Raw genomic sequence first — 288,358 nt, forward strand, 5'->3', positions numbered from 1 at the left:
CGGGTAGAGGTACTGTATTAGGATTCAGTTCTATTCAAGCTACCAATGTGTCAATTTCGATGTTTTGTTTCACTCATCCACATGAAAGAAAATACGGAACTCTATCGGACAACCTATAACTACACTTTTCTTAATTTAGTTCGAGTTAATATCTAGCGAGACATTCTTTACATCCGAATATCGTATGACTAGGACCCACTCCATCTACAGTGTTTGAATCCGATATCCTCGGATCCCAAATTTGACATTCTACAACAATTGAAAACCATCTGCCGAACACTAGGTGGCAGCAACGGGACAGATATGTAGCCAACCCACTCAAACGAGGATGAAATAATCAATATACGATATAATGTTTCCTGAAAGTTCATTGTTATTCAGTAACAGTTGGCCTTTTTTGTCCCTTTCATATAACCAGAGGCAAAAAAAAAAATATTCAACTCCTACAGAGAGTGCAGTTAAAGGAAACACTGTTCTATAAATGTGGAGTATCAGATCCATTTTGTAGTCAATACTGGCCTGTAATAGGTTGTGTCATTACGGAAACTCCAGGTTTACCGGTCTGAATTGCAGCCAAACCCAATCTGAGGAACAGATTATATGCGAATTGAAAATCATTTTTCTATTACGTATTTCGTTTCATTAAGGGAGTTTCATATTTTGCTATGATGCGAGAGATGAATACGAGCGTTTAAATTAATTAGTAATACGAACTGCAAAGCAAATGAAAACTAGTATTATTGCTGCTCTGATTTCCATTCCGTTATGGTTCAACTTGAGTTGTATAATTAACCACTTTTTGGACAGGAGGCAACGGCCGGATAGTTAACAGGCATAAACTGCTTCGGTTTCGAATTCAATCTCTAATGACTGACAGGGGTGCACAAGACTGTTTGTTTGCTGGCTGTTAGTCTATTGAACCGAGTTTAGAACTTTTTGTTGTTTGAGGCAATAGTCCATACAGTGTTGTGATACAGCCCTCCATGTTACACAGTACTGCATTGACTTTTTCATCCCTACGTACTTAATTACTACATCCCACGAATCCTTTTTCATATTCATGCCTTGGGATATCTTTAAAGTTCTTGTCCCTACAGTATAGTTGTCACAAGAACTAACTGAACACGTTCTGGATGTCTCAAGATTTATCTTATGTTCTGTTTCTTCTTGTGGTCAAATCTAGCCAACTCGTTGTCCTCTCATCAACCAGATTCAGTAGCACCTCAGTCATGATCCGATCTACCCATATCACTCTCAGCATTCTTTTATAAGACCATATTTCAAAAGTTTCTATTCTATTTCCTTCTGTCCCAGTTATAGCCCATGTTTCACTTCCATACAATGCTGCGATCTGCACAAGCATCTTCAAAGTATATCTATCTTTGAAGTGAGAAAATTGCATTCCTTGGTTCGTCACCATAAGACCTGTCTGTGTCGGTGAGCCAATTGTAAAGAAAGAAGGAAAGAAAGAAATCATTAGTTAGAAAAAACTTTCCCCGCTTGTGCTAGTCTGCACCTTATGTCTTCCTTAATTCTACCATCGTTGTTTATTTTGTTACCTAAGTAACGATATTCATCTACTTACTTGAAGACTTATTTCCTAATCTAATACTTCCTGCATCACCTTACTTCGTTCTTATGCAATGCATTCGAATTTTACCGTTTGTGGAACAGTAAAATATTTGTATGCTTATTGCGAAAACTTAAGACTTCATAAAATAATCTACCCTCTAGGTGAGTAAGTTAAATTGAATGAAGATGAAAGATCTACTGCAGTAAATATTTCGATTTGACGATTTTCGAAATAACACCTCCGAATTACTTCACTTAGTACAATTTGAGGTCCTGTGACTAAGATCACGATATAAAGTCACTTAAAACTACGAGCTTGTTGGATATTTTCTCGATATTAAATAGGGAAACTTTTATGAACAAGGCTATTCCTATTACCGCCTGATTTCATGGCCACTAGAAGAGCGTCTGATGAGGTACCCACAAATGAATACTACGTGCTATCCGATTCGCAGCTCGTGTTCCATGTGGGATGACGACGTGAAGCAAGAGGGGGATTAGAGTGAGGCGCATGTGTTAAGTGACACTTCAGGTTTACAAGTTCAAAAAATTTGCACAAAAATATTCTCTCTCTCTCTCTCTCTCTCTCTCTCTTTCTCTCTCTCCTTAATTTACGTCTTGACAACTGATCACTGAAGTACAGTAAGTTATATGTTCTTAAACTGAATAATACAAGTAGTAGTAGTAGTAGTAGTAGTAGTAGTAGTAGTAGTAGTAGTAGTAGTAGTAGTAGTAGTGGAAATATAACCTATGTGTCCCTTCAAATTGTTAACATTTTCTCGTGAGAATTTCCTGAATTTCTCTCTAGGGGTCTCGATCTCATCATCCAACAGTATCTTTCACTCTACCACCCAGTCTTCTGAGGCATAGTGTACAGCACAGTTTCTACTTCATTCTCCATTGTGATGGGCCATGTCTTGAACTGATCATAAAAGCTTTCATGCTGTGGTACTGTTGTGCTGTATATTTCAAAAGTTTATCATAATCTTGTTGATGGGAACTTTTCCAGAATTACATTGTCTGTAGAAAGAATGCCGTTGATGGGAAATCTTCCACCTCAAAGATAATGGAAGTCGTGAGTCAATAATCCCCAGATATATGAAATTCCCTGCATATCATTTCTTGTAGAAAGAATGTTGTTGACGGTAAAGCTTCCAGTTCAAAAGTAATGGAAGTCGTGAGTCCATAATCCTCTGATATAGGGCCTAGCAACTACCTGCCGTTTCATTTCAGTATCATACTCATAGTGTAGAATCTGCTGGGGAGTAAACGACACTTTCGCATTTCTCCTAGTGCCTTTTCCCATTGTTTCAGCAGAGATAATAACCTACCAGTTCTTAAATATAAGATTTCACTTATTTCCACCGCGTAAACCTTAACACATCCAAGGCGACTTGATTCAGTGATGAGTGACATACTGTACACTGCTCCGGAATGCACACTCTGTTACTGGTTCTTAACTGTCATTTGACAACACTGATGTTTCGGTTAGATGGCACAAACGAATGCCCTCTGATGATATACAGTACGTTTGAACAAGCGATTCTGTCTATTATCGCTTATCTGATGCTGTGGAAAATGCTTTTGAGTACAGTGTTCGTTGACCTGTCGTAAAGTCTCTATATTATTCCTTAGCTAATCTGGTCACGATGGGCGTTAACGACTGAAGTTTTATGGTCTGGCGACATGGATACCCAGTTCGAGTCCCGTCAGAGAAAGAAACCAATTCACCAGATGAACATTGACCGGAAGGATAGTAGAGGCTGTTGTATGCAATTTCTAATCATAATATTAAGCACGGGAAAAGAGGTTAATTATGGGGTTCCACAAGGGTCTATCTTGGGCCCTACTTTGGTTGCCTGTCAAATGCATGGGTTCATTTCCAAATCTCTCCGCAGTGGTCATATTGTGGTTATCCTGCCCATACACTAACTTATTAACGACATTGTTGTGCCTAACTCTGAAGTATACGGCTCGACACTTATGTAAATTGAATTGGTGATCCTTATTATTTACCATAGAGTACGCCTTTATTGTTTCAGTTATTACATTGATTAATACTCATTAATTCAGATCCTTTAGAAATTAATGGGCGCCAGTCACGAATAAAAGTAACATTTATATAGATCATGACTCTTACGTTATCTCAAATGATGTAGGATAATAGCTTACTTGAGAAAATACCGTGATACATGTTTCGAAAGAGGATATGAAGGTTTGATTCCCACCCTGAATTTAGGATTACTTAAGGCTTTCCTACACGAAATAATTTACTGCACCTTTTAACAAAACAAAATTATATTATGTGAATTTAAATCAGACATTGTGAAATTTACCGTTGAAACACAATTTAAATCTTAATTGAGTGTGAAATAGCAATGAAAAAACTTTATGACATTTATTTGAAATTAAACTCAACAGAACATTTCGCATCTTTTTGAAATATGGTATAGTTTCACTGACTCGTGTTGCCTTATAACAGCCTCGGGGCGCTGCTAGAACTTGTTTATGGTTGTAGACATCAATGATCTCGACTTTGCCGCATGTAGAGCTTTTCCGCATATGTCAGCGATTCTCGTCGAACCAGTTTTGTCGACCTAATGTCATGCCGATGACCTAATGTCACCCCAACAATCTAGCCGTGGTATTGTCACTTTTAATTGATTTGCTATATCCATTACCTGAAATAATTATGGGTACTGTTTACTGTAACAGTTTCATACTCCGTAATTACTATATTCGATATTGACTGGACTAGCAGTACAACCCATAGTCTTAACTCTCTCTCTCTAACAACTTATTCGTCACGACAACAAAGCTATGCAAGACCAGTAAGAAAATGAGCATCAGATTAGCTCGCTATGTAAGATTCAGATGAGACCAGAATAGATCAAGAACATCTCCAAGGTGAGCACAAGTTAGAGGTCCCTCTTCACGGGATGCAAACTCTATTATCTCCTTGTACGGTCATGTGGTTTCTCCTACCAATTATCATCAGTCAGCCAGCTAATAGTGTCTCCGCTCTACCTCACGCACGGTGACGCTCTGTTTCAAGTCTTCCAGATTCTTCTGAGCATCTGTACGCTATCGTAACTGTTAGCCTCATTGTGTGGTGAATCTGCCACCTGGGCGACTGCCCTAAATGCAGATCATTATTGATTGATTGATTGATTGATTGATTGATTGATTGATTGATTGATTGATTGATTAATTGATTGATTGATTGATTGATTGATTGATTGATTGACTTTTCCCTTGGGCAGTGAAAATACCGATTTGTGTCCACACTTATTTCTATAAACACCTGCCTTGCGCAACTAAGCCAACTTATGAATCAGCTACAGTTTAACATCTTACGTTATTCTACATATTTCACCATATACAAGTTTTTACCCTTAATTCCAATACACATACCTATGAAATGAAATGGTATGGGCGATAAATAACAGTGAAATTCGATGATAGAATAGAATCCAAATATATATATATATATATTGATGATAAGGGATGTTTGCAACTGAGTTGAACAGTGACAATATGGAGAGAGGGCAGACGGTGCTGTTGATGGTCATTCGTCCGTTAAGCCTTGACCAGGTCCCTTGATGTTATTCAACAGGAGTAGGCTATGTGCTGCCACACGATTTTACTCTCTCCCTACCTCGTCATCACATTTGTCACTCACCCAAATGCGCCCGTTGCTCAAGGGCATCATATAGAAACACAGGAGACCTCACACAATCAATAAAGTATATTATTCTGGTGATAGAAATATGTATTGTTTCTTAAATAATAGTAAAATAAAGCTTGCCTTTTTATATGACGGTCGATATTGTGATAATAGACACAGGACCTTCATATTCACATCGAATTCGATCGACAGGCCCATGATTTTCCATTTCAAACACGCCACGTGCTTTGGCAGAGACTCGAACACGGTCGCCTTAGTGTGAAGCCAATGACCGTGCCACTCGGCTGTCACGCCCATGCATCATTTTTTCAGGTATTTTAAGTCAATCACTTAAATTCTAAATGACTGCTCAGGAACATGTTTATTAATGTAATGCATGACCAAGTTATGTCCGTGTGATAGATATTAGGATAACCGTGTTTATTATGTGTATTTGTGCACTGTATAGGGTTACCAGCATACGGATTATTAGCTATTCTATGCACCCCAAGAACGATTGGTTGTAGATGGACTTGTTTCTGGTAGACTCTCCACGAAGACAACAACTAGATAAGCATGCATCCACTGGAAAAATCGAGGGAAAGACCACAAGTATTTAGAGAATAAAATACTCTCTAGACTCGCAGTATTAATATTAATAGGATCTGAAGAGAACAAGAGTTCCTCAGGTGACTTCTGATACGAAATAATAATTTGTGGACACTAGCACAAAGGGAGGCAATGCCATAATAAACCAGAGTTCTATAGCCATGTGCCCACGCTCTGATGTTCAGAATTCCTGGAGTCTCTAATTTATTCGTCTCTTTTGACCGGAATGTGATACGTGAACTTATTCCATGTTCACACCCGGATAGGGATATTTTTCTGAGAATTCAGTTCTCTTCACCGTAAGATATTGAAGAAAGCATGGGTCCGTAATTTTATTAGAGAACATCTTAAAATAGAAAGTCTCTAATACCTATGGAAACAGAGGCCCACTTGAGAAGCAATCTCTATCACAGTACGCTCTTGGTAACACTGTTCTAGAACGCTATGAGCTAGACGATCATGTTTCATTCACCATCCTGAAGGCATTATGTTGCGGATTAATCTTCTCTGTAGCATTGCGTCCACCGCAACACAAGATGTATGCTATTAACGATGTGCTTAGTGTGAGGGCCTCAGATTACAGATCGATCTTGTACAAAGCACCCCCGTTCTTTGGTAACAAAGAAACGAGTTCTCTCCGTGAGCATCCGGAGGAGTATTTTCGTCTTACAAATCAATTATTTACGAATCTCATGCCTTATCCTCTCCAATTTTACAGCTTCTTCCACTAAAAGATTTGTAGTTACGGATATATCTTCCTGTACTTTTCATAAATAATAAATCTAATTGGTCGTTGTCTTTTCAGTTCGGTGGTGATCTGAATCCCAAAATCTTATCATCAAACAGTATAGGGAAATCCCAAAATCTGTGGTAGCTCTATATTATAGTAACAAATGCTGGTCAAGGTGATAGATACTCATATTGTTTTCCGACATGATAGACACGGTGTCATTATTTAACCTACCCGTAACACAACAGCTTCGTTATTATCGTAGGTATGAGAAAGGTTGAGACTTCAGAAGAAGCTATATTCTAATCCTGCTCCTGTCAAGGGACAGTTGCAGAAACGCGCATTTAAAAGGATATGACGACCGAGATACTTAAAAAAAATTACGAAGAGTTTTAATGTCATCAAATGTGAAGTATTTATTGTCGCTTTCCTCCTGGAGAAAGAAAGTTATTCTTGGATCTGTACTTATTCTATGAAAAATTCCTTCTGGTACTTACGTACACCTGTAAGCAGTTATCCTACTTCACCCACAATTGAGCAATTTGTACACTTCTTTTGTAAAATCTTCTAGGTGATATCGAAGAGTTATAATAAAGCAGTAGCTTGACGTAAAGCTCGTTATATTTCTTCCTCTATTTAACGACTTAGTAGTCATTCATGAATACGGTGAATGATAGTTCAACACACATAATTTCTTGAACTTCTGTACCTTCAACAATAGAATACGGGAGGTCTTAACAAACTAAAACCTGACATCAGATACAGTAAAAACCAGTTAAACCGGATCCTATTAATTCTAATATCAGGTTTATCCGTTCTGCTTATGTTAATAATGTTTCTACATTAAAATAAAAAGCAAAGTAACCTCCGTACAGGCCATGAAGGCCCTTGGAGGAGTGGAAGGTAAAGGCTTCCACCATTGTTAACCTCGGCACGTGATGGGGTAGAGTGGTTAGTTCTACGCACGACCGCCTTTGTCCCCAGGAATTAATCTGGTACTCATTTTGGTGTAGGCTGAGTGAACCTCAGGGCCATATACACCTCCGGAAGTAGAAATCTCGTTTCTAAAATTTTACGACTTCCTGACGTGGATTAGAACCCACGTCCTTCCGGGCGAACCGAGCATGCCTTTACCGCCTCGGCCAGGCAGCCCCTTCCTACATTAAAATGTGCCTTAAAATTAATCGTTATAAATCTACGAGGAATTCATTCTGTAATTCTAGCACAAAGGAATAAGTACATACTGTACATGAGCAAATAAATAAATAAATAAATAAATAAATAAATAAATAAATAAATAAATAAATAAATAAATAAATAAATAAATAAATAAATAAATAAATAAATAAATAAACACCCTGAAATATACTGAAATTACTTTCATGTATATTTCAAATAAATCGTTTCGTAATTAAAGTTGGTTGTTTTTCCAACGAAATCCTGTCGAAATCAGTAATTTCGAGGGTGCTACTTTATTATGTTTGTCCTTGCAAAATAGGCATGAGTACGTGAACACGAATTTACCTTGAAACAAAATAATATTTCATGTTTGAAAATTTCCTTTTTATTCAATAGGTTTTTGCCAACGCGCGTGTTCCTTTGGTGAACGAAAAAGCTTCCGTTCCCCACCGAAGATATATGCTTTACCCTGATTGATGTTTGAAATAAATTTGAATTAATTACATAATTTAGATGCATCATTTTCCACTCTTAATATTGTTCTGAAGGTATGTAAAATGTCCACTAAAATGTATATAACTTACATATCATTTATGCCTATAAACAGTGTCCGGATCATTTCTATTTTCAGTCACGCTGATTGGACTAGGTCCACTTTAAACAGCGTAAACGCGGTTCCCTATAATTCAGCCAACGTACCTCATACAAGCACATGACTGGCCGTTCTCGCTGTTGATGATCTGGTGGGTGACACAATTAGTTCGGGTTTCCCAGATAGGAGAATAAACAGAGTTACTGGTCTGCGGCCATGGTGCGGGCAAAGAGGAAAGAGGCTCATCGCGACCGTCAACAGGCCAGCACCTCGGCGGGCGTGTCCACATCGTCCAGGATCGGGGAGTCGACACGAGGGTCCCAAAATAGGCCAGGTTGTGTCGCAGGTCGTAAAATCTCTAGTGGCATGGCCTAGAAGCCGGCAAATGTTAAGATAGTCACAGCATGTCGAAACGGATTGATCGCCTCAATAACAAAACCTGACAGAAAATAGTTATTACTTGTGCATATATTCCTGACTAATACTACCACTGGAATAATCTTGCATGTGATACATAAAACCTGCCAGGTTTTAGCTGTACATGTCTTTCTATTCCTGCCTGTGTGGTTTCCTCCTGAACTTTATTACCATCTTCCAGTACCACACAACATACAGTACTATAATATCTGTCTTGTAGCATTCTTAGCATGGGGACGAACACGTTACTGCCTTTAGTACCACTACTTCACAAACTCTCTGATATCTCTTTCTCTTCACAAAAATAACAGCTTGTCGGAGGCGATGTAGATCGTTTTGATCACCAAGCAGAGGGTAGCAATCTTCCTGTGAACTCCCTCCCCACCACACAAATTTAATAAATAGTATGTTTGGGTTTGTACTGACGTCTAGTAAACGTTATGGCATTAATTTTGTCCTTTCCTCAGGAAGGGTTTTATCGGTGTCCCTCACACCGGCGTAAGACAGGCATGGTTGTGAACGACCCCACTTACAACAGCTCTCAATACCAACATAGCAATTCGTTTTTAATTTTGTATTCATGTATCATTTACGGCCCCATAACTTAGAAAACGCAGATTTATTCTACTGTTAACTGCAAACATTGATATATTCAGATTTCCCCTCCACTTTGGAATAATATAAAATTACCATTTTAACGATAATCCCAATAATAACGTGAACGACTCAAATGATTTTCATGCCACTAAAAGTCTATATCATATGCGTGGAATAAGTACATATTTAAATGTTCTAATTTAAATTTTCAATGTCTAAGGGTAACTGAAATATGAGCCACGAAAATCAAGGAAAATAATACTATATCATGAATTTAACGTTTCTTGCTATGAGTGCCATTGCAGCTAGAAACATATCGTTTGCTTACATAACCTTAATGTTTAAGCTCTTCTGCATCTTTTTTATAATTCCCGCAATTAATAAAAAATATAAGCCCATTTTATGCAGTTCTGATCAGACTTGATGTGGAATGTCCCGTACACAAAATATTAGATTTAATTTCATTGCACTCTTTCAAAGTGGTAATGGATAAGATCCCATGCCTTAAAAATTAAGACTGCTTTGCTTTTTTTTTCTATTTTGCTTTACGTCGCACCGACACAGATAGGTCTTATGGCGACGATGGGAGAGGGAAGGCCTAGGAATGGGAAGGAAGCGGCCGTAGCATTAATTAAGGAACATCGCCAGCATTTGTCTGGTGTTAAAATGGGAAACCACGGAAAACCATCTTCAGGGCTGCCGACAGTGGGATTCGAACCCACTCTCTCCCGGATGCAAGCTCAAACTAAGCGTGCAGACTAGTGGGAAAGATGATGAGTAGAGTCAAGTATAAGTAAGAGAAAGCAATAGAAGACTCAGTTTTACTCTCTGTTTACCACCAAGAGTACAAGGGAAAATGGTCACGAAAAAGTAAAAATTAAAGACCCTTTACATCTCCGAATGAAGTAAGTTGATGTTATTATCAGACTACGCAGACTACTTAGGATCACCAGTTGTGGGAATCTAAGGAGGATGGGAAGAGAGTGTATTATCATAGTGGGTGACATGATAGTTCCGTTTCCAAATGCAATTACACTTGTATTCGCCTCTAAGGTGATTAAAGGGAATTACAGTGATATAATACAACTAGGCGAGGACGGGGCGCCGCTAAATATGTGATTACGAGAATAGTCGATGATATAGCTCTCGAGCCTCACTAAGCCAATACAAAAACCAAACCAAACCAAACCCCATGGCACTACAGCCCTTGAAGGGCCATGGCCTACCAAGCGACCGCTGCTCAGCCCGAAGGCCTGCAGATTACGAGGTGTCGTGGGGTCAGCACGACGAATCCTCTCGGCCGTTATTCTTGGTTTTCTAGACCGGGGCCGCTATCTCACCGTCAGATAGCTCCTCAATTCTAATCACGTAGGCTGAGTGGACCTCGAACCAGCCCTCAGGTCCAGGTAAAAATCCCTGACCTGGCCGGGAATCGAACCCGGGGCCTCCGGGTGAGAGGCAGGCACGCTACCCCTACACCACGGGGCCGGCACTAAGCCAATACACTTGAGTCAGATTGTTTTTACGTCCGCATATTTATAGTAACACTTGATACATGTTTTCTTCCCTTAATCTATATACCTCAGCAAATCAAATGGCAACTATTTTCTGTATACTTCAGTGTTGTGCTTCATATTTCGTATTTCTCTCGGATTAGGCTGAGTTCAATTATTCTGTCTTTCTACTTGTTTGTTTGCTTGTTTGTTTGTCTGTAGGCTATGCGCCGATATCTCTAGAAAATGGCTTAATAGAATTTCTCGAAACTCGAATTTTAGGCTCAGGAGCAGCCGGAGTGTGCCCTAGGCTACATGTTATTTGATTATTGTATAGTGCCATAGTAATATTACGGGAATAGTTACAGGAAATATCAATTATTTCTGTTAAATCTAGATGTGTAACAATTACTGAATATATCAAAGAGGTTTAAATATTATTTCCGATATTTTGTATTTGATAGAGTTTTACCAGAAGAATAACAATAACGGAGATACCCCTGATTACATAGTTTTCACAAAATTTCACGTCCGGGATTATCAATTTTATCTCAAGTTTTGCATAAAAATAACTACGGAAAACCCAATTTATAATCATATAAATTTGATATATTTTTACGATATAAGCTATAGGCCTAACAATGGAGATATTCGCGAATTTGTATTCCTATGATGAGCATCATTGACATGGAAATATTTTTGAGTCGTCATGGTAACGTTGGTGGTTGGTTGTGATGGCGGTTATTGTGATCAATTTATAAGCTGCAAATCCGCGCGGCAATTAGCCCTTATTCATTAGGAAAGAAATGAAGATATCTATCGAAATGTTAAGAGAAACGTGAAAGGTCGATCATTCGCAGAATCAGGGTAAAAGAACTCATAGAAAAGGAAAGGAGACGAAAGCTCTATTATAGTTGAGACAAAAGAATACGAAAGGTAACGTAAAACCGACCGACAATTATTGTTAGTTTAGGTTAGCTTTGTCTCTTCTGCTGTCACTTCTCTTCGTTCGATAGCATTACTGCTGCAATTACAAAAGGTAATCCGTAAAAGGCGGGTACACAACGGCTTACGTATCAATTAATCAGTCACTACTGATCTGCATTTAGTGCAGACGCCCATGTGCCAGATTCCCTAGCTTTTCTTAAATGATTTGAAAGAAATTGGAATTTTATTGAAAATTCCTCTTGGTAAGTTATTCCATCCCTAACTCCCCTTCCTATAAACGAATATTTGCCTCAATTTGTCCCATTGAATTCGAACTATATCTTCATATTCTGATCTTTCCTACTTTTAAGGACACCACTCAAATTTATTTGTCCATTAATGTCATTCCACGCCATCTCCCCACTTACAGCTCGGAAGATACTACTTAGTCGAGCAGTTCGTCTTTTTTTACCCAAGTCTTCCCAGACCAAAATTTGCAGCAATTTTGTAACGCTACTCTTTTGTCGGAAATAACCCAGAACAAATCAAGCTACATTTCTTAAGAGTTTTTCCACTTCTTCAATCAAGTGATCCTGGTGAGGTTCCCATACACTAGAACTATACTCTATTTGGTGTCTTACCAGAGATTTGTATGCCCTCTCCTTTACATCCTTACTACAACCCCCTGTCGGGATGAGTGGCTCACACGGTTAAGGCGCTGGCCTTCTAACCCCAACTTGGCAGGTCCGATCCTGGCTCAGTCCGGTGATATTTGAAGGTGCTCAAATACGACAGCCCCGTGTCGGTAGATTTACGGGCACGTTAAAGAACTCCTGGGGGACTAAATTCCGGCACCTCGGCGTCTCCGAAGACCTTAAAAAGTAGTTAGTGGGACGAAAAACAAATAACATGAATTATTAATTGTTATTACAACCCCTAAACACCCTCATAATCATGTGCAGAGATCTGTACCCTTTATTTACAATTCCATTTATGTGGTTACTCCAATGAAGATCTTTCCTTACGTCATCACCTAGGCACTTACGGTGATCCCCATAAGGAGCTTTCACCCCATCAACGCAGCAATAAAAATTGAGAGGACTTCTCTCTTAATGAAACTCACAACCTGACTTTTAACCCCGCTTATCAACATACCATTGCCTGCTGTCCATCTCACAACATTACCGAGGTAATTTTTGCAGTTGCTCACAATCTTTTAACTTATTTATTTGTCTACAAAGAATAATGTCATCCTCAAAAATCCTTATCTCTTATCCCACTCCTTTACTCATATCATTTATATATATAGGAAAATGTAAAGGTCCGATAATACAGCCTTAAGGAAATCCCCTCTTAATTATTGCAGGGTCAGACAAAGGTTCGCCTACTCTAATTCTCTGAGTTCTATGTTCTAGAAATATAGCAACTCATTAAGTCACTCTTTTGTCTAGTACAATTGCACTGACTGCCAGTAGTCTCCCATGAACTACCCTATCAAATGCCGTGGACATGTCAATCGTGATACAGACCATTTGACCTCCTGAATCCAAGATATCTGATATATCTTGCTGGAATCCTACAAGTTGAGCTTCAGTAAAATAACGCTTCCTAAACACGAACTGCCTTCTATTAAACCAGTTACTAATTTCGCAAACATGTCTTATATAACTCTGACATACGAATTCAAACTTTCCGATCATTGCATGAAGTTTACATAGTGATATTTTACACTTCCGGCATGCTGATTCCGGAAGTGAAGTCAGTTTTCCCCTATCACATCAGAGTTTTGTGCAAATTAAAAATGAAAATTTGATAAATATGCAGCACGCGCACATGCAAGATTACTTTGATCACACGTAGAAAACGCTTTCTTGTTATTTTTTTTGGTTGCTATTTGCTTTACGTCGCACCCGCAGATAGGTCTTACGGCGACGATGGGACGGGGAAAGGCCTAGGAATTGGAAGGAATCGGCCGTGGCCTTAATTAAGGTACAGCCCCGGCATTTGCCTGGTATGAAAATGGGAAATCACGGAAAACCATCTTCAGGGCTGCCGACAGTGGGGCTCGAACCCACTATCTCCCGATTACTGGATACTGGCAGCACTTAAGCGACTGCAGCTATCGAGCTCGGTTTTTGTTGTTGTTATTATTTTCACCCATCTGAACACTCCTATCTTACACTGGTATACTTATGAACCTAATATAAAGATATGTAGTGTATTGTTTTAACAGATCTGTAGAAAAACATAAGCTAAATGGACCAAAATTAACTACGCATTAAGCGTCATAACGTACTGAGAATGGTAAGTCTATGGTTTCAATTTTATAATGTCCTACCTTAGTATAAGAAACGTCTTCGCCTTGCTTTTCGTGTGTGAGAAGTAGTTGGACCTTCTCTCTTTAGTAACTAGCAGCAATCTGCCAGCTTATTTTTTGTTCCATTTTACTTGATATCTGCATTCCATTTCCTGTAGATCCAGATGGAATCTTTCTCCTTGCTCTTCGCTCAGCATTGCTAGTTTATGAGGGAAGCAGTCCAGATGTGAATGTAACATGTGCACTTTCAAGCACATTTTACAGCCTAAATTTTGGAAAGAAATAAGTAATCTATCCACTATTTTTTGTAATCTGAATCCTTTGTGTTTCCAAGAAAGTTTTTGACCACATTCCGGAATGCTGTCGATGCCGATCGCTCTGCAGCGCACATAACGTCTCCAAAATTAGCATCAGAAAGACGTTTTCTGATATCTAGACCTGTGAAATACCCTCCTTGGTTTTTGATTTACTGATGTCTGGGAATCGATGACACAGGTACTGAAAGCATTCACCTTCATTGTTTAGGGCCTTAACGAATTGCTTCATAAGCCCTAGTTAGATATGAAGCGAAGGTAAAATTATTTTGCTCTTGTGAACAAGAGTTTCTTGTTTTATGTTTTTCGACCCTACAGACCATTGTCTACGTGGCCATTCTTTTTGAGTCCAGTGATGTAACCCTGCTCGACTGTCCCACTCACACAGAAAGCAGGGGTGCTCTGTGTAACCTCCTCGTAAACTTAACAGAATACTGTTCACTTTGAAATCACCACACACTTGCCACTTGTATTAGTGGAATTTCAGTTTACACAACAGAATTTCGAGATTTCCATATGTTTCTCGCATAATAACTGAATGAGCAACGGGGATGGAACCAAGTTTGTTGTTTTGAAGAGAACTCACATCAAACTACGCTTGGAGGCGTCGATGAAAATTCTCCAGTCAATAGGGTCATACTATGGTGCTCCTAGTTTTAAGATAACCTCCGGAATGTTGTTGCAGTAACCCAAGGCTCCCTCTTCAGAAAAGAAGAGTGTAAATTCTAGTTAGCTATGTCTGTACGAATAGTACGTAGTCCGTGGTGCCTACATGTTCCTTTCACGAAATTTAGATCCGAGTAACTCGGCTGGTTCCTATGCAAGGACAAGATCTCGAACGAAGTCATTTAATGCACTTTGCTCAAACAGTCTCGGTTGTTCTTCAACGCATTCAGATGAGAAATCGCAGTCAGATTTAGTGCCCACCATTTCTGCGACAGATTCAGAAGAGGGACGATCCTGTAAATGTTCTGGACGCTGTGGTACTGGTGTATCAGGGCCATGAGGAACGGGTAAATTTGAAAATCGAATATTGCTTGGATACACAATGTTACCTTTGTTGCTGCTGTTAAATCCATTCACATTCACAGAACAGAAGTAGCAGTGAGTATTGTGGTCTTCTCGCTACACCATTGAAATACCGAATGGCAACGCAGTTCGCTTACCGTTCACCCATTGCCGTAACTGGTCTATACAGGTTCTACAAGCCTTATGTGGTACCCACTTGGTCTCCAAGTTTCAAGCCAAATTAGGCATAGTAGGCCTTTCTCACGAACTCGGTTATATTGCGCCGCTCTCTCATCGGCACTAATCTTCCACAAACGTAGCAGAATGTACCTGGGTTGTTCTTGCAGCCACGTCGTGGCGTGTTGATAGATGTAAGTTCAATAAAAGTATTAACACAGTGCGTCACTCACATATAGAACGCTTATGAAGACAAAAATCTATTTTCACTAGCAAGCGAAAAACAACGCACACTGTCGCGGACGAAGTACAACGAGAGAATGACACCACTCAGCCGAAAAACCGCGCGTTGCCGGCTGTGTTGTACATAGAGTAGTTGTCGGCTCTACACTCTGAGCGTGATAATACAGGACTACGAGATGGCTGGAGGACGTCGAATTATTAAAATAATAAAATAAATTAATAAAAGGATATGGAAATCTAAATTAAAGCAACACTCTTCCTAACAACGTAAGAAGTGCATTAGTTCATGTGATTAAATAAACGAAATACAGGACTTCTGAGAAAATGTGATGTGATGGGGTAAATTAACACCGGATCCTGATTAAGGATGGAGGAGTCATCCTAGGAAGCAATACAGGACGGCGGAAATGAAACCATCGCAGGACAGCGAAAGAATACTTTCCCAAAGCCTACATGCAATGCATGTCAAACTAACTGGGCTGTAATTCTCAGCTTTACGTTTATCGCCTTTTGCTTTCTACACAGGGTCTACTATAGCAGCTCTCCATACGTTTGGCATAGCTCCTTCATACAAACAATAAAACAATAAGTACTTCAGATATGGTATTATATCGCAACCCATTGCTTTTAGTATATTTAGTATATTATCAATTCCAGCCACATTTATAGTTTTCAATTTTGTATCTTATAATAAATGTCATTGTTATCATAGGGAAATCTTAATATTTCTTTATTGTTAGCAATCTGCTTTATCTAGACATTACCCTTGTAACAAACAATCTTTACATACTGCTGACTGAATACTTCTGCCTTTTGAAGGTCCTGAGATACACACTTCCCTTGTTCATTAATGATCCCTGGAATGTCCTTCATGGAACCTGTTTCTGCCTTTAAGTGCCTACTGTATATGTACACTTCCATTTTTCACTACAGTTTGTATGACTGCCACTTATGCTTGCCATCATGTTATTCTTAGCTGACTTTTTTGCTAGATTCACTTTCCTAGTAAGTTCCTTTCATTTCTCCTTACTTCCACAGCCATTTCTAACTCTATTCCTTTCCAACCTGCACCTCCATCTTAGTCCCTTTATTTTTCTGTCACAATAAAGTGGGGTTTTACCATTCCTTACCACCTTTAAAAACACAAACCTGTTTTCAAATTCATCAGTAATTGCCTTAAACCCACCCCAGAGTCTGTTTACATTTATCGTTTTCCACCGATCATAATTACTTTTAAAAACTCCCTCATGTCTGCTTTATCAACCATATGTTACTGCCTAATTGTCCTATTTTAGACCTTCCTTTCTTAATGTTTATTTTTCTCTCTCTCTCCAGTCGTTCCACTCATGACTGAGTATCGTGACCCAAGGACTTTGTTGTTTCTTTTATAAGCTGATACCAATCTGTACGTACTTGCGTTTTCCGGACAAAACAGCTTCGTAATCACTAATAAAATCTATTACTTCGGTTTCTTTGTAGAGCTCATCTGATTTTATCAGTACCACGTCCAGTACAGTATATTCTTTCCTCCAGTCGGTTCCTTCACTTTCTGAATCAGCTGTCGTACCCATATTAACTTACTTGCCATGTGTTGGTCACGCTTCGTGTCGTTCACATTACCTTCCCATTTGACATTTTGTAAATTGAGATCTTCCGCTGCAATCACATTCCTTTCCTTGTCGTTTCCCACATAGCTGATTATCTTATCAAATAATACTGACTCCGCGTCAGCTCTACTCTTCCCCGGTCTGTAAACTCAAAATAAATCAAGTTGCTTATTATCTTTAGAAACGAGCCTTACACCTAGAATTTCATACTTGTCATATTTAACATTTTCATAGCTTACAAATTATTCTTTCAACAGAAAGAATACTCCCCTTCATACCATTCCTATTCTATCTCTTAGATACACACTTTTTCCTGTGGTGGCTGGTAGAGTGGGATATTGTGCGTAAACGAAAACATGTAATAATAAACATAAACGCCCAGACCCCGGGCCAGATGAATTATATGTGTCTAAAATGCCTGACCTTGATGGAAAACGACCTCAAGTTACTCTGAACCGAAGACCGTTATACTTACCATTCAGACAAGGAGCTGGATTATTTGAATCTTTTGTTTTTGCTAGTGGCTTTACGTCGCCACGACACAGATAGGTATTATGGCGACAACGATGGGATAGGAAAGGCCTAGGAGTTGGAAGGAAGCGGCCATGGCCTTAATTAAGGTACGGCCCCAGCATTTGCCAGGTGTGAAAATGTGAAACCACGGAAAACCATATTCAGGGCTGCCGACAGTGGGATCCAAACCCGCTATCTCCCGGATGCATGCTCACAGCCGGGGGCCTCTAACCGCACGGCTAACTCGCCCGGTATTTGAATTTTAATCTTACCGGTAATAAATGTGCATTGTCAAGCAGTCTCATGATTAATCTAACATCTGTCATCATGGGTGCGTATAAATGCACTGTAGTAGCAGGTTTTTAACAGCACCATTCACGTAGAATCAGACTAGAGTCAGCAATTCACTGCAGATTACATCATGATTCTGGACTGTAAACTCAGCCATCTACGCCGCTTTTTGCTGAAAATTACCGTCATTTGCAAGTACAATTCTTTATGATAAGAGATAGCCTCATAGACACAATAAAGATTTGCTTCGTTCACTCGGAACGTGAGTTAACTCTCCGTCAGGAAATTTCTAAAGGAGAAGGATCTCGGTCTGGTGTGCACTCAGCCTCAAACAGAAATATTTGCCATGGGCTAACTACTACACTCTACTCACAGCCTTTGTTAGGAACATCTGGAGTCTTCAATTTCCCTTCCTATTGGGGACTTCATTACATAACCTTCTTTCCACATTCTGATGAATACACCAGTGTCTTTCCTAGGGTAATGAGTAGTTTCATATATTTTATTTATATTGTGGGGAACAAACGATATATGATCTCAAGCTTAAACATTCATTTTTACATGATCGCCGAAGTTTTGCAACATTAGACTGTTATTCTGTCATTCATCCGACGAGATGTTACGTGGTTTAGTAGGTATTCTCTGCCAATTCGGTAGCTTTCTCTTGGAATCCAAGCCTTTGAATTTCCGCTGATTTTATACCACATTCACGTAGGTACTTGTGAACTTCTGTTTGTAAGTGGGGATGTATTTTTCTATTTCTCCTCAAGAATGAGTATTTATGCGCCAATCCCTCTCACCTTTCCAGGTGTCCGTGAAGGGTCAGATTTATTTCCTTCATTTCTAACAACTTTTCGATTCTCACATATACAGTAATTTCTTGTTGGAACCCAGGAAACAGATACATCATTATGACACTTCCCTGGTTCCTAATATCTTCCAGAAGAACTTGCGGCGTACAGGAATTCTGGTCGAACGACTGTGCGTTAGAGTAGCTGTTTCCCCTGAAAGCAAATTAATTTTTGTTTGTACGTACCACAGTACAATATGTTAGTTCCTTCCTCCCTGCTCCTTTGCGCCAACATTTCCCTTTCGTTGCCACTCGGGGGCAGGAATATCACCCAGGTATTATATTTGGGTGTTTTCTGAATAAACTAATACTCCGTTATATCACCTATTTATTGTCCGACTCGTTGGCCGAATGGTCAGCGTACTGGCCTTCGGTTCAGAGGGTTCCGGGTTCGATTCCCGGCCGGGTCGGGGATTTTAACCTTCATTGGTTAATTCCAATGGCTCGGGGGATGGGTGTTTGTGCTGTCCCCAACATCCCTGCAACTCACACACCACACATAACACTATCCTCCACCACAACAACACGCAGTTACCTACACATGGCAGATGCCGCCCACCCTCATCGGAGGGTCTGCCTTACAAGGGCTGCACTCGGCTAGAAATAGCCACACGAAATTATTATTTACCTATTTATTTACATGCATATGTTTTTCATTTCACTATTTGTTTATGCAATGTCGCATCATCACTCTTGAAGTTCTAAGAAAGTTCAGGGTATCTCCTTGATTCTTTCTACAGAGTCTATGTATGGCTTGAAATCAATTAATACTGGATTCATCTATCTCCGTGCTCTTCCATTATCTTCCATTGCTGTTTACATTATCTCACATAATCTCTTATTTTCTGTTCACATCACTTGAACTGCCATCAAAGTCGTTTAATAGCGACGACTTAATTTATACTGTCCAATTCAGACTTCGATTTTCTTCCTTCTTCACGATAACCCCCATGTCACGAGTACTAACTACCACACGATAGCAGCGATATAAAATCTTAGTAAACCACCGAAATGAGCCGGGATTGAGCCCACCAACTCGTCTGAACCACTCAGCCTCATGGTAGAACACTGACTGAATAGTTAAAACTCAAGTATAGGAGAGCTTATCGCAATGTAGCTCATATTTCGCGAAAGTGATACGAACATCCACGAAGTTAAATATTATTTTACTTATTATTATTTGCAGTACGTCGCACCGACACAGTTACGTCTTATGGTGACGATGGGATAGGAGAGGCCTAAGAGTGGGAAGGAAGCGTCCGTGGCCTTAATCAAGGTACTGCGCCAACATTTGCCTGGCGTGAAAATGGGAAAACACGGAAAACCATCTTCAGGGCTGCCGAGAGTGGGGTTCGACCCCGCTATCTTTCGGATTCAAGCGTACAGCTCCGCACCCCTGACCGCACGGTCAACTCGCCCGAAGTTCAATATTTCATTGCGTGCGTCTGCACTTCATGAATTTACTTGTACGGTTATACGCATTTTTGAAGTACTTATTTTCAGCTTTATGAATATATTTTTCAGAATTGCCGGTGTGATCGTCAAGAGTTCCCAATTAGCTCGGTATTCACACGAGCGGAAGATGACGTTAGGAACTCAAGAGAGCGCTAACACTTTTTGGGTCATATAGCTGTCAGCTTGCCTTCTCGAGATTGTGGTTTCGAACTACACTGTCGGCAGCCCTAAAAATTGCTTTCGAGGTTTCACGATTTTATAGCAGGTAAATGCTGGGGATGTACCTTAATTTATCCCACGATCACTTTCTTTCCACTTCCTCTCCTTTACTATTCCGTCGTCGCCATAAGAACTATCTGTGTTGGTGCGACGTAAAACAAATTATATAGAAATATAGAAACATTGCTTCTCAAAGCACCAATTAAAATCTATATACGTACACCACCACAACTTCTTCTTCATGGTCTTAACACTATTGCATGGGGTCAGCACTACGTGTTGATTAAGCACAATTTCAAGCCTGAATACTCTTCCTGATGCTGACCATATGGTAAGGTAAGGGTTATTCTGCCCGAAGGCAGGTCCGAACCAGAGGTGTTCCTGAGCCGGAGTTTACGTGCGATAGGGTGGCCAGTTCCTTTCCGCTCCTCCATTCCCTTACCCCCCCCCCCCCACCAACAGCGCGTGGCAACACATCCAACTCCTGACCACGCCCAATGTTGCTTAACTTCGGAGATCTCACGGGATCCGGTGTTTCATATGAGGATGGATTTATTCAGTATTGCGTGATTCCGTCGTGGTTGGTGGTGCGATATGTTGTCTGCAAATGAAGATATGTATTAACAAAGACACAAGCACCCAGTCTCTAAGCTGGAGGAATGGACTGGACGTACTTAAAATCCCCGACCTGGCCGAGAATTGATCACGGGGCTGTATGCAACAGAGGCGCATTTATCGTACAGCCAAGTAGCAAGACACTGTATGACTACACCACATAATATAATCTCTTTCTAACCGCAATGTTTGTGATGGAAAGACGTAATGCAATCTTATCCCGGAATACTGTTACTGAAGATCATTTTCGCCAAACAGTTGAAAGGGCTCAGACTAACTAACTGTTGCAGGAAAGTAACAAAATAAATCGTTGCAATAGTTTCTATCAAAACATATAACTTACATCAACGTACAGGAAGTAGATAAAACTCATCGCCATCGAAGGAAACTGACTACATTTATCTCGACTCCAAACAATATTATACAGTCCGCAGATTATAACCTAATGTGAAAATATTACCTTTTTTACTCACAGTAATGTCATTCTCATTACGCTTTCTATAATTCGTCTATTGGTGTCAACCAGATCAAAATCAATAATAGAATACCGAATGATGATACAGAATGACGAAAATTCTACATCGCGTGAACTTAAACGTGCCGGGCTGAGTGGCTCAGACGGTTGAGGCGCTGGCCTTCTGAACCAACTTGATATGTTCGATCCTTGCCCAGTACGATGATATTTGAAGGGACTCAAATACGTTATCCTACTGTCGATAGATTTACTGGGGCATAAAAGAACTCAAGCGGGACCAATTTCCGGCACCTCGGCGCCTCCGAAAACGTCAAAAGTAGTTAGTTGGACGCAAAACAATGACATTAACTTTGATTGATTGATTCATTGATTGATTGATTGATTGATTGATTGATTGATTGATTGATTGATTGATTGATTGATTGATTGATTGATTGATTGATTATCAGCTTAGAGACGTGATGAGACCGGGAATAGCACCAGAGAAGGATGGAATGACAGGCTGAATGACTGGAAGTGGTATGGATGTAACAAAGCTTCTCGGTAGCTTCGTGATAGCCGAGGGTGTTTAAAGCTGGAAGAGGAGACAGGGGTTCGTTCGTCGGAGGTTAGTGTGATTTACGTTGAAGCAGACAAATTAAATCATGACCAGTTCTCATATTGCAGGTTCTCTGTTATTTTCCTTTATAAGTAGCTCTCAAAAGAGCTATTTGTAGTAAAGTAAGCTATTAACGACAAAGGTGCAATGGGATTGTGTTGGCTGTTCCTTAATTAAAGCCACGGTCGTTTCCTTCCCACTCCTAGCCCTTTTCTACCCCATGTTCACCATAGGATCTATCTGTATTGGTACGACGTAGAACAGATTGCATTAGAAAGGAAAAGCCCGTCATACGTATGTCTTGCATGTGTTTCAATATCGTTATTTATTTTATGACTGCAAATCATGTGATGACTGCCTACTCACGGACACAACTGGAATGAGATAATTTTGTATATTTCCTTTGAAGTTAAATGGTATACCAAAGAGTAATGTAACAATTTTAACCGTATGAAATTATTAATTTTGAAATTATGTTTCTCCTTTAATCGACAAAACTAATGCGAACAATATCGTACGACTGTTTCCACTCGAACAATACGTCACCACGCGTCATTCTCTGCATAGTGGTTCTTCTTTCCACTAAGTGAATTTTTTTCCATTTTGATGGAATTTGATGGATTTTGAGGGAAAGGAAATACACTAGCGGAACGGGAAAGTGCCACACCATGAATCACCACTCCGATATTTTTCAAACTTTGTGGAGATGTTCATCATATAACATGAATTAAATGATCACACATTCAGTCCATTCGGAACTGTACATCACCAACATCATCTGTATGAGGTATGACGCGCACATGCACGAGTACACTCTTGTATTTGGTGTGGCATGGAAGCAAGCAGCCTCCGAATGTCATCTTGGGGGATTTCTTATCATACCTGAAACACATGCTGTGTCAGTTCATGAAGATTGCTGGCTGAAGGCTGCTATGACCGTATACGTCTTCCCATCACATCCCAGATATTCTGTGTGGTTGACAAAAATAGGGGAACCGACAGGTCAGTCAATAATCCATTCATTCTTCAAGGTGTTTCTAGTGTGAACTGCGATGTGGGCTCTTGCATTATCCTGTTGGAATATGCCATTTGGTACCCTCGTCATAAAGGGTACGAAAACAGTGTTTACCACCTTTGCCGCATAAAGGCAAGCATTTACTCTCCCTTCAAAAATTAACAAATCCGTCCTGTTGTAATATCCAGAGGTATACGCCTCGACAATAGCTGTTCCCTTTGACATTTCACCGCGTTATGTATGGATACGTTCATGTCGATCTGACCGCCACAAACAGAAGCGAGACTAATCGCTGAACACTACAGAATGCCACTCAATGTCCCACTTGACTCTGGGTCTAAACCATGCAAGACTGCCTTGTCTGTGGTTTGATGTCATTGGTAAATAACGCATGGCAACTCGAGATCGCAAGTGAGATTCCAGTAATCTGTTCCAGACGCTTCGTGGTGACACTCTGCCTGTAACCTCTGTCGCGATTTCAGCTGTTGTCATCTGTCTGTTCGTCAGGGCCAGCCGACGTATCCTACGATCTTCTCGTGACCTAGTCCTTCTGGAATGACACGTGCCTGCTCTTCGTGTCACACTCTTGTCCTGAGTCCATATCGTCACTACTCGTTCTACAGTCATTGCACTACAGGCAACTGTCTGCGTAATCTATCGGCATGATGCTCCCATATCCCACATGCCAATGATTCGACCTTTCACAAAGTTCGAAAGATGGCGATAAGCTGCCCGTGCACGTTCTCTACGCATGCTGTTACGATCTCTATATGAAAATATACATTTACGTTAGACACACCCATAACTATCACTTACACACACAATCCGCCATCTTTAGGAATGGTGTCTTCCTGTACTAACGATTGCTTCGTCAGCGGATGAAATTTTAATCAGAAAATCTCACAGGCATGGACAAATTGGAGTGTCAATTTGGTGGCATTCGGTCAAGATGTTCGTGGTGGTACAACTTCCTATGTCCGTTAGTGTATTTGTGACGTTGATATTAGCTACCAGGTCCATCGAGTGGGACTGCTATGACTGCCTACTAACCGGATGCTTTCAGTTCGATTTCCGGATCGTGAAAGGATTTTAGCTTTAGGCTAGAGGCTGAAACTCGGGAAGCCGAAACAGTGGCTATTGATGCGTGAATCAGTGGGCTTGGTCAACACAGTCAAGCAGTATTTCTAGGGATGTTGTCACGGTGATCTTGTTAGTCATCAACCAGATACATAGAATTCATGGCGAGTTGACTGTTTATCGTCTGTAGGTAACAAAACGGCGAAACTGGTAATATGATGGCGTGTGGCCTCTGGAGACGGCCTACAGGCGGCCTGCATCTCTATAAGGACCGGGCGCCACCTAAGATGATTTCGAATATTGAAGTCAGACAAATTAACCAATTAAGGTTAAAATCCCCGATCAGACCTGGAATCGAACCCAGGATCCCTTGGAACAAAAGCCAACATGCTAACCATTTATCCATTGAGATGGACGGCGAAATGATAATCAATAAGCGTAATTATGATGTACTTATGATACAGGCACGTTCCAGTAGCACTAATAGCCAGCCCACAGTTTTCTTGTACTAAATCCCCAAACATTCTTTAACAGTCAATGATAGCTTCCAAATTTCCTTTACAGACGGTTCCTTCTTTGAAACAAGATATAGGTCCCAATGTCATATCACGTGTTTACGGAGGTGCGTGATTCACTAAGATGCTTTAATACTATATGTGCCGGCGGAAAACTTCTCCTCCCTCCCTTCCTTCTGTTTGTTTGGCCTGGCCGTTTCGTTTTATGCTTGCAAGCTGTATTTGTCTACTATTTATCTTAATTGTATGTGTTTCTATGTATGTTTTATCGGCCTTCTAATTTTCCCTTCCCATAATAAAGAAATTACTTGTCTCTTGTCCCGCATGGCTTCAGAGTAATTGGGAATATCTCCAAGCTCTGGAGTGTTCTCCTTGCCCTCCCACTCTTGCCTCCACGCCCGATGTCCTAGCTTCCTCGTCCCTTGTGGCTGCCCAATCAAAGAGGAGCTGTTGAATACGTCACCGTCACCAGGTCCGGTCCCGGGCAGGTGGACGGCTTATGGTGCTGGCTGTCACTTTGTGGTCACTGAGCTGAACGCTGCACATTGCGGTCTGCTCCCGCGGCGGCTCGATCTAGGCAACCTCGGGTGCGGTGGTAAGAAAGCGAGTCCCTCACGTTTCCCCGTGTAATGTACATGTTAAAAAGGGCTTGAGGTAGTTCAAATATTTTAATCTTCAATGTGTAAATGTCCCTTGTACGAGTGAAACCCCTCTTAGGGTAAAGATTTTAAGGGCTGAGGCCCGGGTTTGATGTATGATGTTAGACTTGTATTTCATTTAAGTACTTTCGTCCTTATTGAAACGCAGGACAAATGAAAGCAAATGTGGTTAAAATGATTTCACCCTGTACTTGCGTATTAACCTATGGAGGCTTGTAATTATTCTGGTAGAAGGCTATACGTTTCTTGTATGTTTTTCTCTCCAAGTATGTATGGTGTTAATGAGCCTTGCCAAGCCTTAGCGTTTCCTTATTATCTTCTTACGGAGCTTATTCTTATTTGATACCTGATGTGGTTTAGACTGGATGGTTAATGTTAGATTTAACTAGAATTTCTGGGTTCGATCTTGTTATCGAGCAGTTAGGAAACCCTTCCATTTAAATATTGTAAATTATGAAGGCTTATTTTACGAGGGCTGGACCCCTCTGTTATGTATTACTATGTTAATTAGGATGGGTATCTAAGAGAACTTGTTAAATTGTATTATCACGCAAACGCTTGCTGTTCTCCTTGTTCTTATTAACATAAATTGTTACGAAGTAAAGCAAGTGGTCTCTTTCATCGAAATCATTTGGGGTATTTTAAATTTGTGCCTTCCCCTCCAGCTCCTAAGGCCCACCGTTTCTTTCCAAATAGCTACCGGGTAAATTGCCGGAACGCAACTGGTAGCAGAGTGTGGGTTGAATGGGGCTGGCCTTATTTGTCAGTTAATCTTGTGTAGGGGTGGAGTTAGGAAGTTCCTTCGTCGGGGTATTTCTTGAGTTTTGGCCTTGTTTAATATGTCTACTCGTGACGTTCCCTACCCGGTGGCGCTCCGAAAGGAGGAGCTACTGTATGAGCTAAAAATTCGTAATGTTAAATCCAGAGGTACCGTGAAGGGTGATGAAGCGTTATTAAGATCAAGCTTAGAAAGGGCTATTTCTGTCCTTCCATGTACTGACGACGAGGTTGGGACTGCTAAGGCCCTGATTGACGCGGATCTTTCTGATATTCTTTCAGTAATTGATTTTCTAGAAAGTGATGTAGCTTCACATCATCAGCTTCGAAGAGTTCAAGGTCGCTTGACCCACTATGTGCATCGTATCGGAGACCTTCTGTCCTTGGAGTTAGGCGAGGAAGTAAGAAGCCAAGTTAAGGGATTGGAGACTAAAGCGTTTAATCTGTTAGAGAAAATTAACCAATGGCTTTCTAATTTGGTAACTAAAGCTAAGTCGGTTCCTCCCAGTTCTATTTTACTTGGAGAGGAGCTGAGTAAACCAACGGAGAATGTTGCGTTTACGGAACAGCAATCCATACGGCCCACTTTACCGTCTTATGTGTCTGCCTTTTCTAGCATTTCCCACCCTCTCACATTAATGTTAAAGGGGGCTCTCCGGTATTCTGTCAATTCGGCTAGTGACGCAGTGTCCTTTCTTCGATTTTTCGTTGAATTTCAAGATCATGCGTCAGTTTTCGGGTTATCGCATGATCAGGTTCTACAGATTATATACCCGCATACGGATGGTGTTCTTTCTCAAAAAATCGTCAGCGCTATCGCCGAACAAAGGTCCCTTCAGCAGTTTCACGCTTACCTATTGACCCCTTATATTCAAGCTAGGGCTCTCAATTCTTTTATTCAGAATTTTTATTTTAGGGTACAACGTACGGAGGAATCATTATCTGCCTTTATCTCTGATATTAGATTTTATGCGAGGGTGTTTGCTCTGGATTATTCGGAAGAGCAGATGGTCGCCACGATTGTGGAGGGGAGTTCACCCACGTATCGGTCTTGTTTGTGTTTCGTGGCTCACCCACACACCTTCGTTGAATTGGAGGCGATGGTCGTCTCGGCCGAAGGGGTTCGCCATGCGGACTCTTTACGTATGGGGGTTGAGTCCCCGCCAGCAAATGTTGCTAGTACCCATATGTTACGAAAGCCGGTTCCTTCTAGGAAATATTATGCCTGTGGGTCCACTGATCATTTACGAAACCGCTGTCCTTCTCGGTCACCCGGCACACTATAGTCGTGAGAACCATCGTTTTTAATACGGTACTACCATTATATCACAAATGCATTATTTACAAGATGTACATCATATTTAATTTAAAATATAAATGTGCTTATTTTAATACTTCAAACTTCAGTCCACATGACGGGATTTTATTCCCGAATAAGTTTGATGAAATCGTGTGTTGCAGGAAAAAGGAGCGAGTTCTCTGCTCAGGTATATTCTTTTACGCTTTCAGTGACCCTATTTTATTTCTCTTTATCTTATCTCATCTTCGCTTTCACCAAGAAACCTTAAGACGCTCAAGAAAGCAGGAAGGCTTTCCACCACGACCGTGAGAATGGCTTGAAGCAAATGCGACTTTGCGATCGCATTGCATTACTGGTACAATATTTTGTTGTGAATCTTGTCGACTTCCTGTAAAACAAATCCTTCTTGTTAAATAGGCCTACGTAGTGTGACAATCATTTTGGTCAATCTACTTGAGATTAGAGCAATTTCATGACATCACTATATACGTATATGTTCACAGTGTTGGACGCATTTTAGAGGCAATATTACTGAATGGAAAATCTTTTTGACATTAATATTTTAATCACTGAAATGAAATAGTTTCTGCTTCTGTAGTGTAGTAGTTAGTGCGATTAGCAGCCAGCCCAGGTACCCAGGGTTCGATTCGCGGCTCTGCCACGAAATTTGAAAAAGTATGAGGACTGGAAGGGTCTCCATTTAGCCTCGAGATGTTGACTGAGTAGAGAGGATTCGATTCCCACATCTGCCATCCTCGAAGTGGTTTTCCACTTCTCCTTCAGGCCAATGACGAAAACGTGCGTAACTCAAGGCCACGGCCGCTTCCTTCGTTCGTTCCTTCCTTCCTTCCTTCCTTCCTTCCTTCCTTCCTTCTTCCCTGCCTATCCCTTCCAATCTCCCCATCCCCTCTCCCAAGGGTCCTGTTCAGCATAGGCCGCCTGTGAGAAAGATAATGGTCCTCCCCAGTTGAAGCCCCTGTTTAGCACTTTGGCTGAGGCCAACTGTGAGATGTACTGGTCCTTCACCCCAGTTGTATCCATACCAAATATCTCACCATCCAGGACACTGCTTTTGAGGCGGTAGGGGTGGGATCCCTCCCTGAGTTCGGGGAGAAACCAAACATGGGCGGTATACTGACTTTAAGAAAATCAGTACATAATTAATTTGAATTAACTGTAATAAGTGTGCCGTTAAATATAATTATAACACATTACATACAGTAGTAATACAATTCTTACTGAGAAAGTAACAATGAATTCACTTATACATCATATTATTTAGTTCACAAATGTTGCTTTGAACTACTGACCTCTTTTCTGGCTACCCCCCTCCCATTCTTTTCTTTACAACCTGATGCCCTTCCTGACACCGAACTCATGTGGAGGGATGTATTCGTTGTTGCGAGGTTCTGTGGTGGTTAGTACTGTGATGTGCTGTGTGTAAATAAAAATCTGTAGTAAGACGATAATGATCACCCAGCACTCGAGCTAGAAGAATTAACCAAATGCGATTAAAATCAACCACCCACCCGGAAATCGAACCGGGGGTCCTCTAAACCGAAGACCAGTACGATGACCATTCGTTCAAGGAGCTAGACACTTTGAATTAGTGATTACATATTGCAATGTTAAATCGGGTATTACTTGGGCATTACTTGAGGTATTATTTTAATATTATTACTCCATTTCAGGTAATACGCTCATTGGGTACTTCTGGTTAGTTACAATCATATATAAATCAATACCTCAAAAAATTGTATTTGCTAAGAGGGGCCCATTGGCCGTCATTCCACTACTTAATAAATCATTTAATTATCATATTCCATAGTCCACAAGTTATGGACTATCGCATTATGGATTTAATATTTAGGTATTTCTACCTAAATTTTCCTCCTTTCTTAGTACGTTTACCGGCCAGGATTGGCTATTCCCTCGGACTCAGTGAGGGATCCCACCTCTACCGCCTCACGGACAATGTCCTGGTGTGAGACATTTGGACGGGTTACTATTAGGGAGGAGGACCATTACCTTTCCCAGGTGGCATCACTTGCTATACTGAACAGCGACCTTGTGGGGGATCGAAAGATTGGAAGGGATAGACAAGGAAGAGGGAATTAAGTGGCAGTTGCCGTAAGTTCGGTACCATCCAGAGATTTGCCCGGAAGAGGAGTGGGAAACCGCGGAAAACCACTTCGAGGAAGGCTGAGGTGCGAATCGAATCCCCTGTACTCAGCTGACCTCCCGGTACTGAGTGGACCCCTCTCCAGCCTCTTACCACTTTTATGATTGTGTAGCGGAGCCTGGAATGGAACCCGGGCCTTAGGATGTGGCAGCTAGTTACACCAACCAATACACAACAGAGGCCGACTGTACCTAAATTTACCGAATGTAATTTCATAAGCTATTTAATTTATCATTTCAAAGCGAAACGAATGAATTAAAAACAACTTCAATGACAGGTTTATTATGCGTAATATATATAACTATCCATCGCAGACTACTGAAGCCAGTGTGTGGTAGTAACCTCGAGTCTCCCATCGTGAACTATGGTGATTGCGTGTCAGTAGCTGTGGTGGTGTAGGAGATGTGGGGATTGAAAGACGCTGACTGTATAAAAATACACGCGTCTGTCCGTGTATTTCATCGTGGAGTCACAAACAACCACCGTAGTCCACTGGTGTTTATGTGTGGCAGTAGCCTCAAGTTTCCCATCGTACACTATAGTGTACTCCGGTTTCCCCTGTCATTTTTCACTCCAGAAACACTCTCCAATATAATTTAATTTCATCTGTAAGTCATTAATCATTGCCCCAGAGGAGTGCGACAGGACTTCGCAGCCGGTACAATTCCTATCCTCATCACATGATGGGTCTTCATTCATTCCATCCCTGACCCGGTCACTGACTGGAAAACAGGTTGTTGGTTTTCATTTTCATTTAGTAAATCTGTCTCTATTGAAATAATTTTCTTATAATAGTGCCCACAAATACACAATTTTTGTATGATATCTGAGCTGCGCGAACAATATTTCGTATCTGATAGTACTCTTCCTATCCATTGTTGACCTTCCACGCTTCCCAGGCACATATGGACATGCAGTCCATTAGAACAATTTCGTTGTGTTTATTTACCTATGCTTGTGTGTAAAGGAAAGTAAATCATTGCGTAAATACGTCAGTCAAGCATACATTTCTACAGTTCGACACATCAGCATACGAATGTAAACATCATGAAAATATTGTTCTTACACAGTGCATATACAATGTGATTCAGCAGCTCCTTCCAATGGCGTTTGCTGTAGCCCAACTAACGTGCACATGGTTATAGGGGTGCTATTCCTTTGCACGCGTACTGTATGGTACTAATGTTCAGTGAGCACATTTTGCACACGATTCTGAACCCTAGCGAAATGTTTTATCATCCGTTCGCAGATCATGACGCCTTGAAATCATGTAGCAACATCCTTTTAACGTGTAACTATCTTAATGTGTCGTGCCACGTGACCTGGTGTAACGAAGAGGGAAATGAAGTTAACAGTACAGTAATGAATGTAACAATCACGAAGCCGGATGGCGAATGTACCCTGCTGTCGTCATACTACCAACATGTTTCCAGCAGTGTAGCGTAACGGATGTGGTTAGACGTTCACCTAGCAATCGGTGGAATGTGCCAGCGGCGGTTTGAATCTTCCATCGTTCAAATATTTTTGCATCGGTACGATGTTTGAATACGTGAACACAGGCCCACGTTTGCCACGTTCAAACAGTTGAATGACGCTGTTATTCATCTTGTACCCTGCCCATACTCCGCTGTTTAGAGCCTGATTGTACTGTAATCTCTGCTGTCATTCGGCATGTTTTCCACAGAGGAATACGTTGACATGCTCCTCATTTATGGGGAATGAAGAGAAAACGCGTGCGAGGCACTTCTGTACCAGGAACGGCATTCCGACAGGCAACACTCGGCTGCTACAACATACCGCCGTGTTGACGGACGCCTAAAGAAAACAGGCGTGATTTCCAACAAGCCACCAATCCGCGATAGGCCCGTTACATCGGATGAAACAGAAGGGGCCGTTCTGGAGACAGCTCGTAATAATCCACACATCGGTGCAGGGGCGACTGCACGGCAGGTGAACACCAGCCAGCCGTCCGTCTGGCGAATACTGCATGAACATAAATTTCACCCATACCATCTTCAGCTACACCAAAAGATCCATTGGCGGGGTTTCGAAGCTCGAATGGAGTTCTGTCGGTGGCTATTAGGCAGGCTGCAAAAGGATGCAGAATTCGTATCGCATATCTTGTTCTCGGACGAATCGCGCTTCCACAATAATGGGAACGTCAATCGCCACAACGTGCACTATTGGAGTCCGGACAATCCTCACTGGGCGCGATATGCGTCCCATCCAAATACAATGGGGAGTGAATGTTTGGTATGGAATCTTCGGGGATCGCCTGATTGGACCATATTTCTTTGAGGGCCATCGGACGGGCCCACGCTACCTGCATTTCCTGCGTCAGGAACTCCCACTGCTTGCACGATCGTTCGACTATGTGGTTGCAACAGGAAGGAGCACCACCACATTCTACTTTGCCCGTTCGTAACCATCTGAACGAGGAACTGCCAGGGAAATGAATTGGACGAGGAGGCCCTGCTTCCTGGCCCGCCAGATCACCGGATTTAACGCCGTTAGACTTCTTCTTGGGACATTTGAAGAACGTCGTTTACACTCAAGCGCCGGAAAAGCCCGACAAGCTCCGGAAACCATTACGGACGCCTGCCGAGCAATTAAAAGTGGAATGCTTCAGCGCGCAAGACGAACCAGGCCCGAATATGGATAAACTAAAACTGTCAACACATCAAGCATTTGCCTCGATAAAACATTGTCAGGGCAGTTGTATTCGCATTATTTCCGGTCTGTATGTGTCCAGCCTGCTAACTAATAAGATATACTTAGGGCTACAAACAAATTTACAGTATTCACACACAATGTGCATGAAAGCGGGTATTGAACTCACATTGCGTGCGGTACATTTTAAAACAAATATTTCAGACATTTGTAATCTTCGCCCCGGACTCGAACCTTCCACCTGACATGCAAGCCCGCTCCGCGCCTTTACCAACTACACTACGGTTCCGTACGGCACACTGGGCAGCTTATAGCAAGTAATAGGTTTACTGCGGTCACAATGTCAATTCAGTGTTTCATCGGCGTGTCAGTTTCATATGATCTAAAAGGCACACACATGTCTTCCATTGCTTAATGCGAGTATAACTTTACGCCTTCCTATCATAGTAAGGCGGTAAATACCAAGATATCCGGTTATGTTGTCTGAGCATGCCAGCAGGGCAGATGTTTTCAGAACGGAATGAATATTTCGGGTTGCATAAGACTACATTGGAAGGGGCGGCTGAATCACGCTGTATGTATGTGGCTTGGAGGCGTGATCAGTCTTAAGGGAAATAATCGATAGGTATTATGCGGTATTGCACGCGCAGCGACAATTTGAAAGGACGGAATTATTTTTAAGAATCCGTTTATTAAAGGAGCTTTTCAAAATGGGGTGCGTGAATACATCATGACAACATACATTCCTACAGTTTGTTATGGCAAGGTTCATTTTCCTTGACACGTAAGCAAGTGGAAATGAGCAGAACGAAAATTCTTCTCATGGATTGCATATTCATATGTGGGTGGCCAGTTTTAAGGGTAGCCATGCGTTGGAAGAACGCGGTATAGCTTATGCAGCGATGATGTATGGGCATGTTTTCGAGAATAATGTTTACCAAAGGTGGTGTAGTGGTTAGTGTGATTAGCTGCCATCCACGGAGGCCCGGGTTCGATTCCCGGCTCTGCCATGAAATTTGAAAAGTGGTACGAGGGATGGAACGGGGTCCACTCAGCCTCGGGGGGTCAACTGAGTAGAGGTGGGTTCGATTCCCACCTCAGCCATCCTGGAAGTGGTTTTCCGTGGTTTCCTACTTCTCCTCCAGGCAAATGCCAAGATCGTACCTAACTTAAGGCTACGGCTGCTTCCTTCCCTCTTCCTTGTTTATCCCTTCCAATTTTCCCATCCCCCACCAAGGCCCCTTTTCAGTATAGCAGGTGAGGCCGCCTGGGCTAGGTACTGGTCATTCTCCCCAGTTGTATCGCCCGACCCAATGTCTCACGCTCCAGGACACTGTCCTTGAGGCGGTAGAGGTGGGATCCCTCGCTGAGTCCGAGGGAAAAACCAACCCTGGAGGATAAGCAGATTAAGAAAGAAAGAAATGTTTACCAAAACGAAGTGCAAATGTCTGATATAGCTACTATGATTTCATTTAGACTATTTCATCAGAAATTAAACGATGAAAACATTTAAATTCAAACTGGCATTACGCTAGGTTTCTCAACTATCATCAACCTTCTAACGCTCTTTCCCTGTTTAAACATTTACCAATGAGATGTCACTCTGCATTAAAGCCGGTGGTACTATGATTAATTACCGGTGAATTTAATAATGTATTCATCCTTTTGTAGTGCAGTAGGCTACATGTTAATTAGAGTTTCTTTCGTCAAATGTCTCCCATTCGAAAATGTTCCTCTCTCTTGTGTATTTCTATCCCATTTAAACTAATTTTAATTCTTCAACAGTGGGAAAGCACACGTTGATCCACTTTTCAGAACTTTTACCCCTTCATTCACTTGAGATTCGCGCTCCATGGTGTGAGAACCACTAGGTAGAGAGATTATAGTCACTAATTCTCAGCCCTATATATGTCCGACTCGTTGGCCGAATGGTCAGCGTACTGCCCTTCGGTTCAGAGGGTCCCGGGTTCGATTCCCGATCGGGTCGGGGATTTTAACCTTAATTGGTTAATTCCAATGGTCCGGGGGCTGGGTGTTTGTGCTGTCCCCAACATCCCTGCAACTCACACACCACACACAACACTATCCTCCACCACAATAACACGCAGTTACTAACAAAAGGCAGATGCCGCCCACCCTCATCGGAGGGTCTGCCTTACAAGGGCTGCACACGGCTAGAAATAGCCACACGAAATTATTATTATTAGCCCAATTTATTATTTTGTTGTTACCTCAGAGAGTGTTGAACAGTTTGTTGCTACCGCAGTACATCTACAGTTCCTGGCTGAAAAGAAACTGGGTTATTATTCTCATGAACTTGTTAAATGCGTTTAAGCTGCATAAAACGTGTGACTATGTGTGCCATATGTTTATAGCATGTCATCAGAGCAGTTTCCTACATAAATTCGGATGTCAGTGAATTGTTCAGTGTCAGGAAGAACAGATCTCCCTTGCGGTGGGGTTGCCAGTTTATTTCCACTCCTTTTCCAGACAGAAGCATATTGTCGCTGCACGGGCAGTACCGCATTTTTGTCAATACTTTTCCTATCAGTTATTTTCCTGAAAACCGGTCACGCCTCCCTGCCACATATGGTATGCAGAATCCATCAGAATAATTCTCGATGTGTTAATTTTCCTATGCTTATGCGTAAAGGAAAATTAACCCTGCCGTACCATACTCAAGGAATGTATGTTTGTATGACGTACTTGCGTCCTCCTACAATATAATGAATTTAAGGTTCATTTTCGAATATTACGAATATTTAAAGCTCATAAAGAGCGTGCTCTAAAATTTGAGATATTTCACGAATTCTGATCTTTTTACCTTTCCTCATTCATCCCTCAGCATTGGTGTTCTCCATTTAACTATGTTTCCCTCAGGATAATTTTCAATTCTTTCTATCTAATGAACATCCTTACAGCTTAATATATCCTTACCAAGAACAGTCACTAATTTGAAATTCATATCACTATGATTCAGTCCTTATGTTTTAAAAATTCCGATGAATACTCATGCCATAAATTTGAAATTTTCTTCAGTCTCAACAATTCATTTCTGTGAATGATTTCATAGGGTCAAGAATGGCATGTTCAACTGCGATTCAACTATCACTCCGGCCATCCAATTACCTACAGTATACTTGCCATATATAACAAACACGTATACCTTTATATCTGCCAGCCTTTGCATAGAATTTGAGGTTGGTCGTCAAGTTGTACTTGTTCATAAAACAATAATCACCACCACCACCCCACCACCTTCGCATAAAAACTGATACCGTGGATTTTACATTCAACGAATGTCCATTTACCTATTTTTATATACAGTAATTCAACGAAGTCGGGAAAACACTGTTCATTTCTTAAAAAATGATAATGGACTCTAACTATTATTCTAACAACTGTAGCACTTCATTTAGAGTGGCTGTTTGATCAATATACTATAGGCATTCTTGGTTTATGCGAAAGAATGTGGATTTGACTCCCTCAGAAAGATAGGTATTCAGAAACCGGGCGCATGACCCAGTGTTTCACTCAAAATATCATTTAAAGTGGTATCATGTCAGTTGGTGGTAGGCGTGACTCACAGTGGTTTAAGTCATGGCTTTTTACTCAGCCAGTCGAGGTTTGAATCTCATCAGTACCTGGGTCGCAATTTTCCAGTCATTTCTTTTTACAAGTTGCTTTACGACGCACCGACACAGATAGATCTTAAGACGACGATGGGATAGGAGAGGTCTAGGAGTGAGAAGGAAGCAGCCGTGGCCTTAATTAAGGTACAGCTCTAGCATTTGCCTGGTGTGAAAAAGGGAAACCACGGAAAACCATCTTCAGGGTTGCCGACAGTTTTGTTCGAACCCATTATCTCCCGAATACTGGATACTGGCCGCACGTAAGCGACAGCAGCTATCGAGCTGGATCACGTGAAAGAAATGAGACGTCGAATGACGTATACGGTCCTAAGCCACGAGTAAAATGAGAATTGAGCCTCATGGTTTTCAGTGACCTCAAAAGTAATTTGATTAATCTGAGGATATTTATTTATTCTACTCTAAATACAAAATACTAAATCACTTATCGGGCTTGATATTGATTTAATGAGCTGGGTCAACAACAAAGATATCTTTTGTACAACGGTAGTTCTGAAGAATAATTACCTTTCATGAATGAAACAGAGCATCCGTTCATTGTCCTCTTATTTATTCTCCGCTAAGTAATGAGTGGATAAATGCAAAAGGGGATAATGGCGCTCTGACATAGAGATAACTACTCTCTCTCGTTTAAAGCCGAAGCTGGTCTTTATCTCTCACTCTTTCAAAATCTTCACGGAATACAACGGATACTGTTGTATTTTTACTGCATACACGATAATTTATCATACGACGCAAGCTATGTTATGCAAAGATAATTATTCTGGTTATTGACTCAATATGCACCAAGGAAACAAGATCAAATGCTTCGCGTAGATTATTCACAATTATAAATTGTGTGTCATCAGTTTAATACATAGAACGTAGGAAGAGGAATGTTGCTCCTGCCATCAAAGAACTGGCGCGACTTTAAAAACGAGCATAAACAATATTGGCAAGGGAAATTAATGAATTACAAGCAACGAAGGTACACTTTTATACAACGGTAGTACTGGAGAATTAATTACCGTTTATGAATGAAAACAGAGCATTTCATTGTCCTGTTATTTATTCTCCGCTGTGAAATGATGATGCTGATGCTTGTTGTTTAAAGGGGCCTAACATCCAAGTCATCGGCCCCGCTGTGAAATGTGTAGTGTTACGATGAGCGTTGACACATTTAAACGGATATGTACTTTCAAGTGCTTGCAGCAATCACTAAGCATAAACCGACCACGTTCGACGTAAAGTAAGCAAAGGGACTCAAGAAATACTTGCTGGTGCGGGGGGGAAGAGGACTCAGCAGAGCAATGCGCAGGGAAGGGCGTAAAGTGAGGTAACACCAAAATTTAAATGTCGTGTCTAGAATAACCAGATAGCAGTGATCACATCCCAAATCAAGTGGTGATTTCAATTATAGGGCCTTTCCCCAGAGGAACTATCGCGGTAGGGACACGTGGAAAAAGGGGGGGGGGAAGGAGAACACCCAAGAAAACTCCCACAAGCACAGGTTTCAAAAAATGAACACATATATTAAAACAACTCCAAGAAATAACAAGTGTTTACACTATAAGAATGAGAACTTCGACCATTTGATACACCATTAAAATGGGAAATTGTACAAATTATCAACAGGTTTTCTCTCCTTTTTTTTGTTTAGTGTACGTATCTTAAAGGGGTAATCACCAAACCACAATAGAGCTTGGGGGGGGGGGGCCAAGCACGAAACCAGAATAAAATTTTATACCAACGTTCACGCGAATGCCACAAAAGTAGCCAGGAATTATGGAAACAGGAACAAGAAAATTAACATTAGTTAAAAGGAATTTTTTCAGTGCTCACAAAGGCATGTGATAAAAGAACAGGCTATCCCCCTAAAACTAAGGCACACCTTTTTTTTTTTTAAGCAAGTAGACACCAGAATAATCGAAAGGCACACGCCAGATGAAGTAAAAAAAATTAGCAGAGCACCAAGCTACAAATTTATTAATATGTTACTAGAGGTACGAAAGGTAGACGAAAAGAAGGAAAAATCGGGAAAGAGATTCAAGCAGGGAAAGGGGATTGACCAGGGTACGATGTCCGCTCCAAACGAGAGAAAAGGTTCCAGTACAACTGTTCAAAACTTGAAGCCCAGCACGCTTCCTCCTTCATATTTCCATCATAAAGTCAAAGTCAATAATTTGGCACCGTGAAATTTCGCTGTGTCCTGAAGGGACGATAGTTCAATATCGAAGCGTTATTCAAGCCCATATGATGAATGAGAGGGCGAAATTAAAATGAATGGTAAATAATTACAGTAAAAGTCTGCTCACCCAACACGTAACGGAGAACCAAGTAAAGTCCAAATGCACTCGGACCAGCCGGTGCAGGGCTTGAGCTCCCACTGCCGATTACAACACCAAGTCACACCTGATCGCCGAACAGGAGAAAGCGGCGAGTATATATACACGGAGCGAAGCGAGCTCGAGAACACACTAGAACTAGGTGACGTCACGGAGATTGCGCGTGGCGGTGTAGCAGATGAAGCAGTGGTGAGGCAGCATAGCAAGCAGAAGGTTCATAGAGCAGCGCAATATAGTGTGCACTAAATCAAGACGGAGAAGCAGCCATAAGGTAGGCGAAGTTGAGCTCGTAACAGTAGGTAAATACAAAATAATAAAATAATAATTTGTTGGGCTTGATATTTCTTTCCCGTATAGTGATCTGGGTCAAGAAATAAAGGCATTAACTACACGTTTCTATTACTACTTGAAATTTAATATATTCATAGAAGCAAGAAAACCTACAACAGCTACCATTAATGAATCCCTTGTTACAAAATATGTTAGCAGAAATTTCGTAGCGCGATGTCCACACTTCTTAAATCCATGTGCGAGAAATTGAGACTTGGCCTCCTAAAGGAAGAGATGAACTAAACAAAGCTAGGGAATTGTGATACTGACTTGAGTTACTTTTACATTGGAAGATACTGTAGTTTCAAACTCGCACTTAAATCTCCAACTGAGTATTTCTCCCCACATATTATTTCTTAACCACAAACAATGTTTGGCGGCTGTTTGCTCCTTTCAGAACGTCCAAGTTTTCAAACTTTTTTAGTCCCATCTATTGTCCTCTCCACTACCTGAATTTAAATTATTCTACCGTGATAATTTATTTTGGCTCGCTATCTCATATTTCACATATTGATTGAGAGTTCATATTCAGCAATGCGACTATGAAAGTCATGCCATGTATAACTTAAAAATCTACAGGACAGTTTAGCTGGCTGTCATTTACCTTGTCAGGCCTAAACGTTTTCAGATCTCTGCATCAAGCGAAATAATAGTAGAAACAAAACTAATTATATTATCCACACATTATACTAAAATATTGTCTATATAAATATTCATCTTCATGAACTAAATTTGAAAGCGGTATTACTACCAACTAATGTGTAAGCTGAACTCTCGTTTCTCTTTCGAAGAGCTAAGGGACTCAGTGAGTAGAGTAGTGGCCTTCTGAGCCCACGTTGACCGATTCGATGACAGCTGAATCCGGTGATACTTGAAGATGCTCTAAAACTCCAGCCTCGTGTCAGTAGATTTACCGCCACGTAAAAGACCTGCGTAACAAAATTCCATCACCTTGGTATCTTCGAAAACTGTGAAGTAGATGCTGATGATGATGACGATAATGAAGATGATTCTTGTTGTTTAACGGGAACTAACATCTAGGTAAAAACGAAATGAAATAGCGTATGGCCTTTAATTCCGGAAGTGTCAGAGGAAAAGTTCGGCTCGCCAGATGCAGGTCTTTTGATTTGACGCCTGCAGGCGACCTTCGTCGTGATGAGGATGAAATGATGATGATGAAGACGACACATTCACCCAGCCCCCATGTCAGAGAAATCAATTACGGTTAAAATTCCCGACCCCGCCGGGAATCGAACCCCTGACTCCTGTAGCCAAAGGTCAGGACGCTAACCATTTATCCAGAGCCGGGCAACATCTAGGCCATGGGCCCCTATAAATTAGATAGAGGGATTTAAAACCAATAACATAAATCATATTTCCTGCTCCTTGTAGCATATCTTATTATTACTACTAAAATCTGCAGAAAATGCATCCTTAGGCTGAGTATCTGTTCATATGCAAGTTGAAACAGCAGTGATATACTGAGTGCTTCAGCTCGTTCAAGGATAAAATTATGGTCTTCGGCATAGAACAGCGTGGGTCAATTGAAAATTTCCCCGATATGAGTTGCTCCAAATCAGGCATTGCAGGTAAGCACTAGCATAGCCAAGTGGAGGCATGGGACTGCCACCTCCCTCACAAAAAAGAAAGGTTTCCTGAAACTAGAGCGAGGATCAGCCGAAGTTTTACAAACGATATGAACAAATTAAGAACTTGCGCCGAAATTTTGATTTAACGTGGCAAAAAAGAATCTATTAGCAAGGTTCACTAGCGCCATACATAATTCTCCATGTCTCTACTTGAAGGAGCTTGAATGATAGGAAAACACTTAGAATTTTATTGTGCGAGGATATTTCCCTGTAGAGGCATCAGTATTCGGAATATAACCCTGTGTAACAAATGCCATGAAATGAGAAAAAAAAGGCAATTAGCAAGGGATTAATCGGTAGTAGGCCGAACGTGATCACCGAGATAACGGGGCCAACGTCCAGAAACAGTTGCAAGCATACAACACCGTGTCAGCTTTTGTACATCAGTTCTAGAAAACAACAATGCCCCAGGGACTCTGGCGCAGCGTGATTGTGATTGTCGAGTCCTACCGTGGTTGAGCTGCAGTGACGTTTTTCAACATGGACCGTTTGGTCATAAAGAAGCGAAAACTATGTACATCTTCGGTAAGTTATGATTTCTTTTTTATTCTAACAGCAGCATCGGCATGCAGTAGCAAGACATGATCGTGGATGCGTGTCTTAGTCCTACAGGTAGACCTGTCTGTTTTGTCAAATGCCTGGAACCTAAAATAGCACATCAAAAGTGCGGGTAACTATTTTGTTATTTGCGGGCGTGATAGTTCAGTTCCAATCATTCTATCTTCTCATCAAGACAGCCGAGGCGTGAATCGCAGTCAATGCATGCAAATTTTAAAAGTGGGAAGTCGCGTTCTATTGATTCGGATTCTACTTAAAACCGTAGATCCCATTGCTTAAATTTCTTTAGTACTTTTGAATCTTATACGTATCATTTATGGTGGTGTATTTTGAGAATCCAACCATTCTTCGGGCTTACCTTGCACCTTAAATGGTGGGTGGATGCAGTGACGTACCAAGAAAATATTTTCAGTTGGTGGGGTATAAGTTCAGGCCAGTATCGTGAATCGGACTTTTCATTGGGGGTGGCTAAGGAAAGGAAGCCGGTCCTCCGAGTGTGGTGACGGATCTTCAGCAGATATTGATGGTTTTGATTGATACCGCGTAATTATATCCAACAATCGAAATCATAGTTCATGTACTCTTAAACATAAATCGGCCGCATTATTGAAACTGTTAGTAAAATTAATAATGTCGTTCTTTGTCTGTGAGGAAGTAGAGTCGTCATTTAATTTGTCATCTTAAAGAAGGTCCCACTCTGGTACTACTTCCAGGTCTTAGATATTTCGATTATGGCAGCCTCAAGACCTACTCCATTGCACCAACAAATCTGAATCTTCCCTATTCCATGCCTTTCTTAACTCTGTCAGTGCCGGGAATCGAATGCAAGATACCTTAAGTAAAAGTCTAAAATAAGGAGACCTAGAAGTAAACAGATGATCCCGCGGTGTAGGGGTACCGATTCCCGGCCAGTTCAGGGATTGTTACCTGGATCTGAGGGCTGTTCGAGGTACACTCAGCCTACGTTATTATAATTGAGGAGGTATCTGACGGTGAGATAATGGCCTCGGTCTAGGAAGCCAGGAATAACGGCCGAGAGCATTCGTCGTGCTGACCATACGACACCTTGTAATCTGCAAGCCTTCGGGCTGAGCAGCGGTCGCTTGGCAGGCGATGGACCTTTCGAGCTTTTGCTGGTTTACAAAAGTAACCAGAGAAGGAAGCGACAACCGTGCAAGCACTTTAGCTTCCAGCTAGTTCTTCTGTTCGGTGTGCCTTTTTGATGTGGCTCGGTTGGTTGAGTTGCTGTCCTTCTGAGTCGGAGTTCGCAGGTTGAAATCCCGACTTGGGTCGGAGGCTCTTGGAAGGGTGTTGTGATGGCAACAGCTCCATGTCGCTCGCGTCTGCACGTTAATAAAAATGATACATACGTACACTCTATTAGCGTCACAAAATTTAAATTTATACTGCTATATACAGTAATATATCCCAGGCGTGTGAGGGAATTTATTAGGACAAGGTAAAGCCTACCTAGCATATGTTGTGACATGTATTTTCTTTACCCCCTAGCAAAATATCTTTACCCATACCCCTTACATTCTATATACAGCGTGTTAGGGGTATACGTGCAGATATTTAGCTAGTCGGTAAAGAAAAATACATCTCAGACAATATGCTATGTACATTTTACATTGTTCTATTAGTTTCCCCATAAATGAACCGAATATTTCAGGGCCTAATGTGTTTTGAACGGCCGTAGTAGGAAAGGCCGGTTATGTCATACTGTCCTCGTGAGCAGAGTACAGTAGCAGAGTATAGAGGTTGTTGAATCGGTTTGTTATCGAAGGCCAACACATGTTGCTGTGCCTCTCCCTAGCCGCTGGGCAAGTAGGGGTGGTAGAAACACATTACAGACCATTTCCTGTACTCGAAAACCGGTCTAGGGTACTCTGTGAGAAGTACAGGTACACGTAATCCATATCGAAGTATCCGCTGATAGTTTTGGATTCATAGTTATTTTTTCATCATCATTCGTTTCAGATTTTAGTTAGTGGATACATTTTGAAGTTTTAATTGTCGTTTCATTTCGTCGCACCTCGTACCATTAGAGGACGCTAGTCCATGATACCACGAGCCCGCTCCCCCACCTCGGCGGAATGCACACGATTGTACTAAACATAGGCAACGCCAAAACCATGGTGTTTCTTACATAATAGTTCTAATCGCAAGTAACGTCGAACCATGGTGTTCCTCGCTTAATGGAACTAACCACAAGTAATCTCATGGTTCCAGTTCACCACTTGGTCGCCCCGTTTACTCGCCTCTTACGACAGACAGGAAATACCGTGGATGTATTCTTCGTCTACATCCCCCGTCCACAGAGGGTATTGGTAGTTTTACTGGCACGTAAAAGAACTCTTGCGGAAGAAAATTCTGGCACCTCAGTGTCGCCGAAAACCTTAAAAGTAGTTAGTGGGTCGTAAAGCAAATAACATTAGTATTAAAAGTGCCGCAGTGTATTTGTAATAGTAGGATTATTATTGGTCAGGAAGTGCCGATGGGCAAACGGGTGACCTACTGACTCGTTTAATTAACGCTTCCATAATAATAATGGTAATATAATAAAAATAATACCGGGCGAGTGGGCCGTGTGGTTAGGGGCGCACGGCTGTGAGCTTGCATCCGGGAGGTAGTGGGTTCGAATCCCACTGTCGGCAGCCCTGAAGAAGGCTTTCCGTGGTTTCCCATTTAAACACCAGGAAAATGCTCTTGTTATACCTTAATTAAGGCCACGGCCGTTTCCTTCCAACTCCTAGGTCTTTTCTATCCCATCGTCACCATAAGACCTATCTGTAGCACCAGCAATAATAATAATAATAATAATAATAATAATAATAATAATAATAATAATAATAATAATAATAATGGTTCTTACGTTCCACTAACTACTTCTTACGGTTTTGGAGACGCCGATGTGCCTGAATTTAGTCCCACTAGACTTCTTTTACGTGCCAGTAAATCTATCGACACGAGGCTGACGTAATTGAGCACCTTAAAATACCACCGGAATGAGCCAAGACTAAACCTCCCAAGTTTGGTTCAGAAAGCCAACACTTTACGCAGCGCGGCACCAATCATCTTGACGGGCTGAGTGGCTCAGACGGTTGAGGCACTGGCCTTCTGACCCCATCTTGGCAGGTTCGATCCTGGCTCAGTCGTGACCACCGATAGAGAAGGCCACAGCATAGGAGCGTGACGTCATCACAGGTGGTTACACGGAGACCATTCTCCCGTTAGGCAACATGAAGTTGCTGTATAGCTATTAATAAAAAGCGTTGCACTTGCACACGTTCTTAATTGTGTTATGTTTTAATTTAGAATGTAGCAGCTAAATAAACCTAACAACGTTATTTTCGAAATATCGTCTGCAGAGAACATAAATAAAACATGATTTCCAGTATATATTCAAATCAAGATATTCAAGATTTCTTACGCAAAATAATGTAGGCTAAACGTAAGCAGTATGTCCACATAAATTAAATAAATAAATAAATAAATAATAACTGAAAATAAAACATGTTCTTTTGACACTCTAATACATTCATAATAGTTGTTAGATATTGTCAATCTGCAATAACTGAAGAAAGTATTGAATATGAGTCAGTTTGTTGATTAATCAAACAGTATTCAGTTCACATACGAGCAATTTATGGTTTACTTACCACAACAAATCACTTAAGTAGAAGGTCCATTGTACATTCCAAAACTTTGAATACATACAGTACAGTACCTATGGGAATATTCACCCTGCGAGGAGTTTACATACTGTCCATAGTTTTATTTCAGAAGAATGTCAACAAAAAGAGATATTCTGTACCACTATGATAGCTATAGAATACGTTGTGTATTTTATACTCGTATAAACCGAGTATCCTAAGTACAGCATTGCTCACTGGGTACTTCAACAAATTCCTGAAAGACTCGCTTCTTCAAGGATTACTGAATTTGGGAAGATGGGTCCTGTATGTGGTCATAAGTAAGCACAGTGCAGAACAATTACAGTTTATAATAAATACTGTCACTTTATTACAGGGAAATTATACAATTATGTCAGCCAAATTGTTATTTTCTCAAAATAAATTTTACATAATGACCATAAAGAACTCAATCTAAGACTTCCAAGCGCCTGTTTCTTCGTCATACACACTTGTTTCCTAATAATGTCATGGGATGCGAAATGAAGCTCACAGACCTGAAAGTGGTAAAAAATAACATAAAATAGAGATAATCTACTTACTCCTTTTCCAATAAAAATAGGTACAAATATATGATATATACAACTATTTCTTGACCATTGGGACTTTAAAGTTCCACTGTCATGAACTGCATTCACGTTTTATTGACAGAGTACAGATGGCGATTGAACATTGAGAATTGCGTTACACTTGTATTTACTGGTCAATAGGTGGCAGTTAAATGGTTATAACTAAGCTGTGATATATAGCTGACTATGAATAAAGTGTAACCAATTCTAAATTTTTTATTAGCTTCTGTGAGAGTGTAAAGAATCATGTGAAATTATAATTAGGAAACATGCACATTTAGGAATATATTTTCATTACTGGACAGGCCTTATAATCCATAATATTATGAATATTCACATATTTCTAAGTGGGACAATCCCGGTGGGCAGCTAGTAACACTAGTGCCAAATTATATGTATTAGTGTTATTGAAGGACATTAATAATTATACACGTTGTGCTAGGTGCAATTCGTGTGCAATATTGAAAATGTTTAGGCCCAAGACAAGAGGATTAACTGAAGCTATCCAAGTTGGTGAAGGATATGTAATGGATATAGAAGACTATGACAATGAAGAAACAGCTGAAAAAGTTACCAAAGTACATAATTGTTAGCTGCTGACTGTATTATCTGTTCATTTCTCCATCAATAGCCTAATATATTTGCTGTAATACGAATATACAATAATACTGGAATAGACTTTTGTTCGAATATAGTTTTCATTAATTTTGTGTTAGTCTCATAATATATTAGAGAACAGCTAGTAGTATTTATTTATTTATTTATTTATTTATTTATTTATTTATTTATTTATTTATTTTCCCTATTATTTAGGTTAATAGGCAAATACACAGTGATGTCTGAATGGTTCTATTCGAGAGTAGGCCTACTCTTCAGTTTTGGTGTTAGGCCTAATCATCATAAAATATTACAGCTACTGGAATAATTCGAAGGCTATAATAAACAGAATATTTTTTAATTTTTAGGTATTAATTCTGATAATGGTGATGACTAGGCCTAATCATCATAAAATATTACAGCCACTAGAATGGTTTGAAAGCTATTATAAACAGAATATTTGTTTAATTTTTAAGTGCTAATCCTGATAATGGTGATTACTATGAACATGATGATTAACTGTGGAATGATTTTGAAACAAATGCTGTAATGACAAGAAAAACTGCTTTTCCTGTCCCATGAAAGAGACCTAAGTTAGCATGACAGGGCACATATTTTGACAGGTACTTCAACTTTTCGTATTATTCAATTGTAAATGGGCCCTGTGGCATGAAGTAGACCTAAGTTAGCATGACAGGGCACATATATTTGGCAGGTATTTCAATTTTTTATACTTTTCAGCTGTAAATGTGCCCTGTGGCATGAAGTAGACCTAAGTTAGCATGACAGGGCATATAGTGTGACAGGTATTTCAACTTGTTGTATTATTCATTTATAAATGTGCCCTGTGGCATGAAGTAGACCTAAGTTAGCATGACAGGGCACATAGTGTGACAGGTATTTCAACTTTTTGTATTATTCAGTTGTAAATGTGCCCTGTGGCATGAAGTATACAAAAGTTAGCATGACAGGGCACATATGTTGACAGGTATTTCAACTTTTTTACTTTTCAGTTGTAAATTTGCCCTGTACCATGAAGTATACAAAAGGTAGGGTGACAGCACACACAGGTATTTCAACTTCTTGTATTTTTCAGTTATAAATATTAGGTAATTCATTATTTTATAGTTAATTTATAATTCAGAAATATTTGTTTCCTGATTTAAATAACTAATGTAAATCACATCTCAACATGCACTTCAAAGTTTTGGTCAATACTGCGTTATGAAGAGCATTGACTGCCCAACAGGACTCATGACACCACTGCTGAATTTGTTCCATATATATATTTTTTTCTTTCTGTAAATGACTTACAGTGTATTAATACTACATTTAACAATACTCAACATTGGTCAAGGAAGGCTTAGTTGAGTCTCCAATATAAATAAAACCATACTGGAAGTCCAAGTTTTTCTTTAAACGAAGGTCCATCGATGAGTTTGTTATGTATCGGTATCAATTTTGTGCACAGCATACATGTAAGAGGGTATGAGAAAAATTATATGGATTTGTATTAAATTAATATCCTGATGAACAATTACTGCAAATTAGTGAACAGTGAAAGGTCTTTCAGAACAAGAAATAAGAGTAAACTGAGTACTCTTCCAACAGAATAAGCTCATGTGACATCAGAAAATATTCATATTGTCACTTGAAGTTCAATAAAGCATGGAAAATGAAATGTTTGCAGTGGTACCGGTAGATATTATTTTGTTATGAAATCACCAAGTTTTATACATCCCACACTGGCCTAATTAACTACATGAACTAGCGGTATTACATCCTTCGAAGGGCCAATGATAATCACACTCAAATAGGTCATAATGTAAAATAGGCCTATCGTAACCTATCAGAATCCAAGTTAGCAATACCATAAGTTATTAGGTTTATTTCATAATGGTACACTTGTTGCTAGCCCTATGGCCATGCTTATCTTATGTAACCAGATACAAGGCTAACACATTTGGGTACGATAAATTTATTTTATAATGATCACTTTTCTAACTAGAAAAATGCCAAAGTAATAACAGGCCTGGTTACGTTTACAGTAAATCTATAGATATGAGGAATAGGCCAACAAGGTAAAGTGATTTTATAATAGCTTTAGAAGTACCGGTACTGTATGTCAACATTTTTCAGGAATCTGTAGAATGAAGATTTAGGTAAGAACTCAGAATGTTAAACTAAGATGTTCTCTACCGGTAGTTGTTTTAAGGTTAGGGGGCAGAGAAAGTGATGATTTCCATCGTACATTTCTAAAGCACAGTTATATTCCTCAACAAGTTGGTCCAATTTGTACAACGTTTCTTTAGACTCACCTTGCTGTATGGTGCTGGTGGAAAATCTCGTTTAATTGCACCTATCCACTTCTGTAGTAACTATGGTTCCTTTGGGAAGTTGTAGACCGTTACTTTCTGCTCATTCCTGTAATTTCCATTACATTTGGACACCGAACAGAGGTATGGGATGTTTGAGTTGATTTATATTACGCAACTCATTTACAGAATTGACAAAAAACGCAAATATCACTCAGGTAAATGCAATGTAACTCAGCACAACTTTGTCACCACAATTACATTCCGTACATACAGAAAACCCAAGATTCCTCGCGCACGGTGGTGATAGTGTCACCACTCATGATGACGTCAGTCATAGCTCGCCAGGCAAAGCTGAGGTCACGGGTCAGTCCGGTAGAATTTGAAGGTGCTCAAATACGTCAGCCTTGTGTCAGTAGATTTACTGGCACGCGAAGAACTCCTTCAGTACTAAATTCCGGCAAATCAGCGTCTCCGAAAATCGTGAAAAGTAGTTAGTGGGACGTAAAGCCAATAACATTATTATTATCATTTTACCTGCACGATTCATAGGAGGTATCTTACATGGAGTTTCTCATAGATACGTTACTGGAGCTTTCAGAGGACGCGCCGTTTCGACTACGCAGAAACATGTGAGTTTTAGACGATGGTGCACCGCCTGATATAAGCCGCTTACTGGTGATCATTTGAATCAGACATTTGGTCAGTGGTGGATAGGACGACGTGTCTGCCAGATCTCCAGACCTTAATCCAATGAATATTTATGACTGGGGAGAGACAAAAACAAAATATATCGAACAAAATGCCGACTTCAGATGACCTCGGAGAACGTAAGTTTTAAGCAGCAGAGGATATTCGGAACAACCCTGGTATCATGGCTCGAATGCGTCGCAACTGGATTCGGAGAAGTGATTTTTTTCGTTAGTTGTTTTACGTCGCACCGACACAGAGATGTCTTATGGCGACAATGGGACAGGAAAGGTCTAGGAATGGGAAGGAAATGGCCGTGGCCTTAATTAAGGTACAGCTTTAGCAATTCCTGGTGTGAAATTGGGAAATCACGGAAAACCATCTTCAGGGCTGCCGACATTGCGGTTCGAATCCCCTATCTCCCAGATGGGAGCTCACAGCTGTGCGCTCCAAACCGCACGGCCAACTCGCCCGTACGGAGGAGTGAAGCCTTCATAGAAGCCCTGGGTGGTCACTTGAACAATGGCTACGAGTTTCACTTTAGTAAGAGAGATGTTACACCATTTCTGCAGCGTATTGAGTTGGGAGTTCAGTTCTCAATCGGTGTAGTATTTTGAGTCTTGATAGTTCGACATTCTCATAAATCCTAGCAGAAAAATGAAAGTATCAGTAACAAAAATTGTAAATTTAGAGTTTCAGTGCGCGATTGCTTTGTAGGTGGCGAAAGCTGTACACTACACACGGAAGTCGTGCTTGTTAAGACGCTAGATATTGACCTTGAACGCAGTTCGGCAGTTCTTCATTCCTGCACTGCAAGTGGTTTGGGTTCATTGCATGTGTGTGTCGGTTGATGTGCATGTTTGATGTTTATACACAAAACCTGTTTGTCACACTTCGTCCTCTCGTGCTAACCATAATACGAAGTCACAGCTGACTCATCACCATGAGACCTGGTTCTGCACTTACGCATAGTATTCTGTAGTTAACTACTACGAGCGATGTTGGCACGTGTGAAGTATATTTCATGTTGTTTCCTCCTAACCCACGCAAATGTTACTATTTTCTTCCCTGCCTTTCACCTTTAATGACCTGATGATTATGATAATAATAATAATAATAATAATAATAATAATAATAATAATAATAATAATAACTTATTTGATTTACGTCCCACTGACTACTGTTTCTGGAGGCACTGAGGTGCTGTAATTTAGTCCCGCAGGAGTTCCTTTTACTTGCCATTGAATCTACAGGAACGAGGCTGACGTATTTGAGCACATTCGAATACCACCGGACTGAGCCAAGATCGAGCCTGCTAATTTGGAACCAAGAAACCAGTGCTTTACCTGTCTGAGCAACTCAGATTGGCCACTTTTATTTTGATAAATTTAATAAGCACTAAACGCAGTAAATTTTAATGCTTCATTCTACCATTAAACATATGCTTTTCGTTTGCAAGCACGAAATAATAATGTAATTTCTTACGTCCTAATAACTACTTCGACGGTTTTTGGAGACGCCGAGGTGGTAGAATGCTGTTCCGCAGGACTTTTTACAATGTAAGTAAATGTACAGACACGAAACTGGCGTATTTCAGCTCCTTCAAATACCACCGAACTGAGCCTCCATCGAACCTGCCAAGCTGGGATCAGAAGACCAGCGCTCTATCGTCCAAGATACTCTGCCCGGCATTAGAGCTTGGAGTAAGTTATTCGTGCGGTTAGGGGCGCGCGATTGTGAGCTTGCATTCGGGAGATATTGGGTTCGAACTCCACTGTCGGCAGCCCTGAAGATGGTTTACCGTGTTTTCCCATTTTCACACAAGGAAAATCCTGGAACTGAACCATTATTAAGGCCACAAACCCTTCCTCCTCACTTCTACCCCTTTTCTGTGCCATCGTCGCCATAAGACCAATCTGTGTCGGTGCGACGCAAAGTCAGTTTTAAAATGTCATCATATTTAGGACATTATACAACTGTCGAGATCCATAGTTATAATGTTATAAACGATGAGAAATATTTTCTGGGCAGACATTATTTGCAAGTAGTCAGTAATAATAATAATAATAATAATAATAATAATAATAATAATAATAATAATAATAATAATAATAATAATAATGTTATTTGCGTTACGTCTCATTAACTACTTTTACGGTTTTCGTAGACGATGAGGTGCCAGAATTTAGTCCCGCAGGAGTTCTTATCACGTGCCAGTAAATCTACCGGCACGAGTGTGATGTATTTGAACACCTTCAAATACCACCGGACTGGGCCAGGTTCGAACCTGCGAGGTTGGAGTCAAAAGGCCAGCACCTCAACTGTCTGAGCTACGCAGTCTGGCAGGAAGCACGAAATGTAGGTACTTATAATTTTTTTGTGACATGTCCATTATTCGTTTGAAGCAAAACGTTCGCTGTGCTTCGATAATTCAATTCTGATGCTACTCATTTGGACATTCTATCCCATGCTTGCTTTCGTTGGCGTAAGGAACTTACGTAATGCACAATGGGGATCGTGCCGTATGTTACGTCCCACTCTCTTACAGGTCCCGCATCGACACAGGTTTTCAGGTCATTTCGATACTCACTAGACCATGGGGCTGACGACCACAGATACCCCAAGCCCCTAAAGAATGTAACAGCAAATGAACCAGTATTAACGCTGACAATTCGATACATCTCCAGGGTCCGAAACCGATGACTAGGGTTGTCTGAAGCCCCTAAGACGGAAACTAAATACTTTCAACAACAAAACTAGTCTTGGGAGAATGTAACGTACCATGGTATACACTGGTAGGAGCCTTCAGCTGTTATCGTAGTTCAGTTGCTCATAAACATAAAACCAGTTTGGAAAAGTATATTACGCAACATCTGGTGGCTTTGCATAGGTAGAGTTCTGTTGTTACGGTAGTACATTTGCTCTTAAACAGATGCAGAAACCAGTTTGGCACGGATGGTACGTGACTTGCCTGTTATCCACGGAAAGCTATTCATTCACAAGAACAAGGCATACTACCTATTCTAAAAACATCGTATCCCTTTGTTCTCGAAACTAACTTCCGCGGATTACTAAAAGTTTGATATGTAGTTGTTTGTCACATCGTTCTCTATTGCTACAAGAAATATCTGCACGTATACCCCTAACACTCTGCAAATATGTTTGTGCGTGTGTGTGTGTGTGTGTGTGTGTATTTCTTCATCGCATTATTTAGATAAAATGTCACTTCTTTATAGCTTTATTATTATAATATTATCGTATTTATACTAAAGCAGAATATTGCATCTTTACTCAAACTGTTTATTCTTGCATTAATTTCATTTACCTTCGGACTATATGATGAAGACAAGGAGGTATCCATATTTGACTCAGTTGGTTGAGTCGTTACCCTTTTGTGTCCGAGTTCGCAGGTTCAAATCACGGCTTCGGTCGAAGACCATTGAAAGGGTGCTGTAATGGCAACAGCACTATGTCGTTAGTTTCTTTCAGAAATAAGTACCATAATCTTATTTACGAAAGAAGCTCTGCACTATGACAGCCTAAGTTTGGAATAACAGTTTGGGGAGACCAGACACCCTACGAGTTTTAATGAGTGTACCTTTTAAAGGATATAATGCAGGTATGAGGAAACAAAGAGGGTGGCAAGAGGATTGCATGGAGAGCTGCCACGTCAAAGCCTGCCATATGGAAAAACATTGATGATGATGACTTTTGTTAAGCATTCTATGTACACTCTTACTTGGAGCCAAGGACACTGATTTCATTATTAGGTATTCTATACCACCTAAACTCTCGGGAAATTTGTACACATTACAAAATAAAATTCTGGATGAAGACATTCATTAATGCCCTCCTCCAAACTGAAATCCTGGCTACGCTACTGTAGGTGAGGACGTTCATTTGATTATACAGGGTGTACCAAAACTCGACGGCGAAAATTTAGGAATGGGTTTCGCACAAAGAGAGAAGAAAACGAGGTTATGACAACATGGGTCCCGAAACGTATACTTACAGATTTATTCAAACTTTGTGACACAAATTAATTTTAGTAATAATTTGCATGTCCTCATGCAATAATCCAATCGTATCATGAACAGAGGTTTGCCATTAAAATCTGAGCAGGCATTGTTGGTGTTTCTTTGTGGGGACCCTACGTTTTTCCGAATAGGCTTACTGGATAGAACTACACGAATTGCTTGCGTACTGCATTGCCTGATTACTAATAAACACGCCACTTGCATCCCGTCGACAAATGTTTTTCATGCAAGATAATGCTCCGGCACATGTCAGTCTGCTGCCCGCAGGTACATGAATACCCATTTTCCTGATCACTGGATAGGTTGAGGAGGACCGATTACTTGTCCACCACCACGCTCTCTTGATTTGAACTCCCTGGACTTGTACCTGTGGGGACACGTTAAGTCTCTCGTGTGTGCTACCCTGTTCCTGATGAAGCAATGAGCGCATTGTGACAACCGTTAAGGCAGTACGCACTACACCAGGCATTTTTGATCGCATGCGTAACTCCATGCGACGACGAGCCGAGGCTTGTATTCAAGCTGAAGGTCGTCACCTTGAACATTTCCTCTGATATATGCTTACAGTGTTTCAGCTGCCGTTACAGTCGTACGGTGTAAATGTACAAAAGTTTGAATCTCTGCATGTATACGTCTCCAGACCCATGTTGTCATAATCGTTTTTCTTTTCTCTATATAAGAAACCCATTCCTAAATTTTTGCCGTCGACTTTTGGTACATCCTGTATATGACCTTCTTCTTATATAAACCCAAAAGCTCTGACTCACACATCCACTCACACATTCGTCACGAATTATCATCTTTCCTACGAAACTAGACAGCTGAAATCTGGCACAGGTATTCCTCGTAAGGTAGTTAGAAATAGAGGTTTTGTACGGATTCTTTGTGATAAACGGGTTGAAATTTGGGTAACTACCGAATATCAGATATTTGCACACTTCCCACAACGCTAAAGGAATATAATTTGATACAAATTTTCCTAACAAGATAAGGGAAGAGAAAAATGTCATATTCCGACATTTTGTGGTAAACGGGGTGGTAGAAGTGCCCTAAACACAATATCACCGAAATAATCACTTCCAACGAAAACAGAGCACTAGAATTTGGCACAAGTTTTCCTTGCTAATTAAGTAAGGGTGCTTTATTCCGATTATTTCTTTGTTAAGGGGTTGAAATAGAATTAACTAAATGATTTATTTAAATTTTACGCCTCCCGTGAAGCTAGAGAGCTGCAGCTTTTTACAATTTGTCACATAGGTTCCTTATAAAGTAATTAGAAAAAGTGAAAATGCTTCATTGCGATAATTTTGTGATTTAATGGGTGAAACTGGAGTAAATACCTTAATTAAAATATCATTTTTGTACACTTCTCACAATGCTACATCACTGAAATTTGGCACAGGTCTTCCTTATAAGACTAGTAGCCAAGCGCACATAATTTCCAGCCAAGCCTAGAATCGAGCCCGGCACTCCCTGAACTGAACACAGCACTCAAAATTCGGCCAAGGAGCAGGGCTAAATGCCTAAAAATGAGAGAGTGGCTGCGTGGTTTGAGGCATGTAGCTATCAGTTTGCATTCGAGAGACAGTGGGTTCGAATTCCACTGTCGGCAACCCTGAATATCATTTTCCGCGATTTCCCATTTCCATGCCAGGAAATTAAGACCCTGACTGCTTCCTTCCCGCTCCTAGCCCTTTCCGCTCCCATATCCGCCATAAGACCGATGTAAGTCGGTGTGACATAAACCAAATTTAAAACATACGTTAGCCTCTTGTCAGTTATTTCATAAATGAAAATAATCTGGACAAAATTTCGAAACCCCTTCGTCTCTGAAAACCGTAAAAGTAGTCATTTGGACGTAAAATCAATAAAATTGTTAAAAGCTAAAGCCTAATTATATCACTAAATCGTACAATCCCCACAGACGTAGAGGGCTGAAATTTGGTACAAGTGTTTCTTATAGGCTGACTAAGAAATGTCAGGATGTTTTATTGCCAATTTTGTTTGGTTAAGCGTGAGAAAATGTGGTAAATTCATACTTACGATATCATTATTTCTCACACTTTCCATGAAGCTAGAGGGCTGAAAATTGGTATTGATGTATATTATTAACCCTGTGACCAAGAAGCGATCGAATTTGCGAGCCTCAATCGAGTTCTCGGCCATTCCTTGTGGCGTGTCTGAACGAGTGGATGATGATGCAGCTACTCCACCAATACAGCTCTCCCAGTCATATCATGGTCTCAGGTAGTCTGCGATAAGCTTCCGTACAGAGTAAAGGACGATTGCTTATTATACAGCAGTAACTGATCGGTTTGGTGTGATTCATGGCTTATGAATTAAAGCTAAACCGCGTATTATCGTGTGCTGTAAACTTTTAATTGCAATTCTGATTGAAATATTGAAGATTCTTGGGGCTGAATTGAATAAAGTAAATGGGAATCTCATCACACACTACAAGGTTTGTCTACAGGTTGAGGGGAAATAATTTTCAACAATATTACTTTCAACACTTACTATAAGTGAGTAAATTTTATTGTTGTTCAGTCTGATTGGAGAGTCCACGCTGGAATAGTGAAAATTAAGGACACGCCATTAGAAGAGGCCAGTGAACATATATGCCATGGCCAGATTTTAAATATGAAGGTAGATATACTGTAAAACCAGAAATCTATCAGCGCATCAATTTTGGATGGTTGAGAGACTTGTACACTAAACAACTTTACGAAAGGAAAACTTAGGGCAGCTGAGAGAGCCATGGATCAATTCTGAGCTATACAAGGAAAGACAGGAAAAGAGCAGTTGACATCCGATCGATCACTAAGGTTAAGGACACCTTTGACAGAATATGCTCTTTAAAATGGCAGTGGACTGGCCTTGTTGCACGACATAATGATGAAAGGTGGTCATAAGCAAGTGCTGGAATAACGTCCAAAAGAACATCAGAAGCCTAGAGCAAGGCCACCAGACAGATGGAACAGAGACAACTGGAAGGTTGCTAGTATCACCTAACACAGAACCGCAAAAAACCGTACCACTTGGAGAAGCCTATTTGGATCTATGACTTAAATAGGTCACGTCATTTAATGATTTATTTGGCCGATAGCGATAGCGATAGTCATGCTGATGTGCATAGAAACAGTGAGACGAACACCGCACTCTCATTTACCGACATACTGCAAGCAGGAAGGACGGGATTTACATTGTACATCAAACAGCACCCAGCTGGCACACCTATGGACGTGTCGTTGTTAAAGAAATGGAGGAAAGCATTCGCATTTTCCAATTAGAAACAAAACATTACAGACATTTCAAACGAATTAAGTTCTTTAAAGGAAGTTTTACACAATACTATACGTTTTATAACATTATCAGGTATAGCGTAACGACCATTGGCCTGTAGAGCTGTACAGTTTTTGCATGCCCATTTCATTAAACACATGAAATTTAAAAAATACTTAATTTCTGTTTCAGTGCTCCGCAAAATTTTGTTTTTAGTTACCGTACAACTTGTTTTTACATATTCTCCTTCTGTGTTTTAATAAATGTTCGTTATTTGTTACTTGGATGATCAGACTTTTGTGTACTCACGAAGTCTCTGACCCAAAACTGACAGATATGAGAGGTCTATACAAAAAATGCTGTCAGGGTCTGTTGAGAAAAAGAGTTGAGCAAATGAGAGAATAATGATACATAATTTTATAGGCTTAAGTCTCACTAATTATTTTTACGTTTTTCGGAGACGCCAAAGTGCCGGAATTTAGTCCCGCAGGTGTTCTTTCCCGTGCCAGTAAATCTACCGACACGAGGCTGTCGTATTTGAGCACCTTCAAATACCAGCGGACCGAGCTAGGATTGAACCTGCCAAGTTGGGGTCAGATGGCCAGTGCCCAACCGTCTGAGCCATTCAGCCCAGTGCAAATAAGAGATGTGAGTGAATAGACTGACACAATGCCAGACTGAGCTGTGGTCTCCGTAGTCGTCACCCCTCTGTGAAAAGTACGAACTCCTCAGAGTTCATCCTTCTTTCGTAGCTGTAAGAAAGCGTTTTTACTTTTTAATTTGTTAGTCGAGCGAGTTACTGGGCGAGTTGGCCGTGCGTTTAGGGGCGCGCAGCTGTAAGCTTGCATGCGGAAGATAGTGGGTTCGAATCCCACTGTCGGCAGCCCTGAAGATAGTTTTCAGTAGTTTCCCATTTTCATACCAGGCAAATGCTGGGGATGTACCTTAATTAAGGCCACGCCGCTTCCTTCCAACTGCTAGGCCTTTCCTATCCCATCATCGCCATAAGACCCATCTGTGTCGTTGAGACGTAAAGCCACTAGCAAAAAAAATGTTAGTCTCCAGGCTTGTTGAAACTGCAACAAAGTACTAGGCAAGCCTTAAAATTACGGGTTCTGAACAAGGGAAAGTGGAATGTTTGAACTAATCTAACTAATCATGAATCAGCTCTAAAACTATAGTCATCATATTTTTATCAGAAATTTATTCGTATTTTTAAGCATGCCTGTTCATTACATTATTTCAGTGTTGAAAGTAACCTACAAACACAGAAGTATTTAGTCTGATACCTGTAAGTGACACGAGCTCACCTATCTCCTGTGAACACGGCATATGCGTCTGATGAACTCAACATGTTAAATTACTTGACAGCTAATATTTAAATTTAGAGTTTATGGTTGTGACATTCTCATTTCAATGTTACAGGGGCGGACGTTTTACATGTACAATAACTGGCATTCTATTATATGTATTTCTGTTATTTTGTATTACGTAATCTGTGGAGTTTAAATGTCGTGTCAAGGAAATGCTACAGTAATTGACACACAGAGGAATATATTGTACTGACAGATCATAAACCCTTTGATAATTTTCGTATTATAACGTATGTATGGATTCAGTGCCGTATATCACTAGGTACAGTATTTTGATATTTGACTTACATTCAAGGAAGCCTAGCTCCATGCTGTACTCTTAGCCTATCCGTCTCGTGCTCGGAAGATCCGGGGTCGACTTCCGGCTCGTCAAATGCTTTCATACTAAACAGGGAAAGAACGAAGTTCACTCAGTCTAACAAGATGAACTGAGCTGCTGTTTCATATGAGAAGTAATGTACTCGACACGGATGAGAAAGTATTCCCGTTGATCAAGTAACTCTAGAAGATGTCCAGGTCATCTGCCAGGACAACAGTCGTTTCGGTTTGTGTTTTCTTTTTAGATTAGCAAACTTATTTACCTACTATATAAATTTATGAATGTTTCCTGGTGCATACTTCCAGTTGAAAGAAACTTAAAAGTCCGCACAGCGGTTGTACAAATCTTAACAATTGAGCAAATTTTCCTGCATCTCCCAGGTAAATTTACTTCAAAAAATGTTTGAAAAACTCTAGAATGCTTCTACAATAACAAAAATGTTAAATATTCATTGGAATATTGGAGTTGATATTTCATGCTTGGTTCCTCCGAATATTGCGCCTCTCCAGGGCTCCAGTGCGTAATGATTTATTGTAATTCTCAAATGCGATGGCTGAATGGATAATCTTTGGTGAGATTTTCGGAAACGACCCCGGCATCGAAGTCCATCACCCCTACTTGAGTAACACGCGCGGCTGAGGTCGAGAGCATACGGGTCAATGGTACGTTTGGAAAGTGGGCACTAAACTAATAATCTCTAAAGTAGGAGAAAATTATGAGAGGAATACGACTACACTACTAAATGAGAAGAATGATTCTCTACTTTTATAAAACAAGCTTTAATGAACTAAGCACAGGAAAATATCTATGCGAAGATATGATATGAAATTTACACACACGAGTAGATATACATCTGATTTTTGTTGAACGATTGAATGTCTTGCGGTTTAATTCCGATTCGCATATTTCACTGTATAACTCTAAATGTCGAAAAGGCGTCCCTTTCGGACTACTTAACACTCGAAGACACTTGTTATTTAACACACTATAACACTTTACACACATATAATTACATAAAGGCATATTCCGCGACGGTTCATATCTTTATATCATGATATATATATTCCAAATTATGAGTTATGATGCCCAAATATTATGTTGACTGACGTGTATCACAGAGCTATCCTGAGCGCATTTCAAGGTACATGAAAGTCGGATCAGAGCATTCCCTTAGCAAATCTATCTGATTATATTATGAAGTATTAAATCGTACATGATTCTTGTTTCATCGGGATATCACTAATCGCTGTTTGACAAGATATTATTTCAAAACAACGTTGCTTCTTGTAGAACATCACATATAATGAGACAACAACCAACACAATATACAACAATTATGAACACTCTCTGAAAGGAAAGACATTCCATTCATATTTACACGACGAATAATAGATAACATGGTCCATCTACGGTCACTAACAGTGAGCATAGCTCTCACTGCTACCTGGGTGGGTACACAAGCTCCTCCGACAAACGGGGCGTATTACCAGCAATCCCTATGGCGATTTAATTGAATACAAACAATGAATTGGAGAAATTCTCTCATCTGATGCAGTCTTGGATCTACACGACGATGATAATCTCCGAATTGTTGTATGTAATCGATATATCGTAGGAAGGAAGAGTGAACAGTCTGCATTACAGTCTCGAGAAGTGGTAAGCAAAACCTCGCTCACGTCATTTGCCTTGTCAGCAAGCCATAAATCCATCAAGTGGGCTAGCTAATGGCCACCTTTCACTCTCGTTTCCAAACATAACGGAGCATTCACCGCCCCTGTTATTATTATTATTATTATTATTATTATTATTATTATTATTATTATTATTGCAGAAAATTAATTCGCTTCTTTAATTCATAGGATGCTATCAGCATCAATATCGTATTCCGGAACTCATCTAGCCTCAATTATCATTTTCCTGGTGCGGCATTCCACAACGCAGTTAACACAAAATTATTTGGGGAAATGTAAGTTTTCGACTAACATCGCTACATTCAGGACAATAACCTGCAAGGTAAGCTCCGCCCTCCTTATCGGTATCTCGAATACATGCATGCTTATAGAGTAGATCCTACTCTTAGGGACAATAATTCACTATCACTTGCGATCTAAAGAACACATGATTACACCCCGCTGTTGCATCTTCATCACCTGGTCCAGCAGTCTTAAAATTACAGGTTCGAGGGACTTCCTACCTCAAGTGTGATGTACAAAATAAATAACCAGAGAACTTTTTGACGAGTCATATTGTCTTATGCATTGATGATGGTTGGAAACATCCTAATGGATGTTGACCCTTTTCGTTATGGTACTTCGCACGCAATTAGTTGTAGGGCCTTATGAATACATCGTGCACTACCTTTCCAAAATTTGAATGAAATAATTGGTTATCCAAACCATGAAGAAAAATTCCCTATAAAAATCTAATAAGAAAAATACTGCCATCCCTTTGAAACAGCATAGCAATTTTCGGTATTCTGAAGTATTTACAGTTATGCCTTTGATCACTACTTTCATGCAATGAGATTTGAAATGCACTCATCACTTCAGCATTGCGACCAACTGTCATCAGGCAGGTACAACTACGAATTTAAGCTGACATCGTGATGACTTCAATGGTGCGGAGTCCTAGGTTCACCCGCTGGTGAATCACCCGCATGTTGACTGGATCCTCGTTTGACGTCGGAAGATCTGGAAGTTCTCTAATGCATAGAAGTGAACACAAGGTAAACTGCTCAAAGGCTCCTTCCGGTCCGGCTATCTCTCTGGTTCAAATATGCTAATGAGGAAAACTGATTTGTTACAAATGTGTTAGTTTATGTCACACATCATAACACTTCGCAATTAGAGCTACTCATGGACTCGCTTGCACTAGTCCAGTAAGGGTATTTTTCAGTAGCCCGTTACCGAAACCTCTCATTTGCGTACCCCACTTATTCACAGTTATCTAGGCCCCGAAGCTACACACGTTCGTCTGGTCACAGTCACTGGGTATACTATGTTTAATTATCTCAACACTTTACGTGTTAGTTTTTTAAATTTGCTTAATTCACGGCACTAGCTAATGGTAAGACAGGCTTTTCACTGCATTTAACGGTACCTAGCAGACGCTGCCCATTCCTCAGGTTTACTCACTGAATAACACTGTTACAAATTTATAAATCTTCTATACAACTTTCTTCTATTATCTAACCTGTGCGCTCAGTTACATTAAGTGTGTACTATAATATATTCCAACCGCACTCACATAAACCATTTACTTGGTTTCACACCTAGCATTACACTTCACAAGAATAACTGAATTCACAGTTTCGTGCCGTTTCGACACTTAATATGTACAGATAAATACTTGTGCCGTATTTGTAAATTCACTAGCAGCTAATTATGGGCACACCGCACATTATAATCAGTTCACTGAGATTATGGTTGATTTTGCACCTAAACACAACTAATTACTAAATCACAACTGGACACTGCATAGAGAATGAATCACAGATATGAAAAGACTGTCATACACAGCGTAGAGTGTGATCAATTGTAATCTAATGCCATAATCGGCCTCATACATAGCTCTCTCTTTTTATAAATGCACTTACCTAGCGCACGAAGTAGGGGCAAGCAACCCCCATTTGCCAAACATCGGTCCGCTAATAAGGGGTTCTCAACATTGGTTGAGGTATCAAATTAATGCTTGAATATTTTTCTACTAAATCGATTGTCATTATGATCGCATCGTAGCTTTCTCTGCAACCTTAAAAGCGCCACAGATATTTTCCAGTGGGTGGTGCTTAGCAGTGGGACATTCTAGACATTCCTCGCACTGTCAGAACTCAACATCTGTTTCGAATTTGGCTGCACCCTCGTACAATGCGTAGTTACGGTTATTATAATTATGCAAGGTATTTCTTAGCATTATAATTCAATATAAAATTCCCTGATTCCTAGAAACGTACTTCAGAACTTCGGTTATTATTATTTATTATTATTATTATTATTATTATTATTATTATTATTATTATTATTATTATTATTATTATTAAAACAACTGAAGACTGGGTGTTGGTACCAGTGGATCTGCAGGGAAACTTACGGAGATATACTGTTTCATATGTTCAGATAAATCTTAAATCCCTCCAGGCGACCTAAAAATTTGGTGACGTGCAGCGTGCCTAGCCTGTTCTCTCTCCTACGGAAAGAGCGTTTTTACGGACAGGCGAGCGCGAGCCCTCCTTTCCCAAATTATGCGCACTGAGACATCAGTCTCGCGAGCCACCACAGAACCACTCGTGTCCCGGAACAGGAAAAATGCGCTGGTTTGGACACTATTTTTCCTAGAATCGCGCGGAAAACAGCTTATTATCTTTACAGGATTTCACGACTTACTCCTGACGATGTCGTGAACGGTTACATTCCTCCCCCGCTTGGGTTAAGAAAAATCACGAGCAATCAAACAATCATATGGTTACTATGACATCATACTTCAATCTTTCTAGGAATGGCGTTTCCTTGCCTTAACTCCTACCTTGCCATGAGGAAGCGCTAGTATTCTTGCGCCATTAGATTCCGTCTTTCCGCGCACTCAATACACTCCTCTTCATCTGAATTGTCATTACTGCCTTCTACATCCTGACAATCTTCTCCCAGCAACATACATAGGTACAGTTCACCTCATCAACATCAAGCTCAGGATAATCTGCCATGTCGACTCCATCTTCGTCTTCATCTTCCTCTTCGAATGGTTCTGTGTCATCGCGGTCATCCGGATCTTCCGCTGGTAGCTGTACTGGCACGTGGTACAATTTCAAACTTGACGCGTTATTAATGGTTTCAGTAGTGCCATACATAGACTGAAATTTGTAGGAATTGTTTTCTAGGTTCTGAATAAATCTATATGGCCCGATGTACAGTTCTGCGAATTTATGATAGAACTTCCGCGTTGGATCTGAAATAGCTTGGCGCTTGACCATTAGGAGCATTCCAACACGTAGAGGTCGGTGAAATGGCTTATTTCGGTGTCGCCGTAGTCGCTTTTCCACTTGTTTTCTGGGAGACTCCAATGTGTCATTTACACTTAATTCCATCAGAAGTGTTGGATCCTCTGGACACGGGTCAACGCATTTCCATGGCCTTTCAGGGTGCTCGTTAAAATGGACCACACTAGGAATCTCTCCTGCCGATTCGTGGACTGTGGAGTTGATGCACTCCAAGACAATCGGAATACCATCAACTCACCTCCAATGTTGTCGTGGACAATATATTCTGCAAATGTTACCAATTTCCCACATGACCCTTTCCGAAAGATTAGATTCCCGGTGTCTGATCGAAATCTTGATATGCTGAATTAACATTTGTTCCATATCCCGACGGAAGGTGGCAGACGTAAATTGCGGTAAGTGAACAGTAAGTAATTTGTCCGGTTTGCCCATTTATGGAATAATCTTATTCCTGCCCTGATTCGCACCTGTACGTGTGTTCATCTTTTGCACCGAACATAACATATTTAGTAAACACATCCATACACAGCAAGATGAATTGCAGCCCTCTGGTCGCCTTGGGAAGCGGACAGTAATCATCCATAGAAAATAACTCGTGAGAGTTCTCGGGAATTAACGGCTTTCGTGGCTGTTTGAACAAGTACGCATTTCTTTTAATGCGCTGACATGTGTCACAAGTCATCAGGAATGTGCGCGTCATTCTCCTCATCCGAGGCCATGTGAAAGTCTCCTTGACAATAACAATGTCCTTGTCAACTCCTGTAGGCCCTATTAACTGGTGTGCGAGCCATATCAATTCTACTTGGAAAGCAGGTGGAACGACAACTCTCAGTCAAGTATGGGCTTCGTCCGCGTATTTGTACAAGATACTGTTGATGAAATTATAATTCTGGGAGCGCTTCTCAGCATCCTAAAATTCGGGTGTTCCTGGCTGCAACTGTTTCAGAAGGAAATGAACCTTTCTTAGAGTTTCAAGCAAACTCTCTTGCACCTCGGAAATCTGATTCAGAATCTCATGATCCCTTTCAATCAGCTGTAGGTAATGTAAAGCGTCAAACTCGGAATCTGGGTTTCTGCTAAGCTCGTCTGCGATAATGTTCTCCTTGCCTGCGCAGTGTTCCACCTCCAAATCAAATTGTTGTAGAAGAAAGGTCCAACGATTTACTCTCTCGGTCGACATGGTGGACTTGAGCATAAATGTGAGGGCTCGGTGATCTGTTCTAAGAAGTATGGGAAATCCATAGGCGTATTCGCGCCATGTTGAGAGCAGTGACAATAGCAAGAATCTCAAGTTGTCAAGGAGTCGCGGTCGAAATATTTCACGCAGGTTTCCTTTAGCGTGCCTGTAAATTTACCTATCAGAAGCAGACATATTTGAACACCTTCAAATAACACAGGACTGAGCCAGGATCGGGCATGCTAAGTTCATGAAACCAGTGCTTGAACCGTCTGAGCTACTCAGCCTGGCAACGTTTATTATGATACATTTAATATGCACAGCGAAAGCAGCAGTAAGTTATAATGCTTTATTTTACCATTACACGTTTTCTTTGCGTTTGGAAGCACTAAATGAGGATACGTTTAATTTATTTACTTTTATAACATGTCCTTATTGATATGAAGCAAAATGTTCGATGTGCTCTGACAATTCATTTCCTATACTATTTATTTGGACATCCTATCCCATGCATTCTTTCGTTGACGTAAGAATGTCACGCAAACGTCAACAAGATTTTGCCCTCCTCCTCTTACCTTCACGCAATGAAAAACGGTGATAGGACCGAGCGCATATCCCAAACTTACGTTCGAATAATTACAATACCGCATAATCGTACAGACCCCGCACCATCACAGATTGTCAGGCCATTTCTACACCCACTAGAGCATGGGGCTGATGACCACATACAAGGTGAGTGGGGCATAAATAGGGCAGCCATGAACACACGATGCCCCAAGTCAGTAAGCGCTGAAATACGCGGAAATCGCATAGTAAAATGTGTGTGGTTTAGAGGGAAATTCTTTTTTCTTGTGGTATTTAGAGATATCGTAGCAGATTAACCGGACATCCTATAGGTTTTATGTTTGAGATATGTTGTGTATTATAACAAAATGAAGATATGGAGTCCAGGGTTTCTCTGCATACGGCGATTAGTTCTCCAAATTCCATGATAATGAAATCACACTGTGGGAGAACATTCAACGTAAGCAGTTCGACAAAAACCCTAGACGTGTCAAGTGCCGGTTCGGTTGTCTGCAGTACCCAGCGGCGGGGATGTGGTTAAACGGGTTCCGGGCCCCTCCTTGAAACCGGACTGGAGATATGAGTTGCCTGCCTAACCTTCACCTGAATAACAGCTGTCAGAGAGGCGAATTATTGTCCTAATAGTCGTACGCGAGTTACGTCGTCGTCGTCGTAGTAGTAGTAGTAGTAGTAGTAGTAGTAGTAGTAGTACTTGAATAATGCCTTAATATGAAAACCACGAATACCATGATATGCTGCTAGTGTATCGTGAGGCAGAACGGAATACGGGTCGCGCTCCAAGAATCTGTCGGGAAATGTTTGCCAAGAGACGGGTGCCGAATCCAGCGACGATAATTGCTGTAGTGCAGCGTGTTCGCGATAAAGGTTGTGTTACATCACGATATGAAAAGTGAGGGCCCGAACGGCCGCGTGTAATCCTAGACGCGGAAGAATACATCCCGACAATGGTAAAGGATGATCCCGGATGCCAAACGCGTAGTGATCAGCTGCCACCCCCAGAAGTCCGAGTTCAATACCCGGCTCTGCCACGAAATTTGAAGAGTGGTACGAGTGCTTGAACGAGGTCATCTCAGCATCGGGACTTCAACTGAGTAGAGGGAGTTCGATTCCTTCCTCAGCCATCCTCGGAGCGGGTTTCCGTGGTTTCCCATTTGTATCCACGCAAATGCTGCGATGGTGCCTAACTTAAGGCCACGGCCGCTTCCTTCTCACTTGGTGTACCAACTTGGACCATACGAAGGGCACTGCATGAAGAGCGAAAACATCCTAACCAACTCAACGTGTACAGTGTCTTTCACCAGATGATTACAAAGGCTTTTTACAAGCTGATGTACGTCGTCACGATACAGATAGGTCATACGGCGACGACGGGAGAGGAATGGGCCAGGAACGGGAAGGAAGCAACCGTGGCCTTATTTAAGGCGCGGTAGAGTCCCAGCATTTGCTTGTGTGAAAATTGGGAAACCATGGAAAGCCATCTTCAGGGCTGCTGACAGATCCCACTATTTCCAAATAGTGGATACTGACTGACGTTTAGCGACTGATGCTATCAAGCCCGGTGATGATTTAAGAGTGGGTTTCTGCCACTAGTTAATTTAGCAAGCACGCAATTCATAATTTCTGTCCAGTGTATTAGTGACACAATAGGCAATTTTTACACCACAAGGAGTGTTTAATATGTACTCATGGGCTGTGGGACATCCCCTCTCAGTATGTCAAGGCAACTTCCACCACGGGCTCTCAAATAATATCTGGAGGGATGAAATGGGAGTTCGGTTACTTGGACCAATTATCTTTTTATTAGCGTTATTTTGCTTTGCGTCCCACCAAATATTTTACCGGTTTCAGAGACCCCGAGGTGCCGAAATTTAATACCGCGGGATTTCTTTTACGAGCCATTATATCTACGATACGAGGCTGACTTATTTGTACACCTTCGAATAACATAGGACTGAGCCAAAATCGAACCTGCCATGTTGGGTGTCGGAAGGTCAGAGCCTCAATCGTCTGAGACACTCAGACCTGTACCATTCATCTTACTTGCATATTTGATGGGTTTAGCTTTCGTTGTGGCGACGGTGGGACAAGAAATGGCTAGGATTGGGTAGGAAGCGACTGTGGACTTCATGAATGTATAGCCCCAGCCTGGTGTGAAAATGGGGAACCACGGAAACCCATCATTATTGCTGCCGACAGACGGCTTAGAACCCACTATATCCCACTCATGGGCTGTAGAACATCCCCATTCATAATGAAAAGGCAACTTCAGGCACCGGTATTGAATTCATATCTGGATGGTTGTAGTAGGGGAGTCCTCTTAGATAGCCTACGTTCGCCATCTGTGAACTGTGTATCGTTTGATAACTCTTCTGGTCTCATTAAAGCAACGTTCGGCCTTAAGCCAGGTTAATACCTACATGTCTCTCACGTGTAACCAAGTTTATGAATCTCAGATTTGTTGATATTTATGTTTGATGTTTATACAGAAAACCTGCTTGTCACACTTGGTCCTCCTGTGCTAACCACAGTACGAGGTTACAGCTGACTCATCCCAAGAGATTTACCTGGTCGTGGTCTTACGCGTAGTAATCTGCAGTGAATTGCTGCGACCCATGTACTTCGTGTGACGTATGTGTCGTCTTGTTTCCTCCTAAACCACGCATATTTTACTATTTTCTTCCATATCTTTCCGCTCTTATTGATCTAATAATAATAATATTAATAATAATAATAATAATAATCATGATAATGGCATTTCCTTTACGGCGCAGTAACTATGTTTACGGTTTTCGGAGACGCTGAGGTGCCGTAATATAGTCCAGGAGGAGTTCTTTTTACGTGCCAGTAAATCTACCGGCACGAGGCTGACGTATTTGAGCACCTTCAAATAACACTGGATTGGGAAGTTGGAGGCGAAGGGCTAGCACCTCAACCGTCTGAGCTACTCAGCCCAGCAGGGGGCACAAAATGTAGGTACGTTTAATTTATTTAGTGGTATAACATGTCCATTATTCGTTTAAAACAAAACGTTCGATGTGCGTCAATAATCCAATTTCAATACTAATCATTTGGACATCCTATCCCATGCATGCTTTCGTAGACGTAAAGAACTTTGTTTACTGTACATACACATCAACAGGATTTTTTTCTTTTTTCTACCCTTCCGCAATGCGCAACGGGGTTCGGACAATATTTCATGTCCAGGCACACCTATTCCAAACTTACGCTCCAATAATTGTATCACACGCTCTTACAGATCCCGTAGCGTCACAGGTTTTCAGGTAATTTCCATACTCACTACATCATGGAGCTAATGATCACAGATATCCCAATCCCTGAAAGGACGTAACAGAAGACGAACCAGTATTAACGCTCACAATTCGATACGTCTCCAAGGTCCGAAACCGTTGATAAGGGTTGTCTGAAGCCCCTAAGACGGAAACAAAATACTAACAACCACAAAACCAGTCTGGCGAGAATGTTACGTAATATGGCAAACCCTAGTAGCAGCCTTCAGCTCTTATCGTAATTCAGTTGCTAAATATAAAGCCAGTTAGGCATGTATGTTACGTAACATCTCGTGGCATTGCATCGGTAACGTTCAGCTGTTACAATAGTACATTTGAACTTACACAGAAACAGAAACCAGTTTAGCACGGATTGCGCGTTACTTTCCTGCTATCGAAGGAAAGCTATTCATTTGCAAGAAAAAAGCATATTACCTGTTCTAAAACATCGTATCCCTTTCCTCACGAAAATGACTTGCGAGGATTACTAAAAGTTTGTTGTATAGTTGTTCATCACATCGTTCTCTATTGCTACCAGAAATATCCGCACGCTTACCCCTAGTACTCTGTATAAACAGTAGCTCTAGAAGACCTTGACATAATGTGTTACGAATTCTTCTTTACAACGATTTCTTCACAGTCGAGTCTGATTTTAGTATTACCAATGTAAAAGCAATCATTTCCGTAACGAATGCCATTCGTTCTATACGTTCTTCCCCATAAATTGTAATAATATCTTAATATACTTGGAGGGGAGTTCATCGTACGTTTCCGGAAGGTAGCTCTTGAACTTTTGGGTAGGGGCAACACTAGACAATCAGACCCTCGTGCGACACTTTTCGATTCTGCAATAAATGTCGTAGGAAGGAATTGAAGTGTATTTAGTAATTTTTACTTTACTCGAGTAATCACCTGACCGTTTATTTTCTTCAACTGTCCGCGATCCTACAGATTGGTAGGACATATCCTCTGTTACAGGAGTTCGAGCTTGAAGCACAGCTTGAAGCAGTTCGGTAATGCGTTTCTTCAAGTGTTAATCATTATATATAGGATATGGTTTAAGTTCCCTATATTTTTGACGATTATTATTGTTTCATGCACCGATGACCTTTGTATATTTCTAGATATGTCTTTGGCAAGGATAGAGGTGAACGTTTGGGCGGGGAAGAAGTCAGATAATACTGATGAAGTGATAAAACTCCATACGATACCGTCCCTAGTCCCGAGGTAAATCTTTATTGATGACTAGCAAATGTACCCGTCCTTCGCTACGGTATTCTACATTGTGTTCGTATGTCGAAGTATACACTGTACATGCAGTAAATAAGATTGTTTTTAAAATTGTATGTCTCAGCGTTATCCGAGAAACAGCATATGGAGGTCCACATACGTTGTTTCCACCTTAAAGTGGTTTTTACGAATTCGTGACGAAAACGGCAGGCTCACTTGCCTACTAAAATTCAGAATCGAGTTGGGAAGATTACATTATAATTGCAGGCCCCACATGCCTACTGCGCGGTCACAATCGACTTGAGGAATTTTCGTTACAGTGGCAGGACCCCTTTCTTACTTCCGGACAGATTACAACTGAGGAGTTTTTATTATAATGGCAGACAACTTCCCTACTACAAGTCGAAATTGAGTTGTGCACTTATAACTATAATGACAGGCCCTTTTTATACTGCCAGCCAGCTTACTGCCAGTCACACCAAGTTGGCGAGTTTCCATTAAAATAGCAGGCCACTAGCCTAAAGCTAGTCACATTTTAGGTACATTTGTTTATTATGACGGGTACATTATCCTACTGCCTAATACAATCTGGTAGGGGAATTTTAAACAAAACTGCATGCTTACTTGCCTTCAGCAAGTCAAATCGAAAAGTGAATTATTCATTACAATGTTAGGCCTTCCGTACTAATGCCAGTTACACAGGAATTGGAGGAGGACTCCATTCCTACTGCCAATCAAAGTCGGTGTGGGTGGTACTGATTACAATAGCAGACACACACTTTCTCGATCGCAAGAAATCGACATCAGTGAATATATTGAAACGGGAACGCCCTACGAGCATTCACGTTTCATTCTTTTATTAAGAGGAGCTCGCTAACAGCCGGCCGTAAGCATTTAAAACTTGCGCCGAGCGCACAGGTATAGTGGGAACTGCAAGCAAGCTCGCGATGTTCTAGAACACCGGCCAAGGACAAGCGACGTCACGCAGAAGGTTCCTTCGTGTTCCATAGCATTGCTGCATGAACGAAATATAATCTCAATATTTCAATAACGTCACCTTGCAGGCAGGAATAATGAACGCTGTTAGCCGAAATTTCGTGTCAATCGGTGTGAAGATAGCCAAGATATAAAATTTTCTTGGGGCCCACATGTGTAGCCACGCCCACCGGCCTTCGGCAATATGAGCGAGTCGCCAGCCTGGGGTAAAGCAGAATGTGTGCAGTGTGCAGTAGGCAGAGAGTGAGGGAAGTCGGCAGTAAGCCGTGAGTTCAGTGAGTGTGTGCAAGTAAGCACTTCGCGACATAATTCGTCACTCGGTCCGGCTGTATACTTGAGTTCAGAACGTTCGTGTTAAAAGCTTTCTCCGTGGGCTTGACTTCATTTAAAGACTGTGTTTCTCGCATAAACTGTGCCAGCCTTGATTTCATTTAAAGACTGTGTTTCTCGCATAAACTGTGCCAGCCTTGATTTCATTTAAAGACTCGCATAAACTGTGCCAGCCTTGATTTCATTTAAAGACTGTGTTCTCGCATAAACTGTGCCAGCCTTGATTTCATTTAAAGACTGTGTTTCTAGCATACACTGTGCCAACCTCGATTACATTTAAAGACTGTGTGAAAGCAGCGATAGTGTTTCTAGCCAACCTCGATTTCATTTAAAGACTGTGTGAAAACAGCGATAGTATTTCTAGCCAGCCTTGATTTCATTTAAAGACTGTGTTTCTAGCATAAACTGTGCCAACCTCGATTTCATTTAAAGACTGTGTGAAAACAGCGATAGTGTTTCTAGCCAGCCTTGATTTCATTTAAAGACTGTGTTTCTAGCATAAACTGTGCCAACCTCGATTTCATTTAAAGACTGTGTGAAAACAGCGATAGTGTTTCTAGCCAACCTTTATTTCATTTAAAGACTGTGTGAGAACAGCGACAGTGTTTCTAGCATAGACTGTGCCGACCTTCATTTCATTTAAAGACTGTGTCTATCCGTTGAACTGTGTTCATAATAAACTGTGCCAACATTCCCTCTTAAAGACAGTGGAATGCAGTATCGTGATTTCTTTCCGAGGAACCATGCCAATTCCCATCATAACCTGTTCAGAATCACGTATGATCTTAAGTGCCAGTGATAATCTTCTAAAAATTACGACGTAATAGAACTTGGACTGTCATTTATTTCAACAAGTGTATTGTGCTGATGGAGTACAGTGCAGAGACTGTACCCGGTAAATTTAATTTTCTTTATGAAGTGCTTAATCACTGCACCTCGGAAGGTCCTAGATTGTTTTCGTTTGTTTATTATTCCAAATACGATAATTCCTTCCATCTTATCCTCGTGGAACTGTGACTCTAACTTTATCCTTGCTGCTAAGGTGCGTTCAACATCATTGACTGTGGAACTATTTCGGCGTGCTTCGCCTTAGAGAAGTGTCACACCGGTGTCCCATGACGTCAAATGTGGAAGCTCCACATTTCCCCGTTCCTGCCTCAGGTTCGAGTCATCAACACTAATACAGAGAAAACACCAACGAGGGAAGACAACGCCGACGCCGACCGCAAGACGACGCAGCCGCCGCAGGACGACGTCCTCCCCACGCCTTTAGGGACAACTCCACGATTCAACTGTAAAAGGTGACATAATTCTTTGCATATCTATTGAATAGACTGAAGGATCCACTTAATCATGAAATTTTTTTTTCACTACCCTTCTCTCTCACTCTCTTAGCATGGGCCGTACACGCCTTGTCGTTCCTCATGCTCTCCGATAAACTGAAGTACGGGCGTTCCTGTTACAATATATAGATCGACATACCGGTACGAAAGTATATGCATGTTTACAATATTGCAGCCTTCATTTACAGATTTACTGCTGTTAAACGTTACCTCATATCGCCAAAGGATTGTACCATAGGATCCCAGATTTAGCTGCCTAAATTGCTGGTCCTATGATATCTCATCTCTTCATGGATCATATTGAGTTAGAAACGTTCAATATGGTGAAATTTGTGTAAGTTTATGTCTCAAATTGCATTGGCGGATAATAATGTGATAATAATGTGACAGCCACATACATAGCATTTGGCTCACATACGGCTACTGGGTGGGACAATTTTCGTTTAATGCTTGATGTTTCTCTTTCATATAAGTGATTGAGTGTATGAATTATGCATGTGAAAATTCCAAGTTACTTAATATCGAGAAATAGAAAAAAATCAAACGCACCTGTATAAGGGATAGAGATACGAGAAAAAGTCATAAGACCAAGGTTGTAGATCACTACGAATTGATAGGAGATTATGCCATCCGTTATGTGAAAGGATTCCCGTTTATCCCACGAAATACCTCGAAACGAAGGTCTGCACCATCATTAAATTTGAATCCTTATTTCGATATTCTTCGCGGATAAAAAGTGAGAAATTTAAAGATCCTGGAAATTTTCCGTCCGTTACAGGCTAAAACGTATTATTTAGCCAAATTTCAACTTTCTTGCTCGTCTGTCAGATTATGCCGCAACCTGGATTTTAGGACATTCAGAAAACTAAACCAAATATGTGCGTATGGTCATTATTACCCCTTAAACGGGTAGCTGTGGGCAAATTTCTCCAAAATAGTAAATGTTCAGGTACACAGTATTTACGATTTTATTTGTATAAATAGATAAGGAATCTGCTCCACATGCAAACATTTTTGGGCTTTGTCCGTTGGACTTGACCTGCAAAACAGACCGTTCATGATATCTCCCTTATTAATCCTCTTGTCGAAAAATTTCACGTGAGAATAAAGTTTTAGAAATGGATCCATCAACTTTGATCGATTTCCAGTCAGGTTGGTCATATATTGTATATATTGTGGGAGAGTGAAATTACCATTTTGGTTCACTATAAACCACCAGTCCATTGCGGTAACATGAAATGATATTGACCTTTAAAACCTACCTTTTGTTTGGTGGATGCTAAATATAAAGCTTGGTTCAAATATCTTCAGTAGTTTTCAAGTTGTAAGAAATAATCTTTAAACTCATCCGCTCTTGAGTTATGTCCGGTGGGACTTGTATCGAAAAACTGTCCGTTAATGATATCTCCCTTATTAATCCTCGTATCGAAATGATGGACACGAGGAAAAAGGTTTTCCATTAAGACAGGTAGATTTCCATTAAGTTTGTTGTGTATATTTTGTGGTCGTGCAAAATCACGATTTCGGTTTCGTATAAACCCTCAGTCAGTTCAGTAATTTAGAAACAATATTTGCCCTAAAACCTACCCAAGGACAGATGGATTCTAAATATGATGTTTGTAGTTTCCAAGTTATATACAAACAGACAAACAAACAGACACACAAGCTAAAAATATGCAGATGTTCATTATTACACCTGAAACGGATAACTGTACGGAAATTTCGCCAAAATAGATAATGTAGAGACACACTCTATAAGTGCAGACATTTATTTCGAGGGTTACTGCTTTGAAACTGTACGACATATCTATGGTCCTATGACATCTTCTCGTATCTCCGGTATTGAATGGGGTGAAATTTTGTACAGTTTTCACATAGGCCTACTACTTTATATTTTATATTTTTTTATATTTTTGATTCTCATGTGACAGCTAAAATCGTAAAATTTGGCTGCCACATGGCCACTGGCCATGTCAATGTGCGTGCCGAAAGTCATTATTCTACCTTTCAATAAGCGTGCCAAATGATAACATATTCGTGAAAAAGTACAAAATAACTTGAATCAAGAAATGCAGCTCTATTGAACGTATAAGGGATAGAAATACGATAAAAAGTCGTAGGACGAAAATTGTAGATCTCTCCAAAATGATGGGCGACTGTGCTTTCTGATTTGTGATACGACTTACCGATTAGCCACCAATTGTCCCGAAACGAAGGTCTGTACTGTCGTAAAAATTACATCCATATTTCGATATTTTGAGGGACCACAAGTCATAGCTTAGAATATTTCCTCAAAGAAAGGAGTGTCCAGCTTTCGGGATTAGCACTCGCATACATACGGAGTAACTAAGGAAGAAAATAATACAGTTCAATAGGTTGAAATTAATAGAAAATGGATTAGAAATAAGGAGAGTCGGATGACGAAAAATATGTAAATACCAAGTGAATATATTGGAAAATCAAATGCCCCTCAATAAATTATGATGGTGTGAGTAATGGATATAAGAAAGCGGTAACAGATGGGAAATTTAGGCGTAAGGATTCATAGGTACACAGATAAGAATATGACTAATGGTGTTATTACTTAAGCTATTCGAGGACGGTTATAACCTCCAACGGTATGTCGCCAATATCCTGCATAATGGCCGATTGACGCCTCTCTTGCTTTCTACACAAGGAATAACCACGAATTTATTGGAATGATAAGAAAAATGGCAATATGTAATTTCTCTGCTGGCAAGCAGTCAAAGAACATAACGAACATAACGAAAGTTGCTTATAATGAAGAAACGTTTCACATACGGTCCATGGATTTTACGAAAAATCAATAGTTTAAGAAAAAATGGAGGAAATCCGCTCTGGTTTTCCTATAAACCCCCCGTCTATTCAAATATTTTAAAATGATATGCATACCAAAACCTTCGTCGGGATGAGTATACAACAAATATGACACCTTTCTCCACTTAGGATACTATAACGTTCCTGCGTTTTAACCACAACAACGGTAACTCCTAAAATATCGATCCAAATCATATACTGTGAAGTGAAAGCGTATTATTGTTGAGATTAATAAACAAATGGTTTCAAATTTGAAGACTGATTTTTAATTGCAAACTAAGTTATGATAAAAATACGCTTACCGAGGACTATCACTTACAGACAGGAATATGCCATCAGAGACTTTTATGTTGGTTGCGCTTGTGAACGGTTGGCTGTTGAGAGAACTCTTCCATTATTGTAGTTATAAAGTAGTTAAAACCTATTGAAATGGTTTAAATTTTATGTGTTTTTCATTTAGTGCTATTTACATATTGGTCTTTAGTGCTTGTTGGTAGAAATTGGGAGTAGTGATTTTTATTTGAATTTTAAAACAAGTAATACATTTGGTGTGCAGTAGTTTACGTTTTCTAGGTTAAGTTAGGCTAACTAAGTGTACCTTGTTCGAATTTTAGGTTTAGGTAATATAAACGTTTAAAACAATATTTTTAAATATCCGTAGATTTGTTGGTATAAAACTTACAAAGGCAGATCATCATAAGGAGTTGTAACTCATAGTAACTGCCGCCGCAACATTTCCGATATTTCGTACAGATATCCGTTCAAACTATCACGAAAGTAATAATTTATTAAATTAAATAACACGATTCGCCTGTAAACTTCCATTTAAAACGAAGTTAAAGAGAATACGCGGTAATTTCACTGGATAATTACGGTCAATAACAGTTTTTGGATTGTTGAAGATTCTATTAGAATTGTTGACGATTGTTGCTACATGCACATGGTAGTTGTGTAAATAAGTACAAAATCAGCTGACTACTATATTCCGATAATTTGTAGTCTTAGTTCCCTGCATACTTCGTACCTTCCACCTTTGTTTATTAATGGAGTAAAAGTTAATAATCAAATTCCTATATCGCAGTAATATTGTACTTCAACCCCCGACGTAGTTTTGACAGAAATTATTGTAGACAACCTCATATTTTTCAGCATCTAAGGGCACTTTTATTCTCCGCCCCGCGTTGTAGGGAAAATAATAGTAATCCACTAGCGGTAAAAATTCATATAACCACATTTCAGCTGACAATTGTAGTGTATATAGATGCAGTATATTTAGATAGTAGCGTATCTTGCCTGCTATATTCGTGTCCACTTTTATTCTCCGTCCCACGTAGTAGGGAAAATAATAGTAATCCACCAGCAGTAAAAAAAAATCATATAACCACATATCAGCTGAGAATTGTAGTGTATATAGATACAGTATATTTAGATAGTAGCGTATCTTACATGCTATATTCGTGTGTATCTTTCGTGTGAATCTAATAGAGCATAGTACTAATAATAACCTGTCTAAGCATTTAGCTTTGTTCGTAATCTTTGAGTATAATAGTTCTTGCAAATTTCAAACTTGCAATTTTCATTTCTGTTTGTGATTAGTAGGGACATACGGTACCGGTATTGTATTTAGGATACGTCTGAACGTAGTTTAAACTTATTGTAGTGTACTAAACAACAGTATACGAGTAAAGTTCTTATTGCAATTTAGCGTACTTATTTTATTATTGTAAAATATTTGTGTAGTACCGATATAGTAGAGGTATCTGTAGAAAATCATTTAATAAAACTCTGTAGTTGTAATTAGGATAGGCATAATTGCAGTTTAGATTTGTGTAATTCTTCTGTATTCCTTTCGGTATTCAGTAATTAACAGGTGTTGTAGCATAGAAATAGAGTTCGACTAAGTAGTATTGTAGTGTAGTCGTATATTGATAACCTTATTGTCGTGTGATCTTTGAGTACTATCCCAAAACAATATATCACTTCGTTCATTTTTCTGCACATAAGTTATTTTATTTTTCCTTTTATTTGATTTTTCCCCTAAAGAATGGCTAAGGAGTGCAAGTGTATGGACTCTGGGTGTAGTGAGCAATTGAGGGGTATGCGGGAGGAGATGGAGAGTTTGAGGGAGATAATTAGGATTCTCACGGAAGACAGGAAGGACGACATGCCTGCCTCAAACAATGTACAGGTTACAGTAGGTGTACAAGATGGAGAGGAAGGAAAGGGGGGATTTGTAGGTGGTCTAATGCTCTAAGGGGAAGGAGATTGCAGGCTAAGGGCTCTATTCAGGATCATAATTCAGGACAGGTGTCTGTGCGAAATCGGTTTGAGTCACTCCAGGTAGAACAACAGAGGGAAGATGAGGGACAGGGAACTGTTGCTAAGATGTGTGGAAGTAGGAGGAGAAAAGGTAGGAAAGAGAAATATAGTAGAGGATAGGAAAACACAGGTGGAACAGGGTCATGGGGAGGAGAAAAGGGAGGAGGAAGTAGCTTCTGCAGCTATCAGGAAAGATAGGGCTGACCAGGAGCGGAGGATCAAATGAGGTGGGTAGGGTTGAGGTTCTGGTCATGGGGAATTCCATCGTAGGACATGTGGGGAAAGTGTGTGGGGGAAAGGGAACCAGGGTAGAATGTTATCCAGGAATTAGATTGAGGCAGATGTTGAGGAAAGCAGAAGAGAGGGAAGAGGGGAAGGAAAAGGTGGTAGTGTTTTACGTTGGTGCCAACAACGTAAGGCAGGCTGATGTAAGTACCAACATAGTTGGGGATGTGTGAGATTTGGTAAATGTAGCACGTATGAAATTTAAGAAAGCGGAGATTGTTATCAGTGGAATTCTGTGTAGGAGGGATACTGACTGGAGGGTGATTGGGGATTTAAATGAGACTATGGAGTGGGTATGTGGGAAACTGGGAGTGAAATTTCTAGACCTAATGGGTGGGTAGGAGATAGGGATCTGTGCTCAGATGGCCTTCACTTAAACCGCAGTGGTACGTATAAGTTAGGAAACTTGTTTGGAAGGGTAACAGGGAGGTACTTTCAGGGAAAGGGGGTTATCTAGGGAGCGGTGATAAGGGTAAAGAGATCTGGAAGTCAAGTAGGGATGACATAAAAATGTTAGTGTTGAACTGCAGCAGTATTGTAAAAGGAACAGAATTAATTTAATAGATATATATTTACCAGATATTGTAATAGGAGTTGAATCATGGCTGAGAAATGATATAATGGATGCAGAAATTTTCTCACGGAACTGGAGAATGTATCGTAGAGATAGGATAGGAATGGTGGGAGGGGGAGTATTCATTCTGATGAAAGAAGAATTTGTAAGCTACGAAAATGTCAAAGATGAGAAACATGACATTCTAGGTGTAAGGATCATTTCTAAAGATAATAGGCAACTTGATATCTATGAAGTGTACAGACCGGGAAAGGGTAGCGCTGACACGGATTCAGAATTATTTTATAAGATAATCAGTTATGTGGGAAACGACATGGAAAGGAATGCGATTGTAGCAAGGGGATCTGAATTTACCAAATGTCACTTGGGAAGGAAGTGCGAACGACAGGAAGCATGACCAACAAATGGAAAATAAGCTAATATGGGAAGGACAGCTGATTCAGAAAGTGACGGAAGCAACTAGAGCGAAAACTATCCTGGACGTGGTGCTGGTAAAACCAGATGGCTCTATAGAGAAACCGAATTAATAGATGGCATTAGTGATCATGAAGCTGTTTTTGTCATAGTTAAAAATATGTGTTAGAAAGGAAGGTCTTAAAAGTAAGACTATTAGGCAGTACCATATGGCTGAAAAAGCAGGCATGAGGCAGTTTAAAAAAAAGTAATTATGATCGGTGGAAAACGGTAAATAAAAACGTAAAAAGACTCTGGGATGGGTTTAAAGCAATTGTTGAGGAATGTGAAAACAGGTTTGTACCTTTAAAGGTGCTAAGAAATGGTAAAGACCCACCTTATTATAACAGAAATTTAAAGAGACTAAGGAGGAGGTGCAGATTTGAAAGAAAACTAGTTGGAAACTAGAAAAGCGGCTGGAATTGATAAGATTTCTGGGGATATGCTAAAGACAATGGGTTGGGATATAGTACCATATCTGAAGTACTCATTTGATTATTGTTTGCTTGAAGGAGCTATACCAGATGAATGGCGAGTTGCTATCGTAGCCCCTGTGTATAAAGGAAAGGTTGATAGACATAAGGCTGAAAATTACAGGCCAGTAAGTTTGACATGCATTGCATATAAGCTTTGGAAAGTCATTCTTTCTGATTATATTAGACATGTGTGTGAAATTAAAAACTGGTTCGATAGAAGGCAGTTCAGTTTTAGGAAAGGTTATTCCACTAAAGCCCAACTTGTAGATTTCCAGCAAGATATAGCAGATATCTTGGATTCAGGAGGTCAAATGGGCTGTATTGCGATTGACCTGTCTAAAGCATTTGATAGGGTGGATCATGGGAGACCACTGGCAAAAATGAGTGCAATTGGGCTAGACAAAAGAGTAACTGAATGGGTTGCTATATTTCTAGAAAATCGATCTCAGAGAATTAGAGTAGGCGAAGCTTTATCTGACCCTGTAATAATTAAGAGGGGAATTCCTCAGGGCAGTATTATTGGACTTTTATGTTTTCTTATATATATATATAAATGATATGAGTAAAGAAGTGAATTCAGAGGTAAGGCTTTTTGCAGACTATCTTACTCTGTATGGAGTAATAAGTATGTTACACGATTGTGAGCAACTGCAACGTGACCTCGATAATGTCGTGAGATGTACAGCAGGCAACGGTTGAAAGTCAGGTTGTGAGTTTCACAAATAGGAAAAGTCTTCTCAGTTTTAATTACTGCGTTAATGGGGTGAAAGTTTATTTTGGGGATCATTGTAAGTAGTAAGGGTAAGGTAAGGTGAGGAAAGATCTTCATTGGGGTAATCACAAAAATGGGATTGTAAATAAAGGGCAAAGTTCTCTGCACATGGTTATTACGGTGTTTAGGGGTTGTAGTAAGGATGTAAAGGAGAGAGAATATAAGTCTGTGGTAAGACCCCAACTAGAGTATGGTTCCAGTGTATGGGACCCTCACCAGGATTACCTGATTCAAGAACTGGAAAAAATCCAAAGAAAAGCAGCTCGATTTGTTCTGGGTGATTTTCGACAAAAGAGTAGCGTTACAAAAATTTTTCAAAGTTTGGGCTGGGAAGAATTTTGGAGAAAGAAGACGAGCTGCTCGACTAAGTGGTATGTTCTGAGCTGTCAGCGGAGATATGGCGTGGAATGACATTAGTAGACGAGTAAGTTTGAGTGGCATCTTTAAAAGTAGGAAAGATCACAATATGAAGATAAAGTTGGAATACAAGAGGACAAATTGGGGCAACTATTCATTTATAGGAAGGGGAGTTAGTGATTGGAATAACTTACCAAAGGAGATGTTTAATTAATTTCCAATTAATTTGAAATCATTTTGGGGAAAGGCTGAGGAAAACCACAGATAGGGAATCTGCCACCTGGGCGACTGCCCTAAATGGAGAGCAGTATTGATTAATTGATTGATTGATAGCTCTTTATGCTAGGAAATATTTTCACATAGGATATTCTTACAGGTCTATCGTTGACGGTTAAGGCAGTGTAAGCAAAGGGAACGTTCGCAGCACCATTTTTTTAAAACTTCCTTCACTAAAATTGTCACTGCTGGGCTCCTCTTTGTCGTAGATTAATGCTCCTTTTATTTTTACACCTAAGCACTCTCGTATAAATGATCTATACATTGTCCGGCTCCATGGCTAAATGGTTAGCGTGCTGGCCTTTGGTCACAGGGGTCCCGTGTTCGATTCCCGGTAGGGTCGGGAATTTTAACCGTCATTGGTAAATTTCTCTGGCACGGGGACTGGGTGTATGTGTTGTCTTCATCATCATTTCATCCTTATCACGACGCGCAGGTCGCCTACGTGAGTCAAATCAAAAGACATGCACCTGGCGTGCCGAACCCGCCATGGGATCACCCGGCACTAAAAGCCATACGCCATTTCATCTATACATTCGTGGAAACCGCATCAGAATATGTTTGGTGGTCTTCAAGACTACCCCCATACAACCACACACAGACACTTACCGGGAACTAATATATTGTGTAGAATCCATATACACTTCACGTTACCGGCTAAATATCCTTTTCCTAAGTAAACATTTGGGGTTAATAGGCATATCAATAAACATATGCTAGTATTGCTGGATTAATTTATATTTTAATGAAGAAAGAACGTAACGCCATCTCCGTATACGAGATTCATGGAGAAGTAGGTGGGGGAAAGGATTGTACAGTTCGTGATCTTGGCATTAAATCTGGGTTGCTCCAATTTTTCTCCATCTTAGTATTAAGGAATTGTCTTGATACTCATTTATGGAATAGGCTCTGTGAGACCCAGGGATTTATGTCTCTCTAGATGCGAAAATACCATTTATAAACTTTTCGTCTTCCTGATTGGAAACTGAATCATTGCCCTATAACGTAAACTGATCATATCTCTATCATGTCAGCTAAGACACCCATCTTTAAATTTAATATTTTTGTTTGATTTTCATAAGACTACTGAACACCATAACTTTATAAAAAGATAATAAGGTTTTGAAAAAATATTTAACTTACAGTAGGATCCATTGAAATGATTGCGCACAATTTCAATTGAGCCTATTAGAGTTATTTCAGTTCTTTGCAGAAAGGAATTATTGTCCATGCAGGACTTTGCGAAGAGGTCCGGGATCATATCTCTCCCACCGATCAAAAGCCGACGACTTGAATGTTGTAATGTTTATGTTTTTGACGTAGAGTCGAATGTATTATAGCGTAGATGGAGCGTTTCCGCTGTACGTATCAGACGGTTCTTCGAAGTATGACTCCTACGATTCTCCATTCATTTTTGATAGCTATCCTGTCGATATGCCTTAAATATACCAGGTTCAATTAATCGTTATATATGAAATGATCTAGGAATCATCATTCTCAAATCATAATCGGAATAGTTGTATTTCTTTCTGGCGCCTATTCCTCAACAATCCTGATGGATACAGAAAACTATCTCCAGACGTTGAGCACGTTGCATCGTTCACGATGTTTTAATAGTTCATAGTTAACATGTTATCGCGCGTCCTTAAATATAATGCAGTATTTATGAAGGAAGCATACGTGTGAAATGTGGGACTCGGGCAGGAGCCAGTGCTTGCAACGTGCAGGATGCCGCTGTCTAGTACATTAATGCAATTACTGTGCTCCAATTAACCACAAGCTAATTAGAGCAAATGTGTTCTCAGACACAATGATGCTACATTAGCCGCTAAGCCGGTAATATAAACTATATTTCTGTAGAAAAAAAACATTGTTATTTCCTTTATAACAAAATATTTTTAAATTGGTAACATATTCCGTATGGAGAATTTGTAACGGACAATTCCTAGAGTGTGTAATGTAGATTCATTGCATGGAGCTCTTTGTCCTATCATTGATGTAGTGTACGTTCTCTCTGAAATTTAAATACAAAAGTAATCAAATGTTTGGATATAACTGACTAGATTCGACAACGAATGTCCATTGTATGTTTAATTCCCTGTTTTAAGCATTTTTACCAGTTGATTGACTAATTTAATGGTGCCCTGATAGGAAATATATAGAATTATGTACTAATTTAATTGAACAGTGTCATCGATTTTTATAGTTTCTATGGTAGGACTAGGATGGATTGCGATATTTGGATGAACGGAAATGAAAACAACATAAAAGAAAGAGGAATTAGAAAAACCGAACCGTTGCAACATCAGGGTAGGGAGTCAACACATTTTGGCCAAAAGAGATGAGAAACAGCGCCTCGGATCAAGTAATTAAATGAGCGAGATTTAGCTTACGGTTTCGTGGGCAAAACACAGTCTCACTTATTGTGTTCCGGATCAGTGTGCGCCAGGTATTCAAGTTCTTGTACACTTCAGCAGAGTGAAAATAGGGACTCCTTTTCTCAGGGCAATGAATTAACTTTTGGGGCAGAAGAACGTGCCGGTATACCTCCTCTTACTGAACTTGCCTTAGCTTGGTCTCTACAATTATTCTTATTGATTGCGACTTAATTACTTGGAAAGTGTTATCATTAGGACTGAGTGATCACACGTCTTCACTGTGTGATTTCACAGATTTTTGTTTTTACGCGGGACTTTCAACCGATTCCACCGTTTCTAGGTTAGCCACCGTTGTTATTTATCATATCATCATTGTTGCTTTGGCTTTTATAACTCTTTCTATCGCAAACTAACATTTTGTACCAAGTACCTACCATTGCATGCTTCTCTTTTGTAAAAATGTGATACCCTAACTTCTTATTCCAGAACATGTTAACATTATCCAAACACTGAAAGTATAATGTAGTGTACATTGGTATTCCTTGCTCAAATCCGTAACAAAAATATCCTGCTCGGAGAAGGACAGGAAACAGTAAAATACCAGAATATCAGGCACTAAACATAATTTCTATGGAGAAAATTTAAGATATATTTCAATAGCCTGTTCGGTTTGAAATTCATAGTTTCTCGACTGAAGCTGAGCAAGGTATAATAATGATGAACAACTTATAAAGATAACAATACTGTATATACAGTCTGTTTATGTTGGTTCAATATACGCGCATCTTTCTGAATTCAAAACCTAACATCAGAACTCACTTACCTATACTTCAAAATTTGAGAGACCACGATATTACCAGTAGGTTTCGAAAAACTGCAGCTGGTAAATAAAACCTAGTCTTTAGTTTACAGGAAGTACCAACAAGAAAATAGTGTAGAGTCGGCTAAGAATACAACCAGCAGCAGCAAGATACTATTACTCGTATCCCTGCTATATACCACTAATTTTATCGAACAATCAGCCTCTGATGGATGCTACAAACTCTATAAACCATGAAAGTTGTACAAGTAACACCCCATGACATTGTTCCTGTTTATACATGCTGAACTCATACATAACTTAAATTTTATTTGCTCACAAGCAACAAAAAAGGGGATTAATTCGTTTTCAGCTTACTGAACTGGGCAAGTAGTATCCAAGAGGTACGGTGTAGACAGTTTGTAGATGCTAAACGTAGACCAAATGTTAGAGAAATTGTATTGCTTAATAATCCAGAATACGTTCTACATATTTATATTCACACAATCATAATATCACTCCTCACCAGATGTCAATTGTTCACCGAAACTTACTGTTGGATAACGTACTGGGATTTTTCTCTACATTACAAGAAAGATGTATGTAATGAAGATATTAACGTTCGTGATACAACTCTCTCTTACCTAGTCTTCAGCTATACCCTAATTTATTATTCCAGGACATGTCAACTTTTCTAAACACTGAAAATATAATGTAATGTACCATTGGCACTCCTTGCTCAAATCCGTAAAAAAAATATCTTGCCGGAGAAGAACAGGCAACAATAAAATACCAGATTATCTATCCAAGAATGACAGCAGGGTTTACTAATGAGAAGAAGAAAATCTAGATGTTAACTAAAAGATTCTTACAGCGAAAGGTGACTGTGAAATTGCAATACAATGTGTCTATTAAGGTAGAAACATGTTTCTTTTAACAATGCTGTAGCACTTTAATAGACTGCTTTCGCTTGATAAAATCATCGCTCAAATATTCCCTCTTATACGATTAAATATGGATGTTTATTTAAAGTAAATCCCTTTCCACTGCTTTACATTTACGATCATTGGAAATAAGTAATTTGCAACAAGCAGGCACAGAATACCAACTAAGACGAACCCATCTGGTGGCTATAATCAATGCAATTGAGTTTTTGAAAATTAATTATGATTACTGGAAATTGGGAAATTAAAATTGTTGAGGGTCGCAAAAATAGGTATGAACCTTTAAGGGTGGTAAGGAATAGAAAAACGCCCTATTTTATAACAGATGTAAAGAGGAGGTGCAGCTTAGAAAGGAATAGGAATGGGTGCGGATGTAAGGGGAGATTACTGCGAAATCGAAGTTAGCAAACAAGTCAACTAAGGATAACATGATGGCAAACATAATTGGCACTCATATGAATTTTAGGCATCCCAGAAGAAGGTGGATGGACCAAATAAGTGCAGACCTTATCGAGAAAGGAACAACACTACAGAATGCGAAAGGAGAGAAACTCTATAAAGACAGGAACCGATGGAGGCATATTGTCCACTAAAGTCCTACCCGGCCTGTTGGAAGGATACCAAGATGATGATGATGATGAATTCTAGGGAAAGATGGAGGTACTTTCACGAAAGAGTAGGTTGTAGGAAGGACTTTCCAGGGATCATAAATGAACAAGGGGGCGTATGTGAGGACTTACAGAAGACGGAAATATTCAGTCAGCAGTATGTAAAGGTAGTTGGATATAAGAAAAATATCCAAGTCAGAAATATTAGTGAAGTACCTAAGTGTGTCTACATTATAATAGGTTACGGAAAGATACACGAGTTGAAAGCTATAAAATCAGCTGGTACTGAGAAGATTTATGGGGATGTACTAAACGCAATATAGGCAATCAGTACACGGCATACAGGGCAATATAGAGCATTATCTGAAATATTTATGTAATTGCTGTTTGCATGAATCAGCTATACCATATGAAGCAAATAATTAGAGGCCAGTCAGCTTGATATGGGTTGCATGTAAGTTCCAGGGAAGCATTATTCTGATTATTTTAGACACGTTTGTGAAATTAGTAACTGATTTGATAGAAGGAATTCCAGGTTGAGGAAAGATTATTTCAGTGAAATTTAACTTGTAGGAATCCGACAAGGTATACAAGGTATTTTGAATTCAGAATGTCAAATGAACTATATCAGTATGGACCAACCCGAGGCTTTTGATGGGGTAGGTGATGGGACACTAGTCACAAGAATGAAGACTTACTAGACTAGAAAAGAGTGGTTGAATGGTGGCTAAATTCCTAGAAAATTGAAGTCAGAAAATCTTGTTTACTTATGTATATTATACATAATGATATGGGTAATGAGCTGGAATCACAAATAGGGTCTTTTGCAGATGGTGTTGTACTGTACAGAGTAATGAATGTTACAGTAACTGCAAGAAGACCTCGACAAAGTAGTGAGATGGAAATCAGACAATGGTGTAGTTTTTAACGGGATGGAAAGTCAAGTTGTAAGTTTCACCAGAAGGAAAAGTACACACAGTTTTAATTATCAAGTTGATAGAGTGAAAGTACCAAGTGTAAGTATTTAGGTGTAAGTATAATAAGTGATATTCACCGGGGTAAGCATATTAACGACCTACAAATCTATTAATATATTTATGAGAGTGATTAGGAATTGTTTATTCAACTTCACGTCGCACCGACATAAATAGGTCTTAGGACGACGATGGGGTAGGAAAGGCGTAAGGGATATAAAGGATGCAGCCGTCGCCTTAATTAAGGTACAGGTCCAGCATTTGCCTGGTGTAAAAATGGGAAACCACGGAAATCAATCTTCAGGGCTGCCGACGGTGTGGTTCGAACCCACTATCTCCCGGATGCAAAATTAGGAATTGTAGTAAAGATGTAAAGGAGAATGCGTATATGTCTCTGGTAAGACATTAATTATATTATGGTTCCAGTGTATCGTGCTCACACCAGGATTACCTCATACGAGAACTGAGGAAGATCCATAGGAAAGCAGTACGATATGTTCTTGGTGATTTCCGACCAAAGGGTAGTGTTACGAAAATGTTGTTAATTTTGGGCTGGAAAGACTTGCGAGCAAGGAGACGTGAAGAGGGACGTTCCAAGCTCTCAGTGGAGAAATGTCGTGGCTTTACATTATTTGATTATAAGACGATAAGTCTTTAACGTCTGACTCCTTGGTTAGCAGATTCAAGTCTCGTTTTTGGAAGAAATGTTCACCACTGAACGGTGGTGACAAGGTAGGAGAGGGAGTAGCATACAATTTCTAATCTCTATATTACGTACGAAATGCCTGGGTTAATTTCCAAAATTCTCCGCAATTTTCATATGGAGTGAGAACATACACTGACTGACAGAGCAAATGCAACACCAAGAAGGAGTGGTTCGAAAGGGATGAAAGTTGGGGAAAAAACGGAGACGGCACGGATGAATAATTGATGTTTATTTCAAACCGATATGCAGGTTACACAATGCGCACGGCATCAACTCAGTAGGATGTAGGACCACCGCGAGCGGCGATGCACGCAGAAACACGTCGAGGTACAGAGTCAATAAGAGTGCGGATGGTGTCCTGAGGGATGGTTCTCCATTCTCTGTTAACCATTTGCCACAGTTGGTCGTCCGTACGAGGCTGGGGCAGAGTTTGCAAACGGCGTCCAATGAGATCCCACACGTGTTCGATTGGTGAGAGATCCGGAGAGTACGCTGGCCACGGAAGCATCTGTACACCTTGTAGAGCCTGTTGGGAGATGCGAGCTGTGTGTGGGCGGGCATTATCCTGCTGAAACAGAGCATTGGGCAGCCCCTGAAGGTACGGGAGTGCCACCGGCCGCAGCACATGCTGCACGTAGCGGTGGGCATTTAACGTGCCTTGAATACGCACTAGAGGTGACGTGGAATCATACGCAATAGCGTCCCAAACCATGATGCCGCGTTGTCTAGCGGTAGGGCGCTCCACAGTTACTGCCGGATTTGACCTTTCTCCACGCCGACGCCACACTCGTCTGCGGTGACTATCACTGATAGAACAGAAGCGTGACTCATTGGAGAACACGACGTTCCGCCATTCCCTCATCCAAGTCGCTCTAGCCCGGCACCATGCCAGGCGTGCACGTCTATGCTGTGGAGTCAATGGTAGTCTTCTGAGCGGACGCCGGGAGTGCAGGCCTCCTTCAACCAATCGACGGGAAATTGTTCTGGTCGATATTGGAACAGCCAGGGTGTCTTGCACATGCTGAAGAATGGCGGTTGACGTGGCGTGCGGGGCTGCCACCACTTGGCGGCGGATGCGCCAATCCTCGCGTGCTGACGTCACTCGGGCTGCGCCTGGACCCCTCGCACGTGCCACATGTCCCTGCGCCAACCATCTTCGCCACAGGCGCTGCACCGTGGACACATCCCTATGGGTATCGGCTGCGATTTGACGAAGCGACCAACCTGCCCTTCTCAGCCCGATCACCATACCCCTCGTAAAGTCGTCTGTCTGCTGGAAATGCCTCCGTTGACGGCGGCCTGGTATTCTTAGCTATACACGTGTCCTGTGGCACACGACAACACGTTCTACAATGACTGTCGGCTGAGAAATCACGGTACGAAGTGGGCCATTCGCCAACGCCGTGTCCCATTTATCATTCGCTACGTGCGCAGCACAGCGGCGCATTTCACATCATGAGCATACCTCAGTGACGTCAGTCTACCCTGCAATTGGCAGAAAGTTCTGACCACTCCTTCTTGGTGTTGCATTTGCTCTGTCAGTCAGTGTATTACGCTGGTGATATTGCCTTATTCACCGGACGGTGACTTTCAGCCTTGAGCAGATCACTTAATTTTATCGGACAGGATTAGTGTATTCATCGGAAACAATTTTCACCCCACCTCTTACGTCCTTGTCATCATCACACATACACACTCGCAGGAAGTCCATGGGGGTCAAATAGGAAGTCCTGCAGCAAGCCTCTCCGAAAGCCACATTAAATTAATCAATTTTTCCGGAGAGTTAACGCCGGACTAGTTGAATTATCGAGTGGAAACCGTATAATATATTACTCGCATACTTTTAAGTAATAGATTTGTGAACGGGGTTGAGGAGTAAGGAGGGATCTCTCCCTATTCCGGTTATACTGCCAAATGAATGGAAATACAATCTGAATAATAATAATAATAATAATAATAATAATAATAATAATAATAATAATAATAATAATAATAATAATAATAATCGTGTGGCCTCAGCTACCGTGTGCAGACATTTCAATTTGACCCCATCTGGCTGTCTGCTCGTCAATTTCGACGTTCAGTTTTACTCTAGGCCCACTAGATGGCAGACCGAGTAAACCGAAACTCTCTTGGACGTCTATGACTGAGATTTTATGAATTTTGTCGGGTAAACACCAAATGTGTCATCAGAGATCTTTTACATGCCGACATCGTATGATATGGAGTGTCGAATGGACTTTTTTCCGCCTTTCAAAAATCCGACTACCTCTGCCGGGTTTGAACCCGCTATCTTGGGATCCGGAGGCCGAAACTCTACCACTGAATAGAATCGATAATATGATCGATCGATATGAATTTTCTAAACCTTTATTATCTTAAGCCAACAACTGCGTCACACAGACATTATATAACATTTCTCGATGTGAATCGTGTTCCTAGCATGAATTCTATAGTTTGGCTTTGCTGTGTAAACAACAACAGTACTAGTACGTAAAGTGTACACCAGATGTCGCACAGCGATGCATAAGCGATTCATAGTTTGTGTTTCAAAGATTGCCAGTACGAATCTCGAAGATTGCCGAGGTCGACCGATTCACCACTAGGGTGTCCATCTATCACTACAAAGTGTGCGAGTAATAGATAGCATATTCCCAATACCGTTCAAAATAAAGATTACAGACTTCTTCATTTCGGTATGACCGTATTGGTGCGTTTTATGAACATGTGACCTTGTCGAGTGTATTACCTACGTTTGGTGTATGCAGTCCTCAATACAATTCCTCAGCTCCGTCACAAAGCTGAAATGCAGGTTCCACTCTTCTACAGTGCGCCACGTTCGATGTCATTGAAGATATTGTTCTGATATGCATGAGTTGTACGAATCCATTTCATTATTAGTGAAATTAAACTGCAGATCTTCATTAATGTAAGAGCTACCATGTTGGGCAAGGGTTGTGCATATTAATTATCTTTGACCTTATTTATTAATTACACTCCACTTCGTCCCGACTTCAAGTTCTGTGTCAATCACAAAAATAACTCGTGGTCCATCAACAAGTTGCTTAAATCTGGTAAAATGTACTAGGCCAAGGCAGAGGAAATGATTCTCACACGTATTGTTTGTCTCTCTTGACCAGGTCCAGCTCCTATTCTACATCATTTCTGTTGATCACACAAGGCTGAGTCAATCACGTTCTAATCCTCAGGTCATGATTGAAATTCTTAAAATACTTATACGAAACTTGTGCTTAAGAAGAGGCCTCCGAGGAAGAGGTAGTTACACTACACAAAACACTACAGCTCTACCGTGAAAGTTTTATATTTAATATTAGGGTTCCATTGACTGAAAATGATCTGTTGGGAAGTGTTGTCGGCTTGAAACCGGGCACTCGCGAAAGGGTATTTGTAGTCCTTTCCTCCTTCATCTTCAGTGAAATGTCATACTGATATCAAATACAGACCATGACGACATTTGCTTAGAAATGTGCAATCCAGGAGAGACCCACTTTACCTACCGCAATTCTCGATCGCGTCTCAAAACTCTGAAGTGGAGGAACAGGAAAATTGAAGGAACACAGCATTCATCACCCGTGGATGAACTAAGGGTGTTTAGACCACTCTCTACGTTTACTAACCAGTTAACAAGTTTCAGGGGTCATTTCTAATCTCATCCACTAGTAAATGGATTTCACGTAGACAGTCAGTAGCAATTAGTGTCGTGCATTGTTCGAACTTGAGACGGGTAAGCATGACAGAACTTCAAGTGCATTACTGCATATGCAACCAATATCATGCACGAGTGTAGCGTGTAAGCTAAAATGCCCGATTCTGCTTCAATTCGTTCGACAGGGTATGTTCGAATCGAAGCTTCCTGACAAAGAAGGATGGCCTTGCTTGCTTTAGTGACGTTGCAAGCAATGTTGTTTTTACAGATATAGGGAATCTCATGTTTACATAGAGCAAAGCCCGGGAATTCCGAGGTATAAAAGGGCGAACGAATGGTTGAGTTACCCGTTAGTTTTGAGCTGAAGTTCACCATGCCACGTGAATCGAAGGACAACGTTATAGCTAAAATTCAAAGCAGTGAATATAAACTAATGTAGAGAGTTTAGAAGGAGTTCCTGCTTGTGGTCACTGCAGATATTCAGCAGACAGGGTATGTTTCCAGTGAAATGTGCAATGCACTGTCAACATATAAATCCGGTACAACTCATTTATAAAACACGTTAGAAAATTTAACGCTGGATTTTCTCGCCAAATATTGCCCGGCACTACAAAGCAAACCATAACTAGCGCGTGTTTCCATGTGTGCCAAGCATTTCCGACTGTTTAACACTGTTGCCAGAGAAGGTTTTAAAGAATTAGGGCAAGGACTGATTAATATTGGTGCTAATTTTGGAAAAGTAGATATTGTTGATGTGTTACCGAATCCTTCCATCAGTAGAAACGTCCAAACAAAGGCAGATTAAATACGAAGGGAAATAATGCCGTTGATTATTTCTGCTATGCACGATAAATGTTGCTCGGCTACTGTTGATATGTGGACTAACCAATACAACCAAACCCATTGTCTGACGCTGACTACGCAGCATGCAGACAGAGAGTGGAAGCTGATCAGGAATGTGCCTTTTACTATAAAATTTCCAAATACAAAGAAAACAAGTACAAGTATAATTGAGGAAATAATGTTCGAGTTAAACATTCCTCAGTGTGATTATGAAGACATGTTTTTTGTAACAGATCAGGGTTCAAACATAAAGAAACCTTTTGAAGGTCATAGACGTCTGCCCTGTGCTGCTCACTGCATAAATACAGCACTTGCGCACGTATTCGATGAAACGATATTTCTTGTGGAAGATGCCCCAGTATCTGCAAACACAATAAACGCTGCAAAGGCAGTAGTGATGTATCTAAGAAAGCGGTCTTGCTGCCCAGCTTCAAACAACGGTACAGCAAGAAGTAATGACGAGGTGGAATAGTCTCTATACAATGTTGCAGTCTGTTTTTAAACATTTGATCAAATTGATGCGCTGTTGCAAAATCATAATGGTTTCCAAAAGTTAATGGCTTTACTTATGAGGTTTCAGAAGAGATGGAAGCTTTCCTTACACCATTCAAAGAAGCAACTGATGATCTGGAACATGACACAGCACCAACAATTCACTTAGTACTCTTGTGGTTCCATAAACTGCGGCAGCACTGCTCAGTCAGTGAATCAGACAGTGAGGTATTTGTTAATGATTTACTTCTTCATTTTCTGTCACGTAAGTATAATGCATATAGCCATTACATTAATATTATGTCGAACCTTGATTTTGCTTCAGGAAATCCGTAAAATAAAAATCAGAGCTCACAAGCTATTAAGTGAAAAGGTACAGGTCTCAACTGTACACAAAATAGCCACTTTTCTATGGCCTCCGTTTCGCTACCTGTAAATGTTAGAAGAAGATGAAAGGAAGAACGTAATGGACGAAGTAAGACGTATCTGTATAACATCTGATATATCAGTTTTGTAAAATAATTTGCTGTGTGTAATTACTTAAGTGATTGTATTATAACGTCCATAAAACATCTCGTTAAGTTTATTTATTTCTAATTTTATAATTTTATATTTCTCTGTGCGTGCATCGACCAGGCTACAAGAGCCTCCGAAGCAAAGGAACAAATTCAGTGAATGGATAAGCGACAGCACAGCTGCTGGCGACGAAGTAGGGATGTATTGCAATATGAATGCTGGTGAAGACGATGACGACCTACTGCGATGGTGGAAGAAACATAAAACCAGTCTTCCTACTCCGTCAATAATTGCCAGACGCACGTTGTTCATCCCAGCAACCAGTGCAAGTAGCTACAGGAACTTTAGTAAACCTGGAATGCTTTTAACGAGTCGTAGGATTCAACTAGACCCAGGCCAAGTCAATGACTTGTTATTAATTCTTAACAATCAGAAGAATAAGTAATTAGTTTGCAATTAATTCAAAGTTCGGAGCTAGAGTTTGTGCACTGGCCCTAGAAAACCTTGAACAAAGAGGACTTTTAGAATTACTCTTGAGGTTTATATTTAAATTTATGTGTTAACTTGAACAGTTGATATACAATGTCTTTAGTATACTTAGTAGTGAAATATATACCTTATGCATTAATAATGTGTATTTAGTTTTCGTATGAAAGCACAAAGTATGCTAGCCAGGAGGAATACACGTGGCAGCACCTGAAATTCATTATCGTTTTCTCCGACAGGAGCGATATTTACTACATTATTTTCCAGTATTGCTTACCTATATATACGAAGCCGCCCGAGTTAAGTATAATATTGTAGAATCACGGTCTAAAAATACGAGTTTAACTATTGTCAGTTACATGCCCAGTCGTAAGTCCACCAATGAGACAAAAGCGGATGCTTCGATAGATAAAGGTGCGCGAGACAAACAGCAGAGTACGGCTAAACAAGAACGAGGGGAAGCGAGCACTTCTACCTGTGCCTGAGACAGCGCGGAAAGAGCGAGTATGAAGGGGCAAGTTCGAACGAACATAGCTCGCCTCGCCTGTGGGAAGCGAGCTCAGTCATAGCCATGCTCGCCAAATATGAACCGAGCATAGAGCGTGTTTTGCATGACACTAGTAGCAATGCATGTCATTTGTGGGATATGATGGATATGGCTCTACAAATCGAAGAAGTCTCTTCTTTGTCTTGGAGGGCACTCAAATAATAATAATAATAATAATAATAATAATAATAATAATAATAATAATAATAATAATAATAATAATAATAATAATAATAATAATAATAATAATAATAATAATAATAATAATCTATCGACAGAGCTACCGTCCACAGGCAAATTTTTTACTGCATTCCAACCTTCTGCGTTTCAACTTCGAAGTACGGTTTTACTTTTCCAGGTAGTAGAGGTATCGCCGTTATATGCAACTCAGAAACCGGTCACCCAGTAGAGTTCAGATATCGTAGCTGCTGTGCCAAAACCACGAATGTGACAATGCTCTTCCTATTCACCATTTCCCTTAAGAGTGGACACGCCTCCCAGCCACTTATTGATATGAAGTCCATCAGAACACAAGGTTTGTGTACGAACAGCAGAGAGACAGCAGTGGAAAGTTGACCCCAGGAGAATGGCTTCACCATTAACACAATACGAGAAAAATTACTACAAGCAAGGTTAGACAAATGACACGGGAAAAGGGAGTCAAATAAGGATCAAATTAGGGTTGATTCTTTCAGAGCCAAAATTAAAGACTGTGATCTTCTAGATGGTTCTGATTTATTAACATATTTTTTAAAAATTCTTATAGTACAAAATTTTACCTTCTATCAAGGGCAAACACCAGCATAAAACAAGAATGAAACTACTGAACAACCTTCAATCTGAAGAGACGTAACACTAACATTCCAGAATGAATGACAACCTACAACCTGTTTTCCAGTCAGTAAGCAGGTCAGGGATGGAATGAATGAAGCGCACATCTCCGGGCGAGGATAGGAATTGTGCTGGCTGCCGAAGCCCATCATACTCCTCTGGGACAATAATTAATGACTGACAGATGAAATGAAATGATAGTGCAGAGTGTTGCTGCAATGGAATATGACAGGGAAAACCGGAGTACCTGGAGAAAACTTGTCCCGGCTCCGCTTTGTCCAGCACAAGCCTCACATGGAGTGACCGGGATTTGAACCACGGTACCCAGTGGTGAGAAGCCGACGCGCTCCCACCTGAGCCACGGAGGCTTACAAAAATTCCAGAATATATATAACAATTTTAACGCACTAAACCTTTGGCCCAAAGGGGCATAGCATTAAAAAGTCAGAATATAAATATTTACCATCTTTAAGACAGCTTTCTCGACCAGCACTCTGAAAAGGGAAGCCTATAAATGATTACGAGCAGGAAACTACTATTAATCTACTCTTCAAAGGTTTGAACGTATGGTTCGAAACAAATTCAAATCCAACTAAGTTCTTTACACAGTGTTTCACTTTCAAAACAGTCCCAATCATAAAATGACCGAAAGTTAGAGCTTTTTCAGAGACACACACGAACTTATAATTTATTATGAGTCATCCCAGTGTTTTTAACAACAGAATGGAGTCTAGCGTGAAATAATACAATACCATAAAAAGTGGGACGTATTCATGAAAGCCTTTTCTTCATTGATCCCTTGCCGAATACATTTGCCGAACTGTCACAGCCGTGCATAAATACATACTTACGTAACACTGGCCAAAGGTATTCACCCGTAGTATCAAGTTAAGAGCTTGGATAAATGAAAATTTCATTCAATAATCATAAATACTGTCCATGATTAGCAAAACCCCTGCTCACCTCGTACGTAAAATGTTTCAGGAACAGCTCCAAACGGCACCAGGTTCTATCTAACCTCACCAAAACCATAGAATGAGGTTGAACAAAATTTTAGGCAAGAAGATAGGCTTAAATGTACAGCGGTAGAGGGAGAAGATGGAACACACCAGAATGTTCCGGCGTGGAAGTGATGTATCCAATGAATGCACAGGTGAAGTGATGGGCACATGAGTGGCGTGGCCACAAGCGAGGTGGCGAACACATGTTGCGGTCTATTGAATGTGGAGCATAATACAGTGCAAAGAATCAGTTCTTCACTAACATAAATGAAGATTCATGCACGCAAGGTTTCTTTGTCAGTATGTTATATGATGAACGATGATTGCCGGCAAACTGGTAATGCGAGGACAGCAGCGGGTGAGTAATCATTACAGTAATAAACATTCTGTGAGGTCCGCAACATCCATCGAGGAGTGGGTAGAGTATTATGTTTGTTTAATGTTAATGCTGGCCCTTAGACATGTAGAAAAATGTTTTGTACATTTCTTGGCCAGGTCTCCGAACTTAAAGTGGTACCAACAAAAGGACCCGTTTGGGTCATACTTGACTGGTGTACTGGAACGCAGCCGTTGACCTCTCGATCTAGAGATTCATCTCGCCCATACTTGTTGATAATAAGGTTAACTAAGCTATTTTATCAAAAAAGGCTTTCACGGCCGCAGATCTTATAATCACAGCAATAGAACCAGCTATTTTAGTTTCTAATCGAGACAGTTAATCTCTATGTGGTGGCTATGTGAACTGTCAGCCATCATTGCCAAATTATCGAGGAGGTCACTGGTGGACGCTATTGCGACTGATGAACAATGGATGGAAATGGTGAGTAAAAATCATCTTGGATTTGACTCTTCGCCATATGATACATTTCTCTCAAAAGCTGTGACGATTTCTTGTCATCTAGTTGTAATTCCGTGAGCAATGTGTCCACTTTCCTTCCTTCTCATTCCTAGAATTAACCAATTAAACGTTTTCCAAGTCTATAAAAGGTATAGGAGAAATAGGCTTGCATAGAAAATCGGAAATCATCTCCGCTACATCGGCTTCCAAAACTCATATTACATAATTACAACATGTCAAATCTGCAGCTATTTTAGCCGCAATGTACTGTGGTTCTACTTGCATAAACTATATATTGGTTCTTTTCGCCAGACCAGAGGAACTTTTCCGGTTACGCAAGCAAATTTATTTATATTGTTTTGAGATTTTGACCCACCTAGTTTATTTCTATCATCATCTTGCGTCGTAAACAATGTCGGGGACACCAGTTTGTGTTTTGATCATTTCTCCTTTACTTGTCTAAAATATTTATTTCGTTTCTTAACAGGTTAACATGTAACAAGAGCAAAAAGGTAAAACACCGATAATAAGCACAAAGAAGAACAAAATATTTTTTTCCTGTTAAAATCTCCAGAATAGCTTTCCAAACGCCCGATCTTCAGAGGGAGTAGCACCCGCTGGTTACTGGATCAAGAAAAGTTTGTAACAACGAATTTAGTTGCTTGCCGCATGAACAGAGCACGCTGTTGACCTTATGATGTCAATACCGATACGAGCATCATGTCACTGGAGGACGGCTCTTCTTAATAACATAAATTAGCCCAATTCAAACACTGATATAAATATTAGAAATATATCTTTGAAGTCTAAATAATAACTAGCTCAGAAAATAAGATAATAGAAGCTTTTGAAATGTGTTGTTATAGAAGAATGCTTAAGGCGAGGTGGGTAGATTGGACCACGATTAAAGGGGTACCGAGTCGATTTGGTGCAAGGGGAAGCATATGGCGAAATTTGATCAGAATAGAAATAATGATGGGACAGGCCTTAAGACACTGAGGGAAGTGTAGCTTTGAGGGAAGTGTAGGAACTAAATATGACAGGGATAGACCAAGGTATGAATATGACAAACATTAAAATGCAAACGTAGCGCACAATAGGTTGGCGAGGAGCGTTGTATCAAGGTAGTCTACGGACCGAAATATCACTGTAACTTACTATTTACGATATTGATATATATTCAACGAGTTATTATTATTATTATTATTATTATTATTATTATTATTATTATTATTATTATTATTTAATGCTATTATTCTTACAAACATATTCACATATCCATTGCAGATATGTTGTGCCTTTCAGTGTTCCTTCTGAATGCCTTTGAAAACGTCTCCCACACCGCCTACTTGCAACTAGCTATGAGGCCCGTTCCATACTCATTATCTCTAAACCATTGGGACCTGAATCCAACCATCATCGTATTGGTCTCCCTTTAATGACACAGCCCATTATTTTTCTAGGTAACTTATCCTCCTCCATTCGTCTCACATGATCCCATTACCGAAGCCCATTTAAGCGTACCGCTTAATCCATCATGTTCATTCCTACCTTAGCCCCCCTTAACTCATCATTCACAATGCCCTTCTAATATGGTTCTCTTTGTCGGGCTGAGTGGCTCAGCCGGTTGAGGAACTGACCCTCTGGTCCTAACTTGGCAGGTTCGATCCTGCCTTAGTCCGGTGGTATCTGAAGGTGCTCAAATACGTCAATCTTGTGTCGGAAAATTGACTGGCTCGCAAAATAACTCCTGCTGGACAAACTTCTGGCACATCGGCGTCTCCGAAAACCGTAAATGTAATTAGTGGGACGCAAAACAAATACTATTATTTTTATTATTACTACATAGTTCCCACTACAGTATGTGTACCAGCGATCATTCTCGACGCTTTTGAGTCTGTTCAATCAATCAGCCACTACTGATCTACATTTAGGGCAGTCGCCCAGTTGGCAGATTGCCTATCTGTTGTTTCCCTAGCCTTTTCTAAAATGATTGCAAAGAAATTGGAAATTTATTAAACATCTCCCTTGGTGAGTTATTCCAGTCCCTAACTCCCCTTCCCAAAAACGAATATTTGCCCCAATTTGTCCTCTTGAATTCCAACTTTATCTTCATATTGTGATCTTTCCTACTTTTAAGGACACCATCCAAACTTATTCGTCTACTGATGTCCTCTCACGCCATGTCTACACTGACAACTCAGAACATACCACTTAGTCGAGCAGCTCGTCTCCTTTCTCTCAAGTCTTCCCAGCACAAACTTTGCAACCTTTTGTCACGCTTTTTTTTCGGATATCTTCCAGAACAAACCGAGCTGCTTTTTTTATTTTTTCTTCTTGAATCATGTAATCCTGGTGAGGGTCCCATACACTGGAACCATATTCTAGTTGGGGTCTTACCAGGGACTTACATGGCCTCTCCTTTACATCTTTACTACAACCTCTAAATACCCTCAAAACCATGTGCAGAGATCTGTATCCTTTATTTACAACCATATTTACGTGATTACCCCAATGAAGATCTTTCCTTATAATAACACCTAGGTACTTACAATGATCCCTAAAAGGAACTTTCACCCCATCAACGCAGTAATTAAAACTGAGAGGACTTTCCCTATTTGTGAAACTCACAACCTAACTTTTAACCCCGTTTATCATCATACCATTGCCTACTGTCCACCTCACAACATTATCGAGGTCATTTTGCAGTTGCTCACAATCTTGTAACTTATTTATTACTAGCTTATGAATAAGATACATTGAGTCCACCCTAAATTCAATTCCGTCCAGCTAAGTTGATCTGGATACAGGCTGGTGTAAAAGTTTCATTTGGGAGCTGACTTCTTTCCTAAAGAATACTGTTGATCGCAACTACGATCTCACTGCATTCTATTTGCTCCACCGGGATTCAATCTCACTTACTACGCAACAATTCTGGGTGAATACACGTCCGAAATATTTGAAATGTTCTACCAGTTCCAGTTTTGTACCCTCAACGCGACATTCAATAATTTTAGTTTTCTTCCGTACTGAAATCACTTTAGTCCTGGAAATGCTATATTTTATATCATACTCGTTGTACGTATATTCATGTTCCAACATATTGAATTGCAAGTTTTCTTCACAGTCTGCCATTAAGACCAAGTCGTTGGTATAGGCCATACTGCTTGTTACACGTCCACATAACAGAATTACAGCCCCCACTTCCCAGCCACTTTATAATTTTCAGTCAAACCATGTAAATTCTTGTTGTTCAAGTCATCAGTCCATAGACTGGTTTGATGCAATTCTCCATGTCACTCTATCCTGTGCTACCTTTTCATTTCTACGTAACTACTGAATACTACTCTAATCTGCTTGTCATATTCATACCATAGCCTTCCCCTACCGTTCTTGCCGCCTAGACTTCCCTGAAACACTAACTGAACAAGTTCTGAGTGTCTTAAGTTATGACCTAAAATTCTATCTCTTCTTCTCATAAAATATCGCCTAATCGGTCTCCTCTCACCAATTCGATTCAGTATCTCTTCATTCATGATTCGATCTATCCATATCACCGTCAGCATTCTTTTATAACAACACATTTCAAATGCTTATATTTTCTATCTGAGCGAAAATTTAAAAATTTGGACTTCCAATTTCATTTTTTTCCATGCGAGTGAAAGAAATCAAAACTGATGTGGCAAACTGTGTATTAGCAACGCAGTACTTAAAAAGGGTAATATAGGCTTATGTTCAGTGGACTACTGTATCTACATAGCTACAGTACAACACACAAATATCTGTCGTATTTTAACCCGCGATCTTCGGTTCCCAAGTTTGAAACTCTATCAGTGATCTACAGAGGGAACTAAAGGCAAGCCTGTTTGCTTTGACGGCCCTGGATTTCTGAAATTATTGTATGGAAGTTCGACACATTATTATACGTTATTGCTTGCATTCGGGAGGTGATGTGTCTGTATACCACAATGGAAGCCCTGAATGTGGAATGTGTTTTCCATCTGCGCACAGGACGAATGCTGGCACTACACCTTAATTAAGACAACAGTCGCTTCATTCCCAGTTATAACCCTTTCCTATCTCATCGCTGTCCTGAAAACTTTCTGAGTTGATGAGACATTGATCAAATAACAAAATGGAAAGAAATGGAAGGAAATAAGAAGATAATTATCTTCATCGAGCCGTGAATCGTGATGTGATTTCTAAGTTATTTTTCTAGTATCTAGCTGTAAATCTTAAGGCAAACGGGAGACTAGTCATCACTCAGAGCACGGTGTTTCTTTATGTGTGCACTAAAGACTGCAAGTTGGATTGTTGGGGTCTTATTTTACTTCCATACAATGCCACGTTCCAGACGAAAGTCTTCAAAACAACATCTTCCTAATTTCTATGTCAATGTTCGATGTGAACCAATTTCTTAAGAATGGCCTTCCTTGCTTGTGTTAGTATGCATTTTATGTCCTCCTTACCTCTTCCATCGTTAGCTATTTTACTTCTACTTCCTTTAGGATACATTTCCTCATCTAATATTTACTGTATCACCTGACTTTGTTCGACTGCACTCCATTATTTTTGTTTTGGATTTGGGAATTCGTCCTGGTCTTCTGCACACTCAGATTTAAGAAAAACAATATCATCGGCAAATCTCATAGATTTTATTTCCTCTCCTTGGATTATGATTCCTTTTCCAAATTCCACTTGATTTCCATTACTGCCTGTTCTATATAAACATTGTTCTGTATAAACTTGCAGACTATAAATAAATATTGCTTCGACCCGTAAAGTGATTCCCTGGGATCTACTATGAGTTCACCTGATTTGCACAAAACATTACTCATTTCATTTGTCCATTCCTTTCTAAGATTCCTTAGTACTGTCCAGAAAGCATTCCCTACCGCTTGACTAAGCCTTCTCAGGTTGTTACCGAAATCTTCCCATGACTTTCCTATGGATTTCACAAATATATGTTTCGTTCTGTTTCTTTCATCTACGTGTACTTTCTTGTCTGCATCAGTCCTTGTTTGAAGTAATTTCTGGTACGCCTTCTTTACACGTTTACTATCTGCCCTCACTTCATCATTCCAAGAAAATGTTCGCTTTCTCCCATATTTACACACAATTTTTCGTAGGTATTTCCTTATTCTTTCTGCTACTCACAACACGAATGCTTTCGTTTATAACTCGGTGCAGTATGACCCTCTTCGTTAAATGTTGAAGTGTGTTGTGTAAAGGTACGTTTTTGATCTTTCGGTGTGCCAGTTAATTTGTACCACTATTTAGCAAAACATTAATTTTGTATCTTAGTATTTACATTTATTCTAATTCCTGTGTGATTATTCCTAATGTTTTTTATTCATTCGCTTTGATGTATTGCCTTGCGATGGAATGTACTTTATGAAATGCGGAGTGTAGGTAAGATGTGATCGTGACCGTAACGGCGCAATCCTAAACTGAATTACAGTTATTTTTTTTTATTTTTTTTTTTTTTGCTAGTTGCTTTACGTCGCACCGACACAGATAGGTCTTATGGAGACGATGGGACAAGGAAGGGCTAGGAGTGGGAAGGAAGCGGCCATGGCCTTGATTAAGGTACAGCCCCAGCATTTGCCTGGTGTGAAATTGGGAAACCACGGAAAAACATTTTCAGGGCTGCCGACAGTGTGGTTCGAACCTACTATCTCCCAAATACTGGATACTGGCCGCACTTAAGCGACTGAAGCTATCGATCTCGGTTACAGATAATTTGTGGAACGATTAGGAGCAGAGTAGAATCCATTTCAGTCAGTGTGGTGGGAAACCACTAAGCTAACTCCTAGAGCAGACAATTGTTATATAGAATTACAACAAACTACACAGTTCAAAAAATTTGGGAAACATGTTTTGTAACGGCTGGTATGTGAGCTTAATTTGATAGGTGGGGCTTCAATAGTTGTACAACATACCTTGAGACCTTGGCTACCCAGGGTATGTCAAGTCAAAGTTATACTGCATCTGTAGGCATAGCCATGCATTAAACTGTCAGGTGACCCTTCAAACAAGGTGAATAGCGGTGCGTCCGTGTGTCGTTGTGAGCTGCACAGAGTACTGCTGTTATTTGAGCAAGTTGTACGTAAACCAGCTCATCCCATGATACATCTTAAGGAGGTTCAAGTCGCAAGGGCCGTCACTATGATCCAGGAACGATGGACTTTCCGTCGTGGTACTGTTAATCTCAATGTCTCTCCGTCAGTTATTCACCGCTTGTGGAATCGCTACAGTGAGACAGGCCAGTTCACAACGAGGGTTGGAAAAGGTCGTGAACACAGGAAAACCCCAAACGATGACCGGTATCTGACCATCTGTGCGTTGCGTGTCGTTCAGCAACTGCCAGAGAGCTGCAACAAGACCTCAGGAGGGTCACTGGAGTCACGGTGTCTGACCAGATAGTAGTCCGACTCGTTGGCTGAATGGTCAGCGTACTGGCTTTCGGTTCAGAGGGTCTCGGGTTCGATTCCCGGCCAGGTCGGGGATTTTAACCTTCATTGGTTAATTCCAATGGCCCGGGGGCTGGGTGTTTGTGCTGTCCCCAACATCCCTGCAACTCACACACCACACATAACACTATCGTCCACCACAATAACACGCAGTTATCTACACATGGCAGATGCCGCCAAACCTCATCGGAGGGTCTGCGTTACAAGGGTTGCACTCGGCTGGAAATAGCCACACGAAACTAAAAAAGAACAGACAGTAATGACCAGGTTTAGAGAAGTTTCCTTACGACTCAGATGTCCTGTTCGAGTGCCCCGTTTAACACAGCAACATCGCGCAGCTCGCCTTCTGCTTGCCCGTACCCACATGAACTGGCAACTTCGCCAATGGAGACCTGAGTTGTTCACAGACGAGTCCAAATTTCCCCTGACACAGCGTGATGGACGTCAACGTGTATAGGACTCCGTGGTGAGCAGTACATTACAAATGCTGTCCAGAAAGGCGACCGTTTCGGACAAGGTTTTGTGATGGTGTGGAGTGGAATCAGTATTGATGGCCGTACGGATCTTGTCGTCGTCCGTGGTAATCTTACCGCTTCAGGGTACATCGAGCAGATACTGCAACAGCATGTGTTGGGTGCTGCATACGTTGTTGGCCCTGAATTCGTACTCATGCACAACATTGCCAGGGCTCATGTAGAGCGTATCACCAGAGCTGTCTTCCGAGAACTGCACATTCAGGAGATGGCCAGCAGCGAGTCCCGACCTTAATCCCATCGAACATGTGTGGGATAGACTTGACAGAAGTGTTGGTGGGCGTCCTGTTCCACCACAGACTCTCCAAGTCCTCGAAGAGGCTCTCATTGAAGAATGAGACTTGATATCGCAACGTGACCTCCGTTGACTTATACGGAGCACACCACGTATGTGTTCGGCTCCATGGCTAAATGGTTAGTGTGCTGGATTTTGGCCACAGGGGTCCCTGGTTCGATTCCCGGCAGGGTCGGGAATTTTAACCTTAATTGGTTAATTTCGCTGGCACCGGGGCTGGGTGTATGTGTCGTCTTCATCATCAATTCATCCTCATCATGACGCGCAGGTCGCCTACGGCAGTCAAATCAAAGGACCTGCATCTGGCGAGCCGAACTTGTCCTCGGACACTCCCGGCACTAACAGCCATACGCCATTTCATTATCACGTAGGTGCCAAGCTGTGATAAATGCTCGAGGAGGACCATACTGAAGTTATCCAATTGTGATAAAAATCCACCCTGAAGGAATGTTATCCCATTGTTTTCTCCCCTTTTTGGACATTTCCGTTTGTGTTCTGAAACCATCGATATTCTTTTGTATACTTCAACAGTAAAGAATAAAGGCTTAACTGGTAATATACCTGGGTGTGAGGTATTGTTTTGCGTAGCATGGCATACGTTCAAAAACATGTTCCCCTAATTTTTTGAACTGTGTATTACAGAAATAGCCAGGTGAAGGATTCTAGTGTATTGGATAAACCCCGTTACAACTCTCAAAGCACAATTAAAATGAAACCAGATCTCATTCATAGAGTGGACAAACGGGAAGCTAATAAGGTAATTAGCAGAGCTAAGATCACACATTAATTCCTACCTCTGTCTTTCCATTCAGTCCTCTCAGTCAAGGCTTTGACAATCGTAAATACATACCTGCATACTGTGCATAGACTAGATAAATGCATATTCATTATAGACTATTGTGAGCCTCCGTGGCTCAGGCGGCAGCGTGCCGGCTTCCCACTGCTGGACAAAGCGGAGGCGGGACAGGTTTTCTCCGGGGACTCCGGATTTCCCTGTCATATTTCATTCCAGCAACACTCTCCAAAATCATATTATTTCATCTGGTATTCATTAATCATCACCCCAGGGGAGTGCGACAGCCTTCGGCAGCTGGCACAATTCCTATCCTCGCCGCTAGATGGGGGCTTCATTCATTCCATTCCTGACCCGGTCGAATGACTGGAAACAGGCTGTGGATATTCATTTCTTCATATAGATCATTGTGCCATTCAGTGTTCAATCTGCAAGCCTCTGCAGGTTGACTAAGCATATCTACAATCGTGTATTTGCATGTAGCTTAAAAATCCGGTTTAATTACACACTTACTACCTTTAAATCAATAAAAAGGTCAGTCCAATCATCCAATCGTCGTCGCCTTTGTCTCCTTTTATTTCGCTCGCTCTCCTTGGTCGAGTCAATTTTCCTCCTACGTAACCATATCCCCTTTCATTCGCCGCGAATATCATGGCTATATTTTTGTCCGTTAGTTCCAGTTTATTTGAAAATTACCCTTAGTCCAACAAACAATTACTCCCGCACAGTAAACTCAGCATGAAAGCAGACCGATGTAATAAATAGTTCCGTCCGAGAGCTTTCTTAGAGAATACAGCTGAACGCAGTTTTGAGCTCACTGCACTAGCTTTGATAATAAAACGCATATTCTAGTACGTCACTGTCTATTACCTATATTATTAATTCGATTGTGAAGAAGGAAAAATAGTGGATCAATAGCTATGGTAGAAACTGGAGGGTATCCCTCATAATGAGGAAGAGACTTTTACAAGTACCGGTAGAACATAGCACGGTGTTTCTTTATGTGTACACTGAAGACGGCAAGCTGGACCGATGAGGCCTTGTGTTGCTCAATGGAAGCTATTATTAGCTCGGCCACGGCCGCATAACAGGTGGATAGCAGGAGCGATTGTCAATTATAGAGCAGCAGAATATATGAATGAAGTACACTTGTGGCTGTGTTCTTGGCGAGTGTTTCTGGATCCACACGATACGTCTTAACGTTACACTTTTAGTTTCAAGGAAAATGTCAGTGATTCCGCCTCGTATGGTAGGTTGAGCCAAGACTAGAAAGACATGACATACTTAATGGAGGGAACGTTATGTAAACATCAATATACTCTTTCCGGTGCATTAAACAAACAAATACAAAGAACAGGAAAACAAAGGAAACAAGTCATTAGCTACGTTATTACCTCCATGCCCAGCAAATTTGCCCAGAAGAATTATGATATTAAATAATAATAATAATAATAATAATAATAATAATAATAATAATAATAATAATAATAATAATAATAATAATAACGGTTTAGCGGACACTGTATTCCATTCCCGGCTGGCAGGTTCTGCGTATTTTCATTCTTCTTAATGCACATCTACATCTGTTCATCTACACACTTCATACTACTCTGCCAACCATCGCAAAAATTTAAGATAGAATACATCCCTCCTCATAAGACTGGCGTCAGAAAGGAAATACAGCCGTGAATTTCAGCCAAGTTGAAGAAGTCCGACCCTAGGAAAAGGCCAAAAATAGAATAGGAACAGGCTGCTCTTGACTTACAGGTAGGAAAGTCTACATTTTAACAAATTTAATGACGTATTATTGACCAGAAATCAGAACATAACGTGAAGAAATTGGTCATGGTTTCACCTTGTTTGTTTGCATCACAGGCGATATCTACGTACAGGTGTCAGACTTCTAAAAAACAAAATGAAAAGGCGTATGGCTTTTAGTACCGGGAGTGTCCGAGGACAAGTTCGGCTCGCCAGATGCAGGTTTTTGATTTGACTCCCGTAGGCGACCTGCGCGTCGTGATGAGGATGAAATGATGATGAAGACGACACATACACCCAGTCCCCTTGGCAGCAAAATTAACCAATTATGGTTAAAATTCCCGACACTGCCGGGAATCGAATCTGGGACCCCTGTGACCAAAGGCCAGCACGCTAACCATGTAGCCACGGAGCCGGACTTCTACAAATAGATTTGTTATTAACTTTCAGAAGGTGAAGGCGAAGCTCAAACAGTAGAATACAACTTTCAAAAGAAGGCAACGTCAGTGCCCAATAGTACTCTCATGACTTACTTTCTAGACTATTGGGTAAATGTTTACTATGATTGTAGGAGAAAATATTCAACTAGTTCATGTTAAGACATCTTACCATTTGCTGTATAAAATGCGTTACTTTATTACAATAGTCAGATTTCGAATCTACTTAGAGTTAATGTACGTCTTTTGTAAAAAAAAAAAAAAAAAAAAAAAAAAAAAAAAACCATTTTTGTTGCAATAATTTTATCAATTTTACGTCTCACTAAATACTTCAGTGTTTTGAAGACGCCGAGGTGCTGGAATTATTATATTTACATTTAAAAATTCATTTCACGTTTTCGCACGGTGCTGGTGAATATTTCCAGCACAGGTCACTTACGACTCAATTAAATTTAAATTAGCATTGCAGTAGTCTCATTCGTAGATCTCAATCAGTGTACATGTAATATAATTAAATAACGCAATGATATTCAAGATTCGCATTGAATTTCACAGGTAGTAATTCATTTTTAGTACCCAGGTCAACACTAGGCTGAGTGACATTGATCCAGAAAACAATATCAGAAGTGTAGTGTAATTAATAAATTTCAAGTGTCATAACAACAGCAAGGCGTTAAGATGAATTGGAGACATCGGAACTGAAACAAAAAGCACAGGAAGGGAAATATCAATGCAAGTACTCGAAGAATTGGCGTTGAAGCTGGCTACTCAATCATCAAATGGCATTATTTGTGATTCTGTAAAACCTCTGCTATACTGAATAATTTCCTCCAATTTTGTCGGAAATGTGAGAACATTTCGAGGTTCCCTCTTTATTAAGCGATACACGATGTGCCAAGGTTACCAACAGACGTGTATGTATGTTGGGTATTCAGCCCAAAGGCTGGTTGGATCCTCAACAGGTTCACCATTAGCTGTCATAGATGGCCTAGTTGTCACTGAAGAGGCGTACTAGGGAAATGAAGAGTGAGGTAGTTTCCCGTTGCTTTCCCCACTGATCTAGAAGTCGCTATTGCACATCAGTCTGCCAAGCCCACTGAAATGCGTGCACCAACTGACCCTATGAGCGACATTTTCACACCATTCATAACAGGGACTGGCTACACAAGGAATGGGATTGCTAATGTCATTCATACCTCAGCCATTTTCATATTGTCAAAGCCAAGTATAAGACTTAGACCGGGCAATGAAAGTAACAATTTTATTCTAGCCCATACCAGAAGAAATAGTCCGCTGTAAACACTACATCTTTGAAAACGAAAGTAGCCAATTAGGTTAAATTAAAATTAGCATTGCAGTAGTCTCACCACTAAGGTTCAGTTAGTCATTGATTTCCTCTTCCCCAGATGGCGTGTGATCCTTTTGGAAATAGGCACACGTGAATCTTAACATTTTAGGCTACTTTTGTTCTCATATTTTGTCTGTTAGTAACCTTGGCTCATCGTATATCGCTTAATAAAGTGGAAACCTTGAACTGTTCCCACATTTCCGACAAAACTGGAGAAAAAATTCATTATAGCAGAGATTTTACAAAATCATAAATAATGCCATTTGATGATTGAGTGGCATATATATTACCAAAAGGAAGAAAAATGATCTAAATCCATCCCAAATTACGTGAGCTACAACAGATTAGTGCTTGTTACATAAGGATATTCAGTATTTAATAAAATGTTAAAGTTCCTCCCGCATCCAGTGAAAGCCACCCATTTACTGTAAATCCACACGCTCTCAAAGGTTAAATTGCAGTAGAACGGCCCTTAACTGAAATACACGCATACTTTACGCATGAATATTTCCATTACTGTGTGGCTTGGAGCACCTTCAACATACTAATGCTTTCTAAATGGCCAACTTATAATAATTTTAATAACAATGGTGAATATATTTCATCCATCACAGGCAATTACTTTTTGTACTCGAAATAAATACAATCTGCTTTACACGTTTCATATTAAACCGTGACATTACTACCGTTACTACAGGTACTTGACGATATTTGTACAAGCCGGTTATCTAAGCCAGTGCTTCTGGGAAGGAAGTTCACGGCCTACACTACTGTAATAAGAACTACTGCTGCTACTATTGCTAACACTAATACCACTTAATATGTAAAATATATTTACAACAGACATTAGGAATTGTAATAAAAGCACAGAAAAACAATAGGAAACCTCCCAGCACATAAATGGACCAACCAAAATGGACAATGATTAGTCGAACTCTGCAGGATATTCAACCTTAAAACCATGTCAACACACTTAAAAAAACATCAAAGCAAATGGCATGGAGATCACCGAACACGCTTATCGGCGTATTCTAAATTGACCATGTAGCAATCTCTTATCCAAACCACAGAGAAATTATGAATGTTCAAGTCAGAAGGGGTGCAAATATGGACTCAGATCATTACTTGACAAGAATAAAACTGCAGTTTACACCACAGAGTTTCACAAAAAAGAAGCCACTAATCCCGAAATTTGACCCCACTGGGATCCAATCATCGCCCACAGAAGAATTAGAGAGAAAAGTGGCAAAAAATGGGCAACAACTCAAAATGATTACAATAGCACAAACACTCATTCCTCTGCAGAAAAGGAAGAGACACCCTTGGGGGAATGAGGAATGTGAACAAGCAATGCAATATCGACAGAAGGTGTTCAACAACTGGAACAGCAAAACGACGAAGAATAACTACAAAACATTCCTGGCAGTGAGGAAAGAGACAGCTCAATTGATCAGACAGACCAAAAGGAATTTTAAAAAGGATCAACTACGTGAAATTGGGAAAGACCTTAAAAGAAACAACACATGAAATTTCTATAAGAATATCATAACTAAGCTTGCAAGATATCAACAACAAAGCCTCTGCTTCAAGGAAGAAAATGGAAAGTTGACACGAAACAACCAAGAAAACTGCGAGGAACTCGCTGGATATTTTAAGGATTTATTGAACTCTCCAGAACCGACACAAATACTTTCTTCACAAGAACCTTAAAATGCTAATCCAAATTCATTGCCACCAGATGAAGAAGAAATCACAAGACAGAATAAAAGACTTCAAAACAATAAAGCACCGGGTGAAGATGGAAAACTGGATGAAGTCCTCAAATCAGCAGGGCCAAACACCATAAAATATCACAAAAATCATGCAAGACGTTTGAAAAACAGAACGATTCCCAGAAGACTGGAAAAATGCATTCACCCACTACGCAAGAAAGGAGACAGAACGGATGTAAACAATTACAGAGGAATCTCGCTAGAATCGGTTGCATACAAAATTATATAACAATATCTTCTCGGTAGAGCACAACAACAACTAGAACAACAAATCGTAGAATATCAGACAGGATTCAGACCAGGCCGATCGTGTCCAGAGTAAATCTTGAACCTAAAGTTAATCCTAAGACATAAAAGAATATTTGGAGCAAAAATAAAGTCTGCACATTTGTTGATTTCAAAAAGACCTATGATTCAGTTGATCGCAAATCACTCTTCCAAATAGCGAAATAACAGTTTTCAGACATGAAAAAACTTGCAATCATAAAACGGACACTGACAGAAACGAAGTGCAAGATTAAATTCATGGGAGAAACCACACATCCTTTCGAAATTAGAACGGAAGTAAAACAAGGAGATGGACACTCACCTTTACTCTTCAACTGCCTCATTGAAAACGTGATACGAAAATTGTGCAACCACAAATTCGTCCTCAAAATTCACCAAACAATCACATTGGGCAGACAAAAACTACCTATGGATTACCTAGCACTTGCGGACGACCTAGCAATCAGAACCCGACACATTTAAATAGCTCAAAATCAGATTGAACTCCTGAAAGGAATTGCGGAAAAAGTCGGACTTCAAATATCTCTTGAAAAGACAGAGTACATCACCTGCAACAAACATTCACCAACATTTAGAGGACAAACTATGGCAAAATTAAACGAGGATTACAATTTAAGTATTTTGGTGAAACAATTCAGGAAAATTGACTCCAAACAAAATCCATTGAAATTAGATGCCAGAAAAGGAACCTGCGTATCGACTAACCCAAAATATTTAAAACAAAAGTGTATCTCCAAGCACACAAAACTAAGACATTTCAATACAGTCATTAAACCATAAAGTTTTTATGGATCAGAGACACTTTTGAACAGGAAAGCAGACATTGAAAATATTGAGGAAAAGGAACGCAAAATGTAGGAAACATTCTAGGCTCAAAATTCACTAGTGGAAAATACCAACATAGAGGCAGAGAGGAAATCAAATATTAAATTTGTTATTAGAAATTTCAGGCTAAGATTCCGTGGATATATTAAAAATGCATCCAGACACACTTATCATTCAAATAGTCGAATTGTATGAAAATATGAGTAAACCTAAAACAGACACAATGAAATGGATTGACGAAATCAATGTCGATTTGAAACAGGCAGGTACTATACCAGCAAATGTCCAAAACAGGGCGATTGTCAGATCCAAAATTCGCAAATGGCAAACTAGAACAACCTGGTATGAAAACAAAATGAATTCCAGAGTAAAATAATGAAAGAAATATGGGCACATAGGAAAGCAAATCACGCCTCTAAGTACATTGCGTACTCTTAATGGGCTTCTTCGTATGTATAATAGCAATAATAATGAATGCCTACAACCTGTTTTCCAGTCCTTGTTCGGGTCAGGGATGTAATGAATGAACCATATATAGGCTATTAGTACAATGGGGTTGCCACTCACAAAGTGATTTATGAATGCCTGATAAATGTTATGCAGTGATAATGGAGAGTGTTGCTGGAATGACACATGACAGGGAAAACCGGAGTATCCGGAGAAAAACGTGTCCTGCCTCCGCTTTGTCCAGCACAAATCTCACATGGAGTGACAGGGATTCGAACCACGGTATCCAGCGGTGAGAGGCCGACGCGCTGATGTCTGAGCCACGGACACTCAAACAATAGTAATAATCAAAATAAATAATAAATAAAGAAATTAACGCACATGTGACTTCCATCATAAAATATTATCGCCTTCGTCGTAAGGTACCGGTATTAAGTCACGCGACTGGTTTGCCCCTCTGATGAGTCTTTTTCATTTAACTCGGTTTTTATGCAACACATTTCGCCTCTTTACCGCTTCGCAATCCGGTGTTCTATGGGAATTTCTTGATGAAGGCCTTTGTTACTATTCCTCTATTATTCTAAAATCCCTCTCCATTATACCAATTCCTTAACTACTAGATATTTTTGTCTTACTTTACCTTTACCACGGCGGGATCCATCTTTTGTGAAATACTGTGTTCAACTACCAATCTTGTAGTAAGGGCTAGAAAGTGCTCATTTCGTTCATTGAAATTTCAGTTTGACTTCATCTTGAATGAAATGAAACTGTGCCATATCCTGGCCACCTCTATCTGGTTCGCTTTTCGGACGAACTGCTCGCCCTTTGTTACTTATGTGTACTTATCGAATTCGGTATCATGGTCGTCCCATTGACTTTTATTGTATACTTACCCTAACGAGATCACAGATGTCGCCTTTGTCGTCCTGTGACTTTACAAGGCTTGTTCCCGATCTTGTCTATCTAGTCTTCTCCATGGCTCTTCTTCTGAGGCTTTTATCTTGGTGAAGGGTTATGCCAAACGACACAATGTTATACACGCTTGTTTTTAAAAGGGTTATTTTAATTTTTTAAGATAGAATGCACCAGGCGAGTTGGCTGTGCGGTTAGGAGTGCGCAGCTCTGAGCTTGTATCCGGGAGATAGTGGGTTCGAATCCCACTGTCGGCAGCCCCGAAGATGGTTTCCCGTGGTTTCCCTTTTTCACACCAGGCAAGTGCTGGGACTGTACATTATTTAAGACCACGGCCGTTTCCTCCCCATTCCTAGGCCTTTTCTATCCCATCGTCGTCATAAAACGTATCTGTGTCGGTGAGACGTAAAGAAAAATAGCAAAAAAAAGATAGAATGCACTTTGTCGTGGAGGTTTCCAACCTGCCTCTTGCACGGCTTGTATGGCTTGGTTAAGGTAATGTAATTTTTCTATTTATTATTTGAATTTGGCCTCGTGGATCATTTTTATTTTATATCGCCACGTGGCATTGTGATTGACCACTATTTCTTATTCTCCATGGGTATTCATTTACTTGTTGTCCCGTCATGTTCTTTCTGTTGTTGCCCATGTAACGTTACTTATATGAGCTATGTTTTTCTTTGTGTCGGAACTCGGTACACTGATTTGCGTCTTACTGTAATTAAGTGTCTGTATTGCGCAAATGAGCTCTGTTGCACCTTGGATTTGTGTTACGTCGATTTTATTCTACGGTTCATGTGTAGAAGTCTCTTTGTTATTATTCATGTACCAAATTGCTCTCCGATGTCGCCACTATGTTGTTGTGTATCAGAAGACCCTGTACATGGATGGTTGTGCTCTTTTGGCATTTAAATTGTATATGAGAGACGTACTAATATGATTTGGGTCTCCAATCTTGTGTGGGTTTGACCTCGCGTGTCTGTGTGAGACGTTATTTATGAACCGTGCTTCTTCATTTTTGGGGTCCTTTTGACCATTGTTATTTGTATGCGTTTCCTCTTTCTTGGACCCCCTTTTTAACCCATTGTGCGAGTGTTCGAATGTGAGATATGTAGGACGCATATCATATTGACTAGTTGTGTCTTTTGTTCTTATTTTTGCTTTCTTTGGGTCGGGCCGATGACCTTTGATGTTAGGCCCTTAAAACAACAAGCAACAAGCAACAAGCTTTCTTTGGTCTCTGGCATTCTTTTTTTTTTTTTTTTTTTGCTGTGTTTATTTTCCCTTAGCAACGCCTTGTTTATCCCTGACACTGAGCGTCATGCTTGCTCGTGCCTTCCTTTCGTTGACCCTTGGTTCGGCCATATTTTATTTTTCGTCCTTTTTAGTTCGTTTGAAATCATTGTTGTGTGGCATTGATTGAATGGCCGTATATCACTATCTGTAAAGACTCGTCCTGTTGATATGGATATTTAATTACTTACTATTTTGGGCTGAGCTCTGCGTCACGGATTCATTCTATTTTGTTCCCAGGTAACAATTTATTTTGTTATTTTTTGATTAATTATATTTTATGTATGGATGAAACTGTTGACTGAATCACGTTATTGGTAGGCGCGATGCTATGACGATAGTGATTCGTTTATTAAGCTTATGTACTGTTTCCATCTGGTCCTGTTTTCGTTTTTCTTATTTTATCTCTTCCTGATGCAGTGTGGTCATTTACTATTTTGATTTAATTATTATTTAATAACCTCCTTTGTTTTTCTAATTAGCGTTATTATTGTAGGAGTAGGAGGGGTATCCTTTTAAATTTCGTCTTTCTGATTTAATAGGCTCGAGTTCAGTTCATTGACTTCGTCTCTGTTCATTTTCCAGCCGGTCCACGTGAACATGACAGGTAAGTATTTTGTATTGCCCCGTCACGTCTGGTTAATTTGAGCTTCCAATGATATTTATTTTTGATTTCCTGTTTTCGTTATCTTTCTGCCCGTGTAAGTGTTGTGTTTTCCAGCTATTTATTCCTCGGTACTCGTCGTGCTCAGACCTGCTGTGGTCACGAGAGAATAACATGGGTCTGGTCTAACACAACAACATATCGTAATCGTCGTGGAAAACTACACGATCGCATAGCGGTGTGGAAACATTGACTGAGAAATGAGCGATACTGGTACTTTTAATTACTTATGCATGCAATTCCTCTAATTCACGATGCAATATACAGCTCCTAGGCCCGAGAAGTGTATTCGTTTCCGTGTACTTGGCAGTATGATAACAAAATATCGTCGGTGATCGTCGGTGACTAAACAATACCCAGTATGTCTCAATTCTCTTCCTATCCATTTTATCTCTTAAGACTGGTCACGCCTCCTAGTCACATGTGGATATGTAGTCCGTAAGAACAATTTTCGTTATGTTCATTTTCCTACACTGATGTGTAAATGAAAATGAACCTTAAATACGAGGTAAATTATATTGTAGGAGCGCGTAAATACATCACGCAAACATATATTCCTGCAGTAGGGTACGGTAGGTTCAATTTCCTTTACACATTGGTATAGGAAAATGAAACCTACGAAAATTATTCTTACGGGCTGCATATCCACATGTGACTAGGAGACGTGATCAGTCTTAAGAGAGATAATGGATAGGAAGGACATTGGGATATTCGAGGTTTTAGAATGAATTAGGCCATTTATATGCACTTTCTTTGTAACTCTCAATGTTTGCCAGAAACTAGCACTATTACAGTACATGTTAAAGGCGCATTTATAGCATGCGGCCCGGAGCGCTATATTTACTCGTTTTTTAGTTTTCGGATAAATCATGTGGCGAAGTACAGAAAAAACACTTCTTTCCTGGAATGACGAAAGTGCATAGGAAATTTATGTGTGAAAAATGAATTATAAGAACATTCTGTGGGTTAAAGTTTTAATAGAACTGGTAGTATATTCACTTTTAAGGATCTCAGACGAACAATTTTTTAAACTTCTCACACTTCGTTTAAAACTCTCTGCTTCTCAAATAACCTGGCATAATTTGGGAAGAAATTAGCTTTTTAATGGTGAAACATATATATATATATATATATATATATATATATATATATATATATATATATATATATAAAAGTATTTATATCCATTATTCCCGATTCCTGATACGTGGTCTGGAGTGAGGTGAGATGAAATTGCAATGCCATGCTTTTGCGGCCGGATGCTCTTCCTGACCCGAACGTCAATCGAGGAACTGAAGAAGATGAAATGAATGACAGTGAATTAAATTGGGTAAGAAACAGGAAGGAAATGGCTGTGGTCTATGAATAAAAACCGTACCGGCATTTGCCTGGGAAACTACAGAAAATCAATCACAGGACAGACGACTGTAGGTTCCGAATCCACTCGTCTCCCGAATGCAGTGTTGTCGCCATAGCCACAGCGTGTTAGCTCAACTACTCAAATTGATTGAGGACTTCCCGAGATTACCCCTCATATACGTACAAACACACGAACTTTCCCTCTTTAGAGTATTGGTGTAGACACATGACTCATTCCATCCAGGAATTTCAATCAATCGATAACTATACATTGCCAAGGTTTTCGTTTTATCACTCTCATTTTATTTCACCTACATTGCACTTGATTTTATAAAAATTCATCTGGATAGTGCACTGAAACATATTCAGTAATACATTTGGCCCCAAACTGCACAATCAACAGGATGTAACTGTGTAATTCCAATGAAGTCCAAATCCGACATATTGGCAGATTGCGGCCAATAGCAGAACGTGAGATTAGTTCCATGAACAATATGACGATAAAGATATGATAATAATAATAATAATAATAATAATAATAATAATAATAATAATAATAATAATAATAATAATAATAATAATAGCCTACGTATGAACAAAAATTATAATACTATGTTTTCTAAGTTCCTACCACATGCATTCTCATCTACACTGTGGAGTTTTCTCTTGCAATAACTGGCACAGTAGTTTGATGCTCATCTAGACCTACTAAAGTTTTACTTTTTAATGTTATTAGTATGTTGTTGTTTTTGTACGCATCACAGATTGTTTTTTTTAGCTGGTCACGCCATCTCGTCTTAAGGCACCCTCATTTTTACGTAAGTTTGGCACCTACTCTAATTTGTTTTCAATATTCCCGCCTTGCCCTTTTCCTGCTATTGTTATTCCCCTCCTCATTCTGAAAACAACGGAAGACATCCCTTTTGAGGAAGTCATATTTGCCTATCATTTCCTGCAGTGCATGTTTACCAAATCCTCTTCCTTCAACCGTGAACCAATGAATTCAACTCCCCATTATAAATTGCTCAATCACACCACATTTCAAGGTACTATCGTCTATGTTTAATATGTGTCCTCTAATAAGCATATCTACATTTAAAGGGATCGCAAATTATTTCTTACCTGGCTTGTATATATTTTAAGCTCTCTTTGCCTCAGTCTTATTGGTTATTATACAAGTCAAATGACAAAATTAATTCACTTTGAAAATTTTGTTTCCTAATCTGATATTTCCTGCATCATCACGTTTCATTCCACTGCCCTCAATCACACCTACATTAAATTTACTTTCATTCAGGAATTATTTCAGATGTTCTACAGTCTCATGCAAAATCACAATCTTCACAAATCTTCAGTGTTTGAATTCCTCCTGTAAAACTGTGATTCCTTTAACCTTCTTGTCTTTGATTTCTTTTATCAACATTCCAATATAAAGAAAGGAAAGGGAACAGATTGTGATAATTTATTTTTGCTCAGCTACTTATATATCACTCGACCCTTACCACTGCAATTGATATTTGTGTAAAACGAAGATAACATTTATTTCCAAAAACTTAGTTTCAGTTACGTCCAGTATTTTAAAGAGCTTGCTCCTATGAACGTTATTAAGTATATTTCACAGTTCTGTAAATCCATCAAGTGGCTTTGCTCTTCCTTACCCAGTTCTCTAAGACCACATGCAGAGTGAGTATTGTCACGCGTTCCGACATTTCTTCCGAAGTGAAACGATATTCTCGCACTTATATTTCGACTTGCCTTTCCATTTCTTCGGTAAATATTGTATGCTTCAATTTACGTCGTGAGACTAATGGTGAAAAAATCAGTACCTGCTCAAATATATAAAAATATGAACAACAAAATTATTTAAAAAACAGGATCACCCTTCTCGGTTCTCAAATATTTTGCATACTAATGACACAGCTTTGGCGTGGTGGCTTCACCCACGGCATCCAGTACTTCTGAAGGTATATCGTATTTATTAAACGGTTAATGTTCATAATATCACAGCTCATTTTCTCCTGAATTATAGCTATAAGTCAGTACGTTGTTCAGACACTGCATACCTGTATGGTTGGGTGAATTCATGTGGTCATCATTGAAGTTAAATCAACTCCCACTCTATGTCTCCCATAATAATTTCGTTGTGTTTGGTTCATCTGTTCTGTGTACTGCGGTAGCTGTGCCCAACAGTACAAAAGCAATAAACGTACTATGGCGATACACAGTTAACTTATAAGTTATAGTACCGCAATGCGCAGATATTTTGTTGTAATATCAGTACTGTTCTAGCAATGAACAGGTGATCCCATACCTGGAACTTGTTTAAAGTTTGAGCTCTCCTAGGCCTAAATAAATTATTTCTAAATATTGAAAGGTCCTGAAAACTATCTTGTACGAAAATATGTACAGGTACATTTTTGTAACGACCGTCCAACACTACTGATATTGATGGCCATATTAGAAACCCTTAAGACTAGTCACGTCCCTTTGTCACACATGGATATGTAGTCCATCATAAAAATTTTCGTAGGGTTCAATTTCCTATGGGGACGTGTGAAGCAAAATAAATGAAATAAACTCGTGTCCTCATCTTGAGGTGGTGAAGCTCTTTTCAGGCACACCCCTAATGGAGGGAAGCTGCATGTACCATTTCAACTACATACCAGCCTTCATGCCAGATTTTTTAACTTCTCGCAGTACCGGGAATCGAACCGGGGCCTCCGAGGACGGTATCCAATAACACTAGCCGTTACGCTAGAGAGGCGGATTGAAAGAAAATTAACCTTGCTTTACCGTACTATAGCAATGTATGTTTGCGTGACGTATTTACGCATTTTTACAGTATAATGTATTTAAGGTTCATTTTCCTTTACTACTAGCATAGGAAAATGAACACACTGAACATTGTTCTGATGGATTACATATACAAATGTGGCTGGGCGGCGTGACCAGTCTTAAGAGAAATGATGGATATGAAGAACATCGAGGGATTTTTCGAAATAGGCCATTGATATGCAGTCTGTGTGAAAAGTAGTCATATGGGTAGATAGATGGGTTCATTTTGAGTTACATCAGTTTTCGTTAGCTGTCCTAAAACTGTTCTTAATCACGTTTTAGGCACTCAAACAACGAATCCCTCTCTAAAAAAGTTATGAAGATCCTTGGAAGAGTGGAAGGCAAAAACTTCCACCATTCGTATTGGCTAGTCATATACCTGGCAGCCTCTTACTTACCTGACATGTTCTAAAAATCGTGTCTTGACAGTCACTAGGCTATGTAATGTGAAACCATAATGATTTTAATCGATTTTGCTCTCCATCATTAATCATATCCTGTTTCCAAAATGCCTGTGAATACCTTGCCTGTTGTACAGATCAATGAAATACCTCGATATTTGTAATTATAGCGTTTGGCCAATCAGAAGGTACCGTACCACAATTTCATGGTAATTTTAATAATGCATTTCGTCCCTGACTTCTCGCTATCACAATTTCAGGTCAAATTTCCTCTATGCGTGCTTCTTTATGGCAGTGTAATTTATTTATTATATTTGCCATATCCTCGAGCGTAATTTAATGGACATTTTTGCTTTCTTCCCGATAAACTCCATTATATGGGACTTCTACAACAGAAAAGATATGGGCCTATTTTACGTTGAGAAGATTTTAAAAATATTTCTTCCAGATTTCAATTATTACATAGGATCTACAACGACTTCCTTTGATTTATCCAATACACTATTCAATATATTGTTTCATTTATAATGTCCAGAATGATTTCCATGCCGCTTGAATAAGACATTCCTTGTTATTACTGAAATATTTCGATTATTTCTTCTTGGAATTAACAATGATTTGTTAGGCTTTGTTCCTTCTTTCATCGCATGTTTGCGAGCTTGCATTCGGGATACGGTGGGTTCGAATTCCACTGTCGGCAGTCTTGAAGATTGTTTCCCATTTTCACACCAGTAAATCCTGGGACTGTATTTCAATTATGGCCACGATTCGATGTGTTAGTGCGACGTTAATCCAACTAGCAACTTTCTGTTCCCTAGGCCTAGAGATCTACTGTGGATCAGACAGTGGTCAGCTTCATCGAAAAATCCCTGGGTGTGGAGCCTTTTCCATATCATGTGTAACGGTGTATAATCCTATTCTTCAATGATTAATTCGCAACTGCTAATCCCATACTAGTACAAAAACCCAGCAAACGCTTTCGGTTTCTTGGTTTCCATTCACCCATCGTATTCTCATGCCCTTCAGATCTATTTCCGAATCCAGAGTTGACATCGTCCATTAGCATTCTTACTTATGGCACTGCTTAATAAAACTATCTACCTCATTTTCATCTGCTCCCCCCCCCCCCCAATGAGTAATGAACTATGAGTGTCCTCAAGCTAAGTCCACCAACGGCTAAATATATCCAAGTCATACACTCATTTACGTGCCTAACAGTAACTATACTAAAGTATGAAGGCTTTCACGGCCGGTGTCAATATAATAAAATTCTTCCGGGCTGTTATGCCGTGGTCCACTCCTCTCGCTTCTCCCAGACGTTTTGACTACCGCAGCAGTAGTCGAAACGTCTGGGAGAAGCGAGAGGAGTGGACCACGGCATAACAGCCCGGAAGAATTTTATTATAGTAACTATACTGCATGCTGTAGTGTCTTTATGACCAGTCCTACTCAACGCTCTACCCTTCCCCTTCTAAAACCTGTCAAAACACCTCATAATACCCTATCTCTTTCTCGGTAAATGCCCTTACACGAACATAATTTACTCCTAACTTATCCATCCATCATCATTGCTGAGTCAGTCATTCCTACTTCCAATTTTCCATATTCCCCATTAATACTGCTATCACACAACTAAATTCTATGAGGCATATCTGGTGTGTCATGGATATGGAACTCCGCCACTACCGTATGTCTAAGACTCTTGTAAAATATTCTGAGCACGGTAAATTTCTCTTAAGTAGAATAATACCCTACTTACACATTGTACTCGTGATAGTTTATCCTTGAACGGTTTAGTGATCCTTAGTGGATAATTTAGTCCTAGCCGCCTTAGAACAATGAGGGTATCGACTCAAAATATACCCGAAAAGCCCATTCTTATTCAATAGTAACTGATAGGCGGACTCTGAGGACCACTTACTGGGCCTCTCAGTTGTTGCTCACGGTTTATGAACTAGAACGTATTTTAACACATCGAGGTAGGTCTTCAACAAGCTAAGGAGGTGGATGGAGAAAAGAAAGCTAGAACGTATTTCAACACATCGAGGTAGGTCTTCAACAAGCTAAGGAGGTGGATGGAGAAAAGAAAGCTATCGATTAACCTAATGTTAATTATTTCATAGACAGATATAAGCTCAAATGCGTTGATTTAATATGTCTACTGCTAAGAGCAAGAAGTGCTACACCTCGTTTTTTAGGAATTTTGGAAAAAAACACGTTTCGGCTTCCGTACGAGATGAGATATTCACCATAGTCCTAAAGAAGAGTAGTCAAAATCTAAATCAACACCTTAATCCACACCTCTAGCTGTTGTTTGAAATTTTATATCATATTATTATATTTTAATTATAATTGTAATGTTTATTGTTATTGTCATATTTGTATACTGAGTCCTTTGGGGATATCTCCATTGGGAGGCAGTTTCGTAAATTTAAAAACTAACACCACGAGCCTTGTTTGTAACAGTATTTATTTTGTCCGGATCGTCTTCAAACAGAGCACAGCAAATGCGATAATGACCTGAATAACATCTGGTTGGAGGGCATTTTGGAGTCAGAAGTTCATCCCAACGGGCAAAGCAATCAATTGCAGACTAGGATTCGTAGTCCTGGAGACATGCATACTCGCAGTTCTGCTGCATGGTTGCAAAACTTGGGCACTGACAGGGAAACAATGATGAACCATCAATGCGTGCCAGCGAATGATGGAGAGAAAAATACTAGGGATTACTGACTGAGACAGGAACTGCCAGGCGGAGGTGGTGAAGGCATGCTAGGTTCACCCGGAAGGACAGGGGCTCGGCTCCCCGTCAAGAACGAAATTTAGACTTCCGGGGACGCACATGACCCTGAGATTCATACAGCCCACACCCGAAATTAGTTCAGGGTTAGTTTCCGGGAGCAAAGGTTGCCGGTCGTAGAACTAACCACTCTACCCAACCAAGTGCGAGGTTACAGATAGTGGAAGCCTTTACCTTTTACCCCTTCAACGGCCAGAGATGACTTTTATATTACTGTCAGAGACAGAAATAAAATACTCCACAAAGTGGAAAACATACTCCCTCCACCATGCAGCAGATAGGGTTATGAGAAAGGGAGGGATTAGAATGACGGAGACACGTCGGGCGAGACTGCGCTAATCAAGATGAGCACACACAGCTTCCATGTGGGTCACCGACTTAGGCAAGACCGATCACGGAAGACAATGATTCAGGAGGACATAGATGTTAGTGAATGTGACAGGCAAGCAGTAGTCAGTATAGATGTTGATTCCCATAGGGAACCGGAAATATTTGTCCTGAATGAGTAAATTTATAATAACAATACCAAGCAAAGTGAACGTCAAACGACAGTAGAAAAAAACTCTGAAAAATACCGTCGTCGCTTAATTAAGTAACAATACAGCCTATCTGACAGTGCACTTCCTATTCATTATTTTTCTTAACAATGATCTAGCCTGCCAATCACATATGGAAATGCAGTCCACCAGAACTATTTTCGTTGTGTTCATTTTCCTATGCGTATACTGTTGGAAGGCGTAAATACGTCATTGAAACATACATCCCTGCAGTACGGTACAGTACAATACAGTACACTTTCCTTTGCACGTGAGCATAGACAAATGAACACAACGAAAATTGTTCTCTTGGACTGCATATCCATACGTGACCGGGAGGCGTAAACAGTCTTAAGGAACATAATGGATAAGAAGAGCACTGTCAGATAGGCGGTATTGTTTCTTATGCGACGATATGGAAATACATTTCTGACTGACTCTAATGAATGTAACAAAACTGTCTGAAACTGGTTTGGACTCGCTCTTCAAGCGAGTGATCGGATGCCGTCCCTGTGAAGTAGATCGTTTGGATACTCGCTGCACAGGAAGCCTTTAATACAGAAGGACGTTTCGGCTACTCATTCATTCAGAATTGGTGTTAATACTTTCCAGTTTTTGGCATATAATACATATTTTAATCATCGTCTTCATTGAGACGGGCTGAACCATGATCCTTAAGGCCTCAACTCTTTATACAGTAGTTAGCCGTTTGAGTCCCGTTGGTGAAAAGTAATCATCATGAGAGTGTTGGTCGGCAGGGTAGGAGAGTTGGTGGTATACAACTTCTGATCACTAGGTTGCGTGCCAAAATCCTGGATTTAGATGCAAATCCCTCCGCAGTGTTCGTATGGAATGAGGGCATATGACGCTATTGATGATAATCCGTCCATCGGATGGAGACGTTAAGCTTTGAGCAGACCCCTTGGTGCTACTCGACAGGAGTAGTCCCTGTGCTCGCATCGCGTTTCACTCTATCCCTTCCTACTTTCTTATATCACGTCATTCGTTTGATCTCATTATCTCGTATGATGAGGTTGACGTCACGAAGGGCATCCGGTCGTAAAAAGTCGCCACGAACGTTCATCTCACTTCATACCTTACCCCGCATAGAAACGAGACAAGTGTTGGATACACACACATACTCATTACATGAACATGGAAAGTTCTTTGGAGCAACTGTGCTCTAGGTGGTGACTGAAAATCGAGGCGAGTTAGGGAAAATCTAGTCGACAGGGTAACTACTGTGGCGGCGAAAAATGAAAACTAACACCTTGCTGAAGGTTTTACGTGATTCAAATTCTGTTTGATGCGCCAAGAGTCATCATGTTCTTAAATGGCATGCTTTTAGGCAGGTGCTACCCTAGTGATGTAAGGGTAGCATGTATGCCGTTCACGGAAAGACCCGAGATCACTTCTTGGCTCCTCTAAGTACTTGAATACTGGATTGAGTACTTGAACGTATTTAATCAGCCTAATTAGTTTAATGGAAGAGCTGTTTTTGTGAGAGGCAGAGGTTGCGGCAAAGAAAGCCAAGACAATATGACTGAGATATTCTTCATTGTTTCACGCGGCATTCCAATATTTTCAGACCATTTGGATGAGTAGTAGATGGCTTGACAATTCCACAACCTTATGTGTTGTACGTACTTGACACATTTTTAAACAGGTGCGTTGGGATTTTAGATCATTTCTGATTAATTAAAACGGAGATATGTACCACAACCAATTGACGAAAGGGGCGAATTTGAATCCCAGATCTCATTCTTTTATTGGATAATAATTCCTTAATTATAAAGGTAGATTTTTATTGGCAATCAGATAGTAAAAGGTTAGGACTGAGAAAGTAACATCCATGGACTTCAGGGGTCTCCTAGTGAAAGAAGAGCAATGTATTTTGTAGAGAGCTGGGAAGAAGATCTTCGGAGCCTAAGATAAAATAATTTAATTTTTTCATATAGCTAGCCTGGGGTAGCATTTGTATGGTAGACCCATAGAATTAGTAAATAATACACTAGAGGTAGCATCGGCGCCACCGTCTACGAGAGAATCACTCTAGCGAGTGGAGCATGTTGAAATCGCAGCTGTTTGGCGAAAAGCTCACTCCACTGTACTCATCTAAATAGGGGAGTTTTAAAACTGCGTAGATATAGATAAGGTTTAAATTCTTACATGTAAACCTTCTCAGATACTACAGTATACGTGCGAGGCTTCTCTCCAGTAAAAAAGAAAGCCCTAAAAGCATAAATACAGGAGAAATTCGTGATGAAAGAGGACGGTATTCAGGTGCACTGAAGTAACACAAAATCAATTTACTGTTCAAATTAAATTTTCTAACAGCATACGTTTAGAAGGAGGGCACGCATATTTTGCTATCTTTTGTGTAAATGACCAGGACTTTGCTATAATTCTGCCCAACGAGCGTAAAAGTCCTCTCTCGTACGAAGTGGATGAGCGAGTCTTTGGCCTAAAAGCGTTGGCGAGATTTGGGGGTAAAGTAGACAAAATATTGTCATCGCCGGTTTAGACGCTGGCTTTCTGAGCCCAAGTTGGCAGGTTCAAGCCTGGCTCTGTCCGGTGATATTTGAAGGTGTTCAAATATGTCAGATAGGTTTACCGGTAAGTGAAAGAACTCCTATGGGAAAAATTCAGGCACCTCAGCGTCTCCGAAATTCGTGTAGGTAGTTAGTGGGACATAAAGACATTATTATTATTATTATTATTATTATTATTATTATTATTATTATTATTATTATTATCATCGATATTTTCCAAACACAATTACAAGTGGAAATATGACGCTCGGTGGTGGTTTCAGTCTAATACGGAGTTTTTATTTAGCTTTCCCTGAAATGTATGATTTGTTTTAAGAGTTTAACTTGCAAAATTATTTCCGTTAATGGAAAAGAAGAGTGATAAATTATATGATTGAAGAGAACTGAAAAAGTAATTACAATAACTTTTACAATTTGCTTAACATCGCACCGACACAGATAGGCCTTATGGCGACGATGGGAGAGGAAAGGACTAGGAGTGGGAAGGAAGCGCCCATGGGCTTAATAAGGTACATCCCCAGCATTTGCCTGGTGTAAAAATGAGAAACCACAGCAAACCATCTTCGGGGCTGCCGACAGTGGGGTTTGAACCCACTGTTCCCGAAAGCAAGCTTACAAGTGCGTAGCCCTAAACGCACGGCCATTTCATTCGGTCAATTTATTATGCTTGGATATAGGCCTATAAGACATTTAAAGGAATAATATTGAAGAAAGTAAAGTACTCATATGGTCACATGTTGTTACATATTTCGTCTCTAAATTTTAAGATATGGATGGAGACTGCTACACGTATTGTAGGAAGGGAAAGCAACAAACTGTACATACAGACAATGTATTCAATATATTTAATACTATAAATACACTCATAAAGTGACAAACGGAGCACAATTCCAGGCTACCATGCACATTTTTTCTTATTTTTTGTACCAATTTGCTTTACGTTGCACCGATACACACAGGTCTTACGGCGACTATGGGACAGGAAAGGGCTAGGAGTTGGAAGTAAACGTGGCCTTAATTAAGGTACAGCCCCAGCATTTGCCTGGTGTAAAAACTGGAAACCATCTTCAGGGCTGCCGACAGTGGGATTTAAACATACTGTCTCCTCAATGCAAGCTGACAGCTACGTGACCTAAAGCCTGCAGCCACTCGCTCGGTATCTTGCACATTATTTTTCTGGACATTCGCTTTCAAAGGCAAGGCCATTCAGTGAAAGGAAAATGTCATCCGTTATATTTCCTAAAACATTAACTTCAGTCTTCAAGGAAAGGTCCAAAGAAACTCATTCACGCCCACAGAGGAATCGGTCGCGAAGTCAGCCCAAGTAGGCCAATTCACATGATAATTAGTGTCACGTGAAGTATTATTTTATATGAACAGAAATGAATTTCAAGGAAACATATCTGTGAAATGATATGCCACTTCCCTTTATGAACCCTTCTATGAGCCATAAGCTGCACAGGAGACTGGCATTTTCCTTCAGTGAAGTATATACTTCAATTTATCGGGAAGCACTAGTAGTAAATGGAATGGCGTATGGCTTTTAGTGCCGGGAGTGTCCGAGGACATGTTCGGCTCGCCAGGTGCAGGTCTTTTGATTTGACACCCGTAGGCGACCTGCGCGTCGTGATGAGGATGAAATGATGATGAAGACGACAGATACACCCAGCCCCCGTGCCAGCGAAATTAACCAATGAAGGTTAAAATTCCCGACACTGCCGGGAATCGAACCCGGGACCCCTGTGGCCATAGGCCAGCACGCTAACCACTTAGCCATGGAGCCGGACAGCTCAAGTAGTTACAGTAACAAATAATCCAGCTTTTACCAAACAGCGCGCTCTTCAACTTCCCACGCGACTGCAGCGCCAGTGCTACCTCTAGTGTATTATTTATTAACTCTATGAGTAGACCCAACGATGAGGGTGAACTGCGTGTGCCTTGTATGGGAAACTGCGTTACTTTGGTGGAGGATACTGTTCGACCCGCCGTCTCACAATTACTACCTTACAGCTGCATGACACATACGTTACCATGTATCCAACTAGCCCGTAACCCAGTTTTCACTAACAGAGTAAAGTCACGAGCTGACGCCCGGGTCTCGCATTCAAACTTTCATAATTATTTGAAACAACTGGGTAAAAGCAAACATTTGGCACATGCTGCATTGTTCAATTACAGTTGGGAGGCGCTCCGTCATCGTCACTGACACTTCACGAGCGCGCAGCGTGCCAAGTGGAGGGCGCAGAGAAACAGACGCCGTTGTCCACAAACGTCATTTGACTACAAAATACTGAGACACACTAACGTTTATGGGTCCCGTAGAGAAAGAGCAGTAATGATTTAGGTAGAGGGGAGGGAATCTTCGGGGCGTTCATGTTCCTATTGCCAGCCTGGTGAGCTACACTCTCCGATGAGGGTGGACAGCATTTGCCGTGTATGGAAAATTGTGTTACTGTGGTGGACGATAGTGTTGTGTGTGGTGAATGAGTTGCAAGGATGTTGGAAATGATATAACTACCCAGTCTCCGAGCCAAGGAAATTAATACTTCATGTAGCCGGAAATAGAACAGAGGCACCCAGGACGGAATACCAAGAAGTGGACAACTCAGCCATGGAGCTGGACAGGTAGTGGCGGTGGCGATTATAGTTTTAAAAGGAAGTGCAACTGAGTAATCATCCTCTATATAACACTAATCAGAGAGAAAAAATGGAAGGGGTCCGACACTTCGAAAAATGAAGTTATCGGCCAAATGAAGACAAGGGCCACGAAGGGCGTGAAAATGAAAGACTAAAAAAAAAAAAAAAATGGAAGGGGTCCGACACTTCGAAAAATGAAGGTATCGGCCAAATGAAGACAAGGGCCACGAAGGGCGTGAAAATGAAAGACTCCCTAGGCCTCCATACGTAATACCGTCGGGGTTGGAAAAAATGAAGAGTTGACCAAGGGAGGTCGATAAGAATATATGAATGTGAGGAGCCAGGCACAAGTAAGTGGAAGCAATGTCATGACTCAGCTAAGGGCCCCGTGGCCGCCAACTCACACTCCAAAGTTCCGATTCCGTGGGGCACCTTTTAGTCGCCTCTTATGACAGGCAGGGGATACCGTGGGTTTTATTCTACAGCCCCCACCCACAGTCGGACAGGAACCTAAGTTGAAAGATAAGAACAATGAAGCAATCTGGTAGTTTCATGTAGCGTTTGGCATCGTGAACACAGCCACGGGCCTTCCCCTCTTACGTGGAGAAGGAACCACAAGAATGTAGATTTGCATTTCAAATATACTAGGTGCATTGTGCCGGAAAGGTAAAAAAACAAAAATTAAAAAGAAAAGAAAAGAAAAGAAAAGAAAAGAAAAGAAAAGAAAAGAAAAAAAGTAGCTTCGTAGATTTCGTCATGTAATCTTTAAGGATGTAGCCTCGGGAGTTAACACCCAATGACCATGGAGCCAAGCTCTGCATTAGGGAAGCGAGTGGGTTCGATACACATCGTCGGCTATCCTGAGGATGTTTTCTTGTGATTTCCCATTTTCACTTCCAGGTAAATGCAGGGACAGTTAATATTCATTGGTCATGGACGATTCCTTTCACCTCCTTGCCCAATGTCATTGCCCATCATCATATATTCATCTCCAGCTCATCAACTGAGATTGGCGTCGCGAAGGGCTTCCGAAATTCATCTCATCTCATCCCCGACCCCATATCAGGAAACGGAACTAAGGTGTAGACATGCACACCGTAATATTTTATATAGTATTACTTACCTTTCGTGGCGTGTGTTACTGTAGTCACGTCCTAGCTCGTGAACCGAGTGCCATAGCTGAGTTTCCTAGTAAGTGTTGCTGAGAATCGGGATACCAGTTGCTATAGAATGGGAGTGGGTATCTCGGACATATTATGAGAGTGCGACAGGCTTCGGAAGTCGGCACAATTCCTATCCTCGCCGCTAGATGGCAGATTCATTCATTCCATTACTAAGCCGGTCGCATGACTGGAAACAGGCTGTGGATTTTTAGTTTCACTTTCACAGCTATAGGCCTATTAGGTAAAAATGTGAATTTTGAAATAAAAGCAAGAAACCTGAAAGGATATGCAAATTCAGTAAATCCACTTACTTAAGAAGGATAAAGTCGTTCTGTTGTTGTCCACAATGCATCTTGAAGCCAGTATTGATGCATCAACATTAGAAATTAACACTTTCTGCAACGTAACTAAATGTGTTGTAGAAGTTGTTGATGAGCTATTAAAGCAAAAAAGCAAAGTCACCTCCGTACAGGCCATGAAGGCCGTTGGAGGAGTGGAAGGTAAAGGCTTCCACCATTGTTAACCTCGGCACGTGATGGGGTAGAGTGGTTAGCTCGACGCTCGGCCGCCTTTGCCCCCAGGAATTAACCTGGTACTCATTTTTGGTATAGGCTGAGTGAACCTCAGGGCCTTATGCACCACCGGAAGTGGAAATTTCGTTTCTTAAATTTTACGACTTCCTGACGGGGACTCGAACCCACGTCCTTTTACCGCCTCGACCAAGCAGCCCCTTGATGAGCTATTAGCAACGTGCATTATAACATGAAACAGCAGACGATGGCCTCTCACAGTATTTTTCTCAATATTGAATATTGCAGCAATCAATTCAAAGCTAATATCACAGAAAAATTGTAGGCAAAAGTTTGAAAGGAGGAAATGTTTTAAGAAAATCCCCACTGCTTACACAAGGACATATCCAGAAAAGACAGCAAATGACAAATCTGCCGCCGGAACAGCTCCGGAACACCCAGCGCTGGAGAAAAAGCAGCGAAATAAGTTAACAACAATGCGGCGCCGCAACTAGAGCCCACGAAGTAAGTAAGGACCGAAAATCTCGTTATAGGTACGTGGCGTATGGTGTCTCCTCATGTATTGAAAATATTAAGTCCATCCGTGTCGAGGGTATTTTGGCCTTAAGAGACGAAGGATTTTCCCTTGCGAAAACTGTGATGATTAATTACAAGATATTTTTGGTCTCTTACAACGAGTTCGTTTTCTTTTATATTATTTTTCATCAGTTGATAATGTTCGAAGTGCCAATGTATTCCACTCATAATTCCCTTGTTCATTAAATGTGAGATACAGAAATCTCAGCGAAAAACTTCATCAAAGGGAGAATGACATTTGGAAAATATTGCCTGTAAAGGGCAAAGGGATAGAGTTATACAATGATGTCACCGAAGGCAATAATTGGATAGCCTACAAGTCATAATTATCTCCTCTGAATTGGTTGCCTGTCTGAAAATGAATGACAATGTTGTGGCATTAAGAGCAGTTCCTGGTCGGTCCTCGGATGGTTCCCAGTGCGGATATGGAGAATGAAACCGTAGCTCGCGTTCAAGGGCAGTGTGATCGTGGTTTATTACTCAGAAACGCTCGGCACCATCAAGTAAGGACACTAACAGCAGGAACATGGAAGGAGAAATCATAGAAAGTTGAGGGGGAAGTATCCTGTGTTGCAACAAACGGATCCACTTGACGAACAGACATCTTGGCACATTCAAAGGTCACCAGAAATTGATTCATTATAGGCCCAACAATTATATTTAAAACTTGGAAAATCATCCAGAAGAAGCAAATGCTGAAAAGAACATATACGACCTAACAAATGTGTATTACAATAAAAATTATCATCCGAAATATCTAGACGTTTTAAGAACTCTGATAAGGTCTCGCGGTGTTATTTCGAAATTCTTAGAATCGATTTGGGACAGATTTGGATCATCTGAATATTTACGAGACGAAAATGTCACAGTGGTGCTGAAGAAAATGTGCCAAATTTTATTCCATCACATACTTAAATGAAGAGATTTTATATGATTCATTGTAAAAAGAGTGAGAGTATACTGAGTCTGATAGGACTGTCTCCAATGGGACATAGTTTTAAAAATAAATAAACAAATAAATAAATACAATGTAAATGTAAGCTTGAGATCATGATACTCAGACATGAGTTATGTGAATCAGAAGAAGGAGAGGGTGCAGATTGGAATGAAGTTGAGCAGTTTTATGAAACAGAGTGGCATCGTAGTCAGAGTCAACAGCAAGTGTAAGTAAGTGCTAATGGGCAATTTCAGTGCGAAAGTTGGGAATAGATCTGAGAAGGTGATGGGTATATGTGAGGAAGATATGGAAGCTATAGGAATGGGAAGCGTTTTCCCGACTTCTGTGCTAGTATGGAATTAGCACTAACGAATGCATTCATCAAGCATAAGGGTATCCACCGCTACACATGGGAGGGTAGGGGCACCAGATCAAAAGTTGACGATATCCTAACTGACTTTGAATTCAGAAACTTTGTTAGGAATGTGCGAGTTTACTGGGAATTTTTCGATGATATGGACCACAATCTGATATGTAGTGAGGTAAGTACATCTAGGCCTAAAGTAGAGAAAGCGAAATAGGTCTGCAGATGAATAAGGGTATAAAACTCAAGGACGAATAAATTAGACATACATACGTGGATATTATTAGTTAAAAGTACTAAACAATAGACAGTAAGCAGATTCAGGATATAGAAAATAAATGGGTGGTACACAGGGTTGCTGTGGTAGAAACTGCAAAGAAATATCTACGAAGAACAATGTTTTAAAAGTGAACATCTTGGTGGAATGACGACGTGACAGCAGCTGGTAAACGTAAAAATAAGGCGTATTAGAAATGGCTGCAAACAAGGACTGCAAACAGGGGCTCTTAAAGGGATGAAACAGAGTGAATCAAATAGTTGTTGAACCCAAAAAGAAGTCGTGGGAAGAATCGGTAATATGACAACACCGGGTTTCACCATTTCTCTACCTCATTATCATGATAATTATCCTACCTCCAGACGCGCAGGTCACTCACGGGTGTCAAATAGAAAGACCTGCGCCAGTCGTTTCTAACACGTCCTAGGACTCTCCTGGCACTAAAAGCCATAAAATTAATAAATAAACTAACCCGGTATCTTCTGTATTGAGAGTAATGAAAGTAAAGGAACGTGTTTAAGTCAATTTAAGTAAGAACTATGTGTGTTAGAAAATATTACCTTAATTTTGCTTTTAAATAAATGGGTTAGAATCATCTAACGTTTGAATTTTTTAAATGCGGGTGAAGCTGCAGGTACATGCTAGTCTCGGGTTATGTGAACATTTCTCTAAAATTATAGTGTAAAGTCTGGTAATAAAATACTTACTTACTAACTGGTCGGCGCTACAGTCCTTGTAGGTCCTTGGCCTTCTTTATCAGCTGCCTCCATTCATCTCGGTTCTCAGCTTTTCTTCTCCAACGTCATCAATCCATCTTTTCCTGGGTCTTCCTCTCCTCTTCCTTCCATCAATTTTTCCTATAAACACCTTTTTAACGGTGCAGGTTTCTGCCATTCTCTGAACATGACCCGCCCACCTAATTCTTCCCTGCTTAATTTTAGTAACAATATAATATCCTTTTTCCTTCTCTTTGGCCGTTTTTCTCGCCGGTTTGTCACCAAGTTTTCCAGTCCTGCTTTATTCATTCTTAAGGTATCCGTAACAGTTGTTTTTTTACGAGGTAGGGGAGTTAACCCTACGCTCAACCCCTAACCTGGAGGACCAGGGTATCACTCTTAGTCTGGATCATCACCTTAGACCTGTCCGGCTTGGGTGGCCCTACCAGGAGCAGATGCTCCCGCCGGCATAGCTCTAAGGATCATTTGACCACGCAAGCCTCCAATAAACACCCGGCAAAATATATTTTGCCTTCGTCAAGGTGGTGATACCTTCGGGAGGTGGTAATAAAATATTGTATATTTTTTAAAGTTTGTCTCGTTTCATTGTTATGTAAAAATTATATGCATGAGTTTTTCAAGGAAACTATTTTATCAATATTATACTTTTTTATCATCGTAATAACCATGGAGTTCCAGCGAGGAACCAGCTGCATAAATACTACAAGTAACTATTCATACACAGTGCAAATAGGAAACTGAACTTCTAACGGATTAGAATTTTATGTCAAAGCCAGAAAAGTACAATAACGTGCAACAGTGATCAAAATGATTCAGTCGAGTTACGTGATAACATGCATAACAGTAATTCTATACAAACGTGAAAATGTTTGAGACATTACATTCATATTTTATATTATTACTTGTTTGCTGACAACATCATTCCCTGAAATATTAATGTTATTAAATATACAGGGATCGTTTAATGTCGAGTTTAAAGTGCTGATGAAACGCATTACCGTTTTAATTCAAATTCGATAAGTACAGCATAATCCTCATAGGATACCTAACTCAATATTCAGTCATAGACTAAGCCTAGTGTTTTGATGTCATCCGAATTCATGTCATCAGAATGACACAGGAATTGTATTTGGTTAGGATAGAATTTACATTATTAAAATACTAGCAAATGTACCCGTGCTTCGCTACGGTATTCTACATTGTATACAGATTTCTCCGTAAATTGCTGTAAAGATAGTAATATTATATAAAATTGCATGTCTCTTAGCGCTATCCAAAAAATAAAACAGGGAGGACGCCATACATTGTTTCCGATGTAAGTAAGGCATTGGGGAAGTTTTGACAATAACGGCAGGCTACATTCTCTACTGCCATCAAAATCGAGTTTGGGAGTTTCTACTATAACGGCAGACTCACTTCGCAACCGGCATTCACAGTAGAGACAGACTTTTCACAAAAAAGACAGGCCCCTTTTCCTAATGCCAATCACAATCGAGTTGGTGATATTTGATTGCAATCGAGAAATGCAGTGCTATCTAACGTACCAATAATCGAAACACGACAATAAATCATAGGACCATAGCTGTAGATCTCTCCAAATTGAACTGCATTTTTACGATCAGTTTTGCAATACGACTTACCGTTTATAAAATACCTACCCCGAAACGAAGGATTGCACTGTGATTAAAATGTATGCACATTTCTATATTTTCCGGGGCCAAAATGTATACACTTGAACAGCTTGGAATTTTTCCTCAAAGAACGGTGTGTCCAGGCTTGGCGAATAGCGATTGCATATATACGGATAAATGAAGGAAGAATGTAATACAGATAAGAAAGTAGAAATTAATAGGAAATGGGATTATAACTGAGAAGAGTCGGGTAGAAAAAAATACGTAAATACGAAGTGGATGTATTGGAAAATAAAATACGGTAGCCCTCAATAAATTGTGATGGTATGAGTTACGGGTATAAGAAGGTGGCAATAGAGGAAAAATTTAGGCGCACGGATTCTTAAGCCTAAAGAGGCAAGGCAGAGGCAAGAAATTAAAGCGGAAAACATAAGTGAAATAGAAATACAGTACAGATGATAGCAAATACCAGAAAACACCTTACGGTTTGAAATAATGGGCTATATTCCACAGTACTGTTCAAATAATTCCCTTCGTGCTATTCGATGACAATTGTAACCTTCAACAATATTCCGCCAATATCCCGCAAATGGCCGATTAACGTCTCTCTTGCTTTCTACCTAAGGAACAACCACGAGTTTACAGGAATGATGACGAAAATGGCAATATGTCACTTCTTTGCTGGTAAGCAGTCAGGGACGTTGCCATGGTAACGTGTAGATTCGTTGTCAGTCTACCGGGCACTCAATACAGAGCATGATACCTGCAGAAAATAGTATGTTTCTCCATTATTTGAAAAGTAAGCGAAATTATGTACATAAAAACGTTGTTTATTATGAAAGAACTTTTCACACAAGTCCACAGATTTTACAGAAAATCAATAATGTAATAGAAAATGGAAGAAAACTGTTCTGGTTTTCCTATAAACCTTCGTCTGTTTAGACATTTTAAGTCATACGCATATCGAAACCTTCCCCGGGATCAGTATACTCTAAATATAAAGTTTGGTTGTTGTCTATCCATCCGTTTCGCCGTGATTGTGGAAGAAACAGACAGACAAACAGGGACGAAAAATAAAATCAACTGATACGGTCTTGAGTTAAACAAAACGGATAAATATATGAAAATTGGAAAAACAAACGAAATTACAGACAGCGGAGCCACTACAACTTTATTTATATAGATGTAGTTGTTGTAAAGTGTGTGTTAATAAATATCTCTGTACTTCTGTCATAACATTCACTAAATAATACTATACAACTGGAAATGGGAAACCAACAGATATATATTTGAAGTGATATAACCATTAATGTGCCATGAAATGAAATTTTCTAAGACACAGGATCACTTCAAGTATCCACAGTAAGTACTGTTCTAGCATGGGTGATCAGTTGTTTTTAGGAGAAGCGGAGGAAACAGTCACCTTAGAAAGTCCTTCAGATATGCGGTCAATAATCGATTCGTTACTGTATGATTTGCCAGTTAATTCATTAATTTTATTTCAATGTATATTATCTGAGAGGGAAAGAATAGTTTTATTTAAAGGTATTTTAGGTACAGAGCCATGGCCAGTGTGCAAAAGCAGGCGAGTCAAAAAATACTTTAAACAATTCTTACGTTTCATGAACTGAATTTTATTTGAACAACTGTGAAAAAAGGATATAGTTTTGTTTATATTATTTAGTTATTTATGTTCATCACACAGCCATTGAATTATAAATATATATCACATGTAATTAGAAAAGTTAAATTTTTAATCGGGTATGCTGTGAATCATGCCTTTGCTGGAAGGACCTAGTGTTTACAGTGCACTATGTCTTCTGGTATAGGCTAGAGCAATTTTGTTACTTTCATAGATCTGTCTCTGTCTTATCCTTGGCTTTGACAATATGTAAGTGACTGAGGTATGAGCGATGCTAGTAATGCCAATCCTTATGCAGCCAGTCCCTGCTATGAATGGTGTGAAAATGTTGCTCATAGGGTCGGTTGGTGTATGCATTTCAGTGGGATTGGCAGACTGATATGTAATAGCAACTCTGGCTCGGTGAGGAAAGCAACGGGAAACTGCCTCACTCCTCATTTCCCTAGTACGCCTCTTCAGTGATGCCTAGGCTATCTATGACAGCTGATGGCAGAGCTGTTGAGGACCCCAACAGCGGAATCGCTGACAGACTGAACATACATACATACATACATACATACATACATACATACATACATACATAAAGACAGACAGAGATTACGGAAAATTAGATATTGCATTTCCACATACTGGGAACACAATCGGAACAGAAATACAATTATTTCTATTCCTGATCAACGTACAGACAAAACTTGTAATTTTTTCGGTTCCCAGTTATCAGGTAGTTAATGTTAGAATCATTCATTCATCTTTAAGCATTATTTAACGTTGTTAGGTATCTAGTTGACTCTGCAGAATCTTCTTATTTTTACGACCAACTGAATCAGCTTGGTAACGGTACACGAATAATCTTTAAACCGCGGTGAGATTTCAGTGTTGATTATAAGGTACAATGGTACCGTTTCTTGCATTCAGTCTTTGCTACATTGGAAATTTTCAGTAGCAGATACAGGACAGAGTACTTTGTAGCGATAACTGGGGTTCTTTTAATGAGAATAGATCCGACGTGATTTTGTTTTCAATTGAAATAACAGACAATGTACGTACACATATTTTGATTTATGATATGAATGTAGAGGACGCCACACAAAGCGCCTTCACTGGGGTGAAGCTTATCCTAATCCTCACATGTGTATGTGATCTGAACTTTTCCTGTGTGAATTTACAAAGCTTTCATTTCCTAGACGCTCCTTCTATCTTTAATTTCAGCCCTTGTAATTAAAATTGTATTGGGATTCGTACTCATATAATATAAGTTTAATAAAGAACTCAGCGTGGTTTTTACGTAGAGCTTTGTCTGAGTGTCACGTTATGGCCTGTTTTGTTCCTGATAATAAGCTTGATTTTTAACAAAGGGAGTGCCCTCGCGAATGAATTTCGCACAACGCTGAATATATATATGTTTTATTATATAAAATACTAGTTACAAGAACTGAGCAACAGTAATATTAAATAAATGGTTTTAATTCAACTTCGTGGTTTCCCTTTTTCACACCAGGCAAATGCTGGGGCTTACCTTAATTAAGGCCACGGCCGCCTCTTCCCCACTCCTAACTCCTTCCTGCCACATCGTCGCCAAAAGACCTATCTGTGTCGGTGCGACGTAAAGCAAATTGTAAAACAAAAGAAAGAGAAAATGAAATCTACTTAAAAACTGCACCATTTTGATAACAGTATTTTCTGGAAATTTTAAAGCCTTCAATCGCTGTGATATCAAGAACAGCTGAAATACAATGTACGATTATGATGTTGTTCGTGAAATTTCGTTGAAATTTTTGTCGGTTCGCCGAATCTTCTATGAAACACTAGGCTGATACTTGTTACCCTCCGTTTGAGAGAACTGATGAAGGGAGAGACTTGGTTAAGCACTCCGATGAAAGTTCTTGGTCTATGCGTTTGCAGAGTGTCCTCAAAAGGAAATAAATAGCCATAAGACCTATCTGAGTAGGTGCGACGTAGAGCCACTAGCAACAACAACAACAAAACAAGAAATGTGCGGTCGTAAGTTTCTAAATGATTAGAGAGGAACCTAATATTTTCACTGGCGATGACGCTTGCCACTATACCAAGGCCACCTGGACCTTGAGGAGAAATGCGAGAGTGAGAGCGCTGAGGCAAGTCGTGGAAGGGGTGAGGTGGGAGGTGATTTGGGCGCAAGCGCAGCCAGACGTATCATAGTCGTCCCTACTTCGGCTTTTTCCAGTCTGAGAGGTAGCGAGTATCTTGGACGAGAAGAAGCTATTCAGCGGAATTTTACTGTCTATTGTGCACCTCTCAGTGCATTTGCGAACTTGAAGTGATTTTGGAGAAGAATACTTTTTCTTACGTATATTCGTTTAACTTGCGTGACTTCGGATAAAATGATACTTTATATTCCATGTCATAATTTGAACACCGAGGCTGTTCATTTCTTCCATTCCTGTAGTTAATGAAGTGAGTCCATTCTGCGTGTCATTATGTACTCTTATAGAGACCCGAAGGATTGTATTTATACCATGTGATGGAGAGTGCTTTTCTGAGCCGTTTTGTACTGTTCATATTATAATGAAGAACGTCATCATGGGCTGCGTTCACAAACTGTTGTTGAAATTGTAGATGACTTGGATAATGAAAAAGAATTTATTATTGGCGAAAACTCGTATCGTCAACTTGAGCAAGAAAGTCTTGTCCCTGGACGGTGAATTCAGTGGTTGTGTTGAATTTCATCCTTAAGCCAATTGTTTGTTACTTGTTCAAAGTAAATAACAATGAGACTAATCACGCTGTTTATTGTGACAAAGGGATATGTATTTGCAATTTACTGCTTAGTGGCACCGTTGAAGCGAGACATAGCATTGTTATCAAACACGATGTTAATTCGGAGCATAATGTTACTGTAACTAAGCGAGTTCGACGAAGAAGAACATAGACCGGTCGTACGGTGACTACGAAAATAGGCGCAGAAAAGGGAAATCGGGGACTAGACGAAAAATAAAACATAATTATGCCATTTAAGAAACAATTGTAGATATTATACCTTACTGGACTGTGTTTTTGGTAATTTAATGTAAACATTGTTTACAATTGTACTTCTTTTGCTAAAAAATTACACTTAGTTAATTTGATCTTGATGTTGTTATGGTATATTGATCTGCCTGAATTAAGATACTTGAGAGGCCGCTACAAATATTCAAGACAATCCTGATACAATATTCGGCAGTACAATAATGAAATGTCCTTCGTTTCTTTTCATACCAATGTTCCCATAGCACCTGGATACGGTCGGTATTGATATACATTTCTAGAATTGAACACCATCGTATTTCTCGTTATATTAAAAAAATATAAGCTACAGTTGTTAAGGTCAGTTTTACATACTAGACTGCTCAGAAGCTAATCAAATCAGACTAGCAAATCGGGAGAGTTCTTGAATCGGGGAGACCACACTTCACTTTAACATTTTGCAACAGCATGATCCCTACATTCAACTGAATCGCTAAATGCCAAATATTGTATTCTTAAACAAGAAATTACTTTATCGTTCTCTACGAAAAGGAAATACCTTTAATCAATAGAACTGTATGAAATGAACATGCGATATATTTGATGCAGGAAGGAATCATATACTGCACAGTTTTCCTTTCTGCAAAAAAAGTATGACATGATTGGAAGACCTGATAATATTTCTACAGGTGTTTGAGGTAAAATAGAAGGAGGTTTATTACTGGTGTATGCAAAATGGTGGCTTCAATTGATGATGGAAAGTTTGCTTTATGGATCGCGCCGTATTCGAGTTTGTAAAACTGTACTTCAGCAAGCTAATGGCGTAATATCCAATAGGGTATATCGTTTGTTGAAATTTCTAGAAACTTCATATTACACGGGAAAGGAAATAAAATATTTAGACGCTAGATTATGTGTTAAATATAGGAAATGTTTTTGGTATTATATCCAGATTCTAAGGTGAAGTATCAGTATTACAGGAATGACATTAAATTAACATTTTCTCTGTGGTTTGGCAGACCATAAAATGATACTTGAAGTGCGGTACTCGTGAAGAACTTCAGTGTAAACTGTGACAGTGTCGAAATAGCAGCTGCTGATGCTACTGCATCACTGTTAATCACAGTCACAGAAGCCAGAAATTCTATCGTGCGTTAAAAGAAGTAACTGCAACATATCAATACGTGGAATATTTGTTTGGTCTGTGATTCGATTGCATGACAACGGTTTCGTTGCCACATACTCCGGTTCGAGATACTTACATGCAATTAAGTGTGAATACGTTTGGCATACATAACTTGAAAACGCAAAAAAATCACTAAATGAGTTGTGTAGTTACCTGAAAAGAATGAAAATGAAGCTGTCAGAAGCATATCACGACTTTACTTATACAGTGATAACTGTCCTGGGCAGAAAACAAAGTATGGTGAGATTCTTGATGGGTTTAGATGAAACAGGCAAATTCAGGTTATTAAACAACGAGAAAACAGTGAACAATCTAAGTTGCCACAAGAAATAAATTTCATAGTAATTCCGCATTGTCGGCCCCAATAAGAAATACGGTCTAATTGATTGAATGACTCCACCTTTACAATACAATATTCTCTTATATTTTAAGAAAAAAAGGGACATGTTTCGTCTATTCTATTGTGAGACGTCTTCAGCCTGTGATATTACGGTGAAAACACATGATAATATTAAACAATAAGAACAATGACATATATTAAAATATTGAAGAGTCAAGGTGACTCAATCTGTTACATCTAAACACGGATTTTTAAAAACACTGTTCGTGTAAGTCTTAAAACCAATTACTCGGAGAGTCCCATTGAGTTTTAATATACAAAATTAATTGAAAAGATGGTCATAGCGTGCAAAAATCAGAGTTCAAACTTGAGCAACGTCGATGTGATCTCATGTTGGAAGCTTTGAGTACGTGAATATCTGATCAAACAGGGGGTTGTTTGTAGGTGGAGTAACTCATTTTAATTGTATTATGTGGCCGGACAGTTATTGCAAACCATATATCGATGGCCTAGAATGAAAACCTCGTATCTCACAAAGTTCTTCCTGTCCATTATTTCCCTTAAGACTGGTTATGCCTCCCAGCCACACATGAATATGCAGTCCATCAGAACAATGTTTGTTGTGTTCTTTATTCCTATGTCGACGTGTGAAGGAAAATGAACCTTACCGTACCGTACTATAGGAAAGTATGTCTGCGTGACGTATTTACTAACTCCTAGAGTATAAATTTTATAAGGTTCATTTTCCTTTAAGCGTCAGCATAGGAAAATAAACCCAACGAACATTGTTCTGATGGACTGCATACCCAAATGTGGCTGGGAGGCGTGACCAGTCTTGAGGGAAATAACGGATAGAAAGAACTTTTTGAGATACGAGGTATTCAATCTAGGCCATTGATATTATTTGGAAAATCTAAGAAAAGAGGAAAAAGAAGAAAAAGGTAAGAGCCTTGTACGAAATATTGAAATAAACAAAGTGATTTTACGGCGTCTGAGTACTGACTTCTCCGCCCTGTTTGCATCTCTCCCTTGTCCGGCCGGCTCGTGTATGGCTCCGTATGGGACTTTTTTTTTTGCTAGGGGCTTTACGTCGCACCGACACAGATAGGTCTTATGGCGACGATGGGATAGGAAAGGCCTAGGAGTTGGAAGGAAGCGGCCGTGGCCTTAATTAAGGTACAGCCCCAGCATTTGCCTGGTGTGAAAATGGGAAACCACGGAAAACCATTTTCAGGGCTGCCGATAGTGGGATTCGAACCTACTATCTCCCGGATGCAAGCTCACAGCCGTGCGCCTCTACGCGCACGGCCAACTCGCCCGGTCGTATGGGACTTGCCTGCTGTTAATTGTAGGGATGGGCGCGACTGAAGCCTGGAATCGAGAGTGTCGACTCCATCGACTCCGAACACCGGGGTCGGTTCGCATGAAATTTCGCGATTCTAAGTTGACCTGATGCGCATTGCGGGGCTGCACGATCGCTTCGCATGAAGCCTCGTGACTCCAAGTTAACCTGATGCACATTGCGGGGCCGCACGATCGCTTCGCATGAAGCCTCCCGACTCCAAGTTAACCTATGTGCATTGCGGGGCCGCTCGGTTGCTTCGCTTGAAGCCTCGCGACTCCAAGCTAACTTACCTCTCGTTGCGGGGCCACTAACATATCGAAACGCGGAAAATAACATGAAATATCATGCATGTTTATGCTCATTTTCCCATTGAGAGTTTTGGGGGTAGAATGAAGTACGGTATCGTTAACGAAGACGACGAGCATAATGGTGTAGTTGAAATAAAATTAAACATGTCAAACCAGAAAGTATCGGTATAGTAGACAACGGGCATTTAATTTCACGTCTTTATTTGTCTTGATCAGGATACTAATAAACAGATATGGAAGGTAAATAATTATGAATTGCACATGAAAGATTAAAACAAATCTATTATGGGTAAAGCCACTAACATAATTCGAACACAGATGAAACCATTAAAAATAAACATTGAGAATGAAGTCTTGACCAAACCCGCCAGTGTTGTCTCCCATACATGTTGATGGGTATACAGATTGCGACAATGAGCACTGAATAATATTCATCCCACAAAAGACGTTTCTCGAATGAACTATACCAATGCCGCCCATATTATAATTCGCGCATGTTTCACCTTCGACATAAAAGCTGACATTATAGCCTACTCTATGTACCGGTACTCAAGCTTTTTGTTTTTATATATCGGTAATTGTAGTACATAGTGGTGATTTTTAAGCATATTATCTCAGAATCTCTTATTATTATTATTATTTGTATTATTATTATTATAAAAGCTATAACAGATAATAAATTGTTGTCATATTATATACGTAATACGCTCGCCGGTGTTTTATTATTATGTAACTGAAGTTCATATTGGCGATTACTTAAGATTCTGACACGATACATTATTAATATTATAAACAATAATTAGTGACGGATGTTTTGTAAAATTCCATTAGTACATGTAAATGAAAGTTGTTTGTGTTATGTAGATGAAGTTCACGTTGGCGATTATTGAAGATTATTCTGTCAGAATATATATTCTTATTCTTATGTACAAACACCCTTTTCGTGACAGCCCTGGCGGGCCTTCGCCTGCCAAGTGACCTCTGCCCAGCTCGAAGGCCAGTAGATTACGAGATGACGTGTGGTCAGCACGACGAATCCTCTGTACCGTTATTCTTGGCTTTCTAGACTAGGGCCCCTACCTCACTCTAATCATGAAAGCTGAGACCCTGACCTGGCCGGAATCTATCCCGGAGGCAGCTATTATGATTCACAATAATTGGCAAAATATTTTTGTTTTAAAATCATACGCTAAGCACTCGCTCTTTTTTCCTTTCCTGTTTTACATCATTGAAGTTATTATTGGCGATTATCTAGAAGTACACTCGCAGATTATTATTAACACTACTATTACCTTCATCAACACCATCGTCGCCAAAATAGCCCTACAACATTAACAATAACGATGATAATAACACGAAACAATATTTAATGTTTGCTGGCTAATAATCATCTTGTATTCATCGTATCATAAGTTATCAAGTGAGGAACGTGGAACTATAATTCCAGGCGGTTCTGAAAACAGTTGTTACATGGCGTTAGTGTATCAGTGGAGTCAACAATAGAGTCGAGAGTGTCGATTTCAGAGGCAGCAGTCTCGATTCTTCGCGACTCCGTTCGCAGCCCATCCCTAGTTAATTGTGAGCTAAGAGCAGCGTGTTCCGGAGCAGGGGTGAGGGGAGTGGTAGCCGGGGGAGTCAAGTGGAGGGGAACGGATGAATTTCAAGCGTTATAATTGCTCGTGTTTTGAAAAAAATCTTAATAATTTCTTCAAAGAAGGACGTTGTGGGTTTCGAAAATTTCGTTTTGATTACTGTTGGGGCTAATTCCTTTATCAGTGTTAATAAAGATATTAATTACTTTCAAGATGGAAAGATTTTATTCAATGTCGGAAACGTAATGATTGTAGTCAGACATGTGAGTGCTCATGGCTGAGAATTCGCCATGTATTTTGGCATTAACGTGTTCTGAATAACGAATGGAAAAGCTGCGTCCTGTTTGCCCAATATAGCTCGCGGAACAGTGGGTACAATTCAATTTATAGACTTCTGAATCAGAAAGTTTAGATCTGGTAGTGATTTTATAATGATTGAAAAAAGTAGAATTATTATTAATGGTCTTAAAAGCTATATTAAAATTATGTCTTTTAAAGAAATTTGTAATTTGAAACATCTTATCGTTATTGTAGGTAAATGTGATGTGATTCTCCATTTTTTTCGTTTTTTGTCGTCTCGTAAAAGTGATCACAGGCTTATTTCAGATTTTATTGACAATTTTGTTAATAAATTATTTATAGAAACCATTCTTAATAGCTAGACTATACATTATGTTCATATCCTTCTTTAGATTGATAGCCGATAAAGGGATACTGAAAGCTCTATGAATAAAGCTAAACACGGCCTTCGATACGTTTCTCAGTCATGGCCATCCATCAATACTTCACATCACAGCCTCCATGGTTCTTTAATATCAAAATTTCCGTGACGCAATTTTTCAGCTGACCCCAAGCCATATGACATGTTTATGTAGAAAAAATATGTGCTCATACTGAAAGTCTTGTTCTGTCCATTGGTTATGAATTCCTATCATACGTATCAGGTTTTATTTAAATTTGCAAATTTATCGTTACCGTACATTTACTTTTGTAGTTATTCCTTAAGAGACTCAATAAATACAATTCATGCTCCATATACTCTTTAGATAGATTATGGAGTTCTCTTTGTATTACTACGGATAAAAACAACATAACTATTTGAAGGTATAAGAATGGAAGTTTTTTTCAAGTTGCTTTACGTCGCACCGACGCAGATAAGTTTTATAGCGACGATGGGACAGGGACGGGCTAGGAGTGGGGAGGCAGCAACCGTGCCCTTAATTAAGGTACAGCCCCAGCATTTGCCTGATGAGAAAATGGGAAACCACGGAAAACCGTCTTGAAGACTGCCGACAGTGGGATTCGAGCCCACTATCTTCCGAATACTGGATACTGGCCGCACTTAAGCGACTGCAGCTATCGAGCTCGTTTTTGAAAGTTTTAATGGAAACTGTTTATATTTTAGAATAAAAATTGCACAATGCTTTTGCACTGTCTGCTATAAATTTCTCCTATATGCTTCATTGTCGGAACTGTTATATAAATTGAAAATTTAATAATATACGTAAACTAATAGTATTACACCCTGGAATATTATTTCATAATACAACAAAAGAGCCTCCGAGGCTCAGGCGGCAGCGCTCAGGCATCTCAACGCTGGGTTCCGTGGTTCAAATTCCGGTCACTCCATGCGAGATTTGTAATGGAAAAAACGGGGGTGGGACAGGTTTCTCTCCGGTTACTCCGGTTTTCCATCTCATCTTTCATTCCTGCCACACTGCCCAAATTCATTTCATCTGCTATTCATTAATCTTTGCCTCAGAGGAGTGCGACACGCATCGGCAGCCGGCACAATGCCTACCCCCGCCGGTAGACGGGGGGCTTCATTCATTCCATTCCTGGCCCGGTCGAATGACTGGAAACAAGCTAATAGTAAGAGGAAAATGTTTTAAATTAAGATATGTCTTCCAAAAACGTAGAAAATATTTAGCAGGATCTGAAACAATAACATTGTTATTAAACCTAATTGACATTTGCGGCATAATAAAAGTTCAAGAATTGACTGTCCGTTCAGAGAGGGATCTCTACAATACCATGAGATATTTGAAAATCTTGATCAAGAACTTCTGAACAAAAAAAAATATTTTTAATATCTCTCATGTTATCTTAGCATTGAAAACAGTTGAATTGCACTAATTTTAAGGGCAACTGGGCTTGAAACCGGCATTTCTTAAGGCTGAATTTGTAGGGGAATATCTGGGAAACTATATGTTCAGAGGCTACCAAGCACTACACAGTTTTTAAACCGGCTATTAAAAAAATAAGTACATAATATAAATTATCCATCACCATTTGTTCATCAGCGGGGATGAAAATAGCAACAAATCACATTTTAATAATTCAAATTTCTTCCATAAAGGTAGGTACAATTTTGCGGAAGGCATTACTCTATGAGTCACTAGTTAAATTACCCTTTTTTCGTACGGATTTCTGAGCAAGGTTTACTGCGATCCATAAAGAAAAACTGAAATGTGTGTTTAAAACTCACTGGCGAAGAGCTGAATAAATATACAACAGCGTACAGCAATGATCAAGTACAGATAAACTCGCATAGCATTCTCAACAATACAACTGCAGCCTCGAAATGATGACGAACATGGCTTCACGTGACTCATAGTTAAGCGCGAAATGAGTAGGCTATTCATTAGTGAGGCGACTACAGCCAAAAGCACAAGAAACCTGAGTTTTCTAGAAACCCGTTAGTTACGAAGGAGATGCACATGGCGTTCTTTTCTTGTAGAAAATGTAATTTCAAGGCAACGCAGTGCACTTCATTTATGTTAGGGACAAGCATTCACCAGTTATTTTAGTTTATGTAGAGCAAAATTGCCCAAATTTGGGACATACCCCTGTAAAAACCCTCAATAGATCGAAATGGTGAAATATGTCAAAATCAGAAGTATCCGTTGCGTGTCTCGGGATTTCGAGCTATATCCTTACCAAATGTCAGCTCAATCAGTCTAGTAGTTTTCGAACCTATCCGGAACAAATAAATAAACAAACAGCATCTCATATTTATATACATAACTCAGTTTCTGGATAATAATATTAACACCTAAATTTACAAGTGTATTGAGAAATAATTTTACCCTAATAAAAGTAATAGTATTATTTGTACCCCACTAACTACTTTTGACGGTGTTTTGAGACTCCGAGGTACCGTAATTTTGTCCCACAGGAGTTCTTTTACGTATCAGTAAAATTTCCGACGCGGGGCTTACGTGTTTGAGCACCTTCAAATACCACCGGACTGAGCCAGGATCGAACCTGCTAAGTTGGAGTCAGAAGGCCAGCGCCTTAACTATCTGAGCCACTCATCCCTGCCCTAATAAAGGGACTCTTATGGAGAAAATATTTTCTTCAAAAAAATGTGCAGGTGCTTAGTGTCATACTACTTGCATCCTTTGGAATAGAACACGTTTTGCAGGCCTTTCTTGTAGCTTTTAGGAATTCAAAGAATTGTAGTAAGTTTAATTGCTCCAGGTTTCATGGTTCCTGGTTCATGGTGTCCCATTTGGAAATTTAATATCGCCTGATAGCTGAGGGAGGGATTAGCAGTGGCGCCGTCATAGCTAAATATTCATTTAAAACACTTTTCTTGCAAGAACATATATTTATTTTACGACTTTTGGATTAAATAAACTCACTCTATCCAAAAAAAGGTGCAAAACCATATTATTATTTTATGACATCTTTTCAGGACCGAATTTAGACAAAATTATCAAGGTTTATTTTTTCAAATATCTGCAGGCGATTTGAACCTCTATTAGTGTTCTATGCAACAACGTTACTTTTGCCGATGTTTGTTTATTTTTTTTCAAAAATGCCTATTCGTACCTATTTGCTTCTTTACTGTTTCGAAATTAACATTGAGTTGTGTTGTTAATACTACAATTGTAGTAATTGTGAACACTTCTTGCTACACCTTCAGTACAATAAATGGGACTGCCTCTTCTTGAACATCGGGTTGCACGGTTACTACAGTGGCTTAGAAAAGTATAAGGACACCAAGCAAAAATTGCTTCTTTTCACATCACACATAACATTTTATTACATAAATATTACAACAAGTCTCGAATATGTTACATAGAATTCCCTATACATTTTGTGGTTAATGTGACCACCACGAGTCTTCCTGCAAGCGTCCACACGTTGTGGCATACTGTCAATCATGGCTCGGCATTGATGTAAAGCGTTCGCCGAGCTCAACCAGCTGATGCTTCATAACTTCCTTGTTTTGGGGTTTCCTTTCCTGAATTCTGGATGACACGGAGTTCCACAAGTTCTCCATCGGGTTTAGGTCCCGGGATCTGGCAGGCCAGGGTAGAACCTCGACGTCATGGCTCTGGGACCATGCCGTCATAGCCTTGGACTTGTGACATGATGCGGTATGTTGTTGGAACAAGAAATTCTCACGCATTAGTCCATTAACTCATGGTAACATAACCTCTTCCATAGTATCAAAATATTGAATGGAATTTATGGTTCCATCAAAAAGCTTGACCTCTCCTGGGCGCTCACTGGAGATAAAGCCCCTAATCATCACAGCTTCGCCATCTTGCTGAACGGCAGGAGCTAGACAAGCAGGGAGGAAATTCTGTTTTTTTCTTCGCTCTCATGGGTGCAGTTCAAACCGACTTACATCGGGAAATACAACTCTACGTCATCCAGTTCTTTCGTTCCCTACACCATTTAAGACGCCTTTCGTTGTGGAGGTTGCTCATAGTGCTTTACGTAAAGCAGCACAAAATATCAATACAGCCCCTTAGAGTCGTTTTGATGCAGTGAAAATGTTGATTTCCACACCAAAATATCTTCTAATATCCGCACACGATTCAGGCAAAGTAGCCGTACGGTTTGCTTTGCTTTTGAGGATCAAAGCTCTGTCTCGTCGTGGTGAAGTTCTCTTAGGTCGTCCAGGTCTGTGACCATTAGCTACACTGTCGGTCGCTCTAAATTTCTTTACGATTTGTCCACGCAAGTTTTGATCTCATTTAACCCCTTTCCTATGCTCCCAAGGGACTTACCAGCCTAATGTATGCTAATAATCATTCACTTCACACTTTCACTGACACTGGCACGGGGCATATTGCAAAACAAAGAACAATACATTATAAGAAGTAGTGATAAAACCGTAGCCAAGCAACAGTGACTAACTGACGCACTATTGAAAGTTCATTGTTGTTTACAACTGTTGGGTAGGCGGGAAGGAACATTATGAATAGGGCTCTTCAATCGAATGTCAAAGAGGTGGGACATTTTAATTATTTTAGGACCGTGGACAAATTCATGCTTTTTTGTGTGTGTGCTTAATTTGACCTTTGAAACTTAGAAGTTCCAAACCAGTTGTGTCAAGCAGAACTAGTTCCAGAATAGACTTCTAATGCTGAATCTTTCTGGTATAGCTGCATTTTTACCAGAACTGAAAATTGTACCCCAATTGGTTGGCTAGTTATTTACTTTCCCTATTAAAATACTTTGTTAATTTTATGCACCCAGTAAAACACAAAATAATCAATAACTTTATATCTTTAAGACCTAGAGAGTTCTAGTTTCCACCAATACAATTCAGTTTTAATATAAAATCTCCAAGCTTATTACATTATTTCATGTTAGAAAAGGGCAGATGACCATCTGCATTACAATGTGGTGTCCTAATTCTTTTCTAAACTGCTGTATTTAGGGGAAGGTCCGGTGTCGGTAACTTCTAGTACCTCTTGGTGTAAGAGGCACTCAGTATCTATCTGTACGTATTGTTAGAAAATATGTAAGGAGTTTTAAAATAACCTGTATTCTTAATAATGTTGGCAAACAGAGGCAAAAATACGTTTTCCCACAACTGCCAAGGGAATCAGAAAATACCAAGCTTTTTTCTCCGCGTTTACAGTTCACTTTCTTCATCCATTGAAAAAACTATTTTCTGCTAGCGGTGCGACGAAATACGATAGTCTCTTCTTGATATTTACAAGATAACATTATAAACCAAAGTAAATGAAATCACTAAATAATCTGGTGGTAATGTACTTTAAGTTGTATTTGGTGAAGTGTGTGAAAACTATTTTAATGCCCTTTTGAAAGATTTCTAGCTCCTATGATGTAAATTTTCTAGATTTTTGTGACATATTCCCCTGTTTTAGAATCAATAGCGCTTGACGTCTGGTGTCTAGCGATCATGACAGTAGACTTAACTTCAATTTCACAAAATGTGGACTCGTGTTGCTATTAAAATAATACATTATTGCTGATGGCCAGAGGTCAACATCAAGGACGGGGATAAATAATCCAGTAACCTAAAAATAGTGGGAGTGATTGCCATTTGATATCTGCCAAAGTATACTGCAATACAAGCGACTATTATACTCTCTCTAACGAAGCTCTTAATACATAAATAGAAACAGTCCTTTGGAGTCGGAGGGAGAGAGTTTGTCTCGTGGGTAATCCATCAGTTAACACAGCAGAGTGAGACACTCGTGGATAAATGGAGTGACAGCAATCCCCTCATTGGAGCTGAATGGCTGTCTTTTTTCGTCTCTCTATCTCTGCTTTAAAGCCTGCCACATTAATTATATTTACATCAGAGGTGACATTAAAAACCTTTGTAGTCAAACGTTGTAAATATTGAAGATTAACTTGCTGACTTCTAACAGCAACTATGCAGATGTTTTTTGAACTGCTTCTTTGAAACGAGTGTCACTGAATAAAAACACCGAGAGCGTTTGTTTCTCATTAACTACTTCCGTGTCTTGAGTAGCAACAATTTTAAACACACAGTGTACATCCATGATGGATGTTACGGTTCCTGTTCTCCGCGTACTTCATACAGACGTCCAGAGAGTTTACAATGCCGCAGGCGGAAGTAATTAGAAGCACATTTCCACTTTCAGTCTAAGTAATTTCTTTGTGAGAAAGTAGGCTACTCTATGGTCGTATCTAACTTATATGATTTAAAAAAGGTTAATCCATCCATGTCGGAAGCGTATGAATTAAAAAGCAAAGCATGTTTCAGACTATGAGAAACACCGGGGTATCTCCTTAACTCAAGACTTGACAAATTGTTCAGTCATTTCTTATTTGTTCAGCTCCTTGCTGAATGATCAATGTACTAGCCGTTAGTTTAAAGGATCCCAGTTTTGATTCCTTGCTAGGCAATATATCCGGCCGTAATACTGCTCGAAGTGCCGACTCCAATAAATATGGAAAATTGGCAGAAAGAGGCGTGCAGTAATAATAAGACAGCAGTCTTTTATTTATCGTGTTAATGATCAGGCAGTCATTGCGAATTGTCAGTGGAATGCTGGATTGTGAGTCCGAGGTCATGACAAATAACAGATTCCATTATTCTCAACGCCCTGTTGGCGGATTTTTCGATCTTCCTCTTCTTATTCTAAGTTGGCCTGTCTCTAATAGAAGTTTCCAACATTTCTGAACCGGTAGCCTTTTCTCCTTCTCCAGATTCCTTCAAAATTTTCCACCTGGCAAGAAATCTGAAGGAAATGTATTAATTTCAGGGGCCATAATCACCAAAGGAGTGGCTCAGTAGCTGAACAAATTTCAATAAACCACTGAATATTCGACACTGCACCAGCCCGGTAGATGACAAACATGTTGTACTTCAGTGTCCAGGTCTCACTGGAAGTGAATTTAGCAAATATAAAGGGCTGTATATTGTTTGCTGTAGTTTATCCCAATTATAATTTTAGGTTTGTGATCGTTGGCTTACAAGGGAAATTGCAGTTGTAGGAGTAGTCAAATACACTTCCTTCTATGGAAGAGCCAACTGTACACAACTCTTTTCGTAGTCTGTTTTTACACGCTATGACATCTCCAAACGAAGGGCGTCAATCGCCGGGATGAGGTACTGCTCTTCTGACCTCAACTTGGCTGGTTCGATCTTAGCTCGCTCCGGTGGTATTTGAAGGTGCTCAAATATATCAGCCTTCTGTCGGTAGATTTATTGGCACGTTAGAGATATCCTGCGGAACAAACTAATGGCACATCGGCGTCTCCAAAAAACCGTCGATAGTAGTTAGCAGTAGATCTACTCACAAAAAATTACATTATTATTATTATTATTATTATTATTATTATTATTATTATTATTGTCTGCCTGGTCGAGGCGGTAAAGGCGTGCTCGGTTCGCCCGGAAGGGCGTGGGTTCGAATCCCCGTCAGGAAGTCGTAAAATTTCAGAAACGAGATTTCCACTTCCGGAGGTGCAATGGCCCTGAGGTTCACTCAGCCTACAACAAAAATGAGTACCAGGTTAATTCCTGGGGGCAAAGGCGGCCGGGCGTAGAGCTAACCACTCTACTCCATCACGTGCCGAGGTTAACAATGGTGGAAGCCTTTACCTTCCACTCCTCCAAGGGCCTTCGTGGCCTGTAAGGAGGTGACTTTGCTTTGTTATTATTATTATTATTATTATTATTATTATTATTATTATTATTATTATTATTATTATATTCTTCTTCTTCGCTTAGGCCTACGATGGACCACGTGGTTCTTAACTCTGGTGAGCTCTTTTCTTTCTCTTAGCCCAGTATTCCTTCATTCTAGCGCTATGAATGTCTTTTCCTTCTTGAGTCCATTTCAGTCCTACTCCTGGACGCAGTGATTTAGATGTTAGTGACTGGAGAGAGTCAGATGTCTTGACTAACTTTCTGAATTTATCTCGGTTGTAAATGACAATGTGATCAATGTTTAGGTATTGTAGGTCTTTCCGCACTAAATTCGTCCATTTGGCATTTGTTGCTTTCCCTCTAGATACAGTGTTGAAGATTCTTGAAGTGAGTCTTTGGCTGTCCATAGAAAATTAGTCTTCTCTTCCTCATAGCTGTTGTAATGCTCTCTATTTTACTGTACAGTTCCTTGTTGTGCCTGATTCTGTAGCCATCTCCTTCTTTAATGGGACCCGTAATCCTTCTGAGGATCTTTCGCTCTTTCAGTTCTAGTTTTCTGAGTTGTCCTTTCCGGGTCATGTTTAGGCATTCTGAGGCGTACAGTACAGATGGTCTTACTACGGTGTTGTAGTGTCTAAGTTTAAGATTCAAGGAGAGGGATTTAGACTTGTATATGTTCTTACAAAGATGGTAAGCTCTTTCTAATTTAGTGCATCTACTCTTCATTGCAAGATCCTCATTAACATTTGGGGTTATCCACTCTCCAAGATATTTGAATGAGTTGGCCTTGTGTATTATTTTGTCCCCCAAAGAAATGAAGTTGAGTGCTTCTCTGATGTTGGTCAGAAATTCTGTTTTATTGACAGCGATCTTTAGCCCTGCTTTAGCTGCTATGCGTTCTAGGGAGGATAGCTGGTACGTAGCTTCTTCCATACTTGAAGTTAAGAGTGTGAGGTCATCTGCGAAGGCTAAGCAAGTAACTGTTAACTTGTCTTTTTTGTAGCCGATTTTAAATCCAGAGTTGTCAGCTAGTGTGTTCGTCCATTTCCGAATTACCTTCTCCAGCTGACAGTTAAACAGGATAGGGGAAAAACCATCTCCCTGTCTAACACCTGTTTTGATCTCGAAGCTTTTTGATAATACCCCTCTGAATTTGATTTTGGACATGGTGTTCGTTAGAGTAGCCTTCACAAGATTCAAAGTCTTCTTATCCAGTCGCATTTCAGTCAACGTCTCAAAGAGGGACTGTCTGTCTACCGAGTCGTAAGTCTTCTGGAAGTCAACGAAAATTGCTACGTAGGGTGAAGTGCTGAGGTTTTTGTGGGTAAAGATAGTTTTGAGGTTCAGAATCTGCTCTGTGCATGATCTTGACTTCCTAAATCCAGCTTGGTACTATCCTATGCAGGAATCTAATTGTGCCTCCACTCTTTTAAGCAATGCTTTGGAAAAGGTTGTGTACGTCACTGATAGGAGAGAGACCCCTCTATAGTTGTTAGGGTCTAACTTGTCTCCTTTCTTGTGCAGCGGGTGGATGATAGCTAAAGTCCAATCCCTTTGTAGTGTTTCTGTTGCCCAGATGTCAGTTATTATTCTATGGATACTGTCAATTGACTCATCTGCATGTTTCCATAATTTTGCAATGATGACATCTTCGCCTGCTGCTCTGTTAGATTTCAGTTCAGAGATGATCTGTTTGATTTCTTGTTTGGTAGGGGGAAGGGAGTCAGTGTTAATAACATTATAAGGTTGAAATTGTAGTTTTGCCTGTGGTTCTTCTGCATTGAGGAGGCCATCAAAATATTTTGCAAGGGCTGTAGTACAATCTTCATTGTTCATTTTTAGTTCTCCGTCTGGTCCTCGAAGGTGGAGTGTAGAGACTGAGTAAGCGTTTGTCTGAGATTTTAGAGTTTTGTACAAGTTACTGGTGTTTTTCCTTTGAAAGTCTTTCTCTGCCTGATCTATGATGTCGTTGTTATATTGCCTCTTAGCATTTCTAATGGTCTTGGCCGTGTTTTTTCTGACTGTTAGGAAGGCCGTATGATTTTCCGTGTTTTTGTTGCAGTTCCATTTCACCCATACCTGTCTTCTCTCCTCTATTGCCTTATCACATGTTGGTGTCCACTATGGGTGTTTACTCCTTCTGGTTACAAGGATGGTTTCTGTTGCTGCATTTATCAGTGTCTTCTGTAGGTTAGGCCAATCTGTGTTATTCTGATTGTTGCTTAGTACCTTAGTAAAGTTGTTGTTCTCTTTCAGCTGGGCTGGATTAAATTTTGGGATTCTGGACCTGGTGTAATTGTTACCTCTGTACTTCGTGAGTGGAATAAAATTTGCTTTGACCAAAGATAGGTAGTGGTCTGAATCAATATTGGTACCTCTCAATACCTTGACGTTCATTATTTCCTTGCTATTCCTTCTACTGATGGCAACGTGATCTAACTGGTACTCTCCTAGCAAGGGATTGGGACATCTCCAGGTCTTGGCTTTTCGGGGGAGGTGTCTGAATGCTGTAGATTTAAGAACAAGGTATTGTTATTATTATTATTATTATTATTATTATTATTATTATTATTATTATTATTATTATTATTATTATTATTATTATTATTGCAGGGTTACCATTACCAATAATATTATGAAGTTCAATTTTGGATATATCTCGTCCTGACATTATTAGAGACCCCGGAGCCAACTTATTTAACCCACCAACTTATTTAATGTACAAAAAATTAGCCATCTATCTTAAATGGTTTCCTAGTTATTGGTACCTAAACATGAAAAATGAGTATTAACGGGAAACAGCTGGCAAAGACATTTAAAGTAGGCGTGACGCTTGGGACGCTTATAATAAAACACGAATTTAAGGTACTTTTAGACGTCTAAACCCCAACAAACTATATATATTTGGATTCAGAAAAAAATGAAGAATTTTATGGTGCCAAAATAAAAAATCGATTTTTTCATCATGCAAGAGTACGTGGTGTCCTTAACACGTCAATAATTTATTAAACTACATCTCACTTCACACCAAATAATATTATTCAATCTTCATGCTACATTATCCTCCACCGGAGAATTAAATTAAGTTAAATTACGTTACAATATATATATATATATATACAATGATTGAAATATATTCTCCTTTTCCAATCCTATATGACCCATAGTACTCCAATGAAAGTAAAATTCGATTGAAGGAAGACCATTTTGAAAGAATATTAAACATTTATTAATTTATCTGCAGCGGTATCAACTCCCAAAGTAAAATCTGAAATAATCAATCGATTTTCAATATTACTTCAGTTCAAAAGTAAAATAATATCACACGTCACTTTATTCAATGATCCTGCGTTATAACATCATTCCTAAATATAGCGTATACTAGCTGATGTACCCGTGCTTCGCTACGGGATTCTCAGAAAGACTGACGGTTTTCCTAACTGAAGTCAACATAGGTCATTACAGAAACGTCAGTAGGAATGTAGCAAACAGGAAAAAAAGCAATGTTATCACATAAAATACTCTATCAAATGAAAAACTGCACATTTTATCACTTTTAACGAACAGTACTACGGTGCCAATCTAACAGTACAAACTTCCAGAGATGCAATGACCAGGCCGCAGACTGCCGTGAACACTCCTCTGCCTTTATTCCGTTAAATAGACACACTTCTCATTCCAATCATTGCCTCAGAGTAGGGATTGTATAACTCGAATGCTATGATGAATCAGTGTGTTACGTACCAGTAATATGAGACAATTTACGAATCAGAAGAATGGAATGCTAAAGAAGAAAGATATCTAACTCCCCATCTACTTCCTGTTAACATTCAGGCAGGCTGTTACACTCAGTACGACCGGGCGAGTTGTGATTAGGGGTGCGCAGCTGTGAGCTTGCTTCCGGGAGATAGTGGATTCGAACTCCACTGTCGACAGCCCTGAAGATGGTATTCCGTGATTTCCCATTTTCACACCAGGCAAATGCAGGGACTGCACCTTAATTGATGGGAAAGGCCGCTTCCTTCACACTCCTACCCCTTTTCTATCCCATCGTCGCCATAAGACCTATCTGTGTCGGTGCGACGTAAAGCAAATAAAGAAAATACTCGGTACGCAACAGTAATCCTATCTACCGGAGATGAATGGCAACAGAAGACACAACGCACATCACAACAAACAATGGTCAATGTAATGTTATTGTTGATCAGTGTTATGAGCTTTCCATATTGTAGGCCTTCACAGTTAGTTTTTTCGGCTCTGTGATGTGTAAAATTATTTATAGCGTAGACTGTAGTTCCTTATTCTCCGACTTTACGTACCGATTTTCATTCAGTTCTCTTTACCCATTTTCTCATGACTCGGCGCTGATATGTACTTAGAAAAAAAAAATCTAAATTCATGAATATCTTTGTGATCACAGCCGGTACGGTAACAATATGCAAGACATCGGAAATTAAGTACTATATAACTTTAGTTATGCAGTATTTATCAATACGACCTCTAATAACAAATATTTGAGAATTAAATTTTAGGCCTTCCCCTTAACTACCATTTTTCTCAGCGTGAATACAATTATTTATATCGTAGATTGTAGCAACGTATTTCCCGACTTCGCATACCGATTTTCATTCAAATACAACCAGTAATAACATAAATATGTGAGAATTAAATGTTAGTCCTACCCCTAAACTACCATTTCACTCCGCGTGAATACAATTATTTATGGCCTAGATTGTAGCAGCTTATTCACCGACTTTGTATAGTGATTTTCATTAACTTCTCTTCAGCAGTTTTCTCGTGATGCGTGTACAGACAGACAGACAGACAGACAGACAGACAGACAGACAGACAGACAGACAGACAGACAGACAGACAGACAGACAGACAGACAGACAGACAGACATTACGGAAAATTAAAAAGTGCATTTCCTTGTTACTGTGGACATGACTGATACATAAATGCCATCCTTTTTAAATTCTGAACAATGTACAGACAAAACTCTTATTTTATGTATATAGATATACTGCGTGGTCCACCAGCCCCTTGCGATCCAGTTTTATGTATCCCTTGACATTTACTACAATTCTGAAAGACATCATCTCTCCGCATTATTGGTCAATGCCCTTCCCCACTTCAAGTAGACATTTTATCTGCTTTCCTTGGTTACTATCTCAGCAGATGCTCACTCAGGACATATGTTTCATTCGTGATTATATAATAATAATAATAATAATAATAATAATAATAATAATAATAATAATAATAATAATAATAATAATAATAATATCGGCCTTACTGACTCAGGTAATAAATGCCTTGGCCTTCAGAGCCAAAGTTGTGACATACAGGTCATTACAGACCGCTGAAAGATTTTATATTGCAACTGGTGCTTGATATCTTTTTTTTTTTTTTTGCTAGTGGCTTTTCGTCACACCGACGCAGATAGGTCTTATGGCGACGATGGGATTGGAAAGGCCTGGGAGTTTAAAAGAAGAGGTCGTGGCCTTAATTAAGGTACAGCCCAAGCATTTGCCTGGTGTGTAAATGGGAAAACCACGGAAAACCATCTTCAGGGCTGCCGACAGTGGGATTCGAACTCACTATCTCCCGGATACAAGCTCACAGCCACTCGCCCCTAACCGCTCGGCCAGCTTGCCCGGTTTGATATAATCTAATATCATGTTATTTGTGTATACATATACATCTATATAAATAAACTATGGGGGGATGTCCGCTGTCTGTAATTTCGTTTGTTTTGCCAATTTTTCAGATATTCATTCGACTTAGGTCAACTGAAGACTGTATCAGTGGCTTTTAGCTTTTGTGTCTATTTGTTTGTCCGTCTGTTTGTTCGACTCGTTGGCTGAACGGTCAGCGTACTGGCCTTCCGTTCAGAGGGTCTCGGGTTCGATTCCCGGCCTGGTCGGGGATTTTAACCTTAACTGGTTAATTCCAATGGCACGGGGGCTGGGTGTGTATGTGTTGTCTTCATCATCATTTCATCCTCATCAAGACGCGCAGGTCGCCTACGGGTTTCAAATAGAAAGACCTGCACCTGGCGAACCGTACCCGTCCTGGGATATCCCGGCACTAAAAGCCATACGACATTTCATTTCCATCTGTTCCACCATCATGGCGAAACGGCTGGATATATCTCGACCAATCTTCATATACATTCAGGAGAAGGTTTAGATATACGTATGATTTAAAAATCACTGAACAGAATTGGGGTTTATAGGGAAACCACAACAGTTTTCCTCCATTTCCTTTTATATTATTGATTTTCTGAACAATCAGTGGACTATATGTGAACCGTCCCTTCATTTTAAACAATTTTTATTTTGAACATAATTTCGCTTACACTTCAAATGACGGAGAAAATTACTATTTTCTGCGGGTTTCATACTCTGCATTGAGTGACCGACAGACCGACAACGGACCTACCGGTTACCATGGCAACGTCTCCTGCTGGTTGCCTGCAGGCAAGTAACATTGGCTAATGTAATTTTCTTCAAAATTCCTGTACTCTTAGTTTTAAATTGCGTAGAAGGTGATAGAGACATCATACGGCCACTCTGCAGGATATTTGCGGAATCCCGTTGAAGGTTACAATCATCGTCGAATTGCTCTAAAGGGGCTGAAGAGTACCGCGTAGTGTAGCCCATGATTTCACACCGTAAGGTGTTTTGTAGCATTTGCTATATATTTTACTGTTTTTCTCTCCTATTTCTGTTTTAGGCTTTAATTTATTGCCCCTGTCTTGCCTGTTTAGGCTTAAGTAATAACACCATAAGTCATCCTCTTATTAGTTTACCTAAGAATCCCTGCGCCTAAATTTCTCCCCTGTTACTGCCTCCTTATATCTCATATCATCACAGTTCAGTGAGGGACAGTTCATACATCCATTTCGTATTTACATAATTGTCCCTTCCAGCTGTCCTCAGTTATAATCCTATGTTCTATTAATTTCAAAATTCTTAACTGGAATACTTCCTTCCTTAATTACTCCATATGTATGCGAATGCTAATCCAGAAATCTGGACACACTTTCCTTTGAGGAAACATTCCAAGCTGTTCAAATATATAACATCTTGGTCCCGGAACGTATCGAAATTTAATGACCATGCAGATCATAGTTTCGGGATTGTTTTGGCTTAACGGTAAGTCGTATCACAAAACAGAAAGCACGACCGCCTTCCGATTTGGAGAGATCTACAACAATTTTTTCCCGTGACATATTGCCGTATCTCGATCACTTATACGTTAAATAGAGTTGCATTTCTGAATTTGAAGTTAATTTTGTAATTTCCACACGTATATCTTGTCGTTTGGCACACTTATCTGAAACATAATATCATCGAATGCGGAACGCACATTGACACGACCAGTGGTCATACGTTAGCAAATATTTTATGATTCCAGCTCCTCCATACGTATCTGAAAAAAAGTAATGTGTGAAAACTATACCCAAACTTCACCCTATTCAATGTGTTTAACTCAATATAACCCGTAAATATAGGAGATACGATAGAATGTCATAGGACCAACCTTATAGATCACTATGGCGTCTGATGGTGGAATCCTTTTGTTGATATGACTTGCCGTTTAAAAGCAGTAACTCTAGAAATGAAGGTCTGCACTTATAAACGTGTCTATGCTTATCTATATAAATAGGGTTATAGAGGGTCTGCTGTCTGTAATTTCGTTTGATTTTCCAATTTATCAGATATTTATCCGATTCAGGTCAACTCACCACCGTATCAGGGGTTTTTAGCTTTCGTGTCTGTCCGACTGTCTGTTCCACCATGACGGCGAAACGGCTCGATAGGTCTCGACCAAACTTCATATAAAGAGTTTACTCATTAGTACAAGGTTTAAACATGCATATGACTTGAAAATAACTTTTTTTTTTGCTAGTTGTTTTACGTCGCACCAACGCAGGTCTTATGGCGACGATGGGGCAGGAAAGGGCTAGGAGTGGGAAGGAAGCAGCCGTGGCCTTAATTAAGGTACAGCCCCAGCATTTGCCTGGTGTGAAAATGGGAAACCACGGAAAACCATTTTCAGGGCTGCCGACAGTGGGGTTCGAACCTACTATCTCCCGAATACTGGATGAAAATAATAGAATTGGGGTTTATAGGGAAATCACAACAGTTCTCTTCCATTTTCTCTTATACTGTTGATTTTCTGTAAAATCCATGGACTACATGCGAAACGTACCTTATATGTGACGTCCCTTTGTTATGTGCATAATTTTGCGTGGTCACTGGACACTCTTTCCTTTATGGAAATATTCCTTGCTGTTCAAATATATTACAGTTATACCCCTGAAAATATCGAAATATGGAGGCAATTTCAATGACGATGCAGACCTTCGTTTCGTGGTAACTACTTTCTAAACGGTAATTCATTTCACAAGGGAGTTTACACAATCGCTGCTTTGAAGAGGTCTTCGAACTTGGTCCTGTGCCTTACTGTCGTATCTCGATTCTTTTTACTTTATATAGCGCAGCATTTCTCGGTTACACTCAATTCTTTCCAACTCGATTGCGACTGGCATTAGGAAATGGGGCCTATCATTATAATGAAAACTATCCATCTCTATTGCGAATGGCAGCTGTAAAGTGAGCCTGCCGTTATTGTAGAAACTCCCGAACTTGATGGTGAAGGGCAGTAGGAAATGTAGCCTCACATTATAATATAAATTTTCCCAACGTGCACCTTACATCAGAAAAAAACGTATGGGGTCTTCCTGGTATTGTTTCTCGGACAGCGTTATGAAACGTGCAATTATAATAATCTTATTCACTGCTTGTGCAGTAACCTACGTAGAATCCCGCATATAAACCGGGCGAGTTGGCCGAGCGGTTGATGTGTTCGAATCTCACTTTCGGCAGCCCTGAAGATGGTTTCCAACGGATTTCCTTTTTCACCCCAGGCAAATGCTAGGGCTGTACCTTAATTAATGCCAAGGCCGATTCCTTCAAACTCCTAACCCTTTCCTATCCCATCGTCGCCATAAGATTCATGTGTGTCGGTGCGACGTAAAGCCACTAGCAAAAAATCATCCGTACTGAAGGTATAACACCGTTGCGAAGCACGGCTAAATTTGCTAGTATACAGATATGTTTTTAGTCATTTGATCGTGTCATATTGTTTTTTAATTCCTTTATATTTACGGTAAATGTTAGCGAGAACTGAAAAGAAAGGTTTCATACAAGTAGTGCATTGTAACATTTACGCTAAAGTGAACTTAACGATTTACTTGAGCGCTCATGACAACAGCAAGTGGTATTTACTTACCCCAGACGGAGGCTACCATATTTCTCGAATTTCAAGACAGTAGCCAGCCAAGGCAAATGTTTAAAACTTTCCTTCTTCGCTTCAATTTGAATACGGAAACATCCATTGAGCCTGACAGCGTGGGACGCTATGTACAAAGCGGAAAGCTCGACCTATTAAGAAGAAGTTACTAGATTGGATTTGATTGAGGGATTGATTCAGGAGAGAGAGAGTAAAATTCAATATAATTGGAGCATGGGATGTATCGACGGAGATGATAAATACGAGAGACTTAGGCCCTTTGGTCTCAGTTGACATTAGTATTTCGAGAGCCTCACTTGGTATGATAGGTAGAGTCACATGCTATATGATCAGTGGAGAGATTTACTTCTGAATGGTGGCCGATGACCTTCGATGTTAGGCCCCTTTAAACAAGAAGCAACAACATACTTCTGAATGGCGGTAGCAATGACTTAGTTCAGTACGGCGGAAGAGCTGTTACACATTTATTTCTTGGACTTCGTATATAACTCATGGAGAGTTACTTCATTCGACTACTTGTAGTCATATTTTCCAGTCCGGAACGGACAAGAGACCTATTGTTTCTCAGTCAGGCATAGATAGATTTTTATAGCTAGATAAAGCATCCTTTTAATTTGGAAAAATTCTGATCTTGGAATTTTCTCCACTCCAAGGTACCCATGGCGGTCTGTTTCAGTAGGACTGATATCTGCTTTATAGATACTGATGTAATAGGGAGTGGTAATGTTAGAGGAGTCGACTTTTAACTCTTGATCGACGCATGCAACAGCCAAGCCAATACCAAGATGACGTGGTGAGCAGCTCACATGAAGAAAGGCAACGACCACGGAACCAGTCCATATCAGAAGGATGTCCAAATGAACGAGTCTACAATCGGTGAGCGTCTAATTAAATTGCAGCAAGCATTCGCGGAGTCAATAAAGTTAATGAGTCACATCAATTAGTAATCTTCCAGCTCTTGGTACATTACCAGCATTTTACTTTCGCCTAAATAAATTGCTTTCTTTGCTTTTTATTTAATTCATATCACATTAATTGTCTTTGTTTTTCGATGTTACTTAATGGTTAATGTCCTATCACCCTATCCGTGGAATTATCTTGTGTCTCTCCTTTTAAATATATGTTTTTGACCTACAGCTTTCAGCACTGGTCTGGCCCCCAATCACTTTACAATAGAGAACTAACGTTAATTTTGGATGGGTAACTATCATCATCATCATCTGTTTACCCTCCAGGGTCGGCTTATCCCTCGGACTCAGCGAGGGATCCTACCTCTACCGCCTCAGGGGCAGTGTCCTGGAGTTTCAGACTCTTGGTCGGAGATACAACTGGGGAGAATGACCAATACCTCGCCTAGGCGGCCTCACCTGCTATGCTGAACAGGGGCCTGGTGGAGGGATGGGAAGTTTGGAAGGGATAGACAAGGAACAGGGAAGGAAGCGGCCGTGGCCTTAAGTTAGGTACCATCCCAGCATTTGCCTGGAGGAGAAGTGAGGAAACCACGGAAAACCACTTCCAGGATGACTGAGGTGGGAATCGAACCCACCTCTACTCAGTTGACCTCCCGAGGCTGAGTGGACCCCGTTCCAGCCCTCGTACCACTTTTCAAATTTCGTGGCACAGCCGGGAATCGAACCCGGACCTCCGGGGGTGGCAGCTAATCACACTAACCACTACACCACAGAAGCTGGATGGGTAACCACGGAACTATTTTAAATACAAGTAATCATTTAAATAATCAGAATCTATTTTCTATAGTGTGGCGATTTATGGGCACGTCCCAATTAATCGGATCTTTCGAGCTAGTAATTAGTAATATATATTTTGTCGCCAGTCCGTGGTGCAAGAGCGGGTGCACCACAAAGTGAGTGGATTTTGTTCCGTTTGAAGGTGATATAATACGTTAGCCTCGTGTCGGTATAATTACAGACACATTACAGAACTCCTGCAGGATGTAATTCCTGCACGTCAACGTCCCTGAAAACCGCGAAAGTAGTTATTGGTGCCTAAAACAAATAACGTTGTTATTATTAATACGGTATTGTTAATATTATTATTAATAACACGTTGTATATTCCATAAATAAGGACTGTTAAGCACCAGGAATGGTTTGAAGAAAGTTTTGTATTCCTGATTTGATGAGTAAGTACCTTCCTCTAAACCCATTGTTCTTTAGATCAGAGAGCTTGAATATTTCAGCGGTGAGCGTTGTTGCATTAGACCACAAATGCTGCATCGGTCCCTGAAATGTGTTGGAATACGGAAGAGAACATTTCTGGGAGTTTATAAATGAACTTAAACGCAAATTAAGTAATAAGGAACGCTTTGCACTATTTATACACACTCTTCCTAACCTTATCCCCACTGATCAAGTTCAAGGGGTGTTTCCAATAATTCCATTATGAAATTTTCCATGAATGACTGAAGAATGAGTAGTAGTGTGCATGCAACAGGAAACAGGAGTCACGAGGAGAGTTAAAAGGTGGACTCTGCGAATCTCACAGCGAGACAACGCCGAAAGGCAACATAGGCAGCTGTACTCAAGAACTCAACCATTTCGCTGCCTAGCAGTCAATGACACTGCGCTCGATTCTGATTCTAACTACATGTCGTACTCAACACACAAATGACTTAATCAAAACGATTGGAAATGCAGGCCATAGTGTTGCATATTTTTCTCCTCATGTACACAAGAGAATAAATCGTAACGAACTTATTCATTCTCTCCACGCCTTTCCCCGTACTTTTTCCGACTTCAAGACTTAGCCCTGACAACATACAGCGTACAGTGTACATTCCCTTGAGATAATGTACATACTCCAGAAATACGTGTTGGGGACAGTATAGATTATACCCGTATTAACCGTTACATTAGAGGAAATGTAATACAAGAGGGCCCGCTCAGGAATAATAGAGGGTTCACAAAACAAGTGACCCCTCACATAGCTTCTTAGCACACGCCTAACTTGAGAGCATCCTGTATTTAGAGAGGGGGATACACATTTATGAGTGAAATAATGCATCTTTCATTTTTATTTAGAAGATGCATTCTTCTCATCAGTCGGGTAATAATAATTTCGTGTGGGTATTTCTAGCCGAGTGCTGCCCTTGTCAGGCAGACCCTCCGATGAGGGTGGGCGGCATCTGCCATTTGTAGGTAACTGCGTGTTATTGTGGTGGAGGATAGTGTTATGTGTGGTGTGTGAGTTGCAGGGATGTTGGGGACAGCACAATCACCCAGCCCCTGTGCCATTGGAATTAACCAATTAAGGTTAAAATCCCCGACCCGGCCGGGAATCGAACCCGGGACCCTCTGAACCGAAGGCCAGTACGCTGACCATTCAGCCAACGAGTCGGACATCAGTCGGGTGAAAAATGTAATTACCTCACCTGATACAAAGACAATATGCTTGTATGTGTCCGTGTTTGTTGCTTGCTGCGTCCCACGCTGTCATACCTAGTATGCAGCAAAACAAACCGTAATGAAAGTTCAAACATGCTCTGAATGCCTACATATGGGAAATGCGGAGAAGATGATCAGTTTTCCAGTCAAATGATACGCCTAGGAATGTCCCCAAATTACGAGAGAAGGTACAGTCATTTGTTTGTATTCTTGTGGTAACTTGAGTTTAACAACATGTTCGACATCTACAGGACATCTACAAGAACTACTTGAGACGTGAAGAAGCACATTTTGTACACATGCTGTACCGACGCTGTCGCCAACGTGCATGTTAAACTGTAATCATGACGTTAGTCTAGTTCCAGCGGTCGTTAAGGCCTAACCTCATTTTGGTCTAACACAGTGCTTGGCCAGTTCGAGTCCCGTCGGTGGAAAGAAATATTACCAACAGAATTACTAGATTATTTACCAAAACCCTGGATTCAATTCAAAATCTTTTCGCAGTTATCATATGGAGTGAGTGCATAAGACAATGTTTATGGTGATTTGTCCGTCGTATGGGGACGTTAAGCCTTGAGCAGACCTATTGGCTTTATCCGATAGGAGTAGTCTTCGTGCCGCCATCGTATTTCAACCCTTCCCTACACCATCATCATTATTATCATCAAACTTTCGACGCTTTTCATTCACTCAAGTAAGTTTTAAAAATAATTAGTAGTACAGAAATATGATATGAAAGTTAAAAATTAAGATTTAAATGTTTTCTAAAAATGTTTCTTGTAAAATTTTGCCTAAGGAAAAGTGTAGATTCTGTGCTACAAAAAGTGAAATTTTACTGAATTTAACTTAACGAAAAGTTTAACTCCCACTTTTAGCGATAATGTCTCTGGCAGATACTATAACCTTTCAAAGTAAAGAGATGGAGGTGAAGTTTCATCTTATGGATTTACTATTTGTTTTGTCCGACCCGTTGGCTGAATGGTCAGCGTACTGACCTTCGGTTCAGAGGGTCCCGGGTTCGATTCCCGGCTGGGTCGGGGATTTTAAACTTCATTGGTTAATTCCAATCGCCCGGAGTCTGGGTGTTTGTGCTGTCCCCAACATCCCCGCAACTCACACACCACACATAACACTATCTTCCACCACAATAACACGCAGTTACCTACACATCTCAGATGCCGCCCACCCTCATCGGAGGGTCTGCGTTACAAGGGCTGCATTCGGCCAGAAACAGCCACACGGAATTATTATTATTATTATTATTATTATTATTATTATTATTATTATTATTATTATTACTATGTTTTAAGGTTTTACTTTTATCAACATAGTATTATGTATCTGTCACAATTATGGCACCATTGCATGTTACCATATCCCACCACTTGATGTGCCGTTATGCCTGTGTGGTAGTAGGCTCGCTTCATGCTAACAATATTTAGTTCACCAACAAGACACTAAATATTCCCAGGACTTCCTTGGGAGAGGGGAATCGGATTGATTTGGGACGTTTTGGAACAGTAATTAAATAATTCCCATATTACTTGTTCATTCAGATGTTTGACCCCACATACTTCAAATAAGTTACAGAAGGGCACAAAAGGGGCGTAATGGTCAAGGTAGGGAAGTTGTGTCATTCTTCTCGTTACAAGGATTTACAACAAGCTCCAAATGACGGGAAATATTTGTAGCTGACGTTATACTTCAAGCTCTAGAAGACAAGAAATTTTAGTAGATAATATTTCTCATTTGAGGCAGAAATCCTTGTAACATTGTATTCTTGATTTACAAATTAAAATGAAGTGCTTCCTTGTTGTAAAATGGTAAACGTTTCGACTAAAGTATCTTGAATATTTCTTAGACTTTTATTCATAAAATATTTAATTAATATGTATATTGGGAAGTATTACAATACTTTTAACCATTTAAATGCAATTCTTCATTTCCTTAGCTTTATTTTTCATTTGAAAACTTTGCACTTAAATGTGCCAATCTCTGTAGTGAAATTGGTATTGCTATTAGCTCCCGTCCTAGGGGGGGCGCATTTAAAAACCGAACTTTTCAGAAATTTGAGATTGGCCAGTGGCTGGTTGGTTATTAAAATTATTACCCGTGGCTTAATGCCGCACTAACGCAAATAGGTTTTCGATGACGCACATACGAGGAAGGACTAGAACTAAATCAGAAAGAAAATAATAAACATTATGCAGTGGAACGTGCAGTTCATTACAAACCTTGAGTTACAAAAACGAATGTTGCTTAGCCAAATGCCTTAAAGACATCATTGGAGTACCACGTGCGCAAGGTGATTATATATTCAGCCGTATAGCTTATGATTCGCAACTGGATGATGGAGACTGTCATGGTTTAATTAAGATAAAGGCTCGACTCATTGGCTGAACGGTCAGCATACTAGCCTTCGGTTCAGAGGGTACCGGGTTCGATTACCGGTCGGGTCGTGGATTTAACCTTAATTGGTTAATTCCAATGGCACGGGTATATGTGTGGTCTTTATCATCATTTCATCCTCATCACGACGCGCAGGTTGCCTACGGGAGTCAAATAGAAAGACCCGAACCTGGCGAGCCGAACCCGTCCTGGGATATCTTGGCACTAAAAGCCATACGACATTCCATACATTTCATTAAGATAAAGAATCAGGATGTCCGCCTCTGTGGTGTAGTGGTTAGTGTGATTATTTGCCACCCCCGGAGGCCCTGTTTCGATTCTCAGCTCTGCCACGAAATTTGAAAAGTGGTACGAGGGCTGGAACTTGGTGGGTTTGATTCCTACCTCAGCCATCCTGAAAGTGGTTTTCCGTCGTTTCCCACTTCTACACCAGGCAAATGCCGGGATGGTACCTAACTTTAGGCCCAGGCCGCTTCCTTCCCTCTTCCTTGTCTATCCCTTCCAATCTTGCCATCCCCCCGCAAGGCCGCTGTTCAGCATAGCAGGTGAGGCCGCCTGGACGAGTTGTATCCCGACCCAGATTCTGAAGCTCGAAGACACTGCCCTTGAGGCGGTAGAGGTGGGGTTCCTCGCTGATCTGAGGCAAAAACCGGCCTTGGAGGGTAAACAGGAAAAAGAAGAAGAATCAGGATTTGCTCGCTATTAAATTTAGAAACCACGAAATTTATTGTTACTGGCGATGGGGTTCGAACACATTATATCCCTAATTAGGCTATAGCGGACATCAACACAGCCAATACCGTAGATTATCCGCTCGGCGGTGGGTACCGCATATGGGACTGAAGATACACGTATTTCATTTACTTGTAGTTAAATGTAAGTTACATGGAAAGTCACTCAATCACAATTTTGCAATTATCGTATTAAATATATACGAGTTAATAAGAGATTTCTGGTTTGAAGCGAAGATATAATTACACACAATATTCTCCAGTAAAATGTCTCACACTAGATACACTAAGTCAAATCGTACAATGGACAGAGTTGGTCGTGTACAGCGAGAGAGCGTAAAATGAGACGGGTCTGCGAGAACGTTTTACAGTGTTCTCTAAAATAGCTGCCAGCGGAGACTGCGGTAATGACGTAAGAATCAGTCATTTGGAAGGAGCGTTGTAGATGGATCAGTGACGTCGTGTTACTGCGAACACGCACGAGCGTAGAGGTGGTCAGTACAACAGTACAAGGGAACTGGTGATCCGTGACAGAATGCTGGGGCGCATGCACACTAACAAGAATGGCATTTGTACAAGAGTGTTAGCAGAGAAAGACCATCTTTGTATCTCACAATGCTCTTCCTGTCCATTATTTCTTTAAGACTGGTTATGCCTTCCAGCCGCGTATGGATATGCAGATCATCAGAACATTTTCCGTTGTGTTCATTCTGGTATGCCATACGTTACTATAGGAAAATGAACATAACGAGAATCGTACTGATGAACTGCATATCCGCTTGTGGCTGGGAGGCGTGACAATTCTTAAGGAACGGAATGGACAGGAACAGCATTGTAAGATACGAGGTATTGCTTCTTAGGCGACGACATGTGTGAATAAATATATTCTTATTGATGGAGGATGGAAAATTGTGAAGTGGTTGATATGTGGCAAGGTGCTTCAATATGCAAAATGATTCAATATTTAACGCCATTATTCTACGCAGCATGCTTACTAACATGATTTTTTTTTTGCTAGTTGTTTTACGTCGCACCGACACAGATATGTCTTACGGCGACGATGGGACAGGAAAGGGCTAGGAGTGGGAAGGAAGCGGCCGTGGCCTTAATTAAGGTACAGCCCCAGCATTTGCCTGATGTGAAAATGGGAAACCACGGAAAACCATTTTCAGGGCTGCTGACAGTGGGGTTCGAACCTACTATCTCCCGAATACTGGATACTGGCCGCACTTAAGCGACTGCAGCTATCGAGCTCGGTCATGAAAAATTTGTACGAGTAAGTGGTAGTGCAACAACGGAAAGGTAAATATTGTTAAGTGAACCTAAGAAATATTGTCAGTGAATCAGTGGTAAGCGAATTGTACAGGATTTCACCAGTGCCTGAAAGAATTGAAGTTCCGGAATATTTTTATTGTCTTTCTTGCTAAACAATAATGTAATTGTTTGTTTTTACATCTCACTAACTACTTTTACAATCTTCTGAGACGCCTAAGTGCCGGAATTTAGTCCCGAAGGAGTCCGTTAACGTGCCAATAATTCTGCTGACATGAGGCAGACATATTTGAGCACCTTCAAATACCACCGGACTGAGACAGGATCGAGCCTGTCAAGTTAGGATCAGAAGGCCAGCGCCTCAACCATTGAGCCACTAAGCCCGGGGTTTTCCTTACTAATATGAATTCAGATTTCTAATTAGATGAAAATAATTTTAACTTCTACGATACTCGGAAGTGTCGAGTGTACTCTTTAAGTGCATAGGTAGTGTGCCAACACAGTTAAGGGGAAACTTATCAGTCATTACTCTGCACGCCAGGCTTAGTGCGCAGAGATTACTGAGCATGGAGTGCAGCTTTTCGACAGTATGACGTTTGAGAATATAGAAATGCCGGGACTTCTCTAACACATCGCCATTCCACAGTACGTCACCGAACTGTTCCCGCAGGGAACTCCGATACGATGTGTATGCTTAATTTGACAACAACAAGGTAACGGAGCGTTGTCGTTTTAAATCCAGTACCAGCTACTATATTTGACCCAGGGGCGGCTTTTCAGGTGAAGTAGGTGAAGTGCCACTTCACCATTTATTTTTTAAAATTTATTTTTCTTAAGACATTTGTTCGTTTTATGTCATGCGGTGTAATAAAGTAACTCGATGGACCCTGCCCCACCAGTCCCGCTCGTCAGAAGTGCAGGAGGAACAGTGTTCAGTGCACCCAGTAAGTTAGGCTACTTGTGTAACTGTGTTAAGAATTCATCCAGTCAATCCTTTAACGCTGAAATGAGTTATGGAGAATATGCGGCAAGGGTGTTATGTCTTTCAGAGTCTGTGGAAGAGAAGAAAGTTTTAGTAAGAGTGAGGATGATATATATATATATATTTTTTTTTGCTAGTTGCGTTACGTCGCGCCGACACATATAGGTCTTATGGCGACGATGGGACGGGAAAGGGCTAGGATGGGAAGGAAGCGGCCGTGGCCTTAATAAAGGTACAGCCCCAGCATTTGCCTGGTGTGAAAATGGGAAACCACGGAAAGTCATTTTCAGGGCTTCCGACAGTGGGGTTCGAACTTACTGTCTCCCGAATACTGGATACTGGCCGCACTTAAGGGCACCCGGAAGGGGTGAAATCGAAAAAAATCATTTTTTATTTTTTTTCAGTTGTATATACCTGTGACTTTCTTCTTTCGAATACTTTTTGTTTCAGACCTCTGCGACGTTTGAAAGGGTGTTAATTTTTATATTACCCGGAGTGCTCCAGATGTCGGGCGTGACATGTCCTCGAACTGATGTGACATAACATTACTTTCCATTTGTAAGCGGTGACAAAGACTCTGTTGAATGTGTTTATGTTTCAGAACATGGTCATTTTCTGTGAGAGGATATTCCTACTGCAGGAAAGTGCAACTTTCAATTGTTGGCCAACCTGGACGGCAGAATGATTGAGAACATAACTGCATGTGTTTATTGTTTGTTTTAGCGGCTTCTTTTACAACAGTATTCAGCTGCTTTTTTTCGTTTGGTTTTATACATTGAACAAGATGCGTAGACATAGTAATAGGATTTTCAAGGTGCGAATGAATGTGGGAAAGAGGAAAAATCACTGTTGTTATTCCGAACGTTACAAGTGAGTGTGCAAATGTGTGTTCCCCAACTGACTACAAAAAAGATGCAGAATGAACAACCACAGCATGGTTTGTTACCAAAAGGGGAGGACACGTGGTGCAAATACCATAAAAATGAAGGACCACGACCACAAGCACAGTCTCCCATATGCAGTCGCGGAACCCATAAGGCCAGTCTTCAGAGACTTATCCTATGAAAAACTCCTCCGGAAATGCCTTCTCGGTAAAACCCAAAACCCTAACGAATGCTTAAATCATTTGATCTGGACTCGGGTACCCAAGAGAGAAATTATGAGTATAAAAACACTCCACTTTGGTGTTTATGATGCCGTGGCAATATACAATGGGGGCAATATCTCGAAGAGTGAAGTTCTACAAAGACTTCGTATGCCGGTACCTCTAGAGTACAACACTGAAACGAATGTCAATTATAGATAAAGAAAAAGGAAAGCAGATGCAGCAGAAAGGGATCTGGTGAAGCTTGGAAGACGGAAGAAAGGAAGTGTAAATAGAACATTACAAGATGAGATGGAAGAGAACCCAGATGATCCTCTGTACGAATGTGGAATGCATAAGGAACTTTGAGACTCGTTTCCTGGAAAGTAGTTTTTTGTGTATCTAAGGAACATTTATTCGGATACCACTGAACGCACATTAACCAAACTTGTAGGTGGTATGTAACTAATCATTCTACGTATTTTAACACGAGATTTTTAAAATCAAAGGTACAATTTCTGAATTATGGAACAAAATGTCTCCTTTTAGAACCTAAAATTTTGATGTTCACTTAAAAATGTATATTTTCAAAAAAACATAAAATATTAAAAAATGATGTCGTCTATCTACGTGCGATAGTCTAATAAATATGTACACAAAAAAGGAATTTCCTTGGTTCATAACTTTATGAGAAAATGTTCCTTAAAAACGCCCATTTTAACATGGCTGACATAGCCCCTTCCGGGTGCCCTTAAGCGACTTCAGCTATCGAGACTCTAACAGTAATACGAGACGGAGCGCTAATTAAGAAGTACAGTAGTAAAATATTAGTGATGATCATATACCTTTCTCAACGGTTTTCGGCTATAACAGTAAAGAAAACAAAATTGACAAAAATGCATCTTCCTAAAAACTCTCCTACTCTAAACCACAACGTTTCACTCATTTACCAAGAGTGATACTCGTAGCAAGAACTGTATCAGTGCTTAAGAAACTTGGAGCAATTTCTTCACTGACGATAATATATAGCAACCCTTTGTAAACTGTACGAACCAAGAAAATGAAAGAGTCTGAGGAAATTATTCTCTCAAACGAATTACTTACGTAATGCGCCGTTGAGACACCACAATGCAGTGACGGTGCACTAGGGGGAGAATGTGCCTCCACTTTTATAAATGCCTGCCAAGAAAACTAGCCCCAGCGTCTTGGAAAGGTGTAGCATTCCAACTGATGAGCCCACCGCTACACTGGGGCGAAGCGCTGGTAATTTCACCATTGAAAAAGCCTACTTAAAGAGCTGAAAAGAGTTTCATGTTGAATGCCGGTACGTTCTGTTGCTGTGTGTTTCCCATGGATAATGTACTGTGAATAGTTGTATAAAACGAGTTCTAGCTTGGAAATAAAGCGCTTCCGGACTCATGCCCGTATAGCATATTCTCTTCTATTTTAGAGGAATATGTCCTGAAAGTTTCTTCATCTTCTTCTTTATCTGTTTACCCTCCAGGTTCGGTTTTCCCCTCGGCTTCAGCGATGGATCCCACCTCTACCGCCTTGAGGGCAGTGTCCTGGAGCGTAAGACTCTGGGTCGGGGAATACAACTGGGGAGGATGAGCAGCACCTCACCCAGGCGTCCTCACCTGTTATGCTGAACAGGGGCCTTGCGGAGGGATGGGAAGATTGGAAGGGATAGACAAGGAAGAGGGAAGGAAGCGACCGTGGCCTGAAGTTAGGTACCATCCCGGCATTTATCTGGAGGAGAAGGGGGAATCCACGAAAAACCACTTCGAGGATGGCTGAGGTGGGAATCTAACCCACCTCTACTCAGTTGACCGCCCGAGGCTGAGTGGACCCCGTTCCAGCCCTCGTACCACTTTTCAAATTTCGTGGCAGAGACGGGAATCGAACCCGGGCCTCGAGGTCGTGGCAGCTAATCACACTAACCATTACACCACAGAGGCGGCATCCTGAAAGTTTGGCCTACCTTATTCTTACACCTTGAATATGACGCTATGTTTAGTGACATCTATTGCCAACGCAACTGGCGGTAACTGAGTGTGATAGTGTAGGTCTATCCATCTCACTACGGAGACAATTATGCCATGCACTGCATAGATTTTCAGGCAATATTCGGGAAGGCAAAATCATTCTTTACACTCAGACCGGCAGATGTAACTTTCTGAATTGCACAATTTGACTTTCCTGTCTCAGTCTGAGAACTTCAGATTATAATTTGATTTTCTTAAATCTTCATGCAGTTATAAAAAAGCAAAGACTGAAATAAACGATTGCGTGTGTCACTGTGCAAGTAGCCTGGTTATTTCTGTAAATTTCTACGTAGAGTCCCTAAGCCATACTAGTGCACGATGTGTTTAGAATCCTCTTTGAATCACGGTAACTCTGTCATATATGAGCAAAAAGAACTACAATACAATTATCATTCATACTAGGCTCTGTTGCGGCCAATATTTGCATTCTAAAGGGATTTCTTCATCCCGTTCTCATCACATATGGTCGACATACCAACACGTGGCTTGAATATTAAATGCATTCCTTTTTTCCATACATGCATGTGTGTGTGTGTGAGGGCGGACGTTTTAATACCAGTACGAGGTCAGGACACAGATTCTCTCCCTCTACTCAGCTGATAACTATCTGTCATTCCGTACTCTTCTCTGCTTTCTATTCCGTCGTTCCTGTTATCGGGTGCTGTCTCTTGCAGACCTGACCACAGCCTTATCAGGTACACTTCCGCCACACACAGACTTGGCAAGCCTTGCCTTTCCTTGTTTCCTTACGATCCTTATCTACCAGGCAGTCCACTTCCTTCGATGGAGACTGAATACTCTCCTTTAATTTGAAAGCAATACTACTTACCCTCCTTCTTTTTTAAAAGGGGGAGATAAGGCAAAGATAAATCCTCAAAATAGATGTTGCTTTTAGGTTCTCGCCCGTGACGTCACTGTTAAGGATTAACAATAGGTCAAGTGAACAGGTGAATAAGAAAGACCAGAAATGGGCAATTGTGATTCAAAATAATCGTTAAAAATTCGCTTAACAATTTCATCCAAATTTAGCCCATTTAGCATAAGAAGACCGATTTCTTGACTATGGTAACTTCTGCTCAAAGCAATATCTTGCTGTCCGTCTTCTGTCACTTGTATTTTCTACCCTTATCACGCAATGGCAGTACAATTTTCACAGCTGGAAAAACCATATAATTAAATCTCTAGTTACTCGGGGTGTGATAAGTACAGTTAATGAATTACTGTCTCGGCTCTAATCCCACAGATTAAAATTTTCACTTGAAAAGTCGAATGAAAACATAAATCAATAATGTCTTCAACTTGCTGCCAAAATATAAAATGTGCCAGAGTGCCTCCAGCAACCACATCATTACTCGGAATAAATTGATGAATGTAATCCAGTTTCGTCATGTAGGTATACATCATTACTCGGAATAAATTGATGAAAGTAATCCTGTAGGTATATAGGCCTACAGGATGTTAGGAGTATAGGTGCAGATATTTATTGTAGCAATAGAGAACAACTATACCGGATGGTCCACCAGCCCCTTGTTATCCAGTTTTATGCATCCCCACATTTACTACAATAATTCTGAAAGACATCGGTCCCTCTTCCTAAACCGGGGTAATAAAACGAGGTATGTGCTTACGGGGTAGAAGACAGCAGAAATCGTGAGCGCCACTACTAATTCATTATGGGTACCTCGACTGAATCCGTAAAACGAGTACAGATACGCAGAACACGTACTTTAAAACAGGAGGTGGTCGCACAGACCGGGAGCACGGTTCTCTGTAGACTGGGAAGTGGGCGCCGTAGGTCAAGTGTCGCAGTAGCTCACATGGCAAGTGGGCGGGGATATATTGATAGTGGACAGTGCTCGAGGTAGGAGATTTGAATGCTACAAAATACTTTTAACAGCCATTTGCCTGTAATGTGGTGAGGTTGCATACTTGATTGATTCCAAGGACTGATTAGTTTATTTGACCCTGTAAAATACCGTATGTGTCGTTGCATTGGGCGTGATGCTGGGTAGAATGAGGCTGAGAAGATGATGGTCTGTGGCCAGTTAGCTACGTCGTACATGTTCCAAACTTCGTAGATCACAAGTAGGGCAAAGTATGCCCAATTGAAACGATAACAACATGCGATGGCAGGCAAGTACTGTACCAGTAAATACAGCCCGACTTGATCATTAACTTCAAGTTTGCATGAAGTATTTCTCAGGGGTGTTACAGATAAATTATAGCTAGGGCTTGGTACAGGAGGAAGGGTCCTATCTACAAGAAAACTTGAAAAATTACTAAAGAATAAAGTTTTATTGAGATAAATGCATGTTGAAGTGCACATCACCTTACTGTAGATACTTGCTGTATTCAACATAGCCTATCAGATAACCCGTACTCCCTGGTCACCGTGCTGAACTGAACTGGAATTCGTTCTGCAGGCACCTTGCGTAGCGATGAGATGAGGCTGGAACACCCAGGTCGGCTTTACATGGGATCGAACTCGACCCTCTGAAGTTCTGGACGTTCTCCGACGTTCTCCAACGATGTTGCGGGGTAAGCACTCGTCACTTTACTCACACGAGTGTCCACAATTGCACAGTCCCCAGACAATTTTGTTTAACAGCACTGTTTAATTTAATATTGTCGTGATATGCAGTCCAACTACGTATACTAATCCCCTGTAGATAGAATTTTAAAGTTCATTAAAGATGAAGATGCGGATAGCATCGGATTAGAAATAAATCACAGTTCATGGAAACAGGTTAATAGAAATAATGAAAATGAAAACTGTTCACACACTAGGCACAGTCCATGGTGGTTTTCCAATAAATATGGTCGCACTTGACACTTAAATAAATGTGTGTCTGCTCAAGACTTTATCAAAGACACTGCTGTCAGTCATGCACAAATAATTAAACACGTTGATGAAGAAATAAGGTTAGGAATTACTGAGCACATTTCGTGGTAACTTTCCACTAAAAGATGGGCGCACTTGACATAAAATAAAACATGCGACTGCTCAAGAGTTTATCCGAAGACACTGCTGTCAATAACGCACAAATAATTAAACACTTCGAAGAAGAAATAAATCACAGTTCAGAAGGTAGTTCAGTTTGAATCGAATAACATTCACTTCAACTCATAAATTGAGAAAATAAGAAAGTTAGCACGTACAGTTGCACATTAACGCAGTTTGAATTGATTATTATTCAGAATGAACCACTTGTGTCGATGCACACGAGTATACCATTTACAATATGTAATAACTTGCATTTATATTAGTGGGAATGTTTGAACACTTTCATGAACACTCTTATTTAATAACGAAATTATACTGTGTGAGTTTTTAAAAGAATATCACAGTTGATAATATATTGCAGTAGTATCACAATAAATTAATAATACTTGTTCAGAGACTAAGTTCCACAATGGCAACGTGATAATAAACTATGTTCCACAATCATAAAGGTATGACACATCTCGAAATTTCTACACGCGCACAGATTCAAAGTTCAACTCGACTGATAGAATCTAAGCCCATTATAAAGACTTTGTATAATTTTAACTTCAACACGCGCACAAATTTTAAGTTCAATTCGACTGTCATAGTCCACTATGAAGACTTTGAATTATTTGAAGATAGATTTAGTCAGCACTTCGACGAACAGTAATGATGCAGCGTGGAAGGTCATACTGGACTCCCAGCTGTGACTGACTGATTTGGGTCAAGTGAGCGCGCCTTATATTGTGTTTGGGCTCCTACGTCATCAGATAGCGTGATATATTTGAAGTTAAATATCTCGAGAATCCCTCTACGGATTTGCTTGAGTTTCAAAATTGGAGTCGTTTATGTGATTCTCTTCAAAATGACGTACCTCTCGAGTTGCTACGATTAGTGCTATAGAAGTTTTGAAAATTTTCAAATCGAATGTTCAGGAAGGCGTGACGTTCTCTTTGGAACGTGATAGTCCTGGTCGGCTACACGTGGCGTGTCAGGCGGGTGACCTATCTTGTTCCTGTCTCTACGTCACTCACACAGCTGTAGCTGGCTCAAGCCGGCTCGCTTCGCCGAGCGTAAACAAAGCAAGTTCGCAGTGAATGTCTTGCGTGATAATGAAACATAATTGATCGCCAAAAACTACGTCACGTACCGTTCGTAATCCCCCGCCCCCTTCGAAGCAATTCACAACGCGAAGTTTATTTACTGCTTCGAGATGTATTCCAGCGACGGTGTGTGGATATTTTACTTAAGTGTGGAGAACCTAGACAGAACGCATACCAGGCACAACGCCTGTACCGCTATCCGGCTAGACGACAACCAAAGGGTATGATATTTCGGAGTTTGGAAAGACGCTTGCGGGATACTACATCCCTGGGAAGAAAACGGGCTGTTCGAGATCATTCCGTGACATCTGATGGCAATGAAGAGGTCATGTTTGACGCTATCCGGCGTAACCCTCATACTAACACACAGGCCAATGCACAGGAGATGAACATCAGCCGAGCGTCTGTTATGCGGATGTTGCATACCCACCGGTCTCACCCGTACCATCTGTAATTACACAAGGTGCTTCATGATCATGATTTCGATGACCGCATGGCGTTATGTCAATGGATCCTACAGAATGTGGACACTGATCCTGCTAATGTAGCGACTCTCTTATTTACGGACGAAGCACGTTTTTACAACAATGGAACCGTTAATCGCCATATTATGCATTAATGGAGTGTGGGTAATCCCCACTGGGTACGACCGACAGATTTTCTGTTACAGTGGGGCGTGAATGTATAGTGTGGAATCACGGGTGATCACCTCATCGGTCCCCATTTCTTTGAGGGCCATCTTACCAGCCAACGCTACCTGCGGCTTGTCCAAGGTGCACTACCACCAGTTTTGGAACATGTACCACTCCTTGACGGCTGCAGGATGTGGTTTCAACATTACGGAGCTCCACCGCTCGCGAACCATCTCCATGCGACGTATCCCGATAAATGGATAAGAAGTGGAGGACCTGCCCCCTAGCCATCCAGATCGCCCAATCTTACGCCCGTAGATTTTTTGTGCTGGGCCATGTAAAACATCCGCTGCATGCATAGGAGCCGGCTAGTCCTTGTCAACCTAGAAAGCTCATCACCGAGGCATGTCGATCCGTTTCACCAGTGATGTTGCAATGGGCCAGACGGTCCATAGAACATCGCGCGCAGCTCTGTATCACAACGGACGTCGTAATTTCGAGCAGGTGCTGCGTTAAACGACGTGGATAACTGAAATACTGTCGCATGATTCCTAGCCTCTGTCAATCCAGCACCATACCAACGGTCCTTTCCAGGGCCAAATAAGCAAATCAGTAAGTGAAAAATATCGGCATCAAGTATGCAACGTTACCACATCCCAGGCAAGTGGCTGTTAAAAAAAAGTTGTTATGTGGGATTCCAGCCTCTTTCCTTGAGCACTGTCCAATATCACATATATCCCCGCCCGCTTACCATGTTAGCTACTGCGACACTTGACCTACGGCGCCCACTTCCCAGCGTATACAGTACAGTGCTCCTTGTCTGTGCGTCCACCTCCTGTTTTAAACTACGTATTCTGCGTATCTGTGCTCGTTTTACGGATTCATTCGAGGTAACCATAATGCATTAATAGTGGCGCTCACGATTCCTGATGTTTTCAAGCCCTTCAACACACATCTCGTTATATTACCCCGATTTAGGGGGAGGGGCCGATGTCTTTCAGAATTGTAGTAAATGTGAAAGGATGCATAAAACTGGATCGCAATGGGCTGGTGGACAACCCTGTGTATAAATATGTTAGTAATCTTCGGAAGATACTTGGGTTACAAAAGTCATACGATGTTTTTAGAGTAGTTAATACGCCTCTTGGTTGTGAATAGATAGCTTTGCTTTGTTTGTGTATATAAGTAGTCTGTCCCCGATAACTGGTTCATATCAAGTTACGCTCAATTCTTGCCAAAATGGTTTTGTTCATGTGTTTGGGCAAGCTGTCCAAGATAACAGCTAAATGCTGGTTATACTGGTTCATGACAACGTACGCACCATTCTAGCCAAAGCAGTTTTGTTTACAGGTATGTGCTTCCTGTCCATGATAACAGCTGAAAGCTGGTGCTACTGGTTCATGTTATGTTACGTAACATTCTTCCCAAACCAGTGTTGTTTATTTACGGGCAGCCTCTCCACGATAAGTTGTTACCATTTTTTTTGTTGTTTCCGTTTCAAGATCTTCATACGCCCTTGGTCATCGATCTCGGTTAATGGAGATGTATCGAATAGACGGCGTTAATGTGAGTTTTGTTGCTCATAGGTCTTTTTGGGGAATGGGATATCGGTGGGATATATGCTCTATGTGTGTAAGGAAATGGCCTTACCATCTATATCGATGCGGAGTCTGTAAGATTGTGTGGTATTATAACTATTCGAAAGTAGGGTTGGAATAGGCACTCCAGGACGTGAAGTATGTTACTATCCCCGTTTTGTATTGCATAAAGGGAGAATGAACGAAGCAAAATCATTCTGGCATATACGTAAACAATATTCCTTGCGACAAGGAAATAATGCATAGAATAGGATATCCAAATGAGTAGTATTGAAAGTGAATTATTAATGCACATCGAAGGTTTTGTTTCAAACAGATAATTTACAAGTTATTAAACTACATAAATTAACGTACCTAGAGTTCGTCCTTCCAAGCGAAAAGATTATGTAAACTGTTAAAATAAAACATTCGTACATGTTGCTACGTTTGCAGTGCTTGTTAACTGTATCAAAATTAACGCTTGCGAGCTGAGTGGCTCAGACGGTTAAAACACTTGCTTCCTGGTCCTTACTTGGCAGGGTAATCATAGCTCGGTCTGGTGTTATTCGAAGCTGCTCAATTACGTCAGCTTTCTAACAGTAGATTTACTGGCATGTTAAGGAATACATGTGGGACAAACTTCAGGCACATCGGACTCTCCGAAAACCGTAACAAGAAGTCAGTGGGACAGTTACAGTCAAACTTTGTATCTTTGTCAGAATACATGAAAAAGAATATGGCGAACAGTCATCAGCTCCGAATTATTCATCATAACTCTGAACATCAGCAGCGAGGATTCCGAATTGAAAGTGAGGTGGCAGAAACAATACAGACAACAAAAAGTACCCGGGTTAGTAGGAAATACCGAGCAGCGGCAGGGGGGGGACTCGGTGTCATATGCATGGAAAGTGGCAAGAAATCCACAAAGCGGTAAATGTTTGATGCTCTCTGAGCGAATTTCTACAAAGAAATTTAAGTGCGGTAATAATAGTTTTAGAGATTCTGATTCAATAATAGACTATAGAATAAAACTTTCACCAAAGGAACAATATACACATGTCTTTTTAATTTCGTGTGGCTATTTCTAACTGAGTGCAGCCCTTGTAAGGCAGACCCTCCGATGAGGGTGGGCGGCATCTGCCATGTGTAGGTAACTGCGTGTTATTGTGGTGGAGGATAGTGTTATGTGTGGTGTGTGAGTTGCAGGGATGTTGGGGACGGCACAGATACCCAGCCCCCGAGCCATTGGAATTAACCAATGGAGGTTAAAATCCCCGACCCGGCTGGGAATCGAACCCGGGACCCTCTGAACCGAAGGCCAGTACGCTGACCATTCAGCCAACGAGTCGGACATATAGACATGTATTACAATTATATAGAAGTACGGCGTGTTACACAATTAAACATCATTTAGTATTTGACTGCACACTAAGACAACTGCTAGAATGACGAATTTCGCGCGGCAAGTGGGTGAAACATACCTTAGTGTCCATGAGCTTGGCAAAGAAAATATACCCCTGCTACTTTTTCTCAAAACACATGCAAAGTCCCCACTACTTGCTGTAGCACTATACAAATCGGTTAGCCGTGACGAACGATATTTTATGCGTATTCCAGTCAATAATTAAATAAGGTAAAATAAATTATTAGCTGATAAGACAACAGGCTTGTACAAATTGCTTTTTTTTTAAAACAATCCCTATAATTCCTAGTTTCATCCGGCTAAAATGGAATAAAATGCAATGTTTTCTCCACGGAGTTGGAGGGGACTACTGCCCCTCAACACCTCCCTTCAATTGCCGCTACTGCTGAACATGATTCCGAATTCACTGGAACATATACTTTAACGTCCGAAGTTACTGTTTTGCTCCTTCATAGGCAATGCACGAAATGTCGTCCGTTAACTCGACGACAGACATCCATTTGATGACATCATTAAGCGTCAAAGACGGAGACTTAGAACACTTTAGCGAGATAGGAAGTGATATAATATTTTGAGTCGTCAACAGCTGATAGACTTGTTTATAAAAACTTGAACTGTTCGTGTAATTAACATTCTTGATAACGAGACTAAATTCTCCGAGCGAATAATCATAAAGTATTATCAACTTGCATAAACTGGGCGCACTCGCCACATAATAGTTCATCGTCGTGTTTTTTTACATATTCAGAGAAGTGATAGTTCAGTTACAAACGAGACCATTCGACTCATGTCTGTCTTTTGCAACGGACTGTATCATAATAATTTCTAAAGACTGTGTCGTTTATTTATTGGGCAGTGTTAATTTCTTTCCTTCCAACTATGCTGATCACGTTATAATCATGGCTTTTAGGTTCATGAGACTGTACCTAAGTGACAGAACTTATTTCGTAAAAACTGTGCTTTTATAACAGAATTCATTTTCATGAGACTGTACGTTAGGGACAGAATAGACTCGAGGTTTTTGGACTGTGTTCGTTAAGTAGGCTTGGTGTACTAGAAAATTGCATCGAACGTCAATCATTTCATTTATGTTGAACTGTCTTAATCTTCTTCTTTCATTATGAACTGTGATATTATATTAACTTGAGTTACGTTGACAAATGCACCGAACGACAATAATTTCATTTATGTTGAACTGTGTTAATCTTCTCCTTTCGTTATGAACTGTGGAACTTGTAAATAGTACGAACTGCGTTGAGTAGTAATATTCAGCGAAGGTACTAATTCGCAAAATGTGCAGTGCAGTAAAGAAGTGTCGTACCAGATCTCGTTGACATTCTCTGCGATGCCTATGCACTTCTTTACTCTCTTCATGGGACCGAAGTGGAACTAAATGCTATATCAATAACTCCACATAGCACGTAATAGAGCATTAGGCATCAGACTCTCGGATTCGATCCCTATCCTTATCGAACCTTCAAGACCTGGTAGCATTGTGCTAAGGGGAGATCCATGGTGAGGAGGAAGGAGTCCGGTAACGCGCGATATCGCCGACGCCGATGCCGAGAGACAGCGTCACTTCCAACCACGGTTTGGACTTCCTCAAATCCATTCTTCACATCTGTAAAAGGTGATATCTTTCTTGTCTAAGTTGAATAAACAAAGACTTAAATTTCAAAAGATCTTATTCAAATACCCTTCTCTCTGTGGTTCCTAGCATTGACCGTACATGCCTTGGCGTCAAACCATGCTCTCCGATAAAGCTAAAATATGGGCGTTCCTGTTACGATATTCATATCAAGACCTTTCCCGGGATAAGTATACTTTAAATACAAAGTATCGTCGAGATCTATCGAGCCATTTCGCCGTGTTGCTGGAACAAACAGACAAACAGACAAGAAAAATAAAAACCACTGATACGGTCTTCAGTAGAACTAAAGCGGCAAAATTGGCAAAACAAACGAAATTACGGACATATGACCCCCTACAAATTTATTTATATAGGCAAGCATTGACACGTTTATAATTGCGGACCTTGATTTCGAGAGTTACTGCTTCGAAACTGTACATGTCGACAAACGGATTTCACCATCACTTGCCTCTTTAGTGTTCTGTATGGTCGGTCCTATGACATTTTCTCGTACATCCTATATTTATGTTTGAGATGGAGTTAGATTCATTGAATTTGATACAGTTTTCACATATCACTTTATTTTGTATACTCATGTGGCAGCTGTAATCACAATATGTGGCTAACATATGGGCAGTGGTAATGTCAACGTGCGTGCCGAATATGATGATCCTATCCTTCCTATAAATGTGTCAAACGATAACATATACGCGTAAAAAGTAAAACATTAACTTGTAATCGAGACATGTGGCTCTATTTAACGTATAAGGGTTACAGATACGACAAAACGCCATACGAGGAAAGTTGTAGATCTCTACAAATTGAACGCCGATTGCGCTATCTGTTTTGTAATGCGACTTACCGTTTAGCCAACAGTATCCAGAAACGAAGGTCTGCACCGTATTTAAAATTCATTCATATTTCGATATTTTCTGGGGGGGGGGGGGATTTTATACATTTAAGCAGCTTGGAATTTTTCCTCAAAGAAAATAGTGTTCACGTTTTGGGATTAGCACTCGCATACATACGGAGTAATTAAGGAAGAAAGTAATACAGTTCAGAAAGTTAAAGTAAGTAGAGAATAGTATTATAACTGAGGACAGCCGGATAGAACACATATGTAAATACCAAGTGGATGTATTGGTAAATAAAATATCCCTCAATTAATTGTGATGTATGAGTTACGGATATAAGAAAGCGGTAACAGAAGAGAAGGTTTGGTGCAGGGATTCTTAGGTAATCAAGTAAGGATAGAACTTAGGGTGTTATTCCTTATGCCTAAAAAGGTAAGGCAGAGCCATTAAATTAAAGCGCAGAAGAAAAGTAGAGTAGAAAAATTATATCAAATGCCAGAAAACACCTTACGGTGTGAAATAATGGGCTACACTCCACTGTATTATTCAAATATTAAGAGAACCCGTTTGTGCTACTCGCGGATGATTGTAACCTCCAAGGTATTCCACAAAGGTATTTTGCAGAATAGCCGAATGACACATCTCTTGCTTTCTATCCAAGGAACAACCACAAATTTACAGGAATGAAGACGAAAACCGCAATCCGTTAGTTCCCTGCTGGCAACCAGTCAGATACCTTGCCATGGTAACCTACAGGTTCGATGTCGTTCTGTCGGCAACTCAATGCAGAGCACGAGAGCCACAGAGAAAAGAAATTTTCTCAGTCATTTGAAGAAGTACTCATTCTTTCTCCATTGTTCCTGCATCGCAGTTTAGTCCCCGTTCCGAACTCATCACACTCACACACACACACACACACACACACACACACACACACACACACACACACACACACACACACACACACACACACACACACACACACAATCTTGGTCCTGTTTTACGTCCCGCCGCTCATCCTGACGCCGGACCTATACTCAGGGATCTCTTCACTATAGCGTGATTCTCTGGCCGTCCGTAGTGTGGTGTGTTGAGTGCATGAAAATAATAATACAATAGGAAAAACCCAATTTCCTAGTCCTGGAGATAAATTAATTACTCCCACATAGTTAAAACCACTGATCCCATCGGAAATAGAAAGTCTAGACACAAACACTATTCAGTCAAGGAACCAAATTATAACTTCCTTCAGTTTATCCCAGGTATTTCCCGGCTCGTTGGAGCTACCTGGCTCAAAATGAGCTTTGGTCCTATGTTTAAGACCGGATGTCATTCCTGAAGCCACGAGATTTTTCAGGTGAATATCTCAAATCTATATCGGCCGGGAATCGAACCTCGGTCACCTGGATGGAAAGCCAGCAGGTAAGACAGTGCGCTAATTACGCCTCTATCGTAGTACTACAACTATTACATCATAATTTTGAATGGATTATGTAAACCAGTCAAAACATTAAAGTGAGATATATTCTTATCTGTATTTCTAAGTAAATCCCTAAAAGCCTCTGATTTACACTGAAAAGTGGTAAGTTGGTAAAGATTTCAATTTCTCTTTCAAGAAACGATAGCTTGATTTTAAGTCTAGAGGAAAGAAAAATAGTGAACTTTTCGAAATAATATTGTTAATATACTGGAGTGCCGCAGACCTAATTCATATTAAGCAGTTCCCGCGAAACGCAGAAAAGTTTTAAGAGCCTAGTTAAGAAAACCAAGAAGGGCATTAATTAATCTCAACTTTTAAAAGTTAGCTTTCAAGAACTTCTGAGAACTGCACCTCAGATGAATTAAAATTAATTAAGTGAAATGTTTTGGTAATAAATTGATGCTTCAGTGGCCTTAGATTTCATTATCCTGTGGCTAAAAGTTTTGTGTGTAATAATAATAATAATAATAATAATAATAATAATAATAATAATAATCGTATGACCTCAGCTACCGTGTGCAGACATTTCAATTTGACGCCATCTGGCTGTCTGTTCGTCAATTTCGGCGTTCCGTTTTACTCAAGGGCACTGGATGGCAGACCGAGTAAACTGAAAATCTCTTGGGCGTCTATGACGACGTGAATGTAACTTTTGAAGATAATTCAGTAACTTTACATGTGATGTTGATACGTTATTTTCGCCATAAACGCTTCTCTAAATTACCATTAATAATAACACCGCTAAAAGCTATACATAATTCCTTGTACTACGTACCAGCTTTGCATTCCTTATTTCTGTTTAGTATATCGTCGCTGCCGGGACAAAATATTTAATATTAGCACTTTGGCCGGTAAGGTTTTGTCATCTAAGGTGCGGTATTGTGTGGATATTGTCTAGGCATTTTCGCTCTTCATACTGAGGTTCGGGATATCTCCTAAATATTATCACATAGGAGGTTTTGTCCCGGCAATGACGATATTCTTCCTAATGGCCATGGTAGTCGACACTACCACCTTTTGTCCAGTCTCACTGCCCAATACGTAGCGATATCTGTCTCTTATCATGAAAACCGAGCTCGATACTTGCAGTCGCTTTAGTGCGGCCAGTATCCCGTATTCGGGAGATAGTAGGTTCGAACCCCACTATCGGCAGCCCTGAAGATGGTTTTCCGTGGTTTCCCATTTTCACACCAGGCAGATGCTGGGCCTGTACATTAATTAAGGCCCACGTCCACTTTCTTCCCATCGTCGCCATAAGACCTATCTGTGTCGGTGCGACGTAAAGCAACTAGGGAAAAAAAACATAGCTTATCATGAAATCATTTCGAGACGGGAAATCCCTTAGCGTCGAGGCCGAATTAATTGATTGACCAACATATATTCCTCTTACAAATTGATCTTTCATAGGAGAGTTTGGTGAAATATTATGCCTCGCTTCGTCAGCTAACATCTATATGCAAATTTAAATATTCAGTCACTGCCTATATGGTATATAAAGTTGATGTTTTCCTGAGAGCTCATCTTACTGAAAGACTGTCTGAACCCCATATTCGAGAAAGAATTCACCAAGAAAAAACACCTAAGCTTTGATATAACTTATTCGAGTTAGTAGCTGCTTTTGAGGCCTCGAAGGATGCAGTTGCGTGGAACGTGAGTAGAGTTGGAAGAGTTATCTGCTCTCGTGTCATAAATGGATGTTTCATAAGATGATCGCCGTTTTTGCTCTTCATCTAGGTTTAAAGTAAACAGCAGAAAGTTGGGAATCGGGTGTTATGTCTTAGGCGTGGCCGTGGTAACTACCACGCTCGTGACTGCCGTCGTGCGCGAGAAACGGTAACGAGTAGCTCTTGCCAGACAATCGGACATGTAACCAGTGTTTGCATTAAAATACTTAAAAGGAAAAGTCAATACACATCCCAACTCAAACATCAAGCTTTCCAATTATATAGACTCAAACTAGTCGGATATATACTTAACGGAATGATTTCTTCTTCCATCTCTAAACAAACAACGTATTTCCAGCGTTCGGTTTTTAAGGTGTCGTTAAAGTAGTGACTGATTATTACATAGTTCGTTAGAAGGCCACTCCTGGCTTCCTAAATTGAACATTATTAATATAAATTAACCACTACGTCCAATTACCATTGCGCAACTCCGTTACACTGAATCTAAGTCTCTGAAGTCGGATAATTTGGCTGAGTAAGAAAGAAAGAAAGAAAGAAAGAAGAAGAAAGAAAATGTAGATTGTTTATCAAATTACTGCTATTATTGACGACTTATTACTGGTCATGTTTTTCCAGTGTTGTTAATGTCAAAATAAATCCTATACCGTCGGTGAAGGAACTAAACCTCAGATGTTCCTATCCACTATGTTCCTTAAGACTGGTCACGCCTCCCAGCCACATACAGTCCATTAGAACAATGTTCCTTCTGTTAATATTTTCCTATGCGGAAGTGTAAAGGAAAATGAACCTTAAATAAAGTAAACTGTACGGGTGAGTGAATTCGTCACGCAAATATATATTCCTAGATTACGATACTGTAAGTTTCATTTTCCGTTAATCATAAGCATAGGGAAATGAACACAAAGATAATTATTGTGATGGATTATATGTGACTGGGAGGCATGACCAGTTTTAAGGAAAAGAATGGAGAGGAAGAGCATTGTGACATACGAGGTTTGGTTTTATCAACGGCGATACGTACTACAGGAAAAGGTGCTAATTGAGTAAGGTCGATAGAAAAAAATTTGACAACATAGAGTGGGGCTACCCTCTTGTATGTGCGCAACAACTGGACGTCTCCTTGCAGACTACAAACGAATTATAAGCCTTCACCTACAAGATGCAACTTATACAGTACCATTAATTGATCAATAGCCAAAGAGAATGCTGTGTATTTTACATCCTTGATAAACTGGATGTCGGAAAATAAGTTACGGAAAGCTTTTGGGCATAATAAACCCAATAATGTAAGAGAGGACCCGTCATATTTTTTTTCCTACACCGTTCGGTTAATAGCCAGTGGTAACTGGTTTATATGCCTTATGCCCTGCGACGTAGTACACTGATTTCGCAACAGAACGTTACCAGTGAAGAGTAAATATTAGCATTCAAAATTCCCAAGGAAAATGCATGGGGTAGCAGAAATGATCAGGACAGATACATTTTTTTTGCGAGTGGCTTTACGTCGCACCGACAGAGATAGGTCTTACGGTGACGATGGGATAGGAAAGGCCTTGGAGTTGGAATGAAGCGGCCGTGAACTTAATTAAGGTACAGCCCCAGCAATTGCCTGGTGTGAAAATGGGAAACAACGCAAGATCATCATCAGGACTACCAACAGTGGAATTCGAACCACTATCTACCGAATGCAAGCTCACAGCCCCGCGCCACTAACCGCACGGCCAACTCGCCCAGTGGACCTTTATTAGTGAACGGAGTACAGACATGAGTGCGTGACTGAGGAACGCACAGTATTGGCTGTTTGCAAGTGTTGTGCAGTTGGCAAGCAATACCGTAGAGTGCATTGCGTGACTCAGTACATGTAGTGGACAAGTGGGGCATTGGGAAAGGGACATTTAAGGCATCATATCTTGTAAGATTACGCGCTTGTGAACTGTTCCGGGTGAAACACACGGTAAAAATGAAATCAAAATATTAATATTCACAGTATGCACAACACAAAAAATTAACAGAAATAAAATAACCCTAACATATTTCCTCTAAGACTTTTAAAGTCGAGCTGTAAAGACCCATACCTTGTGTTACGTGGGTATACTTCTTCTTTATTTGCTTACCTTCCAGGTTCGGTTTTCCCCCTGACTCAGCGAGGGATCCCACTTCTACCGCCACAAGGGCAGTGTCCTGGAGCTTCAGACATTCGGTCGGGGATACAACTGGGGAGGATGACTAGTACCTCAACCAGGTGGCCTCACATGCTATGCTGAATAGTAGCCTTGCGAGGGGAATGGGGAGATTAGAAAGGATAGACAAGGAATAGGGAAGGAAGCGGCCGTGGCCTTAAGTTAGGTACCATCCCAGAATTTGCCTGGACGAGACGTGTAAAACCAAGGAAAACCACTTCCAGGAGTGCTGAGGTGGGAATCGAACCCTCATCTACGTATTTGACCTCCCGAGGCTGAATTGACTCCGTTACAGCCCTCGTACCACTTTTCAAATTTCGCGGCGGAGTGGGAATCGAACCCGGGCCTCCAGGGGTGGCAGCTAATCACACTAACCACTACACCACAGAGGCGGACTACGTGGTTATAAAATTCAGTAATTATTTTGCAGTGTGGCCAACTTTGACATGCACGAAATCTTCTGTGTTTACCGATATGCTTCATTAATGCATTGTGCTTGCCCGAAACCGGGAGGAGTTTCACTAGTAGAGTTTAAGTTTTATATGCCAGTTTATTTAGGATATTCTACCAGGGATGGCGAACGTATGACACGCGTGTCAGTAGGTGACACACGAACACGTCTTCTGTGCCACGCCACACGACATACTAACATATTTTAATGTTCTTGACATGTAATTAATAGGTCGAAAATCTTGCAACATAGCATATTTCAACAGTACGCTTTATTAAGGAGGTATGCCACAATTAATTTTTTGGACATACTTTGTACACTGTTTTCTTTTGGGGGGGGGGGGTTTAAACCAAAAATATATCTTTTTACAAAAATGTGCCCGTTCTTTAAATGTAAATGGCACTAATGTTTGCAAAATTAAACCATGTAGACATTCAGTCGAATGGATTTATATGTAATGTCATCTAAAACCTAACCGAAGTCAAACGAGGGGGTTTCAAGATGATTTTATAGGAAAATAACCGATGGCATACTAGACGATAAAAAGTGAAAAAACAAGACCGTAACTAACACTCTGGTTGGAAAAGGATTGCCATTCCTGCCTTAGAGGATGATAATCAGGTTAAAGATGCTACATTATCCGGGGATGACGATTAGATGCTGCTCTGTTGTACACTAACAAGGTTGCATATGAGCGAGTGACAGTGCCGCACCGTCCAAGATTATCAACCATGAGAGCTTGGCTGGCCATGCGCTCAGAGGCTGACAAAGAAGTTGCTCAACGACAAAGACAAAGTCACCTCCATACAGGCCATGAAGACCCTTGGAGGAGTGGAAGGTAAAGGCTTCCACCATTATTAACCCCGGCACGTGGTGGGGTAGAGTGGTTAGCTCTACGCCCGGCCGCCTTTGCACCCAAGAATTAACCTGGTACTCATTTTTGGTGTAGGCTGAGTGAACCTCAGGGTCGCATGCACCTCAGGAAGTGGAAATCTCGTTTCTTAAATTTTACGACTTCCTGAAGAAGTCACTCAGGATTGAAAACATTTCTTAGTCGATTTTCTGGTGAGATTTCACTAGCAGGAAATAAAATGTGCTAGAGATCGATTTTGTTTCAGAACGCTATGTCCTCTTACAACTTCCGTAATTTATTTTCAGGCACTTGGTATATAAGGCTAATCGTTATTTAATAGTGGATCAACAGTCACAGAAATTACTAACAATATCTACACACCGAGGCGCATACCTTTATGAAATATTTAGTATTCGGAGTTAATGTCATCAGTTTATAGATTCAGTTGTAAGTGATACATATGAAGATGTTACATATTTTGATGACATTGTACTACATGACAATTCAGATAATAAATGACACGCTCGGTAGATCTTCTGTCTTGAATGATTAAGAAAGCTTATTCTAAACATTAGCCTCACAAAATGTGCATCCCTCGTATCAAGAAGTAAATACAGTACATTGGACATATGTTTAGTGCAAAAGATATTGGGAAACATTCCGATGAGGTCAAAGCAATTATTCAAAGTTAATTTGAAAATGTACAGACATAATGCATCCCATTTATTAATAATAAAAACAAATGATCCAATTGAACTGACATAGGATGAAACAGATTTCAAGTGATCACTTTCTCGTTAAACAGGATTCGAACACACTCTCTTATTACCTGCACATGCTAGCCCAGTGGGATTATTTGCTGTGCTCTCACACTGAGTGGAGAACGACCTATAGCCTACACATCATAGTCTATACGTAACTTCGCTGGAAGAGGTACTCTTCAATCACAATTACCTTCTATCACACTAGAAAGGAGATACAATCTTGTTATTAGGGTAAAGTGATTATTAAACATATACACTAGCGGCAATGGAAAATGTTACACCATCAAGTACCACTCCGATATTTATCAAACTTTGTGGAGTTGTTCATCATTTAACAGGTCTTAAACGATTAAACTTTCATCCCATTTGGAACTGTCTATCATCATGATCATCAGTACGATACACAACCCCTACTGGCTCGAATGCACTCTTATATTCGTTGTGGCAATGAAGCAAACAGCCTTCGAATATCATCCTGAGGGATTACATACCATGCCTGAAACACATGCTCTGTCAGTTCATGAAGAATGCTGGCTGGAGGCTGGTATGATCGTATGCGTCTTTCCATCACATGCCAGGCATGCTGTCCGCCTCCATGGCTACATGGATAGCGTGATGGCCTTTGGTCACAGGGATCGCGGGTTCAAGCCATCCTCATCACGAGGCGCAGGTCGCCTGCAAGAGTCCAATCAGAAGACCTGCACCTGGTGAGCCAAACATGTCCTCGGACACTCCCGGCACTAAAAGCCATACCTACGCCATATCATATTTCCCAGACTTGCTCTATGAGTGACAAATCAGGGAACCAGGTAGGCCAGTCAAGTTCCTTCCTTTCATTAAGTTGTTGGTATCAACTGCAGTGTTGGCTCTTGCATTATCCTGCTGGAATATGTCATTTGGTACCCTCGTTATGAAGGTATTACAACAGGGTTTACCATTCTAGCCACATACCGGCGAACATTTAGTCTTCCTTCAGCAAGTACCAAATCCATCCTGTTGGCATATACAATTGATCCCCATACCATGATTCCAGAAGTTGGAGAGAAATGCGCCTCGAAAATCGCTGCTTCCTGTGACCTTCCACCAGGTCGTCTACGCGCACATTTATGTCGATCTGACCGCAACTGGCAGAAGCGAGACTCTTGCTAAACACCACAGAATGCCACTCAATGACCCATTTATCTCTGGCTCTACATCATGCAAGTCTCCGTTGTCTGTGGTTTGATGTCAGCGGTAAATAACGCATGGCAACACGAGATATCAACCCAGCTTCCAGTAATCTGTTCCAGTAATCTGATAGCCTCTGCCCGGATTGCAGCTGTTGTTATCGGTCAGTTCGTCAGATCCAGCCGACGAATCCTATGATCTTCTCTCGGTGTAGTCCTTATGCAACGATCCGTGCCTGCTCTTCGTGTCATACTGTTGTCCTGAGTCCACTTCGAAACTGCTCGTTCTTCAGTCATTGTACTACAGCCAACTGTCTGCGCAATCTGTCGGAATGATGATCCCATATTCGTAACGCCAATTATTCGACCTTCCAAAGGTCCAAAAGATGGCGATAAAATGCCTGTGCTCTTCCTCAAGGCATGTTGTGTTGCGATCTCTACAAGAAAGAGACAGTAACGTTAGTCACACCCAACAGCAATCACGTTCACACACCAGCCGCAATTTTTAGTTATGGCGTCTTCATGTACTAAGAATTAGGTCGTATGAGGATGAAATTTTAATCCACATATCTCACAGGCATGCTGGGAAATCAGTGTGATGGTATTCGGTCAATGTGTTCATGGTTTAACACTTTCCATTTCCGCTAGTGTAGCAATCAGTAAGGAACACGCTTGGACACATAATGTTATGCGCCGCAAAATACTAGTAATTGAGACTATTTTACATCTGGTTACCAGCACACGGTTTCGTTTCCCACCATTTCGTGGTGCTTGGAAAGTATGACTCCTTTCCAGCAAGACAAAAATATGACCTAGGCCAACATAGCTCAATTAGCGGCGTACAGCATTCGATGCAAAATCGTAACACACAGCATTTACAAATATAATATAGGAATGTTTGATTGAGAATAAATTCATATTTATGATATACTACATTAACTGCGGAGAGACGAAACCTTTCATACGGCATAGAGAAAATCATTCGAAATTCCGCTGCTTTTATTTAGGTCAATTGAAATGAATCTCTCGTTTATAAAGAAGCATTTTTGTCACCTGAAGCGGCTACCATGAAAATTGTATTTCAATAAATCGAGTTGAATGAGACAAATTCCTCATCATACTATAAAAAACTCACGTCATACGGAAAGGAAAAAAATTCAAAACATGCCTGTACTTTCTGAAGATATGAGACTAGGTCTACACAATTTGATTCAGTCTAAATCCTACAAAGATATTTTTTTGATCCAACTTACAAGTTGACACATAGGATAAGACTTAAAATTGAAATCGAATAACTGCGTTACTTTAATATATCAACCGGGATTCCCAGAAGGGTTTGCGAAAATGAAACGTGCTTTAAACTAAACTGGCCATTATTATTTCAGTTCAGCGGTTCTAACCCTATTATTGACAATAAATAACTCGCGGCATGTGAAATTTTAGCCCATTGCTGCAAGAACTTTACTGAGTTCAATATCACGCTGGAAATGGCTTGCCGTTTGTTAGCGGTTGGTCACCTTCTCCTTTTAAATTTTGACTTGTTGCTCATAATATACAAAACATCGAACTATAGAGACTCTACTGTATTGTATACACTAAAGCATTGACGATAGACAATCATTTTTCCATCAACATTGCGTCGGTACGAATATATCGAGGATGCCGAAACAAACAATAAGTATCAATTGTTTAGCCGTATATAAAAATATAGATAATGAAAGTTGTGAGCTATATTAGGCTTAACGAGGAAGTTAAATTTTACTGGGAAGTTTAGACATTGGTGATGCATAAAGTTTTCTATCTATTTATATTTATAACAATTAATTTCCTGTATTGTTGCACAGATATTGACGTTCAGTGAAGTAACTTAACAGGCTGTGTCAGTGAAATTTATTTGATATGAAATAACAGACGGATATTAAATGGAAGTCGAACGCCTCGCCAAATTCGTCGGCATTAATTACCTCATCACTTACAGCTGTGTCTCTGATTAAGTACGCATGAAATTATATAATCTACATAGTCTTTTCTCCTAGGGAACACTCTGTGATGACGTGCGAAGAAAATTATTCAGGAAATAATTGAACTATAAAACGTATTTAAATTGAGTCCAAAATATCCACAATTCATTTCTTGGCATTTATATCAAATTAATACTAAACGAACGCTGATATAGTAAATGTTACAAATACAGTGAGCACTCTTCATTATCAATATTACCTTCCACAGTGGAAGAGTAGAAGAGTGTTCGTCTCATGGTCACGCGTTCGCGTGATCGATCCTGACCGAAGTGTTGGATGGTTGTAGGGCGGTCGAAAATGTTTGCTCTCCTTGTAATTCTTTCTTTCTCTAATGGAGAACTTTGTTTAACTGGAGAAAATTAAATTAACTCAGCCGTAGGAATTGTCCAGCAGATTTCCGCTTCCGTTGCAAGATAGCAATAGACAACAGAATACCATAGTAATGTCGAAACTGGTAAGTAGTAGACCTGCATGAAAATATTTTAAATAGGTTATTGCTGTCTTGAAGTCAGTGCAGTTTGATTAATTAACCACGCAAACGCCTTGAACAGGTAATTCGAATTTACGGAAACTTTCATTAAAAAGAATCACTATATTTTGCACTTGAAATTGTCCTTACGTCGCTGTATATACAGCTCATGTTCGTTATAAAGTATATAACATGGCATATGATGTATTACGTGGAGCCAACAGAGATGGACCTGGCAAGAATTATTACTGATACTAACTGATGGAGAAATATGTCAAGTGTCTATACGTTTGATCCGGCTTTTATAGTGGCACCACTTGAGATTATTGGTGGTCATTTTGTTTATTTCGTCATTCTACTCACGAAATAAATTCACGTGGACAGTTCCAACGGAGATTTTTACTTCTTATGAACGTCATTCTTTCATTACAAGTATTTTCAATTCAATGTCATCAAACGTGTGTAACATTTTTTCATTATTGCTACTTTCACGTCGATTACCTACATATTATTCTTAAGATATTTAGAATACACCCATCCATTGCTCCCCTGCAAAAAATCTGGAATGAAAATGGAATGGAGTGATATATGCAATGGTTAATACACTTAAGAAAATGGAAATTGCAACACCATGAAGGCATTGGTCGTTTGCATTGATTTTCAAGATATGGAACGATGCCATGTAGGTATATAAACGATCAAAGTTTCAGACCCATTAGATTGTTGCTACAGGTCTCCCCACATGATTGGTTGCGGAGTAATCAACTCCAGTATACGGACTCGGGTGTAGCGTAGTTGACTTGCAATCTGTGCAGTGAAGTGTTCTCCGTCAAACATGCCTCGACGACAGAGAAGAGCACGCTATCAACAATTGTCGCCGTTTGAGAGGGCTCGGATAATTGGGCTGTGTGAGGTTGAATTATCGCTAAGGACTGTCGCTGCACGTGTTGGCCGACAGGCATCTACGGTACAACGTGTATGGCGGCAGTGGTCAAATGAAGGTACCCACACTAGTCGACCTGGCACAGGCCCAGCGCAACAGACAACTGTGAGAGAGGATCGCCGCGTCATTCGGATGGCCCGGATGGAACCCCATACTTCGTACAACAGCAGCGCAAATTCGAGCATCTGTGGCACCCCACGTTTGACAACAAACAGTTGGTAATCGCCTGCGTGCAGCTGGCTTACGAGCCCGTGTACCTGCATAAGGTGTTCCATTGACCCCACAACAGTGACGTGTAAGGCTGGCCTGGTGTCGAGAAAGATCGACGTGGGTCAACGAATAGCATAGGGTCGTCTTTAGTGATGAATCGCGCTTCTACCTTGCCCGCAGTGTTCGCCAGAATTGAGTGCGCCGACGTACCGGGGAGGGAGGCCGCCCAGATCTTATTGTCGAGAGGCACACAGGGCCAACACCAAGCATTATGGTCCGGGGAGCTATTGGCTTTAATGTGAAATCACAATTAGTGCTTGTTGAGGGCACTATAACTGCTCGACAGTACGTTGATAGAGTACTCAATCCAGTGGTTGCCCCTATGATGGGATTTTTCAGCAGGACAATGCCCGGGTTCACACTGCACGCATCTCCAGAGAAGCTCTCCACGACATCATAACCTTAGAATGGCGCGCCAGATCCACGGACCTCTGTCCTATTGAGCATGTGTGGGACATGATGGGTCGACAACTGCCCAACCGTCCTCAGCCACCCTACAACTCTGGAACAAGTGACCCGTGCAGTGCAGCAAGCATGGGCCACAATTTCTCAGGAAGAGATCCAGGGCCTTATTGACTGCATGCCTCGACGAATTCATCAATGTATTGCAGCTCGTGGTGGGCACATCCTGTATTGATTGTTGTCCAAATATGCGGTCAGAGGGACCTGAAAATCGAATCACAGCTGGACACTCGTCCTGTATGTTCAATTGCAGCAATGTAGCACCATACCTTCTGGGTGTTTCAATTTCCTTTTTCTTCAGTGTAGTTTAGTTATCTCACTTCTCCAGAATATCATCGATCACCGCTCGTTAGTGTTCCTACATGTTGATAAAATTTTTCAGAATACTATCGATCACAATTGGTTAGTGTTCCTACATATGAATACAGTTTTTCTATATACGACTCTCCAGGTCAGATATACTGAAATTAACAACCTAGGAAAGCACAATCAAACTGCAGTAACTGAGGTTACGGTAGTGGGATTTGTTTGTTGTTTATAATCGTTACAAGAGGATAGTATTGTTGATGGTTTACATGGATCATTTAGTTAAAGGCACGAATGCCTGGAATGAAATGATTTCGGTGCAAATATTTCAAATAGCACTTTGCGGGCTGGATATCGGTAATTTGAGACAAATCGAATCAAGTACAGGTATACAAACAAAGTGAGCGCGCTGTTGCGTTCGTACAGGTCATTGAGCTTCATTCATTTTTGTTGAGTATGCTCTTCAGTAATTTTATGCTTTTCATTCTATTTCCACTCTGGCCTAGAAAGCCAAGAACTACGGCTGAGAGGATTCGCCCTGCTGACCATACGACACCTCGTAATCTGCAGGTCTTCGAACTGAGCAGCGGATGCTTGGTAGGCCATGGCCCTTCGAAGCTGTTGCGCCATGGGAGAGGATTCTATTTCCACTGCGCTTCTTTCGATGTCAAAATAGAGTATATACAAATGCATAGTTTATGTAAGCCTATTACTGTGATCATAACCTGAGCTTAAAACAGAATTATTATGGGTTTTCCGTTCTCTCTATCCTACTCTTCTGAAATATGTTTTCCAGGGAATGATGCATATAAACTGTGTGCACCAGGGATGATTGATGGAAGCCTTCTCTGGCTTTCCTGATTACTTTGAAGTATAAGCAACCGTCAACTATCATTACAGCTTGATTTTTATAATTAAGTCCTGGATAATAATGCACAAATAACATGTCGCATTTGCGCTTACTATGTTGCGGGAGAAATACTGACCCGCATCACATATATATTGGCGAGATTTCTTTGAAATTGCTCACACAATATTGAACCTCAAATGACAGGACCTTACCGGCCAACGTTCTAAGCTGAATCATTGCACATGACGGGGTTTCTAGGTGCAATGACTGTATATAAAATAAATCGTTCGACTTCCGACGATACCGGCAAACCGCCACACGTTTCTGTGAGAGTGTATTGTATTTCCAAAGATAGTGGTAGAGTAAGAGTGGTGTGACGATCGGTTCCTGAACATTGTGTAATATCGTGTGTAATATAACGATAAATATCCAGTGCAATCTGTGTAAATATTAAATACTGGAAGTGTGAAAGTATAAACGTAACTAGCACTGTTTAAGCACTATTCATTAATTATTAATAACATCTTTGTGGAGCGAACGAAGTGCAGGAGGATATTAACTTGGTTTTTGGGTGACAAGGAGCTTGGCAAGATGAAGAAAGTATGAATAGCCCTTGCAAAGTGAAAGTAAACAAGATTAGTTTAAAAAAGCATTTAGTAATGTTGATAACAATGCAATTTTAAATAAAAGAGCTTTTTATGTACTGTCCCATATTGCAAGCAAATTATTTGCATCATATCTCTCTGACAGAAAACAGTGTCTTATAAAAGATTTGATTTTGCGTGTTACAATACTATATATAGTGGCCCACAGGGTTCAAACCTTGGACCATTACTCCCTTTACTACTTATAAATGATCTTCCTAAATGCTTAGAGTATTCGAACATATTTCTATTCGAGGATGATGCAATTTTTTCAAAACAATTGATTCACAGGAGGACCACAGATTTCTTCAGAATAACCTCAATAGCATATCACATTGGAGCTTCGTTAACAATTTAGTATGAAGTAGTTTCAGATACTTACATAGAGTTAGGATTTATCACAGAAACACACGTGACCTCCCTAATCTGGCGAAATATGTATATTTACAAGGACATCCATAGGAGTTAATAAATTTTAAGCTGATATTTGTTTCATTTAAAGTAAGATTGTACCTGTTTAAGCACAGTAAATAAATAAAACATCAATACATTCTATAACCTAGTATGAAATAACCAGCAAGTCTGTCATTGTTCGGTCTTTTCTGTCTACGTGAATTGTGTCCCATATGGCTTTCTCGTTTTATGTAGATTAGTACAACCATTACAAACACATACAATAACAACAACAACAACAACTTAATCATATGATTTGGTGCTTTGTTGTCGTTTATTGGTCATTATGTCAGGCATTCTCAATAATTATACCCTACTCATTAATTATTATCTCATCAATAAAATGCTGGGGCTGTGCCGTAATTGAGGCCAGGGTCGCTTCCATCTCACACCTAGCCCTTTCTTATCCCATCGTTGCCATAAGACGTAAAGAAAATTGTACAGAAAATCGCAATTATAAGCATTAGTTTATAATATTGCGTTTGTAAAAACAAAGAGAATTCTATAAGAATTTTAATTTTAGAACAAGAATAGATTTCCCTGCTTATAGCAATAATAATAAAATAAAGTAAATCTTTATTTCATCCAGATCTATACAGTAATGAACCTAACGATCTTTATGGAGAAAATAGAAATACCCACAAAAAACAAAACTGAACACATAAAAAATAATGGCAACACGTCAATAAGCAATACAAGGTTAACTACCTCCCTACTTCCTCGGTACGTGATGGCATGTGTAACTCTAGCCTAATACCTGTATGCTAGGATCCTCCCCTCTGGTAACAAACGCGATCACCTTCCCCCTTTCCCCACTGCTAGCCAGTAGTGGAGAAGGCCGCCATTCTCCTGCACTGAGTCGAGTAAAATTTGACGCTCTACTTGTGTCATGATAATCCACTGCCTGGTTCGTTCTCCTCTAGACACAACTGCGATTTAGCTTTTAAGCCGGCTATACATCTGCTTCCAATTCTGTTCAAAAACTTACATAAATTACCATCTCACTTCCACTCAGATACTAACCACCTTAAACGGTTATCTCCATTACACGGATGAGCAATCAACTTCAACTGCTGTTCATTGATAGACACACGCCTCTCTTCAATCATTTCTGTACATACTGTCAGTAAATGAAAGTCATATCTCTTGTCACCACATAATACACACGACGTATTTTCTTTTGACTTCATCCAACCTAAAAACCACCTAACTATACCTCTTCTTACCGTCCTATTTACATTTACCACTCTCAAATTTAACATCTGATTAACCCTCAGAAACATCTTTAGGGTAGCGCTCTTCCTGCATTGGGTTACCAGTTCTTGTTCAGCAATATCTCTCGCCCTTATAATCACGTGTTTCCAATACGTACTCCTTCTCCTTCCCCATTCAATATTAAAAACTCACTTAACCCCAGTCTATCTAAGGCATTCTTCACCCTGTCAACGCAGCAATCACAATAATTACACTTCATTTGATACTGGTAAGCCGACTGCAGAATTAGGCCTCCTTCACTTTCTCTCAATCTGCACCAGTAACTAAGCACTCTTTATAAAATGTCAATCTTGATGTACACTTTGCACATTATCCTTACTCCTGCACTGGCGGTATACAATCGCAACTCCATAACGATCTTACAGAAATTACTCTTTAACTGCTCTAATACTCAACACTATTTCTCCACCCCCAACCTCAAAAGCAAACAACATTTTACTCTTCACCACTGCATTAAACACCATGCTTTGTATATTATAGCTTACTCCTGACTTATAGCGTTAAATAATACATCATAAGTTATAATTGCAAATGCTTAAGGACATAATCTATAGCGTCCCTTAGAACCAGTACTATGGAAGAGCAACATAAGAATTTGTTATCACAAGGAATTAAAAATGTAATGAAATAGCTCCGCTAAATCTTAACCCATTAGTGCCCAAGCACTGATTTCGTATGAATTTTAATTTAATTTGTATTTGAATGGGTTAGTTTACTCTAATTATACAAGGAAACTAATTTTATCCTCCGTGAGGTTATTCATTAGCGAAATTTCACGTGCTTACTTTTGTGTGCAGTGGGCATGAATGGGACGCGAAATTTTAAAGAACAGATTTACCATAATTTTAAAGTTAATGTAGTGTTTATATTTATTTATTCAATTTGCATGGTCATATTAACAATTAACAAACTAATTAAAGGTCACAAGCATATTTTGGTCTGAAACTCCTTGAAATACATCTATGTGCACGACTAAAAGGCAGATAAAATTGTATCAATCATAATATTATACGAAAAGTACACTTCATGTTCATAACATTTTATCGTATGACACTGTGATACCGGCTGCTATGGGATGGTGTTATAAGAGTGGAAAGTAAAGAAACGATGAATAGGAAAAGCCACCTTATAAACTGTGGAAACTTTTCGCGCATTCCTTCAACACTGAGCGCAGTGTTTTTCTTTCTTTGTTGGTGATTTCTTCAAAACGTGCTGCACTGTTGTGCTTAGACAGACACCAAAAGACACACTTCATTTTCTTGGTACCAGAGAGCGTACCTTACTTTTTGGCTGAATCTTCCAACTTATCCAGACAATTACGAACTACACAGCGCGTAAATGTCAGCAGGTCCATCCCATCTTTGCCCTGATGAGTAAGTCTGTACAGTTACCAGGCATTATTCATGGACATATTCAGTGCAAAGTACTATTTGAAGGTCCCTGTTTCTCAAATCTATACGGTACGGGGCAGTGTTCTGGTTCATTCTGTCAACGCCACCCATATTGTGACCTTTTACGCATCTCTAAATTCTGGGTTCTTGTTGGAAAAGTTATGCCTCGGCTGGTGCCATGCGGAGATGTAAAAGATTCCACTCTAGGGACGTGAATGTTCATCGACTTGGGTAACAGAATCGTATCGTTGGCTCTACATCGATCTGACTGATATATGAGGACGTTCATTAATTAATATATTAAATTCTCACAATATACCTTAACATATTAAATCAGAGTACTGAATATATTACTTTTCGTGGAAAGATGATCCTTTTAATGACTAACATTCAAGATGAAACCACGATATTAATAACATAAACGCAACACAAATGGATGTTAGAAGTGACCAAATATTACTTTAATCAAAAGAAAACAATCTAAGTCTTTGACGCTTGTTAAAAGTTCTTTTCACATCATCATGATCTTATTATGATAGGTTGGTCACAACATCAAACCATAAATCTTCAACATCAGGTTTCTCCTCAATTGGCCTACCGATGATGTCATTCCATGGACGTTTCTGATATTTATTGATATGAATAACACTAGGAGTATTGCCAATGGATTCGTGCCACGTGAAATTCGTACAGACAGCGATTGTTGGTAAAAATGAAGTCGACGTCCAGTGACGTTATGACAGAAAATCCGACAATATTTTGCTACTTCCTTCATGACCCTCTCGACCGCATTAGACTCTGGATGTCTTATAGATCTAAATCGGTGCTGGATGTTCATTTTTCTTAAGGCTTCCGAAAACTCAGCTTCCGTAAATTGTGTCCCATGGTCTGTTATTATATAATTCGGCTGGTCTGATGACCTTAGATGTTAGGCCCCTTTAAACAACAACCACAAGCATACACTTCTGATTATCAATTTTTGATATTATCACTCTCTCCAAACTCCTAATAATTGACTTGGAATTGGACTTCTTAATGGGCTGAAGTGACACGAATTTTGATATCACGTTCAGGAAAACCAATAGGAAACGATTTCCGCGTTTACCTACAGGTAAACCTCCATACAAGTCCATTGCATACACCTCTTTAGGGCGACTTGGTATTACAGATATCGGTGGTTGGTACAGTAAAATGGAGTTGTATTTCACCCTCTGATATTTGTCGCAAGTCTTAACTATTCTGCTTATCGTCCTTCGGAACCCGGTCCATGTAAATGTCTTTCCGATCGTGGCAACTAATTTGTCCAATCCTCCATGACCTATCATCCTATGAATGTACCAGATAAGTTCACATCTTAATTTACGTGGTACTACCACTGTTAAGTTTTTACAATCTTTGTCTATATACTTGTATAGGTTGTCATTTGCGAGTACGTAATAGTCCATTTGATTTCCAAGATCATTACTAATGATCCCCTTTGACAGTGCTCGATAATTTCTCCTAAGAATTGATCTTCAAATTGTAATTCCGGCAACCGTTTTACATTTTCCAGGAATGTTTCGTCTTCTTAAATCATTTCGATCACATTGACTTCCTGGATTTCTTCCGTTGGATTCAGACTCAAACTGTCAGCTAGCACGTTACTCTTACCTGGGCGGAACTCAATTTTCAAATTGAACTGTTGTGCATAAAATACCCATCGCTATACTCTTTCACTGGATAACCTGGTTTTTAGTACGAATGTTAACGCCTTGTGATCAGTCCTAATGACCACTGGATACCCATATACCATTTTTCTCCATTGTTGTAAGACGTACACAATCGCTAACATTTCGAGCTCGGTAGTATTTAATCTCAATTTCAGATTTCATAAATTTCTGTGTCAACTCCCTCGATAGCTAACATCACATGTTCACCTTTACACGGTCGTTGCATTAGTAATATCTGTCCTCCAGGCTTTGACCATCACGTGTTTATCCCTTGGACTCAAGCCAACGCTTTGGTCATCGCATTATAACTTCCGTTCTATCTTTTCTTCAACTCAAGCCCTAACGATGGGCGTCAAAATAAAGATTTAAAATTCTCTATTCTGTCTTCTCTTCAACTGAAGCCACCACTTTGGGCGCCAAAATAACATTTAAAACTGTGACAATTCAAGCATCTCTAAATTCTGGATTCTTGTTGAAAACGTTGTGCCTCGGCTGGTGTCATGCGGATATGGAAAGGATTCCACTCTAGGGATGTGAAAGTCCATCGTGTTGGGTCACAGAATCGTATCGTTGGCTCTATATTGATCTGACTGATATATGAGGACGTTCATTAATATCTTCACTTAAATCCCCACAATATACCTTACCATATCAAATCAGAGAACTGAAAATATTACTTTTCGTGGAAGGATGTTCCTTTTAAAGACTAACATTCAAGATGAAAATTACAATATTAATAATATAAACGCAACACAAATGGATGTTAGAAGTGAATAAAAATGACATTAATCAAAGAAAACAATCTAAATCTTTGACTCTGGGTAACAGTTCTTTTCAAATCATCATGATCCTATTATGATAGGTTGGTCAAAACATCAAACAATAAACTTTAAAATTAATCTGAAAACGCAAAGGGAATACCAACCTAGCATTGCTGAAGGCTTAATTTATAAATAATTCCGTCATTTCTCAAATCTGTCTTTTAACTGTTGGTTAAAATTATAAAATCTTGTCGACTTGGCACGCCTATTCACTAATCCCAAATACATCTTAACATCCTATTATTATCTCTAAATCATCGCTTAATTCATCAAGAATATATCTAAACAACTTGAATGTACCGATAACCTATGCATAATGTCACATAATAATCAAAGAAACACAAGGCAACATTTACAATCTTTCAAAAATTAACATTGAACAAATAAAATGAAATTGATCTCTTCTGAGCTCCATCGGCATCTGCACCTAAACAATAATATCTGAAAATGCGATCATCATCAACTACAATGATTCAAGATCTACGATGACTCTGCAGCTCCGGTGTCCTCTGTGAAATAAACCAAAAAATCTACTTCAGTTCTAAGCGTCAATTCAATGATCTATAAGAAGAAATTAAGCTAGCAAGAAAATCTGTCTAAACACTACACATCAGTGAAGGTTACACATTCAATTTGTGACGTTGATCTCGACCTCATCGTGTCATTAACTAACGAAGATCTTATAGCATCTTCCAATGTTGTGTGCAATTACCTATACTGTATTTAATTAAGATATCTTTGACGATCGTCCCACGAAAGCCATCGATACGCATCAAAACATCATCGCAAATATCGCCGCTATGCCAAAGTAATTCATTATTACAAATCAAATTCATACGCATGACGAAATCAATCTTCACAATAACAAATATCACCAAGACTCCTACATCGCATTATTCCATTAAATGCTTAATCCCAATGAAACATTCTTCGACGATCCATATAACATTAATCAACCACATTATTCGACGACCCTATCACAATAAACCTTTCATCATTACTTTGTACAAATGTCATGCTGAACGAATTCTCATTCCATTTATAATATACTCAGGCACTTTATATTACGAAGACTTGTCATCTTAACACAATTATCCACACCACACACCATACCATCGCGACAATATCATAATCACACTCGCGATTACTATGTCTAACGTAAAATATGATCGTAGATGATTCTAAATCACGCACATATTACTTCCACAAATATCTGAACTATAAATTAAATTAAGATTCCTTACAATGACACTATCTCATCACATGCATTATCCATGCCTAAATCTTAACTATGTTAGACTTGCTAGCGACCACTTAGATTCTTATAATTCACAGCAATCGTAATTTTCAGGATTTTTCACATCATAACTTACGATATTCCTACACATCTTAAAGTCATGATTGACGACTAAACGGTTACCTTCAAGTTGTATAATTGAACATGTCACATTTTTGTCACTGTAAAATATACTACTGTATTATAAGCATCTACATAGCGGGATAGTAAAACATTGACTTTGAGTACTTATCGGTCGTTGGCTTCACGACGAAGACTCCTCTAATCCCCTGGCATTGGTATTTATCCGTTGGTATCCATCCCAGTACTCCTCAAGACTGTTAAGACCTCATCGTAATTTAGCAAATCATGCTGGGATTTACGAACATCTTATGAATATCTCCATTAGTACTTGACTTCATGATACCTGAAACTTGTAACATGCTATTAGTATAACGTCACACACATGAATATCATTTACAATATATTTATGCAACACTTGCCTTAATATTTTTTTTTTGCTAGGGGCTTTACGTCGCACCGACACAGATAGGTCTTATGGCGACGACCTTAATATTTTAGAGAACCAGATACGTATCTCGCCTCTTTACAAAAATTGTTCTTATTTCAGGTGATTACATCGTAATAAAATTCAACTTTCTATCTGACTTCTTTCTGAGCCGTGTGCAACCCTTTCTAGACCTTATGGATCTTTCAACAAACTGTAATCTTCTCTTATTTAGAAAAAGAAATCTAGTATGATGCTCCAATAATAAAGTTCGGTCTGCTTTCACAGACTCTTTCATGTTCCGTTGCTCCCATATGTTTTTGAAGTTAAACACCTGACGTTTTGATACAGAGTACTTCTACACAATCATTAACATCGGCAAAGTAATTAAATTAACAATCCGTCACATGATATTTTGGTTTACCAATCGACTATTTCATCACCAGTCTCGATTCTCGAACTATATCAGACTAGATAGACCAGGTATGGCCATCATATATAAATTGAACTTGGCCCATTTAATTTAACTCATTCCCTGGCCTCCGATACAATCTGTCATTGATATTCCTCGCCATTTATTTACATTCATTAATATTATGCTTGAAGAAAACTGCGATGTTTATTTAATTATGTATTTCATGCTACGACGTACTATTATCAATCGTAATTTAAAGAGATACCACGGGGATCTGAGCTTATTATTTTACCGCTACCTTCAATCCATTGCCTGTTATTCATGTAGTTGAGCGAGTTATTTGATCTTCTGACATGCTCGGACGTATAATAACTGGACATACGAATTCATTAATCTTTATTCCAATGTCTCCACCGACACTAATCCGACATACACTGGAAGGTTATAATATATATTGTACACAGTGTAGTTGATCAACTTGAATAAATGTTCTCCGAACTGCGCCACCGCTTCAGCTTTCCTACAGGCTGAACTACACAGCATGTTGGTGCAATCGTGACAGCATTTTTATCATTGAACCGTTCGAGGGTGATCTTCGATTTCTTATTTTGCAATTGATGGTGAGAACACTGCGGTAGCTTTTTCACTACAGTCGAGTCCTTCAACAGTGCTTTATCAACTCTGTTGGCAAGAATATTGCCTGTCGCATTATGACCTTTATCTTGTATATGTTCCAGTTGCCGGATACATGTGAAAAAATTGTCGAAATATAAATTATATATCTTAGACAGGACGCTAACTAGCTTCATCATAACCGATCCACCCACACAACGCGCTGGTATAGAGTTATCTGTCGCTGCTCCTTCGTAGGACTCACCCTGAATTAAGTATCCTAATCGAGTGCGTACACACCAAATCTTGTACCCGGATTGGTTTTCCCTGGATATGCTCCTTGCACCCATGACGTCCAAAATATGAGCACATGGATTCGTCAATTCTCAGGTTACCAGGGAAGTATCTTAACCATCTAGCTGAGTCCAGAGTGGCCGAATTTTCGCAAACTTGTCATTGCGATCTATGGTGGTACTGTCACATACATGAAAATACCGTATTGTCTCTTCAAATCGGTTTCGTGGCATTGCTTCGGCTATACCTTTATGATAAACATGCGTCTATGTGCCACGGTACAATATCCACTTAGAAAAAGAATCGCAACAAAAGCTCTCATTTCATCTGCAGGCAGGCGGAAATCAGAGTTTCCACGTTCTAAAGCGTAATTTACAGTACTATCAACGAGAAGAGTGATGACATCGTCATCAAAGAATAATTCAAACATATCAACCGGTTCCTTGTCCTGTGCAGTGGGCACTAATGTGCTAAGTTTGAAAAGAAACATGATTTCTCTACGGATTTGTCTGTGTTGATTGGGGGACATTGAACCAGCGTATTTGGCTGTATTATGTTAGCTACGAGCACTCTTGTTTCTCAAGATACGGTAGTCACAGAAGCAGACTCGGTTATCTATGAAGTGTTCAACCGGGTACAACCGTCGCATCATGTACGCTGGATTGTCAAGGTCATGGTCCTAAACCTGTCTCTGCAGAACTCTATTAAGAATATTTTCCTTCTATATTTGTATTAAAAATGTCATCAATATATTTTTCCTGTTCAGCCACCATATCGTCGCTGCGCGAGCTAAACGCGTATCCCACAATGCTCTCCCTAACCATTATTTTCCATAAAATTGGTCACGCCTCCCAATCGTATATAGTTATGCAGTCCATCAGGTCAGTTTTAGTTGCGTTAAGTTTTCTATGCGGGGGTATATGGAAAATGAACCCTAAACGCATTAGTGTTATGGAGAATAATGAATAGGAGGAGCATTGTGGGATACGATGTTATGCTCGCGCAGTGATGATATGCTTTTTCTATCAGGGGTTATGAAATTTCTTTTATTCGCGGCACTCTGTTTCACTTTATGGAATATTGCGGCACATCCGGCCTAATTTAAAAGGATTTCAAAGGTAAAAAGCAGTCCTGATAGAACACAAACCCTGTGTGAAAGTAGACAAATTACTGCGATTCTCCAGAAGTACTTCTATCTCAAGCAGGGTTGCCAGACGTCCTGGAGTTTACGGGACAGTACCGTATTTGTGTTAAATGTCCCGCATCCCGGACAGTTCTTATCACTCCTTCGCTGCATGATTTCTTTATCTGTTGTGAGTTCGTAGATTAAAAAAATCAAACCAAACCCCATGGCATTACAGCCCTTGAAGTGGGGCCTTGGCCTACCAAGTGACCGCTGCTCAGCCCGAAGGCCTGCAGATTACGAGGTGTCGTGTGGTTAACATGACGAATGCTCTCGGCCGTTATTCTTGGCTTTCTAGACCGGAAGATTTTGAAAATTGTTTTTATTTTATTCTTTGCAGTTCTCGGGCTGTCCACCCTGGAGAATAAGGCGCGTAATAGAGGACAGCTGCAGGAGGTAGTCCGAGTCCACCACATGTTCATGTAAAATTATCAGCTTTGAGAAATATTATGTTCTGATGACCGAATTAGGTCTGAGATGTTCATTTCTGTAAATTTTTCTTCAATGATATTCAGAGATTTTTGCGAAAATGCTATGAATGACAAAATACTGTTAACAGCACTTCAGAGAAATGTAAACATATTGAAACTGAAAGAAGTGATATGCGTAATTAAATAAACGATGGTTTCTTCCTCTTTGTTTTACGTCGCACCGACAGAGACAGGTCTTACGGTGACGATGGGTTAGAAAAAGCCTAGGACTGGAATTGGCCATGGCTTTAAGAGTGGCTACATTTGCCTGGCGTGAAATGGGAAATCACGGAAGACCATCTTTTGGGCTGCCGACAGTGGGGTAAGAATCCATCGTCTCCCGAATACAAGTGAATAGCTGTATGACTCAAACCGCGTGCCCAACTTGCTCGGTACTTTAAGTTTCAGTCTGTGAGTAAATATTAAAGCAGGCATTAATAAACTGCACTATGATGTTAACATAATAATAATAATAATAATAATAATAATAATGAAAGTATCATTGTGAAACGAAGTTTGCAACGAGTAGAATATGTGCCTTTTGATTTCCTCGATCATACATCTCTCCCGTATTTTGATTTCAGGTATCTGACAATCCTGATCTCTAGTGTCTTATCTATGCTACTTCAAATTTCAGCAACGGAACTGTGCAAAACGGGATTTTTAGCACTGAAAAACATTAAAGAGAGGAATTATAATATATTTCCGTACATTAAGGATTACGAGCGCCTATTTCTGCGATTCTTCCATTTATTGAACAATTGTGCAAAAGTATAAAAACTCTAAACTTCCAACTAGGTCGCTGCAATTATTCAAGGTGAAGCGAAATTCACGCACCCGTGCGTCACAGCGCTACTCCTCACATACCAGCAATAAAAAAATGTCTCTCACAAAATTTCGTCCTGCGAGTATATCTGGCAGAAAAAGAACGTTGAAGAGTGGCAATCTGGCAACACTGTAACCACATGTAGCGTAACTACCTCTGTCAGCACACACGAGTCGTGCTGTACAGTTGGTGCAGTGGAGAGAGTTTTGGGTTAGCATGCACCAGGTCGAGGGTTCGATCCTTGGTTGAGGTGCACTATTTATTTGCTAATTTCCATCGGGCATTACACACTGTAATACAGTAAGATACCGTTTCATATGTCACATGTATCGTCATCATCATCATCATCATCATCATCATCATCTGTTTACCCTCCAGGTTCGGTTTTTCGCTCGGACTTAGCGAGGGATCCCACCTCTACCGCCGCAAGGGCAGTGTCCTGGAGCTTCAGACTCTTGGTCGGGGGATACAACTGGGAAGTATGACCAGTACCTCGCCCAGGCGGCCTCACCCGCTATGCTGAACAGGGGCCTTGTGGAGGGATGGGAAGATTGGAAGGGATAGGCAAGGAAGAGGGAAGGAAGCGGCCGTGGCCTTAAGTTAGGTACCATCCCGGCATCCGCCTGGAGGAGAAGTGGGAAACAACGGAAAACCACTTCCAGGATGGCTGAGGTGGGAATCGAACCCACCTCTACTCAGTTGACCTCCCGAGGCTGAGTGGACCCCGTTCCAGCCCTCGTACCACTTTTCAAATTTCGTGGCAGAGCCGGGAAGCGAACCCGGGCCTCCGGGGGTGGCAGCTAATCACGCTAACCACTACACCACAGAGGCGGACCACATGTATCGTACATTTACAAAATTTAGTAACGCTGAACACGTTGTAACGCATCTAGTAGATGAAGTGTTGCGAATAATTTCACGCCCATGACGTGGGAAGGGCGTCTTTCAAAACTGACCAATGAAAACGAATGTTCGTGCATTTCTAGGATCGTAGTATGTAGGTGAAAATGGTTTCTAGAGGACGCTCTGCAATCGCTGTTGACGATTAAGATGCCAGGTACCATACAACATGGACTACATTTACGAAATAAAAATCAGACGCCTCAAACAAGGATCGACACCCTCGACCACCTGCATGCTAACCCTAAACTCTATCCACTACACCAACTGTACAGCGCGACTAACATGTAGTTACCCTACATGTGGTTACAGTGTTGCCAGATTGCCACTCTTCAACGTCCTTTTTCTCCCGGATATACTCGCAGGACGAACTTCTTTTGAGAGACACTTTTTTATTGCTGGCATGTGATGAGTCGCACTGCGACGCCGGAGTGCGCGAATTTCGCTTCACCCTGTATGATTATGGACAGAACATTCTTAATTTGTCAGGTTCTACGTATTACATATTTGCAGTTCTCCAAGGTTAATATATAATATTACTAATATATTCAACACACATGCCTGTTTTTATGTGTTCATATTTCCCTAATACATTGTTTTCTTCGCGACACGGTCAGGCAACTTCGGGGCACGTTAGTATGTCGTGACACACCCTTTAATAACCTCTGATCTAGATATCCAAACCATAAATTAAATTCAGGCTGATAATCTCATTAAAAACTATCTTAAAAGTAATATTCCCCATCTTCGTCTCCATAAAGGAAACTGTACATTCGTCGCATAGAATTTATCGAATGGGCCCTATAACATCATATCAATCCCCTTTTGTCAATAATAATAATAATAATAATAATAATAATAATAATAATAATAATAATAATAATAATAATAATAATAATAATAATAATAATAGCAATCGTATAGTCTCAGTCAAAATACATACCAGGTGACTCACGGACGCCGTACTTTCTGCTTATAAATCTCCCGCATGCATACGTGATGTGTGGGGTGTCTACCAACTGATTTTGACAGGGGAACTACTGCCAGCGGGCAGGTTACGTCAGAATATGAAGAGATAAGAAACAGATTCACACTCGCAGCATGTTACTCAGCGCTGCCGGTCGAATGCATCCCTTGCATTCGTAAACATCGTTTTCGACCGCATAGTTCTAGGCTGGTGTATGGTATAGCCGCACTATATTTGCTGTCTGCATATCGGCAATGGCTAGTGTGATCAGCAGCGGTGAATACATAGACATTATTTTAAACTGGAAAACCTGGTCGAAATGCAGCAGAAGCTGCGAACAGACGTACACCTTCTACACACATATTACGCCGAACAGTATTTGTTTTTGTTCCATGGAATCATCTCTTTTATCGAGTTGAATGTCTACACGTGTCTAAATTAATAAGTTATTAGATTTCATTTACTGCATCTTCGGCGTGTCTACAAACAATAGCGGCGGTTAGGGTGTGGGGTGAGGAGGGACAGTCGCTACCACCCGCACTTTTTAGTGTAAATATGACATTTATTCCATTTTAGCCAGCTGGAACTAGGAATTATTTTAAAAAAGCTATTTGTACAAGCCTTGTTTTCTTATACGCCAAATCTTTTCTTTATTTTATAGCGCTACAGCAAGTAGTGGAGGCGTTGTATGTGCTGTGAGGAAGGGTAGTAGGGGGACAAAATTTGCCGAGGTCGTGGCCACGGAGTTATAATTCACCCGCTTGCCGCGCGCATTCGTCAGTCTGGTAGTCTCTTTATTGTCTGTTATTTTCTTAGTGTGTATTCAAATACTAAATGATTATTAATTGCATAATCATGCCGTACATCTATGTAATTGTACAGGGCGATCTGGCCGTGGGGTTCCGGGCGCGCAGTTGTGAGCTTGCACTCGGGAGATAGTGGTTTCGAATCCCATTTTCGACACCACTGAAGACGGTTTTCCGTGGTATCCCATTTTCATACCAGGCAAACGCTGAGGTTGTACCATAATTAAGGCCACGTTGGCTTCCTTCCCATAAGTTCTATCTGTGTCGGAGCGACAGAAAGTCAATTGTAAAAACAGATATATTTAATTGTAATTTTAATTTCAACGCGACAGAATACCAACTTTACATTCACCGGACTAAATTATTTCGTTTGTATTATGCTTTTTTATAAATATAATTAATCAGCCCCTTGGATTACGCCTATTCGTAATGATAGGCTTTTGTTTTTGAGATTTTGATTCAATGCCGTATAATAACATTTTCACCAGGTCTCACAAACATGCTACGGGGCATTTACTTAATAAATAACATAACACAAAGAAATAACTTAGGAACGTTGGTATTAGCTCCTGTTGAAATACGATTACAACTGAATATTTTTCTTTTACAATTGGCTTTACGTCGCACCGACATAGATAAGATTTAAGGCGACGATGAGACAGAAAAGGGCTACGCGTGGAAAGGAAGCGACCGTGGCCTTAAATAAGGTACAGCCCCATCACTTGCCTGGTGTGAAAATGGAAAACCACGGACGACCATCTTCAGGGCTGCTGACAGTGGGATTCGAAACAACTATTTCCCGAGTGCAATCTCAGAGCTGCACGCCCGTAACCACACCGCCACCTCGCCCGGTATAATTACATAGAAGTACGGCATGTTTATGCAATTAAAAATAATTTAGTATTTGAATACTCACTAAGAAACTAACAGACACTAAAGAGACTGCCAGACTGATGAATGCGCGCGGCAAGTGGGTGAATTATAACTCAGTGGCCATGACCTGGAAAAAATATATACCCCTACTACCCTTCCTCACAGCACAGGCAAAGTCTCCATTACTTGCCGTAGTGCTATACAAATTGGTTAGCGGCGACGAACAGCATTTTGTACGTATTTCCGTCAATAATTATGTTAATAATTAAAGAAAATAAACGAAGGAATTAGCAGATAAGATAAAAAGGTTTGTACAAACAGCTTTTTAAAATAATTCCTAGTTCCAGCTGGCTACAGTGGAATGAAAATGTAATGTGTACTCTACAAAGTGGAGTGGGGTGGGCGTCTCTCCCTCCTCGCCGCACCGCCTAATCGCCGCTACTGTTTGTAGACACGCCAAATATGTAGAAAAGGAAATCTAATAACTTATTTATTTATACACGTGTAGACATTCCAGTCGATGGAAGAGTTGCATGTATGAAACAAAAACTAATATTGTTCGGTGAAGTACGTATGTAGAAGGCATACGTCTGTTTGGAGCTTCTGCTGCATTCCGACCATATTGTCCAGATTTAAATAATGTCTGTGTATTCACCGCTGCTGATCACACTAACTACTGCCGATATGCAAACAGCAAATATAGTGCGGCTGTAGCATACACCAGCCTAGAACTATGCGGTCGAAAACGATGTTTACTAATGCAAGGGGTGCATTCGACCGGCAGCGCTGAGTAACATGCTGCGAGTGTGACTGTTTCTTATCTCTTCATATTCTGACGTAACCTGCCCGCTGGCAGTAGTTCCCCTGTTAAAATCAGTTGGTAGACACCCCACACATCACTTATGCATGCGGGAGATTTATAAGTAGAAAGTACGGCGTCCGTGAGCCACCTGGTATAATTTTCATCAAATGCAGTGTAGGCGGTATGAGTGTCAATTTCAAAGTTCCATTTTACTGTACCAGTAATAAATGTCAAAAATCCGACTACTCCATCCGTGTCTGAAGCCGCGATCTTGTGATCTGGAGGCTGACACTGTACCATTGATGCACTTCGCCAATAACCACTTTGCATTCAAATTACCTCTCAATTATTATACTCACTTTAGAATTTCACTGTTGTTGTTCCTTGTTCGGAATTTCGGTCAATTTGTTTAGTAGCTTGGTATACTTAAAATATGTATTGTTAGACTGCATCGGTCTGGTACCTTCGCTGGTGGATTTATTAAATTAACTAGGTCTATGATTGGAAAGGAGATAGTATTGGTCCTTTCACAAGTCTTGGATTCCGAAAAAATTAGAGAGATTAGTAAACCATTTAAAGATAATGGAGAGTGTTACCTGAGGCATACGAAACCCGTTTCAGTCTCTAAAAGAATACCTGGAAACTGTATAGTGCCTAAAATGGAAGGCAGATCAACCTGAGGGTTACTGGTGTCTTAGGCTATGTAATATTATGGTGAACTCAATGTAACTATCTATGGGTGCAGTTTTATCTCAAGATCCAAATAATTCTTATGATTTTTATTTTCAAATTGTACAAGCATTTGTAGGCAGATTTTACATGTTGAACGTATCGTCGCTGCCGGAACAAAACCTCCTATGTGAAACATTTTAGCTTAGAACTTTGGCCGGTAAGGCTCTGTCATCTAAGGTGCAATATTGTGTGAATGTTTTCAAAGCATTCTCCCTCTTCATAATGTTTGTGCTGCGGTTCAGTATATCTACAAAGATATTATCACGTAGCGGGTTTCTTCCCGGCAACGACGATATGTCTGTACTCGTCTACGCCAAGAACTAGTGCTTGTTTACGCCCGCTGCTCTCTCATTCGGCTCGGTCGACAGGTACATTTGTGCACTGAATCTATGACTGTTCATTGGGACAGTCCCTTGTGGTTCCCTTCGATATAACGTTGATAGCCCCCGAAAAATCAACACTCATTCCATTCTAATTTCACCCAATTATTGTTTCGTTTGTAGCGCTCAAAACTTCGTCTTTAACATCGACCTTGTTCTATAGGTAATTCAACAGGCATGAGATGACTAATTGGTAGATAGGCGTGTCAGCTATTGTCCCTACTGTCAACTAAACACTTCGATACACTAACACTAGCTCCTCGTCGCCCAATTACATTTAGTATCGTATAAGTAATACCACCTTAGCATATTTCATACTGATCCTGCACTTGCAATTATTTCCGATTTGTTTATGAAGAATACAGGAAGTATACGGCTGAGATATTCTACTTTCTTTCTTTCTTTCTTAATACGTTTACCCTCCAGGGTTGGTTTTCCCTCGGACTCAGTGGGGGATCCCACCTCTACCGCTTCAACGGGAGTGTCATGGGGCGTCAGACATTGCGTCGGGGTTTAAACTGGGGATAAGGACCAGTACCTTGCCCAGGTGGCCTCACCTGCTAGGTTGAACACGGGCCTTGTCGGGGAATGGGAATATTGTGACGGATAGATAAGGAAGAGGGAAAGAAGCGGCCGTGGCATTAACTTATATACCATCGCGGCATTTTCCTAGAGGAGAAGTGGTAAACGACGGAAAACCACCTCGAGGATGGCTGAGAGAGGAATCGAAACATCTATACTCACTCTTCCTTTCGAGGTGGAGTGGATCCCGTTGCAATCCTTGTACCACGTTTAAAATTTCTTGGCAGAGCCAGGAATCGAGCCCGGGCTTCCGAGGGTGGCAGCTAATCACTCCAACCAGTCCACAACAGAGGCTAACCTGAGAAATTCTTCATTATGTTATTCTGTCAATTATGAGATATACTTGTTAGTGATTAATAAAGGTAAAACAGTTGATTTAATGAAGGGCCATGAAAAAAGTATAATATAGAGGTTACACTTTTCAGAACCTCGGTCCTGAGAAGAGCAGGCCGTCATTTTATCAACCACCTAGTCATTTCGGTTATAGGACTAGCGGACGTCAGGGTTACATGTTTTTCCTGCAGTGGAAATAACTTCAAATTATCTCAATTTCTTGCTCGGGAATCGGAACGTTTTACGTAGCGAATCGTCATGTATTTTTCTGAGTCTAGGGTAACCTGTCCGATTCCGAATCGTTCATAATGTATCTGAAGGTGCTAAAATTCGTCAGGTTCATAATACTTGATTTATTGCCACGTGCAATAATTATAGGAATGCAGCATTTCCAGTACTAAAAATTATAAAAGAAATTTGTGGGTTGTAAAATTGGTAACTAAACTGTTTCAATAAGCGAAGTTTATAAGCTTGTAATAATGTACTGTATTTCATGCCACAATTTAAACAGATTTATTGCAACACTAGCAAATGTACCCGTGCTTCGCTACGGTACTCTACATTGTATACGGATTCCTCCGTAAATTACTGTAAAGGCAGTGAGTAGGCCCGTAACTTGGCAGGGTGGGCTCGCGACCACGGACCCTTAGGTGAGTCTCCAAAGCGACTTCAATTTATTAATATATATATTATATTTCACCCCCCTACCGAGGGGTTCTAGGGGCGTCTTGCTCCCACAGTACTTTTTCCACATAGTAGGTTATATTTGTACGCCCCCACCGCAAAGGGGGCTGAAGTTGAACTTTAAAAAATCCGAAGTGTCAGTATTCATGTCAGCGACCCCGAAATCTATGGATTCGACACTATTTTCGATTATTTGTATATATCACTCCCCCCCTCGCCACAATGGGCGTGAAAATGAAAGGCCTCCACACGTAATACCGTGCGAGTTGAAATAGAACGAAAGTTGACCAAGGGAGGTCGAAAAGGATAGATGAAAGTGAGAAGCCTAGCACAAGGAAACAGAAGCAATGTCAGGACTCAGCTAAGGCCCCGCGATCGCCAACCCATACTCCCTACTTAACAGCCCCTGAGGTTGCTTGTAGTCGCCTCTTATGACACGGCATCATGATAGCACTCGAATTCGACTGCGACTGACAGTAGTAAAGGGAACGTGCCATTATAATGAAAATACCTTCCCTATTTCCAGTCATAGTGTAGTTGGGGAAGTATCATGAAATCGCAGGTGGCCTTGGGTGTTAGCAATCAAAAACGTGATGGAGTTTTTCCGTTTTAATGCCAGGCCACCGTGTGTACTTCCAGTCGCTGTCGAGTTGGAGAGTTCCCATTACAATGGGATATCTTGTTTCCTTTTTCCAATGATAATCAGTTGGGGAGTTTTAACTATAATGGCAAGCGGACTTGTCTACCGACAGTATTAGTCCAATTGGGGAGTTCGAGTAGAAGTCAGAGTCGAGTTGGGAGTTTTAATTATAATGACAGTTCTGCTTACTTATTTTTTTGCTATTTGCTTTAGGTCGCACCGACACAGATATGTCTTATGGCGATGAAGGGATAGGAAAGGCCTAGGAAGTGAAAGGAAGCGGCCGTGGCCTTAATTAAGGTACAGCCCCGGCTTTTGCCTGGTGTGAAAATGGGAAACCACGGAAAACCATCTTCAGGGCTGCCGACAGTGAGGCTCGAACCCACTATCCCCCGATTACTGGATACTGGCCGCACCTAAGCGACTGCAGCTATCGAGCTCGGTTGCTTACTTAGTGCCGGTCACAGTCGAGGTGGAGGGTTTCCGTTATTACGGTAGATCATTTTTGCTATTCCCAGTCAGATGAGTTGGAAAGTTTCGGTTAGAAAAGAAGGCCCATTTGTCTACTGTTAGCGAAATGTATTTAGGGTTCTTCAATATAATGGCAGGCCCACTGGTGGGCAGGCGGTCACAGTCGAATTTCAAGGTTCCCATTATCATTATAGGTCGTCTTTGCTATCCCCAGTCACTGTTGATTTGCGAAGTTTTCATTGAAATGGCATTTCCGCTTGCCTATGGCCAGTTAGTATCAAGTTGGCGACTTTTCATGACAATGTCAAGCCTTCTTGCCTATTACCAATCAAAAATTTATTCGGGCGTGTGGGTTATAAAAGTAGGTCCCCTTGCTACTGCCAAACCCAGTCAATTTGGGGGTTCCCATGATAACGGCAGATCTTCTTTCCTATTTCCGGTTATCGTGTTTTGATTATATTGCCAGGCCCCCTTGCGTATTGGCAGTCACAACGAAGTTGGACAGTTTTCATTGTAATATTATTCCAGTTTGTCTACTGCGAAAAACATTGAGTTGAGGAGTTAAAATTATATTGGCAGGCCCCCTTACCTTCTGCCAGTCACAACCGACGTGGGGTATTTTCATTACAGTGGCAGATCCTCTTGCCTATTGCCAGTCACAGTCGAGGTGGAAGGTTCCCTACCGCTACAGACAGTAGATTTGAGCAGCTTTGGTTATGATGACAGCCAACGGCCGTAGCCGTGTTGAAGCACCGGATCCTGTGAGATCTCCGAAGTTAAGCAACACTGGACGTGGTCAAGATTTGGATGGGTTGCCACGCGCTGTTGGGTGGGTTTAAGGGAATGGAGGAGCGGAAAGGGACTGGCCACCCTACCGTACGTAAACTCCGGCTCAGGCACACCTCTACGGAGGTTCGGACCTGCCTTCGGGCAGAATACACCCTTCAGTTATGATGTCAGGCATACTTTCTCTTATTGCCTGTCACAATGGACTTGCGCAGGTTTCATTATAATGGCCGGCCCACTTGCCTATCGATAGCCACAGCCCTCTTTCCTATATTCAGTCATAGTGTAATTGGCGAGGTTTGGTTATAATGGTAGTCCCGCTTGCCTACTGCGAGTCAGAATCGAGTTGAGGAGTTTTAATTATAGTAGCAGTTCCCCTTGCCTACTACCAGTCACATTCAAAATGGGGAGTTTTCATCATCAATGCTGGTAGAGTTTACCAGTGCTAGTCACAGTCGAGTTTGAAGTTGCTATTATAACGGCCGACCTCCTTTCCTATTTCCAGTCATAGTCGAATTGGGAAGGATTTTTATAATAGCAAGCCCCTTACCTACTGCAATTCACAATCGAGTTGAGGAGTTTTAATTATAATAGCACTCCCCCTTGCCTACCACCAGTGTCAATCAAGCTCGAGAGTTTTCATTTTAAGGGCAGACCCCCTTACCTAGGGCCAATCGCAGTCAATTCGGAGAATTCCCATTTTAACGTAGGTCTTCTTCCCTATTCCCAGTCAGTGTCGATTTGGCCAGTTTTCATTATGTTGGCATGCCCCCATTTCTACTTCCAGATAATCAACAGTGTGCTTGGAAAAATTAAGTAACACTGATGATCTTCCCATAATTAGGAGTCTATTCGTTTATGGGATCAATTTCATTTAATTTGTCACCAGTACACGTACTGAAGCGAAGGAAGAACAGAGTCATTGAAGAACCTCTTGATAAACAATGTTTCGTGTTTTATTTTCTGGTGCACATATAAACAGGGACTTGCTGCTGCTGACTCGGGAACATGCGACGTACAGTTGCCCGTGGGAAAAGCAGGGTGATCTGAGGTCAAGTCCAGCAATACTCAACGTCTGGCCTTGGGATTTATTAATAGTCATCGCAAAGCAGAGGCTGACTGGAAACTGCAGACGCTTGAACTCAAACGGGTAGTTGGTTGGGATTAGTGGTATCCGCGGGATAAGAACTGACTCTCCTTCACCGCATCCAGTCATGATAGTTGCCTCTATCACATGTTTGTGGAGGGCGTTTACCTGAAGTCTTGTCCCATTGCACAAATTAGGTGGGCTGAGATTGCGCATGAGTATGATTGGTGCGCCGATCTTTAAGGTAATTTTGTGCGATGGAAGCCCCGGAGCCGTTATAGAATTCAGAAACTCAGGAGGATAGTGAACTGCGTCGTCAGAGTTGATTACTTCATTGACAGACGTATAAACTGTCTCCTCGCCGTGGAACATTGTGAGGATAGTCGAATTAATGTACGCCGCTTGTTCATTAGTTGGAGTTAAGATCGCTCTGCAGCAGAGCCATGAGATGGGTTTGCTCCTAATATTTTCTACGTCCGGGTACACCGATGAAATGAGAGCTTCAAGGTTAGAAAGCGACAAACAAAATTCATCAGAAAGAGTAATGATCCCGTTACTGTCTCCCAGTGAGCCGTTCCCAATCGACAACAATATTTCAGTGAATGTATGTATGTTTTCATCACCACCTAGATGTACCCTCATATTCTGTGTCAGAGACAGTTTTTTGATATTTGGCCAAAGTGATGATCTCCTTAATGAAGCGTTCACTTCATCTGCTCTGCTCCCTCTTGGAACAACCGGTAACGTTTGACGAAAATCACCAGAAAAGAGGATAGGGACACCTCCAAAGAAGTTATCACTGTTTCGGATGTCCCGCAGCGTTCGGTCAACTGCTTCAATCGCCTTTCTGTGAGCCATAGTGCATTCATCCCAAATTATAAGACTGCAGTCTTGCAGAACCTTGGATATGTTACTTTGTTTTGTGATGTTACATATTGGTGACTCTGTGCAGTCAAGATCTATAGGCACTTTAAACATCGAGTGAGCAGTTTTGCCACCGGGTAAAAGAGTGGCTGCGATCCCCGAAGAGGCTACTGCTACAGCAATCTTACTATCCTGTCTGATCTTAGACAACAGTAAGTTAATCAGGAATGTTTTTCCAGTTCCGCCCGGAGCGTCTAAGAAAAACATTCTACTTTCCTTATTTCTAACACAGTTTAATATTTCCCGATATACTACAGTCTGTTCATCTGTAAGTTTTGGTTCATTTAATAGAACAAAAGACCTTAACGCTTCTTTATTGTAATTTGTTTCCCTGAGATAGTCAGCATTTAACGTTTGTAAGATCTGAGGGGAAGGAAGGCCGTAAATGTTCAAAGGCTGACCGCCAATCGATAGAACGTATTCTTCGAGGTCTTGAAGACATCTGTCTTCCACATGGGCGATCATTTCATGAGCAGTACCGTCGTTACAGGGGGAAAGTTGTCGTAAGAAATCTTCTGCTAGGCTCTCCTTATATTTGTTCCACAGATCCAACGGATCAGAGAGACTGCAAAAGACTAACAATATGCCAAAAAGCCGGCGAAGTTTTGCTGGGCTTTGTGAAACTATCGCCTCCTTCAGTGTCTCTTCCCATTGAGAGTCATCCAGGAGTAATCCATGGGCTTTGCATGCACTCCGATATGTAGGGTGAAGTATGCCATTGACGGTGCGAAGGTCAGTGAAGGATGTTGGTCCCCTGACAGTGAACAGAAGCACGCGTAAATAGAAGCACTCGGAATTATTAGGATGGACTGCATACACTCGGCTAATTACGTGCTGCTTTCTAACGCCCGAAAATGCTACCACAGGTACTCCTTTCTTTCTTCTTACAAATGTACCTTGCTGTTTGTTATACGTATAGTAAGAGGGAACGTCTTCATACAACAGTGTCTTAGCAAAATCATCTGTCTGACATAAGTTAAAGAATGCCATTAAGGTGGTGTTACGTGGATTTTCTACTATGTCATGAGCCGTTTCTGCAGTAAAGACAATTCTTTGAAAATTTTGTAGATGAACATCTAAATGCATTACTGGAGGATACCTTTCATGGATAGGAAATGAAAGAATTCGCCAAACTGCTTCTGAGCTGGATATGTACCTTCCGCTCTGATACTGGCACACTTCATCATTTTTGTCTTGCAAACCTAAGACTGCCTGATCGCTTCCTTTGTTGATGTACTTACAGATGTATTTGATGGACTTAACACTGCTACAGTATTCAACATTGATGTGTGTTTTGAATACCCTAGACAAAACAGGACAGTATGGCACTATCCATCTATTATCCACTTCCATATCCTGTCCATTTATCATAAGGCGTGCAGTGAAGCCACCCATAGAAGGAATCCTGCGCTTGTAGGATGGGTACCCATCGTTCCCTGTGACAGTTTCATTGACGAATGCTCGTGGGTATCGTTTTGAGCATCGTCCACCTTTCATACATGGTGAGCCTACGTTGAAAGATCCGCATGGTCCATGGACCATGTGACATTTAACTATGTTAAAAAGCTGTGGATCTTTATCAGGATCTGGAAATTCAGCACTAATAACCTTATCAATATCGACGGGTCGTATCTTGTCCTCAAGCCATAATAATATGTGGGCGTGAGGCAAGCCACGCTTTTGCCATTCAACAGAGTACATAAAACAAAGAGTTGGCCCAAATATTTGTTCTCTGGTTAGTAAGTCCATGAGAGATTTTAATTTCATGTGAAATACACGTGTAATAATGTCGTGACGATCATTCGCTGACTGACCATTATATACGGCATTACCAATTTCTTCCCATTTTGGATTAGTTGTAGCTGTAATAAAAAGATCTGGACATGAGTATTTTCGCACATAACAGAGTGCATCTTGAGATCGCTCGTGCATATATCGGGGTCCTCCAGTGAAAGTGGACGGTAAAATGACTAACCGTCCCAAATCTGCCATGTTACCCTCGTCCTTCCTCAGGGCGTCTTTAAGGTGAATGTAGCTCTCAGCCCTTAATTCCCTTTGGTGTGTTCTGATATAGACTAACCTTTCAGTCTCTATTTTAGCATACATGTCTACCCAGAACTGATTGGACAGTTGACGGTAACAATGTAAGTAGTTTACCTCGCCTTGTCTTATCATTATACGATAAGAATAAAACTGAAGAGAAGATGTTTTCTTGAGAGGGGTCTTTAGTTCTCCGGTTCGTGGGTCTACGTGGTACAGTAGGAAGTGGTAGCCATCATCTCCACGAGGGAACATCAGGGGATATTGAAGAGCGTCGTATGATCGGTGGGTTTCAGATATTCGTCTCAGGCCCTGGTCTCTTGTCCGAAGCACGATGTCTCGCTTATCACATTCGTGTCCAACCAATATGACAGCTATCTCGTTTGTTGTCGGCTGATTATAACAGCCTCTGTGCTCACCAGCAGGAACTCGGTCGGCGTGGATCACAATCTTGTGGGTGTCACCGTCCGGCATTGTCTCTAGAGTTGTCTTCAGTTCCTTGACATATGGGTTCACATCATGTAACATGCCCTGCAAATCATTAACTAAATGGGTTTTTAAATTTGGTATTATTGCTGTTCTTTGATCTACCTGTGCTTTGTGGTCTGCAATGAAATATATTTGAAGATATTTAGAATTTTCATTGTTTGCAGGGAGAAGTGAACCTATTAAGTGGTATACTTGTCCTTGAATTTTGAATGTTGGCATAAAATTTCCTTCCACTACTTTAGTAGCTCCGAAGCTTGTCATTTGGAATGCGCTGTTGTAGGCTCGCACAAATTGAAGAAAATGGCGAGAGTCAGTATGCGTCCCATTTAACAGAGAAATAAGAAGTTCCGGTAGAGGAGTTAGATGATTTAATATAATTTTTCCGGAAGAGCAGCACATTCCCTCTGGCTCTTGCTTCCATTTGAGAGCCCTACAGAAAGGGCACACTTTACTCAAAGACCCTATATGGGCTCTTGGATGGTAGTCGATAAGAGGGTTATAAGCAAATGCACTTCGCTGCTTTTCATGCCATGGAATCATATTAGGACACCTAGATTCAATTGACGTTGAATGTAATTCTCTAACATTGGCATGTCTCACTCTATCTTCATCTAACCGTCTGAGATATTCATCAGTGGTCTCTGATGAACGTCTTTCTGCTGCACGTAGTCTTTTCTCTTCCTGCTGGACATTTTGCATTTCGTTTAACGATGCGTAGGTACTTCGTCGTTGTGTTAACGCCTGAGAATATTCCTCCGCAGCTAGGTTTTCGCGTGTGAGGGAATGGTGCTCTCTGTCATGCTCCATTCGAGCCATCCGCTGATCCTCTGATTCTGTTTCTCTTAAACGCATCTGTCTAAATCTTTGCGATCTGAGTATTGCCTCGCGGTCTGAAGCAGTCTCAGAAGCCCTAGATGTGGACTGGCGTGCTCTCTGTGAGCGAAGCCTGGCCTCGCGCTCAGAAGCAGTCTCCGAATCACGGTCAGTGCTCTTCCTCAGTCTGTCTGCATTGAGTCTGGCTTCGCGGTCTGAAGCAGTCTCAGACGCCCTAGATGTGGATTGGCGTGTTCTCTGTGAGCTAAGCCTGGCCTCGCGCTCAGAAGCACTCTCCGAATCACGGTGAGTGCTCTTCCTCAGTCTGTCTGCACTGAGTCTGGCCTCGCGGTCTGAAGCACTCTCAGACGCCCTAGATGTGGACTGGCGTGTTCTCTGTGAGCTAAGCCTGGCCTCGCGCTCAGAAGCACTCTCCGAATCACGGTGAGTGCTCTTCCTCAGTCTGTCTGCACTGAGTCTGGCCTCGCGGTCTGAAGCACTCTCAGACGCCCTAGATGTGGACTGGCGTGTTCTCTGTGAGCTAAGCCTGGCCTCGCGCTCAGAAGCAGTCTCCGAATCACGGTGAGTGATCTTCCTCAGTCTGTCTGCATTGAGTCTGGCCTCGCGCTCAGAAGCACTCTCCGAATCACGGTGAGTGCTCTTCCTCAGTCTGTCTGCACTGAGTCTGGCCTCGCGGTCTGAAGCAGTCTCAGACGCCCTAGATGTGGACTGGCGTGCTCTCTGTGAGCTAAGCCTGGCCTCGCGCTCAGAAGCACTCTCCGAATCACGGTGAGTGCTCTTCCTCAGTCTGTCTGCATTGAGTCTGGCCTCGCGGTCTGAAGCAGTCTCGGAAGCCCTCAATATCTTAACTTTTTTAGCTTTTGATATGGACCGTCCAATTGCAGGCATGGTCAAAGGAACAGTCACAAAAGTGTCGAAACCCAATCAGTAACTCTGTAATGGGCAGCAAAGTGCATGTGGTGGTGATTATTTTCTGTTGGTGACGGTGGTGTTGGTGATTATTGTTTTAACAGGACGTACAACGGGGCAACTATCCTCTATTAACACTAATCAGAAGAAAACTGAAAGAGATCCGATACTTCGAAGAATGAAGTTATCGGCAAAATAAAGGGAAGGGCCGCAATGAGCTCGAAAATATCAAAAACAGAAACCCCTCCCAGAGCAGAAACTGGGAAGGCAGGAAGTACTAAGGGGTAATAGTCAACAAAATAGAGGTAGTTGTGATTATTGTTTCGAGAGGTAGTACAAATGCGCAACAATTTTCTGTTAACACTAATCAGAACGAAATATGAAGAGATGCGATACTTCGAAGAATGAAGATATCGGAAAAGGAAGATAAAGTCCACAAAGGGGTTAAAAATCGCAATCAGCAACAGAATTGAAATGGCCGTATTGGTGATTGTTTCAAAAGGAAGGACAACTCCTCAACAATCCTGCCTTATCACTAATCAGAACGAAATTGAAAGAGATCCGATACTTCGAAGAATGAAGATATCGGCAAAAGAAAGGGAAAGGCCGCAAAATGCTTCCAAATAACAACCACAAACCCCGCCCAGAAAAGAATTTCAGATGCAGTGGTTCCCAATGAAATTAGAGTATCCGAAAATTTCTAAAGTGGAAATAAATTAACGTACCGTCGCAACACTTCTGAAACAGGAAACAATATTTCAGATATTTTTAAACGCAATAACTGACATGAACACTCACATAGATATGTTAACAATCTCAGTTAGAAAGTAACAATGTAATACAGAGAAGAACTAAGCGCCACCAGTGTGAATACCATTAAGCAGTCAAGTTCCTTTTGCTCAGAGCAATATTGATTTCGGTTACGCTTATCGACATGGATGATATAGACTGCTGAAGCTGACCGAAGTAGCTGTTGCCTGTGACTCACGGGTGGCCCAGATTGGTTGCGCAGTAGTGTCGTAGGACAGGTATCCTAATTAGGATAAAACCTTCAATACTGGTATTTTGAAGGTTTATGATGAGCCGAAATTATTATGTTATTATATTTATGTTTCGTGTCCATGGACGTATAACGTGCGGACGTACGGCACACAGATTTCCAATATGGCGTCAAGGAACAGCACCATTAGATCTCTGATGTAAAACATGTATAAATTCTATGTAGATTGTTTTAGAGAGCGATTGTTTTCTTTTTTGTATTCCGAGAGAGGCACTGAATGTTTTCTTCTATCTGACAGGATAAGTTCGTAGCGATAATAAAGTTGCTTTTAGAATACGTAAAAGTGTTCTCGTGTGATATTTTTATTGCGTAAAATAGAAAATCGCATATAGAGAACGACAGTAGATGTTGGTTTTCCCCACAGGAGCACCGTGACTGTGTAGCACACAACCGCACGTGTATCTTATTTCTTTGTTTATAGCTGTCTCTCTTATAAAGGAAAGATTTCCATGTAACATCTGTACGTAATTTCTTTCCTTATATTGCTGTTGGTGTATATAGTGACCTACTGTATTTTGCGTAGCGTGTGCATCGTAGTTCGTTTCTGTGAACCGCCTGTTGCGTGGTGAAGGTGGGAGGGAGGGGGGGGGAGGAATACATCCGGGTTATTCCCTGCCTGTCGTAACAGGTGACTGAAATCGCCCCAGGGGTCCTTAACTTGGCAGGGTGGGCTCGCGACCACGGACCCTTTTAGGTGCACTTACTTATGCCACGCTCCTCACTTTAGCTATATTATCCGAACTTCCGTGGTCTATTCTTGTTCTTTGCAGACTCCGACGGCATAAGAACATTCGAGGCCTCATTTCCACGCCCTTCGCGGATAACTTAATTTCGGAAGAGTCGGATTCCTCCATTTTTGTCACTGATTACTGTTAATATAGGATGGTTGCCCCGTTGTAGTTCCTCTTGAAACAAAAATCAGCACCATCACCACTCTCTTCTCTCATCCGACTTGTGTTCTTATGTTTGAGAGATCTCGGGAGTTGGCCCAATTTTAAGATCGTATGCCGTTCCTGAGGCCAACCGAATGTGGAGGATTGTATTGAACAATTACGCCTTTCTGCTGGGATTCAATCAATCAATCAATCGATCAATCAATCAATCAATCAATCAATCAATCAATCAATCAATCAATCAATCAATCAATCAATCAATCAATCAATCAATCAATCAATCAATCAATCAATCAATCAATCAATCAATCAACATACATACGGAGTAATTAAGGAAGAAAATAATAGTTAAGAAATCTGACATTAATGGAAAATAGATTATAATAACTGAGGAGAGCCGGATGACGACAAATATGTAAATACCAAGTGAATGTATTGCTCTTACTTATGCCCCTCAATAAATTATGCTGGTGTGAGTTATGGATATAAGAAAGCCGTAACAGAGGAGCAAATTAGGCGCAGGGATTCTTAGGTAAACATATAAGATGACTAATGGTGTTATTACTGAAGCTGTTCGAGAACGGTTATAGGCCTAACCTCCAACGATATTCCGCCATTATCCCGCAGAATGGCCGATTGACACCTCTCTTGTTATTCTACCGCCCCCACCCACAGGGGGACGTTGTCGGTCTGTCGGTCACTCAATGCAGAGCATGGTACCAGCAGAAAATTGTAAATTTCTCCGTCATGTGAAGAGTAAGGTAAATTATGAACATAACGAAAGTTGTTTATAATGAAGAGACGTTTCACGTACGGTAAACGAAGTTTACAGAAAATCAATAGTATAAGAGAAAAAGGAGGAAAACCATTCTGGTTTTCCTATAAACCCCGCATCTATTGTAATATTTTAAAATGATATGCACATAGAAACCTTCCCCGGGATGAGCATACTCTAAATATGAAGTTTGGTTGAGATCTATTTAGCCGTTTCGACGTGATGGCTTTCGTATAAACACCCCGTGTATTGAAAGATTTTAAAATGATATGCATATCGAAACCTTCCCCGGGATAAGTATACTGTAAATATGAAGTTTGGTTGAACAGACAAACAGACAGACAAACAGACAAACAGACAAACAGACAAACAAACAAACAAACAGACACGAAACGTAAAAACCACCGATTCGGTCTTGAGTTGACCTAAATCGGATAAATATCTGAAAAATTGGCAAAACAAAAGAAATTACAGACAGCGGACCCCCTACAATTTTATTTATATAGATAATTTCGCTGCTGTAGAATCCTGGAGCTGACGTTGCCATGGTACGGTATTCAACATTGTATTCGAATATCGAAGTAAATAGTGTACATGCAGTAAATAAGATAGTTTTAAAATTGCATGTCTCTTAGCGTTATCCGAGAAAGAGCATGGGGAGGTCCCCGTACGTTTCCAATGTAAAGTGTTTGTTACGGATTTGTGATATAACGGCAGGCTCACTTGCCTACTGGCATTCACAATCAGGTTGGGAAGTTTACATTATAATTGCAGGCCCCATTGCCTACTATGCGGACAGAATCGATTTGGGGAGTTTTCGTTAAAATGGCAGCCCCCCTTTCCTACCTCCAGACAGATTACAGTTTTTATTATAATGGCAGGCAATTACCCTACTATCACTCGAAATTGAGTTGTGCAGTTATCATTATAATGACAGGCCCCTTTTCCTACTGCCAGCCAGCGTACTGCCAGTCACACCAAGTTGGTGAGTTTCCATCAAAATAGCAGGCCACTATGCCTAAGGCCAGTCACATTTTAGATGAGTACATTTCTTTATAATGGCGGGCACCCTTGCCTACTGCCAAACACAATCGGGTAGGGGAGTTTTAAACAAAACTGCATGCTCACTTACCTTCTGCAAGTCAAATCGAGAAGGGAACTATTCATTACAATTGTAGGCCTTCCTTACTAATGACAGTTACACAGGAGTTGGAGAAGGAACCCTTTCCTACTGCCAGTCAAAGTCGGTGTGGGGAGTACTGATTACAATAGCAGACCGACCCTTTCTCGATCGCTAAATCGACATCAGTGAATATATATAGATCGACATACGAAAGTATATGCGTGTTTACAATATTGAAGACCTTCATTTACAGATTAACTGCTACTAAACGTACGTCATATCGACAAAGGATTATACCATAAGACACGCCGGATTTAGTGGCCTAAATGGCTGGTCCAATGATATGTCATCTATTCTTGGGTCAGATTTAGAAACGTGGAACAGGGTAAAGGTTTTGTAAGATCATCTCACATTACATTACTTTTCGGATAATAATGTGACGGCTACATACGTAGCATTTGGCTCACATATGGCTACTGAGTGGGCCAATTTTCGTGAAGAGTTTGGTGATTCTGTATTTCATATAAGTAATTGAAAGTATGAATAATGCATGTGAAAATTCCAAATTGACTTAACATCGATTAATAGAGAAAAATCAAACGTAAAAGGGATACAGATACGGCATAAAGTCATAAGACCAAGGTTGTAGATCATTCCAAATTGAACGGAGATTGTGCAATCCGTTACGTGATAGGAATTTCCGAAGGTCTGCACCATCATTAAAATTGCCTGCATATTTCGATATTCTTCGGGGATAAAAAATGAAAAATTTAATGATATAGGATTTTTCATTCGTTACAGGCTAAAACGTATAATTTTGTCAAATTTCAATTATCTTCTTATTCTTCTGGCAGATTATGCCACAATGTGGATTTTGGGCGAGGCGGGTAAAAATTAGGACTTTCAGGAAATCAAAAATTATGGAGATTGTTATTATTACCCCTTAAACGGAAAGCTGTACGAAAATTTCGCCAAAATAGTCAGTGTAGAGGTACACAGTCGTTACGATTTGATTTATATAGATAAGGAATCTGCTCCATGTAAAACACCTTTTGGGCTATGTCCGCTGGACTTAACCTGCAAAAGTGACCATTCATGATATCTCCCTTATTAATCCTCCTGACGAAAAAATGCACATGAAAAAAAAGGTTTAGAGGTGGAATTCCATCAGGTTTGGTCGATTTCCAGTCAGGTTGGTCTTGTTCTGTATATATTGTGGAAGAGTAAAATCACCATTTCGGTTCCTTATAAACCGCCAGTCCATTCCGGAACATGAAATGTTATTTACGTTTAAAACCTACCTTTGGACAGGTGGATGCTAAATATAAATTTTGTTTCGAATGTCTTCAGTAGTTTTCAAGTTGTAACGAATACGCTTTACACGCACCCGCTCGTCAGTTAAGTCCGATGGGACTTGTACAGAAAAACGGTCCTTTAATGATATCTCCCTTATTGATCCTCGTATCGAAATGATGCACATGAGAAAAAAAGGTTTAGACATTAATTTCTACCAAGGTAGGTAGACTTCCATAAACTTTTGTTGTGTATATTTTTTGGAAGTGCAAAATCACTGTTTCGGTTTCGTATAAACCCCCAGTTAGTTCAGGGATTTAGAAACAATATTTGCCCTGAAACCTATCAAGGACAGGTGTATTCTAAATACGAATCTTGGTGGAAATGCATCCAGTAGTTTCTAGCATTCACGTACATACGGCGTAATTAAGGAAGAAAATAATACAGTTAAGAATGTTGAAACTAATAGAAAATGGATTATAACTGAGGACAGCCGGATAACGACAAATAAATAAATGCCGTGAGTTATGGATATAATAAAGCGCTAACAGAGGAGAAATTTAGGTTCAGTGATTCTTAGGTAAACAAATATGAAGATGACTAATGGTGTTATTACTTAATCTATTCGAGGGCGGTTATAACCTCCAACGATATTCCGCCAATATCCCGCAGATGAGCCGATTGATGCCTCTCTTGCCATCTACCCAAGGAACAACCACGAATTTAAAAGCATGATGAGGAAAATGGCAATACGTTACTTCCCTACTGGCATGCAGTCAGAGACGTTGCCATGGTAACCTGTAGGTTTGTTGTCGGTCTGTCGGTCACTAAATGCAGAGCATGATACCAGCAGAAAATTGTAAATTTCTCCGTCATGTGAAGAGTAAGGTAAATTATGAACATAACGAAAGTTGTTTATAATGAAGAGACGTTTCACGTACGGTAAACGAAGTTTACAGAAAATCAATAGTATAAGAGAAAATAGAGGAAAACCACTGTGGTTTTCCTATAAACACCCCGTCTATTCAAAGATTTTAAAATTATATGCATATCGGAACCTTTCCTGGGATGAGTATACTCTAAATATGAAGTTTGGCTGAGATCTATCCAGCCGTTTCGACGTGATGGTGGGAAAACCACTCTGGTTTTCCTATAAACCCCCCGTCTATTCAAGGATTTTAAAATGATATGCATATCTAAACCTTCCCCGGGATTAGTATACTCTAAATACAATGTTTGGTTGAGATCCATCCAGCCGTTTCGACGTGATGGTAGAAAAACCATTCTGATTTTCCTATAAACCCCCCATATATTCAAATATTTTAAAATGATATTCATATGGAAAACTTCCCCGCGATGAGTATCCTCTAAATATGAAGTTTGGTTGAGATCTATCCAGCCGTTTCGACGTGATGGTGGAAAACCATTCTGGTTTTCCTATAAACCCCCTGTCTATTCAAGGATTTTAAAATGATATGCATATCAAAACCTTCTCCGGGAGGAGTATACCCTAAATATGAAGTTTGGTTGAGATCTATCCAGCCGTTTCGACGTGATGGTGGAACAGACAAACAGACAGACAAACAGAAACAATTTTATTTATATAGATTTTTACACTCGTTCTTCACCCCCTTTCCATCCCCGCCCAAAGGAGTCCTATGAGTGCCTTACACAACAGTATATTTTTTTCCCAGATATTAAGTCTTATTTGTACCTATTTTGGTTGACAGCTATGCCCAAACGTACATGCATAATCTCACTGCTCTAGAATCCTGGAGCTGACGTTGCCATGGTTACGGCAGTTCATTTCTTTATCCGATTCCTAGAGCAGGGGTAGTGTGGTGCCAATATCTCCGTAACGGTTGGTTTTAGGGCCTTAAAACATGGTTTTCGGGCCCGTAGGGCTTACCGAGTTTTGTTCTTTGCGTCAAGAGGATTAAATTGAGCTTTGTCTCGTCCTTATACGACAAATTCGATATTTTGCCTATAATAGTATAAGAGAAAATGGAGGAAAACCGTTTTTCCTATAAAACCCCCGTCTTTTCAAAGATTTTAAAATGATATGCATATCGAAACCTTCCCCGGGGTCAGTATACTCTAAATATGAAGTTTGGTTGAGATCTATCCAGCCGTTTCGACGTGATGGTGGAACAGACAAACAGACAGACAAACAGACAAACAGAAACAATTTTATTTATATAGATAGATACTAGCGAATGTACCCGTGCTTCGCTACGGTATTCTACATTGTATTCGAATATCGAAGTAAATAGTGTGCATGCAGTAAATAAGATTGTTTTAAAATTGCATGTCTCTTAGCGTTATCCGAGAAAGAGCATGGGGAGGTCCCCGTACGTTGTTTCCAATGTAAAGTGTTTGTTATGGATTTGTGATATAACGGCAGGCTCACTGCCTACTGCCATTCACAATCGAGTTGGGAAGTTTACGTTATAATTGCAGGCCCCATTGCCTACTATGCGGACAGAATCGATTTGGGGAGTTTTCGTTAAAATGGCAGCCCCCCTTTCCTACTTCCAGACAGATTAGAGTTTTTATTATAATGGCATGCAATTACCCTACTACCACTCGAAATTAAGTTGTGCAGTTATCATTATAATGTCAGGCCCATTTTCCTACTTTCAGCCAGCTTACTGCCAGTCACACCAAGTTGGTGAGTTTCCATCAAAATAGCAGGCCACTATGCCTAATGCCAGTCACATTTTAGATGAGTACATTTCTTTATAATGGCGGGCACCCTTGCCTACTGCCAAACACAATCGGGTAGGGGAGTTTTAAACAAAACTGCATGCTCACTTGCCTTCTGCAAGTCAAATCGAGAAGTGAACTATTCATTACAATTGTAGACCTTCCTTACTAATGACAGTTACACAGGAGTTGGAGAAGGAACCCTTTCATACTGCCAGTCAAAGTCGGTGTGGGGAGTACTGATTACAATAGCAGACCCACCCTTTCTCGATCGCTACAAATCGACATCAGTGAATATATATAGATCGACATACGAAACTATATGCGTGTTTACAATACTGAAGACCTTCATTTACAGATTAACTGCTACTAAACGTACGTCATATCGACAAAGGATTATACCATAAGACACGCCGGATTTAGTGGCCTAAATGGCTGGTCCTATGATATGTAATCTATTCTTGGGTCAGATTGAGTTAGAAACGTGGAACAGGGTAACGTTCTTGTAAGATTATCTCACATTACATTACTTTTCGGATAATTATGTGACAGCTATATACATAGCATTTGGCTCATATATGGCTACTGGGTGGGCCAATTTTCGTGAAGAGTTTGATGATTCTGTATTTCATATAAGTAATCGAAGGTGTAAATTATGCATGTGAAAATTCCAAATTGACTTAACATCCATTAATAGAGAAAAATCAAACGTAAAATTGATACAGATACGGCAAAGAGTAATAAGACCAAGGTTGTAGATCATTCCAAATTGAACGGAGATTGTGCAATCTGTTATGCGATAGGAATTTCAGAAGGTCTGCACCATTATTAAAATTGCCTGCATATTTCGATATTCTTCGGGGATAAAAAGTGAAGAATTTAATGATCTTGGATGTTTTCCGTTCGTTACAGGCTAAAACGTATAATTTTGTCAAATTTCAATTATCTTCTTTTTCTTCTGGCAGATTATGCCGCAATCTGGATTTTCGGCGAGGCGGGTAAAAATTAGGACTTTCAGAAACTAAACCAAAAATTATGCAGATGGTCATTATTACCCCTTAAACGGAAAGCTGTACGAAAATTTCGCCAAAATAGTCAGTGTAGAGGCACACAGTCGTTACGATTTGATTTATATAGATAAGGAATCTGCTCCATGTAAAACACCTTTTTGGTTATGGCCGCTGGACTTAACCTGCAAAACTGACCATTCATGATATCTCCCTTATTAATCCTCCTGACGAAAAAATGCACATGAAAAAAAGGTTTAGAGGTGGAATTCCATCACGTTTGGTCGATTTCCAGTCAGGTTGGTCTTGTTCTCTATATATTGTGCAAGAGTAAAATCACCATTTCGGTTCCCTATAAACCGCCAGTCCATTCCGGAATATGAAATGTTATTTACGTTTAAAACCTACCTTTGGACAGGTGGATGCTAAATATAAATTTTGGTTCGAATGTCTTCAGTAGTTTTCAAGTTGTAAGGAATACGCTTTACACGCACCCGCTCGTGAGTTAAGTCCGATGGGACTTGTACAAAAAAACGGTCCGTTAATGATATCTCCCTTATTAATCCTCGTATCGAAATGATGCACATGAGAAAAAAGGTTTAGAAATTAATTTCTACCAAGGCAGGTAGATTTAAATTAACGTTGGTTGTGTATATTTTGTGGAAGTGCAAAATCACTGTTTCGGTTTCGTATAAACCCCCAGTCAGTTCAGGGATTTAGAAACAATATTTGCCCTAAAATCTATCAAGGACAGGTGTATTCTAAATATGAGTATTGGTGGAAATACATCCAGTAGTTTGTAGCACTCGCGTACATACGGCGTAATTAAGGAAGAAAATAATACAGTTAAGATAGTTGAAAGTAATAGAAAATGGATTATAACTGAGGACAGCCGGATAACGACAAATATGTAAATGCCAAGTTAATGTATTGGAAAAACAAATGCCCCTCCATAAATTATGCTAGTGTGAGTTATGGATATAATAAAACGGTAACAGAGGAGCAATTTAGGTCCATTGATTCCTAGGTAAACAAATAATAATAAGATGACTAATGGTGTTATTATTTAATCTATTCGAAGGCGGTTATAACATCCAACGATATTCCGCCAATATCCCGCAGATAGGCCGATTGACGCCTTTCTTGCATTCTACCCAAGGAACAACCAAGAATTTAAAAGCATAATGAGGAAAATGGCAATACGTTACTTCCCTGCTGGCATGCAGTCAGAGACGTTGCCATGGTAACCTGTAGGTTCGTTGTCGGTGTGTCGGTCACTCAATGCAGAGCATGGTACCAGCAGAAAATTGTAAATTTCTCCGTCATGTAAAGAGTAAGGTAAATTATAAACATAACGAAAGTTGTTTATAATGAAGAGACGTTTCACGTACGGTAAACGAAGTTTACAGAAAATCAATAGTATAAGAGAAAACACCCCGTCTATTCAAAGATTTTAAAATGACATGCATATCGAAACCTTCCCCGGGAGGAGTATGCTCTAAATGTGAAGTTTGGTTGAGATCTATCCAGCCGTTTCGACGTGATAGTGGAAAAACCATTCTGGTTTTCCTATAAACCCCCCCGTGTATTAAAGATTTCAAAATGATATGCATATCGAAACCTTCCCCGGGATGAGTATACTCTAAATATGAAATTTGGTTGAGATCTATCCAGCCGTTTCGACGTGATGGTGGAAAAACCATTCTGGTTTTCTTATAAACCCCCCGTGTACTCAAAGGTTTTAAAATGATATGCATATCGAAACCTTCCCCGGGATGAGTATACTCTAAATATGAAATTTGGTTGAGATCTATCCAGCCGTTTCGACGTGATGGTGGAAAAACCATTCTGGTTTTCCTATAAACCCCCCGTGTATTCGAAGATTTTAAAATGATATGCATATCGAAACCTTCCCCGGGAGGAGTATACTCTAAATATGAAGATTGGTTGAGATATATCCAGCCGTTTCGACGTGATGGTGGAAAAACCATTCTGGTTTTCCTATAAACACCCCGTGTATTCAAATTTTTTTAAATAATATGCATATCGAAACCTTCCCCGGGATGAGTATACTCTAAATATGAAATTTGGTTGAGATCCATCCAGCCGTTTCGACGTGATGGTGGAAAAACCATTCTGGTTTTCCTATAAACCCCCGTGTATTCAAGGATTTTAAAATGATATGCATATCGAAATCTTCCCCGGGAGGAGTATGCTCTAAATATTAAGTTTGGTTGAGATCTATCCAGCTGTTTCGACGTGATGGTAGAAAAACCATACTGGTTTTCTTATAAACCTCCGTGTAATCAAAGATTTTAAAATGATATGCATATCGAAACCTTCCCCGGGATGAGTATACTCTAAATAAAATTTTGTTGAGATCCATCCAGCCGTTTCGACGTGATGGTGGAAAAACCATTCTGGTTTTCCTATAAACCCCCCGTGTATTCAAAGATTTTAAAATGATATGCATATCAAAACCTTCCCCGGGAGGAGTATACTCTACATATGAAGTTTGGTTGAGATCTATCCAGCCGTTTCGACGTGATGGTGGACAAACTATTCTGGTTTTCCTAAAAACCCCCGTGTATTCAAAGATTTTAAAATGATATGCATATCGCAACCTTCCCCGGGAGGAGTATACTCTAAATATGAAGTTTGGTTGAGATCTATCCAGCTGTTTCGACGTGATGGTGGAAAAACCATTCTGGTTTTCTTATCAACCCCCGTGTAATCAAAGATTTTAAAATGATATGCATATCGAAACCTTCCCCGGGATGAGTATACTCTAAATATGAAATTTTGTTGAGATCTATCCAGCCGTTTCGACGTGATGGTGGAAAAACCATTCTGGTTTTCCTATAAACCCCCCGTGTATTCAATGATTTTAAAATGATATGCGTATCGAAACCTTCCCCGGGAGGAGTATACTCTAAATATGAAGTTTGGTTGAGATCTACCCAGCCGCTTCGACGTGATGGTGGAAAAACCATTCTGGTTTTCCTATAAACCCCCCGTGTATTCAAAGATTTTAAAATAATATGCATATCGAAACCTTCCCCGGGATGAGTATACTCTAAATATGGAGTTTGGTTGAGATCTATCCAGTCGTTTCGACGTGATGGTGGAAAAACCGTTCTGATTTTCCTATAAACCCCCGTGTATTCAATGATTTTAAAATGATATGCATATCGAAACCTTCCCCGGGATGAGTATACTCTAAATATGAAATTTGGTTGAGATCTATCCAGCCGTTTCGACGTGATGGTGGAAAAACCATTCTGGTTTTCCTATAACCCCCCCCCCGTGTATTCAAAGATTTTAAAATGATATGCATATCTAATCCTTCCCCGGGAGGAGTATACTCTAAGTATGAAGTTTGGTTGAGATCTATCCAGCCGTTTCGACGTGATGGTGGAAAAACCATTCTGGTTTTCCTATAAACCCCCCGTGTATTCAAATATTTTAAAATGATATGCATATCGAAACCTTCTCCGGGAGGAGTATACTCTAAATATGAAGTTTGCTTGAGATCTATCCAGCCGTTTCGACGTGATGGTGGAAAAACCATTCTGGTTTTCTTATAAACCCCCCGTGTATTCAAAGATTTTAAAATGATATGCGTATCTAAACCTTCCCCGGGATGAGTATACTCTAAATATGAAGTTTGGTTGAGATCTATCCAGCCGTTTCGACGTGATGGTGGAACAGACAAACAGACAAACAGACATACAGAAACGAACAACTTTATTTATAAGATTATTTTTATACCACTCCCCTCGCCCCCTGCCAAAAGGGTGCTAGGGGTGTCTTACCCTCACGCGGTTTGTCTCCTGATACTAATTGATAAGTGTACCACGTTTTGTGAAATTGCTCCAGTGGTTTAGGAGGAGATGTGCCATATACACACCCACACCCACACACCCACGCACACACATACATCAATTTTTATATATAGTAAGAAGAAGAAGATAATATTTTTATATGTAGTTTTTCGATTAATTTTATATCTCACCCCCTTCGCTCCCCACTTGGATTTGCAAAAAATCCGGAGTAATACTATTCATCTCAGAGACCCTGAAATCTATGGATTCGAAACTGTTTTTAATTATTTCTATATCTCACCCCACCCCCCCACCCTTTGCTCCCAACCTAAAAGGGGGCTGGATTTTAAAAAAAATTCTAGAGTATCACTTTTCAACTCAGCGACCCCGAAAACTATGAATTCGACACTATTCTCGATTATTATTGTAACTACCACCCCCCTGACCCTCTCCCTTAAGGGCGCTAGGGATGGCTTACCCCCCACAGTGATCGTCTCCCGATAGTAAGTGATTCGTGTACCAAGTTTGGTTGAAATTGCTCCAGTGGTTTAGTTGGAGATGTGTCATTTACACACACACTTCCATTTCTATATATAGTAAGATTTTTACACTCGTTCTTCACCCCCTTTCCATCCCCGCCCAAAGGAGTCCTATGAGTGCCTTACACAACAGTATATTTTTTTCCCAGATATTAAGTCTTATTTGTACCTATTTTGGTTGACAGCTATGCCCAAACGTACATGCATAATCTCACTGCTCTAGAATCCTGGAGCTGACGTTGCCATGGTTACGGCAGTTCATTTCTTTATCCGATTCCTAGAGCAGGGGTAGTGTGGTGCCAATATCTCCGTAACGGTTGGTTTTAGGGCCTTAAAACATGGTTTTCGGGCCCGTAGGGCTTACCGAGTTTTGTTCTTTGCGTCAAGAGGATTAAATTGAGCTTTGTCTCGTCCTTATACGACAAATTCGATATTTTGCCTATAATAGTATAAGAGAAAATGGAGGAAAACCGTTTTTCCTATAAAACCCCCGTCTTTTCAAAGATTTTAAAATGATATGCATATCGAAACCTTCCCCGGGGTCAGTATACTCTAAATATGAAGTTTGGTTGAGATCTATCCAGCCGTTTCGACGTGATGGTGGAACAGACAAACAGACAGACAAACAGACAAACAGAAACAATTTTATTTATATAGACTAGCAAATGTACCCGTGCTTCGCTACGGTATTCTGCATTGTATACGAATATTGAAGTAAATACTGTACATGCAGTAAATAAGATTGTTTTAAAATAGCATGTCTCTTAGCGTTATCCGAGAAACAATATGCAGAGGTCCCCATACGTTGTTTCCAGTGTAAAGTGCTTGTTACGGATTTGTGATGATAACGACAGGCTCACTTCCCTACTGCGATTCACAATCGAGTTGGGAAGTTTACATTATAATTGCAGGCCCCATTGCCTACTGCGCGGTCACAATCTATTTGGGGAGTTTCCGTTACAATTGCAGGCCCCCTTTCCTACCTCCAGACATATTACAAATTGAAGAGTTTTTATTATAATGGCAGGAAACTTCCCTACAACCAGTCAAAATTGAGTTGTGCAGTTATCATTATAATGATAGGCCCCTTTTCCAACTGCCAGCCAGCTTCCTGCCAGTCACACCAAGTTGATGAGTTTCCATCAAAATAGCAGGCCAGTATGCCTAATGCCAGTCACATTTTAGATGGGTACATCTGTTTATAACTGCGGGAACGCTTGCCTACAGCCAAAGACTGTATGCTGCATGCTCCCTTGCCTTCTGAAAGTCAAATCGAGAAGTGAATTATTCATTACAATGGTAGGCCTGCCTCATTAATGCCAGTTACACAGGAATTGGAGAAGGACTCCATTCCTACTGCCAGTCATAGTCGGTGTGCGGAGTACTGATTACAATAGCAGACACACCCTTTCTCGATCGCTACAAAATCGACATCAGTGAATATATATAGTTCGACATACGAAAGTATGTGCTTGTTTACAATATTGCAGACCTTCATTTACAGATTAACTGCTTCTAAACGGTACATCATATCGAGAAAAGATTGTACCATAAGACGCCGGATTTAGCGGCCTAAATTGCTGGTCATATGATATCTCATCTATTCATGGGTCAGATTGAGTTAGAAACTTGGGTAAAATTTGTGTAAGATTATCTCACATTGCATTGCTTTTCGGATAATTAAGTGACAGCTACATACATAGCATTTGGCTCACATATGGCTACTGGGTGGACCAATTTTCGTGTAGAGTATGATGATTCTATCTTTCCTCTAAGTGATGGAAGGTATGAATTATGTATGTGAAAAGTACTACTTTACTTAAGATCGAGAAATAGAGAAAAGTCAAACGTAAAATGGATATAAATGCGACAAAAGTCGTACGACCAAGGTTGTAGATCACTCCAAATTGAACGGGGATTGTGCCATCCGTTATGTGATGATACTTCCCTAAGGTCTGCACCATCATTAAAATTGCCTCCATATTTCGATATTCTTCGGGATAGAAAGGGAAAAATTTAAAGCTCTTGGAAGTTTTCCGCCCGTTACAGGCTAAGTCGTAAAATTTTGCCAAATTTCAGTTTTCTTTCTCGACTGGCAGATTATGCCGCAATCTGGGTTTTCAGTGAGAAGTGTAAAAAGTAGAACTTTCAAGATACTAAACCAAAAAATATGCAGATGATCATTATTACCCCTTAAGCGTGTAGCTGTACGAAAATTTCGACAAAATAGTCTATGTACAGGCACACAGTAGTTACGATTTTATTTACATAGATAAATAAGGAACCTGCTCCACGTACAACACCTTTTGGGCTATATCCGCTGGACTTAACCGGAAAAACGGACCGTTTATGATATCTCCCTTATTAATCCTCCTGTCGAAAAAATGCACATGAAAAAAAGTTTTAGAGATGGAATTCCATCATGTTTGGTCGATTTCCAGTCAGGTTGGTCTTGTACTGTATATATTCTGGAAGAGTAAAATCACCATTTCGGTTCCCTATAAACCGCCAGTCCATTCCGGGAACATGAAATGTTATTGACGATTAACACCTACCGTTGGACAGGTGGATGTTAATATAAAGTTTGACTCAAATATCTTCAGTAGTTTTCAAGTTGTAAAACATACGCTTTACACGCACCCGCTCTTGAGTTAAGTCCGGTGGGACTTGTACCGGAAAACGGTCCGTTAATGATATCTCCCTTATTAATCCTCGTATTGAAATGATGCACATGAGGAAAAAGGCCTAGAAATGAATTTCCATTACGGCAGCTAAATTTACATTAAGTTTGGTTGCAAAATGACGGTTTCGGTTTCGTATAATCCCCCAGTCAATTCAGGGATTCAGAAACAATACTTGCCCTAAAACCTACCAAAGGACAGATGGATTCTAAATATCAAGTTTGGTGGAAATATATCCAGTAGTTTCCAAGTTTTAGACAAACAGACAAACAAACAAACATACAGACACCAAAACAGAATATATGCAGATGGTCATTATTACACCTGAAACGGATAACTGTACGGAAATTTCGCCAAAATTGTCAATGTACAGACATACTCTAGAAGTGTAGACCTTTATTTCGATAGTTACTGCTTTGCAACTGTACGACGTATCTACAAACGGACTTCACCATCAGACGCCCCTTTCAGTGCTCTACATGGTTGGTCCTATGACATCTTCTCGTATCTCCTTTATTTATGGGTTAGATTGAGATAGAGTCATTGAATGGGGTGAAATCTTGTACAGTTTTTGAATGCTACTTTATATTTTTGATTCTCATGTGACAGCTAGAATCATAAAATTTGGCTATAACATTGCCAATGGTCATGTCAATGTGCGTGCCGAATGTCATGATTCTACCTTTCCTATAAGTGTGCCAAATGATAACATATACGTGTAAAAGTACAAAATCAACTTGTGTTTAATGTATTAGGGATAGAAATACGACGAAAAGTCACAGGACAAAAGTTGTAGATCTCTCCAAAATGAAACGCAATTTGCTTTGTGACTTTTGATACGACTTACTGATTAGCCACCAATTACCCCGAAACGAAGGTCTGCACCGCCGTTAAAATTGCATCCATATTTCGGAATTTTCCTGGGCCAGAAGTTATACATTTGCATAGCTTAGAATATTTCCTCAAAGGAAAGAGTGTACAGCATTCGGGATTAGCACTCGCATACATACGTGGTAATTAAGGAAGAAAGTAATACAGTTTAGTAAGTTGAAATTAATAGAAAATAGATTATAACAGAGGACATCCGGATGACGACAAATATATAAATACCAAGTGAATGTATTGGAAAATCAAATGCTCCTCAATAAATTATGCCGGAGTGAGTTATGGATATAAGAAAGCGGTAATCGGAGAGAAATTTAGGCGCAGGGATTCTTAGGTAATCAGATAAGAAGATGAATATTTGTGTTATTACTTATGCTATTCGAGGACGGTTATAACCTCCAATGATATTCCGCCAATATCCCGCAGAATGGCCGATTGACGACTCTCTTGCTTTCTACCCAAGGAACAACCACGAATTTAAAGGAATGATGAGGAAAATGACAATACGTTACTTCCCTGCTGGAAAGCAGTCAGAGACGTTGCCATGGTAACCCATATATTCGTTATCGCTCTGTCGGTCCCTCAATGCCGAGCATGGTATCGGCAGAAAATAGAAAATTTCTCCGTCATTTGAAGAGTAAGGTAAATTATGAACACAACGAAAGTTGTTTGTGATGAAGAGACCTTTCACATACGGTCCACAGAGTTTGCAGAAAATCAATAGTATAAGAGAAAATGGAGGAAGACCGTTGTGGTTTTCCTATAGACCCCCGTCTTTTCAAAGATTTTAAAATGATATGCATATCGAAACCTTCCCCGGGGTGAGTATACTCTAAATATGAAGTTTGGTTGAGATCTATCCAGCCCTTTCGACGTGATGGTGGAACAAACAAACATTTTTATTCTTTTTATTTTGCTAGTTGCTTTACGTCGCACCGACACAGATAGGTCTTATGGCGACGATGGGACAGGGAAGGGATAGGAGTTGGAAGGAATCGGCCGTGGCCTTAATTAAGGTACAGCCCCAGCATTTGCCTGGTGTGAAAATGGGAAACCACGGAAAACCATTTTCAGAGCTGCCGACAGTGGGGTTCGAACCTACTATCTATGGATTCGAAACTGTTTATTTTTTATTTTTTATTATTTCTATATCTCACCCCCACCCTTTGCTCCCCACCTAAAAGGGGGCTCTACCGGGCGAGTTGGCCGTGCGCGTAGAGGCGTAGAGGCGCGGCTGTGAGCTTGCATCCTGGAGATAGTAGGTTCGAATCCCACTATCGGCAGCACTGAAGATGGTTTTCCGTGGTTTCCCATTTTCACACCAGGCAAATGCTGGGGCTGTACATTAATTAGGCCACGGCCGCTTCCTTCCAACTCCTAGGCCTTTCCTATCCCATCGTCGCCATAAGACCTATCTGTGTCGGTGCGACGTAAAGCCCCTAGCAAAAAAAAGGGGGGCTGGACTTTAAAAAATTCTAGAGTATTACTTTTCAACTCAGCGACCCCGAAAACTATGAATTCGACACTATTCTCGATTATTATTGTAACTACCCCCCCTGACCCTCTCCCTTAAGGGCGCTAGGGATGGCTTAACCCCCACAGTGCTCGTCTCCCGATAGTAAGTGATACGTGTACCAAGTTTGGTTGAAATTGCTCCGGTGGTTTAGTTGGAGATGTGTCATTTACACACACACTTCCATTTCTATATATAGTAAGATTTTTACACTCGTTCTTCACCCCCTTTCCATCCCCGCCCAAAGGAGTCCTATGAGTGCCTTACACAACAGTATATTTTTTTCCCAGATATTAAGTCTTATTTGTACCTATTTTGGTTGACAGCTATGCCCAAACGTACATGCATAATCTCACTGCTCTAGAATCCTGGAGCTGACGTTGCCATGGTTACGGCAGTTCATTTCTTTATCCGATTCCTAGAGCAGGGGTAGTGTGGTGCCAATATCTCCGTAACGGTTGGTTTTAGGGCCTTAAAACATGGTTTTCGGGCCCGTAGGGCTTACCGAGTTTTGTTCTTTGCGTCAAGAGGATTAAATTGAGCTTTGTCTCGTCCTTATACGACAAATTCGATATTTTGCCTATAATAGTATAAGAGAAAATGGAGGAAAACCGTTTTTCCTATAAAACCCCCGTCTTTTCAAAGATTTTAAAATGATATGCATATCGAAACCTTCCCCGGGGTCAGTATACTCTAAATATGAAGTTTGGTTGAGATCTATCCAGCCGTTTCGACGTGATGGTGGAACAGACAAACAGACAGACAAACAGACAAACAGAAACAATTTTATTTATATATATATATATACTAGCAAATGTACCCGTGCTTCGCTACGGTACTCTACATTGTATACGGATTCCTCCGTAAATTACTGTAAAGGCAGTGAGTAGGCCCGTAACTTGGCAGGGTGGGCTCGCGACCACGGACCCTTAGGTGAGTCTCCAAAGCGACTTCAATTTATTAATATATATATTATATTTCACCCCCCTACCGAGGGGTTCTAGGGGCGTCTTGCTCCCACAGTACTTTTTCCACATAGTAGGTTATATTTGTACGCCCCCACCGCAAAGGGGGCTGAAGTTGAACTTTAAAAAATCCGAAGTGTCAGTATTCATGTCAGCGACCCCGAAATCTATGGATTCGACACTATTTTCGATTATTTGTATATATCACTCCCCCCCTCGCCACAAAGGGCGTGAAAATGAAAGGCCTCCACACGTAATACCGTGCGAGTTGAAATAGAACGAAAGTTGACCAAGGGAGGTCGAAAAGGATAGATGAAAGTGAGAAGCCTAGCACAAGGAAACAGAAGCAATGTCAGGACTCAGCTAAGGCCCCGCGATCGCCAACCCATACTCCCTACTTAACAGCCCCTGAGGTTGCTTGTAGTCGCCTCTTATGACACGGCATCATGATAGCACTCGAATTCGACTGCGACTGACAGTAGTAAAGGGAACGTGCCATTATAATGAAAATACCTTCCCTATTTCCAGTCATAGTGTAGTTGGGGAAGTATCATGAAATCGCAGGTGGCCTTGGGTGTTAGCAATCAAAAACGTGATGGAGTTTTTCCGTTTTAATGCCAGGCCACCGTGTGTACTTCCAGTCGCTGTCGAGTTGGAGAGTTCCCATTACAATGGGATATCTTGTTTCCTTTTTCCAATGATAATCAGTTGGGGAGTTTTAACTATAATGGCAAGCGGACTTGTCTACCGACAGTATTAGTCCAATTGGGGAGTTCGAGTAGAAGTCAGAGTCGAGTTGGGAGTTTTAATTATAATGACAGTTCTGCTTACTTATTTTTTTGCTATTTGCTTTAGGTCGCACCGACACAGATATGTCTTATGGCGATGAAGGGATAGGAAAGGCCTAGGAAGTGAAAGGAAGCGGCCGTGGCCTTAATTAAGGTACAACCCCGGCTTTTGCCTGGTGTGAAAATGGGAAACCACGGAAAACCATCTTCAGGGCTGCCGACAGTGAGGCTCGAACCCACTATCCCCCGATTACTGGATACTGGCCGCACCTAAGCGACTGCAGCTATCGAGCTCGGTTGCTTACTTAGTGCCGGTCACAGTCGAGGTGGAGGGTTTCCGTTATTACGGTAGATCATTTTTGCTATTCCCAGTCAGATGAGTTGGAAAGTTTCGGTTAGAAAAGAATGCCCATTTGTCTACTGTTAGCGAAATGTATTTAGGGTTCTTCAATATAATGGCAGGCCCACTGGTGGGCAGGCGGTCACAATCGAATTTCAAGGTTCCCATTATCATTATAGGTCGTCTTTGCTATCCCCAGTCACTGTTGATTTGCGAAGTTTTCATTGAAATGGCATTTCCGCTTGCCTATGGCCAGTTAGTATCAAGTTGGCGACTTTTCATGACAATGTCAAGCCTTCTTGCCTATTACCAATCAAAAATGTGTTCGGGCGTGTGGGTTATAAAAGTAGGTCCCCTTGCTACTGCCAAACCCAGTCAATTTGGGGGTTCCCATGATAACGGCAGATCTTCTTTCCTATTTCCGGTTATCGTGTTTTGATTATATTGCCAGGCCCCCTTGCGTATTGGCAGTCACAACGAAGTTGGACAGTTTTCATTGTAATATTATTCCAGTTTGTCTACTGCGAAAAACATTGAGTTGAGGAGTTAAAATTATATTGGCAGGCCCCCTTACCTTCTGCCAGTCACAACCGACGTGGGGTATTTTCATTACAGTGGCAGATCCTCTTGCCTATTGCCAGTCACAGTCGAGGTGGAAGGTTCCCTACCGCTACAGACAGTAGATTTGAGCAGCTTTGGTTATGATGACAGCCAACGGCCGTAGCCGTGTTGAAGCACCGGATCCTGTGAGATCTCCGAAGTTAAGCAACACTGGACGTGGTCAAGATTTGGATGGGTTGCCACGCGCTGTTGGGTGGGGTTAAGGGAATGGAGGAGCGGAAAGGGACTGGCCACCCTACCGTACGTAAACTCCGGCTCAGGCACACCTCTACGGAGGTTCGGACCTGCCTTCGGGCAGAATACACCCTTTAGTTATGATGTCAGGCATACTTTCTCTTATTGCCTGTCACAATGGACTTGCGCAGGTTTCATTATAATGGCCGGCCCACTTGCCTATCGATAGCCACAGCCCTCTTTCCTATATTCAGTCATAGTGTAATTGGCGAGGTTTGGTTATAATGGTAGTCCCGCTTGCCTACTGCGAGTCAGAATCGAGTTGAGGAGTTTTAATTATAGTAGCAGTTCCCCTTGCCTACTACCAGTCACATTCAAAATGGGGAGTTTTCATCATCAATGCTGGTAGAGTTTACCAGTGCTAGTCACAGTCGAGTTTGAAGTTGCTATTATAACGGCCGATCTCCTTTCCTATTTCCAGTCATAGTCGAATTGGGAAGGATTTTTATAATAGCAAGCCCCTTACCTACTGCAATTCACAATCGAGTTGAGGAGTTTTAATTATAATAGTACTCCCCCTTGCCTACCACCAGTGTCAATCAAGCTCGAGAGTTTTCATTTTAAGGGCAGACCCCCTTACCTAGGGCCAATCGCAGTCAATTCGGAGAATTCCCATTTTAACGTAGGTCTTCTTCCCTATTCCCAGTCAGTGTCGATTTGGCCAGTTTTCATTATGTTGGCATGCCCCCATTTCTACTTCCAGATAATCAACAGTGTGCTTGGAAAAATTAAGTAACACTGATGATCTTCCCATAATTAGGAGTCTATTCGTTTATGGGATCAATTTCATTTAATTTGTCACCAGTACACGTACTGAAGCGAAGGAAGAACAGAGTCATTGAAGAACCTCTTGATAAACAATGTTTCGTGTTTTATCTTCTGGTGCACATATAAACAGGGACTTGCTGCTGCTGACTCGGGAACATGCGACGTACAGTTGCCCGTGGGAAAAGCAGGGTGATCTGAGGTCAAGTCCAGCAATACTCAACGTCTGGCCCTGGGATTTATTAATAGTCATCGCAAAGCAGAGGCTGACTGGAAACTGCAGACGCTTGAACTCAAACGGGTAGTTGGTTGGGATTAGTGGTATCCGCGGGATAAGAACTGACTCTCCTTCACCGCATCCAGTCATGATAGTTGCCTCTATCACATGTTTGTGGAGGGCGTTTACCTGAAGTCTTGTCCCATTGCACAAATTAGGTGGGCTGAGATTGCGCATGAGTATGATTGGTGCGCCGATCTTTAAGGTAATTTTGTGCGATGGAAGCCCCGGAGCCGTTATAGAATTCAGGAACTCAGGAGGATAGTGAACTGCGTCGTCAGAGTTGATTACTTCATTGACAGATGTATAAACTGTCTCCTCGCCGTGGAACATTGTGAGGATAGTCGAATTAATGTACGCCGCTTGTTCATTAGTTGGAGTTAAGATCGCTCTGCAGCAGAGCCATGAGATGGGTTTGCTCCTAATATTTTCTACGTCCGGGTACACCGATGAAATGAGAGCTTCAAGGTTAGAAAGCGACAAACAAAATTCATCAGAAAGAGTAATGATCCCGTTACTGTCTCCCAGTGAGCCGTTCCCAATCGACAACAATATTTCAGTGAATGTATGTATGTTTTCATCACCACCTAGATGTACCCTCATATTCTGTGTCAGAGACAGTTTTTTGATATTTGGCCAAAGTGATGATCTCCTTAATGAAGCGTTCACTTTATCTGCTCTGCTCCCTCTTGGAACAACCGGTAACGTTTGACGAAAATCACCAGAAAAGAGGATAGGGACACCTCCAAAGAAGTTATCACTGTTTCGGATGTCCCGCAGCGTTCGGTCAACTGCTTCAATCGCCTTTCTGTGAGCCATAGTGCATTCATCCCAAATTATAAGACTGCAGTCTTGCAGAACCTTGGATATGTTACTTTGTTTTGTGATGTTACATATTGGTGACTCTGTGCAGTCAAGATCTATAGGCACTTTAAACATCGAGTGAGCAGTTTTGCCACCGGGTAAAAGAGTGGCTGCGATCCCCGAAGAGGCTACTGCTACAGCAATCTTACTATCCTGTCTGATCTTAGACAACAGTAAGTTAATCAGGAATGTTTTTCCAGTTCCGCCCGGAGCGTCTAAGAAAAACATTCTACTTTCCTTATTTCTAACACAGTTTAATATTTCCCGATATACTACAGTCTGTTCATCTGTAAGTTTTGGTTCATTTAATAGAACAAAAGACCTTAACGCTTCTTTATTGTAATTTGTTTCCCTGAGATAGTCAGCATTTAACGTTTGTAAGATCTGAGGGGAAGGAAGGCCGTAAATGTTCAAAGGCTGACCGCCAATCGACAGAACGTATTCTTCGAGGTCTTGAAGACATCTGTCTTCCACATGGGCGATCATTTCATGAGCAGTACCGTCGTTACAGGGGGAAAGTTGTCGTAAGAAATCTTCTGCTAGGCTCTCCTTATATTTGTTCCACAGATCCAACGGATCAGAGAGACTGCAAAAGACTAACAATATGCCAAAAAGCCGGCGAAGTTTTGCTGGGCTTTGTGAAACTATCGCCTCCTTCAGTGTCTCTTCCCATTGAGAGTCATCCAGGAGTAATCCATGGGCTTTGCATGCACTCCGATATGTAGGGTGAAGTATGCCATTGACGGTGCGAAGGTCAGTGAAGGATGTTGGTCCCCTGACAGTGAACAGAAGCACGCGTAAATAGAAGCACTCGGAATTATTAGGATGGACTGCATACACTCGGCTAATTACGTGCTGCTTTCTAACGCCCGAAAATGCTACCACAGGTACTCCTTTCTTTCTTCTTACAAATGTACCTTGCTGTTTGTTATACGTATAGTAAGAGGGAACGTCTTCATACAACAGTGTCTTAGCAAAATCATCTGTCTGACATAAGTTAAAGAATGCCATTAAGGTGGTGTTACGTGGATTTTCTACTATGTCATGAGCCGTTTCTGCAGTAAAGACAATTCTTTGAAAATTTTGTAGATGAACATCTAAATGCATTACTGGAGGATACCTTTCATGGATAGGAAATGAAAGAATTCGCCAAACTGCTTCTGAGCTGGATATGTACCTTCCGCTCTGATACTGGCACACTTCATCATTTTTGTCTTGCAAACCTAAGACTGCCTGATCGCTTCCTTTGTTGATGTACTTACAGATGTATTTGATGGACTTAACACTGCTACAGTATTCAACATTGATGTGTGTTTTGAATACCCTAGACAAAACAGGACAGTATGGCACTATCCATCTATTATCCACTTCCATATCCTGTCCATTTATCATAAGGCGTGCAGTGAAGCCACCCATAGAAGGAATCCTGCGCTTGTAGGATGGGTACCCATCGTTCCCTGTGACAGTTTCATTGACGAATGCTCGTGGGTATCGTTTTGAGCATCGTCCACCTTTCATACATGGTGAGCCTACGTTGAAAGATCCGCATGGTCCATGGACCATGTGACATTTAACTATGTTAAAAAGCTGTGGATCTTTATCAGGATCTGGAAATTCAGCACTAATAACCTTATCAATATCGACGGGTCGTATCTTGTCCTCAAGCCATAATAATATGTGGGCGTGAGGCAAGCCACGCTTTTGCCATTCAACAGAGTACATAAAACAAAGAGTTGGCCCAAATATTTGTTCTCTGGTTAGTAAGTCCATGAGAGATTTTAATTTCATGTGAAATACACGTGTAATAATGTCGTGACGATCATTCGCTGACTGACCATTATATACGGCATTACCAATTTCTTCCCATTTTGGATTAGTTGTAGCTGTAATAAAAAGATCTGGACATGAGTATTTTCGCACATAACAGAGTGCATCTTGAGATCGCTCGTGCATATATCGGGGTCCTCCAGTGAAAGTGGACGGTAAAATGACTAACCGTCCCAAATCTGCCATGTTACCCTCGTCCTTCCTCAGGGCGTCTTTAAGGTGAATGTAGCTCTCAGCCCTTAATTCCCTTTGGTGTGTTCTGATATAGACTAACCTTTCAGTCTCTATTTTAGCATACATGTCTACCCAGAACTGATTGGACAGTTGACGGTAACAATGTAAGTAGTTTACCTCGCCTTGTCTTATCATTATACGATAAGAATAAAACTGAAGAGAAGATGTTTTCTTGAGAGGGGTCTTTAGTTCTCCGGTTCGTGGGTCTACGTGGTACAGTAGGAAGTGGTAGCCATCATCTCCACGAGGGAACATCAGGGGATATTGAAGAGCGTCGTATGATCGGTGGGTTTCAGATATTCGTCTCAGGCCCTGGTCTCTTGTCCGAAGCACGATGTCTCGCTTATCACATTCGTGTCCAACCAATATGACAGCTATCTCGTTTGTTGTCGGCTGATTATAACAGCCTCTGTGCTCACCAGCAGGAACTCGGTCGGCGTGGATCACAATCTTGTGGGTGTCACCGTCCGGCATTGTCTCTAGAGTTGTCTTCAGTTCCTTGACATAATGGGTTCACATCATGTAACATGCCCTGCAAATCATTAACTAAATGGGTTTTTAAATTTGGTATTATTGCTGTTCTTTGATCTACCTGTGCTTTGTGGTCTGCAATGAAATATATTTGAAGATATTTAGAATTTTCATTGTTTGCAGGGAGAAGTGAACCTATTAAGTGGTATACTTGTCCTTGAATTTTGAATGTTGGCATAAAATTTCCTTCCACTACTTTAGTAGCTCCGAAGCTTGTCATTTGGAATGCGCTGTTGTAGGCTCGCACAAATTGAAGAAAATGGCGAGAGTCAGTATGCGTCCCATTTAACAGAGAAATAAGAAGTTCCGGTAGAGAAGTTAGATGATTTAATTTAATTTTTCCGGAAGAGCAGCACATTCCCTCTGGCTCTTGCTTCCATTTGAGAGCCCTACAGAAAGGGCACACTTTACTCAAAGACCCTATATGGGCTCTTGGATGGTAGTCGATAAGAGGGTTATAAGCAAATGCACTTCGCTGCTTTTCATGCCATGGAATCATATTTAGGACACCTAGATTCAATTGACGTTGAATGTAATTCTCTAACATTGGCATGTCTCACTCTATCTTCATCTAACCGTCTGAGATATTCATCAGTGGTCTCTGATGAACGTCTTTCTGCTGCACGTTGTCTTTTCTCTTCCTGCTGGACATTTTGCATTTCGTTTAACGATGCGTAGGTACTTCGTCGTTGTGTTAACGCCTGAGAATATTCCTCCGCAGCTAGGTTTTCGCGTGTGAGGGAATGGTGCTCTCTGTCATGCTCCATTCGAGCCATCCGCTGATCCTCTGATTCTGTTTCTCTTAAACGCATCTGTCTAAATCTTTGCGATCTGAGTATTGCCTCGCGGTCTGAAGCAGTCTCAGAAGCCCTAGATGTGGACTGGCGTGCTCTCTGTGAGCGAAGCCTGGCCTCGCGCTCAGAAGCAGTCTCCGAATCACGGTCAGTGCTCTTCCTCAGTCTGTCTGCATTGAGTCTGGCTTCGCGGTCTGAAGCAGTCTCAGACGCCCTAGATGTGGATTGGCGTGTTCTCTGTGAGCTAAGCCTGGCCTCGCGCTCAGAAGCACTCTCCGAATCACGGTGAGTGCACTTCCTCAGTCTGTCTGCACTGAGTCTGGCCTCGCGGTCTGAAGCACTCTCAGACGCCCTAGATGTGGACTGGCGTGTTCTCTGTGAGCTAAGCCTGGCCTCGCGCTCAGAAGCACTCTCCGAATCACGGTGAGTGCTCTTCCTCAGTCTGTCTGCACTGAGTCTGGCCTCGCGGTCTGAAGCACTCTCAGACGCCCTAGATGTGGACTGGCGTGTTCTCTGTGAGCTAAGCCTGGCCTCGCGCTCAGAAGCAGTCTCCGAATCACGGTGAGTGATCTTCCTCAGTCTGTCTGCATTGAGTCTGGCCTCGCGCTCAGAAGCACTCTCCGAATCACGGTGAGTGCTCTTCCTCAGTCTGTCTGCACTGAGTCTGGCCTCGCGGTCTGAAGCAGTCTCAGACGCCCTAGATGTGGACTGGCGTGCTCTCTGTGAGCTAAGCCTGGCCTCGCGCTCAGAAGCACTCTCCGAATCACGGTGAGTGCTCTTCCTCAGTCTGTCTGCATTGAGTCTGGCCTCGCGGTCTGAAGCAGTCTCGGAAGCCCTCAATATCTTAACTTTTTTAGCTTTTGATATGGACCGTCCAATGTTAATTCGCTTCCTAGCAGGCATGGTCAAAGGAACAGTCACAAAAGTGTCGAAACCCAATCAGTAACTCTGTAATGGGCAGCAAAGTGCATGTGGTGGTGATTATTTTCTGTTGGTGACGGTGGTGTTGGTGATTATTGTTTTAACAGGACGTACAACGGGGCAACTATCCTCTATTAACACTAATCAGAAGAAAACTGAAAGAGATCCGATACTTCGAAGAATGAAGTTATCGGCAAAATAAAGGGAAGGGCCGCAATGAGCTCGAAAATATCAAAAACAGAAACCCCTCCCAGAGCAGAAACTGGGAAGGCAGGAAGTACTAAGGGGTAATAGTCAACAAAATAGAGGTAGTTGTGATTATTGTTTCGAGAGGTAGTACAAATGCGCAACAATCTTCTGTTAACACTAATCAGAACGAAATATGAAGAGATGCGATACTTCGAAGAATGAAGATATCGGAAAAGGAAGATAAAGTCCACAAAGGGGTTAAAAATCGCAATCAGCAACAGAATTGAAATGGCCGTATTGGTGATTGTTTCAAAAGGAAGGACAACTCCTCAACAATCCTGCCTTATCACTAATCAGAACGAAATTGAAAGAGATCCGATACTTCGAAGAATGAAGATATCGGCAAAAGAAAGGGAAAGGCCGCAAAATGCTTCCAAATAACAACCACAAACCCCGCCCAGAAAAGAATTTCAGATGCAGTGGTTCCCAATGAAATTAGAGTATCCGAAAATTTCTAAAGTGGAAATAAATTAACGTACCGTCGCAACACTTCTGAAACAGGAAACAATATTTCAGATATTTTTAAACGCAATAACTGACATGAACACTCACATAGATATGTTAACAATCTCAGTTAGAAAGTAATAATGTAATACAGAGAAGAACTAAGCGCCACCAGTGTGAATACCATTAAGCAGTCAAGTTCCTTTTGCTCAGAGCAATATTGATTTCGGTTACGCTTATCGACATGGATGATATAGACTGCTGAAGCTGACCGAAGTAGCTGTTGCCTGTGACTCACGGGTGGCCCAGATTGGTTGCGCAGTAGTGTCGTAGGACAGGTATCCTAATTAGGATAAAACCTTCAATACTGGTATTTTGAAGGTTTATGATGAGCCGAAATTATTATGTTATTATATTTATGTTTCGTGTCCATGGACGTATAACGTGCGGACGTACGGCACACAGATTTCCAATATGGCGTCAAGGAACAGCACCATTAGATCTCTGATGTAAAACATGTATAAATTCTATGTAGATTGTTTTAGAGAGCGATTGTTTTCTTTTTTGTATTCCGAGAGAGGCACTGAATGTTTTCTTCTATCTGACAGGATAAGTTCGTAGCGATAATAAAGTTGCTTTTAGAATACGTAAAAGTGTTCTCGTGTGATATTTTTATTGCGTAAAATAGAAAATCGCATATAGAGAACGACAGTAGATGTTGGTTTTCCCCACAGGAGCACCGTGACTGTGTAGCACACAACCGCACGTGTATCTTATTTCTTTGTTTATAGCTGTCTCTCTTATAAAGGAAAGATTTCCATGTAACATCTGTACGTAATTTCTTTCCTTATATTGCTGTTGGTGTATATAGTGACCTACTGTATTTTGCGTAGCGTGTGCATCGTAGTTCGTTTCTGTGAACCGCCTGTTGCGTGGTGAAGGTGGGAGGGGGGGGGGGGGAGGAATACATCCGGGTTATTCCCTGCCTGTCGTAACAGGTGACTGAAATCGCCCCAGGGGTCCTTAACTTGGCAGGGTGGGCTCGCGACCACGGACCCTTTTAGGTGCACTTACTTATGCCACGCTCCTCACTTTAGCTATATTATCCGAACTTCCGTGGTCTATTCTTGTTCTTTGCAGACTCCGACGGCATAAGAACATTCGAGGCCTCATTTCCACGCCCTTCGCGGATAACTTAATTTCGGAAGAGTCGGATTCCTCCATTTTTGTCACTGATTACTGTTAATATAGGATGGTTGCCCCGTTGTAGTTCCTCTTGAAACAAAAATCAGCACCATCACCACTCTCTTCTCTCATCCGACTTGTGTTCTTATGTTTGAGAGATCTCGGGAGTTGGCCCAATTTTAAGATCGTATGCCGTTCCTGAGGCCAACCGAATGTGGAGGATTGTATTGAACAATTACGCCTTTCTGCTGGGATTCAATCAATCAATCAATCAATCAATCAATCAATCAATCAATCAATCAATCAATCGATCAATCAATCAATCAATCAATCAATCAATCAATCAATCAATCAACATACATACGGAGTAATTAAGGAAGAAAATAATAGTTAAGAAATCTGACATTAATGGAAAATAGATTATAATAACTGAGGAGAGCCGGATGACGACAAATATGTAAATACCAAGTGAATGTATTGCTCTTACTTATGCCCCTCAATAAATTATGCTGGTGTGAGTTATGGATATAAGAAAGCCGTAACAGAGGAGCAAATTAGGCGCAGGGATTCTTAGGTAAACATATAAGATGACTAATGGTGTTATTACTGAAGCTGTTCGAGAACGGTTATAGGCCTAACCTCCAACGATATTCCGCCATTATCCCGCAGAATGGCCGATTGACACCTCTCTTGTTATTCTACCGCCCCCACCCACAGGGGGACGTTGTCGGTCTGTCGGTCACTCAATGCAGAGCATGGTACCAGCAGAAAATTGTAAATTTCTCCGTCATGTGAAGAGTAAGGTAAATTATGAACATAACGAAAGTTGTTTATAATGAAGAGACGTTTCACGTACGGTAAACGAAGTTTACAGAAAATCAATAGTATAAGAGAAAAAGGAGGAAAACCAGAATGGTTTTCCTATAAACCCCCCATCTATTGTAATATTTTAAAATGATATGCACATAGAAACCTTCCCCGGGATGAGCATACTCTAAATATGAAGTTTGGTTGAGATCTATTTAGCCGTTTCGACGTGATGGCTTTCGTATAAACACCCCGTGTATTGAAAGATTTTAAAATGATATGCATATCGAAACCTTCCCCGGGATAAGTATACTGTAAATATGAAGTTTGGTTGAACAGACAAACAGACAGACAAACAGACAAACAGACAAACAGACAAACAAACAAACAGACACGAAACGTAAAAACCACCGATTCGGTCTTGAGTTGACCTAAAACGGATAAATATCTGAAAAATTGGCAAAACAAAAGAAATTACAGACAGCGGACCCCCTACAATTTTATTTATATAGATAATTTCGCTGCTGTAGAATCCTGGAGCTGACGTTGCCATGGTACGGTATTCTACATTGTATTCGAATATCGAAGTAAATAGTGTACATGCAGTAAATAAGATAGTTTTAAAATTGCATGTCTCTTAGCGTTATCCGAGAAAGAGCATGGGGAGGTCCCCGTACGTTTCCAATGTAAAGTGTTTGTTACGGATTTGTGATATAACGGCAGGCTCACTTGCCTACTGGCATTCACAATCAGGTTGGGAAGTTTACATTATAATTGCAGGCCCCATTGCCTACTATGCGGACAGAATCGATTTGGGGAGTTTTCGTTAAAATGGCAGCCCCCCTTTCCTACCTCCAGACAGATTACAGTTTTTATTATAATGGCAGGCAATTACCCTACTATCACTCGAAATTGAGTTGTGCAGTTATCATTATAATGACAGGCCCCTTTTCCTACTGCCAGCCAGCGTACTGCCAGTCACACCAAGTTGGTGAGTTTCCATCAAAATAGCAGGCCACTATGCCTAATGCCAGTCACATTTTAGATGAGTACATTTCTTTATAATGGCGGGCACCCTTGCCTACTGCCAAACACAATCGGGTAGGGGAGTTTTAAACAAAACTGCATGCTCACTTACCTTCTGCAAGTCAAATCGAGAAGGGAACTATTCATTACAATTGTAGGCCTTCCTTACTAATGACAGTTACACAGGAGTTGGAGAAGGAACCCTTTCCTACTGCCAGTCAAAGTCGGTGTGGGGAGTACTGATTACAATAGCAGACCGACCCTTTCTCGATCGCTAAATCGACATCAGTGAATATATATAGATCGACATACGAAAGTATATGCGTGTTTACAATATTGAAGACCTTCATTTACAGATTAACTGCTACTAAACGTACGTCATATCGACAAAGGATTATACCATAAGACACGCCGGATTTAGTGGCCTAAATGGCTGGTCCAATGATATGTCATCTATTCTTGGGTCAGATTTAGAAACGTGGAACAGGGTAAAGGTTTTGTAAGATCATCTCACATTACATTACTTTTCGGATAATAATGTGACAGCTACATACGTAGCATTTGGCTCACATATGGCTACTGAGTGGGCCAATTTTCGTGAAGAGTTTGATGATTCTGTATTTCATATAAGTAATTGAAAGTATGAATAATGCATGTGAAAATTCCAAATTGACTTAACATCGATTAATAGAGAAAAATCAAACGTAAAAGGGATACAGATACGGCATAAAGTCATAAGACCAAGGTTGTAGATCATTCCAAATTGAACGGAGATTGTGCAATCCGTTACGTGATAGGAATTTCCGAAGGTCTGCACCATCATTAAAATTGCCTGCATATTTCGATATTCTTCGGGGACAAAAAATGAAAAATTTAATGATATAGGATTTTTCATTCGTTACAGGCTAAAACGTATAATTTTGTCAAATTTCAATTATCTTCTTATTCTTCTGGCAGATTATGCCACAATGTGGATTTTGGGCGAGGCGGGTAAAAATTAGGACTTTCAGGAAATCAAAAATTATGGAGATTGTTATTATTACCCCTTAAACGGAAAGCTGTACGAAAATTTCGCCAAAATAGTCAGTGTAGAGGTACACAGTCGTTACGATTTGATTTATATAGATAAGGAATCTGCTCCATGTAAAACACCTTTTGGGCTATGTCCGCTGGACTTAACCTGCAAAAGTGACCATTCATGATATCTCCCTTATTAATCCTCCTGACGAAAAAATGCACATGAAAAAAAAGGTTTAGAGGTGGAATTCCATCAGGTTTGGTCGATTTCCAGTCAGGTTGGTCTTGTTCTGTATATATTGTGGAAGAGTAAAATCACCATTTCGGTTCCTTATAAACCGCCAGTCCATTCCGGAACATGAAATGTTATTTACGTTTAAAACCTACCTTTGGACAGGTGGATGCTAAATATAAATTTTGTTTCGAATGTCTTCAGTAGTTTTCAAGTTGTAACGAATACGCTTTACACGCACCCGCTCGTCAGTTAAGTCCGATGGGACTTGTACAGAAAAACGGTCCTTTAATGATATCTCCCTTATTGATCCTCGTATCGAAATGATGCACATGAGAAAAAAAGGTTTAGACATTAATTTCTACCAAGGTAGGTAGACTTCCATAAACTTTTGTTGTGTATATTTTTTGGAAGTGCAAAATCACTGTTTCGGTTTCGTATAAACCCCCAGTTAGTTCAGGGATTTAGAAACAATATTTGCCCTGAAACCTATCAAGGACAGGTGTATTCTAAATACGAATCTTGGTGGAAATGCATCCAGTAGTTTCTAGCATTCACGTACATACGGCGTAATTAAGGAAGAAAATAATACAGTTAAGAATGTTGAAACTAATAGAAAATGGATTATAACTGAGGACAGCCGGATAACGACAAATAAATAAATGCCGTGAGTTATGGATATAATAAAGCGCTAACAGAGGAGAAATTTAGGTTCAGTGATTCTTAGGTAAACGAATATGAAGATGACTAATGGTGTTATTACTTAATCTATTCGAGGGCGGTTATAACCTCCAACGATATTCCGCCAATATCCCGCAGATGAGCCGATTGATGCCTCTCTTGCCATCTACCCAAGGAACAACCACGAATTTAAAAGCATGATGAGGAAAATGGCAATACGTTACTTCCCTACTGGCATGCAGTCAGAGACGTTGCCATGGTAACCTGTAGGTTCGTTGTCGGTCTGTCGGTCACTAAATGCAGAGCATGATACCAGCAGAAAATTGTAAATTTCTCCGTCATGTGAAGAGTAAGGTAAATTATGAACATAACGAAAGTTGTTTATAATGAAGAGACGTTTCACGTACGGTAAACGAAGTTTACAGAAAATCAATAGTATAAGAGAAAATAGAGGAAAACCACTGTGGTTTTCCTATAAACACCCCGTCTATTCAAAGATTTTAAAATTATATGCATATCGGAACCTTTCCTGGGATGAGTATACTCTAAATATGAAGTTTGGCTGAGATCTATCCAGCCGTTTCGACGTGATGGTGGGAAAACCACTCTGGTTTTCCTATAAACCCCCCGTCTATTCAAGGATTTTAAAATGATATGCATATCTAAACCTTCCCCGGGATTAGTATACTCTAAATACAATGTTTGGTTGAGATCCATCCAGCCGTTTCGACGTGATGGTGGAAAAACCATTCTGATTTTCCTATAAACCCCCCATATATTCAAATATTTTAAAATGATATGCATATGGAAAACTTCCCCGCGATGAGTATCCTCTAAATATGAAGTTTGGTTGAGATCTATCCAGCCGTTTCGACGTGATGGTGGAAAAACCATTCTGGTTTTCCTATAAACCCCCTGTCTATTCAAGGATTTTAAAATGATATGCATATCAAAACCTTCTCCGGGAGGAGTATACCCTAAATATGAAGTTTGGTTGAGATCTATCCAGCCGTTTCGACGTGATGGTGGAACAGACAAACAGACAGACAAACAGAAACAATTTTATTTATATAGATTTTTACACTCGTTCTTCACCCCCTTTCCATCCCCGCCCAAAGGAGTCCTATGAGTGCCTTACACAACAGTATATTTTTTTCCCAGATATTAAGTCTTATTTGTACCTATTTTGGTTGACAGCTATGCCCAAACGTACATGCATAATCTCACTGCTCTAGAATCCTGGAGCTGACGTTGCCATGGTTACGGCAGTTCATTTCTTTATCCGATTCCTAGAGCAGGGGTAGTGTGGTGCCAATATCTCCGTAACGGTTGGTTTTAGGGCCTTAAAACATGTTTTTCGGGCCCGTAGGGCTTACCGAGTTTTGTTCTTTGCGTCAAGAGGATTAAATTGAGCTTTGTCTCGTCCTTATACGACAAATTCGATATTTTGCCTATAATAGTATAAGAGAAAATGGAGGAAAACCGTTTTTCCTATAAAACCCCCGTCTTTTCAAAGATTTTAAAATGATATGCATATAGAAACCTTCCCCGGGGTCAGTATACTCTAAATATGAAGTTTGGTTGAGATCTATCCAGCCGTTTCGACGTGATGGTGGAACAGACAAACAGACAGACAAACAGACAAACAGAAACAATTTTATTTATATAGACTAGCGAATGTACCCGTGCTTCGCTACGGTATTCTACATTGTATTCGAATATCGAAGTAAATAGTGTACATGCAGTAAATAAGATAGTTTTAAAATTGCATGTCTCTTAGCGTTATCCGAGAAAGAGCATGGGGAGGTCCCCGTACGTTTCCAATGTAAAGTGTTTGTTACGGATTTGTGATATAACGGCAGGCTCACTTGCCTACTGGCATTCACAATCAGGTTGGGAAATTTACATTATAATTGCAGGCCCCATTGCCTACTATGCGGACAGAATCGATTTGGGGAGTTTTCGTTAAAATGGCAGCCCCCCTTTCCTACCTCCAGACAGATTACAGTTTTTATTATAATGGCAGGCAATTACCCTACTATCACTCGAAATTGAGTTGTGCAGTTATCATTATAATGACAGGCCCCTTTTCCTACTGCCAGCCAGCGTACTGCCAGTCACACCAAGTTGGTGAGTTTCCATCAAAATAGCAGGCCACTATGCCTAATGCCAGTCACATTTTAGATGAGTACATTTCTTTATAATGGCGGGCACCCTTGCCTACTGCCAAACACAATCGGGTAGGGGAGTTTTAAACAAAACTGCATGCTCACTTACCTTCTGCAAGTCAAATCGAGAAGGGAACTATTCATTACAATTGTAGGCCTTCCTTACTAATGACAGTTACACAGGAGTTGGAGAAGGAACCCTTTCCTACTGCCAGTCAAAGTCGGTGTGGGGAGTACTGATTACAATAGCAGACCGACCCTTTCTCGATCGCTAAATCGACATCAGTGAATATATATAGATCGACATACGAAAGTATATGCGTGTTTACAATATTGAAGACCTTCATTTACAGATTAACTGCTACTAAACGTACGTCATATCGACAAAGAATTATACCATAAGACACGCCGGATTTAGTGGCCTAAATGGCTGGTCCAATGATATGTCATCTATTCTTGGGTCAGATTTAGAAACGTGGAACAGGGTAAAGGTTTTGTAAGATCATCTCACATTACATTACTTTTCGGATAATAATGTGACGGCTACATACGTAGCATTTGGCTCACATATGGCTACTGAGTGGGCCAATTTTCGTGAAGAGTTTGGTGATTCTGTATTTCATATAAGTAATTGAAAGTATGAATAATGCATGTGAAAATTCCAAATTGACTTAACATCGATTAATAGAGAAAAATCAAACGTAAAAGGGATACAGATACGGCATAAAGTCATAAGACCAAGGTTGTAGATCATTCCAAATTGAACGGAGATTGTGCAATCCGTTACGTGATAGGAATTTCCGAAGGTCTGCACCATCATTAAAATTGCCTGCATATTTCGATATTCTTCGGGGATAAAAAATGAAAAATTTAATGATATAGGATTTTTCATTCGTTACAGGCTAAAACGTATAATTTTGTCAAATTTCAATTATCTTCTTATTCTTCTGGCAGATTATGCCACAATGTGGATTTTGGGCGAGGCGGGTAAAAATTAGGACTTTCAGGAAATCAAAAATTATGGAGATTGTTATTATTACCCCTTAAACGGAAAGCTGTACGAAAATTTCGCCAAAATAGTCAGTGTAGAGGTACACAGTCGTTACGATTTGATTTATATAGATAAGGAATCTGCTCCATGTAAAACACCTTTTGGGCTATGTCCGCTGGACTTAACCTGCAAAAGTGACCATTCATGATATCTCCCTTATTAATCCTCCTGACGAAAAAATGCACATGAAAAAAAAGGTTTAGAGGTGGAATTCCATCAGGTTTGGTCGATTTCCAGTCAGGTTGGTCTTGTTCTGTATATATTGTGGAAGAGTAAAATCACCATTTCGGTTCCTTATAAACCGCCAGTCCATTCCGGAACATGAAATGTTATTTACGTTTAAAACCTACCTTTGGACAGGTGGATGCTAAATATAAATTTTGTTTCGAATGTCTTCAGTAGTTTTCAAGTTGTAAGGAATACGCTTTACACGCACCCGCTCGTGAGTTAAGTCCGATGGGACTTGTACAGAAAAACGGTCCTTTAATGATATCTCCCTTATTGATCCTCGTATCGAAATGATGCACATGAGAAAAAAAGGTTTAGACATTAATTTCTACCAAGGTAGGTAGACTTCCATAAACTTTTGTTGTGTATATTTTTTGGAAGTGCAAAATCACTGTTTCGGTTTCGTATAAACCCCCAGTTAGTTCAGGGATTTAGAAACAATATTTGCCCTGAAACCTATCAAGGACAGGTGTATTCTAAATACGAATCTTGGTGGAAATGCATCCAGTAGTTTCTAGCATTCACGTACATACGGCGTAATTAAGGAAGAAAATAATACAGTTAAGAATGTTGAAACTAATAGAAAATGGATTATAACTGAGGACAGCCGGATAACGACAAATAAATAAATGCCGTGAGTTATGGATATAATAAAGCGCTAACAGAGGAGAAATTTAGGTTCAGTGATTCTTAGGTAAACAAATATGAAGATGACTAATGGTGTTATTACTTAATCTATTCGAGGGCGGTTATAACCTCCAACGATATTCCGCCAATATCCCGCAGATGAGCCGATTGATGCCTCTCTTGCCATCTACCCAAGGAACAACCACGAATTTAAAAGCATGATGAGGAAAATGACAATACGTTACTTCCCTACTGGCATGCAGTCAGAGACGTTGCCATGGTAACCTGTAGGTTCGTTGTTGGTCTGTCGGTCACTAAATGCAGAGCATGATACCAGCAGAAAATTGTAAATTTCTCCGTCATGTGAAGAGTAAGGTAAATTATGAACATAACGAAAGTTGTTTATAATGAAGAGACGTTTCACGTACGGTAAACGAAGTTTACAGAAAATCAATAGTATAAGAGAAAATAGAGGAAAACCACTGTGGTTTTCCTATAAACACCCCGTCTATTCAAAGATTTTAAAATTATATGCATATCGGAACCTTTCCTGGGATGAGTATACTCTAAATATGAAGTTTGGCTGAGATCTATCCAGCCGTTTCGACGTGATGGTGGGAAAACCACTCTGGTTTTCCTATAAACCCCCCGTCTATTCAAGGATTTTAAAATGATATGCATATCTAAACCTTCCCCGGGATTAGTATACTCTAAATACAATGTTTGGTTGAGATCCATCCAGCCGTTTCGACGTGATGGTGGAAAAACCATTCTGATTTTCCTATAAACCCCCCATATATTCAAATATTTTACAATGATATGCATATGGAAAACTTCCCCGCGATGAGTATCCTCTAAATATGAAGTTTGGTTGAGATCTAACCAGCCGTTTCGACGTGATGGTGGGAAAACCCCTCTGGTTTTCCTATAAACCCCCCGTCTATTCAAGGATTTTAAAATGATATGCATATCTAAACCTTCCCCGGGATTAGTATACTCTAAATACAATGTTTGGTTGAGATCCATCCAGCCGTTTCGACGTGATGGTGGAAAAACCATTCTGATTTTCCTATAAACCCCCCATATATTCAAATATTTTAAAATGATATGCATATGGAAAACTTCCCCGCGATGAGTATCCTCTAAATATGAAGTTTGGTTGAGATCTATCCAGCCGTTTCGACGTGATGGTGGAAAAACCATTCTGGTTTTCCTATAAACCCCCTGTCTATTCAAGGATTTTAAAATGATATGCATATCAAAACCTTCTCCGGGATGAGTATACCCTAAATATGAAGTTTGGTTGAGATCTATCCAGCTGTTTCGACGTGATGGTGGAACAGACAAACAGACAGACAAACAGAAACAATTTTGTCAAAAAATGCTTTCACAGCCGCAGTTCTATTGCTGTGATTTTAAGAAACAATTTTATTTATATAGATTTTTACACTCGTTCTTCACCCCCTTTCCATCCCCGCCCAAAGGAGTCCTATGAGTGCCTTACACAACAGTATATTTTTTTTCCCAGATATTAAGTCTTATTTGTACCTATTTTGGTTGACAGCTATGCCCAAACGTACATGCATAATCTCACTGCTCTAGAATCCTGGAGCTGACGTTGCCATGGTTACGGCAGTTCATTTCTTTATCCGATTCCTAGAGCAGGGGTAGTGTGGTGCCAATATCTCCGTAACGGTTGGTTTTAGGGCCTTAAAACATGGTTTTCGGGCCCGTAGGGCTTACCGAGTTTTGTTCTTTGCGTCAAGAGGATTAAATTGAGCTTTGTCTCGTCCTTATACGACAAATTCGATATTTTGCCTATAATAGTATAAGAGAAAATGGAGGAAAACCGTTTTTCCTATAAAACCCCCGTCTTTTCAAAGATTTTAAAATGATATGCATATCGAAACCTTCCCCGGGGTCAGTATACTCTAAATATGAAGTTTGGTTGAGATCTATCCAGCCGTTTCGACGTGATGGTGGAACAGACAAACAGACAGACAAACAGACAAACAGAAACAATTTTATTTATATAGATGACATCTAACACCCCTCTAACCCTATGGCAGTACAGCTCTGAGGGGCCTTGGACTACCAAGCGACCGCTGCTCAGCTCGCTGGCCTTCAGATTACGAGGTGTCATGTGGCCAGCACGATGAATCCTCTTGGCCGTTATACTTGTTTTTCTAGAACGGCTTACGCCCCTCTGCTATTTACATAAGTCCGCCATGTGCTTGAGCTAGACCAGCTTCCATTACTCTTCTCGCATACCTACGTCAGGATTGGGCACAATGAGCACCAAGGAATAAATGACCGTAAATCACAACACATACATATGCAGAAAGAAATCGAAAAAATATCTGGAATCAGTGGGATCTCCAGTCAACCAAAGGTAACGGGGTGATAAATAAATACTTACATGCCATTGTTTGGGCAGACCAGGTAAAAATGACCAGGAAGAAATGTCATGAACTGAACTCCCTATTAAATCAAAAGGGTAAGGTTTTGAAAGACTGCCCCTCCTACACCTTCATTAATAACGTCGAGTAGGAAACAAAGAATTTATTAAATAAACTTTAGGAGACCAAAATGATATCAATGGCCACACGAAAATAAAAAACAAATAAAATAATGAATGCAAACATGCCTCGTAAGATTAATACTTACTCGTATAAACATTTTCACTACCATTACAACGTCGTGTCTACGAATAATAGGATCCAGTTAATAGGTTCAACCTTCGTAAATAAAAAAATCAGAATATAGGGAAAGAAATTGTTACCTTAAGAACAAAATATCCCTCTTGTGTTACGCATCCCTTGGCCCAAAGCAATATATCATTTTGATCTTCATTTCAACAGGACGAGTATTTACCGAACGCGACACATGGTCATATATAAAATACAACTCACAACAATGGTTTCGAACGAACTTCAAATAAAGATGATGGTGGAAGGTCAAAATGGCCGGATCAAAGACCAAAAGAAAGGGAGGTCACGCGCAGAGAATGGCGTCCAGGATCAGGGATAAACAAAGAGTAACTACGGAAAAAGCACACAAACTATATTCATGTGGCCAGGAAAATGCAAAGATAAGAACAAACAAACGACACAACTAGACAATATGATATGCGTCCTACATATCTCACATTCGAACACTCACGCAATAGGTTAGAAGGGTCCAAGGAACAAGGAAAGTATAACAGGAAACAACAGACTGAAATTAAACACAAGAAAGTAGAATTACGGTCCATAAATAATGTCTCACGCGGATATGCGAAGCCAAACAAGATCGGAGGTCGGATTCTCATTATCAATACGTTTGCCATATACAACTCAATAGACAATGTGGCACCATCCTTCTATGTACTTACTTTTCCGATATACAGTACAAGCACATAGAGGGGACATCGGATAGCAAAATGGTCCATGAATAACAAAGTAAAGACCTCCACAACATGAATGGTAGAATAAAACCTACGTAAAACACTTCCAAGGTGCATCAGAGCTTATTCCCTCAATTCAGACAGTCAATGATAGTAAGACACAGACCAATGTTCCGAGTTGGCACACGAAGAAATGAAACATAGTTATTACAAATAGTGTCACATGCTCAAGAACAGTACAGACCAAAGCGGGCCACAAAATAAATAAATAGCTACGAGGAGTAAAGAAAATGTAGCCAAGCATAATGCCACGCGGTGATATAAAACAAACATTGTCCACGAGACCAACCCTACAAGAAAGGGAGAAAGAATGGTGGAAGAAGCATAGAAATATTAGTTAAATTACCTTAACCAGCCCATTCGTATAAGTGCAATAAAGCACGTTGGAAACCACCGAGACTAATAGTGTTCACATCATAAAACGCCTGAAATAACGCTTGTAAAAACAAACCTCGAGAAACATTGTGTCACTGTCCATTACCGTTCATCAAGATAAAACCTAGAAAAAGAGCCATGGAAAAGCCAGATAGACAAGTTCGGGAACAACACGTCGTCAAATCACAGGCCGACACAGGCGACATCCGTATTCTACTTGGACTAAGTTTGCGTGTACAATTAGATGTCAAAGTCGGGCATGATAGCCATGTCAATGAGTAAAAATATGTATCAGAAAGCAAGAAGGTCGTCAGAAAAGCGAACCGGATAAGAACACAGATGGCCAGGTATGGCACAACCTTGACAATAATTTTATATGATGGAAGGATTACACGGTGTTGAAAATCACCATAGTAGACCGATGAAGTAAGCATGTATTTTTATTTTATGGAATTACTCATACCTCGGAGGCGTAGAAAGATGAATACGTGGTTAAATTAAAAGCAGTCTTTTAATAATAATTAATGATCTAATAAAATTATTAAAATTAACACTTTTAATAAAAACATGTTATTGGAATATACCTCTGTTACTAATTGCCTTTTCATTTTCTTGATAGAAATGATTTCACGTATGGAATGTTTGCTCTTAATGTATTATTTTAGGTACCGGACCTTTATGATAATCACTCTTGTAATTTAATACATATTTAAAATAGAAACACCAGTCTGTGTTGAGGTCTACTTGAAACAGGCAAAAGTATTACACCACTATTTCTTGACATATTTTCGTCTGCGTCATGCCGACGGCTAGAGGAGTCCCTGAAGTCTCAGTCTCAATTATGATTGTGACAATAGAGAAATTACTGACAGTGGCGCTGAGAAATGTCATTCAGAGACTGGGGGAGAGTTTGGATGCTATGAAATGTGTTACTCATGGGGTCACTCATGCTGCAATAGCACTTTCTGACTCAAGTAGAAAACGAATGTCAAACTACCTTGTTCCTCGTTTTGCAATTTGCTTTACGTCGCACCGACATAGACGGGTCTCATGGGACGATGTAATAGATAAGACCTAAGAGTGGGAAGGAAGCGACGATGGCCTTAATTAAGGTACAGCCCCAGGAATTTGCCTGGTGGGAAAATGGGAATCCACAGAAAACTATCTTCAGGGCTGCCGACAGTGGTGTTCGAACCCAGTATCTCCCGGATACAAGCTCACAACCGCGCGGCCCTAACCGCACGGCCAACTCGCCCGGTCCTCATTTTGCCTATTACATCTCATACCGGTGCCAACATCGGTTTCTGAATTTCTGCAAGAGGACATGCTTCGGTAATTGTAATTAAGAATCCAAACAACCGGGTATCATACAGGCATGCATACATACATGCATACATATGTATGGATAGACAGATAGATAAATAAATAGATAGATAGATAGATAGATAGATAGATTGATTGATAGATAGCATTATTACCGTATAATATTTGAAAGGTAAAAAGCGAAGTCATCTCGGCACAGGCCATGAAGACCCTGGGAGGGGTGAAAGGTAAAGGCGTCTACTATTCGTAGCCTCGGTACTTGGTAGGGTAGAGTGGTTAGCTTTAGAACCTAGCCCAGTACTCATTTTTTATGTAGACCGAGTGAATCTCAGGGCCATGTATACCCCTGGAAGTCGAAATCTCGTGCGTTAAATTTTGATATCGTACGGGGAAACGAACACTTGTCTTTGCGGGTGAAAGGAGCAGGTCTTTATCACGTCGGAGAGGCTACTCGTCAGTATGATATTTAAGTAACTTAACATGGAGCATTTTTCAAACATTTGGTAATAATTATATCAATAATCCTTTTGACGAAAGTGATCGTCATCATTAGCCTAATGATAACGCAACAAAAATAAAATTACTTTGATGCCAGCCGATGTGTTTATAAGTAAGGCCACTTAAAACATCAATCATCGTCATCATCGTCATTATACTACTCATGTTCTGTTTCTAGGAGGCGTAATGTTTAAATAGCCTAGTGTAGCTTTCCATAATTTTGTTACCACATATTCTACTCTGAAATACTGAGGAAATTTCTAGATTCCGATATGATGAGTGACAATTATCTTATGAAATTTAGTATGATACATTTCTAACGCATTATTATTGATTTAGTGAGAAGATTCTAAATATATTCTGACATTGAACAATTGTTGATATTTTTGTTCGAGGACTTCGTCAGTGGAGGTTTTCCGAGTTGAGATGTTTAACCGTGAGATATTTTGCATTAGACATTTTTGTTTGCGTAAATTTCTGTATATGGGCGTTTGGAATTGGTTTCATAACCTGGGAGGATATTAGGATGTTAACCTCAGAGAAACTTATATTTAATGAAATGAAAATGTTGAGTGGTTCTGACTACTATGCTTTCTTGACGAAATAACTAAGAAATAATTGCAGTAGTAGGGGTCTAGGGACACTTCTTGTAGCAATAAATGAATGCAAATATATATATATATATATATATATATATATGTCAGGAAATGCGTTTAAAATATCATGGTTAGAGTCCATTGAAAACCTCATGGAAAATGAATCCTTAAACCACGTTTCTACTTCATAACTATAATTACTGCGATGCACTACATTATAACTCAGATCGCAGAAACAAACTCCCCAGCGCAGCTGACAGAAGCACTCTCCTAATTACTGCATTGCATGAAACATTCTCGTTAAAAAGATTAATCGCAACTATTTCAGTTACTGAATATAATGTCTCTTCGTTTAATTACTACTATTCTCTAAAAGGTTGAGGTTATCGAGATGATTGTGCCAAACCAAACCTCGACATTATACGACTGTTCATCTGTGTGGTACTTAGAGATGACCTAGTTTAGTACTCGAGCATAGCCTACGCACTTATTTCACTTGTACAACATCACAAAGGCTTCATCATGCCCTTCACAGGAAATTAAACTAAAATTTAGTTTGTTTGAAATATAGTTAAAACTCGAATTTTGTTGTATTCTATTTCAGTTGTCAAAAACTAGTTTTAGCCAGACAACTTTATTTTGTTTGTCACTTTCCCTTTATGCATTAAAGGATTTCTAGCACTGCATGTATTTCACTCCAATGTGCACTTTAAATGCGATTACGGGGTTCCGCAGCTTAACATACTACCACTTAGGAAGTCCAACCCGTTCTGGTCAGTGACCAACTAAAGAATAAAGACAGAGAGGGAAACAGTGTACGAGGTCTCTGACGGTGGCAAACAGGAAGGATCACTTAAGATGTGTGATTTAGAAAAGAACTTTTGTGAGAACGTACCACCAAATACATTAGTACGGAAAGGAAATGGAAACGGGAAACGGAGCAATATTTAAGTCGAATTGACATGCTGATGAAGAAACCAAGTCGCATTTTGTTATTATTTAAAATTAATTTCTGATATTTAGAAACCTTGCCTAGAAACTTCCTAGTAAATCAACCTTACCTTGTCCATTCCAAATGCATCATTTCTAAAATTCAACAATTGAAATAGCGTTATCATATTCTCTAAAAGAGATCCTGCATTGCGCAATGTTTGCTCTGCCTTCCCCTTTGTCCTCGATGTCTCCACATTCGCTTCCTGCCCAATGGAGCCCCTTTCTTCTGAAGGTTCGTCTTGTACCTCCAAATGCCCGTTCTAAATCTGTTATTAGTAGATTAGCTCACTTTCAACCTCCATATCTAGGACATTTATAGCATCCCTCCACAAATTTTTACGATTAGTTTCCTGGGGTACTAGGAGAATATTATATTTCGTGAAGGACGTCTTCCTGGACACAGTGCTGGATTTATAAAAGGACAACTTCGTTCTGGACGCAGGTCTAATTTACTGGTGAACAAAATTTGCTAAAGTATATTTATTCAATAATTGTATTTCTTAAAGGAATAGTATTTGTTTAATGGTACATTTTAATTGAAATTCATTACTTACTATCTAAACTAATATTATTAAATTGAAAGTGTGGTTTGTTTGTTTGTTTGCTTGTTTGTTTGTTTGTATATGGTGGTTATATCGGGAACTACTGAACCAATTTAATTCTTTCACCATTATAATGATCATATTTCACACATATTAAACACTATACATAATTATGACACCTTATCAGGGAAGGAGGTATCATAGTGCGAAAGAAGTAAAATATACATATGCATCCGGGTCCAATAAAGGTGAATATTTTGCGTAAACGGTTACAGGTAAATCAAGATTATATAGGTAAACTTTATATTAGCTCTTAATGCAAATTACAAAAGAGCCAGAATCTTTAACGCATAGCTCATAATAAGTTCTTTATGTGGTTACTGATTTGGAGATTCATCAACCAGCGACGTTTGGAGTTAAATATAATGAACAAAATGTAGCTATTATGAAAATAAACCACACGGTAATTGAGAAGAGAGCAATCTTTTTTTTGCTAGTTGCTTTACGTCGCACTGATACAGAAAGGTCTTATGGCGACGATGGGACAGGAAAGGTCTAGGAATGAGAAGGAAGCGGTCGTGGCCTTAATTTAAGTACAGCCCCAGCATTTGCTTGGTGTGAAAATGGGAAACCATGGAAAACCATCTTCAAGGCTGCCGACAGTGGGACTTGAACCCACTATCTCCCGGATGCGATCTCACAGCTGCGCGCTCCTAACCGCACGGCCAACTCGCCCGGTAAAGAGTGCAATCTTAACCTTACAGGATTAAACACCCCTTATCTAATTGTACACATGTTTATCTCCTAAATGTGCATAATAATAAGATATGCAAAGAGCATTCCGATTAAAGACAGAAATATATTCCTTATATTTTTGGTGTAGGAAATAGATTCAAGGTTTACACCCATAATTTTAAACAATCTATAACTCTAGAACCGTTCAAGTTAGAAAACTTTTCTTAGCTTAAAATTAATCAAAAATAATTCTTTAAAAGCTTATATATATCAACTCATCCTTAACTGTTTCTTTTCAAAATTTCGAATGAAAGTAACATAAAATGTTAAAAACAGCCTCCGATTTAAAAGAAAACTCTTAGTATAAAGAAAGACTTTGGAATGAAATGACCGCTTAAAAAAAGTTAATTATCTTCCGAACAGATAGCCCTAGAAAACTTTTCAGATTAATATTCAATAAAAATAACCTTTAACAGTTTATAATTACATATCAGCTCACCGCTAATGTTTCTTTTCATCATTTCTGGTAAAATATACCCTCCAGCTTTAAAGAACAGTCCCGGATGATACTTCAAATCTCTTTCGCAGTAACAAGTACGTTGAGGTGAAAACATCCCTTAACTTAAAAAATCATTATCTTCCAAACCGGTAGTACAGAAAAGTATTACCGAGATCGATAGCTGCAGTCGCTTAAGTGCGGCCAGTGTCCAGTATTCGGAAGATAGTAGGTTCGAACCCCATTGTCGACAGCCCTGAAAATGGTTTTCCGCGGTTTCCCATTTTCACACCAGGTAAATGCTGCAGCTGTACCTTACTTAAGGCCACGGCCGCTCCCTTCCCACTCCTAGCCCTTCCCTGTCCCATCGTCGCCATAAGACCTGTCTGTGTCGGTGCGACGTAAAACAACTAACCAAAAATAACAGAAAACTATTGTTCAGCTCAAATTTCATCAAAACAATCGTTTCACTGTTTGAGAACTAATTTTTTCAATATCTTTAGTAAAAGTAACCTCTGAATATATGGCGGACAGTGCATAGACGCAGAATACGAGGCTCGTGGCGAACGTGGATTTAGCAGGTGAATATTCGTAGTGTGGCAGCTCAGAGTGTATAACATTATCTCTACTAGTGCAGTGGTTCTGAGTGAGTGTTAGTGAAGTGATTGGTGAAAGTAAAAGGCAAGAAATCCAACAAATTAATAATGCCACGCAAGGTGAAGCAAGTGCCAATGGAAGCCATAGTTAAACAGGCCGTACAGGAAGCGCTGAGCAGCAAGGAGACACTTGGCACGCTTGCCAACCTTATCCAGGACCAGGTAACAAAGTCAGTTGTTGACCAATTAAAAGAAACTATCAATTTTAATACGAGTGTAATTGAAGAACTTAGGAGGGCTCTAGAGGAGCGGGACAAAACAATCAGTGATTTAAAAACTGAACTGCAGGATAAAACTGACTGTTTAGAACAGTATCAGAGAAGGCAGTGCCTACGTGTGTTCGGTATACCGGAAACTGCGGACGAGAACACTGACAATTTAGTTCTTGACATTGCGAAAGAAATCGGGGTCAGTCTTTCTGTGGATGACATTGATAGGTCTCACAGGGTTGGGAAAAACCAGAATGGGCGTCCGCGACCTATAATCGTAAAGTTTGTCTCATACCGTAAGAGGAACGCTATGTTCACGAACAAAAAGAAACTTAAGGGCACGAATAAAACCATCCGCGAGGACCTAACTCCAGCAAGACTCCGACTTCTTCAGGACGCTGTCGCAAAATTTACCGTCCAGAACGTATGGTCTAGAGATGGGATCGTATACGTAAAACAAGGGAACCGTAAAATAGCCATAACTAATCGTTCAGATTTGAACAGTATTCGCTAGTCACGAGCAGACTCTGTGTAATATAAGGACCGCCATAGTTATTTTAGTTCACTTAAGTTAATTTTCCACATAGTTGTAGTTTTGATTAGGTGATAATCTTATAGTTGTAGTAGGTACTTCTTACTATCAGTTGTCATCATTTAACTTTCAAGTTGGCAACATTTAGCAACCAGGAAACAAATGTCTCTAATTTCAGCCTCCTTTCACCACTGTCCCAGGCAGGTCATTACCCCGTCGTGCCAGCCCCCTCGCAGAATACCGCTAACCGTCTCAAAGACATTCTTGCGCCCTACCCTACTTCTCTACAAATAGCACATGTCAATACACAGAGCATTGTCCCACATTTCTCAGAATTCTCCGAAATATTTTCAACCTGTAATCTGCATGCTATAATGATTTCAGAGTCATGGCTGCGTCAATCTATACCTTCAGCGCTGGTTAAAATGAGTGGATACACTTTAATTAGGAACGACAGAGAGGGAAAGCCTGGAGGCGGAGTCGGAATATTTATACGCGATGATTTGAAATACAAGGTAATATTTAAATCGCCAAGTGAATACTCTCACAGAGCGGAGTTCTTGTTTGTAGAAATCGAAATTCGTGGTACGAAGTGTTTACTCGGTGTAGTGTACCGCCCACCGAAGACTGGAAACATCACCGATTTAGAAGAAGCGCTACAGGATTTAATATTCAGGTATGAACATATGATTTTAATGGGAGACTTCAACACTGACCTGAAAAATGAAACCACTGAGACTAGGCGACTGACATGCATGTTTGAATCAATTAATATGACAATTCTGCCCTTGCAACCCACACACCATGTTGCAAACTCGCACACACTCCTCGATCTAATCATTGCAAACAATAATGACCGTATATTGACACATGGACAGATGCCTGTGACAGGCCTTTCCCGCCATGACATGATTTACGCTGCATACTCTTTAAAATGTCCAAAATACAGGCCTAAGATAATCAAATACAGGGATTTCAAAAATTTGAACGACGAAGCTCTCATTGAGGACGCTCTGAGCACACCATGGCACACAATTCAGTATATAAAGGACATTGACGACAAAGTATCTCATTTTAACGAACTACTCTTAACTTTATACGACAGACATGCCCCATTACGTACTGCTCGAGTAAAGCGACCCTCTAACCCGTGGCTCAATCAAGAAATTCGTGATAAAATGAAAGATAGGGACTCAGCCTATAGCTACTACGTAAAACATCCAGCGCAGGAAAATTTTGAGAATTATAAAAAACTTCGAAATAAAACCACGCAGATGATAAGAAACGCTAAAATACGCTACTCGTACGAAATTTTAAATACACATGACTCTGCTGTTGCATGGAAGACTCTCCGAGATATGGGTCTAAGTAAAACGAAGACAAAGGACAGTAACTGTAATGTACCTTTGGATGATCTGAATGAGTATTTTAGCTCAAGAAACGTCCAGACGAACGGAAATACCAAGAGAGCCACTATTGACAGAATATTTTCAAAGGGAAAGCATGGTGGTGAAACATTCTACTTCTCTCACGTGACTCCAGGTGATGTAAAGAGCGCCCTTAATGACATAAAATCAAAGTCTACTGGACACGATGGAATAAACCTGTCCCTTTTAAGAAGAATTCTAGACATCATTCTTCCTACAATAACGCATATTATTAACACCTCTCTTATGACGGGAATCTTTCCTGGGAACTGGAAAAATGCCATCATCCGACCCTTGCAGAAAAACAGTACCCCCACAACCCTTGACGATTACCGCCCTATTAGTATTCTCCCTGTACTAGGAAAAGTACTGGAGAAACTAGTACACAAACAAATGACAGCCTATCTCTTACATCATAACTTACTCGACAGATATCAATCAGGGTTTAGATCGAACTACAGTACCAGCACAGCATTAGTAAAAGTAACTAACGACATTCAGCTAGCAATGGATAACGGACAAATGACAATTCTTACTCTTCTCGACCTCACAAAGGCATTTGATTGCGTAGATAAAGACATTTTACTAGCTAAATTAGAAATGATGAAATTTTCTAATAATGTATTATGCTGGGTACGTTCCTATCTCAGTGGACGTAAACAATGTGTGTCAGTGGGAGACAATGTGTCTAGGTGGCGAAATACTGAGATGGGGGTAGCACAGGGTGGGGTGTTATCACCACTTCTGTTCTCCCTATACATGAACGACCTATCAGAACAACTGACGAACTGTAAATATCACTTATACGCTGATGATATCCAATTGTTTATTCATACCAAGCCGAATGACATACAAGAAGCAACCATGAAATTAAACGAAGACTTATTTAATATTAACGAATGGACTAGTAGCCACTGCCTGAAAGTAAACCCATTAAAATCGCAAGCCATCATAATAGGATCTAGAAAAGCGCATGCCAAGTTAGAAAGCATCAACGTACCGGTTGTCAAGATCAATGAAACACCTATAGCACTGAAAGACTCCGTTAAGAACCTTGGAATAATTTTTGATAAGTATTTAAGTTGGTCAGAGCACGTAACAAAAATTTGTCAACGTGTATTCGGTTCATTACACTCACTATACAAACTGAGAGATTTTCTACCTGTCAAAACCAGGAAACTGCTCATTCAAGGACTAATACTACCAATATTTGATTATGGTGATGTAGTCTATAATAACATAAGTTGTTCACTTGGTTCTAAACTTCAACGGGCGCATAATGCCTGCATTCGATTCATTCTAAATGTTCCGCTCCATTCCCACATCAGCCCATTCCTCCATCAGCTGTCCTGGTTAAGATTATGTGATAGACGTAAATACCATGCTGTTTCTCTTCTTCACAAAATACTGCGAACAGGTAAACCACATTATCTGAGAATAGATTTCAACTACCTCTCTCCCTCAAGCAGAACACCCTCAAGGTCATCAGTACAAACCCTGCTGTCCATCCCCACTCATCACAGTAGTACGTTTAACAAGTCATTTGTACCGGGGACCATACGTTCCTGGAATTCTCTCCCGGCTGAAATTAGAGACATAAGCAACCTAAAGCTATTCAGAAGAATGTGCTGGAAATTTTACCTACACTCAGATTGATTTACTCTTAGAAGTACCCTTAAATTTTAGATTATTAAGTTAAATGAATAAAATATCAATGTAAGGTTAGAAACATTATAGTTTATATTTTTCGAGATATAGCTCTAATAATAGTAATTATTATAAATTAATTTTAAAATGTTAAAATGATTTTTATGATGCTTTACATTTCATACAAATTACATTTCACATTAACTTTAAATTATAATTAACTTATTTTTTAAGTAGTTATAATGTTCAGTATATTATGTTTATACAGGTGCATAATTATATGGTTTGGCATAATAGCAGGCTTCATAGCCTGAGCCCCGCCATGTACAGAAAGACATTAATAAATAAATAAATAAAATAAACTTTAAACAGCAGTCTCGGATTATATTCAAATTACTTTTAGAGTAAAAATACTTTGGGGGTGAAAATATCACTAACCTTTCACATTCATTATCTTTCAAACTAATGATCTATATTACTATTTTTGCTTACAATTCATCTAAAGTTATCCTTTAACAGTTTATATATATCAACTCACTCCTGTTTCTTTTCAAAATTTCAACAATTTAGATAAAAATAAACTCCAACGTAAAAAATCAGTCTCGCATGAGTTTTCAAATTAACTTTAGAGTAAACGATACGTTGGACTGAAAACTTCTCTTAATTAAAAGAAATCTGGTGTTCATCCACACTGGTAGTCCTAAAACACTGTCCCTTAGCTTAAAATTCATCAGAAATTATCATTAAACTATTTATACAATTATCAACTCCCCGTTAATCTGGTTTAACCCAAAACTAAAGACATAAGAAGACGGCAGGATAGAAAGGCATAAATATCACTCAAAAATAGTGAAATGGCGTTTATTAGCTCAAAATATCAACTTGGGTGGAGAAAAAATGTTAACATTAATTACTTGATTTTAGAGGATTAGTGTGTCCAGTTGAAATCAAAATGTTTCCAATGATAACTTCACACTCATCTCCTTTAGACAAACTAGACTACAGAATAATATTGAATTAACAGGAAAAATCGAATTATTCAAATCCTTGACACAACAAATAAGAATTTCCACCTCCCCTGATAAATTATGTACCTGAATTCAATTAATCCTTTGAAATTAGCCTCACATCGAAGTATCCTGGGTATAGTAATGTTCCCCTAGGCTTTGAGTTCATTAAGTATAACAATTTTAGCATTACAACATCCTTTCTGAAATAGAATTATTAAATCACCTGATAAAAATTAGTCTAAAAATTAATTTCACTCAAAATAATGTACGAACTGAACGCAATGGAACTTTTTCCACTTGAAATAATCCTTCCAGAAAAGTTATTAAACTAATTTTATTCAACATTTTTCTTAATACTGCCCTACTTACAAATTTCAGATAATTTATTTGACGAGAGAATAAATTCTGATCAAAATGCTGACCTAGTAATTTAGTTAATTACACTCCGACCATCAATTTGTTGATTAATATTCTCAAATTAAATCCTCTGTGGAATTGATTTTATCGTTGATCTTTGTTGATCTCGTCGAGTTACCTTGATTTTACGAATGTATTACGAACCCATTACTCATAAATTAATTATCTAATTAATCATTTATCAAATTGTTAAATTATTAATCCCTCAAATCAGCACATCATTAAATTAATTAATCATTACATTCTTTCCTTTTATCGTATAATATTCCTAACCAATCCTGAAATTATTCCCACCGTAGCAAAACACACGGTAAATCGTCACTCAATCAATCATCAAACATTAATAAGTTGCACACTAACTCAACTTACAAGTCACATACTACAACGCAATAGCGATCATCATATACACGCATTTATACAACTATTTACACGGTCATAACTCCATTATTTTTAAGTAATGATGATTATTTAATCAAATCTTAACTACATGCCATTGAATTCAATAATTTACTCATGGAGTGGTGATTAAATTAAGGGTGTGTCACTTAACTGTTAGTTACAACGTCGTATCGATGAATTCTAATCTAGGCTAAACAATGACTCGACCATGCATTTGAAATTATATCGTGACTTGTATGAGTGTAAAATAATTGAAATCACCTGACTGCTTGTGTGCGAACCGTCACAAAAGTTCCGGGACAAGTGTCGTATTTCTGAGTTTGCAATGCGAACAAAGGAACAAATGTTTTATGTTACCTGGTATGTGTACATTATGGGATGGCCTTGGCCATGTTTCCACGCTCACGCACTAGGTGGCAGGGCTGTGCTTAGCAACACACTGTTTGGTTTAGTGACGATGATCCAATGGACGCTGATTGTGAACAAAGAGTGAACATTAAGTTTTAGCGTTAAGCTGGGGAAACCCCTATTGAAACGTGGACAATGATTACACAAGCATATGGAGGCAATGCACTGGCAAGAAGTCGTGTGTTAGAGTGGCACAAACTGTTTCGGGAAGGCAGAGATTCAGTGCCAGACGATCCCAGAACTGGACGCCTGTCTACAGCACATTCCGATGAAAATGGGGAGCGTGTAAGGCAGTAATTGCAAGAAGACCGTCGTGTAACTGTGCATGCGATAGAAGAACTTAGTTTTAATTGCGACGTGCGTCATAACATTTTAAGCGACAATTTGGGGAAACGGAAACTGAATGCAAAACTCGCCTCGCACACCCCAAAACATGGCCATAGAGACGGAGAATTTCTGAGAAACTACTTGATAGAGTCAGACGTGATCCCACATTTCCAACAAAGGTTGCTGAGGGGGATGAATGTTGGTGTTGCCAGTATGACCCCCAGCCAGAAAGACAGGAGATTAAAACATGACACGTGGTCAGCACGATGAATCCTCTCGACTGTAGTTCTCGACTCGAGACGCTGACTCCACGCTAAGTTCCCTGCTTTATCCTCCTACTTCAACCTCTGCCTGCAGTTCTACTTCTACCAGATAGTACGGTGAAGCATGGTCAGCAAGTCAAATCCTTCCACCAAATCCACCTCCACATCTGCAAGATACTACCAGGTGTATGCATAAATCTTTTCCGGTTTCACTAAGAGATGGCGCCAGCGAACAGTACGTAGTGCATGAATTTGACATATACGTCAGTTTGTTCGTCTGACATTAACCTACCAACACTCAAAAGTTGAGCCCACCAAATACACTGACTGACAGAGCAAATGCAACACCAAGAAGGGGTGGTCAGAACTTTATGCCAATTGCAGGGTAGACTGACGTCACTGAGGTATGCTCATGATGTGAAATGCGCCGCTGTGCTGCGCACGTAGCGAACGATAAATGGGACACGGCGTTGGCGAATGGCCCACTTCGTACCGTGATTTCTCAGCCGACAGTCATTATAGAACGTGTTGTCGTGTGCCACAGGACACGTGTATAGCTAAGAATGCCAGGCCGCCGTCAACGGAGGCATTTCCAGCAGACAGACGACTTTACGAGGGGTATGGTGATCGGGCTGAGAAGGGCAGGTTGGTCGCTTCGTCAAATCGCAGCCGATACCCATAGGGATGTGTCCACGGTGCAGCGCCTGTGGCGAAGATGGTGGGCGCAGGGACATGTGGCACGTGCGAGGGGTCCAGGCACAGCCCGAGTGACGTCAGCACGCGAGGATCGGCGCATCCGCCGCCAAGCGGTGGCAGCCCCGCACGCCACGTCAACCGCCATTCTTCAGCATGTGCAAGACACCCTGGCTGTTCCAATATCGACCAGAACAATTTCCCGTCGATTGGTTGAAGGAGGCTTGCACTCCCGGCGTCCGCTCAGAAGACTACCATTGACTCCACAGCATAGACGTGCACGCCTGGCATGGTGCCGGGCTAGAGCGACTTGGATGAGGGAATGGCGGAACGTCGTGTTCTCCGATGAGTCACGCTTCTGTTCTGTCAGTGATAGTCACCGCAGACGAGTGTGGCGTCGGCGTGGAGAAAGGTCAAATCCGGCGGTAACTGTGGAGCGCCCTACCGCTAGACAACGCGGCATCATGGTTTGGGGCGCTATTGCGTACGATTCCACGTCACCTCTAGTGCGTATTCAAGGCACGTTAAATGCCCACCGCTACGTGCAACATGTGCTGCGGCCGGTGGCACTCCCTTACCTTCAGGGGCTGCCCAATGCTCTGTTTCAGCAGGATAATGCCCGCCCACACACTGCTCGCATCTCCCAATAGGCTCTACGAGGTGTACAGATGCTTCCGTGGCCAGCGTACTCTCCGGATCTCTCACCAATCGAACACGTGCGGGATCTCATTGGACGCCGTTTGCAAACTCTGCCCCAGCCTCGTACGGACGACCAACTGTGGCAAATGGTTGACAGAGAATGGAGAACCATCCCTCAGGACACCATCCGCACTCTTATTGACTCTGTACCTGGACTTGTTTCTGCGTGTATCGCCGCTCGCGGTGTTTCTACATCCTACTGAGTCGATGCCGTGCGCATTGTGTAACCTGCATATCGGTTTGAAATAAACATCAATTATTCGTCCGTGCCGTCTCTGTTTTTCCCCAACTTTCATCCCTTTCGAACCACTCCTTCTTGGTGTTGCATTTGCTCTGTCAGTCAGTGTACTATCATCTGTGTTGTATCGTTGAGTGATCATGTCAACGTTTGTGGCTTAAAAAGAACATTTGCGGCACGCATTGCTTTTCTTATTTAATGAAACGGAAAAGGCTGTGGAAAGTCAACATTTGCTGTTAGAAACATATGATGAACACGCTCCATCGATTAGAACATGTGAGACATGGTTTCGACGATTTAAACGTGGTGTCAATGTGAAAGGCAGTGCGCGCTCTGGATGATGACCCAACTCAAACTCAAGAGCAATTGGCGCAAGCATTAAACGTGTCACAAGAAAGAATCATCAGACGTTTACGAGCAATGGTGAAGATCAGTAAACTCGGTAAGTTGGTCTCACACGATTCGAACGAACGGAAAATTGAAAATCTCGAAGTCACTTGTGAAATGTTGGTTCAAAGCCACGAAACAAAATCATTTCTGTACTGAATTGTGACGTGTGACGTTAAATGGACTTATTTTGCAAATCCGAAACGAAGAAAATCGTGGCTGATACCTGGTGACGGCGATCCTTCAACACCAGGGCCAAATCGCTTCCGCAAGAAGACCATGCTTTGTATCTGGTGGAACCAAAGCGGTATTGTGTATTATGGACTCTTGAAGCTCGACGAAATCGTTAATGCACAACGCTATCGCCAACAAATGATTAGTTTAAATCACGCATTGATCGAAAGACGACAGGAATGGGTCAGAAGACATGGCAGAATGATTTTGTTACACGACAATGCGCCGTCTCACACAGCAAAACCAGTGAAAGACACGTTAAATTCACTTGGATGGGATATCCTTCCGCACCCGCCGTACTGACCCGACCTGGCGCCATCTGACTATCACCTTATTCCATCAATGGGGCACCCGCCCGTGGAGTAGCACTTCAGCAATTTTGAGGAATTTGGAAAATGGCTCGATGAATGTTTTGTCGCAAAAGACAAGCAGTTTTTCTGAAAGATGGGCGAAGTGTGTAGAAGCCGATGAACAATATTTTGAATAAATAAGAAATGAATTTTACTTGAAAATTACGTGTTTTCCTTACCACAAAAACGGCAAAAACTTATGCATACACCTGGTAAAGTGAAACACGGCCAGCAAGTCGAACCCCACCTCCACCTCAACCTCCTCTGACGCCTCAACCTCCGCTTCTACAATGCAATTGGACATTCTGAGTAGAAATATTGTCTGTATCTCTGGAGGTTTGATTCATTCACATTCCTTGCCATTGAAATGTATTCAGAATAAGATAGATTAAGACGTGGCTTTAATGTGCTGTGCCGGCCCCGCGGTGTAGGGGTAGCGTGCCTGCCTCTTACACGGAAGCCCCGGGTTCCATTCCCGACCACGTCAAGGATTTTTACCTGGATCCGAGGGCTGATTCGAGGTCCACTCAGCCTACGTGATAAGAATTGAGTAGCTGTCTGACGTTGAGATGGCTGCCCCGGTCAACTAAGCCGAGAATAACGGCCGAGAGGAATCGTTGTGCTGACCACACGACACTTCGTAATCTGCAGGCCTTCGGGCTGAGCAGCGATCGCTTGATAGGCTAAGGCCCCTCAGGGCTGTAATGCCATGGGTTAGTTAGCTAGCTTACTGTCCTCAAATTTGAAGTTGAGTCACTTGTATATGATTTGTACTTGGTTAATACGAAAAGTAAAGAATATGCGAGAGCGGGAGCGGGTGCCGTTAATCAGACACGAATTTGTGTAACACGTCTCGAATTAAATAATACAGCTTTTGCCATTACATGACCTACTTTATTCGTTAAAGTAATGACATCACACTCCAACCCTGAAAACTACGCGCCAAAATGCTAAAACTTTCTTTTCTAGGAAATGATTACAGTTACGAAAAAAATACATGTATATTTGTCCTGGAAAATGGAATTGTAATTTCACTCGCTCTGCTACAGTGCTTAATAGGACTAACTGTTCAGGCAGCTTATCCACTTTTGAAGGGTTCCAGGCGTGTATTTTCCTGTAACATCTTTCAAATTGAATTTCCCTGCTGGGCACCCTTAAGATACACTGTAATAGTTAACCAAAGGTTCCAGATGTATTCTTCCCGAATTTGAGCATGGTCCGTCAAATAGTTTCAAAGAAACGGAAACATATATACGAAAAGGTAAAACATATTTATCTCGAAAACTATCAGAGATAGGAAGAAAATTCGTATAAAGCTTTTCTGGCGAATCGAATTTCAGGTGCACTTTGTGCGTTTCATTGTTCAGTATTCAATTTGAATGGTCCCAAGCGTACGTTTCCCTTCTGACTTGCTTAACATTTGTTCGCTACATATCCCACTTAAGAGAGAGTAGGTAGCCCGTGTGTTAAAGAAAGGTATCAGCTATAAGCTTGCCAAGTTTGAGATCGATCAGTCAAGTAGATTTTACATGAATATGCAAATTTGCAAATGTACAAAATTTGAAGTGTATTATTACTGCCATTTTATTTCATGAATCGCTTTTCTATAGGAAACAATTCGATAATCCGAGATAATACATAACCTAGGCTACCTGCAATGTCATTATCTTTCAAATAGCGAAATAAATGTCAAAATTGGTCCGTTGTTTTCTGAGATTACTTACGAAATGAAACGTTGCAAGAAGTACGGAACACTAGAATCAGACATGCGCATGCCCTGATAAAACAAAATACTAGACTTGCTATGGCATGAAAAGTACTAAGAGGCATGGGAATGGGTAAACAAATAGACGATCATCCTATTGACATACCCCTGGACTCACTCAGTACATATTCTACCACACCTGGAGTAAAACTGGCAGAGAGAAGTAATATAAAACACTACACAGCAATTACAACTCCACTGCACCGACAGAAAATATCCTACTTTCCTCATGTGACACCATTTCAGGTTAAACAAGCCATATTTTTAATAAAATAATACTCCAAAGGGATAGACAAAATAGAAATTAAAGCAGCGATTGACATAATTTTACCTAAATTCACATATTTGATTATTCACTAATGACTGGCAGGTATACTCACTTTAGGGAAGGTGTCGCTGTCGTCCCACTCGCTAAAAATCACCACCTGAAAACGTAACCGACTACCGACTAATGAGTATAATATCTGCGCTTTCAAAAGCATTATACATTTATTGCACACCAACAAGTTTCCAACTACTTGTAAACATACGATAGTCTTGAAGAACACCAGTTTGGTTTTCTACGTAATCATAGCACTAGTACCACACTACTTAAGGTTAATTACGAAATTCGCAATGCGATGGACAAAATAAAAATAACCGTCCTAGTTCTTCTTGACGTCTCTAAGGCCTTCGACAGAGTTGAAGTAGATATATATCACTTAGGAAATTATTTCAACTCAGGGTTGTTGCAATTGCACACGTCTGTACCGTAAACCACTTTTCTACAAGTGAACAAAAACCGAGATCGATAGCTGCAGTCGCCTAAGTGCAGCCAGTGTGCAGTATTCGGGAGATAGTGTGTTCGAACCCCACTGTCGGCAGTCCTGAAGATGGTTTTCCTTGGTTTCCCGATTTGCACACTGGGCAAATGCTGGGGCTGTACCTTTATTAAGGCCACGGCCGCTTCTTTCCCACTCTTAGCCCCTTCCTCTCCCATCGTCGCTATAAGACCTATCTGTGTCGGTGCGACTTAAAGCAACTTGTAAAAATGAAAGCAAGTGAACTAACTGCTGTATTTCAAGCTCACTTGGTGTAATGCTATTTTGAGATTTTTAAATACAATACAGTTTTACTGAGATACTGTTTTAGTAATTAACAAGTCAATTTCAACAACCTTCAATAAGTTGGAAGTTGAAAATGTAATTTTAAAATACATCTATAATTATTGGGAAAGAACAATTCAGGCCCAGCCGCGAAACATTTTCGGCCTGGCCACTTTTACATTGCCAATACTGATAAAAGAGTGAGTGAGATTTTTTAATAATTACAATCGACTGAATAATTACCCTGGACTCGGAACTTCCGACAGTGATTCTACATCCAGAATACGGAAATCGTAGTGCGGAAAATACAAAAATGGAAGCAATAATAAACAGGGTAAATTTGCTGTGCGCTTGTATTCGAGAGATGCTGGCTTCAAATCCCATCGTTACCAGAGCTGAAGGAAATTGTATGTGTCTCCCATTTTCACAAGAGGCTATACCAGAACTAAGGCTACGGCCTCTACTTTCTCAGTCATAGCTCTTTGCCACCTTGGCGTTACCGAAAGTCTTCTATTGTGCTAGTCAGCAAACTTCTGCGCGAGAGAGCATCGGAAGAATATGACGAAGTAAAAAGACTTCTATTATGGATCTTCTCGACCGTAGGACCGCTTGTGCACTCGTAATACTGTAAATTTGAAGTAGAGAGATGATGACTTCGAACCACCATTCCGGCAGCCGTGAAGATGATGTTCCGTGGTTTTCCACTATGACAGAAAACAAATACCATGGCTGTACCTTTATTAAGTCTATAACTATTATTTTCGCAGTCATAGCCTTCTGCCATACCGCAGTCATCGAAAACTTACGTGTGTAAGTGCGTCTATGATTAAGCATATAATAGCAATTGAAGAACTTCAGGAGTGATTTCTTGTGAATATTTCGTTTCACTCACGATAATTTGCTGATGGCGTTGTTATTGAACATCTATTTGATAGCTGATATCTGAAATTGTCACTAATAGTGAAGTAATAAACATGTATTTATTTTTCTAAATTAATTTCGCGAATTCAGAACTTAACTAGTAAAAACACTTACCGAGTGTTCGAAATTGCCGCAGTATAAAAATATGGAATTACGCTCTACCAAACGATAAGTACATAGTTTCAAGCTACTGTTAATGTTGTAGATTTTGCTGATTATAGTCACGAGATGTTCAGTTCTACGTGAAATCCGATCGAAAATCCGTCATACATTTGCTAGGATTTGAACTATAGCTGTCTCGGTGTGGATCCAGTGACGAAGCTACTAACAAACTCTTCTACCAATCTGTACGTGGCCATAATAAAGGAATACGCACCCAATATATTTCACTAAATTTCTTAACTAGCATTTAGTGGTTCATGAATCATGTTATGATACTTGTAAAGTCTGAGGATAACCACTTGTTTTGGTATTACTTTTATGTTGAGCATCGAAATGTGAACACGCATAATCTACTAATGACTTGAGGTATTATTGAAGTTTCCTTAAATTAAACCCCTGCGTAATGTTATGGCTACCAACAATGAAGCGCGCTCCGTCTGAAAAAGTACCCGTTAGAAAGTATGTAGATAAATACAGTATATCAAAGACTACCGACGTACTGTTAAATTTCACGACGGAGAGCATATATAAACAGAACGTTGTAATTTCATGGAAGGGCAAGGAGAGCTACTTATTAACCTTAATCATCCGGTTCTATTGAGCCACTCATATGCGCGAAACCGAGAAGGAGCAGGTAGTCCTTCGAACACACGTAAATCTATATTGGAGCAGAGAGGGATGGGAGAGATAAGCGCCCGCGTCCAGCAGATCTTTCCACAAGGCCTGTCGAACAATAGAACTCAGGATGGAACTGTTTAGGACAGCAGGCATCTCGAGCCATTCTTGTAAGCTCTCGTCGCAGATAGAATCCAGTCAGGGGAAAATCAACAAGGAGAAGGAGGCAGTAGACAGACACAAGTACTTTTATTTTCTCTCCGATGTTTCCTTTGCCTGTTGTTAACGCAACACGAAGAGATAAGATGTAATTAACAAAACTATCTCACGCTGTTTCCACAACAGACACGTTTACTAACAAGCAGCTTTTGTGAAGAATATGTCAGAAATTAGTGCGATCTAAATCAGTGTTTAGGGAACTTTGTTACGATCTTTGTACTTGATAGTGTCTTTGCTTACTATCAACTTGCTAGAAATAGCGTTGTAATTGAGATTTGCTTTTAAGAGAGTGCACTTGATCGGGATACTAGACAACAAGATATCAAAGTACTCAGAACTGACAGTACACAACCGCGCAGAGTGCCGAGAAGCGTGCAACATGAGAATATAACAGTTCAATACCTCGTGTCAACATTACCGTAAACAGTGCAATTTAGAGCTCCATACATGTGCATAAACAAGTTAAAGGGCCGCTACCCAAGGGAATTGCCGTGGTAGGTACCAGTGAAAATAGATGTAATAGGGGAAAGGAACTCGTGACAGAGAAGTTTGGAAAACAAGTTTGAAAATAACAAATATATTATACCAATCTCAAAGGGGTAACAAATTATATTTACATCAGAACAAATAGTATGAACCAGCATATGGCGTAATAAAAGCGTTAAGTTTGATTTTAAGACACGTAGGTGATACAAATTTTAATTACATCGTCATAATCGAATTCCTAAGCACCAATCACTACAATCTTTGCACATGTTCCGACACTTCAATTAGGGTAAAAGAAAAGGAATGGGGGGAAACCCATAGATTCTGAAATCAGTTTCTTTGCATTATATTACATAATACGCTAGAAGGGAGGTACAAAAAATAAAGTTTCAGGCTCGTGCCAGTAGAATACAACGTTGATAGTGTCATACACTTGCAAGATAAGGTCACAAATTGATGCAATGTTTACAATAGGACATTGTAACGTAACCTCATGCCAAACAATTCTAGAGATTCAGAATTGAAATAAACCAATCTCTAGTTTCAGGGAGTGATCCTTTTGGTAGATTAGAAAAAAAATAGGAATTCTAACAAATGATCCCAGAAGGGATTAAAACACACACGCAAGCGCAGAAGCGATAATAAAATAGAAGCTAACCGAAGAACATACAAATTAAATTAGGAGACCACATCTTTTGAGCAAGCACCATTTTTACGCAAAATTAACAGATAGATGGGATAAGAAAAGAAATAAAGATAGGTAGAATATAAAGGATAGAATAAGGAAATAAGAAACGGAGGTATGGGACAGGATAAGGATCAAGCCGCCAAGTCCCCAGCACTAACAGACGCGATGCAAAAGTTCATCTCAGAAGGTAGGAATGTTTATGGACTAGAATATTAGATCAGCTGTCCAGTACACCATTTACACCACATTTTAGGAATATAAATGTCCAAAAGGCAGAACATTTGCGCTGCATGAATACTCAGATGTGTCCTGAAGGGACCAAAGTTCAATTTTCGTTACTAAGGCGAAGCCCAAGTATAGCAAGGTAGGCCACGTTAAATGATAGAAAGAAACAGTGTCTGCTCACCCTTGACAGAACTCCAGCACGAAGTTTACAAGTAAAATGGACACAGTCCAGCCGTGTGTAGAGTTCCAGCTCCCACTGTCTTTAACAAGGTTACACCACAACTGACCTGCCGAATGAACGACACAAGGCCATATATATATACATTGCACCGCTCCCGCGTCCAGGTGGGGATACATTAGTTTCCTGACTAGCTCTGAAGTGTAAATGGTCTGGCCTCTGTAACAATTCGGGTTGTGAGTTCCGCTTGAGAAAGTGTGCCGACGGGTTAAAGTTCAAATCAACCTAGGCTGAAGGACGTCTCCTACACGCTATCAGTTGAATTTCTAAGTACCTCTGTGTTGCCGAAGTAATCGCAAATGAATATTGCCAATGTAGTACCATGACTGGTTCTTACAAGTCGCTATCGCATTCGCAAGTAGAATAAAACGCTTAAAATTTTCTTACATCTAGCACTTATGCTAACTAGACTTAGAAAATAAATTGTTAATTTTTTGTTTCATATTTATTAAATAATTACTCTGGATAATAAATGAATTAATTCGCTATGATCACATTGGGATGTTCCACACTGTCCGTTGACATTATACAACCATATGGGTTCCTCCCCTCGTCATTGAAATGAAAGTTAAAAAAAATCCTCTTAAGAACGTGCCGATAATGACAAAATCCTGGCCATGAATGTCCATATTAGTGCTTTGGCCTCGTTGGTAATTCAATTAATATCAAGTAAAATTAAAATAATTGGTTGAAATGAGTAGAAATGTTAATAAAGAAAAAAATATAAATTCACTAGAGTTAAAGGTATTAGATGCATCTAATCGATTATGAATAAAAGTAGAATTACATTTACTATCATACAGTGTCACATCATATCAGATTGAAAAACGCAAAGTTTGTTCAGATAAATATTTGATTAAGTTTTGGAATCTCTTTCTCTGTAGCTATAATGCTTCCTTAAAATAATTCAAAGTCCAATGCTTTAATTACAAACTCAAATGTGACTAATAAAATGAACGTCACCTTGTCCTAAATTTAGTATCTGTGTCAGTATACACAGTGCAAATGTGGGAAACGATTTAACTCACTCAGGAAAACAACAGTTATTCAATAAGATTAAAGAGTGTTCTCATTATCAATTACACTTTCATTTTTAATTTGTCATTCAGATCTTCACGTTTCATCTTACTTGGTCTCAAAATAAGCAACATTAAGTCCGCTGTATGTCGTAATGGTTTATATCATAACATTTGTATGGCTAATACGGTTAATATGAAAAATTAGCATCTCAATATTAGGTTAAAGATTCAATTTAAGTGTGCTTCTGGCTGAATATTACGTTACCATATGTATTTCATCCAATTTTTAACAAATTTATCCATAGGCAGAAAAATCTCTATGTTAGAAGACTCTACCCTCACTTAGAAACTCAAATATGAATGACTAATTCACCAGTGGTATACCAATTTGTTCTTATAAATTCGGCAATTAACTTATTATGTGCGAGAATTCTCTAATGTGGTTAAATATGTTTCATTGATGGCCTATTTATTAGCATAACTAGCATCATGGCACTTTAGATGACCTTAAGTACTCCAAGACCAGGTTATACTGATGGCTTCGAGATCGTATCCTATGCTACTCTACATATCAATGGGATAAAACAATCATTTGAAAACGGTACGCTTCATATATACCGCATAATGCATATCCAACACATAATAACATCGCACAGAAGACTATTATGACCGATCTCTCAAATAAAATAATCATCATCATCATCATCTACTAACACGTGCCTGCCATTACTACTATTCAACCATTAACCTTCAATATTTCGCGTAGCAACCGTATCGAAACTCATTAGGCACTCCATTTCCATAAAAACATAACATATCTACCATAACCTCATCATCTTTGCCGTCTTTCCTTCTGTCATAGTATTAAATCATAATATATCGCAATCCTAAGCTGTGCTATATCATATCTTGTCATATACATTCCCTACATACGATCTCTTTATCTGATATTATGAATAAAGCCATCACACATTATATAAACATTACCACTCGCACCTTACCACTTTACTGATAACAAAATAAACATGCTTATTGCCTTTTAAACACCGCATTGGATAATATTGCGAACGAGTTTCAGTGGTGAGTTGCGCCTACATATGGAATTATTATTATTATTATTATTATGGAATTAACATTGATTACAGATGAATACCTGTATCCACATAACCATATTTCATTACGTTAACACGCACGCACACATTATCATAGCACAAAATATTAATATATATCCGAAGGTTAAAATACATTACGGTACTTACGTATATACGACTTAAAGAGAACTTAACTTGCTTATTTGGACTCTTCCTGTTGTTCTCCCTCGTCATCGGAACTAGTAGGTCTGGCTCCTCGGTTTTGTTTAGGTCAACGGCTCCATGTGTTCCTCTCTCAGCTGACTTTCATCCGTATTGGGTCGTCACAGCATAGCTCCGCCAAGTCTAAGTAGTCGTGCCCCT

Source organism: Anabrus simplex, chromosome 1, assembly GCF_040414725.1.
Source record: "Anabrus simplex isolate iqAnaSimp1 chromosome 1, ASM4041472v1, whole genome shotgun sequence".
Lineage (NCBI taxonomy): Eukaryota > Metazoa > Arthropoda > Insecta > Orthoptera > Tettigoniidae > Anabrus > Anabrus simplex.